At 38.4% G+C, this 288,358-nt stretch overlaps 7 protein-coding genes across 10 annotated transcripts; 4 read left to right on the forward strand and 3 right to left on the reverse strand.

The window, feature by feature from the left end:
* Positions 1-8,456: 8,456 nt before the first annotated feature.
* On the reverse strand, positions 8,457-51,373 carry LOC306856406 (G protein-coupled receptor kinase 6-like). 2 transcript variants are annotated; one of them, XM_079395681.1, is made up of 16 exons: positions 50,017-50,147; positions 45,641-45,736; positions 27,271-27,383; positions 24,591-24,668; positions 24,311-24,411; positions 23,994-24,086; positions 23,153-23,216; positions 22,195-22,335; positions 21,393-21,583; positions 21,195-21,232; positions 20,267-20,356; positions 19,965-20,173; positions 19,213-19,350; positions 18,156-18,293; positions 13,136-13,270; positions 8,457-12,119 (listed from the first exon to the last, which is right to left on the reverse strand). In XM_079395681.1, exons 1-16 carry the CDS (start codon positions 50,066-50,068, stop codon positions 12,069-12,071), a joined length of 1,728 nt encoding a protein of 575 aa, XP_079251807.1. In that variant the 5' UTR covers positions 50,069-50,147; the 3' UTR covers positions 8,457-12,068. The 2 variants fall into 2 exon arrangements, 1 of the variants encoding a protein (XP_079251807.1); XR_013783015.1 differs by having other exon boundaries at positions 11,563-12,119; positions 18,544-19,350; positions 50,017-51,373.
* Positions 51,369-54,532, forward strand: LOC306856407 (nucleolar protein 16-like). The gene is made up of 5 exons (XM_079395682.1): positions 51,369-51,583; positions 52,850-52,958; positions 53,040-53,094; positions 53,200-53,306; positions 53,405-54,532. Exons 1-5 carry the CDS (start codon positions 51,477-51,479, stop codon positions 53,540-53,542), a joined length of 516 nt encoding a protein of 171 aa, XP_079251808.1. The 5' UTR covers positions 51,369-51,476; the 3' UTR covers positions 53,543-54,532.
* LOC306856409 (ADP-ribosylation factor-like protein 9) lies at positions 53,365-57,987 on the reverse strand. Its single transcript, XM_079395684.1, has 4 exons — positions 57,770-57,987; positions 56,845-57,019; positions 56,065-56,240; positions 53,365-55,663 (listed from the first exon to the last, which is right to left on the reverse strand). Exons 1-4 carry the CDS (start codon positions 57,905-57,907, stop codon positions 55,496-55,498), a joined length of 657 nt encoding a protein of 218 aa, XP_079251810.1. The 5' UTR covers positions 57,908-57,987; the 3' UTR covers positions 53,365-55,495.
* Positions 57,988-62,577: 4,590 nt separating this feature from the next.
* LOC306856388 (protein KIBRA-like) lies at positions 62,578-99,444 on the forward strand. Its single transcript, XM_079395656.1, has 22 exons — positions 62,578-63,526; positions 73,284-73,393; positions 74,105-74,308; positions 76,694-76,770; positions 76,996-77,075; positions 79,784-79,913; positions 82,705-82,851; positions 83,017-83,087; positions 83,433-83,675; positions 85,065-85,154; positions 86,137-86,663; positions 88,685-88,802; positions 88,887-89,054; positions 90,407-90,599; positions 90,707-90,847; positions 91,407-91,465; positions 92,789-92,936; positions 93,041-93,205; positions 93,305-93,397; positions 94,521-94,751; positions 94,860-94,978; positions 95,782-99,444. Exons 1-22 carry the CDS (start codon positions 63,408-63,410, stop codon positions 95,846-95,848), a joined length of 3,300 nt encoding a protein of 1,099 aa, XP_079251782.1. The 5' UTR covers positions 62,578-63,407; the 3' UTR covers positions 95,849-99,444.
* A 137-nt stretch (positions 99,445-99,581) lies between these two features.
* On the forward strand, positions 99,582-106,723 carry LOC306856266 (CCR4-NOT transcription complex subunit 8). Its single transcript, XM_079395424.1, has 7 exons — positions 99,582-99,684; positions 101,811-101,998; positions 102,726-102,919; positions 103,011-103,172; positions 105,088-105,232; positions 105,322-105,432; positions 105,534-106,723. The coding sequence occupies exons 2-7, from the start codon at positions 101,882-101,884 to the stop codon at positions 105,660-105,662; spliced, it is 858 nt and encodes a 285-aa protein (XP_079251550.1). The 5' UTR covers positions 99,582-99,684; positions 101,811-101,881; the 3' UTR covers positions 105,663-106,723.
* A 240-nt stretch (positions 106,724-106,963) lies between these two features.
* LOC306855639 (gem-associated protein 5-like) lies at positions 106,964-124,692 on the reverse strand. 3 transcript variants are annotated; one of them, XM_079394423.1, is made up of 29 exons: positions 124,576-124,692; positions 123,766-123,926; positions 123,537-123,691; positions 122,934-123,115; positions 122,683-122,834; positions 121,436-121,537; positions 121,201-121,333; positions 120,947-121,109; positions 118,620-118,832; positions 118,435-118,520; positions 118,186-118,268; positions 117,701-117,837; positions 117,552-117,625; positions 116,895-117,076; positions 116,587-116,726; positions 116,206-116,377; positions 113,994-114,209; positions 113,735-113,851; positions 113,153-113,275; positions 112,188-112,283; positions 111,939-112,076; positions 111,471-111,618; positions 111,263-111,382; positions 110,207-110,417; positions 109,734-109,988; positions 108,811-108,973; positions 107,980-108,430; positions 107,812-107,890; positions 106,964-107,221 (listed from the first exon to the last, which is right to left on the reverse strand). In XM_079394423.1, exons 2-29 carry the CDS (start codon positions 123,905-123,907, stop codon positions 107,057-107,059), a joined length of 4,398 nt encoding a protein of 1,465 aa, XP_079250549.1. In that variant the 5' UTR covers positions 123,908-123,926; positions 124,576-124,692; the 3' UTR covers positions 106,964-107,056. The 3 variants fall into 3 exon arrangements, with proteins under 3 accessions (XP_079250549.1, XP_079250548.1, XP_079250550.1); XM_079394422.1 differs by lacking the exon at positions 124,576-124,692 and having other exon boundaries at positions 123,766-124,038; XM_079394424.1 differs by lacking the exon at positions 124,576-124,692 and having other exon boundaries at positions 106,965-107,221; positions 107,812-107,887; positions 123,766-124,038.
* On the forward strand, positions 124,290-126,793 carry LOC306855640 (large ribosomal subunit protein uL22m-like). Its single transcript, XM_079394425.1, has 7 exons — positions 124,290-124,779; positions 124,877-124,919; positions 125,115-125,250; positions 125,345-125,410; positions 125,538-125,615; positions 125,776-125,845; positions 126,508-126,793. The coding sequence occupies exons 1-7, from the start codon at positions 124,743-124,745 to the stop codon at positions 126,714-126,716; spliced, it is 639 nt and encodes a 212-aa protein (XP_079250551.1). The 5' UTR covers positions 124,290-124,742; the 3' UTR covers positions 126,717-126,793.
* Positions 126,794-288,358: the final 161,565 nt, after the last annotated feature.

The following is a 288,358-nucleotide window of genomic DNA, read 5'->3' on the forward strand; positions in this document are numbered from 1 at the left end:
AGGTGAACTTTCAAATCTGAGCGGGAGGAGGCGTGCCCTGCTGTCATTGGTCAGATTCCTGGATGACATTCAGATTAACCAATCACGAACAAAGCAACATAGAGAGACGTCAAACAACTTTGTAACTGTAGAAAAAAATGTTTTAAACAAAAGATAGCAAATATGTATTGATTTTTTTTTTTTAGGCTGTTACATGTAAGTAATTGGTAAAATTGTGTTTTCACTTATGCTCACAACCAGGGGCAGGCACATCTGTGCCATTCACTATTCACCTATAATTTCCATATGAATTTATAGTTAAAATAGGGTTAGGTTTAGGAGTACAGAGAAGGTGTGTACACGTCTGGCTATACTTGTAAATTACAGTTTCATTCACATGACCAATGATGACCCTTTTGAACTTTAACAAATCCCTTGCCTCAACTGTATAACCACTCTTATGCCTAAATGCAGCTGTGCCTACAACTGTGGCATTTTCTATATCTGACCCTTTGCTGTAAGTGTTACACCACCTGTTGGTTTAGGTTTATTCCTTTGTCCACAGTAACACTTACTAAAAACACTGTCATAATTGCAACATTTGTCTACAGATTACACTGTTGACTGCAGTGGCAATGCTGTTACAGCATTCGTGGTATGGGAAAATGTAAACGAAATGTTGATGTGCGACTAATTCAACAATAATTGAGGCCTATGATAACGAATGTACTCTTATTCATTTCATCACTGTATTGCTTGCAACAGCAAATGACTCCGTGGTTATGCAGTCACCTCACAGCAAGGTGTTTCCATAACGCAGACATGCACATTTGACAAATTGAGGATTCTACATTTTCCATATTTAAATGTATGTTTTCTACAAATTGCATGGAATGTATGCATTCCAGTCCTCTCAGACCCTTTTCTCTATGCTCTTGTTTTTTTCTCATTTCAAATTTCTCAGTAGATATAGGGTTTCTCTCACACAAATAACAAATGTATACTCTGATCAGATAACATACCAATATTTTTCGATGGCTGTATGACGTGATTGTGAAGTCAACATCTAATGATGTTAGAGTTTGACACTGAGTGAGCATTACCAATATGATGTCTAGGAGACGTTGGGTTTTGGTTGCCATACCTGACGACTGTATATGAGTATTTGACATCAATATGAACCTGGCTTAAGATGTTGGCTTGACGTTGGATTTTGGTTATTTTTTGCCACAACCTAATACTAACTATAGATCAACGTCAAATTATGTTATAATTTGACGTTGTGTGGACGTTACCATTATGACGTCTAGGCGACGTTGGGTTTTGGTTGCCATACCTGACGACTCTATATCAGTATTTGACGTCAATATGACGTTGGCTTAAGAAGTTGGCTCGACGTTGGATTTTGGTTAGTTAATGCCACAACCTAAAAACAACGTCAAATGATGTTAGAATCTGACGTTGTGTGGACGTTACCATTATGACGTCTAGGTGACGTTGGGTTTTGGTTGCCATACCTGATGACTGTATATCAGTATTTGACGTCCGTATGACGTTGGCTTGAGACGTTGGCTCGACGTTGGATTTTGGTTAGTTAATGCCACAACCTAAAAACAACTGAAGATCAACATCAAATGATGTTAGAATCTGACGTTGTGTGGACGTTACCATTATGACGTCTAGGCGACGTTGAGTTTTGGATGCCATACCTGACGACTGTATATCAGTATTTGACGTCAATATGACGTTGGCTTAAGACGTTGGCTCGACGTTGGATTTTGGTTAGTTAATGCCACAACCTAAAAACAACGTCAAATGATGTTAGAATCTGACGTTGTGTGGACGTTACCATTGTGACGTCTAGGCGACGTTGGGTTTTGGTTGCCATAACCGACGACTGTATATCAGTATTTGACGTCAATATGACGTTGGCTTTAGACGTTGGCTCGACGTTGGATTTTGGTTAGTTAATGCCACAACCTAAAAACAACGTCAAATGATGTTAGAATCTGACGTTGTGTGGACGTTACCATTATGACGTCTAGCCGACGTTGGGTTTTGGTTGCCATACCTGACCACTGTATATCAGTATTTGACGTCAATATGACGTTGGCTTTAGACGTTGGCTCGACGTTGGATTTTGGTTAGTTAATGCCACAACCTAAAAACAACGTCAAATGATGTTACAATCTGACGTTGTGTGGACGTTACCATTATGACGTCTAGGCGACGTTGGGTTTTGGTTGCCATACCTGACCACTGTATATCAGTATTTGACGTCAATATGACGTTGGCTTTAGACGTTGGCTCGACGTTGGATTTTGGTTAGTTAATGCCACAACCTAAAAACAACGTCAAATGATGTTAGAATCTGACGTTGTGTGGACGTTACCATTGTGACGTCTAGGCGACGTTGGGTTTTGGTTGCCATAACCGACGACTGTATATCAGTATTTGACGTCAATATGACGTTGGCTTTAGACGTTGGCTCGACGTTGGATTTTGGTTAGTTAATGCCACAACCTAAAAACAACGTCAAATGATGTTAGAATCTGACGTTGTGTGGACGTTACCATTATGACGTCTAGCCGACGTTGGGTTTTGGTTGCCATACCTGACGACTGTATATCAGTATTTGACGTCAATATGACGTTGGCTCAAGACGTTGGCTCGACGTTGGATTTTGGTTAGTTAATGCCACGACCTAAAAACAACGTCAAATGATGTTAGAATCTGACGTTGTGTGGACGTTACATTATGACGTCTAGCCGACGTTGGGTTTTGGTTGCCATACCTGACCACTGTATATCAGTATTTGACGTCAATATGACGTTGGCTTAAGACGTTGGCTCGACGTTGGATTTTGGTTAGTTAATGCCACAACCTAAAAACAACGTCAAATGATGTTAGAATCTGACGTTGTGTGGACGTTACCATTGTGACGTCTAGGCGACGTTGGGTTTTGGTTGCCATAACCGACGACTGTATATCAGTATTTGACGTCAATATGACGTTGGCTTTAGACGTTGGCTCGACGTTGGATTTTGGTTAGTTAATGCCACAACCTAAAAACAACGTCAAATGATGTTAGAATCTGACGTTGTGTGGACGTTACCATTATGACGTCTAGCCGACGTTGGGTTTTGGTTGCCATACCTGACCACTGTATATCAGTATTTGACGTCAATATGACGTTGGCTTTAGACGTTGGCTCGACGTTGGATTTTGGTTAGTTAATGCCACAACCTAAAAACAACGTCAAATGATGTTACAATCTGACGTTGTGTGGACGTTACCATTATGACGTCTAGGCGACGTTGGGTTTTGGTTGCCATACCTGACCACTGTATATCAGTATTTGACGTCAATATGACGTTGGCTTTAGACGTTGGCTCGACGTTGGATTTTGGTTAGTTAATGCCACAACCTAAAAACAACGTCAAATGATGTTAGAATCTGACGTTGTGTGGACGTTACCATTGTGACGTCTAGGCGACGTTGGGTTTTGGTTGCCATAACCGACGACTGTATATCAGTATTTGACGTCAATATGACGTTGGCTTTAGACGTTGGCTCGACGTTGGATTTTGGTTAGTTAATGCCACAACCTAAAAACAACGTCAAATGATGTTAGAATCTGACGTTGTGTGGACGTTACCATTATGACGTCTAGCCGACGTTGGGTTTTGGTTGCCATACCTGACCACTGTACATCAGTATTTGACGTCAATATGACGTTGGCTTTAGACGTTGGCTCGACGTTGGATTTTGGTTAGTTAATGCCACAACCTAAAAACAACGTCAAATGATGTTAGAATCTGACGTTGTGTGGACGTTACCATTATGACGTCTAGGCGACGTTGGGTTTTGGTTGCCATACCTGACCACTGTATATCAGTATTTGACGTCAATATGACGTTGGCTTTAGACGTTGGCTCGACGTTGGATTTTGGTTAGTTAATGCCACAACCTAAAAACAACGTCAAATGATGTTAGAATCTGACGTTGTGTGGACGTTACCATTGTGACGTCTAGGCGACGTTGGGTTTTGGTTGCCATAACCGACGACTGTATATCAGTATTTGACGTCAATATGACGTTGGCTTTAGACGTTGGCTCGACGTTGGATTTTGGTTAGTTAATGCCACAACCTAAAAACAACGTCAAATGATGTTAGAATCTGACGTTGTGTGGACGTTACCATTATGACGTCTAGGCGACGTTGGGTTTTGGTTGCCATACCTGACCACTGTATATCAGTATTTGACGTCAATATGACGTTGGCTTTAGACGTTGGCTCGACGTTGGATTTTGGTTAGTTAATGCCACAACCTAAAAACAACGTCAAATGATGTTAGAATCTGACGTTGTGTGGACGTTACCATTGTGACGTCTAGGCGACGTTGGGTTTTGGTTGCCATAACCGACGACTGTATATCAGTATTTGATGTCAATATGACGTTGGCTTTAGACGTTGGCTCGACGTTGGATTTTGGTTAGTTAATGCCACAACCTAAAAACAACGTCAAATGATGTTAGAATCTGACGTTGTGTGGACGTTACCATTATGACGTCTAGCCGACGTTGGGTTTTGGTTGCCATACCTGACGACTGTACATCAGTATTTGACGTCAATATGACGTTGGCTTTAGACGTTGGCTCGACGTTGGATTTTGGTTAGTTAATGCCACAACCTAAAAACAACGTCAAATGATGTTAGAATCTGACGTTGTGTAGACGTTACCATTATGACGTCTAGCCGACGTTGGGTTTTGGTTGCCATACCTGACCACTGTATATCAGTATTTGACGTCAATATGACGTTGGCTTTAGACGTTGGCTCGACGTTGGATTTTGGTTAGTTAATGCCACAACCTAAAAACAACGTCAAATGATGTTAGAATCTGACGTTGTGTGGACGTTACCATTATGACGTCTAGCCGACGTTGGGTTTTGGTTGCCATACCTGACCACTGTATATCAGTATTTGACGTCAATATGACGTTGGCTTTAGACGTTGGCTCGACGTTGGATTTTGGTTAGTTAATGCCACAACCTAAAAACAACGTCAAATGATGTTAGAATCTGACGTTGTGTGGACGTTACCATTATGACGTCTAGCCGACGTTGGGTTTTGGTTGCCATACCTGACCACTGTATATCAGTATTTGACGTCAATATGACGTTGGCTTTAGACGTTGGCTCGACGTTGGATTTTGGTTAGTTAATGCCACAACCTAAAAACAACGTCAAATGATGTTAGAATCTGGCGTTGTGTGGACGTTACCATTATGACGTCTAGCCGACGTTGGGTTTTGGTTGCCATACCTGACCACTGTATATCAGTATTTGACGTCAATATGACGTTGGCTTTAGACGTTGGCTCGACGTTGGATTTTGGTTAGTTAATGCCACAACCTAAAAACAACGTCAAATGATGTTAGAATCTGACGTTGTGTGGACGTTATCATTATGACGTCTAGGCGACGTTGGGTTTTGGTTGCCATACCTGACCACTGTATATCAGTATTTGACGTCAATATGACGTTGGCTTTAGACGTTGGCTCGACGTTGGATTTTGGTTAGTTAATGCCACAACCTAAAAACAACGTCAAATGATGTTAGAATCTGACGTTGTGTGGACGTTACCATTATGACGTCTAGCCGACGTTGGGTTTTGGTTGCCATACCTGACCACTGTATATCAGTATTTGACGTCAATATGACGTTGGCTTTAGACGTTGGCTCGACGTTGGATTTTGGTTAGTTAATGCCACAACCTAAAAACAACGTCAAATGATGTTAGAATCTGACGTTGTGTGGACGTTACCATTATGACGTCTAGGCGACGTTGGGTTTTGGTTGCCATACCCGACGACTGTATATCAGTATTTGACGTCAATATGACGTTGGCTTTAGACGTTGGCTCGACGTTGGATTTTGGTTACTTCCCAACACAACCTGAAAACAACTAAATATCAACGTCAATTGACGTCGGTCTTGGACGTCAAATCAACGTTGTCATTAGACGTTGGCTTGACATTGAATTTTGGTCACCTGACGTCGCGACCTAAATCCAACCTAATATTAACGTCATATGACGTTGTGTGCCTGCTGGGCTAATCCTACCCATTACGTATCATATACACGCCAAAGTCAATTTCTGCGTAAAAACAGTACGCCAAATCTAAACATAAACTCGTGCTATTGATACGCACTTTCATGACATCGGGTTGTTCAGACCAAAAACAACAACAACAATACAATTGCGAGGGTCATATTGACTTCATGAAAAAGTAAAAAACAAGGATTTAATATTTAGCAACTTACACAATATTGCGAGTTATTTTTGTCTGTTTTTGCTCCACCATAGAAAATAGTTCCAAACAAATTCAAAACAGAATTGTGCAAGAACTGAACAATTCATTGAAATGACTCACTCATCAAGCCCTTCTGGTGTATTGATGTAACCTATGTCACTGAAAAATACCCAGACTGTCAGTCTGTCTCAAACACACAAACACAGGCAGCTCAATGACATAAACAGTGAATATCTCAGTGCTCTTGGAATGCTGTTCAGAACTGGAACTTAAAGGACAGACCAGAACCTTTTAGATATGAACTTTTGATATGCCAAGACGGTGCAAACATATTAATATCAAAGAGAGAAAGTGCAATGCACAATATGGAAGAATAAGTCTTGTTTTCTAAATGAAAGATCCAGTCATCAATTGGTAAAATTGCCGCTGCCAGTAGAATCTCTGGTTTGCCATTTCATGAGATGCGAGGTTAAGTACACATGTGTATTGGCTGGTCCAGCCTTGAAATATATACTTTTTAACACTATTTGAGCATTAAAAAAAACAAGATTTAAGGGGCAGTTCAGGTCTCGTTTTGTAAATTAAATATATAATTAAAATGTGAGTGTGGCAAGCAGTTTTTGATATTTCTGGATTTCTACATTTAAGCAGATATGACTTAGTCTTGGATGCCTGAAATAGCTGCCTGGAGACATTGCAAATATGGCCACCAAGTGAACAGACTTTCCTTGAAAGGGACTAACAGCTGGAAGTTTAACTCGGGCAGCTGACAAAAAAAAATTCATGCTTGTCCAGTATCTGCTATTTCTTCTTTCCAGAAGTTAGGATTAATAAACTGTCTTTGCAATTGTTAAAAAATAGAGTTTCATATCTCTTAACCCACTTGCGTTCACATTTACCTTTACCCGGGATATTGCCACATACAGAATCCTGTCATTTCAACAGGCTTGAGGGCACAGATATTTCATTGGGTTTCATTTCCTCACGCATAGCTGATTGGTTTAAAAGTCACTTCTGTTGTGAGTGGTCCTTCATGCATCGCTACACTTTTGAAAATAGACAATGGACAATTTTGTCTGAATAAATTAGCAAATGTCAGACAAATAAGGTGGTGTTAATGGTATAGCAGCTTGGACATTGCTATGGTGTTGCAAAGTGAAGACAGATAGGTTTTGAATGAATTCAAATATGAAATAAATTGAAGATCTACACAAAAACTAACCAAATAAAAATTTATTGAAGTTAAATACTACTGCAGAAATTAATTTTGATACACTGCATGAGAGGCCATGTGCAATGTACAGGCTTCACAGGCCAGAGACAGACAGCAGAAACTAAACAGAGGGAAAATGAGCATCAGTGCTTTGACAAGAAAAAACTCGACAAACTCCTTCACTGTCATCATCATCATCATCATCATTAAAACAAATTTACACTAACGTCTATAAGCAACGTTCCAAGTGGCATGTCTTTTATGCAACTTTAAAATGGACAAATATAAAACAGAAACCTGACATTACTTTATCAGGAAGGCTGTGTACGAATATTAAGCAAATAAAAACATACACAACGATGGCAGTAACCTGAGTGAGAATTAACTATTGAATTCAGCAAAAAATTTGTATTCAATGTGCAATCCAGAAACCTTTTTTTTGTATAACATACAAATAAGGCTTCAAGAACAGGGATAAACAGGTACAAGACAAGTTTTCATTGCAACAAAACACATTCTTCTGGCCTTAAATGAAAGGGCTATGGACTTCTACATATATATTATGCAAAAGAAAGAAAAACGGCTGTTTCAAAATACAGATATGTTCAAATCTGTTTTTACAAAATTACAATTAAGTCACTATCAGCAAAACAACTGAATAGTAAGTGAACATAACAATGGCACATTGACAAATTAAACCTCCTTTTGAAATAAGAACGGCCAGATCCTCCAGTTTTTTTCTCATATTAGCACATTATACACAGTTACAAAAAAAATCATATTTGATTTTATAGCCCTCAATGGCATGTTGTTTGCTAATGGAACATGATGCTTAAACTGGCACCATACACTTTGAGGCTTATAAGATGTAGGAATAATCTCACATTTATACTTTTTTAAAAAACAACAACAGAAGTACTAATATGACAGAGTTCATAGGTTCACAGGGTCTGTTTTTATTGTTGACAACTGAAATGAATTAATAACACTGACAAAGGTGGCTGGAAGTTTGCCACTTTCATTTTGACACAGACCTCTAAAGCACTGGCATGTCTAATTCTCAGTACAAGTCTTGTTTTGTAAGAAATTGAGTTTAGCTCCACCACTGCCTTGAGGTAAACATGAAATCTTGAAATGACTGGCATTAGTAATAATAGATGACATAATTATCAGTGAGCCTGACGTTCTCCATCTTTCCTGTTAGAAATTAAACAAACACTGAAAGCTCCCCTAGAACGTAACATTTCACTGATTTAGAAAAAAAAGAAAAGAAAAAGGCATTCACTAGTGGTTATGGTAAAAAAAAACCATGGGCACATGCAGTGCAGGTAAAAGCGCACATACACTCAGACATACAGCATTTAGGCACACGTACTATACATACACAGTTAGAAATTCGCAAACAGAAAATATCAGTGCATTGCACAAAAGAAACAAAAAATATACAACTGTGACAGAAATGATCACTTCACAGTGTTAAAAGCCTGGCTCAGGAAAACATTGAGTCAAACGAAGTTCCGTCTCGCTCTAGATTCAAAATGTTATCATTTTATACACATTTATATAGTAGCTATACTTATAAAATCCATTATTGCTAAATAAACTAAATTAAAAACAAAAAACTAAATTTACAACTGTACAGTGCGGTAGAGTCTGGAATGTATTTGAGTTTATCCAAGAGAATTAACGTGAACTGCAGATGGATGAGAAATGTGGCAGGTCACCAATGTTACGCATTCAGCTAGGCTTCAATACAAAGTCCCAAAGCTTTCGCGAATTATTACGATGTCCAACATAAGAATTCACAAGTTTTGAAAAAAAAAAAAAAAAAAGAGATCATCCACAGGGCACGGCAATATTTGAGGTAAAACAACGGCAAAGAAAAGAGTAAGTGTGTGCACAAAATGCTAAGCTAACTCAAAAATATGTCATTTGAATAAAAATCCCTAATGATGTGTACCTTAATACTTCAAAAGGCACCTTCTATGATGATTTTGGACAAAAACTTTACTGGTTTGGTCTTAAGTGCATCAATCAAGATCAAATGTACAACAAAGTTCAAGACATCATGTTTCCAAACAACTGAAAATGTAAAGAGCTTATTGTGATTGCAGGGGATACATAACAAAACACAACACATTTCTTTTTGGCAAATTAATTTTTGTTTGACCTACATAAAAAAAGCACCAATTAAATTATACGCAGCCCATTAAAATTGCGCATATCTACTTTTAAAACATTTCAAATGTCTATTAGCACGTTGAACTGTTAAGCGATGATGACATGTTGAGCATCAGTAGAGTATTACGCCGGTTTCACACTGGATGCATAAGCAGAGCGATAGCAGTGCGAAAGATGCGCATATGAAGAGCGGAAACAGCACATGCTCATTGTGCTTTCACACCGGTTTCTGAAATGTGGCTTGTATCATACAGTACAAAATCAAGAATGGGTAAGACGAGTGTCATCCATTGTTTTGCCTGGTTACTCTGACCACAAGCTTTTATTTATAATGGGCAGCATACTCTGCTGTGATGCTAAACTTTTCCCTTCCCACACATACCATATAAATATAGTTTATAGTAAAATTAATCTTAAACTTAAAGGGTTAGTTCTCCCAAAAATTTTAATTCTGTCATTAATTATTCACCCTCATGTCGTTCCAAACCTGTAAGACCTTTGTTCATCTTCAGAACACAAATTAAGATATTTTTCATGAAATCTGAGAGCTCCCAGGCCCTTTATAGACAGCAAGGATATTACCACGATCAAGGTCCAGAAACGTAGTAAAGACATTGGTAAAATAGTCCATGTGACATCAGGGGTTCAACCATAATTTTACAAAGCTACGAGAATACTTTTATTCAGCAATTCTTCTCCCCAAGTTACCGTCTTCCAGCATTTTGTAGAGTACCCCAGAACATAATCAACGTAATCTGCGTTGTTTACGTTCAGTAGAAAGCGTGCACATGATTACGTTCTGGGATAGTCTCCAAAATGGCGGAAGATTGTAACTCAGAGAGAAGAATTGCTGAAAAAATTGTGTTATTATTGTTTTCTTTGCGCAAAAAAAGTATTCTTGTAGTTTCGTAAAATTACGGTTTAACCCCTGATGTCACATGGACTATTTTACTGATGTCCTTACTATGTTTCTGTGCCTTGATCGTGGTAATATCCTTGCTGTCTATGGAGGGTCAGAGAGCTCTCAGATTTCATCAAAATATCTTAATTTGTGTTCCGAAAATGAACGACGGTCCTACGTGTTTGGAACGGCATGAGGGTGAGTAATTAATGACAGAATTTTTGGGTGAACTAACCCTTTAAGCTATACCGCTAATCATTTAAACATGCTTTGAGGTTTGGGCAAACAAAATCCTTGCATTTTCAGGGAATTAATTTTTTCCCCCGCAGTGCTGAAAGTCATTTGATGAAACACGGTAGACATCACTTTTATAATTTTATGGTAAATTTGTTCATTTTTCATGTTAACATGCATATTTTGGCCAAAAATACTGCGTGCGCAGTAAAGCAAATATTTGCAGCACTGCTGCTTCTGCTCTGTTACGCATTGCAGCATCACCTCAGCATCCAGTGAGAATGTTCAAATCTGTTAACATGAGTGCCAAGATTATGCGCTGCTTACGTGTGCAGTGTGAAACAGGCCTTAAAGTCTTTCGGTCTTCAGAGCTGGAATGAAAAATTACTGTCATGTAGTTACCAGTCAAGTTGTTAAATATATCGTAAATGGAAGATAATGCCTCATGATTCTCATTTTGTAACACCACACAGGACTATAATCACGATGTTTTTCCTAATTATCCAGAAAAGAATTAGCAGGAAGACGCACTGAAGACTTTACAGATGAGTGTCGCATATTTACAACATTGTACAACTGTCTGCAGTTGTTATTGTACATATATGCACTTTAGTCACGTCTATTTGGTTTTCTAGGCATCTCTAGCTAAGTAACCTTACATATTTGAGACTTCTGGTAGATAATTTATGATGTTAAAACTTCCTGTTTTTGCTTTTTTTTTTAAATTTTTTATTCCATTAATGCACATTTATCACTGTTTTATACAAATGGTGTCATTTGATTGTCAAGATTACCATAAGAAAATAAAATTCAAAATATAAATATAAAAATATCTGCAAAAGCAAATTTCCTTTGCTCCCCGCGTCAGAGTGCATACTGTACATGTGTGTGAAATCGTACAAGAACAAAAAAAAAAAAAAAGGAAAAAAAGCGCAAAGAGGCTGCAAGACATACTGACAAAATATACAGGATTGTTTGGGTCAACCGGGTTTGAGACTTGAGCAGTGTTGAACGATCTGTCCTTTCCATACGTCACACATGATAAAGGACAATAACTGGGACCCCTTTTTCTGTCCGTTTCATTTCGATGACTTTAAATAAGATACACTGCATGGCTATATAGTGAAAATATACATTCCAATGTTTATATAGAGCTATCTTAAAAATACAAATGTGCAAAAACTGTAAACAAATGAGATCCTCAGTGGTGTAGGGGAGGAGCCACAGCCAGGCCACTCCTTCACAGCCGTGTGGGCTCCTCCTCACTGTCGCTGCAATTTCCACAGCAGTCCTGTGGGGGCAGCATAGACACATGCACGGTCAAACACAGACATTTTCACATAGCATTAGAAGTATAATCAAATCAAAATGTAGGTCGTCTCTTAGCTTTGAGGTCATGCTAGTGTGCTAATAAAAGTTGACTCAAACATTTAGCAGATGTACATTTTTGAAAACACACAGTCAGCCTAGCATTAACAGTATCAAATAATGGTTTGGTAGTGCATCTTAAATTTAAATTATTATTATTTTTTTTTTAAAGCACAAAGCCTTATATGTCCACCATTACATGATGTTTCTACCATTTCACAATGACAGGCACACTTTTTTGTCTGTAATACAAATTTGTGTTTACATTTACATTCCGATTAAAGTGTGCCTAGAGGTCCAAATAAAACTGAGAAGCAAGGCAAAAAGCTTTAAAAAGTTATACATTAGTAATCAGAGTATATTACACAAATCATTTCATGTATCTGGCTAAGGCCCAATCCTTAACCCTACATGTCTCGAATCTCTTTTGGTTGGAGGCATAGGGGTAGGAGAAGAGTGTGTGAGTGTGTGTATCAGTAAGCAGCGCATTAATATAGAACAGTAATTAAAGGCTCTAATGCACACCAGTATAGGAGTGTGTGTCTTGTAGAAGCTAGACGACATATGATGACGTGTAACTCTATAGTAGTAGTGTTCCATTTCTTAGGGGAATATTTTCACCCCTACCCCTTGACACTCTGTTTCAAGGGACAAGGAGAAGGGGTAGGTGAAGGGATATAAAATAGAATTGGGATTGGGCCTAATTCTACAGCAGGAAGAGAGGGAAGAAAACCTGTGCACTGATATTTTAATTTCATTACAAGAATTGCCTGCAAAGCCATATATGATTTCAGTATCAAACAGGATACAAAAAGGTTCAAATACACTTTGGCTGAGCCGTTCAGATGCTGACAACCTCATTTACTAATGGAACAAACAATAATGCCTTGGAGAAAAAAGACTGCGTATAAATAATAGAAGGATGTGAGGAAATCTCACCTGCCGGCCGAAGAGTCTCTGCAGTAAGCCCTGTTTGGGTGGGGGTGAGGGTTGACCTCTCCAGTCCAGGTCAGGGGGCACAGTGCCATCCAAATTCAAGATGTTAAGTTCTTTAAAGCACTCCGTCTCTATCATCTGAATGGATCAATGAAATAAACTCAGAATTAAAGTTAAACTAATATAGCGAGAAATGGTTTTTGTTGTCACAGGGGCAAGTTGTGACCAGGTCCTAGTATAAACTACTGTACAAAAGGTCCTAGTAACTACTTTGAAAACCCTCTTAACCCACTGGTATTGTTCATTTGGGGTCACACTTGTGTTGTTCGCGGTCAAAACTGGCCAAACACCTGAAATTTAACTTTTTTTTAAAATTTTCAGTAAAATCAATTTAATATATTTTTGTTCCATAATATTTTTTATTTTGTATTTTGAGAGAATTCCATGATACAGATACATCTAAAAAAATTCGTGAAAAAACATTTTTTTTGTAACTTATTTCAAAAAGTGAAACTTTCATATATATTTTACATTCATAACATGTAAAGTCAGACATTTCAAAAGTTTTTTTGTTTTAATTTTGATGATTACAGCTTACAGCTCATGAAAGTCAAAATCCAGTATCTCAATATATTAGAATATTTATATTTGAGTTTCATTAAACGACCATCTCTACAATATAAATTCAGGGTATCTCTTGTTCTTTGAAACCACAATAATGGGGAAGACTGCTGACTTGGCAATGGTCCAGAAGACGAATATTGACGCTCTCCACAAAGAGGATAAGCCACAGAGGGTCATTACTGAAAGCTGTGGCTGTTCACAGAGTGCTGTATCAAAGCATAAATAAATGCAAAGCTTGTGCACCTAAAAGGTGCACAAGCATCAGGGATGACCGCAAGCTTGAGAATACTGTCAAGCAAAGCTGATTCAAACACTTGGGAGAGCTTCACAAGGAATGGACTGAAGCTGGAGTCAGTACATCAAGAGTCACCACGCTCAGACGTCTTCAGGAAAAGGGCTACCAAGCCACTTCTGAAACAGAAACAACCTCAGAAGCGTCTTACCTGGGCTGTGGAGAAAAAGAACTGGACTGTTTCTCAGTGGTCTAAAGTCCTTTTTTCAAATAAAAGTAAATTTTGCATTTCATTTGATCAATGTCTGGAATCTGGAGGAAGACTGGAGAGGCACAGACCCCAAGCTGCTTGAAGTCCAGTTTGAAGTTTCCACAGTCAGTGATGATTTGGGGTGCCGTGGCGTCTGCTGGTGTTGGTCCATTGTAGGAGTGGGCGATATGGAAAAAATATCATATCACGATTTCACGATTTTATCCCGATTCTTTGTCATGTTGATTTTACTATTTTGTCTGAGCAGTACAGCTAAACTAATTTCCCTATTATAAAGACAAATCCTTTCAAGGTAACAAAATATAAAAAAAGAATGGTGGATATCTAGGCCTAAAGATGAAAATCTTTGTCATTATTATCTTTGTTATTAAAAAATAAGAACAAAGATACACATTAAAAATACACATAATTTACAAATAAAACAAACAGTGTTTAATTTTCAGGTACAATAGGCAAATTTAGCAGGAGCATTCAAGAAATTGAATGAACAAATATGAAAATAAAACACTATATAGATTGATTTCTATTAAAGTAACTTTTTTCAGTCAAGAGTAGGGAGTTATTTTTTTTTCCTCTTTGTGTTTTGTTGTTTTAACATTAAAGAACAAAAATTATGTCATCTGTCATTGTGTTTTATATTTATACCATGATTTACTCACTCAAAATCAGTTTTAAACCTGAATGAGTTTATTTCTTCTGCTAAACATTCATGCGATTTTGAAGAATGTGGAAAACCAAACAGTTGCTGGTCCCCAGTGTCTTCCATAGTATTTGTTTTCCTGCTATCAAAGTCAATGTGGACCAGCAACTGTTTGGTTACCCACATTCTTCAAAATTTCTTCTTTTGTGTTCAGCACAAGAAAGAAATTAATACAGATTTGGGACAACGTGAGTGAGTAAATAATGACAGAAATTAAATTTTAGGGCGAACTATCCCTTTAATGACAGTCGGCTGCATGTTTAGTTCTGTTCCTGCACGCATCTAATATATAGGCACGCATCTGTTTTTCTCTCAACGGTTTACTTTCATTTTAGACATATCCAACTGAGTCTATATGTAAACCTTGTGTGTTTTGACAGTATTAGCACAAAAGATAATTTAGTTGAATAATCAGGCTTTTTAGTTTGTGCGCTTCTGGTGTACGGGCTCAGAAAAAGCGCACGTCAGACCAGCGCGTGAATAAAAAGTTTAACCGGCAAGGCTTTAAAACACGCGCAAATAGTGTACTTTTGTGATTGCGAATAAGTGCAGTGTCCCATGAGAGTAACTCTAGTTAACACTGAATGTATGTGGCGTTGTACAGCATATAGAGACGGAGGCGCCAGAACTGCAGCTGACAGAATGTGCGCTGTAGCACGATATTTCTTCAAAAGCAGTTCGTGGAGACATTTTTATCGTCCACGATCAAAAATCGTCATATCGCACACCCCAGTCCATTGTGTTTTATCAAGTCCAGAGTCAATGCAGCCATCTACCTGGAGATTTTGGAGCACCTTATGCTTCCATCTGCTGACAAGCTTTATGGAGATGCTGATTTCCTTTTCCAGCAGGACTTTAGCACCTGCCCACAGTGCCAAAAACACTTCCAAGTGGTTTGCTGACCATGATATTACTGTGCTTGATTGGCCATCCAACATGCCTGACCTGAACCCCATATGGGATCTATGGTATATTTTCAAGAGAAAGATGAGAAACAGTCGATCCAACAATACAGACTAGAAGGCTCAATAGTGCCTCAGCAGAGCCACAGGCTGATCTCTTCCATGCATTTCCTCACTGATGCTGGAGTTTGTGCTGAAGGAGCCCTGACAGAGTATTGAGTGCATAAATGAACATACTTTAAAGAACTTGAACTTTTCTGCTTTGCAAATCCTTTTTTTGATTGATCTTAGGAAATATTCTAATATTTTGAGATACTGGATTTTGACTTCCATAAACTGTAAGCTCTAATCATCAAAATTAAAACAAAAAAACTTTTAATGTCTTACTTTACATGTAATGAATCTAAAATATATGAAAGTTTAACTTTTTGAAATAAGTTACAAAAAAAAAATGCAGTTTTTCACAATATTTAAATTTTTTGAGATGTACCTGTACTAATTAATATTTATGTAGTAATTATGAACAATTATTTCCCATTGTGTGTTCCCAGTATGTTATTAAAGCCAAATACATACCCATGTACCCCACAGTTCCCACCCGTCCTTTGATTGTCTGACCATTTAGCTTTTTCGAATCAAGTCTACGTTTTTTTTTTTTTTTTGGTGGTCACACAGCGACTGCCATAAAAGTCACCAAGTTTCGTACCATTCTGATGAAGTAGCGATTTTTAAAAATTCAAAAAAAAAATGTTCCCAGTCTAAAATAACACCAGAGTTAAATTAGCATTTTTATAAATTCTGTCCATTGCTGTGATTGTAAACCAAGATCAAAATGATTAAAAACTATTTTGTTGAAAATAAACACAGATGAAAAACTAAATTTAAACTTGGATTACTAACTGAAATACAACTAACACTAAAATAAATAATAAAAATACAAAAGTACAACAAAAATTACAAAAACTAAAATGAAAACCGAAAATATAAATATAAAATTAATTCACAATGATTAAAACTATAAGTATATAAGCAATATACTTACATTTTACACTATATAGACTATAGACTTAATTTAATAAGTATTTAAATAATATTAAAATAACAAATTTTATCTAAAATGACAATGTCCCTATCACCCTTATTCATATTAAAAGTAATTTATAATGTTAAGTTAGATATACATTTACCTCACATTCTAATATCATTCAAAATTACTGTTTTATTGTTTCAGTTTTTTAAACATTTGAGCTGGTAATTTAAATCACATTGTCATAAAATGATTTTCTGATAAAACAACAGATTTTTCTCTGGTGATGTATGCCGGGCTTCTCTAATCATTTAGTCTGCTTAACCTTACAATCCTTACGATTTACTGCAATTTTGAATTCAGAATTACTTTACAATATGGATGAAAGATCTGCCACTACTAAAATTCATCCATTTTCAAGTAACTCCACAACAGCTATACACATTTAAGGCCAGATTTACTAAACTGGGCAAATTTGCGTTAGAGCGCAATTCCATAAAAGCGCCGATTGGAGGGGGAAATTCTGTGGGCGATTTACTAACAATGCGCAAATTAAAGAACACAGACGCAGCCAGATCATTTTCATAATGACCAGCGCAATCTACCAAGAGCAGCGCAAATTATCGCCTACTTTAAGACATGCTTTTTTGGGGCGTTAAATAATGACGTATGTAATTAATAGAATTACGTATTGTAATTTGACGAGCACAAACGCTAGTAAAACGTGTTGCGTGATTCATTTTAATACTCTCCTCCCATAAATTTTGCATCTGAAAGGGAAACTCCTAGAAATACATATTCAATAAGGTTAGGCGCAAAAATTATTGTCCACACCTTTTCAGCGCTAATTCTTCACTGCGCATCTTTAGTAAATCCTGACAGTACTATTTTAATGCCAAAAGACGGATTGCGCTGGCGCAAGCTGTTAGTAAATCTGGCCCTTAGACAGTAGTCTTTCAGCCATTGTGTTGCTTCTCTTGCTGATTTCAAGGTGTTCCTGCTCATTTTATTTTGCAAGAATGTATCTTATGTAAAGTTAAGAAACACATCAAATCAGGGTCGAGTTAACCTAAAACCAGACCAATTATACAAGGCAGTTAATTGCATGCATGTCAGGAAAGAATATCACATATTTGCATTGACTGAAGTCTGCTTACATTATCAGTGTCAACGTTAATTTTCATTTTTTATTGCAAGCTGGTCATAAATCGTCAATCAGGGTTCAGGGTAAAACATTTACTGAGGTTATTCTGGGTAGTGATCTGACCTCATATTGCCAGGGGATGGGAATGCTTCCAGTGGATACTTTGCTGTAGAAGGAGTCATCTTTGGGCTCCAGCTCCACCCCTTTCACTGTGGAGAACTGTTCGATGTCCAACACATCCTTACAGTAGATGGCCTGAGGCTGAGACAGACATAAAAGCATGTCATGCTATGCACCTGGTGCGTTCGTAAGGCAAGAAGCGATGTCTGATTCATCAAAAAAATCACATTTACACAAATGTGTTTTATCAATTAATTTAAATCCAAGGAAAAGACCGACTGGTACATTATTCAAAATGTCTATGTTCCAAGAAAAAAAAAAGTTTGAATGGGTTTGGAACAACATGAGGCAGACTGTCATGAATCTGGTCTATGAACTTCCGTTAACTCACCACCAGAGGTCACTCGCTCACCACATGGACTCTTGCACCACACCAACTGTTGCACGCCACCTTAGACTACACTTCCCATCATCCATGGCACTGACAACACACACAGCTGATTGCACTGATCACACCCTACATAAACCATGTACTTCCTCTTCCTCTCTGCCGAGTATTGTATAGTGTATATCACTCTCCTAGCGATAGCTACTCTACGGAGCCCACTTAGTTGTCATAGTCTTGCCTTGCCTTGTGTGTTTTCTAGTGTTTTGATTCTTGTCCGTGTTTCCTGGATTTACCCTTTGCCTTGCCATTCGGACTCTGTTTGCACCTCTCTTGGACTATTGCTCGTGTACCTGGATTATTTCTCTGCCTTGCCCTGTTGGATATTGTTCGCCGATCGTCGAGCCACGCTTGCTCTAGGATTACTCTTTGTCTTGCCTGTGATGTTCCTGTTTGCCATTGCATGAACCTTGCTTGTTTTGTGACCTCGCCTTTGAATAAAGCCTTGCAAATGGATCTGCACGTCTCACGTCTTGTTCGCCCCATTACACAGACTTGTTATTTTTGGGTGAACAAATTATTTAAACAGTGAACAAGCAATAGTAATAACAACAGTAGCTGTGGTTGATATTCCCAATAAAATTTGTTCAAATTAGAGTCTCAAAAGATACTTACATCTGGAATAAAGGGTGCTTCGAGCATGCCTGCTGCAAGCCGCTTGAAGTTGATGGAACGAAAAATAGGGTGGGCTTTCACCTCTGTGGCTCCGTCCCCCTGACAGCCAAGTCTCTCATTAGGGTCTTTGGCTAGGAGCTAAGGAAAAAAATGCACGCTTGCTGAAATAAATTCTTTAACACCTTTTTGACAGCTGTAAATATGTTCAAAATGTTTTAATACCATATTAACATCATAGGCTTTGATACAGAAAAAAATAAAAAACAATTTATAATTAAGCTTCTTACAACAACACATAACTATATAAAAGCTTTCCTTTCCACATAAAAAAAGAAAATTCCATAATCATTTGCTTACCCTCAAGCCATTCCAAACATGTGATGACCTTTTTTTTTGTTGTTGTTTTGAAGAAAGAATGTAACCAAAAAGTTTCAGTTCCCATAGACTTCCAATGTATGGACAAAAATTATATGTTCACCTGACACGAAGGTGAGGAAATTATGACAGATTTCTCATTTTTGCATGAACTATCCCATTAAGATGTTCAAACTGTGTTCTGCAAGCATCTCAGAACAATATCGCCAACTAAAAATGTAATATTCCTTATATTTCCATTTTGAACATTTCAAAGATGAACTTGACAGAAAAAAATGGGGATTTTCTCAGAAATACTGATGTATGCGTTTAATTGCTATTAATTATTATTTAGATCAGTAAATTGAATTGAATTGAATAATTTTTTGGATACTAACCATTTTACAGAGTGATTTGGCATCCTCCGAGAACTTGCTGGAATATTCTTCCTCCACCTCTTTCACTAGCCGCTCCACTTCCTCTCGTTTGATTTTTTTCTTGCGCTGCTGAAAGGGTGATTGGCCCTCGATCATCTCATAGAGAAGACAGCCGAGAGCCCACCAGTCTGGACTGAATGTGTAACGCTCATTCTTCACCACCTCTGGGGCTGATGAAGCATAAACATATTCAGGTTACCATGATCGTTCCAGCTGCTGCTGATGTTGTTTATACCAGTATGTTATTAAAGGCAAATACATACCCATGTACCCCACAGTTCCCACCCGTCCTTTGATTGTCTGACCTTCTGGTACATGCACAGCCAGGCCCAGGTCTGATATACGTATATGACCTGAGGTGAAACATCACAGCTTTGTTAAATTACTTCTTCCATAAGCAAGCTTAAATGATGTATGTCAGTGGTTAGTTTTACTAATAACTTAAGTTAACCTTTAAAAGCTATTTTTTGTCATTTGGCATGCCAAAATCATATATTTGAATGATCTTCTTTTGAAAGATTTCAATTAATGTAAGGGTTCCCACACTTTGATCATTTAATTTCTATGATTTTTCCATGATTTCTTCAGTGGTTTGACAACCTGATAATGATTTATTATTATAATTCTGCTGAAATCAAATTTGCAAAAACTATATTCATTTATATCACAATTATTTGTAAAATTGCCTGCTATTTCTAGGTTTCCATGAATGTGGAAACCCTGCAGCATGTCCTGTAATTACTTTGATTAAAATGTATTTAACTAGTTCAATAAATTGACACATATAGCTGACTATATGTTATAAATGTGGATGTTGAATTTTATGAATTTTACTCCCTCTTGTGGCAAACATAAGTGCCACAGTCTAGATTGTGACATTCCATGTGACACTGCTTCTTTAAAGGTACAGTTTACCCAAAAATTTAAATTCTGACATTAATTATGCACTCTCATATCATTGCTGTATATGGGAAGTCAGAGAGCTCTCGGATTTCATGAAAAAAATCTTATTTTGTGTTCCAAAGATGAACAGGTCTTACAGGTTTGGAACGTCATGAGGGTGAGTAATTAATGACATAATTTTTTGGTGAACTATCCCTTTAAGATTGTTTTTTAACCATTGTCATACCAATTACCATTACAGTAACCAGTAAATTTCATAAGCAAACACAAAGAAAACATGCTGCTAACCATGATCGTCCAGTAGCATATTTTCTGGCTTCAAATCCCTGACAGAAGATGAACAAAGAAAGCAGGTCAGTCAACAATCAATAATCATAATTACACAAAACATAACAGCATTTGAAGTAGCATTTAAATAAAATAAATACTTTTAATTATAAGTATTTTTGTTGTTGTTGTTGCAAACAATCCCTTGTATCTTTTCACCTGTACACTATCCTCTCACGATGGAGGTCTCCTAACCCGCAGCAGATCTCAGCAGCATAAAACACGGCTCTCTTCTCGTCAAAACCTGCCTCTCCCATGTGGTAGATATGGAACTTCAGGTCCCCTCCGTTCATCAGCGTGAGCACCAAACACAGGGCGTCTTTCGTCTCGTATGCATATGCGAGACTCACCTCCATGGGAAAACAGTAAGGTACATTGGTTCAGTTACAAAACAGAATTCCCATATTTGATACAGCCTGTGTGGGAAAGTGTCTAAAAATGGAGGATAAATTAAGAGAAAATCCCGAGAATAACCGCCAAACAAAACAACTCAAAATAGCATGCTCGAGGTCAGGCCTTTGGATACACAAACCCCAAATACAAAGTTATTACTTAATCAAAATAGGGGTTACCATCAGAAAGACTGTTGGACATTATCTTTTCGATTTGATATTAAAAAAACACATTATTCGGTTTGTTTTTCAAATTAAGTGTAGGATTCTGAATGTAAACATTAAACAGAAACAACAGTAAAACTACAATCTCTCTACATCAGATCTCCATGCCTTAATTTGTCTAAATTTGAAGATCCTGAATGAGCACTCAGATCTCATGTGATCTCACAGGAAATGACAAAAGCAGGGCCTCTGTGAGCTAATCAGCCCAAAAACAGAAATCAGAACTACAGCGACTTCACTTTTTTTTTTGTAGAAAACATATGTGCGGAAGAGATAGCAAGATAAGGTTACGCTCCAACAAAACACATGCAAGATCGAGTGAAATAAGCACTTCAGATGCTTACAACAAACCGACTGTTGACTTTCTCCAGAATCTGCTTCTCATTCAGCGCCATAGACTCTCCTTTCCTCTTTTTGATGCGTTTCTTCTCCAGCTTTTTGCAGGCGTACATCTTCCCTGTGGCACGCACCTGGCATGCACAGACCTTGGGTGCAAAAAAAAAAGAAGAAATTAAATAAAAGCAGTGGGAAAATTGAGGAGGGCCCTTTATTTGTAACTTTCTTACATGAAATTCTAATTTATGTTAATTGTCATACAAATGTGATGAGGCTACACTAACCAGTACACAAAGAGATAATTCATGCTCTTTTGGGGGATAGAGGCAAGTGATTTTTGATCAGTTTGGTAATTGTTTTTGGTTTGTTGAGATTCATTTTCTTGCCTTAAAAGGGTGAATTGCTAATTTTGGTCACATTCCACCCCAAAATGAATAAATACATATATATACACTTTGCACTGTGATATTTTTATTATAATTACACAATTATTTTTGTTGCAATTCTTATTTTCAATGTTAATTCAGGATAAAAAAAGTATTATAATTCAATATTTAAAAAGTCATTACAACATTTATTACCATTAAGAAAAAATATTAGTCATAAAACTACTATAAAAAAAAAAATAGCTTATATGACTCGGATATGTTCCCTAAAGGGATTGATCTAAAAGGACCTTCCACAGGGCAAGGGAGAGTAATAAATAGACTCTCAATGTGATTAGCTATCTGGTAGGGAAATCAGAATCAGAGACTTGCATTCTCTATATCTGCCAACATTGAATGGCAATATGTATGATAATCTGATGGATTTATGTCTGATAGCGTAACAAAAATAGGATATTCGCCTTATGAACCCTGGAGTAGACAGATAGCGTTTGATTTAGTGGCATTCCAGATAATAACTAATAACGCCTCAACATGTTTCTGCCATAAACAGAGCGATGCTTAATCATTTCAGACTCACCTCGCCAAAGCCTCCCTTTCCCAAAACCCTATACTGACGGAATGTGTTTTTTGTGACTGGCTGTCTGTCGAGGAGAGGAAGAGAATAATAAACAAAGTTACATTGGTTGCACGTTATTTTACAGTAAGTGCACTTACATGTACTTACAGTGTACATACCTAAGAAAGTACTGGTAATATAAGGTAACTACATGGGGTAGGGTTAGGGGTAGATTCAGGGTTAGTACCTAGATATTACCCAGTTATTGTAATTACTTCAATAAGTACATAGTATGTACATGGGGAACAGGACTGTAAAATAAAGTGCTACCGTTACATTTCATAAGAACGAAAATGACCCCGTCTTATTTAATAACAACATACTTTTAAAGTAGAATAACTTCCTGTTGCCATCACAAAAAGCTTATATCTCAAGAGACACTGGTTTTAATCTCTTTTTTTTACGTATTCAGTAGATGGCTAGTGTACTAGGCCTCTTAATGTGTAGATGAGAGTGAAAGTATTTGTTCCGGCATATCATATTCTTCCCTGTAAAAGGTCTGGATGGGAATTGTCCAGGCCTAGCTTAGACTTTCAGTCAGAGGACATTTTTATGACTAAAAGTAAATAAATAGCAAGTTCATAGTTCACATCTGGTTTGTATAAGCTTAGCTTCATAAATAAATCATTGCACCCAAAGGAATAACTAGACTCTACTTGGCGGTGAAGAAAAACTTCTTAGCTACATATAGTTTCTCTCATTTAACATGCTTATGAGAGGTTCAGAACTACAGAAAATCACTGAGTTTATACATAATAAACAAAACCAAGAAGTTCAAAATGCGTTCAGGTGCTGTTTATACCTCTCAAGCCATTTCCACTGTAAGAAGCGACTGTAGTACATACTATCGAGGTAGTCTGCGAAGGGGGCCATGCTCAAGAAGTCATGGATCAGTCTACAAGAAAGAAAACATTGAGATAAAGTGTTACTGCACAGTGAAAAAATCTGACTCTCACATCCTGATTTAATTAATTGATTTGCATGAAAATGCTCAATTTTGTTTCACTCAGAAAAATGTTGTTCTGATGCCACGTGTTTGTCAGACAGCGGCAGTGTAGGAGTATCTACTAGAGCCATCTAATGGGATAATAAGAGTGTTTCCTGTCTAAAAAAACTCACTTGGTGCACTCCATGAAGAGCTCTTTACATGCCTCCTGTTGTAAGCGTTCTGCACACTTAGTCACCATCTCCTCTGTTACCTCAGGGACATAGTCCTCTGACTGAAAATGGAAGAATTAGAACATGAAAATATCCTTTAAACACAAATAAATGCTAACATGCTCATGGATTAGGCTATGAACAAAGCAAAAAGGATATACGACATTACATAGATATCTTTACAACAAACTCTAATATGACCAACTGATGTAAGTCCTTCCTGTGCTTCTCATCTCAGTACCTTCAGGTTGAGGTAATTGTCTAGGAGCTCCTGTCCACACTCCTTCCTCTTCTCATCTGGCGTTACTTCATACTCTGCCTGAAATAATAGAGAACAATTAGCTGTACTATTTGTGATATCTACATTCTTCATTATTTATAAACTTATGATGACTTTACATTATTATCATTCAGTAAAGGTCCACTTTCAGTTCAGCTTTGTTTTTAGTTTACAGAGTGCTCTATGTCGTATCTGTAACTGCAGGCATTGAAAACAAAACAAAACAGCCATATTGCACATTTCACAGTCAATCCAAAATCATGACAAAGCTGTATGGATGACTGGATTTCAAACCATTTAGTTGATTTCGACATACTTTTATGTAGAACTTCTTAATGTTCTGAAGAATACAATGATCCATCAAAAGCACTATGAAATCACTAGCAAAACTAAATTTTTCAGTGTATCACAAACATTACATTACCTATATGAGGGGACATTTCTACAAAGCCTTATTTTCTGATCTGCAACACTGAAGGCTTTACCACCTGACTAAAATGCATACCAATCAATTACTTGTCTTGATCATTTTCAAACATGCAACTGACTGTGGTCTCAGTCAATGAAAAACATGCAAATATTGAAGGAGGGACCAGATTTTGACTTGGGCCAGAAGCAACCACTGTAGCAATCACATAGCACCCTAGAACTGTGGCAGATGCATATGCCACTCATATTTGCTTCAGAATATGTGTACAATCTGGTTTTACATTCACATTTATTTATAAAACTTCAAAAAGTAGTGGTTCAGTGGTTTCTCCACTGAACATGCAACATCAAGGTCTTTAAAGGTGGAGCAAACACCAGCACGTTTTTTCACGTGGGCGTGCGCATGTACGTGTAAGGTGATATGCACATTGTAATGTTTATGTTCAAGCTTGCAGGAACAGAGTAAGCGGTAGTCTGCATTCCATATCTGAAATGGCATGTCACGTCAAAATATTTACAAATAGAAGATTTGCCTTACAATGCAGGATTTTGAAGGGCAGAACTGGTTTGAGATGCTTTTTTGTTTGAATGGGATTTTATCACCAAGGCCACAGTGTCAAGCTTTTAAGTTATGAGTGTAGACAAGAAATTCAGACATTTCTTATAAGTTAGACTTGCTAGTGTGCATTCACTCAAGGCAGAAGCAGTGTTGCAGATGCGACACCAAAATTCCTGTACAGAGTTGGGACACCCAACTTCTGAAAAGGGTGAAGGCAGAGAAACAAATAGAGGTAGGCAATACTTTTATAAACTGTATTAGAGGCTAAATGAATGTCAGAAGAAATCTATGATCGCTTTGATTCAAAAGACATTTGCTCTGTTCAAAATCTTTATGAGTGGCCACTGTCTACATAGGCAGCAGCCTTCTAAGACAGCAGACTAACAGAAAAGGAAGCTTATAATTGTTGAAACTGTAATGCTCGTCTACATGCATGCAAACAGGATCACTGTTACAGGGCTCAATAATAATAAAAGTACAGTTTTAGAGACCACTTGACCGAAAGTTCACTTTCTTTATTAGGTCAGCGCTATAGCTTACATCCTGCATTTTACAGCTTGTTGACTGTGCATGCATTTTATACCTTGAAAACTTTAGCAATTGGTTTTCTGTGATATCTGAATTTTATTTAAAATTTAATTTAATTTAATGGACTACCAGTTAAGAACCACTGATTTATAGTGACATAATGCCGATATACAGGTAAGAAAATGTATGTAATTTGCAGCGATTTACACAAAATTGCTGAAATGGAATAACTGCTTATTTTACAAATTATTAAATTTTCACTTTCTTCATTGGGTCAGCGCTATACCTTATAATTTTGACTATGTATGCATTTTATGCCTTACAAACGGAAACATTCGGTTTTCTGTGATATTTGGTTATGAATTCTGCTGGTCAACTTTAAAATTTTATTAGCTTGGCCCATTCACACCAAGAACGATAAACATAAATATTTGAAACGATATCTTTGTTAGTGTCTTACACACTTACAGACAATAACGTTCTGTTTACTACAAAAGCTCGCTTCAGTTATGGCACCTGTTGCTTTAAATCAGGGGTAGGCAAATTCGGTCCTGGAGAGCCGCAGTCCTGCAGAGTTCAGCTCCAACCCTAATCAAACACACCTGAACAGGACCAAACTTGCCTACCCCTGCTTTAAATGAATAAGCTCTTTCATGTCAGGTGGATTCTGAGTGACTGTTAATGTTTTTACCGTTCATCAGCTGGAAAAAATAAATGATCTAAAAGTGATTCCAACAATACTGTTCCTCTGTGTCCTTATTATATCTGTAATGTGGACTTCCCTATTCTCATAGAATAAAAATTATTATTAAAGTTATAGTTATTGCCCTTGGTGTGAACAGCTTTTAAAGGCTATTTCCAAAGCCAGAGCGGTTTCAGTTAATAACTTTTTAAATCCAAGTTTTAAAATCCTTCATAAGCCTAAATAAGCCCACCTAAACACCTCAATGACCTCACAGTGTGTTATGGGTAACAACGTGTTAAGGTAATTACTATAGAACTATCTGCTCTAGAACTACCCTCAACTTGACAGTTTCACTGTATCCAAGGCAGGTTGTTCGTAAAGAGAAGAAACAAACATGTTTTGTCTTTAAAGTGAAGAACAATTAGTGGTCTGCTTCTCACCACAGCATCCAAAAATTTGACACAGCGCCTCAACTCCGGCCTGGTGTCGCAGAACTGCCGGAATAGCAAGCGTCCGATTGGCTGCCTCTCACAAAGGCTGTTGTAGTCTTTCTCTGTGGAAATACAGCAACATGAAACACAGTGACTAAGGGCTTTGGAAAGGTGGAGTTAAGCATGCACACACACACACACACACACAAATGAGTAAATTTCATTTGAGACAAATCGATGAATACAATAAAAATCAATAGCACTTTCCTTTCCTCCTTCTCGCTTTGGAAAGGAAATTGAAGAGACAAAACCATTAGTTGACCACAACGAAATGGACAATACCATCGACAACATCCTAAAAATATTAAAGACACACCCCTAGATTGGTAAAGCGGTTCCTCTTAAGCCAAATTCAAAGAAAATGCACAGTAATTGCGTACAGATTAGTGGGCAACCAGAGTTTTGCAATGGAAGATACTAATATCTAGAACAGCAGATTTGCTTGAGATTCACTGAACATGACGTCGTGACCCAGCACAGTACCAAAACTGTTAAGCATAAACTAAGTAAACAAAAATGTCCATAAATATCAAACACTGAAATGTATTCATATTTTTATAAAGTACACAGACTCAGCAATATTCAGAACTAATAATAATAATAATTGAGCAGTAAGCATTGAGAATATGTTCAGAGTGCCAAAGATTTTTTATTTGCATAAATATTTAAATTTTAATAAAAAATCATTTCACTTTCATTTAATTAGAAATACAAATTTTAAAATAAAAATGTAATTAAATAGTAATAATAATAAATATATAAAATTGAAATTGACCACCACTTAAGAACCACTGATCTAGTAATTTGAGTTCAGAGTGACTGAGATTTACACCATTTTTACGGCAAGAAAAAGGTGGATAGACATAATGTGCAATTAATTCAGCCTTGCAGGAACGTAGCCGGTGAGCCACACACCTGATAGACTGGTTGAAATGAGAATGCACTGAAGTGAACAGAGTGGAAAGGCTGAGATTTGCATTTGCTGCTCAGGTATATGCAAAGAGACAGTAGGATTTACACAGGCAATTGGGAGTGTGTGGACCTGCAGCGATATAGAGGCAGTGTGTAGGAGGCTGGTATTGATAGCAATGCCGCATAAATACATGGAGAGCTTACAGCTACTTCATAACGCTGCTGGCAAAAAGCGCAAAGCTGTATTGCAGATAACAATCAGCTTTACTGCTGTTGATATATGCTGGTTTTAATTAGAGAAGATGAGATCTCTTCAGAGAAATATTTGTCCTCAGCATTACTGTTGAAAATGAGTGGTGGCCACCAGCGTGCATTGTGTTTTTGATACTGATGCCCAGAACGAGATGCTGGCCTCTCCAAGAATCTTAACTAATGTTAGCTTAGCAAATAGATTCTCATTTACTAATCTTCATGTCGTTCCAAACTCTTGTTAACTTCTCAAACTCAAAACTTTACAAAGCTTTGTGACTTAAATTTTAGACATTGATCACTGAAAATATTGCACTGTAGCATTATCTGCCATATTTGAATGCAAGCAAAAACAAATGTGACTGTAAATGTGTCTCTTATGTTGTTATTATTTTCCCTCTCTCTTTTGTGTGTGTGTTTGTGTGTGTGTGTGTGAATACATATTTTAAAGCCTAACAAACTTACGAGTTGAAAAGTGTGTTTGGGCTATATTTCTTTAAAATAAATGTGATTTTTTGATATTTCACGACACTGTATTTAATTGTGTCTTACAGTTTGATGTCATAAAAGGGCATGTAGTGCATGATTTTGTTCAGTGGTTTACGTCAATGTTTTCCTGATTGAAGCTTTTCTGATTAGTTTCAAACTGCCTCAGTTGTAGCCAGAAAACAGAGTGATTATATGGTATTAATAATTGATCATGAAATGAGGCCGCTTTATCTTCCTCTCCTCCCCCCTCCCAGGGTGGTCTTTAACTATATAAGTATTTATATAAAAACCTTAAAAACAAATCAGGTTTGACCCCCATGCACATTTGATGCAAATGATTAAATGAGCAGCAACATGGTTTCATTCATATGGTCACAAGGCTTCTTTTGAGCATACAGTCATCTGAAGAGATGGAGAGATTGGCCTTTGGAAGAGGGTCTCGCCATGTCACACTACCACTTCTCAGAGCGGTTTAACGACCTGTTAGTAAATGGACATTTGAGTTAAGAGTAACAAGAGAAGCTCCTCATTAAAGTCAACATGGAATCCAAATTTTAATGAATTATTACACAATTCATCATTGCATGTTATTCAAAAATTGCCTTTGTAATCTTTCGTCAAAATGCTGTGCCTAAAATGATTTCTCCAATCCAATAAATTCCAGATTAAATCAAGTGCAACTCTACATTTCTCCTCAATGAATATGGAAATGTATCATGGTTGACAAATATGTAGCAGCTGAATACTGCTGTGCTAAATAAATGTAAACTGAAGAAATTTCGTGAATTTCTTAAAAATAATCATTTTTACTGCTTTTTAAGAACATATTAGAGATTGAATAAATCATGCCAGAATTTTGATCAGGGCCTTTCACATTTACAAAAGGTTAGCCAATGAAAACAGAGGTCATTTGCAAACAGAATCTAAAAAAATACTATAACAAAATCAGGCCGTTTCATTCTACAGGCCAGAAAGAGGGCAAAAAATATTATGTAAATGTAAATTCTGCCTGTGTCAAGCACAACAATTAGACAAGACTGAACAAGCTTGGAAACACTGTCTTGCGTAAAGATGAAAAATGGTCCTCTGAATTGTATCTATCTTCACGATTCACTTATGTTTACATATTATTGTGATTGCTATATAAAACATTTCAGAAGAATCCATCAATTACAGTCAAACCAGTTTTGATGCAAGAAACCTTTACTATCTAAAGAAAAAAAATCTAAAAGATATAACGTTAACAAGAAGGACTGCTTGATGGCTCTGGGACAGCATGAAAGATACTCAGGAAAACTGATGGGATCATCATCACAACATTTTAGTGTTTGCATGTGTTAAAAGCGTTTTCAATTTAAATATTAAAGCAATTTTAGACCATTCAAGCACAAGAAATATGTGTTGGAAAGGTTACATATGACGTAGGCGGAAGCGCTGACCCAGTGTTTAAAGCGAACAAAGAAAGTCAAACGCCCTTTACAAAAATATCGGACGATTTTGAAGTTGGAGCAGAAAATGAAATGGACTATTTTGCCCTACCCCACCTTTTGAACGAAGTACACAGACAAAGAACTAACCACGCGTGACCTTTCCAATGTGATTACGTAATCTGTGAAGTTGCACATGCGCTTTGTGCATTTGTGGTTTAAAACGTACATCATTTATTTATTTTTCTTGTAGACAATAACTGTTCATTTCGCTAGATAAGACCTTATGTCTCGGCAAAGTTCATGTAGAAGCTGCATTGAAACTGCAATGTGGACCTTCAACCCGTTAGGTCCCATTGAAGTCCACAATATGGAAAAAAAAATCCTGGAATGTTTTCCTCAAAAACCTTCATTTCTTTTCGAATGAAGAAAGAAAGACATGAACATCTTGGATGACATGGGAGTAAGTAAATTATGAGGAAATTTTTATTGTGGAAGTGAACTAATCCTTTAAAATGCTTGTCTTGGCCAGTATCCTTGTAAACACAGTCAGTTATGTCTTAAGTAAATGTGAACAGTTTGCAGAGTTATGTGCATTCAATGCATGAATCAGGCCTTTAAGTGTCAACAGCCTAATACAGAACATGTCTGTCAATAATGTTCACCAAACATATAAAACAAATCTAAATAATAAATAAGTAGAAAGAAAGAAAAAGAAATATAACTGTTCTACCATATTTACTTATGCTATAGCTTGTAATTTGTTTATTTGTTCTTATTTTATTTCTGATTGCTGACTTGACTTTTAGTTAGAATTTTATATTAGTTACCCTAGTAGTTTTTGCTGTGGTATCAAATTTGGAATTGAGAAATCTAATTTTTTTGTTGTCATGACAACCTTATTAGAATACAACTTTACATGCGTCAAAAACAACAATTTATTTATTTATTTTTTGTACCATGCAGAGTCTGTGAAAAATTGATATTAGACAAAACTACAACAAGGTCTATTTCATGCTAAAAAAAAGTGATATTAGATTTTCATTTGTCATTGTTTAGCTAGTGGGGGCAATTCTGTGATAAAGTCAAATATACAGTTAATGTCATAAACCTGAATTGAAGGCTCATTAACAGTTGCAGTGGTGGCTCACAAAAGCCATATAGACAAAAGCCTGACATGGAAACCATGGGCTCCATAATGACTGTTTGGAATATGTGCCTTGGCATGGATGCGTGTTGAGCTGGTTTGTTTTTGTCAGAAGTGAAAATCAGTTAGCCTTCCTGACTGAGAAAGTAAAACCCAAGATGTCTGGGTAGATTAGAGTGTGCTTCTGGGCATGTTGTCATTTGCCATGGAGGTAGTTTTTTTGGTTCCTTGCATTTAAAAAGAGCTTCCTGAGGTTAGGTTAGGTTACTTTATGCCAACCAACCCAAGCGACTGTGCTTTAAAACAGAGAAAAGCATCTAAAAATCTGCTGTAGTCTGGTCTGAAACACCATGTAGACCTCTAAGCTTAGGAATCAATGACAATAAAATACACACTTTCTCATATAAACAATTGAAACATGACCTTTGACAAAAGTCAATGCAGACATGTTTTCTCAATTCCCTTCGGGTCTGTAATCACAATTTGACACACAACTGGGTGAAAAATTCCCAAGGCTTTCCCGAATGACCTTTTTCAAGAGAATACCAATGGATTTCAAGCATAACAATTAGACAAGACTGAACAAGCTTGGAAACACTGTCTTGCATAAAGATGTGAAAAATGGTCTTTGAATCTTTGTATCTATCTGCACTGTTCAATCATGTTTATGTAGTTGTAATTGTTATTTAAAACATTTCAGAGGATTTCAACAATTAGTCAATCAATTTTACTTCCATAATGATATATTTCCATGTGAAAAAAAAGAAAAGAAAATTACAGCAGGACTTGTTTTTATCCTTGAGGACTGGATCATGAAAATAAGCTTTGAATAAAGCAAGACCTGAATACAGTTTGCTGTTTATTATCGAGAGGAAGAAAATTGTTTCAGGAATTGTGTAATATAGTTAAGATAAAGTTCACCCTAAGAGCACTTCAATATACAGTATATGTGACAATAAATGTCTTTGTAGTGGTCACACATATAACAAAAGGCTACAAGTGTTCAAATTACATATTTGTCATGTGTGATATGTATCGTCTTACGATAATATCATGACTGCTTATTTAATAATGTGCGAGTATGACACTCATCCTGAAAATTTTTTTTTATTAAAATTAGATTAGATTAAAAACACCTGCCTTTACTGTGTTAAGACTACAGAATGCGGTTAGAATGCCACTGAAAACAGTTCATTGTATTATTTATGCAATTGCAGTAAATGCATTTAAACCACCTCTGAGCTGAATTAAACAGTCTGTGTAAATACATCTACTGTAAATACCACTTAAGATGCAGCTTCTATGCCACCTCTGCAGTGCAAAATGGATTTTATTAATACTGATTTCATTTGATTGGTAGCAGCCTTATAGCGTCTTATTATTCTAACTGAATTTAGTGATAAAATGCATTCATTTTAACTAGGGATGCACCGAATCCAGGATTCGGATTCGGATTCGGCCGAATCCTGGGCTTTTTGACGGGGTTCGGTTTCGGTGGAAAATAAATCTAAGGTAGACTTGCACTACGACGTCACACGGCCGTTGATTACGTGAAGGTGTTTACATAGGACCCGTTCGAATGTAGTAGGCTGTAAGAATCTGAAAATGGAACTCGTAAGCAAAAAAAGTTTTGTTTGGCAGTACTTTCAACCAAAAGAAGGCGATTCAAGTCGAGCTTTATGTTCAATTTGCAATGCCAATTTGTCTCGTGGTGGCAAGGACCCTAAGCAGTACACAACATCGCCGATGTTAAAACATTTGCGATTAAAACATCCAAAAGAATACGAGTTGTGCATGAAGGAATCTACAGACAGCAGCCAAAATGCAGCAACTTCAGGTACGGCAGCTGGACAGTCACAGCTAAAAACGTGTGATAACCAGACGACCATTACTAGCTTTGCTAGCCCTACACCGAACAAACAGTGGCCCTCAGATCACACACGAGCTAAAGCCATTCATGCAGCAATTGGAAAAATGATAGCCATTGACTTGCAGCCCTATAGCATAGTGGAAGACACTGGATTCAACGAGCTACTCCATCTGCTCGAGCCACGTTACAAACTCCCCTCCAGGCGCTTTTTTGCCGACAAAATCATCCCTGAAATGCACAAGTCCATCAGTTCCCGCATAAAAGTGCACGTTGCCGAAGCACATGCTTTAGCATTTACATGCGACATATGGACTTGTGAGTACACTACACAGTCCTACATCAGTGTTACCTCACATTGGATTGATGATGATTTTAAGCGCACACATGCTATTCTTCAATGTAAAGCATTTGATGGAAGACACACCGCATTAAACATTGCTGATGCACTGCAAGAAATTATCCAAGCGTGGGACATACCTGTTAACAAGTGTCACCTGGTCTTGAGGGACAATGCTGCAAACATGCGGAAAGCCATGTCCGAGGCAGGAGTTCCAAGTGTTGGCTGTTTTGCGCACACGCTCCAGTTGTGCATCCACGACAGTCTTTTATCACAACAAAGTGTCTCTGACCTGATCGCACTGTCCAGGAAAACTGTTGGTCACTTTAAGCACTCTTCAAGTGCTCAATCAAGGCTTTCTGCTCTACAGCAGGAGTTGGGGCTGCCAAATCACCATTTAATCCAGGACGTGTCAACACAATGGAATTCGACATATCTGATGTTCGATCGTTTAACAGAACAAAAACGTGCCGTAAACATCTACGTGTCCAAAACAGATGGTATGCAACATATTCATGCACAGAGGTGGACTCTGATGGAGGATGTTCTCAAGGTGCTCAAACCCTTCGAGGAGTTAACTAGAGAAATAAGCGGAGAAAATGCATGCATATCCACTGTCCTGCCAGCTGTGATGATGTTGAAGCGCTATGTCCACAACGAAACAGACGATCATGGAATAAAGCAGATGAAAACCCGCTTGCTGAAATCTCTGCAGGATAGATTTGAGGGAAGCGAGCAGAATAGCCACTTAGTTGTGGCAACAAGTCTGGATCCCAGATATAAAACGAAATTTTGGGGGAGTGACACAGAACAGTGTCGATCAAAGTTCAGACCTGCAAACTCATCAGAGAAAAAAAGGTGACAGTGTTGGGGGGGGGGGGGGGGGGGGGGGGGTGCAGAATGGGCGACGCCGACACTGTGAACGCATTAGCCTTGCACGTTCGCCAGATTCTAAATAGACATTGTTTACAAGTAATGCGGCGCATCCCATGCAACAAGACGTCAAATTGCTTTGTTACACTGTATTACTCTCGCATCAGCTGTTGTCTAAACAGTCACATCTACCCACATCAACACATCAAAAACGCTTTAAAAGTAGGGCTACATCCAGCTGACTTGAATGACTGCTGCGCACATGACAACCTCCATAACGTGCCGTTAATCAGGGTAGCTCAGAATTGGAGTAGTAGCCAGAACTCAGGGCAGAGCACCTGGCTTAAGTTAGGGGCTAATGATAAGGTTGTAACCTAAGTTGGCTATCTGAAATACTATATACTTGCGTAGCAAGCTAAATGGTTAACTTTAGTTAGCAAGACGGTCAGACAATTTAGGAATTAACATTACAACTAGCTAACAATGTTAGATGGCTAGAAAATTTGCTATCTTGCTAACGGAAATTCCAGCATTGGATCCGCTTGTATTGCTTGCTATTAAGCATTTTGCTCGAAGCATAGGCTAACTGTATGAAAAAAAACCGCTAACTTAGCTGACGTTATTTGACTTAAGCAAACAAATAGCTGTTGTTTAGCTCCAAATAGGGGTGGGAAAAATATCATATCACAATTTTTTTTTTTAAATATCACGATTCACGATTTTATCACGATTCTTTGTCATGTTAGTTTTACTATTTTGGTTTTACAAGTTGTCTGAGCATTACACCCAAACTAGAAAGACAAAGACGCATGGCAGATATTTAGGCCAAAGTGGGTGAAGATAAAAAATCTTTTTCATTATTTTATCTTTCTTATTAAAAAATAAGAACAAAGATGCACATTACAAATACACATAATATACAAAAAAAAAAAAAAGTGCTTTATTTTCAGGTACAATGGGTGTATTTAGCAGGAGCATTCAATGAAATTGAATGAACAAATATAAAAATAAAACACTAGATAGACTGATTCCTAAAGCAACTGTATTAAAGTTTTTCAGTCAAGAATAGTGAGTGATTTTTCTCTTTGCGTTTTGTTGTTTTGTTAACGTTAAATGAATAGTTCCTCCAAAAATTAATATTCTGTCATCTGTCTGTCAATTCTGTCATAATGTTTTATTTTTATACCATCATTTACTCAAGTTGTTTTAAACCTGAATGAGTTTCTTTCTTCTGCTGAACATAAATGCTATTTTGAAGAAGGTGGAAAACCAAACAGTGACTTCCATAGAATTTTTCTTTCCTGCTATCAAAGTCAAAGTGGACCAGCAACTGTTCGGTTACCCTCATTCTTCAAAATATCTTCTTTTGGGTTCAGCACAAGAAATTAATAGAGGTTTGGGAAACATGTGAGTGAGTAAATAATGACAGAAATTCAATTTTAGGGTGAACTATCCCTTTAATGAGTCGACAGCATGTTTAGTGTCCTGTCCCTTTAAGAGCTGCACGCATCTAATATACAGGCACGCATCCGTATCTCTCTTAACTATTTACTTTCATTTTAGAGATAACCAACTCAGTCTGTATGTAAACTTTGTGTGTTTTGACAGTATTAGCGCAAAATATAACTTAGTTGAGTAATCAGGCGCTCGCGCTGTTAGACAGGTGTTTTAGTGCGCGTGCTTCAGGTGTATGTGCTCAGAAAAAGCGCACGTCAGACCAGCGCGCGAATTAAATATTTAACCATCAAGGCTTGTGTGCAAATAATGTACTTTTGCGATCGCGAATAAGTGCAGTGTCCTGTCAGAGTAACTCTACTGCTGTATGTCGTGTTGTACAGTATATAGAGACAGAGGCGCCAGAACTGTATTTGACATAATGTGTTCTGTAGCACGATACTACGATATTTCTTAAAAAGCAGATTGTGGAGACATTTTTATCGTCCGCGATCAAAAATCGTCATATCGCACACCCCTAGCTCCAAAAAGACTGATTTACCTTGAATTCAATTTCCATCAGAGTTTCCACATTAGGTCAGGTGTCTCTTGACAGGCGCGAACACAAATGGCAGTGTGTTTCAAGATCCTGAACCAAGCGCTGAGATTCCGATTGGTCCAGAAAAAATGTCATTTATAAGAATTGTCCAATAATGGCCTACATGGCACGCAAGCCCACCCCCACCTCCCTCTCTTGACAGGCGCGAGCTCAGTAGAGATTCCGATCGGCCCAGATGTCAATTAACGCAAGACCCCCCCCCCAAAAAAAAAACTCTCCGGTTCTACACGATTCACGTGAATGACCCAATTGACAATAAAAGCGGCGATTGTCGCCGAAAAGCGACAAGTTTGCAGGTATGAAAGTTGCTTGTGCAGGAGGCCGTTTCCCGTTTATCTGAATCCGATCACGACGCATCTGCTAGGCCTACTTCAACTGAACAGCCTGAGGAGGAACACGGCCTGACAGTTCGCACTAAACGACACTGTTCAGGAATCTGGAGTGGCTGGGACGATCTGTACCGTAGCAATACAGAGGCAGTCACATCGGGTGCTGACGTGGAGATAAGCGTTTTTTTCGGTGAGCCTTTGATTCCTCTTAGAGAGGATCCTCTTCTGTGGTGGAAGACAAACCAGCAGCGTTTTCCACTGCTGGCAAAAACGGCAAAGATCTACCTCTGTGCGCCACCGACCTCTGTGCCCAGTGAAAGACTTTTCAGTACTGCTGGGGACATTCGTTCCCACACTCGCAACCGGCTGTCACCTGTTAATGCCGAGCGTCTTGTCTTTTTGAAAGGAAACTCTCATTTAATGTGAAAGGTTAGAGCTTTTCCGTTAATTTAATAATGATGCAGAAGATGTGTGTGATCTTCCGTAATATTTTTCGTTTTATTTGGCTACTGTTCTAATCGTAGCCTACTGTTATAAACGAAAACTAAACAGCCCTACTATCCATGTTTAGCCTATTGAGTAAATGTTCAATAACATTAATTTAAGTCACCAAACATATTCTGATTTAAAAAAAGAAAAACACTTTTCTTTGCATTGTTGCACTTTTATTGACAGGTTTTGGTTTGAACTTGGGTAAGCATAGGTAATTGTCAAAATAGTTTTTCCCACTTGTCATCCTGGCATAATGTTGCTGCTTATTATTTTTTTATTCTTTTATTTTTTTTATTTTTTTCAGTTTATAAAATAAGTAAAATAAAATGAAATAAAAATACACTGCTGTGGACGTTGTTTACTTCATTAATGTGTTTTACTGTGTTAATGGAATAAGGATGCGAGTAGGATTCGGTATTCGGTTTCGGCTGAATCTTAAACAGTGGATTCGGTATTCGGCCGAACCCCAAAAATCTGGATTCGGTGCATCCTTAATTTTAACATAAAAGATGACATATATTTAATTGTCTTTATTGAGATAAGCGATTTCTGAGAAAAGCCGTTGAAAGTGGATCGGACCGAGCACCAAAACACACTGGGTTGTGACGCTGAGTAAATTTTCCCACCGGTTAATCGACGTGTGACAACACCGGTAATACCGGTAATCACTGTGGTGGTCGGAGGGGGGGGGGGGGGGGTGGTCGTTTGAGTTTTCCCTCTTTTCCTTCGGTTTTAAATAACTTGTAAGCTTTGTGCGCGTTTTACTTTCACTTTCAAATTAGCGGCAATTCGGCATCAAGCAGTTGTTTGTTTTTAGTTTGCTTGAGTTTTCTCTCTTTCCCTCCGCTTTTAAATAGGTTGTAAAAGCACAGTGCGCATTTTACTTTCACTTTTAAATTAGCGGCAATTTGGCATCAATTGCTTGAATTCAATTCAAGCAACAACAAAATACAACTTAGAACACCTATAACTTTTAACAAAACAAATAAAAATGCACCATGCTATATGCCTAATGTAAAATAACACCGTCTATCGCAGCAAGCCTACTTGTAACCAATCACCAGTAAGGGGCGGGTCCCCTTGTGATAGGGAGGTGCCTGTGTTGCATAGCATGTTCATGAACTTTGGGGGCAGAGCGATCCTTTTGGCTAGTGGTGTGTTTATTTTGGAGATTTCAAACATCAACAGCGTTTCTCAGAAATCAATTACTGCACCTTTAATGGAAAAGTTAATTTCTGTCACTGCTGTGAACTAAGCACCTCATCACATGAAGAATATGAAAATCTTTATGAATCATCTGTCCACAACAGGCCTAAATCAGCTAAGGGACCAGTACAAAACTGAGCAAAATAGTCATTTTTATCAACAGAATCCCCCAAAATATCAAGATAACATTTTTGTCAATGCTGCACGCACTTCACTGTAGTGGAGGGATAGATTCTTGCACAACAATGTGACTTTTATTACATTAACACATCGCATTACTGTATTAGCTGGTAAGGTATCAGAAAGGCTGCATTAGCTACAGAACAACAGTAGTTTTTTCCCACTTGTCTGGGCTAGATGACATAATAAAAGTTGTTTCAAATTCTGTGCAAGTTCTTAATATTTTTATAAAAAACTACCAAGACAACCATTTTTTTCTTTAAAACAGTGTGCACTACGAATAGCCTACTACATAACATGGGTTTAATTCTGATGTGTTGTTGAAACGGCAGACAAACGACTGGTTCATGATAATAATGGTCATTCATGATATTTTGTTTATGAGGTTTATGAGACACTTGGGATATGAATGTACATCATGTATTTTGTCGCAATTTACTGCGAGGCATTTTATCAAACATAAAAACTCTAAGAGAAAGCGGAGTTATTTAGGCACAGACTTGTTCATAAGGAACATTTGATATACTGTAACACTGTTGACAAAGTGAAGAAAACTTGAACGCACTGATCTTTAGCCTGCCTAGAAGCAATGTGGCAAGACATGACGCGTTCACAGTGTAAAATGATGAAGAGAGGTATTATTGAACGAGCACATTAAATGGGATGGGAACACCCCAGGCGTGAAAGATTTAAAATAATCAGAGATGCCTAAAGGGGATCTTTATTTCTTTAGCTCTTTAAGCATCCTTTTAAGCATTTTCAATGTTTATATTGTTTGGGCCTTCGTTTGTGTTTTTGCTCTCAAGTTCCTGCTTCAGACACCTAAGGCCAAGCCAGTGTGATTCTCATAAATCTGAAGAGGCACCACAGTTACATGGGAAATTGGATTATTCACAAAGGTGTAATGGTATTGGTCACATTAATAACTAATAATAAAAAAGTTGTTGGAATAGCTTGAGACAGTAATTCTAACAAAGGAAACAGGAAGTAAGTGAGCACGACATTGAGATGTGCGATGGGCACAGTGCACACACACACACACACCAAGTGTTTCACTTCCTGCCCAAGTGAAGTTGGTAAATATTCTTAGGACTGTTTCCTTTTGAACCAGTTTCACCAATGAACTCTGGTTAAGTCAGGTTTTATGCTAATACAACTGGATAATGGGAAACAGAGGAAGCTTTCTTCAACATCAAGAATCAATGTTTTCCCAGAGTAGACTCCTGGGCGGCTCACAGCTGATTCCCATCTAAACCACAACTCAGCTGCAGAATCTGGTGACATTAGGATGAATTAGGCTCCAAATTTAGAGGAAATTAAATGATTGAATTTAAACTAATAGGGACTTTTTTGTACGTCCACTGTACATGATTTTTGTGGCATTTACAAAGAAAATCTTACTATTACTGCAGCTTTGCTTACACATGGGCTTAGGGTGTGAACCATCTTCTAACCCCAAGTAATAGTAAATATGAAAGGTAACTCATCCCACACTGTTCGTTACAACCATGAACAACGTCCTAGAACCGTCACACACTTTTGCACAGCCATGTGACATTTACATTTTCAATATCAAATGCGAACATCTAGTTGCAGCACCTATCTGAGCATTTTTATTTATTTTATTTAGATATGAGGAGAAGTTTTTGGTTTGAGTATAGAAATACTACATTTTCCAGGCATTGCACATGCAATGTCCTGCAGAGTTTAGCCCCAATCCAGAAAAAAAAAACCTCACCTTCCTGTAGCCCTAGTAATTCTGAAGACCTTGATTAGCTTGTTCAGGTGTGTTTGATTAGCGTTGGAGCTAAACTCTACAGGACAGCGGCACTCCAGGACAGACGTTGCCTACCCCTGATCTAAGCGGTCAAAAAATACATCTACTGTGACAGAATACCAATATCATTACCCTAACATTCATAACAGTTTTAGTTTTTTGTCACATCAGATCTATTTGAATTGTAAATTTCCTTTCATATTGAACTGACAGAGTTAGGAGGTGCAGAACTGGGGAGAGTATGAAGATGCAGATTGCAACATAAGATTTGGTAAGAACCAAATGTGATTTCTAAAGGAAACTGATTCAGCAAAAGTGGGTCACAAGGCACACACAAGCCTACTGTAAATACAAATCTGAAGTCTAAACGGCTTAATTCACAATGCATCTGTAAAATGTACCTAGTTTTCATTTACCGGTGTGAAATCAAAGACAATAACGGCACAATTCAGTTTTTTTTTTCTTGAGAATAGTTAAGTGACTAACATAAAAAAATGACAGTTAACTTCCTCTTTCTGGCCCAGCCACAGTTTCCTCTCCTCTACAACAGTCGCACATTTACCCCGTGTACTTTGTTGCTGACGAAGGCATGAAACTCTGTGGCCAACCTACATTCTCAACATCCCAGTTTACATTTATTATAACTTCAGAATTTTGGGCAATATTGCAAAAGTATGCATAACATTTATGGTGACTGAAAAATAGCAGGACTAATGTACTACCCTCAGAAGGAGCAAGAGAGATAAAAGAAGATGGGAATGTGTTTTTTTGTGGGAACCTATGTGCTTGCTATTCTATGCATTTGTGTGACAATACTGAATGCAAAAAAACACCCCTGTCCCAACACACAAATATCAAGATCCTTGCACAAATACAAATTATGCTACAAAGTTCATTTACGCAAGTGAATTATCATTGTAACAATGAAAAAATGGCCAAATACTAAGATACTAGATGGTTCACTTGTAATAATATGAATGGAAGAAATTGGAAAGTGCAATATGGCTAAATAAGTCTAAATAAAAGACCCAATTAACTTTTCCAACATTGACCCAATTAGCGATTTCAGCTTTTCCATGCCAAAATGTAAGACCTCTTCAAATACAAATTATTCAATAATAACTAGTGTGATGCCAGGCTATTACTATCTGCTTGCTAAGGTAATCAGTGTTTTTTAACATGTTGCTAAGGTATAGGCTTAGTAGTTGCTAAGGTATTCTGGGTGGTTGCCCAAGTCAAAGTCGCTTAGGTATGTAGAGATGGCTTGGAAATTTACAGAATTTTTTTGCTCACTGTATCGTTCTCCAAGCAAACAATTGGCTTTCCCTTGCATATTGGAATATTGCTCTGCAATCTCATTTCAGATAGTTTTATATGACACCATTAAAGGTTTCTAATTAAATATTATGCTTTTTTACATTTTCAACTTCCTTAGGTTCCTTAGGTTAATATTGATGTTTTTTCAATGCTGCATGAAAAACATTTGCAAATTTATAAATAACAAAGAGAGTTATTCTCTATATCACTAAGCACTGTTTCTGAACTCCCTCAAACGGCTCAATTGCAGTCCTGAGTTTTCTTCCGGGAATGCACACGTCACAATATCCCGCATTTAAATAATTCTCACCCAATGCATACGCAAAAAATAAGAGGAGGCGAAGCTTGGTTGAGTTGTGTTAGTGTGTTGTTGCCATGTCCAAAATATGCTGTTTCTCAGATCTAATACACTGATACGCAGCTGTTTACGCTCGAAGACATAACGACTGCGTTTATGTGAGCTTTGCGTGCATTTGACAGTTGACATGTCTGCGCTTAGAAAACCATATGGCAAGTCGGAAGGGGAAGTCGTGGCCTAATGGTTAGAGAGTCGGACTCGTAATCCAAAGGTTGCGGGTTCGAGTCTCGGGCTGGCAGGGATTGTAGGTGGGGGGAGTGAATGTCCAGCACTCTCTCCACCCTCAATACCATGACTGAGGTGCCCTTGAGCAAGGCACCGAACCCCCAACTGCTCCCGGGGCGCCGCAGCATAAATGGTTGCCCACTGCTCCGGTTGTGTGTTCACGGTGTGTGTGTTCACTGCTGTGTGTGTGCACGTTGGATGGGTTAAATGCAGAGCACGAATTCCGAGTATGGGTCACCATACTTGCCGTATGTCACTTCACTTCATATATAAGATTTTTTTAAAAACATAAGAATGAATAAACTTATGACGACGAAGATCTGCAACTTGCAAATGAGATAGTGTGATAGAGATTATAATCAAAAACAAACCGATGATTTGTTTGTTGTTGGTGGAGTAACCAAGGCACGAGCTGTAAAAGCACAGCCCTCTTCTGGAAAGGGGGGAGGGGACCAGCAACTCATTTGCATTTAAAAGACACACAAAAAAGAATGGTTTTGCCTACACTAGGTCTGCCCCCGACTAAAGATTTTTCTAGTTGACTAGCAGTTGTTCATTTAAGCCATTAGTTGACTAACTGGACGTATATATAATCTCCACATATACTATTCAATAAAATTCTAGTGCATTTAATCTATGAAATAACAGCAGAGTGAGCGAGTTTTTGTATATGTTAAGATTAAACTTATTTTAGTGAACAAAGCACCACATTTCAGCTCTCATTTTGTTAGGGTGATTACACAAAATGTTATTTTATCCTTGCTTCTACAATCTATAAGCTTTCGAACAGCTTCATGTGGCTGTAGACATTTAATTTTTAATGTGACTTTAAGCACTATGCATCATTAATGTTTCACTTTCACCATGTAAAGCCGGCAAATGTGGAGTTTACATGTAATAATCGTAATACGAGTTTGCCTTACAGTGCGAACCAGAGTCTCTGCATCAGTAAGCGATAAAACGAGCATCTTCCCTCCGAAGACACGTGTCGCATTTCAGGGGCAAAAAACCCCCCCCAAAAAAACATCGTCGAACAACAATATAAAATGCGGGAAACTATTCGTTGGTTATTCTACAATTAATTGAATTACAAATTATACTACAACTGGAAAATCCTGTAAATTGATAAACTGTTCGGTGTGATGATGTTTAATGTCTCCAACCGCGCCTGTAGTCCCATTTAGCAACTTGTTAGCAACCGTCTTTTTTAAGAAACATAACAGTTAAACAAAATCACGAGTGGGGTGTAACTGGTGTGTTTTATGTCGTAGAATAAAACGTGAAAGTATCTTGAGCCTGTGTGAATCACGGACCTTATTTAAGGGATTTAACCAAAATCCTATTAAAAAAACCCACTGACTCTGGGATGATGGTACCGGAAGTGTTAAAATGCTAACTCGCTTCCGGGTTTTCGCCTACAAAGTGGCATCATAGTTCCACCACTCTATTCTGCGCTTAAGCGCAAGCATAAAGCTTGCCTCTAAGCACCAGCAAAAGTAATGACTATGAAGGTGTTGGAAAAAATAGCAAGAACATATTTTATTATTAATAAAGTAGTGTTTTCTGAGTTAGTATCTGCTGCAAAGATGAAGTCGATGATGCTGATTCGCCATTTCTGCAGTACAGCGGATGCTGTATGGATTACATAGAGAGCTTTTGTTTTTGATTTAAATACGTTTGCTTTAAAGTAGACATTTCAAGCTTTCTACACACACACACACACACACACACATATATATTAGTGCTGTCAATCGATTAAAAAAAAAAGTAACTAATCGCACATTTTTTGTGAAATCTCACCTAATATTAAAGTTTTTAAATATACTTTTATATTGCAATAATTTCACATACAATCTTCAAATTAATGTACAAACAACATATTTTTAATATTTGTTTAATGGCATCTTTTTTATGACTGAAGCCCAGTATCACTGATACCAAGTAATACTTATTTCCCTATAAAAAATATTTAATATGGGCTATAGCCATTAAACATTACATTATAATTAAGAGCTATCAATTTGAACATTTATTAAAATAACGTCTAATTTAAGTGAACTTAAAACAATCTTCCCATAAACCCATTATAATAAATGTTATATTTAGCTACCTGTGCCCCTCAGCAGGAATATACAGAAATTGAATAAAGTTATCAAACACTAAATACGGATAAATACTCACAGCTATATAAAAGTTATGGATTTCCTCTTTATTCTTTTATTCTTGATGAACAGACATCACAGCAGCTGTTTATTAGGTTGTTTTTGGCTGCTATACCTTTAAGAGATGTCGCTGCCGAACGTGACGTGGATCTGACACGCATCATATTCTCTGTCAATTCTCTTTACTTTTTCTGACCCATTTCAGGTCGGACCCATTTCAGTCTCTACTAATGAACTGACGAGTTGAATCGGGTGTGTTAGATGAGGGAGACAGTACTGGGCTGCTCCAGGACAGTTTTGAAAACCATTTCAGAGACATTTTCTTAATGTAACTCATATATAACATATTACATGCACGCACAGTTTTAAGGCAGCTTTAATCGCCTTTTTGGTAACGTCATACCTTAACTGACCACGACATAGCATGCGCATAGTTTATTTTGCGCTTTGATTAAGAATTGATACAGGCTATAGCACGCGCCGGTTTCTGCGCTCGTTTGACTCGTGCCTGCCGCTGAAGAGAAGCTGGAGTGCATGTCTGAAACGTCTCCGGATTGATGTGATTGTAAAGACGTTCTGCGACTGAATAAATACACTTCTTGTCAAGAAAAAAACAGACAGAAACAGCAGTTATGAGTGGGGTGGCCAACCCTAGGCTCCGCCCGTGCGTTAACGGCGTTAAATACTTTTAACACGTTAAACTGAAAAAATGAATCACCTGCATTAACGTATTTACTTGAGATATACATTATATCTTGTAAAAAGAAGTATAATAGGACCCTATGAAAATAATTACGGAAATAATAACCCTTTTTTCTAAATGAATAAATAGTGTTTCTATATTTGCTCATATGACATGAGTGACTTATATATCAGCACATATATGACACGTGTGATGTAAGGATACGATGAGTACCTATAGTCTGACGGAACTCCTCGCACAGGCTTATGTGAGGGAACTGAAGCATCTGTTTCCATTTCTTGCTCTTGCCTTTTCTGTTCCCACCCCCTCCTGCAAAGGAATCAAGCAAAGATCAAATTAGAGGCAGGAACTGCATACAGGCTCTAAAATCCTATTAGATTACTATCTTAACACAGGTGGGCTTTGGAAGACAGAATGGGATATGAATACGTTTATATCATCCTATAATGTAAGTAATATACAGGTGATTGTTTAATTAAGGCACTTTTGAAAGCATGAAAAATAAGTCTTCTTTAAACGGTTTCATCAACGTTAAAACATTTATCAGATTTATCAAGTGGATTCTGGTATGATGTGTGATAGTATGGATGTTTGATATTGTGTGATGTTTATGATATCTCTCCCTTTTAAGAGAAGCTTCGGTCTGGCTAACAAACCAGTTAACTTTGAACTGGAAATAAAAAGAAATTGACTGTTTCTGAGATTAAATTCTTAAATACAGACTATTCTGGTAACGACACTCAATAAACCTACTCACACATCATGATGTAAAAACCATTAAAAACATTTGCTAGAATGTTATATATATATATATATACATATATATATATATATATATCTTTCAATAAACATGCAATGTGTAGATTTGATAACTATAGTATAATGATGTACAGTGCAGTATGTTTTATGATATATAATTTATACATTAAAATACATTAAAGCACACTAACGTGATTGTTACTTTAAGCCATTTGTGACTGTTACTTTTTTGCATTACATACTGTATTACAGTTCACATGCCATCATGAGGCTTGAGTAAGTAAACCTGATGTTAAAAAAAAAAAACAACGTTTATTATATTAAATTGCAGCCATGTAAAGTGTTTATATCATTGACAAACTCTGCCAAGAACAGAAGACACACTTGCTAAAGGGCAACAAACACATGGCTATCAGTAATAAAATGGTCAAAATGTTTTCAATTTCATATTTCACATTGACATTTTCCTGTCTAACACGAGTTGGCTTAAGATGTAGTCCTTGTTGTTTATCTATGTCCAAGTCGTATCTAATACTTTCATGGATTGAATTCAGGAAAAGAATCACGCCAATGCCATGAGAATGTCCCACTGGCCCGCACCAGTCCAAGCTAACGTCATCAGGACAGCTCGGGCTCCCTGATTAGAATGACTGGCCCAGGTGCTGGGCCTGATGCGCTTGTCAACAGACTGCGTGGGGAAAGGTCAGGAAGCGATGCTGTGCGTGGGACACACTCGCTGGGAATGGAGAGGACTCTAGTGAAAGCTGCAGCCAGGTGTTTGCATTGTTGCTAGGCTATGAGGGGATCTGAGGAATAGATTCAACGCTAATGAGATAGGATGGGAGGGTGGAAGATCCAATGATTACAAATGTACAGGAGAAGCTTGTGACTGCAATCTGATAGGATTTCAAAACACGACTGTATGTTACAACAAAGACTTTCCCACATGAGAGACACTAGATGAGCCCAGCTGTGAATCCTCATTATCTTACATAATCGAAATCTGTTGTGCAAGCCCAGGCATTGCACCTCAACTTACCTCAAAGATGCACCTCACGAATAATTAATACGTAAAGTCAGGCAGGAGTGGGAGCTAGCAGGAAGCTAACACCATGGTGTGCTATTTGCAATTCAAACAAATGCTTTGCAGTAAAGAGATTATGATGGTACGGGTACAGTAGCAAACCCCCGGCATTATCGTTGTGGGAAGTTGGCAAGATGCAAATGGCTTAAGAAATGTATCGTCTATGCAGCATCAGTGCAGAGGTGAAGGGGTTTCATTCACTGTGTGCAAAACTTGCCTCCAGCACAGCAACAAAAAGACCTCACTTTCATCAAATTATTCACAATATAAATCACCAAGAAAATATAGAACAGATCATATAAAACTGATGGCAAACACTCGTCTTCCTTGTTCTGCTGGAAGTGCTCTTCCGAGAAAAAAAATGGAACAAGCCCTATAAATCCCTGACAGGATTGTGACATGAAACACTTCCATTGTAAAAAAACAAAAAAACAACGCATGACTACATCCTGTCGTGTTGTTAGGAGAAAGGGTGTGAAGAGAATAAAATGGAGTAAACACAAACAGTTAAGTATTTGTTGACATCATGCTCGTTATTGTACCCATATGTACAGGTAGATTCCCCATTCGATTGCTCCAAGCATGCGTCCGCCATCTGAATAACAGGGAATCTACCTATACATATCTATGGTTGTACCTGCATGAATAGTCACGTGACATGCGTTTTCGGTAGAGTAGTGTAGACGGAGATCGTTTCTGAAACGCAGCGGAAACGCCAGTGTAGACGAGGATCATTTTCATTCTAAAATGCCGTTTTAAAACGAAAACACACTAGTGTAAACGGGGCCTCAGTCACCACACTGGTGTGGAAATTTACTGTACTTCGGAATCACAGATTCTACATCTTGGAAGTATAACCCAAATTAGAATTTTGACCGGAAAAATGTCATCTGAACAAGTAAGTAACATGTCTGCCACTTTTGTTCTGACCAACTGAGAAAAAAATAATTACAATACATTGCGCTACCAATGGTGATAAAGCTAACGATCGCTTAGCTCATATCACATCAAACCATGCAAATTATTAATATTGTTATACTTTGTTCTCAAAATGTTAATATTAACAACATCAGCATTGTGTGACTAAGTTACGTGTATTTAGTGTGTATTAGCATTACCTGTAGACTACTGGTGAATTTCCAGTTGTCACTGATGATTGTCATATGGAACTTTCTGGATTAGCTACAATCCGCCATCAAAATGATAAATTTAATTATTCCAGCAGCTGTGAGAAAAGGGTATTAGTGATCCTCCACCTGCAGCATCCTCACGTTCTATATAACCTACTAGTCGAGACTCCTCCTTTGTTTACAGACGTGACATAATGACACAAAGATGAACAGCGGCATGCTTGTATTTCTTGCGAAAACCTACCAGTACCTGTACCATTAAAATTGGAGATAATTATTACAAGCTTACCATTGTGAATCAGGCTAAAGTAAGGAGAGTTCTGAACACTGGCTGGTTATGTACTTGCCCAAAAACTGATTTTGAATAATTTTTAACTAAAAAAAAAAAAAGTTACTGACTGCAACTTTAAATGGAAGTCTACTGAGCAAAATTGCAATAAATAAAGTGCATTTCTGTCATTTACTTTGTCTGTTTGTTTTTACAGACTTAGATAGAATTCAAAATTACAGCAAAATTGCAGTAATCATTAGAATGTTGAAAAATTCCAGAGATCCTTCACACCTTAATAAAATGCTGACATGTTTCCCTATATAAAATAAAAACTTATGAAGCGCAACATAAATATACAACCCTTCCTACTTAGATATTCTGATGTTAAATGTCATCTTAAAACGGGAAGAGACATGTTAAGCAATCATACAGCGGTGACTAAACTGAAACTAGCTTTCAACATTTTCAAAAGTCTTGAGAACTGTGAACAACAGTAATATGCGTTACATTTCCTATCACATGTAGGCTAGTACGCAGTTAACAACTGCTTTTATTGTGATTTGAAACAATGTACGCTTACAAAAACATATACATGCCTCTTACACTGTTTGAAGGAGACTGCATAATTTTACTTCGATTTTGTATGGACCTTATGGTAAATTTTCAGTAAGTACTCAGACGTATACTACAACAAATGCAGCAGCCCAAGTGTGCCGCCCAAGAACGTTCGAACACGGACGAAAGAAAATAAGCAGGATTCCCTCATGTTTGAGAAATACACCTGCCGAAAAAATGACAAACAACTGAAACTCCCTACTAGACAGATTTTTTGATGATGTCTCGCCATCTAGTAAATAGTTTACAATTTTAAAAAGCACTTTTGAAAATCAGAGGGTCCATTAATTCAAAAGGTTCAGTTAATTCAGGCGCTTATCTCCAGCACACAGGCACTAAATGACTGTTGTCAATATATAACACTGACTACCGCTTCTCCTTTATATAGAAACTTAGACTGTTCACAAAAACGTTGTAAATTCCAAACAAGGGTTTGACAGAAACGCAGATGTTTTTTTTTTGATTGACAGGTCCATCTTTTTTTTTTTTTTTGCTCAAGGTTAGGAACAAAACAAAGCAAGCTGCGAGCAGCACACATAATCAACGTGTAATCCTCAGGCTTGATCCAGTGATTCGTAAATTAAAGAAAGCATCATAAAGCATGCATTTATTGCATTGCTCTTGTCATTTTTGGCCTAACTTCCTTTGGGGGAATCCCCCATCGTTTTGAGACAGATAGCACGGCGTTTGAGGATCAGTGACGATGATCAGACGAGCTGTCATGTCTTACCTTCTCTCGCTTTCAGCAGAACGGTGTTGGCCACGATATTCTCGAGCTCCATGTTTCCTGGGTTGCAGGCAGGCACCGCAGGCCCAACCTCGTCGCCGGGTTGGCAGTTTATGTGTGTATCTGTGTGTGTCCTCCCCCGCTCCCCCCCACGGCGGAATATTATTAACCCTGAATGACTCTCCGCTCTGCCGTTTCGCTCCTCTGATTCCCCGCCCAGAAGCTTCAGATTTACGTCGATCGTAGAGCCTACTACGGCAAAGCCTGAGCTCATGCATATTAATGAGACATGCTGACGTTGCTTGGTAACCAACCTCGAGCGTCCCGGCTCTGCAAGCTTAGCTCATGAATATTTATAAGATAATGCTGACATTAGGAAGTGCTTCTTATTAACATCTCTGTATAATTCTTATCTGATTTGTGCTCAGGCTTCACAAATGACCTAGTCCTTTAATCTAACGTATTTCATTTGTTATTATAGAAATATGTAGTCTCTTAATTTCAAATGGTATTTTTTTTTTTTATTAAAATAAAAAATAAAATAAATGAATGCATTTATTTATTTGTATTTTTTTATTTATTTTGTTCTGTATATACATAGTAATATTTACAGTAACTGTAATAGTCATTATTGTTGTCCTGTTTGTACATTTGCATCGTGTAGTAAAACATCAAACAAGTTATAAAAACATCACGTGATCTGTTTAATATTCATGACCAGGTTTCTTGTCACAATCCAGACTGCTAGTTTAACAAACGCTATGATCTTTGTACTTGATTTTTATAAAATGCTATAATGTTTACGAATCCCGCATAAACTATTTATTTTGCGATCTAGTATTATAACAATATATCGTTGTTTATAAGCCGGTTGCTGTCTATTTATCGATGTCTGTCATGTCTTTTCTTTGATGATAAACAGATACCATGTGCAACTTTGAACTTGCATTTATATGAACTGCAATGTTCAATGCAAACGAAATAAAACTGCTTGCTTGTGAGTTTTGCAATGCTTAGTTTATAACACCATCTAGAGGTAAAACTGTTACACTGATTATTAAAAGCTAATAATCTAAATATAAATTTAATCATCATCATCAACAACAACAACAACAACAACATATTTTTGGCACGGCGTGAAGTATGAAGTGTGTTTCAAAGGTTCATTTGAATATAAAACATGCCGTAACCTAAAGTCTAGCCTGAACAACCTGTTTAATGATCTTAGCTCTATTGACCTGCATTTTCTGTTCGCGATTACACCAAATTATTTCACTATCACTGTCTGACAAATCGTCTTTTTTTTGTTATGAACAATTACTTACTGTACACTTCTTTCCGACAGGTGGCGATGTAGAATTATGTCGCTTTGTTTTCTCCTCGGAGAAGAAGTCGCTACTTCCGTGGTCCCCGAACACGCGTTAAAGAGTCAAGACGGTTTTTAACTGGTGTGTTATACAATAATGGGTAAAACAAAGAAATCTCGTAATCGTAGTAAGTATAATTACAGTAAAAACAAAAAGAATCTGAAAAAGAAGATAAGAAGAAAGGAGAAACCGCACATAGAATGGTAAGTTCAACGTTACAGGCTCTCTCGGTATACAAACAACCTTTTTTATTCAATTACTTGTTATTTTACTGCCTATTCTTGTAAAAAAATAAATAGGTGGCCTTTAATTGTATTGAATGCGTACTTCAAATCTTAAAATAATATTAATATATATATTATTTTTTTATGTTCTTTTAAGATGTACGCATTCATATATATATATATATATATATATATATATATATATATATATATATATATATTCTTGCAGACAATTATTAATGCAATAATTAATTGCCACTCGAGTGTAAGTTACCTAAAGAGAGTACACATTCATGACACACAAAAATGCATTTTTTAAAAGTGCACTTTATTTAAATCGTGTTTTAATAATCTTTTGTCCTGCTTTAAAGTACACATATTTTGTTGTTGACTAAATGATGTTTTATTAACAAAGTTCGGGAGGAGCACGTCAGATACTTATCCTAATTAAACACAAGTGGCCCACAAGGTCCAGGGGGCGTGGTTGGATCCAGATCCAACTCCTCCCACCGTACGTTTACCTAAACCTACCCATCTCCATGCCCTGATCCCTAAACCCACTCCTAAACCTACCAATATGATGTCACACATGGATGTGGGCGGGGTTGGATGTTCACCGCAGTATGCAGCGAGCCCTACTTGACTTAAGTGGCAATTTAATCAACACACGGATATAAATATAGCTGACGTACCTCTACAAATTCGACGGTCAATCAGCATCCCTCCACCACCCCTTCTCCACCAATATCACTAAAGTTCTCACCACACTATGGGGGGGATACTCTGGGTTCGGGCCATTCCCGAGCTCGGAGCCCTTCCCCAGGACAGCACGCCAAATATGTATTACCATACTCGTGCTTAAATGTGAACTCGTGAACAGCCTTTTAATTGGAGTGTGTTGATGATATTAGATTTAAAGTTAATATATAAACTTTAAATTGCATCTTCCTTATTACAAATGTATTTAAATGCATTCCATATACGTTTAAATAGAAATGACATCCATGTATATTTTAATTTACCATAAATTGTTGTCTGTACATTAGGCAGTACAGCAGTTCTTAAATTACATATAGCGAGATATATTTGTATGAGTACAATTTTTTTTGAAGGATTCTCAAGTGTAGGCCTACTTTTTTATAAAAGGTTACTGTCATTTGAAACCTCTGAGTACAAGTCAACATCAGTGTCATGCATTATGAAGTTTGCCAGAAAATTGGGTTGATTAACATGGCTGATTTGAAGTCCTCAGATACGTAATGCTTGGGATGAACACAAAACCGTAAAGCAAAATCTACAAGAAATGGGGCTGTCACTTGGGACAAAGGGTATGCTTCCTATTAAAAACAAAAAGGCAAGTACTAAGCTTGAATCACTGTATTTATACAAATCCTTTCTGCTTATGATAATCTAATGCATTTAACTGATGTTTCAGGATATGGAAAGTAAACCAGCAGAGACAAATGTATTGAAGCCCTACGTCATTGAAGGTATCTATCAAAATGAATGGTTCTTAGCTGGTTTTTGAAATCGGTTAACAAAATTTATAAATGTTTTCATGAGCTGCATAATATGATTTGGTGTCTAAATTGCAGCAATGGAGGTAGAGGCCAGTCTCCGTGGTGAGGACAGAACCACATGCTCCAATGACATAGCTGAATATGTTCAATACATGGTGAAGGAACACAATGAAAATTATAAGGTAAAAGAGAGCCGTATATATCAATGATCCTCCCAGACATAAAAGAAAAGACTCCTTTGATAGTTCACATAACTGATTGTGTTTTATTGGCATTTCAGGCAATGGCAAGGGATGAGAAAAACTACTATCAGGACACACCAAAGCAGATTAAACGGAAAGTGGAATTATACAAACGGTGTCATCCTGAGGAATATGCTGCGTTCATTGCGTCTCTGCAATCTCAGAAGTCTACATGATGTCACAGCGAAGAACTGGTGTCTTAAACTGATGGTCAGAATGTCACCTTAGTGTCTGTCCAATGTGTATACACAGAGAGAAGATTTTAAACAGTTTGTTTCTACTATGACAACTTCCTTTAAGAATGTTAACTTTTAAATGATGTGTATACGAATCTAGTGAGCGACTTGATTATCTTCCGAAGTATAAAAGTTACATTTTGTAAATTCTGACTTATTGATGGGTAAGTTTAATGTGTTTTGGCAAATAAATATAATACACAAGAGTGAAAACAACTCTCCAATACAATGCAACACAAAGAAAAAATCTGAGTTCAGAAGTTAAGAATTTTGAGTTGTGTTTTTAAAAGAGCGTTATTGTGGTTATACATTTACATTAAACATTTATTATTTATTTTAATGTTGTTCTTACAAAAACCCTGTAAAGGTGCAATCACATTAGCAAACTTAACAGCAGAAAAGAGCCATTGTTCATTGTCAGTAGTGAAGCAGTGCACAAAGAAGTCACTTTTTAAACCAAGCAGCATTCTTCTGGTCAATGCTCCAAATTGGTGTGGAAAAATGCAAACCCAACTTGTAATATGCATGCGGAAATGTTTCACTCTTACGCAAAATTTCATGCAGGTTCCTATTGAAATTACTTTTTTTTTCACCCATAGAGTTTCATAGAGAAACAAGTAAATGTGACAGCACCTAATTATTCTTTTTTTTAATTGCACCATTAAAATACATTTTATAAAAGTATAGCCACAGGATTTTGTGGGGAAAAAAAACAACCAACAAGTCAGATATTTTCTGCATTCAACATTATGCGAAATATGCTTTTGATAGAGCTGAACCCAGAACATTGATTTAAAACAATTTCAGAGTTTTGTTCATATTTGCACTGCAGTAGTGCTTCTGTAGGCATCATTGTTGCTTCATGACTGTTTCTTAGAAATGTCACATGCTACATGTGCATGCTAAATAAAATGCGCATGACTGGTTGTGAACAAAAAGTCTGAATCTGTCAGCAGCTGTTATACAAGTTACATCAAATTATTAGCCTTACAGTTCCTTTCCAGGATTATCAAATGTGTAAGAATTCTGTTTAATCAGCATTGCAAAACCCTCACTATAAGACTAAAAACAATGCATTTGCATTCATAGAGGCCTTTCATTTAGATCTGGGTTAAGCCATATTTTTCAAGAGATGAATTTCATACAGGCCTAGTTCTCTCACCATACCACTAGCTCTTGTTGATGGTAATTCAAACCACTTGCATAAGCAAACCATATTGATTTCACAGTGAAGAGGCCTTATTTTAGTACAGCTGTGCAGCTTCAAAACAAAATCTCCATTTGTAGCCTAAATCGCAGTTATGAAAAGAGAATTATCTGAGGTATCCACTGTCAATAACACAATCTGGCATGCAAGGATAAATTGGGTTAATCTCAAAATCCAAAGAGAAAGAAAGATTACATTTTCAATAATTAAAAACAAATTTACATAACGCATATATATATATATATTAGGATACATTGATGTTGGAAATGTGAACAAGGAGCATTCATTTTCAAGCAAAATATAATTTCCTGTTTCTTTCTGCGATTCACCAAGTTGACTCCACATGCAGAGATAAAGCATATGTAATGTGCTCTTTGTAATACTGAATATAATAATCCTATTAATGACAAGTGAGATATTGTACATTTTTTTGTAAATTTTGTACAATGTTTAATTGTACATTTTAACTAGCAGCAATAATGCCCACAGTACTCATTTTGAAAAAAACAAATGTTTGTTCAACTCCTTCAATGTCACGACATTAGCATTACCATGACGTAAGTGCTCCTTACTCCTCGCATGATTCCAGGATGAAACCAATACATCGAATGCTCCCTCATTCCTCAAGATCCCTTTGCCAGTCCTTTCTGGCACAGTGGTGCCAACCTTCAAACGGCAGCTTGGTCTCATACCAATGTCAGAAGCAGGTCTTGGAACTTTTGGAGGCCGCAGGTTCTGCTTAATCCGTCAGATCCTGGCTGAGCAGCCAGCAGGAAAAGCTTCCTCTGATCAGCCACTGAGTTCAGTGAGAGAGCCTCACGCAGCTCCGGGACGCTAACAGCATCGGGCTTATCCTGGATGAGGGTATAAAAAGCTATTTAGTTACACACTGAAACATAAACAAGGGAGCCTGGTACTCTATTAAAGAGATAAATATCATCAGAGAAAAATTAATAGCCAAACCTGTATGACTTCCTTCTGCTGAACACAAATGAAGATATTTTGAAATGTTAATTTGGTGTTTGTCTTTACAATTAAAGTCAGCTGGGCCCAGTCAAAATAGGATGAACTATCAAATCAAGTGACCTTTATTTATAAGCAGCTTTACTATGAACTATCCCTTTAACTCAAAAACTAAGAACTAACTTTAAAAACTAAGAAAAACATTGGCTAAAGATCTAGGATACCAATCTGAAGCCTTTCTGACATTACAAACAGGGTTAAAGTTTAAACCAAGAACTGAGCCTTTGGTTACCTGCTTGTTTCCCAAGACCACCACTGGTAGATCAGTGTCTGCTTTAAGTAATCGATGGAGCTCTTCTTTGGCCTGAGGGAGCCGGCCTCTATCAGAGGAGTCCACCACGTACACCAAAATATGTGTTCTCATTAGGTAATCCACCCAGTACATTCGCAAGTCTTCACCACCTCCAACTGATGGGAAAAAATAATCAAAATAGGAAATCATAAATCAGGCATTAACTGAATCATTATTACTTGTAGAGCAAGAATTAAAGTATCCCACGTGAGAAATATGTGCACTTAATTGTATTGAATGTGTACTAGTAGTGAACTTCAAATCTTAAAAGTTAATTAAAAAAAAACTGCACTTGCAGATAACATATTAATGAAATAATAGGCAACGTTAAGTGTACTTAAGTATAGTATAGTAAAGTAAAAGTATAGTTTACCATAAATGATTCAGTACATTGAGCATAATACTTTAGCCATATTGCAAGACAAAATTGGCAAGAAAATGACATATAAAGATATAATGATGTACATAATCCTACTTGAATGGGTTAAACACACTCACGAGTTCACAGTCTCAAGTTGCATTTAATATAAATTTAAATTATAATACTGTATATTTTCATTTAATTGTAAATAACATGCAATTAAGTGTCAGAAAACTACATTCAGTATGCACCTAAGTATATTTTTTCTGTAAAAGTACCCTTTTTACAATTATGCTTAATTGTACTTCTTCCTCACAAAGGTATGCACGTGAACAAGGTGGTCTGGCACTGATCCATACTTTCCAAGAAGTCCAGCTGGCATGCAGGTGTGTGTATGCTGATGAAGTTGAAGCCGCGTGTGGGTTGGCAGCCCCTCCTGGAGCCTGCTCCATTCAGCCCCTGCAGAACACTGCTCTTACCAGCACCATCCAACCCAAGAACAAGCACCTGCTTCTCACTGCGCTCCTCCTCCTCCTAAATATATTTGTGTTCATGGAAGAAAAGGGAGTGAAATGAGGAATGGAACAGAGTCTGTTTATCCAGAGTGTGATTTTAGTGCAAGCTGCCGGAATTAATTATGCAATTCCATGTACAAATAGTCAGAGTCTTGCCATCATTAATTAGGGTCTTAGTTGTGTAATAACAGACTGACTGACCCCGTTTGTTACGTTGGCAACTCTGTTGCACTCTACATCAAATGTTATAATATTTTGTGGCACATACAGTACAAATGTTTGCATTATTTCAACTTTATATTCAAAATGAAGAACCCATATAATTTTTTTTTTGTGGATCAATTAACTTTCATGATCTTTCCCTAATGAATCGTTCAGAACAGTTTGACTGATTCACTGAAATGAACCGACTCAAAAGAAAAACTGAACATCACTTGCAATTTCTTTCAAAATCAATACCTAGCTGCTGATTATTGATAATAAACAATACGTTTGCAACAGTTTTGGTGGGGTCTTTCTTCATGCAGATGGATATTGCACTTTTAGTGAGAAATATTAAAAAGCATAACAAATAAATACAAATTATCTAAAGATACAATAAGACAAGCAGGTTTACTTTTCTCTATGCTATAATTTCTCAAAGTACATTTTAAGTATAATCTGTATGCACATGAGTTCAATTAACAGAGAGTTCCCTCGACTAACTATCAGTCACGCGCGATAGGTGGCATCATAAAAAGAGAAACTATTTCTTTCGTTTCATACTCACCTCTCGGAACGTGTAGTAGTCAGACTCAGGTGTCCATACCCGTCTTTTATAAAAAAGATTGAGTGCGATAAACAGCGCGGTCCCGACCGCAGCCATAGCGGCGCTAAACGCCACGGAGATGTGACGCAGCACAACCATGAGCGCACCTGAAGACAAATGCCGTGTTCTGTGCGCGAGCTGCCGCTTTTGCTCTCCAGTGCACGTGATCCGCCCTGGCTTGTTTTGAAAAGCACGCGCCCAGTTTCCTTATATCGGGTGACAGACATAGGCGTAATTTACGGGTGGGACGGGTGGGACATGTCCCCACCACTTTTTACCAGGCTCGATATTGTCCCCACCACTTTTAAAAAGTAACTGAAAAATAGATTGCGTAAGGTATGTATTAAAGGAAAAGCACCATCTACAAATCGTCACTCTTCATAATCTAATTCATTCATTTAACAATTTTTTCCGCCGGTCAGAAGCTTTTCAACATCCTCAAAGATGAATATTAAGTCTCGTTGTGAAACTATCGCGAGATACGCGATATGCGTCATGGGATATGTAGTTTCCTTTCCCTATAATTAATTAGTCTGCAGATCCTGTACCTCTTTTAAAATTTATTTGTAGTCTACAATGTTAATACTGTATTTTAGTCTTAAGGTCTCTGCACACTGAGTCCGAAATTTTCGCATGCGTTTTTTCGCATTCGCAATCTTAAAAATTCGTCACGCACAGAGACCTTGCACACTGTAAGTAAGTCGTGACGTATTGTCAAGTACGTCAAGTATTGTCACTGAGTCCAATGCGTTTTAATTAATCCGTTGCGAAAGAATTCGCAAAACTATACAAAATGTCTTCAAGCAGTGAGGATGATTTTGTTGGCCTCTCTCTTTTTAAAAAAAGAAAAAGAAAAAGGAAATATTGGGTCCATCCAATCCTTAGATTGCGCAGAGAGGAAGGAGAGTTCCACCTCCTTATCAAAGAGCTGCGGGATTATCCCGAGAGATTCAAAGTTTATTTCAGGATGTCAGTGCCTCAGTTTGATACTTTGCTAGCGATACTGAATCCACATATTAAAAAGAAGACCACCAATTTCCGTGAACCAGTTTATCCTGAACAGAGACTGTCTGAGGTATGGATACACCAACAGACACACACACACAGACACACACACACACACCCCGAACTGCGGCATCGGAAAGGTGCGCGCCAGGCATAAAAAAATAGGCAACAGCAGTTCTTTATATTCTGTATCTTTGTATTCCGCAATTTGTTTGTCATAAAGTGCTCTGTGCTGCAAGACAAAGTGTATTGATTTGTCTGACACCATTTTGGATTTTGGCTTTCGCTGTGGCTTTTTTTGTACGGTGGCTCTGAATGGTCAAAACACCTTCTCAAAGCATCTCAAAATGCTTTATACGGATGCGAAAAACGCAAAAAAATCGAACCCGATCCGATTTTTTTTTGACGGACGACAATTTCGGAGGCAGTGTGCAAACGTGATTGACAACGTGAGGTCGTATTTATTTTTCAACGTGCGAAAATTTCGGACGAAAAATTCGGACTCAGTGTGTAATGGCCTTTACTGTGCGTGGCTGCTTCACTAAAAAGCTTCTTGTATCACTTCCACGCTTTCTTTTGGACATTTTGTTGATGTTTTAACATTTATGCTATAGGTAGCAACATTTACCGTTAACTAGCCTTTACATGTGGGGTGGGGGAGGAAAAATAGAGCTTTTATAAAAACGTCATAAAAAAAAAAGATTCGTCAAAACAATTTCATTTATTTAATTAATAAAGGTAGTTTAACTATTTCAAACACAAATTAACTCTCATTCATGTTTTACACAAGGTTTTGCGTAGTTCAGGATTGGTTAAATTATTTGATTGGATGAGGAAACATTTTGTGGGCTTGTCTTGACTCTTGACGTAATGTTGATTCTTCGTTCAGCGCGTGCATTGATCACACCTACTTTTAGCAAGTTGTCCTTTTAGCAAGTTGTTCCACATTGTGAATGTTACGTTTTTCTTATTTGGATGTTTATAGACATATTTGTGAATGTGATGCATGTGTGGAAATTAAGTGCATTTCTAACTCTGAACTCAGTCCCCAAGTAAATTCGGTTATTAAATAAACAAATACCAAAACGTTTTGTGCGGTGTCCCCACCACTTTTCAAAGCAAAGTTACGCCACTGGTGACAGACAAGGGGTGGAGAAACCGTCATGTCTTGAGATTACAAATGAAGGATTGTAACATAGTTTCGCACGGTGGGCCCTAATATAATAATAATAATTAATTGCAGTTTAACTGCATTTGTAATCTCAAGACATGACGGTTTCTCCGCCCCTTGTCTGTCACCCGATATAAGGAAACTGGGCGCGTGCTTTTCAAAACAAGCCAGGGCAAATTTGCTGTCTGTAAATTGTGTTGTACCGTGGTATGTGTATAACACTAAAACTGTGGTGTATATTAAAACATTTTTTGCTTTGAAAACAAATTACAAAAACTAACAAAGAGACAGTCAAAATAAAAAAAAAGTTCAAATCGACTAAAAAAAGTCATCCTCTCCCGCTCGCCGTTGGAGGGCGTTGTTTAGTTGAAATTTGGAGGAGGATGACTTCCCCATGTTGACCAAATGCCTTTACATGTTCTTTATTCTTGGTAGCGATAGATGCTGATGCACAGTTCACAACTGCAACTGCAAACTTCTGGATTTGCTTTCGTTCCTTTGATTTAGCGGGAAAAGCATTTGACATACAGCTACAGAAATACCTTGATTATTTCACATTGTTGTTAGTTAAGGTAACTTTTCTGTAAAAAGGATGATTTAAAAAAGCTTAAACCCACAACCATCCTAGTATCAAAGGATAAATTATTAAAACGTTTATATTGTGCTCGTTTATGCTATTTTGTTGTTTTATTTTCATACAATTGATATTATTTATTTTGCTTGTAAATCTTTCTTTTTCTAATAAATATATAAAAAGTTTCAAACTCATGAGGAAAATATTATATTTTGCACTTTTTCCTATTAATTTTGTGTTTTCCTATTAATTTGGTATTTATGTGTATAATTTATAACAAATAATCATTGTCGCAAATACTATCAGTAGATTTGGTCCAAGCTCTTTAAAGAACAAGCGAGCTGAGTCAGAAAGAAAATTTGACACTTTTTTTAAACATTTATCTTATGTCTCTAAAGTGCACTATGTTATAATGTTAAATTAAAAGTTTTACTTCAAAGTAAATTTTTAATCGTTACAATTACATTTTATTGTGCTTTGTGTTAACTAACATAGGCTACTAAAGCACATGTAAAGTACTTGATATTAATTTTAACTGTAATGTGTTATTTAATATTACATTTAAAGTTAATATTTTCTAAATGTACTAACAACTTTATCATTACAAATGTGCAATTACAAATATATTTATATATAGGACATACATGCTTCAATAGAATTGACATTGATATATATATATATATATATATATATATATATATATATATATATATATATATATATAAATAATAGAGTAGTCAGCATTTGAAGTGGATCAAATAAGTTCATCAAAGTTGTCCAAAGACAAGATCACATTTTGGTTTTAGGACAACTTTGATGAAATGTTTTGATCCACTTCAAATGCTGACTACTACTACTACCAGTGTTGGGGGTAACGAAATAACGCGAGTTACGTAATGCATTACTTTTTAATTTACAAGAAAATATCTGAGTTACTTTTTCAAAAAAGTAACGCCAGTTACTTTGTTTTCCCATTTATCGACTGACAGCTCTCGTGTCGCCATGTTGGGAGAAATCAGAAGTACAGAGGCGTTGTATGAGCTGTGTGAACATGATGTTACTGTAGTTCTAGACTAAATATCAACATGCATCAATTCATCTCACTCGCAAAAAAACAGTATTCCTCAAAATGAATTAAATCTGTGAATTGCAAACTCAGAATATGACTCAAACCTGCAATAATTAAATATGTTAAATAACACAAATGTATCTAATCCCATTTTATTAACCAATGTCTTTGCTGCTGACTCTTGATGATCCAGTTCAACCATACTAATAATAAAAAAATGACTTTAGATAAATTAACAATTGTGCTTCATTGTTTTTTTTATTGCTGAAGAGTGTTGAACTTTCTTCTTCTGCGTTCTATTGTACAGACGTGAATTTACTTTCCCTTCAACCTGAGGTTTATTCAATACACTTTTTGGTGAGAAAGGGCTTTTACATTTGCTATAAATAGAACTTCTTATATTAAACAAACAATCAAGCCCTGCTCATATTTAAAAAGTAATGCGAAAGTAGCGCAAAAGTAATGCATTACTTTCCATAAAAAAGTAACGTAATTAGTTACTTTTTTTAGGGAGTAACGCAATATTGTAATGCATTACTTTTAAAAGTAACTTTCCCCAACACTGACTACTACTACTACTACTACACACACACACACACACACACACAAATTCGAAATTTATTAACTGCAAGCTTCTAAAGTCAACTATTCCAGGGCTTATTCAACCCCTTCAAACCCTGGTAAATGTCATTGCTATTACACATTATTAATATCAGCACACATTGAATATTAAAAATCCACTTAAAAGTTTTTAAGTTATCCACTTAAAAAGATAAATGTCCCCAAAACCGCACATACGTAATAGAAACGTAGAAGAAAAAATTTCATAATTTATAACATACGAAATGATACAATCTGTCTGTCTTGACTTCTAATGATTATTCTGAGCGTGCACTGCTACTAGAAGGGCTACGGCCATCACCTGTATGACGTAAGCCATTCCAACCGCAGCATAGCGACCGAGCTTGACTACGAGGGAGAAGCGCACACAGACACTTAAAGGAAAAGACAACATTTGGAAACAAATGAGAAAGAAACTCGCTACTTTTAAGAAATTTCCGAAATGCTGTGGAAGTGAAATGAATGCATCGACAAAACGAGAAGATACGAAATACGTGTGTGTGGAGTAACTGTTTGCGTTGCCTATATAACGAGCTTTTGGGCTAACAGGCTAGCACAGTTATCGCTAAAACATGGTGGGCAGACACTGAGCGAAAAAACCCTCTAGACGCGCTCAAATACTTGTGGATAATGCTGGAGAATTAATTCGTTTGCTGTCTTTACTACTTGGAGGGAATTTTGTGGACTTTGAAATTGCTTTTTGGGTTTCTTTTCTTGAGAGAAAACTCTCGCGCACGACCTTTGAAAGTTTCGCGTTCTGACATTTCGCGCAAGTTAACCATCCATCAGACTCCGCCAGAAAAGATGATTGATTGATGTATTGTGTACTTGACCGAGAATGCACAAGAAACGAAGAGTTTCTCACCATAAGCGCAACTCTTGCGGTAAAGTTACCCGATTCAGAGCATCACACCCTCATCCATTCATTTAACCGCATTCGCTCTTGAAAACAATGGCCAATATATAGGCTGCAGAAACTGAACTGGAAGATTGGAAACAGTATCATGGATTGTATGGAATATATCTCGGTGGCTAATTAATGGCACTTTCCTTATGCGTTAGATGTAAATTTGGACTAGTCCATGAAAAGCAACACATGATTTGCTTTCAAATCAATTTAGAAGACTTACAGAGAAAATTACATGGAGACTAGTTGGTCATGCCAAGGAAGGAGTTACCATTGCCAGAGGGTTGGGAAGAGGCCCGAGATTTTGACGGGAAGGTCTATTATATAGACCATATTAACCAAACCACCAGTTGGATTGACCCAAGGGATAGGTACGTGATGAATACTGCATGTTCTGGGAATGCATACTTGCTTACTCAGTATACAGATGCATGCTGAGTCCATTATTACTCATGTGCATGTTGTGATTCAGTGAATCTGTGGTAATTCAAATCCTCTTTGTTTTGTAATACAGTTCACTTCTCAAATCATATACACGCGTCTAAGCACCTAAAATGGATGCATTTTAGGGTCCATATCAGTGTTTTTTCGATGTTGAAATATTGCTTTGTTCATCCAGGTACCCATGATCAGTGCCAGCTTTACCACTTAAGTCCTCTTGGACTTTAACACAAAATCTGTGCAGGAGTGCCTAAGATTATATTAGAATGTTTTCAAGCTCCAGTTGCTCAAGCTCTGGTATGTTCAGCAGTTGTGCATCGGGGGTGTTTTTCCTTTCCTCCTTTTGGTTTTTACCGATGTAGTAATTTACAAAGTGCACTGAAATGGAAAGTTGATAGCAATCAGACTGCACATTTTTCCCCTTTGTGTGGTGCAACAGGTTTGCCTGTAGCCAGGAAACCAAGATGGCAGAAAGTTGTAAACAAGTACCTGGGACACATTCCTTAGCATGAGCGAAGCCTACAGCTGATTCCCTCAAATTCGTTTCACAGCGAGTCAAGGTGCACGACGGGTTCAAAGTGCACCCGAGCTGTGCAAACTTTAACAAGAATGGTCAAATAGTTTTCAGTGCATTCCACACTTGTTCATTTGTTACAAGATCTGTGTTTTTGGTCAAAATTAAATGGGTACGCAACCTAAAAATTTTATTTATTTGCTCACCAACATGTTTTTCGAAACCTGAATTACTTTATTTTGTGGGACACCAATGAAGATATTTTGAAAAATGTTTCTGTGTGTGTTTGTATTTTTGTCCATGTGTTGAAAGTCAGTGGGGACCAGTACTCTTTTGGACCCCAAAAACTTTAATTTTGTAGCAAAATAAAACAACTTTTTTATTTTTTATTTTATTTAAATATCGTTATTTGTGTTTCACAGAAAAAAAGATCAGTCATACAGGTTTGGAATGACTTTGGGCATATGGGCAATAAATTAAGACTTTGATTGAATAAATGATTGTTTTTTTTTTTTTATGTATTTTGGTGCATTTAAATATTATTATAAAGAAAAGAAAATGTGATGGCAGAAGTTTTGGATGTATTGAAGCCGACTTGTCAGCACCACTCTTTTTTTCCATTTAACCCCAGTGTAAATTTGTTTTTACTGAAATGGTGCAGAGAACTCAACAGTTTTGAGCTGAGCAGCTGAACGGAAACAAAAGCTGAGGCATAACAGACGTTTCCACGCTCATGCCTGGCTGGTCTTCTTGCACAGTGTGGTGCATCAAAGGCGTTGATTAAAAATGACAAATATTTCAAATCCTGACCCAAAACTGTCAGCAGACCCACCTCCCTCCATCCCCCAGCCTACATCTCTCAGATGGCTGGTTCTTTCTGCTGAGCAACTGTTAGTTGAATGGTGATCTAATGTTAGTGGCTCTACTTTGTAATGAGCTCCCATTTGACAACCTACCTGTGGCAAATGCCTGGAGTTACTGAGGCTTTGACTGCCCTCCAGACATTAAATAATAATAATAATGTGCTGGTTGGAACTGTTATAAAATATTGATTGGGTAATTTATGTGTAATATTAGTGCTCGTGTTAGTGATGATCTTTTTCATGTAGGAATTTTTTTAAGTAGCTGTGTTTTATTTTTAAGTAATCTTCCTGGTTCTCTGATATTATCATAAAACAATGTCATTTTTTTAGAAGGAAATACTTGCAAGCCTTATTCAGTTTTGCGTTTTGCCAGACTGAGGTTATGTTACATGCCATTTGTTTACATGTTAAATTTGTTCCTAATTTTCATCAGTTTTTGTAATCATGCTGGCAACTGTCATCTTTGAATGGAAAAACCAAGTTTAAAATTTCCTGGTTGAGAATGTAGCCAAGAATGTAAGATTGCAAGGAGTCAAAATTACAAACTGAAGTATCAATATTTGGAAACCGATCACTAATGGTTATAATTTTTATTTAGCTTATTGAGAATGAAGACATTAGCTGTGTTACTGTGGACTGCACACTCACGACATATAGAAGTTGTTTAATCCCTGGATTTAAATCTAATCTAAATCCTTATTTATATATATATAATGTGTGTGTTAGTATTTTATGTACATAAATAGAGAGGCCTATATATGTATGTGTGTATATATATATAATATACATATATAATATATATATATATATACATATGTATATGTATTTATATACTGTACTGTGAATAAGAAATATTTAAGATTCTGTGTTTCTAGGTCACTAATGACATTTTTGACAATAATCGAATGTCAGGGTAAACCAAACACTAAGACATTTAACGTACATTTTTGACATTTCACTTAAATCTTGATCAAATAAGAAAAAAAATGCAAAATAAAAGCAGTATCGGTAGTGGTGTCAGACTTTTGGATCCACTGCTTATGATAGAATTAGAACATCAGAATCATCAGATGCCACATCATTTGTTTTGTTGTATTTGTAAAGTTGCGAACTTGATGTCTAACCACATAAATGCAGAGAAAGCATTCTTGCGGCCTGCCCTCATGTACCACACTGGGCGGAACTGTTTTGTTTTGCCTCAGTGTGACATGCTGAAAGCATGCGCTCAGGTAAATGGAATGTTATCTCGCTCTCTCTGGTAGGAGACTGGCCGTCGTCGGGGTGTAGCAGCGTGCTTTTATTGTTGGACCTTGAGCACGGTGTGCTGCTTGTTGGAGCCTCATAAATGACTCTGGAATTTATGGAGTGCACTGAATGAAAGTGTCTGACTCATCAGTTAGCTATGCCCTGTGTTTGCACTCTACTGTGCGCTTTGTCATTTTGCATTAGACCATGGGTCCTGAGTCTTTGACTTCATAGGGTTTGCTAGGGCTTCAAGAAAAGAACAGGAGACCTTTCTACAATTCTTGTTTTACATAATAAAAAAAAACAGGCCATTGCACCATATTCATTCCGTTCCTTCCTAATCATTCTAATGCGCAAATCTGAACAGCATGCTTTGGGATTGGGATTTTGAGCTTTTGAGTTCCCTTGGCTCTTGTCCATTTAAAGATCTCAGATACGCTGGCTTAAGCTCATTCAGATGAGATGTCAATGAGTCTGGAGAATTATGGCATGAGAGAAAGATGAGTGTTTCTCACTGTAGCCATGTTCTTTGTTGTGTCGCACAAGTTTCTTTTCTCCAAGTTAAATTTAGAACAGGCCAGTGGGGGTCTCTCAGCACAGTTTCATTATTCATAACATGAAAAAGGAGCTAGTTCAGTTTCACCCTCTTTGAAAGTCTTGAATCGACAGGAGAAGGCAACAGCATGCGCTCACTTACTGCAGACAACTGTAAGATGATTTAAATAAAACTGCTTGCCTTCAAACTGAATATATAGAATTCCAAGGCATTCCATATCTATAATATAGAAAATTAAGATAAAAGTATCTCTTATACTTTAACCAGCCGTTTAAAAGTCATTGCAAAAATGCCTCAGAATAGTAAAGTTAGTTCTGAGAAAATAACCATTTGTTTGCCACTTGGTTTGATATTTTATTTCTTATGTTATAAATTTATACGTGGGACTTAATGCGACTTATTTTTTTGTGGAAAATGGTTTATTTCTGTAAATATGCTGCACAAATCAGATTTAATGTGGAATGTTCCTGATAATCTGAGAAGCACAGAGCTGAATTCATTGCGTAACTCTGCTGCTGGATTTAACAGCATCTGAAAATACTCCTCTTAAAGTCTGAAAGTGGAAGTATTTGAAATTGGGTAATATGACATTCCTGCGCTGCACAAAAACAATGCCTAAACCCAAACATAAATCTTTTGTGGTGGTTGAACAAACCATTAAACCACACTTGGTTGGTTCAAGGTGAATTGATCAGGCTGTAATCTCTAGGTTGTCTTTGATAAACAGATGAATCTCTCAAATACTGTCAAGAAAGGAATGCTGTCTTGACAAAACCTGAAAAAATTGATAATTTTAAACAGCACAATTTCCATTTTTCAGGGATTGTACAGTGCAATAACTATTTGTGACCCTGGACCACAAAACCAAGTGTCAATTTTAAGTGTCAATTTTTCGAAATTGAGATGTATACATCATCTAAAAGCTGAATAAATAAGCTTTCCATTTATGTATGTATTGGTAGGATTGGGCAATATTTGGCCGAGATACAACTATTTGAAAATGTGGAATCTGAGGATGCAAAAAAAATCAAAATATTGAGAAAATCGCCTTTAAAGTTATCCAAATGAAGTTCTTAGCAATGCATATTACTAATCTAAAATGACATTTTGATATATTTAAGGTAAGAAATTTACAAAATATCTTCGTGGAACATGATCTTTACTTAATATCCTAATGATTTTTGGCATAAAAGAAAAATGTATCCTTTTGACCCATACAATGTATTTTTGGCTATTGCTAAAAAAATACCACAGCGACTTAAGACTGGTTTTGTGGTCCGGGGTCACATTTTATACTAAATATGCATCATAATTGAACAATATAATTTATGTATTATTATTAAGAAATTTTCAAGTTCAAGTTTATTTGTATAACGCTTTTTACAATACAAATCGTTGTAAAGCAGCTCTACAGGAAATTAAGTTTCCACAATATATTTATATATTACAGAACCTTAATATATTTAACTTATGGCAACATTTGGTAATTCTGTATGTTGTCTGAGCGTTGGCATCCTCTGAGGTCCTCTGAGGGGTTGGCATTATCTTTTCTCAGGTGTTCGGTCATCTCAGATCATTTAAGGGTTGGATCCAGACTGTGGCTTCAGTAATTCCTAGTTACCATGGGATGTTAATCCTGTGGCAGAAACAGAGAAACAAATAGAGACATAATTAGCGTAGCTGCTGTTCCATCTAAGCAAAAATGATTCGTTCAACCCAAGCTAAAGAATAATAATAATGTACATTTGATCAGATATGAAGTGACATACTGCCAAGTATGGTGACCCATACTTGGAATTCGTGCTCTGCATTTAACCCATCCAACGTGCACACACACAGCAGTGAACACACACCGTGAACACACACCCGGAGCAGTGGGCAGCCATTTATGCTGCGGCACTCGGGGAGCAGTTGGGGGTTCGGTGCCTTGCTCAAGGGCACCTCAGTCGTGGTATCGAGGGTGGAGAGAGCGCTGGACATTCACTCCCCCCACCTACAATCCCTACAATATAACTGCAGTACAAGATTATAAAATGCATTATGTGAATGCTTGGCTAAAGAGATGTGTCTTTAATCTAGATTTAAACAGAGAGAGTGTATCTGAACACTGAACGTTATCAGGAAGGCTATTCCAGAGTTTGGGAGCCAAATGTGAAAAAGCTCTACCTCCTTTAGTGGACTTTGCTATCCTAGGTACTACCAAAAGTCCAGAGTTTTGCGACCTTGGAGGGGGTTGGATTGTAGCGTGGTAGAAGACAAGTTAGGTACGCAGGAGCTAAACCATTTAGGGCTAGGGATGGGTATCGTTAAGGTTTTAACGGTATTACTACTCTTACCGATACTGCTTATCGATCCGGTACTTTAACGGTATTCTTATCGGTACTTTTTGTTTTACTTTGTTTCTTTGTTCATATTCTTACAGTATCTTATCTTATGTATATAAAACACTAAAAATGCCTGCACTTCATCAATTTGTAAATGCACCAGTGTGCAGGTATTTTTAGTGTTTTATATACATAAGATAAGATACACTAACAACATGAACAAAGAAACAAAGTAAAACAAACTGACAGATACAATAAAACAAACACACAAACGAAATGAAATAAACAGTGCTTTCATTTTTCCGTGAAGGTCTACTAATATTAATGTTCAGGTAAAGCCGGGCTCACACTGTGCGATTTTTAATAGTCTTTTGCGATTGTTGCTTGTCACACTGTACGAACATGATCCCCATGTCAGACTGTAGGATCTCAGTTGTCTTAATGTCAGACTGTACGACAGTCAAGACGCGACAAAAACGGACGTACTCAAGAAGACTTGTCCGGAGTTTTACGTTATCAATACGTGACCCACATTCTCTCGCTATAATGGTAGCTAGCAAACAACAGCAACGTGTAGCGTTAGTTTTATTAATTACATGCCTTGATGTTAAAAAACCCCCCGAAAAAGACGACGTGTGTGGAGCAAGTCATGGCTGGGCAAAAGAGGACTTTATGGACTTCCAGTTCTACAGAGCGAATTTGAGGTAATTTTATTATTCGAGTTTAAACATCCTGCTCCTTAATAAATAAACTTTAAGTAAACTTTACTTTGTACATATATTGTTTTTACAAATAATGAATGGTTTGAAGTTGTTGCGCTAATTGCGTCATCAAGTTCAGTGCTCCTATTGGTTCTTGTTTTGACGGTCGTCGTAGGAGATGTCACACTGCAGGAAAGTGTCTGAAATCTTCTGACACTGCCAGAATTTAATCGGAGGAAAAAATTGATCGCAACGGCCATTAATCGGCTGTCGGTGAACATGTCAAACCAGCGATCTAGACAACAGATTTTAGCCTAGGATTATAGGAATCTTTTAGGATTTTAGGATTTTCAAAATTTGTCTCAGACGAACAAATCGTGGCCAAAATCGCACAGTGTGAGCCGGGCTTAAGTAATAGTTACAAAAGTAATCAAATGTAAATGAGCACTGCATAGTTTTCACTGTATGTACTGATAGATTTATGTTTATTAAAGCTATAACGTTGTTCAGATTAAGAGCTGTGGGTGATTTTCTCTTTGCATTTTGTTCTTTGATTAACGTTGATGGCTCAAGCTCCAGTCTGACACTTTATGACAATATACTGACACGCATCGGATTTTCTCCCAACTGTTCTCGTCCACTTAAAACATAAAAGTGAAGACTCTCATAACCGGCCATTTTGACACATTGTGTGTGTATTTTTTGGCATATTTTTGTGTGTTATTTCGACGCGCCCGAAGCTCAAAGTGTACTTTGCTTGTCCGTTTTGGAGCACGCCGCCGCGCAGGCACACGCGTGCACACACATTTCAGCCTGGGGAACAGCATCACTTGTGCAGATTGCAGGCTACTTTCAATGTTTTACTATCAAATATGTCCTGCAATGTAGCAACAGTAAAGACGGCATTTTATAACAATCACTGATTGAGCTGATTCAGATGTTAAGCTTTGGTTCGGAGGAACGAATCCGCGCTGCTATGAAGGGAAGGGAGTTGTGCTAGAAGAAATGCGGCTATAATCCTTGGAAGCCAAAATCGAAAAAAAATAAAATACTTAGCTTAATATAACAGCCACAGGCCTAAAGTGTGAGCAGATGTTTGAATAGTTGGTTCTCTCTTCTATCATAATTAAACAGGACTTTCATGTTGCGTGTGCTGAAGCTCCTCCGCGTGAGCGCGATCTGGCTTCTGAATTGCGCATAGCAAAAATGCATCATAGACAAATGTTCGAATATTATTGCACATAAAAACAGCTGGCGACATTATATATATAAAGAGAAAGAGAGAGAGCAACAATAAATGTATGTGTGTTTTCTTAATTTCTCCAATACCGACAGAAGTACCGATAACGTCAGAGCTTATCGATACTCCTGTCTTTCATAATTTAGCCCCGAGACCGATTTAATACCGAGTTTCGGTACCCATCCCTATTTAGGGCCTTATAGGCAAGTAATAATATTTTGTAAATAATACGGAACTGAATAGGTAGCCAGTGCAGAGACTGTAAAATTGGGGTAATATGATCATATTTTCTTGACCTGGTAAGAAGTCTAGCCGCTGCATTTTGGACTATCTGTAGCTTGTTTATTGAAGATGCAGGACAACCACCTAGCAGTGCATTACAATAGTCCAGTCTAGAGGTCATGAATGCATGAACTAGCTTTTCTGCATCAGAAACAGGTGGCATGTTTCGAAGCTTGGCAATGTTTCTAAGATGGAAGAATGCTGTTTTTGTAACATGGACAAAGGACAAGTTGCTGTCTAATATAACACCCAGATTTTTTACTTTAGTGGACGTAACAGTGCATCCGTCTAGTTGCAAATTGTAATCCAAGAGATTCTGTGTACTGTTTTTTTTTGGTCCAATAAGTAATATCTGAATTTAATAGGAGGAAATTATTGGTCATCCAATCTTTTAAATTTTTTACGCAATCTATTAGCTTAGATAGTTTAGAAGTTTCATCTGGTCTTGTTGAGATATATAGTTGAGTATCATCAGCATAACAATGAAAACTAATCCCATATTTTCTAATAATATTACCAAGGGGCAACATGTATATTGAAAATAGCAGAGGACCTAGGACAGATCCTTGTGGTACTCCATACTTTACTGGTGATAATTGAGACGACTCCCCATTTAAATGAACAAAGTGGTAGTGATCGGACAGGTAGGATCTAAACCATCTTAAAGCCTGCCCTTGAATACCAGTATAGTTTTGTAATCGATCTATGAGTATATCATGGTCTATAGTGTCGAACGCAGCACTAAGATCAAGTAATACTAGCAATGAGATGCAGCCTTGGTCTGAAGCAAGAAGCAAGTCATTTGTAATTTTAACAAGTGCAGTTTCTGTACTATGGTGAGGCCTGAAACCTGACTGAAATCTTCATAGAGATAATTTTTTTGCAAGAAGGAGCCCAATTGAGCAGACACAACTTTTTCTAAAATTTTAGACATAAACGGAAGATTTGAAATGGGTCTGTAATTTGCCAGTTCATTAGAATCTAGTTGTGGTTTCTTAGTAAGAGGCTGATGAATGAAGCTGAAATACTAGACGCAGTAGAATATACATTTGTTATTGTATTTCTGATGTTATCTATTTTATCAGTAAAGAAATTCATAAAGTCATTACTATTTAACTATGAGGGAATACTTAGATCGGGTGGTGTCTGTTTATTTGTTAATCTAGCCACTATGCTAAATAAGAACCTTGGATTGTTTTGAAATTTAATTTGAAGTAATAGAGTTTTCCTTGATCAGTTGACTTAATTGTGAAATTATCCTATCAGTAGGTGCCTGAGTCAGGAGTATAGTAGGTAATTTAGGACAAACTTAATAAATATTTTATATAATAAAATTATTTTATTTCAACTCAAAGCTTAAAGTTTTTTTTTGTTCAAAATATTGTTACCTGATGCCTTTGGTTAGCATCCCGATTAGCATCCTTATATCAGGTTAGTGATAAACCTCCAACCCTAGGCTCTTTAAATTTACTCTAAAATCTCCACAAGTTCTTTCTTTTTAATTGATTAGTCTAGCTAGCGAGTGCCAACAGAACTCTCCATTGAAGGTCAGCCAGACTACTTTGCTAGCATTAGCGAACGTCTGCTAATAAAAGTTTTAGCGTTGTTGTTTTTGGCCAAGTGAGTGTCCCCATTGCTCTACGGTGATCCAAAACGCTGGGCTTGGAGAGCCACAGTGTGTTGCCTCAGAAACCTCCAGGCGATGGGTCAGCAGGACCTGTGGAATGCCCGGCTTGGGTTTCCAGCTATTGTGCTCGGCCAGCACTCTAGAGGTGAATAGCCCGACATTCCTCTGATGCCCCTCCCCCCCACACACATGGTTGTGCCACACTCAAACTCTCAGTGATATGCTGGAGTGACATCCCACAGAAAATACTCATGAAGTGTGGAGGTCCAACAGCACACTGTCTTCCTTGTGATTGTACATTGACTGACAGTTGGATTCCCTATTTGATTTTCCAGGCAGACTAAGCCTCTGACTTTTGCCGACTGTATTGGAGATGAGCTGCCTGTGGGATGGGAAGAGGTCTACGACCCCCACGTTGGAGCCTATTATGTCGACCACAATACCAGTAAGTTGAGCAAGATTCAGCCCACCTCACGCATGCACAGGAGGATAGTGTCTGATATGTGATTCTGTGGGTTTAAAAAGATTTAAGTGTCATATTTAATTTGACACAAATGAAAACAAGGCTTTGAGAGACAAAATCTGTTCATTCAGTGGCCCTCATTCATGAAATACAACTAGAACAAATTTATTTGTGAATAATTTGTTGCAAATGGCCAGTTTTTTGCTATTATATTAATTTTAGTAATTTACCTCAATTTAAGTATATTTTATTTCAGTTAGTTGTCAAGAGAGCATTTCACATTTTTTTTGTTTTTTTGTTTATTTCAGCTTTACTTAATTTATTTAAAATGATTGTTAATGGTTTTAGATAACAATAATACATCTGATGAACACTTTTGTTTTTTGCTGCTTAAGATTTTTTTGGAAACTAAACATTTTCAGGATTCTTTGAGAAAAAGAATGTTAAAAGAACAGCATTTATTTGAAATAGAAATCTTAGCAGCGAAAACTGTTTTCAGTTTTAATAAGAAACTTGGTGAGCGTGAGTGACATTTTTTAAAACATCACAAACGTTTTAACATTAGTGTATTTATAATTTGAATTACATAATTTTTTTTTTAAACATTAAAAAAAATCATAATGATTCCAATCTTTTGACTGGTAGTGTATGTATTCCATTAATTTCAAGATATTTTATCTTTTTTTTCCATAGAGAGCACCCAGTTGGAGGATCCGCGGGCCCAGTGGCAGCGGGAGCAGGAGTTCATGTTGCGGGATTATCTGAATGTGGTTCAGGAAGCTTTGAGCGCTCAAAAGGAGATCTATCAGGTCAAAGAACAGCGACTTCACCTAGCCCAGCAGGAATATCGGCAGCTAAATGATGCTTGGCGGGACAAGTCATCCTCACAGACTAGCTGTAAGACTTGAGACTCTATACCTGTGTCTGTCACTTAAAGATTGTTCTTATTAATGAGCTACTTAACACTGATTCTTGAGACATGGGATAAAACAGGCTATAAACATGTTTGTGTATTAAGGAATTAATTTGGATTAATCTGTTCAACATGTTTAGAATTCTTCTTCTTTCACATTGTCATAAAATTTGTCATGCACTATAGGTCAACAATGTGAAATACGTTATAGTGCTGTCAAAATTAGCGTGTTAACGCATATGTTAAATTTTTCCAGTTTATCGGCGTTAAAAATATTTAATGCAGTTAACGCAGGGGCGGAGCTAGGGTTGGCCACCCCACTGACAACTGCTGCTTCTGTTTCTTTTTTCTTGAAAAAATTGCGTTTATTTAGATGCAGAATGTCTTTATGACAGCCTTTTCAGACGTGTACTCCACTTTGCCTCAGCGCCGGGCGCTAGTCAAACAAGCGTGGAAACGGTAAAGGTGATGAGGGAGCTTCAGTAGAACAACAGTGAACTGCTGTCAGATGAGATGTTGTCAGGCAATATGTCAGTAAAAATTTTCTAGTCCTGTTAGCCTTTATACTGTGCTCGCAGAGCGTGCTCTTCAATTGCACACAAATACGTTGGCATACACTATAGTCTGTATCATTTCATATTAAAGCTAGTCTCGCGTAGCTGACGGCTGAAGGTCTGGGATCTTTGGCCGCTTTGAATGGCCAAGGCCCGCCCAAGAAGCCATATGACAGGTAAAGGGGTGAGGGGGTTTGGCGCCACGGCATCTTTGTTTCCAGGCAGAACGTTAAAGAGCGCGACACACAGTCTCCCGGAACTCCTGTATAATTCAAACAATCCGATGACAACTTCGAAACTCATGAAATGTTTCTAGCTAAGTGTGCCATATGCATCAGACGTTTAGCCAATGTTCCGTGAGCGAGACGTCTGAGGTTGAGACTATATTAAAGCTGCAGTCTGTAACTTTGGGTGCTCTAGCGGTTAATAAACAGAACAGCATGCGTCTTGAGGAACAACTTTGTAACCAGAGCTACTTCTCTCTGTTGTCTATGACAAATCACGCAGGTACCAGGCTACTCCCCAGCGGTACCTACCCGAACTAGTCTGAATATAAACACTTATTATAGGTGTACTGTAGTGATTCAGGACAAGCCAAAACACAGTTTGGAAAATGGATTCATGGTGTACTCGCTTATTACATACATTTAGTAAATTTTGAACACAAAAAAGTTACAGACTGCAGCTTTAAAGCATGAATTAAACTATGAGCATGCGTGTCAGATTCAAGTCACATTCAGCAGTGGCAGCTCTTAAAGTAATAGCAGCCAAATAATCTAACCCAGCTTTTGTGATGCCTGTTTATCAGATAAAGAACAAAAGAAAAAAGGAACTCAATAACTTTTGTAGCTTTAAGGATTCATCTATATTTAATTTAGAATTTACTGTTTGATAACTTTATTCAATATCTGTATATTTCCTACTTGCTGAAGGGCACAGGAAAATATGACATTTATTGTGATGGGTTCACTTAAATTAGAAGTTGTTGTTTCTTAAAGTCTAATAAATGTTCAAATTGATAGGTCTCGTTAATGGTTAAATATTAGGAAAAAAAGAACAATTAACTAGAGACCTCAGTAGCATTGGTATCAGTGATACTCGCCTTCAGTCATAAAAAAAGATGCCATTAAATAAATATTAAAAATATACTGCCGTTATGTTGTTTCTACATAAATTTGAATATTGAATGTGAAATTATTGCAATATAAAAGTATATTTAAAAACTTTAGTGTGAGGTGGGATTTAACAAAATTAATTTCAGACAAAATGTGCGATTGATTTGTTATTTTTTTCAATTGATTGACAGCACTAATTATAAATGTAGAGAAATCTTAAGGATGGTTTCAAACTGATTTCAAACAATTTATTCAAACAATTTAACAGTTTTTCTATGTCATGACTATAGTCTATAGTGTTTTTTACACAGTTTCACAGTTTTGATAACATAAAGAGAAAATTAAGTGTGAAGATTAAACACGTTTTACCCCGTGTCTCAAGAATAAAGAACGCTCATAATTAAAACCATCAAATCATCTGCAGAGATAAGATGGTGAAAGCTGCATGCTTAATTGATGGGGTTTTGCAATCTTGAATTCACTTTAAAATATTTGTGCAGCCCAACTGGCAATGACCTCACTCTGCAAACATCTTCTGCAAACAAATTTTTTATTTGAAATAGAATGCTATTATAATGGTTGTAGATGTATGACACAGTCTGTAGCATTATTATTAGTATAAATCACTACAGAATTCCAGAGCTGTGCCGAGTGGTTTTACAGATAAGATAAAGCCTTTGAACTCTTATCTTTCCTACAGTAAATTCCAGATCCTCATCAAGCAGTAAATATGACCCTGAAATCCTCAAAGCGGAGATTGTTACAGCAAAAAGCCGGGTAAGAAGCTCTTCCACCTAACATGGAGCATTTGATTATTTGCTGTGAATGCTCTCTTGTTTATATAAGACACAAATCTTTGCGGCACTCCGTACTTCATGGATATCGGATGCGATGACAAGAAGCGAGATTACGCTTAAAGCCAAATGTAAGATGTCTTGTAATTATGCAAGTGTCTCATTCATTCATCTGCTCACTTTCTTTCTCTTGCTGTCTTTTGTTCAGGTAAATAAGCTGAAGAGAGATTTGGCCTGTATGAGGCAAGAACTCCTTTATAAGGAGCAAGGCTTTGAGACATTGAAAGAGTAAGTGTAACCTGACCTCATTGCATGATCACGTTCCAGACAACTGATCGCTTCCTTGTTTAAACTTATTCAAATCTAAAACCACCTTGTCTTTGTGCAAGACAAAAACATATCATCTTATCTCTTGGCATTTTATGAGCCCATTGTCACTTTATTGTGATGGAGCAATTTCACATTTGATTTGTCTGTGGTTGTAAAAGTTTATATTTTTACAATTTTTCAGAACATTATGCACCTCAGTGTGAAGCTATTCATATTTCATACTATTTTATATCATGGTTGATGGATTGTCTTAATGGCTAGTCGACTAGCCCAGTGATTTATAAATTGGTAATTCTTAAATTAGTTTCTGAGGCCGTGTTTACACTAGTGCGTTTTTGCTTTAAAATGGCATTTTAAAATGAAAAGGATCCATAGCTACACTGGCGTTTGCACTGCGTATCAGAAATTATCTCCGTCCATACTACACAACCGAAAACATGTCACATGACCATTCATGCAGGTGCAACCATAGACATATCTACGTAGATGCCTCATTAGCGACGGTTTCTATGGGCCGCGATATGTAAGCCATCCGCCATTTTTAGAATGGTCTACGAACCTTTGAGCGCGTTGACTGTGTGCGTCTACAACAGCAAGTTATACACTTGTATATCTTTGAATATTCATTGATTATTATGGCGAATGACGTCAAGTTGACTGTTCCAAGATGGTGGACACGTCAACATATCTGGAGTGGTCAAATTGGGTATCTATAATACATATCTATGGGTGCAACAATGAGCATGACTTTATTATTTACATGGTTGTCAAGGATACGCAGAGCTAATTGTGGGCAGTCTCTGTTTTGGTCCGTTTACACTGAAATGCAACCCCAGAGTTTTCAAACTAAAACGGGGTGTACGGCATTTTCGGAAGTCTCCATTTTCTACTAGTACTTAGGGGTCATTGATCTCATTACATGTTTTTGATTGGCAAAAAATATCCAATTCATACGAGTCATGTGTTTATGAATCAGACTACACTGGTGGCTTTGTATGTTTGTTTTTGCATGTAATCGACAGATGTTTCTTGCCTTGATTTTGCGATACGGTCTTGTTTACAATCTTGAGGTTTTAAGAGTTGATATTGTGTTCATTCAAATGAAGACCACAATAAACTGGAAAACAATTCTGTTGATGGCATGGAAAAACAGTACTATAATGCAAATAATACAATTTATGCTTAATATATCTTTGGTTGTTTATGGCAAAGGCTGTCCATTTTGTAAATCTGTTTTGGTTCTAATATCATATTTTGACTTTTGTGACAGTTTTACTATAATGACTGTTACTCATAAGTGCAAATTAGCAAACTTTCAGTGAAATTTTCACAGCTCATTGTCGTAACAGTTAACAGTGTAGCTATGTACAAAGCAGAGTTTGCATAGAGATCACTTTCAAACCAAGCTGCTTTTTGCTGGTCAATTTTCCGCATGACCAACTTGAAACTGAATCTCTGAATCTTCATTCGGAAGTCATTTACATCGCACAAAATTCCTGATGGCATGGATTCCCATTGAAATGACTGGATTTCAGCCCCAGAAATTTGCTAAACAATGGTAATTGTGACCGCACCTTTGATAAGTTCCGTGAATTAAGAATCCAGAAAAAAATAACCTAAACAAACATGTCAAACCTCAGTAATAGACCAGTCCTTTACTGAATCACTAGTCGACCCTTCTGACCACCCCTGCTTCATATCAGGAGCTTAAAAATTTCAGTCCTTGTTTTTCCACCTGTAATTATTCAAGATATTTTTCCCGCAGGGCTGTTTTAGGAAGCCGTTGACTTAAAGCTTTGGATTGGGCTCTTTTTGTATGTGAAAGGGCGTTGAGATGCTGGGCTGATTCTTGTTGACTGCCTCTCTTTCGTTCTCTTGCCCAGAGGAATGTGGACTAACTTGTAGCTCAGGTCTGCACATGACTTACCGTATTCTTGCCTCTAGTGGAGCTTGTCATTCCAGGAAATCACAAACAAAGCATTCAACAGAGATGTATAAGAAAGTTTCTCTGACTGTTAATGCATTCTGTGGGACCTCATGCCTCGCTCAGGTGACTGGGTGACAGACGTCCTGCCTGCGAGTTAGCAAACATTTCAGCGACAAACTTTTGCACGGAGTGAATCCTTATATTATTTTACTGTTCTCGATGGCTCATATTACTGCTATGGTGGTTTGGTAGTAGCCATAACTAATTACTCGGAGTATCAGTTGGCTTCAAATATGGGGAAGCATTTTAGGACAGTTCTCAAACAGAGATACTTTGGTAGTCATGCATGTGATTGACAGCCAGTTTCAGCAGGAAGTATGTTAGGAGTTTGATTTGTTTTGTTTGGTTTGGAATTGTTGGTGATTCAGTGTTTTTCATTAAGACAGTACATTCAATAAAATAAAAATAGTGCAGTATTTTAAGTGCTTAATTCTTTATTTTACAATAAAAATTATTTTATGTTTTTATTTAGTAGTAGTAATCATAATCATCATCATTTTATTTTACTATACAAAAAATTAGTCACGTTCCAAATAAAGTGTCTCTCAGTGTTAAGCGAATTCTGAGTGTGATGTGAATGATTCAACTGAATAATCAAAAGAAACCTGTTCAAAAGAACAATTGGGTTGATCCACAATTATTGCAAATTGACTTTTTTGTTTTACTTTGTCTTCATCAGGATTGATCTCAAAGTGTCCAGTGCCTCGCATGGCTACAAACTGCATGAAGCCCAGGCCATCCTGAAGGAGGTGAAGACCATTAAAGATGCCATCAGCTCTGGGGAGAAGGAGAAACAGCAGCTCATGCAGGTAAAAATGAAGCTTGATCTCTTTGAACCTTAATTCAGTTCTCACTATATTCTATGAGCAATGACATGATGAAGCATTTAAACATCGCCCAGGTCACAAAAGGTCAAAATGTTACACCTTGACAATGTTCTAGGAACACATTCCTGCATTCTTTCATAATTGTGGAGAAATTTTTGTCTCAGTTCCAGGTGTACATATAAGCGTAGACAGGCCAGTGAGACTCTGTAATGGCTAAGTACACACTAGAGAAGTAGGCAAACAATCTATCCAAATAAAAACCACAGTGAAGTGCTCTACTCGCTGCATAATTATAGCCAGTCTGTTTGTTATAATAAGCTAATGTGTTTAAGCAGATAGGAGTGGTTGAGTAAGGTGGGGCTTTTTGCTGAAGACAACAATCACAAACACATACTTTTACCGACATTATTTGTCTTTTACCCCCACAAAAATGTGTATAAATATTTGACATAATACAGTTGTGTATATGCATATAGAACCATGACACTTAAACTTTGTGAGACGGTGCTTTTTCAAGCTTTTCAAAAATGTTCTATTCATATCTGATTTTTGTTGTTGACGTGTTGGGGGATTGGGGTCACAATATTACGCACAATATTATTGCATTTTTAATCAGCTAAATACAGACTTGTTGAGCATAAGAAACGTTCAAAAAAATCTTACTGACCCAAACTTTTGAACATAATGTACATACTGTATGCATGTACTACCTAACTGTCCCTGACTTTTTTTTCATGGCATCACAACAGTCAAATTCATAAAATAATAAAAAATTATCAAATTTAAAAATTTTAACTCTTAAAAAAGTATAGTACATTTACATGATGTCATGAATTTAGATTAAAATTTATCCTCAAAGTTAAAAATAGGATAGAATGCAACTCTATCCAAAATGTACACCGCATTATGTGTTTCAGTAATGATACTGATAAAAACATGAGCAAGTTTATTATTGGATTATAATAATAATTGATGTAATGTGACAACGGGTGAATGTGAGGATCCGTTTGTTTGATCCGAGTGTTTGCACTAACATTTTTCCTTGTTTGCATAATGTTTTGTTAACCTACTGCTCTTGAATGTAGGCCTAAAGAAAATATTTGGTTATGTACTCTTTGCGTTCTTACCGTAATGTACAAATCAGGTTTTACTGGAGGCTTAAATTTCGTCAAGTTTGCTTGTGTGGTGTTTATGTAATTGGAATCATGCTTGTAGTAACGCAAATTCAAAGAAGCCGTTGAAGACAAAGTGTTTTGCCTCCTGTTTTGAGGCCCTATCAAAATTCAACCTGCTTTTAAAAAATAATTGTAAAATTCCTAGTATATATATATATATATATATAATTGCGAACACATACAAAAGTTTGGGTTTTTGAAAGAAGTATGCTCACATAAGTATGCTCACTTATGCTCACGAAGGCTGCATTTCTTTGAAAATACAGTATAACAGTAATATTGTGAAGTATTATTAATATAGTTTTAATTCATAATAGCTTTCATATATAAAAAAATTGTGTGATTGCAAAGCTGAATTTTCAGTAGCCATTACCTCAGTCTTAAGCGTCACATAGTCCTTCAGAAATCATTCTGATAAGCTGATTTGATGCTCATTTCTTCTTATTATTAATGTTGAAACCAATGCTGCTTTAATATTTTTGTAGAAACCTACTAAATTAATTGAAATGTATTTGATTGAAATAGATTTTTTTTTTTTTGTGGCAATAAAAGTATTAATTTCTTTAAAAAACAAACAAACTACTTTCTGACCCCAAACGTCTGAATGTTATTGTACATTTGGCAGATGGAGTCTTCCTAAATGTCACTGTAGTGTTTAAGCTTTCAGAGAGCAGCTTTTCTGTTCTCAGTGAGCCTAAGCTGACCTCATTTTTCATAGGGTATTATGCCTTTATGCTTTTCCTTTTCTTTGTCGTCTTTTATTTATTTCCAACTTTTTCCTCACACTGTTCCACGAGCATATGGAGAGGCAGGCGGCGCTAAATAATGCATGCCCCCCGCTGCAGCTGGCAGACTTCTTCAATCATGCGTGTGCTTGCCTGTTACGTGCTCACTCTTAGCTTTGTGTTGCTTTCTTAAATAAACTCTCGTCCCTGTAGTCTCACTGCCTCTCATTGCTCATCACGTAATAATCACACAGGTAACTTCAGTTCGAACACAGGAGGTGTCAGACGACTGAATTATGCTTAAGCCCCTGTTGGCAGTTGTTATATCAGAAATGTTCTGAATGTGCTATCTGCAAACAATATCTGTGAGAGAACAGAAAATAGATGTCAAAGATTTTCTGACCTCACTTAAAGGTGAAATATTGCAAAAAGGGACAAAATCACAGGCTGACATCTGATTATGGTGACATCTGATTATGGGGGAAGTCGTGGCCTAATGGTTAGAGAGTCGGACTCGTAATCGAAAGGTTGCGGGTTCGAGTCCCCGGCCGGCAGGAATTGTAGGTGGGGGAGGGAATGTCCAGCGTTCTCTCCACCCTCAATACCACGACTGAGGTGCCCTTGAGCAATGCACCGAACCCCCAACTGCTCCCCGGGCGCTGCAGCATGGCTGCCCACTGCTCCGGGTGTGTGTTCACGGTGTGTGTGTGTGTGTGTGTGTGTGCATTTGTTCACTACTCACTGCTGTGTGTGTGCACTTGGATGGGTTAAACGCAGAGCACCAATTTCGAGTATGGGTCACCATACTTGACAATACGTCACGACTTTACTTTACTTTACTTTACTTTTTTACTTTTACATTTACTCTTTTAGAAACTGGCTGTGCTGAAGGATGGTTTCCAGTTGGATTATGGCTCTCAGTCTGATCTGTGGGCCAGCAATCCTTCCTTGGCCAACTCAAACCTCTCTCTGCCCCGCATCTACTCAGACGCCGAGTCTCAAACAGACGTACCTGCTGAGGTGAGAGACAGCCTTCAGTGCTGGGTTTTACATGGTTGTAAATGATGAATGACTGTGGTGTCTTTTAGTGGTTTCACAAAGTGCAAGTCATTTGTTGGGTAAAATGTCTTTTAGAATTTCAGAGATTTTTTATTATTTGTTTAAATTGTTATTCTTTTTATTTAGTTTGTATCAAACTCAAATAAACTGGCTGAGAAGGTACGACTGAGCCTGAAATATGAGGAGGCAAAAAGAAGGTATGTGTTTTACTTCTGAATTTCCTCCGAAATTATTATTTTTTAACTAGTGGTTCAATCAATGATGCCAGGACTGATGGTCGATATAAGGGGGGGGGGTAATATATATATATTTGCTGCTTTATATTTTGAATTTATATATATATATATATATATATATATATATATATATATATATATATATATATATACACACACACACACACACTCACGCACATATACATTGCATACATACAGTATAAAGCTGAATAGGATTTTGAAATCATCCAATTGCTATGTTTGTCTCTGACAATAGTTTAATGCTTAACTTTCTTTACATTGCCTTATTCATTTTGCTGCCATCAGGATTGCAAATATTGAGGTCCAGATTGCCAAGCTGGATAGTGAGGCGTGGCCAGGCCTTCTGGACCCAGAGAGAGATCGCCTGATCCTCATCAATGAGAAGGAAGAGTTGCTAAAGGAACTGCAGTATGTAAGGCCGTGCAAGCGTGCACCCAGAGAGGCAGAGAAGATCGAGTCTGAAAAGAAGCGACTCGAGAAGGACCTGCAAGCTGCACGGGACAACCAGAGCAAAGCACTGACCGAGAGGTACAGTAAGATAACTAGGCCAGCAGAGTTCAATATATTTGGCTCTGGTAGTATTTTTTTTCAGTCATGTGACGGAACCATAGAATCAGAATGCGATGTTCTTGCAGGTCTGTAAAGGTTCCTATGATCTTCGAAGAAATTGATTTTCTTTTTTCATTTTTTTTCCATTTATTCTTTGTTTTAAAGGATTTCTTCAGCTATAAATAAATGAACAAACAAATAAATAAAATCCTTTATCCAGCCATTGCAAATGATTGTAAAAGTCATGGGGGATTCTTGTTCGATCGCCCGTGGCAGAATTTGATACTACAGTCTTTTGGTTTTGATCTTTAACCACTAGGCTCCACCATCCACTTAATATATTACAGAAATAAAGGTCTGACCTAAACAATTTACCTGAAGCTTAGATATCTATTCTATTGTGGACAATAAAAGTGTAATTATTGTGGAAACACAACAGGGCACTCATCTGGGATACTACAGCTGTGCTCTCAACACATTGGTGTCAAGGAAAATCTACTAAATAATAATTAATCAAACTCAACTATGAAAGCCTCTTTCAGAACTTAAAAAAATGGTCACTAAAAGCTTGGTGTGCAGAGACCACACTCACAAAAGTATTTTGCATTATGAGCAGCACAGCGGTCACTTTGTCCATCATTTACTTTACTGCAGGCCCTATCCATTATAACTGCACAATTTGGTTTTGTAAATCTATAGCTAAAATGGCAGAAGTTGAACGTCATGTATGCAAATGATTCATAATCGTCTACTGGTTTACTGCTTGTGGTTTGTAGCGAGTCTTGCACTCTTAGAAGAGGCACCTGTGTTTTGAGATCGGGTTGCCTAGGTGAGACAACCAATAAGGCTTTTTTTATTTTGCTCACTATCTTTCATTCTCTCTCTTTCTGTTGGTCTTTTTCTCACTCGTTCTCTCAGTTATTTGAACAGGGTCCTTGTTCTCTACTCTAGATACTGTATCCTCGTTTAGCTTGGTGTTCAGCGCTCTTCCTGTAACCTGAGCGGCACACATGCTGGATCTAGGTTGAACACAATGGGTGCCTTCTTCAGCGCTGCCGTTTAATAACAAACCAACATCATTTTATTAGACCCACAGGAAGACTATAGAGACATTGTATAATAATATTCAATTACTTAATACATATTATTTAATATTAAAAAAAGACATGTTGATGGTCAAAAGAGCCCATCACATAGTCTCTTTAATATTGTCAAATTATAGTTTTGAAATCATTGTTCATGTGAAAACTGTTTACTGCTTGAAAAGTAAGTGTCCACTTCTCTTGTTAAAAACACACTTGGTCTGTTTCAATTCCTAATCCCAATAATGAGCGATTGTCACAAAGTTCTATCTGTTGCTTTGTTCAGGTTAAAGTTGCACTATAGAAGAAACAAACTAGTGAAGGAGCTGGAAGAGACGGTGAGGTTGGCGTCTTCCCTACACACCCAGCTGAAAAGGTATTCTCCAACCCAGACATTTAAATAAAATAGACAATACAAATGACACTAATATTGACTACATGTTTAATTGATCTGTCTGTTGGCTAATCGGGATGCGCCAATGTTAATTATTCTATACGATAAACTGGTAAATTAATTCATATTAATACCACTCTTGTCAATAAACAGCTGTTATTAAACTTTAATTTAAAATAATTATTCAAATTCTGTACTGTTTTGTCTAAATAAAAATGTAACATAAAAAAGTCAAATCAGTAATTTTAAATGCTACAAGTTAAATTGGACATATATATGTATATATATATATATATATATATATATATATATATATATATATAATATTATTGACATAATATTTATAATATTATATAATAATTTAATTATCGACTCACTCTCATGTCATTATAAACCCTTAACACTTTTGTTCATCTTTGCAACAAAAATATATGTTTTTATTATTATAACAGATATTTTTAATATTCTAATTTCTCAAAAAAACAAGACATAAAAAAATAAAAAATTCTCCATCCATTAAATGTTCATGCTTTGTTCAGAAAATGTTTAGAACTTTTCCTCACTATATATGATGTAATGTCTTTGCAATAAGAATGCTCAAACTTATTCAAAGAATTGGTTCTGAAGTTATAAAACGATGCAACTGAACGCACTTGGTAACTTACTAACAATAGCTTTGCATTTACTTTTTATTTTGACTAATGCCTAATTCATCTTCAACTCGTTAAGGCACATCAAAGGCATGTTGTATGGAGGAACAGTCGCTTGTGTGTCTAATGAGCCTGCCATGCCTTAATTAGCACGTTTGCTTTAAAGCAGAATGTATTTGATGTTAAGACTTGAAATAGGGTAGAATGAGATATGGGGGGAGAACGAAGCGTGAACCGGAGCTGCTTTCTGAATAACTTCCCTGCTCTCCTTCTGTTCCTCCCGCTGTCTCTTTCCATCAATGTTAAAATTCCAGTCTGTCAGCCAGCACGCTGTCATGTTCCTCAGGCAGCAGCCGTGGATCGTTGACTTCCAGCCGAGGATCCCTGGCCACCTCCAGCTTGGGCTCCACTTCCTCTCTCAGCTTCACAGACATCTACCTGGAGCAGCCTGAACTGGGCGACCCTGATTTCCAGAACAAACTGGACTCTATTTTGCAGGAGGGAAGCACCTCTGGCTACCGGCCCTCCAGCTCCATCACCACCATCCATGAGAATGAGGTCTCGTCCTCCTCCGGGCAAGTCGGCAGTGGGCCTGGGGTGGGCCAGAGAACCCAAGTACTGCGGCTGTCAGAGACACCTCACTCCATGAGCTCCCTGTCCCCGCGTTCCTCGCTGTCTTCCCTCTCACCTCCTTGCTCACCCCTTGTTACCGATGCTTCCTTCCTGTCGGGAGAGGCCTTCTGTGGTACGGCCTCACAGTTGGATTTAGGTCTGCAAACCAGGCTGATGGAACTACGGTTAGAAGAGGACCACCAACAGGGTGCAGTAGAGTCTTTGAAAGGTACATGGCTCTTTCCATGAACAAAACTTCATTATGTATTACTGTATGTATTTATTATGTATTATTATGTATTACTGATAGTTGCCTTTTAATTCTTGCCATGTAAATGGTTATTGTTTATAGATAAGTTAACTAAAGGATTAATCGACTGATCAGAAAATAATCTAGCCTACAGGTCAATCGTAAAAGTAATAGGGCTGCCACTAACGACTATTTTGATTTTGATTAATCTATCGACTAATTTATTGATTAATCTAATCAACAATTTTACTTAAGAATATTTTTTAAACCAAATGAAATCCAAATTTTTATGAAATCCTTTTTTTTTTTTAAAGCAAAAGTGCAACATAGAGTGCAAGAAGCAAGTGTCCATCTCATAGTCCAAATCACTGAAATCACAGTTCATTATTATAGTGTAAGAATAACAACATATCCACGTGTTCTAGTCTACTAATAATACAATTATAATCAAAAAACACTTTTTAAAGGAGCATTTACCAGAAATATTATTTACCAGAATTTATTTAGGTGAAAAATGTAAATGTGCAGTATTTCTGAAAAAGAAAAAAAAAAAAAAAAAAAAAAAAAACTTTTTTTACAATATAAAATCAATTAATTGGAGATGCTTTTGATTATTAAAATTTAATGGAACAATTAAAATGGAATCCAGAAAATAATGGAAAACAGAATTTGGTAAAGATAAAACTGTAAAACTCAATTAATTAGACAGGATTTTTGATTAATAAAATTTAATTTAACCATTAAAAGAAAATGAAATGAAAATGTAAAAAACTGAATTTGGAAGTAAAACGTTTTTCATAGGGCACTATAATCATAATGTAGATGACGCATTACAACCAAGGCCTGCAGAGGGCGCCAACGGCCTGACGATTGTTTTTACACATTACTGTGCGATCTAATCCTTGTTTAAAATTGACCAAGCACCATTTCATTCAAATGTCCACTTAATCTTTCATATTTGGCCATTTCTTTAGGACAGAAATGCTATAGCTACTGTATTTAAATGAATACGTGGACATCAAAATGTGTAAACTCAGAGTTAGGGTTTGATCTTTTATTTTGAAACCGCGATGTATTCTCCTGTGTTAGTGTAGATTTATAAATGATTTACCTTACAAATCTGATGAAATGGCACACGTTGCGTTCCCAGATGAACATTGTAATAAACCCAAACTCACAACAACATGCAGAGATGGAGTTTGAGACGCTCCACATGTAAATGATAACAGTTTCTGTGGAACTATTATGAACTGTGTTCGCTGTGTGACAAACGTGCTTAACTTACACGCATGTAAATAATTAAAGCGCATACTGTGTTAGAACTGCATTGCATATAATTATTTAATTAAATTATAGCGTTTGTGAATTCACAATTATGCTTAATTATTATTTTTAAATGGAAGCCTTGGAAAATAGTCTAATAATGTGTTTTATGGATTCTCGTCTGTGAAATGTGCAAATTCCGGTATTTGGCCAGTTAGTCGACGCAAGCAAAATGAAGTCGGTGATTTTTAAAAATCGACTAGTCGACTAAAATCGACGAATCGCGACAGCCCTAGTAATCATTAGCTAAGTCGTATAAACTGGAGAAAAAAAATAGATTATTGGAAAATAAACTAGAGGATTATTTGACTAAGAAAAGTAGTTTAATTGTAAAAATGAAATTTGCTTTCTTATTTGAAAATGGTATAAAAGAAAAAAAAAACTAAAGAAAGAAAGAAAAAAGCATTCACATGAAACGAAAATGAATGAAAAGAGTACATTTCTAGAAATTCTATAAGATTTTTTCTTGCCTTTTCCATGGTATCTTTATTTGTCATCCGCAATCCAGAATTCCATCTGAAATTAGAGAAACCCTCTGAATGTCTAGTACGATAGGGTAGATTTACAGCTCACTCCCAACTAGCCCAGCAGGTGAACTCACTCGAGATCAGGAACCTAACACCCATCCAGAGTGACGTGGTGTCACATTTCTACTCACCCCTTTTCTGTGCCTGCAGATGCTGTTACGCAAACAAGGATGTCTGGGCCGGGATCGAAGAAGGCAGGAGTAACGTCAGCAGTGTCTGACGAATCAGTAGCAGGCGATAGCGGGGTATATGAGCCCTCAGAGAAAAGGTAGACCTCTCGAGATTTGTTATCAGTTATGTTTTATCACAGACCCTGATTCGGATAGTAAAATACTGCTGTTCATTCCCACAGGTCGGGGCTTCCTGTTGAGCAACAGCTGGGTTATGATGACGGGAGCTCAGCAAGCAGTGCTCAGATCAAACTCGGCCTGAAGTATGAAGCGAAAGACAAGAGGTTCACAGTATTCGTAATGCAGCTCTCCAACTATAGCGCACTCTCCCTGCCAGCCAACCAGAACATGTGAGGATTGCGCTCTCTCAGCCAGCTTCATTGTTGATGGAGACATTAATTTTAATCAGCAGGATGTAATTTTGATGAAGCATCTCTGCTAGGGAAATGGGCTGGGCTTTACAAATGGAATTAACCCATTCAATAGTTGTCAAATGGTCAAATAAAATGGAGTAATCGATTCACAGATGCTTTGCAATTCTTTCTCAAATGATTCTGGATCAGTCCTTAAAAATAATTAAATGTGACTGAGATTTAAAGGGATAGTTCACCCAAAAAACGAAAATCCTGTCAGTAATTACTCACCCTCATGTTGTTCCAAACCTGTAAGACCTTTGTTCATCTTTGGAACACAAATTCCGAGATCTCTCTGACCCTCCATAGACAGCAAGGATCCTAACACGATCAAGGTCCAGAAACGTAGTAAGGACATCATTAAAATAATCCATGTGACATCAGTGGTTCAACTGTAACTTTACGAAGCTACGAGAATAGTTTTTGTGCGCAAAGAAAACAAAAAAATAATGACTTCATTCACCCTGGCACCATTTTGGAGAGTATCACATTCGTAAACAACGTATGCAACGCATGTACGCGGATACATTGTTTACGTTCAGATCAAAGCATAAACAACACGAACAACGTATCCGCGTACAATGCTGTTGACACAGAACAGCAAACGTTGTTTACGTATGTGATACTCTCCAAAATGGTGCCAGGGTGACGTGGAGGAGACGAATTGTTGAATAAAGTCATTATTTTTTGTTTTCTTTGCGCACAAAAAGTATTCTCGTAGCTTCCTAAAATTACGGTTGAACCACTGATGTCACATGGATTATTTTAACAATGTCCTTACTACGTTTCTGGACCTTGATCGTGTTAGGATCCTTGCTGCCAATGGGAGGGTCAGAGAGCTCTCGGAATTCATCAAAAATATCTTAATTTGTTTTCCGAAGATGAACAAAGCTCTTACAGATTTGAAATGTAAATCTGAGTAATTAATGACAGAATTTTCATTTTTGGGTGAACTATCCCTTTAATGATTCCTGTGTACCTATCAGACAGACATTTTATTATCGCTTTTGTGTAATATATACAATTTAGCAAATATGATGCCTCTGTACTTTTGCTGAAAAATGGAGATGCCTTGAGAATTATTTTGGAATTGAATCTCAACATTGTATTGAATCATTTGATTCCTAGACCCAAGGTTGTTTTTCCCCACACCTATTTTTTGGAGTTAAAACGCTTCTAGTTGAGAACCACTGATTTATGACTGGCCTGATCTAAGACTTGTCCTGTGCCCATCTCTCATACAAAAGCCAACTCTGATTGGAGTTCCTGTTGGATTTGATCTATTGCAGATATGTCCGTGTGGTGGTACTGCCGTGCTCCGAACCCGTTCGCTGCCTGTTCCGCACCCACGGGGCTCTGCCGCAGGAACCCTTAGAGTTTAAGGAAGCGTTTAGCCTGCAGATGTCATCCGCTGCTCTCAGACAGAAGACTCTACGCATTGATGTCTGTAGTACCAGCAAGGCTGGTCGAGAGGACTGTCTAGTAAGTGATTTGAGAAAATAAACAGAGATGATGCCTAAATACATTCATATAATGGTATATGAATATAGGCCTGGGTTATTCAGTTCTCGTCTTTTTTCTCTTGAAAGGCTGGTGCTCAGATTAGTTTGGCTGATGAAGAGTATTCGGAGGAGTGGTGCACTAAGTGGTACAACCTCCTCAACTGCACATACATGCCAGAAATGGATGGAAAGCACAAGGAAAGAGAGGTCTCTGTTCAGCAGGAGCTGGTAAAACGAACACACACACACACACACACACACACACACACATACACACATACAAACAATCCTCAACTCATTTTACCTCATCACAGCCAAATTCCCTTTCTAATATTTCTGGGAATCGGTCTTGCCAAACTGCTAAGCTTATTGAGGAACAAGGAGCCTTCATTAATATTATATTTGTTTCTTTCATCATTCAGATGAAGAAATGGGTTCTTTCGTCCCCAAACAGTCCTTTCTGGTCTTTAATACTGTTGATAATCAAATTACATAGAATTAGTTGCTTCACTTTTTATCAGCTGTTTTGAATTTACAAACAGCCTGTTCTGTTAAGATGGATTAAGGAAATGTACGGTAGTTGCATTTTACTGTCACTTGCCATGAATAAGGTACAAAAGTGCCTCATTTACATTTAATCATTTATCAGATGCAGTTTTTCCAAAATAACTTACAATTAGATAAAAAGTTCTAGTAAATGTCTGGTAAATTTCAGAAAAGCCATAATATTTTTTTTTTGTTTGTTTTGTTTTAAGTACATGATCTTCATCTCTTGATTTATTTGTAGGCTCCCAGCACCTCAGAGGGCACTGTTGCATGCCTGGAGAACGCTCCTCTGGAGGACTGGTATGTTACCTGCCACAACTTGTATAATAAGCTTTAATCCTATTTAGCACAGCTGTCAACTTAACAGTATGTCAGTGTGACTGGGTTTCATATCACATCCAGTATCCCACCCAGCATCCACACGAACAATTAACAAGCTCTTTGGATCTCATATTCCATCTCTTTCTTTTCCAATCCCTTTTTTCCTATTGAATGACCTCCTTTCTGCTGTCTCGTGGGAATTCATCACAGCGTGATGGCACACGATGACTCACTTTTCCTGATGTTTGATCTGCTCCGCCAAAATTACATTAGTATCGTAAACAGGATGAACAACTACTCCAAGTGCAGTGCCTGAGTGGCATTTTTCTCTCATGCCATTTTCTGGACTCTTTTGTGGTTGCTTCTCAGTAAATTAGCTCACCGTGCCACATGTTGATTGGCTTTAGGGCAGTCTCATGATTATAACCAAAACTGTACTATAAGACCTGATTGTTTCAGATGACGATTCAACCACAACCACCTGTCATAGAACTTGGGATGTGGCATGGCTGCATTTTTCAAGAGCATTTCCACCCTTAAGTGTGAGCACTTGTTTCTGAAAGGTTGCAGACTAGATAAAAGTGTTGCTCTTTTAGGAATATTACGGTTTGACTCAACCATGTCACAGCAATAACTTTCGGTTTAATTTGGAGCACCGACTTTCAGTACTGATGGTCTGAATAATGTCAAACAAAAACATATTAATTCATTTTTATATAAATTTCATTTTTTCAATGTGGATTCAAGTTTGTTTAACTTAAGGCTGGAATACACTACACAACATTTAAAATCTGAACAGATTTTTAAAACATTAGGCATCATACACTTACTGACTTTGTAAATAGTGACAAAGGAAAACTGGGCATCATACACTATGTGACTGAGGATCATACACTACCAGACTTACAACTAACTCACGCTGAAACATGCGCCCTGTTGCTAGGAGACGCATGACAAATGAAAACATATGCATTCTAAAATCGGCTCAAAATATCAAACATGTTTGATATCCTCCGACTGGATAGAATCACTACGTGATTTTATGTGGAATCTGTCAGAGCCAGTCTGCAGATTACAGGCTACAAAAATGGATGGAAACAAAAAGTAACATTGAAACTAAATGAAAGCAAAACTAAAGTAGTAATTTTCATATGATAAAAATGAAATCAAAATAAAAACTTTTTATGTACTTTTAAAACTGACTGAAAAAAAAAATAAATAAAAAAAAACAACATGCATGGGAAAATGAAACATTTTGAGCCATAATAACCCTGGTGTCAAATGGTATGTGTGATATAATAGCCCCGCAGAGGCTTTGGAGGGTGACGTGTTTGTGGATGAAGAAGGTAGTGATGGTGAGGAGGACGAGGAGTTCTACCCCGACGACTGCCAGTGGGAACAGGAGGAAGAGCAAGTTAAACCTGGACCAACAGCAGTCATAACGGAAAAGGTGACATTGATGATTCATTTACATAGAACTTTCTCATTGCTTTTATGCAAGTTTTGTGTACCTTTTCAATGAAACTTGTTGACATGCTCTCTTTGCCTTGTTAGGTGAATAAACAGACAAGCGTGGACGGCCTCCTGCATTCTGCTTCGGTTGTTCGGCCCAAGGAGCGGCGACATGATGTCCGTCAGCAAAACCCTTTTATGCGAGGAAACACCATCATCCGGTCCAAGACATTTTCCCCTGGACCTCAGAGCCAGTATATCTGCAGGGTAAGAACACACACACACACAAATATATGTACATACTGATAGTGGTATTAGAGCTCAGTTTTTTTTTTTTACCAACACCCACATTCATCACATCACCAGATCAACCGCAGCGACAGTGACAGCTCCACCCTGTCTAAGAAATCTCCCTTCGTCCGGAATGCCTCAGAGAGACGCAGTGTTCGAATGAAGAAGGTAACATCAAAATATTCACATTGACATCTACTCATTTGGGAAGCAAATTGTACTATTTAAAATTTGCCGTGAATTGCCATTACAAATATAAACATTGTTTGTTCAGTTTGGTGTCTGATAGACCAATAGCTCAAAAAATGCTTTACATTCAGTTTGATGCATCATGGCTTCTGCTAATCTTATGAAAACTCATTCTAAAGAAAATTGATAAACTCAATAAACACGCTTCAACCATCCTCCATGAAAAAAAGGTTTGGGGGCTCAAATATGTAAAGCATTGGAGTGTCTGAGCCCCCTAAGCATAAAAACTGTGTAGTTAATCTCAACTCCAAGTCAGGGTTAGAATCAAATTCCACTCAGTGATCCACTGAATTTTTCTTAGGAAACTGAATGCATTTCACCAACCCTAAAGCCAAACGTTTTCCTTAGAAAGGGGAGTTAAAGCTTTTTAGTAGAAGTTTAATATTTAATACCTACATTTCTGTACTGACCTGAGGTCAGTGTTAATGAAGCACAGTCTCAGCGTGAGGAAATGGGTTTGCTGAGCAACTTTACAGGCCCTTAAATAGTCTAGAAAGGTCAGGTTTGCTCTCACAGTGTCTTAGGAGACACATTTATTTGAGTCTATTAAAGACACTAAAAAAGTTTGTTGAAAGTTTGCATTGATTTGCTTAATGAGGACGGTACAGAGAGCTTTAATGATTTATAGTACAGGCTTTAAAGTCTCTTAAGTTATTTAAAAATGAAAATCACATGTCCCAGTCTACAAAGTTAAGGTAAATGGTGTTAACCAAATGGCTAATTTTTTAAATTAAAGCTGTTAAAATTAAGCTGTTTCAGATTTGTTTTTAACATTGTTTTTTCACTAAATTAATGATTGAATGATACTGAATACTTTAAATTTATGTGTGTCAGTATAACAATACCAATACCGTGGTCAATGAATGTCTGGGAATGTCAAAATCTAGCCTAACCTGAAAATGAACAGAAAGCTATAAGATTTTAAAGAATTTTCGTCACTGGTCACAGACATTTGACTCCCCATTTACAATACAGCATTAAATAGCACAAGACATAAACATGACCCAAAAGAATCTCTGATCGAGTTTTCTCCCTCATACAGCCACAGATGCAGGTCAAAGGTCTGGACGGGCTCCTGTGCACCTCTCTGGATCTGGAGCTTGACTTGCAGGTCACTCGCACACGGCACAGCCGACTGAACGAGGAACTGCGTGTGCTGCGGGAGCTAAAGGAGCAGTTAGAGAACGCCCGACAACAGGGCCAGCATGTCCTTCCCACATGGATGCAGGAGGACGAGCGCGTTCGTCTGCTGCTCAAACATACAGAGAGACAGGTGAGTCCCACTAGATTTCCTGAACTAGCAAATCCACAAATGGCCTGTCATCGGGCCCTCTTAAACAACATTCCAGCATCTGATTTTGTGTTGCCACTCTCTCTTTAGACCCATGAAGAGCAGCTACAGGAAAAGAGAGTAGAGAAGATGATGCGAGCAGCAGCCAAGGATGTGCACAAGATTCGTGGACAGAGCCTCAAGGAGGTTCCTGGGGTCCAGTCCTTTAGGTGGGCATCTGTTGCTACTCATCCAAACCACTGTTTTTGAATTTTGAATCATCTCTTTGGCTTTTGATCGCCAGAATCAATCTCTTAATATTTTTTGGGAAAATCACAGAAACAATATTGTAGTTTTTTTTCTTTTGCGAATAGAAATGCAAAAATTAGATTTGTTATAGTTTCCATTCATCACCACAGACTTCCCCAGCTATAATGACTTTGGCTTCCAAGAACCCCAGAAATGTGAAAAGGGTCCATTAGCATAAAAACACGACATGCACAAATATTGGGCTAAAATAATACATTTTCAAAGACAATGATCTTTTTTTTTATTATTATTTATGATTTACTTAATGTGATTGTCGTATATATTCAGCTTATTTTCCAATGCAAAAGTTTTCTGTGAATGTGCAAGACTTGAGACACCTGCTATAGGGAAATAACCTGAAGAAAAACAAAGTGCAGTCAACGGTAAAACTGTTTACGCTACAAATCAGTGTTTTTGTAAATACGATAATACATTAAAATAAGATAGTAAACAATACTAGTTTGCTATATAAAGCAGCATAACTATCTTTGTACAGCTACAAAATAACTGGAAGTGAATGACACTGAAAGCCCTGCACATTGTTAAAAAAATTAATAGCCATCACATCTGGAGTGCATCTTTAAAATTCTTTCTGGGTAGGCAGCTCGATATGGTTTGGAGCAGAGCTAATATTAAGCAATAACACTTCCATTGTTTTTTTTTTTATTTATCTGACATCATTCAGTTTCAAGCTGTACTTATTGTCTGCTGTAATCTCTCATAGAGAGAAGATGGCCTTCTTCACCAGGGCGAAGATAAACATTCCTGACCTACCAGCTGACGACGTGTAGAAGATATACATCTTAAATGTTGTTTCCATGGAGACAAAACTGACATCTGGCGGTATTATGAAGAATGGTGTGACAGGAAAATGTATGTTGGGCAGGAAAAATGTAATTTTGAAACACTGGGTTTTAACTCTCAAAACTGAAATTGTATAGATCCGTTTTTTTTGTTTGTTTTTTTTAGATAGATTTATTTTTTAATTTCACCATGTTCTGTTACTAATAAGAGTATGTCCATATCTGTACTAGGTATTTTACTGGTCATTCAAAAACACCAGTTCGTCTTTGAAACGAGTGTGAAACATGCTGCTCTGCCGATTGGGCAGAACTGCTTACTGTAACTCTTGAAGATGTGAATACAGACACTTAGGGTACTACTTCTGTTCATAGCACAAGGGTTCAGGACAAAATGAATGGGCATAAATTCTGCTATTCCAGTCACGTCCCTCTAAAACAAGCACATCTGTCCACATTTATGTTCAACAGTTGTTGTTTTTTTTATTTTGCAAATGTGTAAACGGTTACAGATGTTAGCAAGCATGAATCTAAAGCATGAGTTAATTAGACCGGTTAGTTGACTAAATTGATTGCTAACAGTTCTCCATGTTCGTTTTGTTAATTGCACATGCAAACTAGACGCGTTAGTTCAAATGTTCGTAAAATAATGTAGAAACTGCACTTAGTTCCACAAACTCTCAGGTAGAATATCAGATAGTTCATGCACTTTAATAGAAAAAAGGCATCAATATAGAGAATAAAGCAAAAAAGCACATTGTGAACGCTAAGATCGTACTATCCCATATACTAGCTCTTGTTGCATCTTTGGAAAACTTTAAGCGTCTTTTTAGGTTATATTAACTTCCCATTCTAGTTCCTACAGTGGCATGTTCTCATAATGTTTCATTTATACTGGTTTGGATCTCTTCTAATCTAAAAAAAAAAACCCTCAAGTCTACAGGTTTGCTTTAGACTACAAACTTGGCTTTGTATGTGACTAATAAGCTACTGAACACAAACGGTAGCATCATTTACATTTACATCAAATCCAGTATTTTAAAGCTTATTTTAATTGCTACCTACCAGTACTAGAAGAGTCTTTGGTGTGTTGAATCGCAAAAACTCTTATCATATTTCACTCCATAAACAAAAGAAAAATAGGAAATTATATTTGGCATAAGATTTGCATAAAATGAATTGAAATGTAAGATTATTTTGGTGAAAATCAAGCACATTTTGTCTAAATTCTTAATACTGTAATGTGAAGGAAACTCTTGTTGCCGTTAGGCAGTGTCATATGCATTACTGTAATGAGAATTCTTTTTTTTCTCTCTCATTACTATTTTTTTTATGTAAAATTAAGTACTATCATAATATATAGCAAGTTTGTTGTTTTATACACTAATGAGAAAAATGCCTTTGAGTAGACTAGTACCTGAAAATAATCCAATCAAATCCAAAACCCTTAATGGCCATAAAAAAAGATGTAATTTTTGTAATTTTTAATTGTTGGTCTTTTGAATTTGGAGAAAAATATGACCTGGATAGTTTTTGTGAGATTGAAGTAAAACGGTGTTGAAATTTGGAACCGTATGATTGCTGCGGCAAGAAAACGTCAACACATCTAAGGCACTGAAAGCTGTGAAGGCACACAGGTTATAATTCCCAGCTCTCCCTGTAAACACTTAATAATGTATCGCACGCCACTGCAGAGATCCGTTTGTGTAACATTTGGAGACTCCTCATACGGAGGGAGTCACTGATGATTTGCATTATGTAAATGAGCGCTCTCTCCATGCTAAACTAAAATAGATTTTCACTAAACTCTTCATGTACATGCAAAATGTTCCGTTAAATCCAATTTTTGAAAGTATCTCGATAATAGATGACTATGAATGTTACTACCATGTCATTAAAACCCCTTTTGAGCAATAGCTTTGCATCACAGGCCAAGATGTTAGTCTGAATGTAGCACTTTAAAAAAAAAAAAAAAGCCCCAGTTGATGCGACCCTTTATTTGATACTGAATTGCATTGTACATAATGTCGGCCTAATTTAACCATTTATGAATGGCATTACCTGCCCGATTTCATGGATTTTGCTCACATTTAAATGTTATGTGAAATCTCCAGTCGAACTACACCTTGTTACGCTAAGGTGTAGTTCATGCTCTTGACATCTTTTTGTATTGGCTCAGTTCCCCTTCTGGTATGCCTGTGTACAGTTATGTTCTTAATGAGATCCTCCTGTGTTTCGGTATATTTTTGTTCCTCAAGGAAATATTGAATGTACTGTCTGTCCTTGGTTCAACCTCAGATCAACTAATGTCATAGGAATTGTAGTAGCAATATTTCTACTCATTATATTGCATAAATGTACCCGTATGGACTAAGCAGGCGATGATATGCTCCAAAATGATACCACAATGTTTGAAACTAGTGTGAAGTCTGGTACGGATGGTCCAGACTTCACACCATCCGGGAAGTCCTTCATCTGTAATGCACATATGCATATGGCTTAGTCTCTTGCGCCATCTAGTGGCATACAGACAATGAATTGAATTTGAGATTGCACATTTGATGGCGTCGCATTATAAACGACATCTAAGACCCAACCGAAATGCTGTCCCAAAGCTTTTAGCCAAATATCTAATTCAAATAGCAGCATCATATAGCTTTCACTTTAAAGCCACTGTACTCTGATGTTTAACTTATAGTTTATGAGTACCAACATTTCTTTGACTTTTGTTTCTCTTCTTTAATGTATTATTTCTGCAGATTAGACCCAGATAAGACAGTACACTGCCAAACATAGAGTGCATCCCAGCTTAGTTTAAGCTGCTGCGTGATGCACATTTTTCTCACATTGGCATTTTTAAACTAAGGTACTTTTTTATTATTATTTTTACCAGAGCTTTTCAGATTTATAGTTTTTATGAATTTACAGTTATTTGAATGTGAGAGAAACAATAGGCCCCCTTTAAATTTGTACTGTTTACCTGGAAACACTACAGTTTATCTCATTCTGAGAGTACTCGAACAATAGACAATGTCTTATGTTTTCACTGGTCGTACAGTATCTACCGTTCACAGTATAAGTTGAAGAGAGTTGTCTTGATTGATTAGGTGCTTTTCAACGATCAATTCTGAGGTTCATAAGGACATAATATATGGCTTTTTTATTTTTTATTTGGATGCTTGGTCCAATCATCCATAAATCATGTAATACTTGCTCAAAATAATCACAAGGAAAATAATACTGTCAGTATCTGATGCTGGTAGTCATGAATGATTCATTTGTTTATTGTTCACAGTAGGACTTTTATTTAGAAAACTCCAGTGCATTTAATTTTTTTAAAAATCTTGTATTAATGATGGAAAAAAAACCCTGAGCTGATCACAGAGATGGTTTGAGAAGTACAGCTTGTATTTATTGCACTTTTGTGATTTGGGTGTGCTGTCTTTCTTTTTCTTGTGAGACTTCTGAAAGCTGTGAATTTTATCATCGACACTCTACTGTCAACCAGAATTGTAAATATATCACCAGCACAATAGTATGTTTTGTAGTTTCACAACAAATATAAAAAAAAACTTTCTTCAAATCTGTATAATGTTTTCTGTGTGTTTGTGTGTGTATTGTCACATTCCTAATAATAGATTTACCTGTACAGAAATGTACCTGTACGACATTCTGCTCTGCCAATGATTGAAAGGCTTTAGTTTTGGCGGGTGTTTTCCCACAATCCCGCAGGACCGGAAGCAGCGCGCTGTGTTTGTGTTTAGAGTCGCTGCTAGCTGCACAGCGGCTTTACATCTATATATTTTCTCCGACTGTACTCGTGCCAGGTAACTAGTCATTCTGAAAGTTTGCTTTTGATATTTGTTTAGTATCGTTTCATAGTCTCGCTGCAATACAAATGTTTTCTGTTAATGTGTTTAAAGACAGCAGAGAAACAGATGCTAACGTTTTAAGCTAATATCACCCATCCAGCAAAATTATGCTTAATTTACTTTTATATTACATGACCGACTTCTTATCTGAACAGTTAAGATGTTTAATCAAATCAGTTAACATCAGTTTACATGGGAAGATACTTAGGTCTTCAATTGTTAGAGTTGTGAATATTTAACTTAACGTATATGGGTTAATATTCATGAACGAGTAGTTCGTATTTATGGTTATTTTAGTATTTCCACGGCCATGAGGGTTACATTTGGAATAAATGCTTTTATAGACTCAAATTTAAGCTAATTATAGTTTGTTTGGGTTTGGAATCGTTGTGGATGTTAATTAAAAACAATTATACAGGTACATCTCAAATTGGAATATCGTGAAATACTGCATTTTTTGTAACTTGTTTCAAAAAGTGAAACCCATTTTAGGTTCATTACATGTAAAGTGAGACATTTCAAAAGTTTTTTTGTTTTAATTTTGTTGATTAGAGCTTACAGCTCATGAAAGTCAAAATCCAGTATCTCAAAATATTAGAATATTTCCTAAGATCAATCAAAAAAAGGATTTGCAAAGCAGAAAAGTTCAAGTTCTTTAAAGTATGTTCATTTATGCACTCAATACTTTGTCTGGGCTCCTTCAGCACAAACTCCAGCATCAGTGAGGAAATGCATGGAAGAGATCAGCCTGTGGCTCTACCGAGGCACTATTGAGCCTTCTAGTCTGTATTGTTGGATCGACTGTTTCTCATCTTTCTCTTGAAAATATACCATAGATCCCATATGGGGTTCAGGTCAGGCATGTTGGCTGGCCAATCAAGCATAGTAATATCATGGTCAGCAAACCACTTGGAAGTGTTTTTGGCAGTGTGAGCAGGTGCTAAAGTCCTGCTGGAAAAGCAAATCAGCATCTCCATAAAGCTTGTCAGCAGATGGAAGCATAAAGTGCTCCAAAATCTCCTGGTAGACAGCTACATTGACTCTGGACTTGATAAAACACAATGGACCAACACCAGCAGACGTCACAACACCCCAAATCATCACTGACTGTGGAAACTTCAAACTGGACTTCAAGCAGCTTGGGTTCTGTGCCTCTTCAGTCTTCCTCCAGACTCCAGACATTGATTTCCAAATGAAATGCAAAATTTTAATTTATCTGAAAAGAGGACTTTGGACCACTGAGAAACAGTCCAGTTCTTTTTCTCCACAGCCCAGGTAAGATGCTTCTGACGTTGTTTCTGTTTCAGAAGTGGCTTGGTAGCCCTTTTCCTGAAGACGTCTGAGCGTGGTGACTCTTGATGCACTGACTCCAGCTTCAGTCCACTCCTTGTGAAGCTCTCCCAAGTGTTTGAATCAGCTTTGCTTGACAGTATTCTCAAGCTTGCGGTCATCCCTGTTGCTTGTGCACCTTTTCCTACCCAATTTCTTCCTTCCAGTCAACTTTACATTTAATATGCTTTGATACAGCACTCTATAAACAGCCACTCCTTTCAGTAATGACCCTCTGTGACTTATCCTCTTTGTGGAGGGTGTCAATGATTGTCTTCTGGAGCATTGCCAAGTCAGCAGTCTTCCCCATTATTGTGGTTTCAAAGAACAAGAGAGACCCTGAATTTATACTGTAGAGATGGTCGTTTAATGAAACTCAAATATAAATATTCTAATTTATTGAGATACTGGATTTTGACTTTCATGAGCTGGTAAGCTCTAATCATCAAAATTAAAACAAAAACTATTGAAATGTCTTATGAATGCAAAATATATATGAACGTTTCACTTTTTGAAATGTTACCAAAAAAAATGAAGTTTTTCACGATATTCCAATTTTTGAGATGTAGATGTATTCCGCAGTATTTCATTAATATTCACCTGCTTTTGTCGTATTTCCACTATATAAGTGAATTAAAAACCCTTTCCCTGATGATAGACTCAAATTGAGTTTGCAAACATTTACGATGTTAGTTAAATCAGAATAATTGATTCAAACCTCATTGTTCTACGTTAACTGCTCTTCCTGGCAGAGTTTCTATTGCCTGTGAGAGCTTCAGGATCACTGGGTTACTTGGTCAGTTCCTCAGCCTTCATCATCATCATGCCAGCCGCACTTGCAGATACCAGTCAGATTATCTGTGAGGTCTGGGCCAGCAATGTGGAGGAGGAGATGAGGAAGATACGACAGATCATTCAAAGTTACAACTACATTGCTATGGTGTGTGTGCCTGTGTTTATGTTCCATAGTGGTTTGCTATGGTCTAATAACATAAGAAATGTCCTATATTAATTTTTTTTAACTATTTTTTTTTATTTCTACACTGCTGGTCAAAAGTTTAGAATTATTAAGGTTTTTTAAAATATTTTTGAGAGTAGTCTCTTATGGTTGCCAAGGCTGCAATTATTTGATCAAAATACAGTAATGAGAGTAATGGTGTGAAATATAAATGAACTGTTTGCAGTTTTTAATATATTTTAAAATGTAATTTAAATTTATTCCTGAGAAGTTTTTGGCAGCCATTACTGCAGACTTCAGTGTCACACGATCTGGCAAAAATAATTTTAATAAGATGATTGGCTGCTTAAATATAACAAAATATATATATTTCAGTTTTTGTGGAAACCATGATAATTTTTCAGTTTTTTTAAAATTTTTATTTATGTTTTAACTCACCCTAGATCAGCATGGATGTCTTGTATAGGAACTTGTGACACTGACGTAATGGCTGTTGAAATATTTTGCTATCACAGGAATAAATGACTTCTACAATTCATTGAAATGGATGATAATATTGTTCTTTCTCACAGTATTTGATCAAATAAATGCAGGTTTGGTGAGAAAAATCTCAAGTCCTGTATAAGTGATTCAACAAAAATATTAGCAGCATCTTTTGGTCTGTTGATTTATACTTGATGTTTTTTTTGTTTTGTCTTTTGAACGTCAGGACACTGAGTTTCCCGGTGTGGTGGTTCGTCCCATTGGAGAGTTCCGTAGCACTGTTGACTATCAGTACCAGCTCCTGAGGTGCAATGTGGACCTTTTAAAAATCATCCAGCTTGGCTTGACATTTATGAATGAAGATGGAGACTACCCGCCTGGAACCACAACATGGCAATTTAACTTCAAGTTCAATCTGACGTAGGTGTCCAGCATTACTTGCTTATCCCTGTATTTTTAGGTTTAGCCTTAGCCAGTAATGGTACTAGTAGTGATGGTGGGTGTTTTGCAGAGAGGACATGTACTCCCAGGACTCCATAGATCTCCTTCAGAACTCTGGGCTTCAGTTTAAAAAGCACGAGGAGGAGGGCATCGACACACTCTACTTCGCAGAGCTCCTCATGACATCAGGCCTTGTGCTTTGTGAAAATGTCAAGTGGCTCTCATTTCACAGGTAACAAATAGCACTTTTTTTTTTTTAATCATTGCTGAGTCAATGTGTTCCCTTTTGTCACTACCGAAACAATGATGACATGTTTCGGTCGTGACTGTTTCGGTAGTGACAATTTTATGGGATAACACCAAAAAAAAACTACCAAAATTCCACCAAACATTTGGGTAGTGACTGTTTTGGTAGTGATAATTTTAGATACTTTTGAACCTAGCTTAGGGATGGCTCGATACCATAATTTTGGCTTCAGTACGATACCAGAATGTAATACCTCGGTATCGATACTAAATCGATACCATAGGTGACACATAACCAGCTTCAAAAGATAAGCGAATAGAAAACTATTTTATTATTAATAATAATAATAATAAATATAGCTGCAATAATGACTCCTAATTGATTGAGGTGTTCTGTTGTTGGATGTAATAATGAACATAGCAGTCGTCATTTACTCTGATCATCTGAAGAGGCTGAAGAGGATTATGTTTGGTTCTGAAGGGAATGCGCCCTCAATCTACTTAAATGCATCTATGTTCGCGCAAATCATTCGTGATGCAGCTTCACCTACAGAAGTGAGTACAAGGATTTTTAAATGAATCTTTGCAAATAGCCTTTCCTAATAATGTGCTAATTAGCAAGTTTCACCATTAATTAATTTTGCTAAAGTAAACAATCCCTCAGAAAAGAGAGGGGCGGAGTCAGCAGAGCTCATTCACATTTAAAGGAGAATGACACAAAACGGCTTGTTCTGACGAGCTGTTTTTGACAGGGCAAAAAAGGTGTTTTTTACACTACCAATGAAAAATGTTAACCATGTTACAGACTTTTCATTAAGACCCTAAAGAATAATATCAACTTGTGGAAAATGGGCATTATATGACCCCTTTAAGTAAAGATCATGTTCCATTAATAGATTTGATAAATTTCCTACTGTAAATATAAAACTTAATTTTTGATTCGTAATATAAATTTGTCCAAATGAAGTTCTTAGCAATGCAAAGGCGATTTTCTCAATATTTCGATTTTTTTGCACCCTCAGATTCCAGATTTTCAAATAGTTGTATCTCGGCCAAATATTGTCCTAACAAACCATACATAAATGGACAGCTTATTTATTCAGCTTTCAGATCATGTATAAATCTCGATTTTGAAAAATTGACACTTAAGACTGGTTTTGTGGTCCAGGGTCATATATAAATGGGTGATATCACAGAGAAGACCCCCTGTAGACTCATGGAAATGTTGAGCTTAATAAAGTCTCTTAAAATATTACAATAATTTAAAAATATTAAGATAATTTTAATGACGTCAATTTAAAGGTGTCTTCATATTAGTGAAAGTTTTGTAGAAATTTGGCTTGCAAAAAGTCCATTGTCAATAGTGTGGTGTATGAAATGCTGCTGACATGAGTCTTTCAAACTATTAGAGATGTACTGAAATTATATATATTTATTTTTATTTTTTTTACAGAAACAAACTAAAAATGAAAGTTTTCGTTTAGTCATCAATCGAAAATAAAGTTTAGGTCTTAAATTTGGTATGACGTTCAGGGTGCTGTTTTCAAAGATAAATCATTCAGTCTAGGTCTTTGGCTGCTAGCTACCTCGCAATATTTCGGTTGAACAATTTTTACAATTTTGGTATCATTTTTAGCCACAGGCAAGGGTCCAGACTGCTGATATGTTTACCTGTTGTAGCTTATCCATCTTGCGTGCACGAAATCGACACAGACACAGTCAAAACACATCATTGACCATTAAATGTTTATGCCCTTCAAACTTTTGATGAACGATGTTTTGACAGTTGCTTTGGAATGTCGCTGCACATTTCAAATAAAATAAACATGACTTGTATTCCAGAAAATATGGTACATCTAGTGTGTTCTAAATGTTTTATGTACTTTCTCTGTTCTCACCAGTGGGTATGATTTTGGTTACCTGGTGAAGCTGCTCACAGATTCCCGGTTGCCAGAAGAGGAACACGAGTTCTTTCAGATCTTAAATCTTTTTTTCCCAGCCATTTATGACGTCAAATATCTAATGAAGAGCTGCAAAAACCTTAAGGTATGACAAATACTGTAACCTGCATTATATATGTTATCTACTGTTATTGTTAAAAAAAAAATGGTGATTGTTTCTTTGTTGCTGTTTAGGGTGGACTTCAGGAGGTGGCAGACCAGCTGGAGCTAAAAAGGATCGGCAGGCAGCATCAGGCTGGCTCAGACTCGTTGCTCACTGGAATGGCTTTCTTCCGCATGAAAGAGGTTAATATTAGCCAAATGAGATCATAGCTGAATAATGGGATTTTAGCTGATCGGTCCTAACCTTTATTCTGCTGTCCTGTTTTTTTTGTTTGTTTCTTCAGTTGTTTTTTGAAGACAACATTGACGATGCTAAGTACTGTGGGCGGCTCTATGGCCTGGGATCCGGTTCTTCTCAAAGTCAGAATGGAATTTCCAACTCCTCGCAGGAAGAAACCAACAACAAGCACTGACCAAAATCTAGTGGATGATGCACTTGTTTTAATCCCACCCAGCAGATATTGTTCTTTATTGTTCTTTACAAAGATGACTTCAAATGATTCATGCATTCTTAAAGGGACATTGGGAAATGCAAAGAAGCTAATCTCAGATTCTGTTCTGCTCTGTAGTCCATCATATTGCAACGTTCCAGGACTCCAGATGTGATCCTATTTCTCCCATCAGCTGAAAATTGAAAATTTTATCTTGTTTTACAGTATTAAAAACACCATTGTTTTAAGCATGGGACCAGCGCTTGTGTATCTTATGGCTTACAAGACTCCAGGCATTTTAATATTCTCAGTCCTTTTTAGAAACGTTTTGATATTTTCTAGAAAGGCTCAAGATTTATTCATTACCGAGATAAGAGGAAATGCCCTCTCACTACTGGTACACATGACTATGGGGTTGTGTTTTTAAAATATGCCAGCATGTATGTATATTAATCTAAACTTTCAAAAGAAACACTTTTTTTTTTTTTCTGTAAGGAATACGTTTTAGATTCAGGTTTGGGGCATCTTTGGGAGCACGAGTCCACTGGTCCTATGTAACAGTTTTAAGTGTTCGTCTCACAATCTTGACTGTTTGTGGTACGTGTTTTTATTGTATCTGTTGTTCAAGGCAGTTATGTATTAAAATGTTTTCTATCGCTACAGTGGTCTCATGTCTACTTACAAGGCATGTGTTCTGAAAACTGACCGTTTGTTCCAGCTTTTAAAGTCAACAAAGTGGAAATTAACCTTCCATCTTATGAACAATTCATCGGTGCATGTTTCTTTTGGGCTTTTTTTGAGCTCATAATTTGTGAATTTCAGTGAAATGTGATGTATGCTGGACTTCTCAAATCATTGTCAAATTAAACCCTGCCCCTTTCTTATGAACAATTAAGATCACATTCAGATCTGCCAATCAACAACTACTTTTTTCTTCAATCTTTTTGATTCAAATGCACGCCACAGTACAGAGAAAGATCTGTCGCTGCAAAAACTACATGTCCAATTTTTGAATCTTAATAAAATAGCATATATAAAACTGGGCTGTGTGTTCATAAAAAGCTAGTCATAAATTACAAAAGTGTAAGAAAAAATATAAAAGTGACATTTTACAATTATTACCACTTGGTCATTGAACATGCAAATGTATGAAATTATTGAAATATTAATTTAAAATCTTGGCACACTTCAAGAAAACATTAAATCAAAGACGTATGGCTGACAAAAAACATTTGGTAACGAATCCCTTTACAGGATCTATTGCTTCAATAACAACAGTAAATTGTGGGGGATTTTTTTTTTATTACATTAGTCAAGTGAATTATACATATCAACAACAGCAATTGCATATCAAAAACACTTAAGTGCTATAACTGTTATTGTGTCAGTCTCTTCCAGGCTTTACAGAGCGATTCTGTAGTTCCATATTTATGCAACAAAGTTGTTGCCTTGGAGCAGATGTGCTGTGGAAACGGAGTAAGATGTTTTCCCATGTGCAGCAGGACGATACAACATTCCATGACATCTGGAAATGGGTATTTCTAAAATGGGACGGAAAATGTAATTATAACACATCTCATGTACAATTATATATTGATAATGTGACCCTGGACCACAAAACCAATCATAAGTCGCACGGGTATATTTGTAGCATTGTATAGGTCAAAATTGTAGATTTTTCTTTTATGCCAAAAAGCATTAGGATATTAAGTAGCTAAAGAACATGTTCCCTGAAGATATTTTGTAAATTTCCTACCATAAATATATCAAAACTTAATTTTTGATTAGTAATTAAGGCATTGCTAAGAACTTCATTTGGATAACTTTAAAGGCGATTTTCTCTATTTTTTTTTACACCCCAAATTCCAGATATTCAAATAGTTGAAACTCGGCCAAATATAATCCTATCTATCCTAATAAACCATACATAAAAGGAAAGCTTATTTATTCAGCTTTCAGATGATATATAAATCTCAATTTCAAAAAATTGACCCTTATGACTGGTTTTGTGGTCCAGTGTCGCATAAGAAAATAAATGTTATCGATAACAATAATAAGCTATTATTGATGATGATAATAAGAAACAGCAGCCTTAAAATATTATGCATATTAAACAGACAGAGCCACTTACTTTGACAAGCTCAGGAATAGCAGTGAGCGCTTTGTGGTGTTCAGCAACCTGTGCAGTCAGAGTAGAGAGAGATTCACTGCTTAAGAGAGACAAAAAGGAGCTGTTAGACATTTCTTTGACACCAGAATCAAAGCACAAACGATCCAAAGGGTACAGCCTTAGAAATACCTTTTCCCACTCAAAGATCCTCCATGTTCCTCTGAAGTTTCAGGTTGAGAAGTACTAAGTGCTTGTGGGCTCTCATGAGAGTCTTTACACTGATTGTGCTGCTGAATGAGGCTAGTGACTCTCCTCTGAACCTCTGCTATGTTTCTCTGGGTGGCCTGAAGATTGGCGTGAGGATCAGAGAGAAGAACCTTCCAGAAGCCCTCAGAGAAAATGACATCAGATTGAGCTTCTCCGTTACAGTTTGCTTCAACTTCACTGTGGTTCTTCTCTGTTAAACCGTGACCATTGCTGAAGGTGTTATTGGTCAAAGCTGCCGTTTCAGCACTGTAGTTCCACCATTTCTTATACATGAGCTGGTAACAGACAAACGCCTCCACACTTTGAGAAATTACCAAGCGCCTTTCATCAGTTGGGGCTAGTTTCTGTTTGTAGAATGCCACGGACTCCAAACCTGCGTTAAAAAAAAATATCACAATATGAATAATATTTCATGATAATAATATATCATGATATATTTAATTTTGCTTGAAGTAATGTTTTGATTATATCCAAATGTTTGATACCATTGAAATTTCATAATTCTCATAATCCATTTCAATATCACAAAAAACTAATACTAGCCAAGCAAAAGTGTACTCAAACTGAAGACAAGTAAACAGTCATGAACATGAAAAAAATCAAGCACTAGAAATAAGAAATACTACTTAAATTGTGTTACGCTGCATCTTCACTATGTAAATGCGCCCATCCTTAATTTGAACTGTTCACTTTAAAGTTAATTTGGGGTGATTTCATTTAATCTCAAAACACAATCAAGTTGACATCTCTAACCTTGCGCTAGAAGCAGCTGGCACACCTCCGTCATTAGCGTGAAGTGTCCCACCTCAGAACCTCGAGTAAGAGCTCGCAGCAGATCCTCTAGAACAGATGGCCAATCACACAACAGCTGGCTCAAAGCACACAGTGTCACGTCCAATGAGATGTGAAATAAGAGCTGAGGAATAAAAGATAATTGGAAGATCGGTAAATTTGATGATGACATCAAAGAGAGAGCTTACGTTTTTTTTCTCTAAATCAGTGGTCTGAAAAATGTTTTCTGGTCAAAAATGATCTCGAGACAAGGGTGAACACTATAAAAGATAACCGAATGGCTGATGTAATGCTAACATATAACTATATACACTACAGTAATCTAGTGTAAACAGTGTTGTGAAGTGAAAGTGAAGTTTCACTTTGATTTGATGGTCACTTTTGCACATTCTGTTGACTATAAGTAATACTGCACCTACATGTCTACTAGAATAATGTCTGTTGGGTGACTATTCAAATAAAGAGTTAGCAGGTTGTTAGCAGACAGACAGCCTAGTAATACTCCAATGAAAGATAGTTGACACAGATGCAACATTACTCATCGTCAACATGGGAACCATCAAAATAGAGTGTTACTTGAAACTTGTTTTACACAATATGAACGCGCACAAAAAAAATGCAAATAGAATAATGATATATTTATTTTAAATTACACAATAGCTAAATTATATATATATATATATATATATATATATATATATATATATATATATATATATATGGGGTTATTAAAACAAGTTTTGTATTAAAATATTGTAAAGATGTTGCTCAGTTCAATATTATTATGCATTTTTGTCTGTTTAATTCTTTAAATAAAATATTTTCTATATTATATTAGTCAGTATGAAAAGTGTATTCTGTTGGCATCTTATTTTCACACATACTTGCTTCAGAGGAACACTAGTGGTGGCAGGAGGATTCTCAATGGCTCTCAGCTGTTGATGGAGCGTTTTCACTTTGACCAGGTCAGTGGCCGCCACTCCAAACTCACTCTGCCACACTCTGTGCACCATGGAGAGGAAGTTCTCATCACAGGACTTAGACCAGGTGTGTGAAGAAGCCACACTCCAGGTGACCAGATCTGTATCTGCCAGTCTTTGAGTGAAAATCTCATTAACACAGAACACCAGTCTGTGACCCTATGAAGAACAGGAGAGGAAGATGCTTCATAATATTTATTTTCTAATATAAAAAGTTATTACTGGCAATAAAAAAATGTTTAATGTCAAGAGCAAAACCTACTAAAGGAAAACCTGCATAAATAAAAATAATATTCATAGTGTCAATTTAGCATACTAATTTATTGAATATACATGTGTATCTAAAAAACCAACAGCAAAGACAGCCGCAAACAAACCAATAGTGAGTCTTGCATCCTCAGGACTTCCTGTGCTGCAGCCCAGTCCTGGAAAAGCATCAAATCTTTGGCGCACCTCAGAGAGAGAGAATGTGCAAGCTCACTTTCTCCTGATATCTGCGCCAGATTAGCCGCAGTCCTTAGCGATATCACATCCCCTTTCTTGGCAATCACTTTAGCTGCATCAAAGCTCGAGTCTGCGGCAAGGTAACTGACAGGTGAAGAAAGAAAAATACTTTTGTTAGTCAGTTTAATAACTTTTTAATCACATTAAGGAATTTTACTTCATACATTCACTCCCTGAATGTCTGTACCTTTCCCAGTATACCTCTCTACATTTATATTTTTCTGTTAGTCTATTTTCGCATATATGACCCTGGACCACAAAACCAGTCTCAAGTCACTGGGGTATATTTGTAGCAATAGCCCAAAATACATGGTATGGGTCAAAATGATTGATTTTTCTTTTATGCCAAAAATCATTAGGACGTTAAGTAAAGATCATGTTCCATTAAGATATTTTGTAAATTTCCAACTGTAAATATATCAAAACTTAATTTTTGATTAGTAATATGCATTGCTAAGAACTTTATTTGGACAACTTTAAAGGACGATTTTCTCAATATTTAGATGTTTTCCAGATATTCAAATAGATGCATCTCGGTCAAATATTGTCCTATCCTAACAAACCATACATCAATGGAAACCTTATTTCTTCAGGTTTCTGGTAATGTATAAATCTCAATTTTACAAAAATTGACCCTTATGAATCACATATGGCTCATGATGACTAACACTGTTGAACTCTCATATCCTTGATCCAGCTATTGTGATTTTTTTTTAATTGAAAGCAACCTAGGGTAACTAACACAATATATACACACATCCTGGACTGTATACAACAATTAAATTATATACATACTGTTTAATATTAAGATCTAGTAAATGTTAAATGTACTGTAACTAATATTTACTGTAGCTGCCTGACATCTTACGTGCACCTCCACATGAATATTTTTATACCTCTACGTTGTTTTACAATTTGTTTTCACTTACCATTTTGCTGCAGTAGCATAATGGCCATCCTTTTCAAGCACTGCAGCCCAGCTCATGTAGAGATCTTTCAGCACAGGGTCCTCCGGCTGGAGTCTGGCTTTTGCTAAAGCTATGGCCTCCCTGAGGATTTAATGTAACAAACATGACCTTCTGCTCAGGCCAAACACCACTGACATAACACACAATTGCCTATTGTGATGTTTCTAACCGGTAGAGCTGGTGGCTCTTCAGGAGGTTGATGGCCTCATAGAGTTTATGGATGGAAACGAGATGTGACGCTGCTTTGAGGAACTGCTCGTGGTGGCAGAGCTGCTTTGCATACACCTCTACAGTCTTGGCCCACACTTGATAGCCAGCTAAGAGAGGGTAAATGACAAATAGGGATATCCAGAAAAATAAAAAGGAGAAATCTTTAAATGCATGTACCGAATTTATAACCACCTATACTTTTTTTCTGTATTTTGTTTTATGTATAAACTTTTTTACTTTTTTGACATTTCTGACATTGTCTGAAGCCATTTTAAAAATTTTGAATAACCCACAAATTACCCATTAATATAAATATATATATAAATTATATTTTTATTTACTTTTTTAAAAATAATTATAGATATTTTTTATTTTACAGGCAAAGTAAAACTTTGTTCAACAGCCATTATACTGCCAGACGTCTTACCCATTGGAGCTAAACTGAGGAGATGGTCAGTCAGTTCTCCTTTCTCCGAAGCAAGATTTATTGCTCCAATCAGATCTCCTTTCCACAGCCTCAGATACACCATTGAGTCATAATGACCAGCCTCCATGTGGCTCTCCTCTGTTCAAAACACCAAATCAGTGACTACATGATTCACCTCATATCTTCAGCATGCTAGCAGATACTGACACTTCCCTACGCTGGGTTCAGCTGTTTCTATGCCTGACTCACCTTCCTCCTGAAACATCCTGTAGAGGGCATCCCTGTCTGTGAACAGGCCAAGCTGAATATGATCTCCAGATCCTGGAACACATGTTCTGCTTTGCCCTGAGGAGCAGAAGGGAAAGAAAATACGCTATGTACATTGTAACTACTTGTTTCTTCTCATTTTGTCACTGCAGCAGTTCAAATTGAGTTATACATGAGAAGACAAGCAAATATTTCTTATAAAAATTGCAGGGCCAGTACCATTGTGCAGCTATGATATCTGATGGCATTACTATGGTAATAGATATATAAAAATGAATGATTTTCTTATTAACCATTTATACAACTGTTCAAATGTTTGGTGTCTGTACAAATTTGTTTTTTTAAGGAAAATAATACTTTTATACAGCAAGGACACATTAAACTGATCAACAGTGACAGTAAAAACATTCAAAATGTTACAAAATATTTTATTTAAAAAAAAAAAAACGCTTTTAAGTTTCCATTCAAAGGTTTGCTTTTTTTTTGTAATGGCTGCTTAAAACTTCCCCATTGTCACCACAGGAACCATTTACATTTTACAACAGAAAAAGTTTTTAAATTGTAATAATATTTTACAATATTGCATTTCACGAGAAATTGAGATTGGAAAGCTTAAGAGACTTTACATAAAAAAACCTAAAAAACTGACAGGTCATAAAACGACAGTCCATGGTTAAACATTGAATCCCATGGTAATGCTATGGTGAAAGGCCAAAACAACATTTTACATTTTTTGTTAATGATGTTTCTGACATATTTATAACTTGCATTTGATTAATCTTTCAGCATTTCTGGATTTAGTATTAGCAGTATTATACCGCAGTAAACATCTCAAAGATTTATTCATTTCAATTTAATAACTTAGAATACGCTTATCTTCAAATGATGGATAAAGATTTTATATATACACATATGTTCTAATAACTTGTGCTGTGCTCCCAACTTACCATATGAGTATCTTACAGCTGCGAGTGTCAGACAGTCCTGTTGAAGTTCCTCTTTGGGTCGGTGATCCATAGAAGTACTCAAAGGGAGAATGGAGCGTGGCTTTCTCTTTTTTAAAGACAGATCTAAAAAAATTTAAAAAGTAAACGAAATACCATAACCAATGTTTTTGATTTTAACGACACGTAACACCATACAATATTTATTTTTCAATTAATTTATTCATTTAAAATTATTTAACATTAATTGATAAAAAAAAAAAAACTAATAAATTATTAATTAACTAATATTATTGTTAATAACCATAATGCTAATTATTATTATTATATACAATAATAATTACAATAATAACCGGTCATTACAGTTGCCAAGAAATGCATCAACAAGCTGCCATTATTATAGAATATGTGGTCACAAATGCATTTATTTAGCTGCATTGTACAATCAATTCAGAATCTGAACTATCCATTTCATAAGAGTTTTTCTGCATGATGCATGTTTTAAAAATTACATTATAAAAAAAAAGTAGTGAGATAATGTAATGAGAAAAATATCTTGACAACATAGACAAAGCAGAGACTGACCTGGTTTCTCTCTTTTCTTTTCCTCTTTGACCTCCCTTTTAACTGCATGACTGAACTTTTCTCCATTCTGAACCCTCTCAGTGCCACGTGTGTCCACACTGCTCACTCTGGACCAGCCTGTGACCCCAATGATAAAGGTTATTCATCAGACGACACCCAGACAACCGGAGTGACATTTCAAAGACTGCGCTGGAAGCACAAAAGTGAGAGGAAGCGGAAGAGACAGCGAGAGATGAAAGCAAGAAAGATGGGCCGTTACCCGTGACGGATGGACCGTCTGTGTTCTCCCTCTCTTCTTCCTCGTCATTGTCTGATTGGCCCTCTTCTGCTCCACTGCCTGCTGCTCCTTTAATTTCTTCACCTAAAGGCAATTCCCTTTCCTCTGCCTTCATCCCTCCTTTTTCTGGTGCCTTTTTTTTCTTCTTGGACTTTTTCTGCGGTCCTTTCTTTTTCTCCATCTCAACACGTTTCTTACCTGATGAAAATATTAAAGGTATGTGTACAGTTAATGATTCAAATTATTTATATATTTCATATTTATATATTTTAGCGCTTTTGACTCTGTTTCATAAAAATATGAAAAAAGAAGCAAATTACAAACAACATGACAAAAACAATAGAACAAGGATACAAAATAAATAAACTTATAGCTTCATTTTGTTTTACATGTACGAAATACTACAGAAATTGAATAATCAAATACTAAAACATATTCTTCGATTCATAAATCAAATATGAATGGATTTTTATTAAACATACAAACGTGATTCAGTCAAGAGCAGTGAGTGAGTTTCTCTTTTGTTGCTTTGTTTGTCTTTTGTTGTTTGCTTAACATTAATGATACAAGCAGGTTTATTAGGCTCTTGTCTCTTTAAGACCGAATGCATAAAGGGAAGTCATGGCCTAACGGTTAGAGAGTCGGACTCGCAATCCAAAGTTGCGGGTTCGAGTCTCGGGCCGGCAGGGATTGTAGGTGGGGGGAATGAATGTACAGCGCTCTCTCCACCCTCAATACCACGACTGAGGTGCCCTTGAGCAAGGCATCGAACCCCCAACTGCTACCCGGGTGCCGCAGCATAAATGGCTGCCCACTGCTCCGGGTGTATGTTCACGGTGTGTGTGTTCACTGCTGTAAGGATTACAGAACCTCAGACACTTTGAACTCCTGAGATGGACAACACACACACACAGTGCATTAACATACAGACATCTGTCTCCACACCCCACTGAGAGAGAATACAAGAAAATGCCTCTCTCACATATGCATCAGTTCCTTTCCATCACCCATCCTTCCCTTCACTCAGAATGATCAATAGAAGAATGTAATATTCTACATTAATGCAAGTGTTATTTACAGTCATGTTTGGTATCATTTGAATTGTCTCAGGGCGACTGTTACAATGGTCTCATTCTTATAAGAAGTAAACTAAAAGGGAATACAGATCCTGAGAGTTCAGAGATATTTTGCATACTATAGAGGGTGGGTCAATTCCCAGTGGTTTTCATGCAAATTACCTTCTGTCCCAAAAGGTGCCAACTTGGCTTGATCAAAGCAAATTCAAATTGTTAGTTCCTGTCTCGAGTTTGGGGGATGTTTATTCTGGTCTGAAGTACTTAAAGAAATGTGGCAAAAGGGTCGGGGGATTCTGTAACCAGAAGCCCGTAGTGATGGTCTCAATGCTCACACTATGTATTTCTATAAAGTCAGGTATGCATTCTTTACTCATAGATTTATCTTTGAGAATTCAATGTTTTGTATTGATATGATTTGATCTCTTTGAATTGCTATGGAATTGACATAATACATACAGTATTTACCTGACTGAGAATAAATTGTTACATTTGACCTTATTCTGTTTTACTCTGTAATTATTGACTCTAGTAGATTACGTTGCATCCTTGTTAAAGACATGAGCAACCGAATGAAAGAGTAAATATAAAGTTAAGAGTTAACTAGAATAATCAAATATCAGAATAATAAATTAGAAATGGACAAACAATCAATTTGTATTTCAAGTTAAATACGAGGTCATAAAGAAATGGAGTCAGATTAAATGATAAAATGGAGTCAGATTAAAGTTTAATTAAAATTGAAGAACTGTGCACACTGGAAAGACCGAACACGCAGGAAACCTTCATCCACCACCGGAAACCTTCCTTGGGCCGGATGCATGGAGCCTTACACTGCTGTGTGTGTGCATGTTGGATGGGTTAAATGCAGAGCACGAATTCCGAGTATGGGTCACAATACTTCATAAATCCAATATACTGATACACATCCGATTTACGCCAACTGTTTACCTTCACTTAAGATATAACTGACTATTTATGTAAATACCCCACAAGTTAGGCATTTAGACATACCTGTGTGTATTCATTTCTAGGGCAAATTATTATTTTAATAGACATATAATTCAGGATCAACTCTACTTGTGTATATATACTAATGTTAAATATGAAGGTATACATACTCTTCGGAGGTGTGACGTGTTCCTGCTTGGATACGGCCCATTCATGGAGGGTGAAGTCATCTCCACCGGTCCAAACTAGGTCTGGGTGAACAGTGGACCACTGCACGCACAGTAGTCGACCTGAGTGACCCCTGTAGTTACACACTGGCTCCTCTTTCAGCACATCCCACACCTGTGAAAATCATTAAGAATTATTAGTTTACTAGGACAACCCACACTCATCAAATTTAAAACTGGATAATCCGAAACACAATAATGTTTATTATATTTTCATTAAATTTCCAGATAAAATAACCTTGATTTCCATGATATTAGTGGGAAATAATACTTTTTTAAAAATTTTTAATCACTTTTAGCAAAAAAAAAAAAAAAAAAACTTGCCTGAGCAGTTCCATCATAACACACAGTCACCAGACGGCCATCGTGATGGGGGCTCCAGGCTAGACTGGTGATTTTGTTGGTGTGACCAGTGAGAGTTCTAAAAGGTTCAGTGATCAGCACTGGACTCTCTGATGGAGTTTCTGTAACAGAAAAAAACATGAGAAAAATATACACATTTATTGGCTATGCTCAAAATACCAAACTATCATACTATTCTTACTATACCCGTAGAATTCTCTGTATGCATAGAATAGCTAACAAGGATAGATACAAGAACAATCAAACAATGATGAAGAGTCGATTCTCACCAATGACGCTCTTTAGGTCATGAACATAGACTACGGCATTACTGGAGCCGGACACCAGCAGATACTGCAGCTCATTCTGAGATGAGTGTTCATGGTGCCAACGTAGTGAATTAATGATCTTATGATGCTGCTGCACTGTGCACAAGAGCTTCAGCATGGGAGCCTTCAATACCTCTATGGACCTAAAACAAAAACCCTTATGGAGTGAGACACTTGACATAAACTTTTTGATACAGTACATGGCAATCTAAATTATTGCATAAAATACCATGAAATAAAATGGTGCATGATTAATCTGTGCTATTCATCTAAAGAAGTAAAATGGTCACATTTATAATCTTGCATTTCTCGATCCCTAAAATTATTTTTCCTTTTCTGCTGATGTAATCAAAGCCATGTGGAGAAACATTATATTAAATAAAATAAGTAAATAAATAAATAAGAAGCCAAACGTACAAACATTAGTGTATACCACTATTTTCATAACATTTCTCATTTTAAAAATTATACATTGTGCAGTGCGGGTGGGGGCTTCAGGAATGTGGTTTGATCAAGATTATCACTCATCTGGACTAATAAATGACATCGAGGTTGATAAATATAATGAATAAATTTACTACTTGAGGAAGAGGAAATGGTTTTGATCAAAATTATTACCCATCTTCATTTCCAATGGCCAAAACACTGCCATCCGGCTTCCAGTTGAGGTCTGTATGGGGGGGGATCTTGTGCTGGACAACAGAATATTATTTTATTTAGAAATATATACATAAAGACGGATATGAACAAATTATTTTTCACCTTACTTTGATGTTGTTGGTGTCTCGGATGAGTCTGTCAATGTTACTGGCTTCCCCTGAGAGCTTCCAAGGGTCGTGCTGGAAGATGACCCCCTCTCCGGCACAGCTGTATAAGCTGTAGGACGGCTTGTCTCCTGATCCCCCTGTGCCACACACATACATAATTATTAGCAGCAACATCACAGTTACTATTGTTCATACCCCTCTGAACAAACAAAAGCAATTATCTCCACCCCCTTGAGCATCGGAGATGGATACAGTAATGAATGTGTCATTTCTCAGCGGTGAGGTGAAATTAAGTTTTCATTCCTTGATTATCCAACAAAATCAGCTGAGGGAAAGGAAGCAATTTGTCCACATTCGCTCAATTGCGGAGTGCGTGTAAGAGGAGCTGGGCATCACTTATTGCTGACGGATTATTCTTGGTGCCATTCCACGTTCAATGTTTACTGGCCCATGTGGGTTTGTGTGCAGTTTATGAATTAATTTACCAAAAGACATGGGCGGCACAGGAGGGCCCCATGAGAGGGTGTAGACGGTTCTGCGGTGGTAAGTGCTTGAGATTTGAGGCGGCCTGTGCGTGAAAACAAATAATGAAATTACATTTAAATGAAATCAAATTCAATTCAATCCAATTTTATTGCATATTAAACGTAATCTTGCATCCAAATGAACCTAAGAATTTGCATATATACAGACCAAAAATTGGTGAAAATTGACTGTTTATCTGTTGTTCTTACTTGTTAGAGTAAACCTCATAGATGCCCACTTTACCGTCATCTGTACCAAACGCCAGAGAGCCCTCTTTTAGTGGATGCCATGCCAACTGGATCAGAGATAGGAGCAAAAAAAAGCAATTATGGCCTTGATTTCAAAATAACTGACTGAGGGAAATGTAACTGTGTCTTAAAGACATCTGACTCACGGCTGTGACTTTAGATTTGACCCCTTGCCAGAATGTCTTGATTTCATATTGGTTCTGAATAGACAGGGTGTTCCACACCCGGATCATGCTGTCCCCGACGCCTACAGCCAGGCAGCCGGTGCCCACTGGAGAAAAGCTGAGACAGTACACAAACCCACCCAGAGTGGGGAGTGTCCAACAGCATTCCAGAGATACTAGGTCCCAACACTTAATCTGAAATGACAATGGATTGAATGGTTTGAATCAAAGTCTAAGAATGATGATAAACAGACAAAAATAAAAATGGGTGAGGGCGACCCTATTTTTGTTTGTTTGGAATAATATGATTTTTGCAAGTCATTAAAAAAAAAATCATAAAAACAATAAATTGTAATTATAGGTAAATTGTTTTATATATACACACACACACACAAACACACACATACAGTGAGGCCAATAAGTATTTGATCACCCTGTGATTTTGCAAGTTCTCTTACTTAGAAATCATGGAGGGGTCTACAATTTTCAGCATAGGTGCATTTCCACTGTGAGACACAGAATCTAAAAATAAAAATCCGGAAATCACATTGTATGATTTTTTAAACAATTTATTTGTGAATTACTGTGTCAAATAAGTATTTGATCACTTGCTTATCCGCCAGATTTCTGACCCTCAAAGACCTGTTATTTTGCTTTTAAATAGTCCAGCTACACTCTGCTCATGATTCTAAATTAGTAGCAACTGTTTGAGGTCGCTAGCTGTCATAAAGACACCTGTGCACCCCACAATCAGCCAAAGTCTAAGTAGCAACATGGGCAAAACCAGAGCTGTCAAAAGACACAAGAGACAAAATTGTAGACCTTCACAAAGCTGGAAAGGGCTACGGGGCAATTGCCAAGCGGCTTGGTGAAAAAAGAACAACTGTTGGAGCAATTGTCAGAAAATGGAAGAGACTAATGATGACTATCAATGTCCCTCGGACTGGGGCCCCACGGAAGATCTCTCCTCGTGGGGTATCAATGATGCTAAGAATGGTGAAGAATCAGCACAGAACTACACGGGAGGAGCTGGTCAATGCCGTGACGAGAGCTGGGACCATCATTTCCAAGGCTACTATCAGTAATACACTAAGACGTCATGGTTTAAAATCTTGCATTGCACGGAAGGTTCCCCTGCTTAAGTCAGCCCATGTCCAGGCCCGTCTGAAGTTTGCCAGGGACCATCTGGATGATCCAGAGGAGTCATGGGAGAAAGTCCTGTGGTCAGATGAGACCAAAGTAGAACTTTTTGGTCTTAACTCCATTCGCCGTGTTTGGAGGAAGAAGAATGATGAGTATCATCCCAATAATACCATACCTATAGTGAAGCATGGGGCTGGAAGCATCATGCTCTGGGGGGTGTTTTTCTGCACAGGGGACAGGAAGACTGCACTGTATTAAGGAGAGGATGAACGGGGCCATGTATTGTGACATATTGGGCAAAAACCTCCTTCCCTCAGTCAGAGCATTAAAGATGGGTCATGGCTGGGTCTTCCAACATGACAATGACCCAAAGGACACAGCCAGGAAAACCAAGGAGTGGCTCCATAAGAAGCATATCAAGGTTCTGGAGTGGCCTAGCCAGTCTCCAGACCTAAATCCAATAGAAAATCTTTGGAGGGAGCTGAAACTCCGTGTTGCTCAGCAACAGCCCCGAAACCTGACAGATCTAGAGAAGATCTGTATGGAGGAGTGGGCCAAAATCCCTCCTGCAGTGTGTGCAAACCTGGTGAAGAACTACAGGAACCGTTTGACCTCTGTAATCGTTAACAAAGGCTTCTGTACCAAATATTAAAAATGTTTGACTCAAGTGATCAAATACTTATTTGACACAGTAATTCCCAAATAAATTGTTAAAAAATCATGCAATGTGATTTCCGGATTTTTATTTTTAGATTCTGTCTCTCACAGTGGAAATGCACCCATGCTGAAAATTGTAGACCCCTCCATGATTTCTAAGTAAGAGAACTTGCAAAATCACAGGGTGATCAAATACTTATTGACCTCACTGTATCTGTGTATATATATATATATATATATAAAATGTATATGTGCAAAATATAATTTCTTATTTTTCCTACTTTTATACAGTATATATAATATTGTATGTAATATGCAACGTACACACACATACACGCGCACACATTTTATATATACACTGCATTATAAATTTTCTTCTCACATATTTGAGGAGCATGTAGCTTCCAAGAAGTAATGTGGTGGTACACAGTATAGACCATGGTACTGAAAGATTACCACATTTTGGTGAAAACAGTTTAGAAGTACATATTATGGGAGGAAGGTCTCACCTCTCTGTCCATTGAGGTACTGAGCAGAAGTTCTCTATCCCCAGAGCGAAATGAGCTCATGTTGAAGACGATACGGCTGTGATTCTGTCCATCTGGGGAACTGCCCAGCAGACTCCACTTCTCCTTGCCTGACTTCTTGAGATCCCACATTATGATCTCACCGCTGCACGCCAACATTCACAACAAGTCAACTCATGTTAATTTACAAGAAAATAACAAAATAACCATTTGGCAACTCAATAATACAACCTTACCCGAAACAGCTGGACACAATCTGTGAAGGTTTCCCCTTAGGCCAGTGGACAGTCAGCCAGAGTCTTTCCTTCAGCGCTGGATCAGCTCCTGCTCCTCGTCTCTTCAGGAAGGGAAGCTTCAGGGTCATTACACCTGAAAGGAGACACATTGTGACCTAAATTACCCTGCAACTGAAAGCTTCTATAAAACAGTTTTGTTTGTGCAAGCTTTGGGCAATGAGTCTCTCTCTGTCACCTTTTCCTCTGGCTGTGCTCCATATCCGCACGGTTTGATCTCGACTACCTGATGCCAGGTAACACCCCATTTCCGCTCCTTCTGTCACCCCATTGTTTCCATCTACAGAAAGAGTCAATGACATATCACTTATTTTGTCTTCTCTATTATTTCAGGGGTTCCTAATCTTTTTTGTCAGCTGAATCCCTTTGATGTAAAATATACTTGAAGTCCACCAGAGCTTTTACATTAATATTTCAATAATTTGACATATTTTACATGTTAACAGTTCTCCGATGTCGGTTAAGGGTCACATGACATGCAAATAAACAGATAAAATATCTAATAAGTGTTATTTTGATTCGAAATTATATCTATTGTAGTTCTTATTAATATTTAGTTTTTATTTTTTCTCTGTTTTCATTTTAATTTTAGTAAATGTGTGTTTTTTTGTTATTTTCATTAGGCTTTTTAAAAAAATACTTTTAATGTCTACATAGTCTTTATTAACTTTTGTTTCAGTTCCTTTAGTACGACAAGATAAACTAAAAATAAAGTAATAAACTTTAAATTCAGCAACATTTCTCATTTTTATTTATTCATTTAAAGTTTATTTTTTTGTTTTTGTTAACTAAAGTTTTTATGGTATTAATTTGAGTTAACTTTAACTTTTTATGTTTATTTGATTGTGTTTAACAACATGTCAGCTTCTGTGGCTATTTTCATGGATAGAAAATGTATGGCTGACTATATCATGTTTGTATAAATTTATTTTTGTTTTTGCTAAAAACTCTAAAACTGCATTTGGCTTAACTCTGTTAAAAATCTCTTCAAAAGAGTTAACTGAATTAAAAAAAGTTCTCTCACAGAGTTAAAACCAGCACAATCGAATAAAACATGCTTCATGGATAAAGGATTTTGGCAGAGAGAACATGTTGTGCTGCTCTTTACTCTGAAATAAGCAGCATCATGTACAGTACTATATACTTTTTAAATGAAAAATGCAGCCTTTAATTTGATAATGATTTTATCAGACATATTACAAATTCAATTTTATTTCAATTAATTTGCAGAACCATTTGTTTATTTTAAATGTTAATAAATTAATTATTAGGTTTTCATCAACTCATAAACCCACTGCACTTCCCTTCCCCATTTGGGAAAGGCAAGGTTAGTTCAGATTTTAAATGTCATTTGGTGCGATTCCCAAACACTTAATGGTAATAACAGACTGAGGCAAAATGGACCATTAAGCATCTCTTGATTACCTGTGTTGTCTTCTGATCGCCCATATAGAGGCTCTTCTCTGGGTTGAGGGCACCATGTTAGTGCGTGAATCTCATCATCATGCCCCCTCAGCCGATGGATTACCTCCCCTTTTTTACTGATGTCTATCACCACTATCATTCCATCCTTATACCTTTAAGAGGAAGCATAAACAGTTAGCATGCACCGCTGATGAGTCTAGAGATCTCTATGATTACAACACATATTGAATAATTATACAACGAGCCTTTACCCCACTGCGATGTAGTTTTCCTCATGTGGAGAGCAGGATAAGCAGAAGATTGTTCGAGGTTCAGGGAAGAAGCTCTGGGTGTCATTACTGCTAAACCAATAGCACACCACAATGCCCTTTTCATCTCCAGTGACCAGAAGAAGTTTCTGCACCGGAGACCAGTGGACTGCAGAGATGGTGCTCTGTTCAAACATATGGTATGTCAGTCACCATGATTTTCATTTGCTCATAATTTATATATGTTTTATGCCTTCAATACCTCTTATAGAATACTGCAGTGTTTATTATAAACGGTTTATTCATGCACATCATTATTTAAAAATAAATAAATCATGATGGGGGGAAAAACAAGTCCCATCCTACACTATATTCACAATAGGGATGAAAAGATGATGGAATTTTCTGTTTAATGCCAGCCTTAACGTTGGTGCAAAATATTGTCACCTAACCAATAAAAATGTTATTGTTGAGTCCGCAAGTTACACTTTTACCACTGTAGAAAATGGCAGAAATAAACTGTAATATAGTACAAAACTTGTTAAGGGAACAAAACTGTGAGCCAGTCACAACACTTTAAGAAAGACAGGTAGAATATTCACTCACTTGGTGGACATTGTGCTCTTTCAACAGAATTTTCTGCTCAGCATCCCAGATTTTGACTGTCTTGTCATCTGAAGTGCTAGCACAAATCTGTTCTTGTCCATCATGGGAGCAAAATGCAAAACCAGAAACTCTTTCAGTGTGCCCAGTGAGTTCACCTGCAGAAAGAAGGTCTGATCAGATCAACGTGAATTTGCAAAAAGCATTATATTAAAGCATCCTGAGCTCTTACCTGTTACTGCTGGAGATGCTGCGGTCACATTTAGCAGATAGATTGCATTCTTTGCTCCAAAACCCAGCACTCCCTTACCATTTATGTCACTGCAACGTGAACAGTACCAGTTTGGAGACGCTGGCAGATGTCGTTGGTGCATTATTAAGAGAAAATGACCGCTGCATCAAGATCAGAGGATAAATTCACGGATAGTGACAGTGAATTCACTTCTCACATCTACTCATGCTGCCGAAAACACACCGGCTGCCGAATATCAACAGCGTGTGCTGTAAAAATTATACGGAACGCGAGAAGGGACAGTGTTACCATAGAGACAGTCAAATGTTTGTTTAAGACAGACATATTCTATAGATAGGTTGGTAGAAATATATATCATACGCCTTATTTGCAATTATAATATTTTTGTTGGAAACTATTTAACCAATAATAATAAAACGTATAACTTTGAACTCATTCTGCAGTGACATATGCCGTAAAGCAAAGCGTCGTAACATATTCAACCGATTCTTATTTCCGAGTCTGTTCATTCAGTTCAAAACGACACTTCAGCGATTCATTTAAGTATCATTTTACCAAATCTCGGGACAAGTGTATGATATCGCAGAGTGGCATATTACCTGCTCTAAAACCAGTCAATCCATGTAGGCACTTACTGCCGTTTTTAGATGTATAATGGGAGTATATTGTAATTTAATGCGTCCCTGTTCAGTGGTTGCAGCCATAACTTAGCTAATGACACAACGCATAGTCGTTAAGAATCTAAATATATATTTGCATTGACACTGAAAAATACAAAAATTCACTCACATCTTTTACATTTCAGTCACGAATAAATCAGACCTGGGGTTTCGTTTCAACGGAGGTGTCGGTTCAACCAGAGAACTTTCTATCAGAATTCTTCTTCTTTGGTTCAACCGACTCACTGAAAAGATCCGAATCAAAAGAATGATTCACTCACGAATCGGACATCCGTGATGATCAATATGGCGGCCTCCGTGGTGACATGGGCTGGTGAGTCAAACCAAATATAATTTCATTTTATTTACATTTATATATGCATTTCCGTTCATTTTGTTTTAATTGTAAATTACATGGACATTGTTTATAGGTTTAGCCGCAATTGGCCGTGTTTGTCGACATATTCACTCTAGGTAAGAAAATCACATGCAGTTGCTATGAAATGTAAAAGGACACCGATTAAAATCTAATATAATCAGTGTGACTGTGTCTTTAAACATACTTGGCTACCTAGATAAACAGCATTTTTGGCCATTAATGTGCTGTTTAATGCTAGGTTTTGAGACGCTGCATATTTATTGTTTTACAATCTGTCTTGCTCCATTTAGGTTGCTTGCATCTTCATCTATGTTATCTCAGGTGTCATGTCTTCACACAAGTACAGAGTTAAACAGCAAACACTGGGAAAGAAACAATCTGATTGTATATCCACCACAACAGAAAGATGAACCACGCAGACCTGCTGTTAGTAATTCAATTAATTTACTTTTGCATGTAATGAAGTTCATTATGGGGTTCAATTATTTGACTTGTTTTTATTTTTGTTTATGTATAATAGGAGATTTATCACTGCAGACGACAGATTAAATACAGCAAAGACAAGATGTGGTACTTGGCTAAATTGGTGAGTAATATGTGTAATGACTCATTTATTGATAGTTGCTCTTTAGTAGGTAAAATGGCATATGTATAACGTATGGAGTAATAATATATAGTTGGTTACATTATTTAAGTGATGAATGTTTTTACAGATCAGAGGTATGACCATTGACCAGGCACTCACTCAGCTCGAGTTCAACGACAAGAAGGGAGCTAAAATAATCAAAGAGGTAAAAATACAAATAGTGATATGACAGGAATATCTGTTGAACTGCTCAAATAGTTTTGATTAAAATGTGTATTTTGCAGTAAAAAAAAATCATACAGTGTAACACTTTTGAAGTGTGTTTTCTGTTTTGAAATGTATAGTGAGTTTTATTTGTGTTAAAGGTAATTTTGGAAGCTCAGGACATGGCAGTCAGAAATCACAATGTGGAATACAAATCAAATCTATATATTGGTAAGTTGGATATCTGCCAAATATTAACATGAAAACGATTAGTACACTTGTTGCTGTTTTTCTTGTGGAGTAATGTTTTTTTATTTGTGCATTCAAAAAATTTTTTTTCAACATTTCAACCTGGTTAAAGTATCTTTCATTTATCCACCAGCTCTGGTCCCCCTCGGTTGAAATTTTATTGTTTGGTGGGGGGGGGGGGGGGGGCTGTACTAACACATTTGGAGGAGCATTGTCAGCAAATGCCCCCTCATGGTGCTAGTTGTGTCAGCGCCACAGTCCACAGGGTTTAAAAAAATTCAATAATCCAAAAAATAATTTGCAAGCTATTTTTTTGAGACACAGAAAAAAAAAAAAACATTTTGATGTGTTTGCAAGCTAGCCAATTTCAATCATTCTGAGACTCAACCACAAAACAAAAAAAGTTTTAAGAAAAAAAATCTTTGGTGGTTTTGCTTAAGACACAAAATCAATCTACATTTAGTGCATGAAAAGGCAATATTTGATGTGTTATATGTTATGTATGCTGCTTTTGTATTTTATTTAGAATAATGTATATACATTTCTGGATTGAATGTCATTTTATGAACATGGCTCCTTGACTTTAGTATAAACCGTTAATTGTAGCATCTGAATTATGTTTTCTTTTGGTCTGACTTCAACAGCTGAATCATTCTCTGGCAAGGGAAAATACCTCAAGCGTATTCGTTATCATGGACGTGGAATGTTCGGCATCATGGACAAAGTGCACTGCCACTACTTCGTAAAGCTTGTTGAGGGAGTCCCGTCCAAAGTTGAGAAGAAGACAGGACTCGACCAGGCCAAGGAGTATGTGGAGCAATTGAGGAACCGAACAATTATTCACTCACTATAGTTTAAAAAGACTCTTGATGTTTTGTTAATGTGCTCATGTAAATAATAACTGAAGAATAAAGAAATCACACCAAGCACAGCTATTGTTTTATCTTGTGGATCAAAGTTGAAACAATAGAAGTTTAATACAGTTAATTTTTTCCCCTGTGCATTAAAATGTAAACTAATCATTATTATACATTACCATAATTTACAGAAAAAAAACTGTCATTTGGAATAACAAGTTTATTTACTAAAAAATCTAGAACAGTAATCATTAGATGACATCAAAACACTTTATATAATGATCACAGTGCAGCCCTCATAAACTAATTATTTGTCATTTTTAAATCTTTACAAATCCTTGGCAATATCCTTCAAACCAATTGATTTTACCCATTTGTCAGTTACCAAGTTGTTTTTAAGCACTTAAAATATACAATTTAGTGTGATCAATTATTCTTATATATTTTAGTAAGTACAGGTCAGAAAGGGTACACTATATTGCCAAAAGTATTGGGACACCCCCTTCTAATGAACAGGTTTAACTACTTTAGTCTTTTCCATGCGTACAAATCTTGATGTTTAAGCATATAATGATATTCTAGGGAATTGTGTGCTTCTAATTTTATAGCAGCAGTTTCGGCAGGACCCTGTTTCTATTCTAACATGACAGTGCCTCTGTGTATGAGGCTAGGTTCAAAAAGACATGATTGATTCAGTCAGTGTGGAAGAACTTGACTGGTCTGCAGAAAGCCAATTCCTAATCCCAGTTGAACACCTCTGGTATGACTTTAAATTCATACCTTGAGCCAAATGACTTGTACATACACTATATGGACAAAAGTATTGGGACACTCCCTTCTTTAAAACAGAAAAAGCACTTTCAAAACTGGCAACAAAGATGGACGCATAATTCATATATTTAAAAATTGTTTTTCCATCTCTGTCTAATGGTGTCTAATGGTGCTTTTCCACTGCATGGTACGGCACGGTACGGTTCAGTACGGCTCACTTTTGGGGGGTTTTCCACTGGGTAGAGTACCTGGTACCTGGTACTTTTTTTAGTACCACCTCGGCCGAGGTTCCAAGCGAGCCAATGAGCGCACCTTTCTTTTAGTTCCGGAAAGTACAGACGTTCCTCTCCTTGATAGCTGAGGAGCGGATCCAGCGAGAGCTTAATGGAGCGATGCGGAATTAAAAAGTTTTTCAGGAGTCACGGCAGTAGAGTCGGCGCAACTATAACGACACATGAATAATCCCGCCCGCTCTAAAGCGGTACTAAACTGCAGTGGAAACGCAACCTGAGCTGAACTGATTACACCCTAGATGAGTACACCCTAGATTTAATTCAGCAAATGTATAATATTCTAGTACTTAGTTCCCTGGTTTCACAGACGAGGCTTAAGCTAGTCCCAGACAAAAATGCATATTTGAGCTGTCTCAACTGAAAATATCTTGCTCTGACATATCTTAAAATATGTCAGTGTCATTGTTCTGTGTCAAGATGCACACCTTAATGTTTTCTTCTAAGGCATTTTTATAAAAGTTGCTTAAATATGTTAATTTAACTAAGGCCTAGTCTTGGTTTAAGCTAAGCCCTGTTTGTGAAACTGGGCCAGTATGTCCTCCAGAACTTTAAGTATACTGCTCTGACCATTCTTGACACTGAGTGTACAAGTTCATGACAAATTTTCATATGTGTCCTGTTTAACTCCTGGAGGATGATCTCCTTAAATGCTCTGGTCTTTAATGGCAAGTTTTGCTCAGCTCGTCTCCACAGAATCCCCACAGCTGCTCAAGAGCATTAAGATTGAGTTAAATACAATGAACAAAATTATAACACTTTTGTTTCTGCCTCCATTTTTCATGAGCTGAACTCAAAGATCTAAGACTTTTTCTATGTACACAAAAGGCCTATTTCTCTCAAATATTGTTCACAAATCTGTCTAAATCTGTGTTAGTGAGCACTTCTCCTTTGCCGAGATAATCCATCCACCTCACAGGTGTGGCATATCAAGATGCTGATTAGACAGCATGAGTATTGCATAGGTGTGCCTTAGGCTGGCCACAATAAAAGGCCACTCTAAAATGTGCAGTTTTACTGTATTGGGAGGGTCCGAAAACCAGTCAGTATCTGGTGTGACCACCATTTTCCTCACGCAGTGCAACACATCTCCTTCGCATAGAGTTGATTTTAGTAAGTACAGGTCAGAAAGGGTACACTATATTGCCAAAAGTATTGGGACACCCCCTTCTAATGAACAGGTTTAACTACTTTAGTCTTTTCCATGCGTACAAATCTTGATGTTTAAGCATATAATGATATTCTAGGGAATTGTGTGCTTCTAATTTTATAGCAGCAGTTTCGGCAGGACCCTGTTTCTATTCTAACATGACAGTGCCTCTGTGTATGAGGCTAGGTTCAAAAAGACATGATTGATTCAGTCAGTGTGGAAGAACTTGACTGGTCTGCAGAAAGCCAATTCCTAATCCCAGTTGAACACCTCTGGTATGACTTTAAATTCATACCTTGAGCCAAATGACTTGTACATACACTATATGGACAAAAGTATTGGGACACTCCCTTCTTTAAAACAGAAAAAGCACTTTCAAAACTGGCAACAAAGATGGACGCATAATTCATATATTTAAAAATTGTTTTTCCATCTCTGTCTAATGGTGTCTAATGGTGCTTTTCCACTGCATGGTACGGCACGGTACGGTTCAGTACGGCTCACTTTTGGGGGGTTTTCCACTGGGTAGAGTACCTGGTACCTGGTACTTTTTTTAGTACCACCTCGGCCGAGGTTCCAAGCGAGCCAATGAGCGCACCTTTCTTTTAGTTCCGGAAAGTACAGACGTTCCTCTCCTTGATAGCCGAGGAGCGGATCCAGCGAGAGCTTAATGGAGCGATGCGGAATTAAAAAGTTTTTCAGGAGTCACGGCAGTAGAGTCGGCGCAACTATAACGACACATGAATAATCCCGCCCGCTCTAAAGCGGTACTAAACTGCAGTGGAAACGCAACCTGAGCTGAACTGATTACACCCTAGATGAGTACACCCTAGATTTAATTCAGCAAATGTATAATATTCTAGTACTAGTTCCCTGGTTTCACAGACGAGGCTTAAGCTAGTCCCAGACAAAAATGCATATTTGAGCTGTCTCAACTGAAAATATCTTGCTCTGACATATCTTAAAATATGTCAGTGTCATTGTTCTGTGTCAAGATGCACACCTTAATGTTTTCTTCTAAGGCATTTTTATAAAAGTTGCTTAAATATGTTAATTTAACTAAGGCCTAGTCTTGGTTTAAGCTAAGCCCTGTTTGTGAAACTGGGCCAGTATGTCCTCCAGAACTTTAAGTATACTGCTCTGACCATTCTTGACACTGAGTGTACAAGTTCATGACAAATTTTCATATGTGTCCTGTTTAACTCCTGGAGGATGATCTCCTTAAATGCTCTGGTCTTTAATGGCAAGTTTTGCTCAGCTCGTCTCCACAGAATCCCCACAGCTGCTCAAGAGCATTAAGATTGAGTTAAATACAATGAACAAAATTATAACACTTTTGTTTCTGCCTCCATTTTTCATGAGCTGAACTCAAAGATCTAAGACTTTTTCTATGTACACAAAAGGCCTATTTCTCTCAAATATTGTTCACAAATCTGTCTAAATCTGTGTTAGTGAGCACTTCTCCTTTGCCGAGATAATCCATCCACCTCACAGGTGTGGCATATCAAGATGCTGATTAGACAGCATGAGTATTGCATAGGTGTGCCTTAGGCTGGCCACAATAAAAGGCCACTCTAAAATGTGCAGTTTTACTGTATTGGGAGGGTCCGAAAACCAGTCAGTATCTGGTGTGACCACCATTTTCCTCACGCAGTGCAACACATCTCCTTCGCATAGAGTTGATCAGATTGTCCACTCCTCTTCAATAGCTGTGCGAAGTTGCTGGATATTGGCAGGAACTGGAACACGCTGTCGTATACGCCGATCCAGAGCATCCCAAACATGCTCAATGGGTGACATGTCCGGTGAGTATGCTGGCCATGCAAGAACTGGGATGTTTTCAGCTTCCAGGAATTGTGTACAGATCCTTGTAACATGGGGCCGTGCATTATCATGCTGCAACATGAGGTGATGGTCGTGGATGAATGGCACAACAATGGGCCTCAGGATCTCGTCACAGTATCTCTGTGCATTCAAAATGCCATCAATAAAATGCACCTGTGTTCATGGTCCATAACATACGCGTGCCCAAACCATACACCCACCAACACCATGGGCTACTCGATCCACAACGTTGACATCAGCAAACCACTCACCCACACGACGCCATACACTCTGTCTGCCATCTGCCCTGTACAGTGAAAACCGGGATTCATCCGTGAAGAGAACACCTCTCCAAAGTGCCAGACGCCATCGAATGTGAGCATTTGTCCACTCAAGTCGGTTACAACGACGAACTGCAGTCAGGTCGAGACCCCGATGAGGACGACGAGCATGCAGATGAGCTTCCCTGAGACGGTTTCTGACAGTTTGTGCAGAAATTCTTTGGTTATGCAAACCGATTGTTCCAGCAGCTGTCCGGGTGGCTGGTCTCAGACGATCTTGGAGGTGAAGATGCTGGATGTGGAGGTCCTGGGCTGGTGTGGTTACACGTGGTCTGCGGTTGTGAGGCCGGTTGGATGTACTGCCAAATTCTCTGAAACGCCTTTGGAGACGGCATATGGTAGAGAAATGAACATTGAATTCATGGGCAAAAGCTCTGGTGGACATTCCTGCAGTCAGCATGCCAATTGTACACTCCCTCAAAACTTGCGACATCTGTGGCATCGTGCTGTCTGATAAAACTGCACATTTTAGAGTGGCCTTTTATTGTGGCCAGCCTAAGGCACACCTGTGCAATAATCATGCTGTCTAATCAGCATCTTGATATGCCACACCTGTGAAGTGGATGGATTATCTCGGCAAAGGAGAAACACAGATTTGTCTAAACACAGATTTAGACAGATTTGTGAACAATATTTGAGAGAAATAGGCCTTTTGTGTACATAGAAAAAGTCTTACATCTTTGAGTTCAGCTCATGAAAAATGGGGGCAAAAACAAAAGTGTTGCATTTATAATTTTGTACATGTCCACTAAAGGAGTTTCACCTTGGGAGAATGAATTTCTTCATTGTCATGCTGAAAAAATGCCTAATAATGCAGGGAATGAGGGGAGGGTAGCATCTTCTTTCAAGTTTTTGTATTACATCACACAGTAGTGTGTGAATTCATGACAGCGTTGATAAAGCACAACTCCCTCACACGGTCAGCACTCATTCATCTCTATATATAAGCTTTACTACCACTGAACATCATTGTGGGTACCAAGCACTTCTCACTGCACTCCTCCTCTAGCAACACCGGAACATTTTGGATGCTTTTGGATCCGAAATGATTGACTTGGTCTCTTGAGACCAGAGTATGAATTCCCAGAAGTTTCTATTTTGTAAATATAGGCCTTGGAAGAGGTTTAGTTTATTTTGCTTTGGCTACAGTAGGTAATTTTAGTGGTGACAACAACCATGCATGTCACTTCTGCAGGCTGCGTCATACTCTGTGAGATAAAGTGTCACTCTTTATAGCTTTTGCCAGATCTGAGACACTTGCATGTAATTTCTCCTGCTCTTTTTCTAGCAAAAATTCACTCATCACTAAATGAAAACTTACAGTGAAGACCTGATTATTTCAGGAGCCTTGTCACAAGTCCATTGTTTTTGAATGTCGGTGCTACTTCTGCTATATTTTCACACTTAAAACAAAAATGTGGTATTCCTCTTGTACCATTGTCCTCTTTTATGCGAAGGAATAAGTCACCGGGCAGTTCTCTCCCAAGTGGTTCCACTGCTGCCAGCATTAAATCCGAATATGAATCAGGAATCAAGAAATTACTGGTCTTTAAAAGTTTTGGTTCAATGTATTCACCTGTTGATCAAAAATAGCATTTTCTTTAGGAACTTTCAGGAGGATGTACTCATTTTTGAAACAACATTTTATCACTTTGATAAGAAAATCTTATTTTGCAGAATAATTTTGACATTCTTATTTGGTAATTGATTAAGCAGGTTTGTTGGAACATTATATATCCAAAGAACCCTAACATGTCATCTAAGTAAAGAGTAATTGCTGAATTTGTTAAGTGTTAGAGGGGGGTGTACTCATTTATGCTGTGGTGGAAAATATTAGGCAGCAAGTGAACATTAAGGTCTTGAATTTCATGTGCTGGAAAAATTATTTGATGCATAGATGACTGCATTAGAGCATCTCCAAAACAGCAAGTCTTGTGGGGTATTCAGTGGTTAGTGTTTAACAAAAGTGGTGGGGAGTGAGAGCCTGTCTAGTCACACAGAAGAGTTACTGTAACTCAAATTGCTGAAAAATGTAATGCTGGCCATGATAGAAAGGTGTTACAATGCATTGCAGTTTACTGCATATGGGGTTGCACAGCAGCAGACTGGTCAAAATCCAAACAATGACTCCTGTCTACCACCAAATTCCCCAGATAAAAAGCCGATGGGATATATGGGATGTGGTGGACCGACAAATCCAATATGGGGGCTCCACCTCGCAACCTGCAGGACTTAAAGCATCTGCTCTGCTGTTAATGCCTTGATGCCAGAAACCACAGGACACATTCCGAGTCTCGTAGAGTCCATGCTTCAGCACATCAGAGCTGTTTTGGTAGCACAAGGGGGGACCTTTACACAATATTATCCATATGGTTTTATTGTTGTGGCTGATCAGTATAAATATATAATTATATAAGAAGTAGTTGTGTGCCCACAGACTCAAGTATTGGGAAAAACTGTCACATGAGCCCTAGAGTGGCAACATTGATTTAAAAACAAACAAAAAAGCAGATTATTAAGTCTTGATTTGCATTTGCCACAGACTTGACTATTAAAACTAAAAAAAAGTATAGTTTTGGCCTTTGCCTTTATAATCTGTACAAGATGTTTGCCGAATTTTATATTCTGGAGTTAACTTCTATTTTTATTTATATGGATTAACCCTATATGGTATTTTAATGAACTTAATTGACATCTATGTCCGTGAAAACAGAACTCAACAACCAGTCGTTGTACCAGAGACAAAACACTTCCTTTATTACAATTGGAAATAAATAAAGCTTATAAAAGGCACAAGTGCAAGTATGAGGGCGGAAGAAAAAGGCACGGTACAACACGCAGTCCCCCATGTCAATTTATCTACACACACAGTGAATCTGCAAATTCAATACATTAATACAATAGTGCTCCCTGTTGAAAACAGCACATCAATCTACACTGCACACATAATTAAGGCATGTTAATCCGTTCGGTATACTCCCCCTCTTACACAGATCGCCCCTCACACACCCACCCAATTCATTCCTACCATAATTGTGTACTAATTTTATTTTTGTGAAATGAATACACTATATTTCATTTCAATAATGTTTTTTTCTTTAATATTTAGCATTTTGAGTGTATTTCATGTTACTAATTAATATATCGAAATTGTGGTCTATTTTCTGTATACAATGTACAAAGAAATTACATATAAAAAATAATTTTATATAATTGTTCAATTAATGCAGTATTTAAGTTAAAAAATAGAGATTTGTTCCACCTTGTGAAAAAAAAGAAAAAAGAAAATCACCTGTATTACCATGGCGTAGCCATTAGATGTCTGTGTAGCCATATATATTCAGTGCTGTGTATTCCCTAGTTACTTAGTTTGTCACCCCTTCATTGCTGTGCCCTTTTTTCTGCATTGTGGCTGATTTGTAGATTGTACATATAAAAACATTTTTTTGTATTTTGTACCATTCCGATGAAGTAGCGATTTTTTTTATTTTATTTTTTCGGTCTAAAATGACCAAACAACATGAAGTTAATGGAGTCTTCACTACTGGTCAGAAGAAATCAGTAGAACATTCTCAAATCCTGCTGTAGATCACGATCATCAGGTTTTACACAAGAAGGAGCAAAAAACAAACCAAATACAAAAACATTTTGTAATCCACATTTTCAATTAAGTTTAGATTTATAAAGAAAGAAAGCACTTTTACAAGAGGTATTCAATTCTTGGATCCTGCTGTATATCGGGTAGGCCTATGATTGATTTTAATATGTAACACTGTTTCATCTGCACAGGGAGGAATGCAATGAATTTTCCATTTTCAATAAGTGGATTTAATTCACCCAAAATGTTTGATGCCAAATTACCTTAAACCCTTCCAGCTCCGGTTGTTCTATCTGAAACAGACACAGTCCTTTATCATGTTTTGCAGTGTCATTATTCCTCTCATTAAATTAGGAGGGTGAAATTGAAGCAGCTCCTTAATGGCTTATAATTTGAGGGAATGGCGTTTTCCTCCATCTATCAGCTGAGACCTAGTAAACAGCACCCCAACTGGGCTCCAATCTGATCATAAAAGAGTGTTCTAGCCTTCCAAACCCAGTAAGGCCTTAGTTTTTGATATCCCACCAGATTATCTAATGAAATATGAAATCAAATATCAAAATGTGCTTAACTGTATTACTTTGTGCACTTTGTGATGTATTTCAAATCTTAAAATTATTTATTACTTGCAGGTAATATAATATTAATGAAATAAAATGCCACTTAAGTGTACTTAAAGAAAGTTCACTTTCATAAAAATGTTTATTAACACACTCAAGTAAACTTTTAAAAAGTGCACCTTGTAATAATGTCAAATTAAAAGTTGTACTTTAAAGTCTTTTGCTGTGCTTTAAAGAAGTACACTTAGGCCTGGTTTCACAGACAGGGCTGAGACTAGGCCAGGACTTGGCAATAGTTCAATTAGGTCATTTAAGTATTTTTTATTAGAAAAACTTTACTGGTTTGCATCTCAAGACAAAACAAAGGCACTGATATATTTTAAGATATGTCAGTGCAAGCTTCTCTCAGTTAAAACAGTTCAGACTTACACTTAGGCTTAAGCCTCGTCTGTGAAACCAGGGGTAAATTTGTTGACTAACTAAAGCACATGTTAAGTACTTGCATATAATTTTAACTGTAGTGTATATAATGAAAGCATGTGAACATGTTTAGGTTATATACTGTAATGTACACAGTTTATACCTGTGTATATATAGATGGGTACAGGGAATTTAGGAGTCAGAATGAGACGACAGAGAGAGGCTGCAGCGCATGAGTGTACATTATATTAAACCGTTGCACACTTGTTGATAAATGACTAGAGGAATGCCTGTATCACTTCATCTTTATATAGTATGCCATCCTAACATTGAAGAATATTATTTAATATTACATTTGAAGTTAATATTTTTAAATCTACTAAACTGCAACTTCATAATACAAACATGTAATTACAAATACATTACATAGATGTTCAAACAGAAATGCCATATTTTAGTTTACTATAAATACTTGACAGTCCATTCAGCAGTACACTTAACCATATTTCAAAGACAACAGAAGAAATTACATAATTAGATGTACTGATGTCCTATATAAGCAGGTTGAAACATCACTCTTAAGTTCAACTAACTGCATTTAATATACATTTAAACAATAATACATTTTCATTTAAGTGTGAATAACATGATAACATGCAGTTAAGTGTCTGAAAACTGTACATACAATTTGCACTTAATACAGTTTTTTTCAATCGCTAACAAGCGCTTACCCATACTTCAGATACTTTTTCTAAACTCTTAACACAGACTCACACCTACAAAACACAATTGGCCAAATGGATAATTTTCTTCTCAAAAACACATTTTGTTAAATATATACTAACTCTTTATTTCAAAATAGAACACATCTTTCTCTGCACACACTAACTTTACCAAAACACTGGAAATCTGACTCAAAATGAAATTATTCTGTCAAAGAATAACACTTGTTTTCACTTCACAAGGTACATGCAATCAATCAAAGTACACCAGGTTTCAAAATACTGGCTATTGTTGACATTACAAAAACAGCATAGACTTTTATGTTTCAGTTTTACAGGTATTTGCATGCAAAACATGCAATCCACCGTTTTGACACTAAATTTCTTGGTTGGGAACTGTATGTCCACATGTACAGTAATGTTCACATTCAAAAGCATTCCAGTAAAAAGCAAATACGTTTTTTTCCCCTTTACTGTTTACTACAGGAGGTACAGTAGAAACACGGTATGATAGAACAGAAAAAGTTTTACAATATTGCTTACAGTGAACAAAATATCCATGAAACACACAAGAGCATTCTGAACAAAAAAACAACAGCAAAAAGCCCAGATAAAAAGGGAGGGGGGGGGACTACAAAAAGCACAAAATTACTGTATCTAATCTCTGCGATCTTCAGGGTTAGGCCACATGTTTTCATCAACATCACATCTGATGTTATCCAAGGCGATGCACCTGGGATAAAACCGCCTGGTATGTCGGATCCACCCTTGGCAATCATCAACTGTGATGTCCCTGCAGCCAGCATCCATGGCTTCAAGGAGGGACATCTGGTCATGTGGCTGATGGTCATAAACCTTCCACCTCCATGCAGAAAAGAATTCCTCTATGGGGTTGAGGAAAGGTGAATAGGGTGGAAGGAAGAGACTTACCAGTCTTGGGTGGACTTCAAACCATGTTGTTATTGCTTGCGAATGATGGAAAGCCTGTCACGGTTCATGAATTCACTGGTTTCTTCATGTCTCGTGTAATTGTTGTTCTCTGTGTGTGTGGATGTGTGAGTGGGCGTTACCGCTCAGCGCTCATCAGCGCGCCAGCTGATCTCACTCCCCGCACCAGCTGCTGCCAATCCACTCACCTTTAAAGCCTCACCGCACTCTCCTCTCTTTGTCAGATCGTTGGTTGATGTCCTCCGTGTTGTTCATCGTGTGCCGTCTGCTACTGTGTTCCTGGTCTTCGTCTGTCTGGATTCTTCGTGGTTCTCGTCTCGTCTGGATGTTCACCTGCACTGGATTCACCATCACCACTCGTCACCAGCACGCTGTCCATCTCGTCCCTGCGCCACCAGCCCACCCGAGAGACTTTACTCAGTTTGTGTCCTCTGACCTAATAAATACTGTTTATACTTGCATCTTTGCTTCCACCTCGTTTTTCCCGTGACAGAACGATCTGACCAAGCTATGGAAGCAGCAAGTGGATCCTCTTCCTCTCTGGAGGATTTCATCCGATCCAGCGTTTCCCGGATGGATGCCCAGGAGAGGAACATGAAGGACTCGGGTCGGGCCATTCAAGCTCTTGTGGCGCAGGTGTCCGAGCTCACCCAGCACTTACAACATCTACAAGCTCCCACTGCGCCACCCACACCGCCAACTCCCCTCGTACCACCTGAGAACGCCTCCCTGTCAGAGCCCTGCCTACCCACTCCCGAGTTATACAACGGTGAGCCAAACTTCTGCAGAGCATTTTTAACTCGCTGTTTGATGCACTTTTCTCTGCAGCCCAGAACCTTTGCGAGTGAACAGAGCAAAGTAGCATTCGTGCTCACGCTACTGACAGGGAGAGCGGCGCTATGGGGAACAGCGGTGTGGGAGAACCAAGATCCATGCTGTGCCTCGTTCCAGACACTCTCCGCCGAGATGAAAGGAGTTTTTGACCGTGCGGTCGCGGGAAGAGAGGCGGCTCGGATCCTCGCGGATCTAAGACAAGAGGAAAGGTCGGTGTCGGATTACTCCATCGAGTTCCGGACTCTGGCGGCAGAGTGTCAGTGGAACGAGGAGGCGCAGTGGGATATGTTCCTGCATGGGCTGGCTGTCCGCGTCCAGAAAGAGATTTACACCATGGATTTACCCGCTTCCCTCAATGGGTTGATCGAACTGGCTATTCGGGTGGATTCCCGAATCTCCCGAGTCGAGCGCTGGCTGTTACCCGCTCGTGTTCCTGCAGTAACACAGGATTTACAAGCCAGCGGCAGGGACGTGGTCAGCCCCGTCTACGATCACGAACCCATGCAGGTCGGGCGAGCTCGGCTTTCCCGGGAGGAGAAGGAGAGGTGGAGGTCCCAGGGCCTATGCCTTTACTGTGGCGCGGCAGGACACTTTTCTTACAACTGCCCGGCAAAAGGGGCAAGCCCGGCAGTAAGGTTGAGGCTACTGTCGGGTGGGATCTCTGCAGAGAAGACCTCATCAACATCTACACTCCTCCCGGTAAGACTACGATGGTCAGCCCACACTCACTACTGTCAAGCACTACTGGATTCTGGGGCCGAGGGTAATTTTATGGACCACACGTTTGCACTCAAGATTCAAGCTCCCCTTCTACCCCTCACTCAGACCATCGCTGTTCACGCCCTCAATGGCCAAGCCCTTCCCATCATTTCCTTCACCACTGGACCCGTCACACTCATTGTATCTGGCAACCACTCCGAAACCATCTCATTCTACATTCTGGACTCCCCCCTGGCACCCATCGTTTTAGGTCACCCTTGGTTCACCAAACACAACCCCAGGATCGATTGGCAGCAGAAATCAGTATCAGAATGGAGCAGTGAATGTTATAAGTCTTGTCTTGTGTCTGCTTGTCCGTCCGTTTCTGTTTCTACGTTTCAGGAGGAGGCAGTGGATTGGTCAAACGTGCCCACGGAGTATCACGACCTGAAGGAGGTGTTCAGTAAGTCTCGTGCTGCTTCTCTCCCTCCGCACCGTCCCTATGACTGTGCTATAGAGTTACTGCCAGGTACGTCTCCGCCTAAGGGCAAGTTATATTCACTTTCTGTTCCAGAGAGAGAGGCTATGGAGAAATATATTTCTGATTCTCTAGCAGCGGGGTTCATCCCTCCTCTTCTCCAGCGGGGGCGGGGTTCTTTTTTGTGGGGAAGAAGGACGGATCCCTGCGACCTTGTATTGATTACTGGAGACTGAACAACATCACGGTAAAGAATACTTATCCTTTGCCGTTAATGTCTTCAGCCTTCGAGAGATTGCAGGGAGCGTCTATTTTCACAAAATTGGATTTACGTAATGCTTATCATTTGGTCCGCATTAGGAAGGGGGATGAGTGGAAGACTGCTTTTAACACCCCTAGGGGGCACTTTGAATACTTGGTCATGCCCTTCGGGCTGTCCAACTCCCCAGCGGTCTTCCAGGCACTCGTCAATGACGTGCTGCGAGATATGGTAGATCAGTTCATATACGTTTACCTGGATGACATACTGATTTTTTCTTCATCTCTCCAGGAACATGTGCAGCACGTCCGGCGAGTGCTTCAGAGGTTGCTAGAGAATGGGCTTTTTGTCAAGGCGGAGAAATGCGCTTTTCATGCACAGTCTGTTCCTTTTCTAGGGTACATTGTGTCGTCCGAGGGAGTGCGCATGGATCCTGACAAAGTTAAGGCTGTGGTGGAGTGGCCAAGTCCAGATTCCCGTAAGGCCCTACAGAGGTTTCTGGGCTTCGCCAACTTCTACCGGCGTTTTATTCGCAATTTCAGCCAACTAGCCGCGCCTCTGACCGCCTTGACCTCCCCCAGGACTACGTTCAGGTGGTCAGACGCAGCTGAGGCTGCGTTTGCCAAACTGAAGGGCCGCTTCGTTTCAGCCCCCATCTTAGTCACCCCTGATCCATCACGTCAGTTTGTGGTGGAGGTCGATGCGTCAGAGGTGGGGGTAGGTGCAGTGCTATCCCAGCGCTCTCCGGCGGACGACAGAATGCATCCATGCGCGTTTTTGTCCCATCGTTTGTCCCCCGCCGAGAGTAATTATGACATTGGTAACCGAGAGTTGTTGGCAGTTAAGTTAGCATTGGAGGAGTGGCGTCACTGGTTAGAAGGGTCGGGGGTACCTTTTATCGTATGGACCGATCATAAGAACTTGGAATACATTAGAACTGCCAAAAGATTGAACTCCAGGCAGGCTCGGTGGGCACTTTTTTTTGGACGTTTTGATTTCACTCTACCGCCCGGGTTCCAAGAACATCAAACCCGATTCCTTATCACGTATTTTTGACCGTTCCGATCGCCCGTCTACTCCCGAGTGCATTTTTCCAGAAACACTTATTGTCTCCACACTCACATGGGAGGTCGAATCGAAGGTCAAAACAGCCTTACAAGGGGTAACGCCTCCGGTCGGCTGCCCACCGAACCGGTTATTTGTGCCGGAGGGATTACGGTCCGACGTTATTCAGTGGGGTCATTGTTCCAATGTGGCTTGTCATCCAGGAGTCAGTCGCACTACATCTTTAGTCAAGCAACGATTTTGGTGGCCACTTATGGCTCGTGATGTTCACAGTTTTGTTTTGGCTTGCTCAGTTTGTGCCACTGGTAAGACTTCCAATAGACCCCCAGATGGGCTCCTTCAACCGCTGCCGGTCCCTTCGAGACCCTGGTCCCATATCGCTCTAGATTTTGTCACCGCCCTCCCACCCTCTCAGGGTAACACGGTAGTTTTGACCGTGGTGGACCGATTCTCGAAGGCGGCCCACTTTATTCCCTTGCCCAAATTACCCTCAGCCAAGGAGACAGCGGTAACAGTCGTTGACCACGTCTTTCGGTTACATGGCCTCCCGACGGACGTGGTTTCCGACAGAGGACCCCAATTTGTGTCCAAATTTTGGCGAGAGTTTTGTAAATTGCTGGGTGCCACTGTTAGTCTGTCCTCAGGGTTTCATCCCCAGAGCAATGGTCAAACTGAGAGAGCCAACCAGGATTTGGAGAGAACGTTGCGATGTCTGGTCTCCAAGAATCCTTCCTCATGGAGCCAACAACTGTCAATGGTGGAGTACGCCCACAATTCGTTACCAGTGTCATCTACGGGCCTGTCTCCGTTTGAATGCAGCATAGGTTACCAGCCACCAATTTTTCCTAGTCTGGAATCCGAAGTCGCGGTTCCCTCCGCCCACGCCTTTGTCCAGAGGTGTCATCGCACCTGGACTAGAGCCCGCGAGACTCTACTCCAGGTGGGAGCACGCACCAAGGCCAAGGCCGATCGCCACCGGTCTAGACCTCCCGTATACGTCGTCGGTTCCAAAGTGTGGCTTTCTACTAAGAACATTCCTCTCCGCTCCGTGTCTAATAAACTTGCTCCTAAATTCATTGGCCCGTTCGCTGTCACCAAGATCATTAGTCCGGTGACAGTCCGCCTCAATCTCCCTCCAGTGTACAGGAGGATTCATCCCGTTTTCCATGTGTCCAAAATTAAACCCGTGTTTTATGCACGCATAAATCCGCCAGCCCCGGTTCCCCCACCGCCGCGACTCGTAGAAGGGGAACCCGCTTATTCGGTCAATCGTATTCTGGACTCTAGGCGGAGGGGACGCGGATTCCAGTACTTGGTGGACTGGGAAGGTTACGGTCCGGAGGAGAGAAGTTGGGTACCGGCTAGAGACATCCTGGATCACTCCCTTATTGATGATTACAATCGACAGGTAAGGGAGTCTGGGAACGCCAGGAGGCGTTCCTAGGAGGGAGGGTACTGTCACGGTTCATGAATTCACTGGTTTCTTCATGTCTCGTGTAATTGTTGTTCTCTGTGTGTGTGGATGTGTGAGTGGGCGTTACCGCTCAGCGCTCATCAGCGCACCAGCTGATCTCACTCCCCGCACCAGCTGCTGCCAATCCACTCACCTTTAAAGCCTCACCGCACTCTCCTCTCTTTGTCAGATCGTTGGTTGATGTCCTCCGTGTTGTTCATCGTGTGCCGTCTGCTACTGTGTTCCTGGTCTTCGTCTGTCTGGATTCTTCGTGGTTCTCGTCTCGTCTGGATGTTCACCTGCACTGGATTCACCATCACCACTCGTCACCAGCACGCTGTCCATCTCGTCCCTGCGCCACCAGCCCACCCGAGAGACTTTACTCAGTTTGTGTCCTCTGACCTAATAAATACTGTTTATACTTGCATCTTTGCTTCCACCTCGTTTTTCCCGTGACAAAGCCACATTGTCCCAGGTAATTACAAAGGTCCTCATGTTTTCACCCTCCTGATCCTGCTCTGGAACTAGGCGCTGGTGGAGATCATTGAGAAAGGCAAGGAGGCGCTCGGTATTATAGGGTCCAACCTGACATCTGTGAAGGAGTAATCCTGCATTTGCAATTGCTGCACACATGGTAATGTTTGCCCCTCTCTGTCCTGGCACATCAACTGTGGCCCTTTTTCCAATTACATTTCGTCCACGTCGACGCCTTTTGGCCAGATTGAATCCTGCCTCATCTATGTATATGAATTCATGAGGGGCCTGGTTGGCCTCCAATTCCATAACTCTCTGAAACAAAGTTTATGTAAATCATGTCATTACTGTATACCACACTGTACTGTAAACTATTACTGTGTAGGTTACCTACTTGCAAAGTGCAAAGCTTATAGAACTAGACATTGAATTGAATATACACTATACCTGGACATATTGTCTTCGTAGCTCCTTGACTCTCTCACTGTTCTTCTCAAAGGGAACAGTGTAGAGCTGCTTCATCCGCACTCTGTGTTTGGACAATGTCCGCGTAATGGTTGTGAGGCTGATGCTATCGATATATTGTCAAATATCTCATGGTCCTCCACAATTCTAGTTTGAATTTCATCCAGTTTTATTGCATTATTTGCAACAACCATTTCTACAATGGCAAGCTCTTGATTATTATTGAGGAGCTTTCCTCTTCCCCCAGAGGGTGGAATACGTTGCATTCTTTAGAGGGACAAAAAATTCAACATATGCATTACTGTATGACCTTGTTGACATGTCAAGTGAGAATAAAAACAATCCATGTAAAATGCAATACTTACCTGTTGGTTTGTTGAAAGATGCGTATAATGGAGGCAACCGTTGACCGCCTCAAATTGGGCTGCACTCTTTCACCAGCCTCTCTTAGTGAAAGACCGTGGTTGATTACATGGTCAATGATAGTGGCACGAATTTCATCACTGACTACTGTTCTTGCAGCCCTTGGAATGCCACCACCACACATTCTTACACCTCTACCTTGCCCTCTCCTTGGGCCTGCTCTTCTCCCTGGCCCTGCTCCTCTCACTGCTCCTGCACCTCTCACTGCTCCTCTCACTGCTCCTGCACCTCTCACTGCTCCTCTCACTGATCCTGCACCTCTCACTGCTCCTCTCACTGGGCCTGCACCTCTCACTGCATCTCTCACTGCTCCTGCACCTCTCACTGCTCCTCTCACTGCTCCTGCACCTCTCACTGCATCTCTCACTGCTCCTGCACCTCTCACTGCTCCTCTCACTGCTCCTGCACCTCTCACTGCTCCTCTCACTGATCCTGCACCTCTCACTGCATCTCTCAGTGGGCCTGCTCTTCTCCCTGGGCCCCTTGCTCTTACTCTTCCTCATCCAGACATTACCGTGTTTGTCTTTTTCTGTTTCTGTTTCCAAAAACATCACTCCTCAAAGTCCTCCTTTTACTGTATAAGTGTCAATGTAATAGAAAAAAATAACCCCTGCCACTGAGTCTAAGCCAGACTGGAATCAGCTGTGGTTGGCCCAATTTACCCAACATAAATCAGCTGTGTGTCAATTATTCAATTGTTTGTTTATTATCATCTGAGATATATTGTTTTTGAACTGATATCATTGCAGAAGCAGAGGGTTTTATACTGTATCTAAGGTTTGGAATATTGTTTTTGCTATTATGGGATGTTGTGTTAACATTCGTAAATACTACAAAAACAATTTTGTTGGGAGGTATAGCTTGTGTGTTAAGAAAATGTAAGCATTGTGGAAATGTGTTCACTGACTGCATATTGTGTGAAAACTACATGAAATGTGTGAATGGTATGGCCACAGAAGACCGATGCTGTGCTAATTGTGTTTAGAGTTTTGAAAATGTGACAACTGGTTGGACAAACGCTTGTTAGCGACTGAAAAAAACTGTAATATTCTTTAAAAGTCTATTATTACTTTAATAAGTAATCTTTTTAAAAGTATGCAAAGAATGTTCTTCTTTTTCACAGGGGACATCATAGAATTTTAAACAGTTTTGGATTTGAAGAAAAATACACTCACACTATCCAGGCTGTATACTGGCTATATAATGTGTACTACAATGTTGTTCAATTTCCACCACTGGGACTTTGAGGTTTCTTGCTGCAGGCATATCTCGGCCTTTTACTCTGATCTGGTTTCAGACTTCTTGACCTTAATCCATTAAAATCTCAGCCATCACTAGAGGGACGCAAACCAGGATAAGATGAAGATTTCAGTGCTGAGGCGTTCAATGTTGTCACTAATGTCCCCATAGTACCATATGGCTCTTGTTAGAGAGCTCTGCTCCTGAGGCCTGCAGTGTGATCTCAAATAAAATGCTATCTCCTGGCCCCAATTTCAGCGGACAAGTGCCCTCAATTTCAGGTTAGAGCCCTGGTCTCCCCCCTCACTCCCACTGCTCAACACACAGCACTACAAGCACCTATTATGTCCACATTTCTCTACGTATAGTTTGAAACCCAGCTAAAATACATATTGGCACCATGTAGCCTGTATACAGCCTGAGTATGTCACTTTGATTTGTGTTATTTCAAATAAAAATAGACTTGTATTTTTGTATCACTAATACAGCTGCTCATATGTCATAATAGAGTGCAACAGTGCCCACTCAATTTTTCAGCTTCCTTGGTTCCAGAAGTATTTTTTACCACAGGATTTAAAAAAAAGTCTTCGTTAAAAGCCATGTTAAGTTATAGAACCAAACTAGCACCTTTGAGCTCAGCCACTGGAGCTGATCGCGGCCACTCTAGTCAATCTGCGGCACGTTTTGACGTGTTCAAGCCACACAGAAAATACAAAATAAAAAGTCAAAATAGCTATATACACTACAAAACTGGCACAATTGTAAATAAGTTACATGTTTTCATTTAAGTGTTCATTTGTTTTGAAAAATGCCTTGTATTGGAACTGTGTTAAAAATGCTTAAAAGACTTTCCAGTATCAAAACAAATGGCAGTGTTATCCTCCTGCTCACAGGTGCTGTAATTTTGTGGGGAAAACATGGAAATAATTTGTCGTTTTATCTTGCAAAGATATGATTTCTTCTTCTGTTTTCCACACACATTTGTATGAAAATGGATATAGCTGTTTTTCTGGATTATAAATTGCGTTTTTTCATCTGAAACGTGCCGCGATTTCCAAGGCGATTTATATAAAGCAATCAAGGACAAGCGCAAAGAGCGCACATTTGGATTGGTGACGAATGAGAAAAGGCAAGTGAGTTTGTTTTGTGCATTTTCCAGCAACCACGCCGCTCGTTTCACTTTCGCTTTAAATATTTAGGCTGGGCGTTTATAATATATGTTTATGGTGAATGCCACTATAATTTGTGTTTTGTTTTTTACTTATATTTTCGTTCTTTTTTCTATTCTGAACTGCTAAATTTACAGGATTTTTTGTGGAGTGTAGGGAATATAAATACATGTTTATGTTTGTAAACGTTAAGTTTATTTTACATTATTTCTGAATGAAATGAAAAAATGTGTCTTATACATCAATCGACTTGTACACCAATGCAACTTATCTGTGTGTCATGAAGTGGTCATAAAAATAGGTAGAGATGGTACAAGAATAGAACTGCCATGTATGTACAAGTATACATAGTACAATAGTAAATGAGTGTCAATTTAGAATAAAAAAAATTAAAAATCAAAGTTTCATTTGTCATAAACATATTATGCGGCCCCTCACTTAATGTGGAAAACTTGATGTGGCCCTCGAGTCAAAAAGTTTGCCCAACAGCGGTGATCCAATTATGTTCTGTTTTCCGCTTCATAGTATTTTCAGTGTTCCTGTTATTTGTCTGTTTGTTGCATTCAGTTCACCTGTTGTCGAATTAATTAACTCTTTAGTCCCTCATTTGGTCTTGTGTGTACTCCTTGTGTTCCTGATTCCCTTTGTCCTGTCTAAATCAATGTTAAGGTGTTGTGTGATCCGTTTTCCCGAGTGTTCCGGGGTGACACTCGGGTAATTATTGTGGGTGACAGAAGGATGCAAAAGATGCACCTAAAGCATCCTTCAAAACAGGCCAAATGAAGGATGTGAAACAAAGCCTGTCTACTAAGAATCCTTCAATTTTGAAATGTCCTTGGATGGAGTTTGATGACGTGACAGCCTTGCAGTGATATCAGATGTTAGTTAGCCTAACACGGGGCACCACTAAATGCAGTGATTTTAGATTTAAGTAGCACCACCAGTGTAATGGCTTTGGGCTTAAATATTAATATTTAGTTTTGGTCATACTATTTTGTGGGGCACCAGCCAAGAAATTGCACCTTGACAATAAAGAGCAATCATGGAAGATTGTTGAATAAATAAGAATTACAATTAAATTATAGGAAGTTGTCTGACCAATCTGAAGGATTTGTGAAAAATCATTAACTTTTAGAGCCTTCTTACTGTATTATCAACACAAGGAAGACACAAGTGTAATAAAAAGGGGTTTTATTAACAAATGGATAGACAAGAGTAACTAACAACTACTAAATGGATACAATGAATGGATAAAGTGCAAAGAATGATAAATGCAAGTGACTGAGTTGGCTGTTACTATGGACGTTATCTTATGGAAAGATAAACTGAAGTTTCCTGGAAGTAATAAGGCAAGCCTTATTCTAGGTTCAACAAATAAATGGAGAGATTACTTGTTTTTAACTGACATCAGTTATATAGAATCTAATGCAAATTAGATAATCATAACCTGACAATACACTATTGCCAACGGTCTCTGGAAAGAGGTTGGGAAAGAGTGATATTTACGTTCCAAGTCTGGGCGGGGATGTCTTCCACCTGTTACAGTGGGAAGAAAGGAGTTGGATCCATTTCACAGTCTTGAAAATTAAGCACTTGTGAAGATCCTTTGGTCTGGAACACGCAAACTGGGGTCTTGAAGGTGAAGGTTCTGAAGTCTGTACAAAAGATCTGGACTACCTGGAACACGTAGGAGGGAGGATCGCTGACGTTGACGTCCTGAAGTTGTTGGAGAAGATCCTGGCAGTTTGGAACTTGCAAACGGAGGATCACTGAAGAGAAGATTCTGAAGTCGTTGCAGAAGATGGGGGGCACTAAGCTTGTGGCCGTTGTTGCTGTGGCAGTTTCCGAACTCCCCAAACTCGCTTCTTGCAGAACTTCCTTGTTTCTCCTTGGAACAACTTAGCTTAGTAGCATAGAACAAGGTCGACCACACCCCTTAGTAGTCTAACTTAGCAACAACATATTAGCACAGCAGCATAACTTAGCACAACAGCATAACTTAGCACACGGTTGACCACACCACTTAGTACACTTCTTTGTCTTGAGAGAACCTTTTATTTTTTCCCTGAGAAGGCGGGATTTGCAAGTTGGCACTTTTTGGATCCAGCATTCTGATTGGCTGATGCTGTCAGAGGTGGCCATGGCATGGCCTCTCTCTGGCATGAGGTCTATTTGCATAGCTTAAAGGGGTCATATGACGTTGCTAAAAAGAACAATATTTGGTGTAATGCAGTGTGTTTATGTGGTTTAAAGTAAAAAAAACATTATTTTCTACATACTGTACATTATTGTCGCTCCTCTTTGCCCCGCCTTTCTGAAATGCAGCGATTTTTACAAAGCTCATTGCTGCATCGCGCCGCGTAAACATTACCATGTCTGCATTTGTGATCAGAGAAACGACAAACAAGAAGCACTACTTTACACTGCTCAAAACTCGCGTTTGAATCGTCAGTAGCAGAAATGTACTTACAGGCTGTGAGTCAGAAGCATCAGCCTGTCCTTGCAAAGTTGGAATTGCCCCACTTTATAGAAACAGCCTTTGTGCAAGCCAGCATTGTAGGCTACTCTCCTGCCAGGTTCAGGAAATAGTCCTCCGTAAATTGCGCCGCACACACTCGAATATTTGCATTGTACTGCTCTGGAACAGTGTTGTAAATACAACTTAACCACTGATTTCTAGTTGTGTCCTCTTTTGGAAGCCAAACAAACAAATTAGTTTCACTTTCACAGGGTCTCCAGGACATGGCGCCGACGGCAGCAACAATACTACCGCGAGAATAAAAATCACGCCCCCTTTCTTTGCTTAAACATTTGGGCGGTGTTATGAAAATCTCCCCACATTGTGATGTAGACATGTGGGGGCGTGTTTGAATGAGCCATTTTAGGGGGGCGTGGACAAGCCTTAACTTTTATAAAGAATATCTCTTTGGTTTTGAGACTTTAGTTGTTGTAACTTCAGGGATCTTATCTATGCATTAACAGCTTGTAACACTCCAAAGAGAAAGGAAAACTTGAAATCGCATCATATGACCCCTTTAAAGTCCACATTTGCAACAATGTCTTAAACGTTTTTCCTATGCATTATCCACTCTCCAAACCAATTCCAGATTACCCTACACATTGTGCTGAAAATATGAAGACCAAACATCAATGGGTAATGCTGAGCATTGACCCCTGCCTTCATTTAGTATATATCTTAAAAGGTAATGTTGCATATATTGTTGTATCACCCACTGCACTCATTAAGTATATAAGTTCTGTAAATTATATGAGGAAGGTTTAGTCAATGTCATGTCCTTTTTGTGTGAATGCATGAGAAAATTTAGTTTTCCTTTTTGGGTTTGGCCACATGGCAAAACTGTGAGGGGGATTTATGATCGTTCACACTTTGATAAGCGTAAGGGAGAACAAATCAGTTCCTGGGTGGGGGTTACAGTATGATAATGTTAACCCCCTTCTCCACAAGGTAGAAGAGGTTTGGTCAGTCTGAGGTAGCGAGTGATTGTTCACACTTAGGTCTCAAGAATGAAGAACTGCGATCAGTGAAAGACCACATGGTGATCGGATCAGTCTTTGATCCATGAAACGCTGACATGCTTATCCTTAAAACAAAATGCCTCCTTTGTTTTCCACGGAGCCTGATATCATCAGAATAAAACTTTCCACATGTTGTGTGGAAAGGAGTCTTGCCCTCTTGACTGTTGTTCACTACAGCCTAGATATGCACCCTTACTAGGATGCATCCCTTCGGTTGAGAAGCACCCTTTCTCTGTATTTGACCCTTGCCTGGATTTCTTTCTCTTTTTAAGGCCCTGAGATACTCAAGGCAAACTTATTTTATGTTCTTCGTTTAAGCATAAAAAGAAGTTTAAAATTCCGTTGAAGCATATACTGTTACTGAACATCCTCATGCTGCTAATGTCAGCATTTAGATGAATATGTAAAAATGTGCTGCAGGCTTTCCTCTCAATAACAAAATAGACACATAACAGAATGACAGCAGTGAGAAAACAGCAGTTAAAAAAGAATCTGATCATAGTGATGTGGATATGTTTACATGAGCTCTGCAATTCAGAATCAGAATCAGCTTTATTGGTCAGGAAAGTTTACACAAACGAGGAATTTGTTATAGTGACAGAAGCTCCACAGTGCAACAGAAAGACAGCAACAGGACAGGATACAGATAATAAAATAATAATATACAAATAAGCAATGTACAAAATAGCAAAAACACAATATATAATATAGACAATTATGTGTGTACAGGTCTGATATGTGCAAATTCGAAATAAGTATGTGTGATGAATAAATATATTTAATGTATAATAGTGTTGTGTGTTCCACGTTTAATTAGGACTGCACAAATAATCAAATTTCTAATCGCGATTACAATTATGGATGCCACGATTACATAATCGTTCAAAGCCGCGATTACAAAAATAAACAATTAAAAATGCCCACTTGCATTATTCTGTGTGCTTAAGAGGTGTTTGGTTTAACAAACTCAAACACACCGGATAAAAGACATTTTGTCTAACTGATTGTCGTTGTCACTCTGTTGTGCATGATAGATATGTTAAACGCCAAATGTGTCAAAAGTGGAAGAAAATAGCGGTACTCGTTTGACTGCGTGCCACACTGACCTTTTATCTGCTCGCCTCAAAAGAAAACAGAGCAGCGCCAGCTTAGAGCATATGCATTTATTACAGTGACTAGTCGCAATCACGCACTAAACAAAATCTGTGAAATCCAGTAAGAAGCACTCGAGTTCAGCGCAGAGTTCTCCAGTACAATTCACGTATCTTTAATTTAAACTAGTTTAAAGCCAAATAAATCGGAGCTGATATTCTCATAAACACTGATGCAGAAAGCAGCAGAAACAGTGCAACAACGATCCAGTTAGAAGACGTTTCAATCCACAAATCACCCACATTTACCATAGTTTTACTGTAGTAACACTAACGGTAACAATGGTACGGTGGCAGAAAAGTAGGATATTCATATTGAGTATAATTATATTATTAATATACTAAATATGTTAAAGGAGTAATGGAATATAATTCCATTAATGTGTTAATTATTCTATCAGTTGATGTGGATTTGTAATTGATTGCATGTCTTTAGGCGACTGTTTTTCAATGCAAACACCATAGAAACGATATAGTTAGGCTACTTTTTTACCATGGTAATGAGGTGTTGTACTTTTGGTTATGTATAAAAGATGAGGCTGTTACAGTTTTCACAATGGTACTGTCAAATGTACATCTGCATCCCAACTCAAGCTCCTGTTCTAATGTGTATTTCTAAGAGACAAAACCTGTAATATTACATGTTCAGTGCTACCAAATCAGGTGCTGGTGCCACTGCTCTTGAATCTTAGTCTGGAGCCCTGATAATATAAATTGTACTGTAAAATGTTACTGTAATTTGAAATTTTTTCTGTTTAATTGTAAATGAAATATATAGCTTTAGCAAACCATTTTTTTTTTTTAGTTTTAGTATAACATTATTATACCATGCATAATTTTACCTCTTTTTTGTTTAAAGAAGAAACCAAACCAATGTATAGTTGACATTTGAGGCTCAATGCCATAGAAAAGCAATAAAAGTTCAGGAAGAGTGTTTTCAGCCTTTTTAAAATATATATTTTATATAAAAATATGGCATGCAGCTTCAAACAATGGCATAAATCTGTTCAAAGTAATCGTTATTAATAATCGCAATTACAAATCTCAAGGGAATAATTGACCATTATGATTTTTGTCATAATCGTGCAGCCCTACGTTTAATGTCAAGTGTTGATGTGATGGATTGCTTGAGGGACGAAACTGTTCCTGTGCCTGGCTGTTCTGGTGCTCAGAGCTCTGTAGCGTCGACCAGACGGTAACAGATTCAATGATGGCAGAGTAGAACTGTTTCAATCAGCAGCTCCTGTGGCAGGTTGAACTTCCTCGGCTGGCGAAGTACAACCTCTGCAGGGCCTTTTTGACAATAGAGTCTATGTGAATGTCCCACTTCAGGTCTTGAGAGATGGTGCTGCCCAGGAATCTGAATGACTCCACTGTTGTTACAGTGCTGTTCATGATGGTGAGAGGGGGGAGAGCAGGGGGGTTTCTCCTTAAGTCCACGATCATCTCCACTGTTTTGAGCGTGTTGAGCTCCAGGTTGTTAAGACTGCACCAGACAGCCAGCTCTTTAACCTCCTGTCTGTAGGCAGACTCGTCACCGTCCTGGATGAGGCCAGTGTGGTGTCATCTGCAAACTTCAGGAGCTTGACAGAGGGGTCTTTAGATGTGCTGAATGTACAGGTGCTGGATGTGTATTTTCCCAGCCTCACTAGCTGCTGCCTGTCTGTCAGGACGCTGGTGATCCACTGACAGACAGAGATGGGGACGGAGAGCTGAGTTAGTTTGGGCAGGAGGAGGTTTGGAATGATAGTGTTAAAGGCCGAACTGAAGTCCACAAACAGGATCCTCACATAAGTCCCTGGTCTGTCCAGGTGTTGCAGGATGTAATGCAGTCCCATGTTGACTGCATCATCCACAAACCTGTTTGCTCTGTAGGGGTCCAGTGATGTCCTTCAGATAAGCCAAAACCAGTTTTTCAAATGACTTCATGACCACAGATTTTAGAGCCACAGGTCTGTAGTCGTTAAGTCCTGTTATCGTGGGTTTCTTTGGGACAGGGATGATGGTGGAGCGTTTGAAGCATGAGGGGACTTCACACAGCTCCAGTCATCTGTTGAAGATCTGTGTGAAGATGGGGGCCAGCTGGTCAGCACAGGTTTCAGAAAGGCTGGGGGGGGGGGGGGGGGGGGGGGGGGGGGGGTTGTTGAGAAATACACCATTCTCACCTCCTGTGATAATATTTTCAAACCTGCAGTAGAACTGATTCAGATCGTCTGCCAGTTGTTGATTCTCCACAGTGCTGGGGGATGGTGTCTTGTAATTGGTGATGTCTTTCAGACCTTTCCACAATGAAGCCGTGTCACTGGAAGAGAATTGGATCCTTAGCTTATCTGAATAATTCCTCTTTGCCACTCTGATCTCCTTTTCCAGTGTGTATTTGGCCTGTTTATACAAGACTCTGTTCCCATTCCTGTAAACATCTTCTTTGGCCTGACGGAGTTATCTGAGTTTTGCAGTGAATCATGGTTTGTTGTTGTTTTAAGTTAGATGAATCCTGGTAGGAATGCACATATCTTCACAGAAACTGATATAAGATGTTACAGTCTCTGTGAGCTCATCCAGATCGTTTGCAGCAGCCTCAAAAACACTCCAATCAGTAAGATCGAAACAGGCTTGTAAAACCCGCTCTGTTTCATTAGTCCATCTCTTTACAGTCCTTAATACAGGTTTAGCTGATTTCAGTATCTGCCTTTAGGTCGGTATAAGATGAACCAAACAGTGATCAGAGAGGCCTAAAGCTGCCCGTGGGACAGAATGATATGCCTCCTTTATTGTTGTGTAACAGTGATCCAGTATATTACTGTCTCTGGTGGGACATGCTGTCTGTATTTTGGCAGTTCCCGGGAGAGTTTTGCTTTGTTAAAGTCCCCTAGAATGATTAAAACAGAGTCCGGGTGTTGTTGTTTTGTGTCTGTGATCTGATCAGCGAGTTTCTGTAAAGCTGAGCTCACGTGCGCTTGCAGTGGAGTGTAGACACTCACGAGAATAAACAAGCAAAACTCCCACGGTGAGCAAAAAGGCTTAAAGTTGATGAAAAGCATTTCTAGATCTGAACAACACATCGTCTTTAACACTGTTACATCTATACACCAGCTTTCATTGATGCAGAAGCATGTCCCGCCACCGTGCGACTTCCCCGCTGATAGTCTCGATTTGCTCTGATCAGCTGAAAGCTCGGCAGATGAAGCGTGCTGTCCGGGATGGCGTCATTCAGCCAGGTTTCCGTGAAACATAGAGCAGCAGAGTATGAAAAGTCTGTGTTTAAAAAACCGAGCAGGTATCGCCGGCGATACAGCCGGCCCCAGAGGGTTAATGGGAGCAACTTTGGATTTACCGATGACCAGGGCACAATGGATGTTTCCTTCTTTGTTTGTGAGTCTCAAATAGGTACACTGGCCATATCCACAGTTGCTTGCATCAGAGAAGTGATGAAGTTCTCTTTTGATGACCTTTCCAAAGTTTGCAGGCACATAGCAGCGGGGTATGCTGATCTTTTCCAAGTTCACAAGATCAGCTTTGCAATGTTCCCAGTTTGGCTGCAATTCTTTAGGAAGGGGGTCGTCCCAGTTTCTGCACATTTCCTGAAGCACTAATTTTCCACTGAGCAAGAAAGGAGCAATAAAGCCTAGTGGATCATACAAAGACCCAACTGTGGATAGTATGCCACGGCGTGTTGCCTGTTGGTCTTTGAGGTCAACAGAGAATCTGAAGTTGTCAGAATCAATGTGCCAGTGGACCCCTAAAGTTATCTCTAAAGGTATGCCATCGAAGTTGAGGTCAAGCGCCTTTACTTCAATAGCTCGTTCATAAATTGGAATGCTATCCAGGTCAACTCTGTCATTTGAAATAAATTTGTGCAGTCTAAGACCACCTGAGGCACACAATTGACGAGCTTCTCTTGCTACCTGGATAGCTTCTTCTGTGCTGGCTACACTGGTGACACCGTCATCTACATCAAAGTCTGTTGTGATTAATTTGGAGTCAAGAGGATACATGCACTCATTCTCCTTAGCGAGATGTTTCAGACCATAGTTGGCACATCCAGGTCATGAGGTTGCACCGAAAAGGTATTCTTGTGGTTGTAAAGCTAAGTCTCAGTTTTTCCACCAGAGAAAATGGAGGTAGATTCCATCTGCTTCTTCTACATGAAATTGGTGAAACATCTTTTCAACATCGCACATAAGGGCCACGGGATGTTGTCTGAATCTTACAAGGACACCAGTCATATTATTCATTAAATCTGGGCCTTGGAGCAAGTGGTCATTGAGGCTGGTTCCCTGGTACTTGGCAGAGCAGTCGAAGACAACATGGAGCTTGTCCGGCTTCTTAGGGTGATACACCCCATGATGAGGGATGCACCACTTCTCGCCATCCTTTCCTTCATCATGCACTTCTTCTGCATCACCTCTTTCAATGACCTCTTCCATAAACCTCACATAGTGTTCCTTGTATTTTTCATCTTTCAGCAATTTCGTTTTAAGATGATTGAGCCTTACGATGGCAAGCTGCTTATTGTTAAGCAAATGAGGTCTCCTTTTGAAGGGAAGAGGCATCTCATAATGCCTGCGGTCATTCTTCCGTGTGCCTTGCTGCAGTTTGGTCAAGAAGAGGATGTCATCCTGTGACACAGTTTTATTATCTTCACCAGCATCTTTGAAGTCAGACTCCAATAATTTAATAACATCTGCTGGGGTCACTGGAGGGAGCTCTTTAATGCTGACTCTATGACAGATGGTGTTGAAGCTTTGTGATTCATGGTGTGAAGACAGGCGACCAACAATGCTCCATCCTAGGTCTGTATGGACTGCATAAGGTTCATCGTCTCCTCCTAAAATCACCTGTTTTGGTGCCAAAGCCTTTGGACATCTGTATCAGAAGACCAACCTAACAATCCTGCAGAGGTGGAATTTTGTCCACTATTGTAGAGAGATGCTTTCAGTGTCGTGTTGTGTCACAAGTAGGGATGTGAATACGGTTCACTGGAATGGAGTCCTTAGTGTAGGCAGGGGGCAGGTTGAGGACAACGGAGGAGCTGTAGCCTCTTACTTTGAGACCTGACACCCTTTCACTTGGCATGACAACATCCTTTGCGGTCATGGTTGTCAACTTCATTCTCACCGGACAGAAGTCAGCTTGTAACTTTTTGCTCAGCTCTCAGTCGACAAACACAGTATCACTCTGGGTGTTAAGCAGAGCATAAACAAGTTTTTCAGAGCCTGGATTCCTCTCGGTTGACACCCACACTAGCACGATCATTGAAGTATTAGTGGATGGCTCATCATTCTCTACTTTGTGAGACGTAGCAGTAGTTGTCTCTGTGTCACCTTGGTTTGAGACTGGTGCAGAGTTGACATTCTTTGTGTAGTTTTCATCATGTAGACGCGTTGGATGTCTACCTCTACAAGTGTCACAGGATAGACGGTGGCGGCAGTCTTTTGCGCTGTGGCCTGGTTTCATGCAACCATAGCAGAGTTTGTTCTCCTTCACATATTTCCGTTTCTCTTCTAATGATTTTGCTACAAATTTAGGACAGTTGTGAATCTTATGTTTGCTGTCCTTGCAGAAGAAACACATTTTGTAATTTCCTTTAGTGGGCCTTTGTTCATTTTCATCATTTTGTTTATTTTCTATAGCTGTTTGAATGTGAAAGATGTTAGCCCTGTTCCTTTTACTGTCCTTAAGGTTCCGTTTTTCCGAAGTGGGGTCAGAGGCACGAAGAGCGCTGAAGGAGGTGACAGGATTACAAGTAATCTCTGCTTCCATTGACATGAAGGTCACAAAATCTATAAACTTTGGAAAGTCATGAATCTCAATCAGTGTCTGTGTGACCTGACGGTTCCACCGTGCTGCTGCCCAATCTGGTAATTTGTGTACAAGTTTCTGATTTTCATCATAATCATTTAGTATTTCAAGACCTTTGACATGAGGCAAAGCTTGGTGACATGCATTCAAGAAGTCAGAGAATTCTATGAAAACTTCAGCATCCCTAGGCTGAATCTCAGGCCATTTGGCTAGTTTTTCCCTGAATGCCTTCTGTATGACAAATGGCTGTCCATAACGTTGGTTCAGCTTGTTCCATGCATCATTATAAGCCTCCTCGTCATTCCTGTAGAAGATACCATCAAGAGACATACAAGCTGGCCCACCAACATACCTTTTGAAATAGTGCAGCCTGTCAGCAGAAGAAATAGCGACACAAATGCAGCCTTCCACTCAATGAACTGGATAGGATCACCATTGAACACATATGGTTCTGTTGTAGGCAGCCTGTTCAGAGCTATGCTATCTTGGACAGCTCGAGCGAGATAAGATATATCCGATTTTGGAGGTGTGGATGTTGCTGTGATGTTGGTAGGATGCATTGCTGTGATGTTAGTAGGACATTGAATGGGAAATGGGACCACATGCTGTTGTGCAGTTATGCTTAGATCAAGCTGTTCCCCTCTATTCGAGTCTGAAGAATGAATGCTGACTTCCTGTGCCATTTCTTGATCATAGGCCTGCCGTGTGGCCCTAGCTGCTTTTAGATCCTTCTCTGCCTTTAGTTTTTCCAGTTCACGGTGGATCCATAGACAGAGCGACCATAATCGTGATGGAGTAACTCACGAAGGCCGTTTTTTTTTTTACATTTTCTTGATCAAAATCCTCAAGGCTTACCATTCTGTCAAAAATGATCTTAGAAATATCTTTTGTCACAGCTTCACAAGTATAAATTCTGCGTCTAGTGTCACTGGATGGAGCGATGTAATCTCTGATTTCCAGGTAGACGTGCATGACATCATCCCTTCCCTTTCTCAAGTGCATTAATAAACACTACCAGTTGGCTCTCACTAACGTCTGTTTTTAGCTCTTCCCTTGTGTTGCGAGCCAGGTACTTCCATTGCTCGTACAGCTGAATCAATCTTTTCTCCTTTTTCAGGGCCTCCTCCTTTTATATGCACGTATCTTCTCCGTAGGGTTCTGTTATCGATCAGAACGGTGAAGCTCCTCCTCTTCCATTCAATTATGAGGGGTCTCCATCTGCTGGTCGGGGTCTTTATTTTCAGAAGCATCCATTTTCTTTAAAGGAGTGCCATAGACTTAGATCATTACATCAAGTCCTTTGGTTGTCATTAGACAGCTTTCAGATGTGTGGCAGGACTGATGAGGTGAAGCTGTTGTTTTTCTGGGTAAAGCACTTACTCTCCAGAGTAAGGACAAGCTCTTACTGTAGCATTCCCAGCTGAACAGATGCACTTTACTCTCAGGAACTGATGTTTATAAAGGATTTCATCTTCAAAAAACACTGTAAGAGCTGAATAAAAACAAACAAACAAACATACATTAGACATCTGCCTGCAAATTGTATATAAATGCCCATAAATTAAGTTCCCAAATGCAGGTTCGGGAGGAGCCTAATCATCCAGTCCTGTCAATCACCGCTACAACCGTATAAGCTGCAGTCATTGGTCTGTCATTGGTCCGTTCCAGCGACAATTCTTCCGGCATCACTCCACCACCCCTTCTCCTCCTCTAAATTCCTCTCTTTTTTCCCTCCACACCTTATCATCATATGAGGAGGGGTGTTCTTACTCAGAGCTAGAGTCGAGCCTCGGGTTCGAGCCTCCTTCGCAGATAGCAAGCCAAGTTTTGTTTACCATTATCTGGCAGGGCTGAATGGGCAGGCGAACTCGTGAACAAGCCTATAAATTAATGAATACAGATTTGCAATTTAATTGGCCCACACAATAAATTACATTTTTAGTATACAGGCTAATTTAATAACCTTGCCTTACTATACTGTAGTAAGCCTGAATAATATGAATTATTTTAACACTTACAGTAACCATATTTAATGCAGATAAAGCGCATATCAAAAAATTAGTTTAACAATTGACAAACTTCTTTCGAAGTGCTGCCTGTATGACCTATATGATTTTATAAATTACAACAATCTCCTTTTAGAGTGCAATGAGAACTAAATGAAACACCTGAGTTAACTATGAATTAATTTTGGTACAACTAACAATCTCAATTTAGAGAGAAAATCATAAAACCTAAAATGATCTGATTTACTGTCTAACAATCTATCTGGAGTGCAAACCAAGAGATACTATAACACTGACGAGGCGATAGTACACTGTGTTCTGCTTAAGACAGTAACAATGAATCACACACCCTCTAAATAACAACATAAGCAAATTAAATGGTCATCACTGGTATTTGAAACGTTCATATATGCTAACGACCCGCTAAATGTTAGTTAATAGCTTCAGAGGAGATAGCTAAAATAAACACTTTCAAAGTTTACCTCACAGCATGAAATTAAAACGGTACCTTGTGCCCTTCATCAGCCAGGAGCTAAGAGATAGGGAGAAACCTTAACTTATACTTGTACAGGTGAACCCAAAAGAACATTCTTCTCTGGTAACGTTAATCAGAATGACGCTTCACGTACAAAAAAGTGCGCCAACATACACACAGCGCCGCTGCATTTTCTTTTCCAGATATCAAAATAAAAGCGTGTGGCAAGAAACGCAAACACTCTTGTAAAACAAATAGGAATACAATGTCCACACTTAACACACCGCAAAAATCACCAGTCAACCAAAACATAAACATATAAATAGTTATTAACATTTGGCTCGAGTTAATAATAAAGTCCTTTCTTGACTATTCCATGGCAACACCGCCCTCTATGGGCTGGAAGTATAAAGGTGTTGACCCAATGACGACCATCCCTTTCCAGATTTCGGTCACCAAGGCACACCTTGACTCTTCTCACAAGCCCATCTTTATCTGTAGTGTCGACCCACCTCAATGACTGGGGGACTTAATGGTCATTTACAGGCCCTAAAATTCACTGGAACTATGACTTTATACTTTATATGTCTTCTTCCAGAGTGACTCTACTTCCAATGTGATTGTTTATATTCATTTTCATTCTAACATCCGCAGGCAATAAACTTCACATGAATTCTAACTTTCAAACCTCCGCATTACAGTTAAAGGGATAGTTTACTCACCTTCATGATGTTTCAAACCTATATGATTGACTTTCTTCCATAGAACACAAAAGAAGATATTTTGAAGAATGTTGGTAAACAAACAGTTTTAGAGCTGACTGTATGGACAATATACATACAGTATATAACAAAATATTTTACACATGTAACTTATAGATTTAGTTTTATTTAGTTCTAAGTTATTTTAATTTATGTTCATGCAAAATAATTTGCACCAAATACAAAGATGAAATTGCATTCTGTTTAGTCTATATATTTTGCAAGAAAATAGTGGAAAAGTAAAAGATAATTATTCTGTTAGCAACCAGTGTGAACAAGGTGAGGGGAAATGATACTATTATCGCATACCATGGGTTTCCTGTTTAACATACAGAATAGCACAGACAAACAATCAGCTTTGCAACAGCAAGTAAAAGAAAAAAAAACATATAATAAATAAAGCATAGAAAAATTATAATAAAAATAGGTAAAAGCAGTGAAGAGTAAATGACAGAAATACTCAAAACAAATATTTAAAATATAATATGCTCCAAAATATACAAAAGACTATACATGTACTAAAGATTATGTAAAGAAATATATACCCATACAAGAATATTGACATACAAACCAGTGGAACAGCGCTGAAAGAAGTCAAAAAGAGCCAATCATATCTCAAACAGGGAACCTTAAACACTACTATACACAGACACAAGCACACGCACACACACACACACATACTTATATATTTATTAGAGGAATACAACATAAACTTCCTCTTCATGACAGACTCTAGGTGTCACTATTGGCATTTGCTAAAATTCTGTCTATAACATCTTTAAGCAAATAAGAACATCTTTTCTATTCAAATTTTTAATAAAAACAATATGTTTTAATACACCACTGCAATGTCACACTGAACTTGGTAAAGATGAGACTGGTAGGTCAAATAACTTAGGCTATCATTATTTCAGTTTTGAAATAAGTCAGATTGTATTGGGGCTTGATTTTGTTTCATTAACCAATATATGTATCTTGTCACTTATTTCCTGTTTCCCTACTTTTTAAAGGCCATCCTTTGAATTGTGGTAAGGATATCACATTTTGCTATGTCTGTTGAAGGCATGGATAGCTAAAATGTTTCTTCAAATTTCTTCAGTCTAAAACATTGTTTTAATAAAACACTTAGTGATAATGTCACTGTTACCTCAGTGTGTCATGCTGTACTGTACACTGGAGTATTAAACTTGTGCAGAAACAAAGTATGAACATTACATCACCCTCAATGTTTTATTTCAGCTAAACTTTCAATGTAAGTGCTGCAAAAGTTATTTTATATTAACAATTTGCCTTTATCCAGTTAATGAAATATTGATTTGGGAATGTATTGTAAGCCATGGAAGTGGTTAATGCTTTAGCTAGGGGCCATTTTGATCCTCTATTACTTTCTGCTGTGCCCAACTCCAGAGTGATAATGTTCCTCAGGCTGGAGGTATTTTGGGGCTATTGTACAGTAATTAGCAGAACCTCCAGCTATTATGAGAACACAAAAAGGCTATTGAAAAGATTCATTATTGATAATGCTTTACGTTTGATTTCTTAGCTGTAGTGACATTTTAAAAGTTTTAGACTTGATGATAGATGTGAGAGAGTTTAGGTTTTAAATTTTTATTTAAAGGTATGCTTACATATATTAATTTAGCAGACAGTTTTATTGAATAGTTTTTGTTGTTAAGCTTATAATGCAATAAGCATAAAATACATTACATTTTATGTATCAGCACTTATTTTGGTATTAATCAGACACTTCAAAGGTTGAGAAATATGACCTCCCCTCATCTGACTTCTTCAGATATCTCTAAGCCAGGAACTATGTTATCTCATGAGAATGTTCCTTTAAAATGCAAATTATTTGATTCATTTTCAAATTGTGCTAATGCTTGTGGCTTAAATGCTTTTAAAGATGATATTGACTTTTCAACAAATTTTATCATGATGTCTCCCCTATATTTGCGGGTAAATCTACTGAGGAGACATCTGGTTCAGTCTAAATATATACAGTTACCTGTTCAATATGGTAATTGTAGCTAAATAAAATATGTTTTTGTCGAAGAAAAATGTTAAGCCTCACTTATTGTTTATTGGGATTCGTCTCTAGCTTACACCTGGAAAGAATTGAATGTAACATCTCTGGGAACTTGGCCAAATTTGACAAAATGTGGGAAAAATTACAGTGTTTATAATAACTCTTTGTGACTATGTGATCATTTACTTTTTCTTTCACAATCTTAGCACACTTAAAAATATGTAAACATGCAAATTGGCTCGTAGGTACGTAGAAGTTTGGTGGTTTTTGTGTTGGAGTCAAAAGAATTCATGTAATTTGAGTAGTCATTGAATGCATTTTGTGTCAAAGCAATAAAAAAATATTCTCAGTTCCCTCATAGAATGCTGTTGTGCTCACTGTGTGTAGAGATTTGAAAAAGTGACCTAAGTATTCAAAAACTGGTTCTAGTGATTGTAAAAAAAAACTGCAAGTAAACCCTATGTGGCATTCGCACCTGCAACGTTTCAGTTACCTGCACCCAGTTCCCTTTAAATCAATACAGGCTCATTAATTTTACTACAACAGCTAGACAAATATGGAATACAAATGGCCATGAGTCATTTGAGTGTGCTAAACTAAGTCTTGAGAGCCTTAAGATCCTCACTTTAATGCAATGATACCATCATCACTTAAACAAACAGATTCACTGCAGATTGTTCATGAATAATTGAAAAAAGACATTTACTTAATTAATTTCAGTGCTGACATTTCTCACTATCCCGCGGTGATTGCTCAGCTCTACAGGTGTTCCTTCACAATGACTAAAATCATAATCGCTTTGAAAATGTCACACAACTTTGAAAGGAGGCAATGGGATCTTAAAAAACTGATGCTTCATAATTGCTTATAGCCCCAATAGGATAAATGAATTTATTGCTTTCTTCTACCTTCTCATTCTTCTTTAAAATGCATTCTTCCAGAAACTAAGCAACATTTGCTGAATGCTAATTTGTATAACTTCCAGAGATCAAGTCTTTTGTAGTCATCAGGTTCTGAGACTTTGATTTATTTATTTTTGTTTAAATTTATACAACTCTATTTCACTTTTATCAAGTATTTGAAAACTGCAGACCATTTCAAATTCTTATTTAATGCCATGTCCCATGTCAGTGACTGCTTAGTCAAAATCCTTGTAACAGCAATTTTACCTTGCCAATGAAGCCCTATTCTCATTCAGATTCCAATTTTCTTTGTCTTTGCATTATATAATGTTATAGCTCTTTCCAAAAACCAAGTGAGCTAGCTTCACTCTTAAAAATAAAGGTGCTTCAAAAGGTTCTTCACAGCGATGCTATAGAAGAACCATTTTTGGTTCCACAAAGAACCATTCAGTAACAGGTTCTTTAAAGAACCATCTCTTTCTTACCTTTTTATAATCTGAAGAACCTTCTTTTCGCAGATGATAAAGTTTCTTTATGGAACCATTTAGACAAAAAGGTTCTTCTATGGCATCGTGAAGCATCTTTATTTTTAAGAGTGTTGCTACAGTATCTAGACCACAGACACCTTTATTCTTAAGTGTTTGTTCATAACTTTGTAAATAGACACTCAATATACACCTAGGAATAGGTCATACTTTCCGTGCCACACTTGAATAGGATAGTCGACTCACAAATTCTAAATTCTTTTTACAAATTCTTTATAGATTTTAATAGATTTTGATGGTAACATACTTCTAAGCTAACAACATGATACTGTAACAAGCAATACATATATTATTATTATTATTTGTCCCAATGCAGTCAGTGATTGCATTCTCCATGGAGGATACACATGCAATTTGGCAATAAGGTGTTTTAGGTCATTTGCACCAGACTTTGTGTTGGCAGCTACCAAAAGAAATACACTTTAGCATAATTGAAAAAAGTACCTATTAAGGAAATAATATACTGCAAATATTACTAATTAATAATATTACTCTCAGTTAGTACTTAAGTATAAGTATCTGTATAAGTACAAACTGAATGTAATGTTTTTGGACAATTAATTGATTGCATGTTATTTACAATTGAATAAAAATGTATTATAGTTTAATTTCATATTATATGTGTATATTAAAATATATTAACTTTAAATATAACATCAAAAACACTACAGTTAAATTAATATCAATTACTTTACATGTTCTTTAGTATGTTCAACCCATCAAAATAACATAAAAAGTTAATTTTTAATTTGATTATTACAAAGCGCACCTATAAAAGTGTACTTAAGTGTGTTAAGTAACATAGTAATGAAAGTGTATTCTTTTTAAGCATAAATAAATGGCCTTGTGTTTAATTACTTATTCATTATATTATTTGCAAGTACAATTTTTAAAAAATATGCTTTTAAGATCTTATGTACATTACAAATGCACATTCAATACAAGTAAGCACATCTTAGTCCAGGTTGTTAAAATGGTTTTCACTTTATTTGTAAATTCTGTGCATATAACACACTTCTATTCCCTATGTACGAATGAGCAACACAAGGTGAGAATTTCATGGACATGACTGCTCATGAAGCAATAAGGACACAGCTGCTGACTTACCAAGTGCCAGGACAGAGTCAAGGCTACACGGTGACGACTCTTGGGTATCATTAAGGCAGGTGATTACAGAGCTCAGGGGATTGAAGAAAGCCCTGAGTAAAATACTCAGATTGATCCAACTCCCCTCTCTGACACACATTCTCCCTTTGATCAACATGACATATGGGGCAGGGTGCACAAACACACAGGAGTCACCAGGCATCGATCATATACAAGGAGGACATTTATGATGAGCACTTTTTCAAAATACCGGGGCCTAGTCGTAAATGTTTACAATCAAAATATAGAGATATTATCTCAACCAACTAGTTGACTGGACTTTGGATCATTGTGCCCTTGGGTTAAAGTGACTGTATGCAGAATAAAAATGGACTTTTCTTAATTTTTAATCACCTATGATTAAATGGAATTGCTAGTTTTCTCTTTGCTTCTATTAAATGTATAGTTCATCCAAAAATATAAACTTATTAACTTACATTTAGTGAATCTGCAAATCAAGTAAATGTAGTAAGCAATCCTGCAATTATCCTCACTGTATCATTCATCTTTATGGACCTTTGGCCAGACAGTTGCATCCCCTTTTAGCCTGTCTATGATTATTAATCTGTGACCCCCACACACTTGACCCATGTGTATGTGCTAATGGTCATTTATCAAGTTCATCATAAGCAGCTCTGCCCTCTGGGAGGACTGCAGTGTGCACATATGCTAATCTTTATGACTAGGACAACAGGATATTTGCCAACTGTCTTTGTCCTTCTTTGTCATCATCCAGCGCAGGACATTTCAAGATATTAATTGCTTTGTGTCAGAGTGGCGATGCATGAGTTTATATCTGAGCACACTGAATTATGCTGCTTTCACTGTGCAGCTGAGTTAGACTATAGTTTCCAAAAGCAGATTACCAATCCTCTGATTTGAAATAGATTTAGCACCCGCTACATATTTTGGACAATTTTGTCATTTCTGATGCTGTTTCATTGCTCACTTTTTCTTTTTGTGCATGGACGTTTAATATGATGAACAAATGTGGATTAGGTAGAGTGGGAGAAAGCACCCCCTTAAGGACTGTGTAATTTTTTTTGTGAAACAAAAGTACAATTTGTCAAGAATAGTTATTGTAGTTTTAGTGACTATGACATGAATTATAAACCAAATATGAAAAATGTCTGGAGTTTTCATGTTATTAGATTTTTAACAAAAATTACATTTGTACCAAGGGGGTGTTTTTTGCTCCACAGGTGAGGTAAAATGCCCCCAGTTTTACAAAGCAATTTGCTTTATAAATTTACAGCAAAATCAGAGTACAGGCAGTTTTAACTTAAAATAAAAAAGAATATAATCAATACTTATACATAAAAAATTATAATAGCCTATTTGAAAAATATTGTTAGCTAATGCTAACTGGCTAGCTAACTAGTTACCTGATGCTAATTTGAGGTAATTTTTCAATATAAAGTGCAAATATTTTTATTCAACCACCTAATTAGAACGCATTAGATGGAAAAACTAAAGATTTGATGTTCAGAACAGAGTAACATGCCCCCTATAGGTGTGTTTTACCCCACAGAGTTATGTCATTCTGAAAATATAATTATATTTTTCTTAAATAACATACTCTCTATCTACAGGCCTTATTATTCTAATACCATATCTGTGATGTTCTACAAAACAACAAGATTTAGAATATGTTTTTTCTTACTGCTGAAAACGAGAATCCGTTTTCTCTCAGGTACATCACCAGTGTAAGCTTCATGGTGAATACTTCTACATCACTCTTATCATCGTAGTCCATAGTTAGAACAAAAATGTATCTTGACTTTTCTGGTTATTTTAGGAATAACAGTAGGGAGGGGGGCGTTTTACCCCACTCTACCCTATGATGTAGATGTATTATGTAACAGTACAAAACTGAAGGAATAATAGTGTTCAATAATTGTGGCTTCACCATTTCTACATATTAGTAGAAATCACAAGAATTTCATTTCTTTTTAAAGTAGCATCTTTTTGTGGTATTTTGTTGAATGTAGCTAATCAAAAGACCTTTATGAGATCACTATGCGTTTTTTAGTTCCAGTTAACGCTATGCTAAACTAGGAGGCTAAGCTGTTAGCTTGCTAAGTGAGAGCCAAAATCACAGACAGGAGCTGTGTCTGAAATCGCATTATGTCTGTACCAAATTTAGTGAGGAACTTACCTCGTGACCATTAAAATGTAGGCTACAAAGTTATCCCTGTGAGGGTACCGCCCAGGTGACAAGCTGTTGTACCCATAAAGGTACAATATTTTTGCAAATTTTTTTTAATGACATTTCATTTTATGAGTGTACGGCTTTGGACATGTGGTTAAATAAATGATGACAGAATTTTCATATCTATATTTCATGTCTCTTTGAAGCAAGGGCTTACACAACTCCCTGCCAGACTCTTTACTCTCTTACAGTTCCTTTAATGTACATTTTATTTTGTCAAATAAAAGCTTGTTAAAGTCAAATCTCCACAATCCTGCTGTGCCTGTCTTCCATCCCCACCATATAGTGTAAATGCTCCAACAAGTAATGTTGCATTTTGTTGCCTGTGCAGAATTTGGCTGAAATACTCTAACGATTTCTTGTCACAACTGGGCAAATTTTTCAACAACAACCTAGAGAAATGCTTTAGCCAGCAGAAATGAGATTTGCTTGGAACAGAAGTTTCTGAATAGGAACAAATGCGTTATGTCCCTAGAAACATCATATCATGTGCCGTACTTTGTGTTGTATGTAGCATGAAGGAATAGGTTCTTGAAATTGAGACTCTCTGATGCTGATCTTTATGGAGTCAGCAATCTTTAAGTCTCATAAAAACAAGACCTTACCTTATAGCCGCCAAATTGAATGGTGTCAAGCATTTCAGAATAGCACTTTACCTCTAAAGGCCCATTTTGACACCCTTAAATTGATCTTGCCATTGCCTAATGGCAACAGCATTTTTAGTGTATACTGCAGCAGAGATTTTAAGTGTTTTGTCACTCAACAGGGATCCTGTTGCCAAAGTGACTAGCAAAAACGACTTTTCCCCTTCTTACCCAGCCCCCCCACCAAAAGTCTGGACTGAGTTTCTCAAAGGCAAAATGGTTTACCTGCAATATGCCACTGTAATATTCATTAATATGCAGGGTTGCGTTCGGGCTTGTTTGTCCTGATGAGTTTTAACAGTATACTCCCCCAGCACTTGCTGAAACAGAGCAAGGACTTAACAGCTGCCGAATACAGGCGGCATGCATTCATCCACTTTGAGATTTCAAATGCAGCACAACACGCTCTGGGGAATTACCTCCAGCCTCTCCTCATTACCTTTTGTAACGGCACAGCACCAGCTAGTCCAAGATTTGCCAGCCTCTTGCCCCACCATGCACAAATGCGCACAAGAGCTAAAGATAATGTTTACGATGAAATCAGCATGGCTGATTTGTCAGAATTTTGACATGCCGCGGTGACAAGTCCAGTGATGCTAACTCAGGCGGTCCTTTTTAGCCTCTTGAGAGAATAAGCTGTCACTAGCTGTTTAGGCTTCGAACAAAAATAGGCCTCGCTTTAATCTGTTATTGGGGGCTTGCCAGCTTGTGGCAAATTCATGCAACAGACAAGCAAATCATGCAAAGTGTCCATCAGATGCATTTGTTGTTCCTCAATTTCAGATCCCCAGAGCCGCAAGGCCAGTGAGCTGATCACAACAAGTCATAGCTGATTAAATATCGACAACGGAAGTGGCCTCTGAATACCATCTGGGGGGTTTGTGTTCAAGAGGTGAAATAATTTAATGAATAGACAATGCATTTTGGAAACAATGTTGCTGTTAGCTAAAAGATTATCTTAAATGCTCAGGGACAAAATGGTCAGTATTTCAGCACCAAACCACCTGCAATCTAGTTTGTAATGCTGCCCATGAGTATTTACATTTGTCATTGTCATTTTTAGCACAAACACAAATTAATCTTATTATAGATTGTGATTTATTTACTAAACTAATAATATGCCTTGCACAATTGCCATTTGTGCATTTTGCTGGATTTTATTTAAAAGAAACGTGTTTACATTTTCTGTTGAAAAAATGTTGATGTTATTTATCAGATAGCAGTCAGTTACCTGATTAGCATATTTCACTGAGTGGCTTAAAATAGTTACAATTTAATTTAATTTTGATATATTATTAAATATATACTAATTAATATTGACAGAAAATAAGCCTCACATCATTTAGGGCAGAAGTAGTTAGCATTAGCTGCTGAATGTCATAGCTACTCTGCAAATTTTAGCCAGTCGGTGTTAGCAGAATTCACAGAAAATTGCATAGTTAGGATGGGCACAGACTCATATTTTTTTAGCTTCAGACTATTAATCCATCCAATCATGTTTGATATTTGTAACAGTTTGTTGTCTTCGAAATAAAAGTCTGGTAGTGTGTGATTCTCAGTTGTTTAGTGGTGCCCAGTAACCATTTCTAAAGCCGGCAAGTATATAATGTCTGTTTTACAATCTGTTTAAATTTGTAAAAGTTGTGTAGTGTGTTCCAGTCTTTACTTGTGTGCAACGGCATTAACGGGGGGGGGGGGGGGGGGGGGGGGGGGTATTTTGATATATATCTCTTAAAAGTAGTTTGCTTATCCAGAAGTTTTTCTTGCGATGACTCAAATTCTACGAAAACTCAATTCACTTTGGATTTCACATGCCCAAGGTTACTGTCCCATTTGTGGCTGTTGTTTCATAAATCAGTGGGTAATGTAATTGCCTGAGAACGAGGTATGCAGCCTATTAATTTACTGTAATCCTCTAGAGGCTCTTAAGGTGGCATTATGAATGTTGGAAATGTATTATCTGAAGAAGTAGACTTCCCGGAGATCCAGCTGCAGCCGAAAGGGGATAAATAAGGAACAAATTCTCTACACATCTGAAAGAACCAAGACCAATAATGTTCTCTCCTTGCCTGAGACTACCATCAAGAATCCCCCTTTTATTGCCCTTCAAACAGTAATGTGCATGCGCATCTAGATCACATTCTAGGCAGCCCCATTAGGAGGAAAATTCTCTGTCTCGGTCACTTAATTGTTACACTCTATAATTTTGACATGTACTCTGCATGAGTGTTGGATGACACTATGAAACCACCCTCTAACAGCTATCACAGGGAGTTACAGCTCGGCTTACTGAGATCCAACAGAATGTTTGACAGCCGGACCATGAATATTGACATACCCTGCTAAAAAGAATAGCATATGTTGTCTTTTAGATGCTGGTATCCCTGCCAGGTTGCTTAACTAGCCACTATCAGCTTTACAGAAAACTATGCTGGCAACCACCAGTTTTGAACAACTTGGCTATCTATCTATCTATCTATCTATCTATCTATCTATCTATCTATCTATCTATCTATCTATCTATCTATCTATCTATCTATCTATCTATCTATCTATCGTCGTCCGTCCGTCCGTCCGTCCGTCCGTCCGTCCGTCCGTCCGTCCGTCCGTCCGTCCGTCCGTCCGTCCATATCCATACATCCATCCTCCCTTCCGTCTGTCATTCTGTACCATTTTTACAAGGTTGATACTTTTGACAGCCAAAAAGTCTTTCAAACAAGGCCTTGCCAAGCAATGTGGATTTTTGTTTTTTGAGAGTTTATTAAGAAGACTTAGCCTAATAAATGTTACAAAGCATAAATCTTGAGCGCTATTGAGGCTTAGAGAATAGCACTTTCCTTAGTAACTTGCAATTTCAGAGGTTAGCAATCGCTACATTTGAAAACAGCAGTGTCTTTATTTGTAGACCAGCTTGTAGGTATTCAGTACACAGTGGAAGACACTTGACATTGGCCTGGGCACACTTACTTGTGTCTTTTCTTACATCTTCTGAAGAAAAGATGTGGTCATGCATGAGTGAAGCATGAGTCCTTTCAATTACACCGACTGTAATGTGGAGACCCTAGTGACCTACACGGAATCCTCTGTGATGTGGTACCGAAGTGTAATGAAAGACACTGAGAGAAGACCTTGATGGAGTACTCTGTTGATCACCCAGCAAGGAGTAAAGTGGGAATTTCTTATTCCAGGAGGAGATCATCAGAAAATCAATGATTTGGAACTGCAGGCAGCTGATGAAATTGCATAATCACTATAAGTTTTTCCATGGGAGATTCGGCTGTGACTTCTGGTGGAACTAAAGAACAAGAACACCCAGTCTCGTCTTTGAGGCCAAAGTTTCATTGCCTGTGGCAAATACATTCCGGCGGATGCACATGCCACAGTTGCCCCGGGCAATGACGGACATGATTTCAGAAAGCAACACAGTCCCTGGGAGAGAGTACAAAGAGTCAAGAGCATTCAAATTTCCTTGCCGTTCTCAGCAGCATGGATAACTGACTTCTGGGTTAAATACAGCAGTTTCCGTTATAATTACTCGCTAGCTCAGTTGTTCTGAAGCACTTTAACAGGACAAAGGCACCTCACCTGTGAGGTTTGTTTCTTGCTCAGTAGACTTAACTTGTACTGTATTGAATAATGAAGTTAGGGGATAAGTGACTGCCATTTCCCAGCTCTTCAAGGCAGAGCGCTTCTCTTTCCATTCCTGTACTGTGACTGGCAGCAAGATGGATATCAGTGGAGCAGCAGGTTGGTCAAAAGCCCTGTGGCTCCAGACACCACTTAGATATTCATCAAAGGCTTTGAGTGCGAGCAAGATGAAATACACTAATTTGCGCTGTTTGTCTGTTTGAAATGAAAACAAAAAGGCCTCTCAGAGCGTACTGACACAAGATGACCCTTGCTGTCATAACTGTTGAGATATTATTCAGCTGAGGGATGTCTTATAGGAAAGTATGGGAGATTTCTCTTTGAGATTTTGATAAAAAATCCTTTGCTCTTATGCAGTCCGTGCAAACAAATTGTACTGATTTTCTGTTATTAAAAAGATGACAAAGAGTAAAAGATTTTTAAAACTACACAACACAAAATAAGATAAAATATATACTGCATATAGTATATAAATATACTGTACAAGATGGCCAAGAGCAGTGACAAGTAAAAACACTTTAATCATTCATTTGAAAAGGTTACTGATGACTTTTCAGGAAATCATCTAGTACCAGTGTATTTACCATAGACACTGTCATAGCTGTCTCTTAAATATAGTGTTCAAAACCTATTGTGTTATTTTAACACACTAAACAGAGCACAATGACAATTTAATGGCACAAAAATTGCATTTGGCATTTTTGACTTCATTGTACAATTACAAGTCCTAATGCTGTTACAGGCTAGTAGCTCGGCAGTTTTCAAAATAGTGTAGTTTTACAGTAACAAGATACAGTTTCCAAAAAAGTAATGGTGTAATGTAAATGGCATGACTGTCAGAGTTATTAGTTTAGTTCTCATTTCATTCTTGCGTTTATGTTTCCTGTATTTCCTTTCTGTCTAGCTCTTTAGTTGTTACTATGGTTATAGGATTTACACCTATGGCTTATGTTCCTCATTTAGCCCTATTGTATTTATACCCCCTGTTTCATTTAGTCCCTTCTTGGTTCTTGTCTTTGAGTTTTGTGGTTAAGGTTAGTATTATGCTCTTGTGAATCTCCTTCATATTTTGGTTTTATTATATATATATATATATATATATATATATACACTCACCTAAAGGATTATTAGGAACACCATACTAATACTGTGTTTGACCCCCTTTCGCCTTCAGAACTGCCTTAATTCTACGTGGCATTGATTCAACAAGGTGCTGAAAGCATTCTTTAGAAATGTTGGCCCATATTGATAGGATAGCATCTTGCAGTTGATGGAGATTTGTGGGATGCACATCCAGGGCACGAAGCTCCCGTTCCACCACATCCCAAAGATGCTTTAGTACAGCGAACTCATTGTCATGTTCAAGAAACCAATTTGAAATGATTCGAGCTTTGTGACATGGTGCATTATCCTGCTGGAAGTAGCCATCAGAGGATGGGTACATGGTGGTCATAAAGGGATGGACATGGTCAGAAACAATGCTCAGGTAGGCCGTGGCATTTAAACGATGCCCAATTGGCACTAAGGGGCCTAAAGTGTGCCAAGAAAATATCCCCCACACCATTACACCACCACCACCAGCCTGAACAGTGGTAACAAGGCATGATGGATCCATGTTCTCATTCTGTTTACGCCAAATTCTGACTCTACCATCTGAATGTCTCAACAGAAATCGAGACTCATCAGACCAGGCAACATTTTTCCAGTCTTCAACCGTCCAATTTTGGTGAGCTCGTGCAAATTGTAGCCTCTTTTTCCTATTTGTAGTGGAGATGAGTGGTACCCGGTGGGGTCTTCTGCTGTTGTAGCCCATCCGCCTCAAGGTTGTGCGTGTTGTGGCTTCACAAATGCTTTGCTGCATACCTCGGTTGTAACGAGTGGTTATTTCAGTCAAAGTTGCTCTTCTATCAGCTTGAATCAGTCGGCCCATTCTCCTCTGACCTCTAGCATCAACAAGGCATTTTCGCCCACAGGACTGCCACATACTGGATGTTTTTCCCTTTTCACACCATTCTTTGTAAACCCTAGAAATGGTTGTGGGTGAAAATCCCAGTAACTGAGCAGATTGTGAAATACTCAGACCGGCCCGTCTGGCACCAACAACCATGCCACGCTCAAAATTGCTTAAATCACCTTTCTTTCCCATTCTGACATTCAGTTTGGAGTTCAGGAGATTGTCTTGACCAGGACCACACCCCTAAATGCATTGAAGCAACTGCCATGTGATTGGTTGATTAGATAATTGCATTAATGAGAAATTGAACAGGTGTTCCTAATAATCCTTTAGGTGAGTGTATATACACACACACACAGTCATGGCCAAAAATATAGGCACCCTTGGTAAATATGATCAAAGAAGGCTGTGAAAATTAATCTGCATTGTTAATCCTTTTTGTTTTGATCTTTTATTTAAAATTAAAAAAAAAAAATCTAACCTTTCATTGAATAATAAGAATTTAAAATGGGGGGAAATATCATTATGAAATAAATGTTTTTCTCAAATACACAATTATTGGCAGCCCTAGAAATTCTTACGAGTAAAATATCTCTGCTGGTCATAAAATTAGAATAATCATGAAAAAGTTGATTTCAGTAATACCATTCAAAGAGTGAAACTTGTATATTAGATTCATTCATTACACACAGATATATTTCAAATGTTTATTTCCTTTAATTTGGATGATTATAACTGACAACAAATGAAAGTCCCAAATTCAGTATCTCAGAAAATTAGAATATCAATTAAGACCAATGCAAAAAAAAAAAAAATGATTTTTAGAAATGTTGGCCAACTGAAAAGTATGAACATGAAAAGTATGAGCATGTACAGCACTCAATATTTAGTTGGGGCTCCTTTGGCCTGGATTACAGCAGCAATGCGGCGTGGCATGGAGTCGATCAGTCTGTGGCACTGCTCAGGTGTTATGAGAGCCCATGTTGCTCTGATAGTGGCCTTCAGCTCTTCTGAATTGTTGGGTCTGGCGTATTGCATCTTTCTCTTCACAATACCCCATAGGTTTTCTATGGGGTTAAGGTCAGACGAGTTTGCTGGCCAATCAAGAACAGGGATACCATGGTCCTTAAACCAGGTACTGGTTGCTTTGGCAGTGTGTGCAGGTGCCAAGTCCTGTTGGAAAATGAAATCTGCATCTCCATAAAGTTGGTCAGCAGCAGGAAGCATGAAGTGCTCTAAAACTTCCTGGTAGACGGCTGCATTGACCTTGGACCTCAGAAAACACAATGGACCAACACCAGCAGATGACATGGCACCCCAAACCATCAATGACTGTGGAAACTTTACACTGGACCTCAAGCAACGTGGATTATGTGCCTCTCCTCTCTTCCTCCAGACTCTGGGACCTTGATTTCCAAAGGAAATGCAAAATTTACTTTCATCAGAGAACATAACTTTGGACCACTCAGCAGCAGTCCAGTCCTTTTTGTCTTTAGCCCAGGCAAGACGCTTCTGACGCTGTCTCTTGTTCAAGAGTGGCTTGACAAAAGGAATGCGACAGCTGAAACCCATGTCTTGCATACATCTGTGCGTGGTGGTTCTTGAAGCACTTACTCCAGCTGCAGTCCACTCTTTGTGAATCTCCCCCACATTTTTGAATGGGTTTTGTTTCACAATCCTCTCCAGGGTGCGGTTATCCCTATTGCTTGTACACTTTTTTCTACCACATCTTGTCCTTCCCTTCGCCTCTCTATTAACGTGCTAGGACAGAGAGCTCTGTGAACAGCCAGCCTCTTTAGTAATGACCTTTTGTGTCTTGCCCTCCTTGTGCAAGGTGTCAATGGTCGTCTTTTGGACAACTGTCAAGTCAGCAGTCATCCCCATGATTGTGTAGCCTACAGAACTAGACTGAGAGACCATTTAAAGGCTTTTGCAGGTGTTTTGAGTTAATTAGCTGATTAGAGTGTGGCACCAGGTGTCTTCAATATTGAACAGTTTCACAATATTCTAATTTTCTGAGATACTGAATTTGGGACTTTCATTAGTTGTCAGTTATAATCATCAAAATGAAAGGAAATAAACATTTGAAATATATCAGTCTGTGTGTAATGAATGAATCTAATATACAAGTTTCACTTTTTGAATGGTATTACTGAAATAAATAAACTTTTTCATGATATTCTAATTTTATGACCAGCACCTGTATATTCCCATTCATATTCACAATTTTGAGCACTCCAGGGTGATTATGAGCACGAAATTATCCAGTCATGGCTTCCTGTTTCACAGAAATATAAATAGGAGGGAAAACAAAGCCCAAATTCCCTTAATCATCCATCACAATGAGAAAAAACTAAGAATATATTTCTGATGTGCAGCAAAAGATAATTGAGCTTCACAAATTAGTGAAGTGACTTTAAGAAAAGAGCTAGAGCAGTGACTATTCCCATTTCCACCATCAGGGCAATAATTAAGAATTTCCAATCAACTTAAAATGTTACGAAACTGCCTGGAAGAGGACGTGTGTCTATATCGTCCTAATGCATGGTGAGAAGGAGAGTTTGAGTGGCTAAAGACTCTCCAACGACCACAGCTGGAGAATTGCAGAAAATAGTTGAGTCTCGGGTCAGAAAACCTTAAAAAAAATTGTCAAACAGCACCTACATCACCACATGTTGTTCAGGAGGGTTTCAAGAAAAATTTTCCTAGCTCATCCAACAACAATCTCCAGCATATTCAATTATCAGACATGACTGGAACTACAAATGGGACTTCTATGGTCAGATGAAACACAAATTTTTGCTTTTTAGCAGAAAACACTTTAAGATGGGTTTGGTGAACACAGGGATAAAAAGTACCCCATGTGTACAATGAAAATACTGCTGTATTTTTGATGTTGTGGGCCTATATTTTTGCTGGAAGTCCTGGACATCTTGTTTAGACACATGGCATCATGGATTCTATCGAAGACCAACAGATAAAAAAATCAATAAGTGGCTGACTCTGTTAGAAATCTTGCAATGGGCCATGTTGGGATCTTCCAACCGTACAATAATCCAAAAACAAACTTCAAAAACAATACACAAATGGGTCACTGAGCACAAAACCAAGCTTCTGCTATGGCCATTCCAGTCCTCTGACCTGAACCCTGTAGAAAATGAGTGGAGTGAACTGAAGAGAAGAAGCACCGTCATGGAGCTGTGAATCTGAAGGATCTGGAGTGATTCTGGATGAGGGAATGATCTCTGATCTCTTGTCAGGTGTTCTCTAACTTCATCAGGCATTATAGAAAAAATTTAAAGCTGTTAAACTGGTAAATGGAGGTTTCAAAAAGTATTGAATAAAAGGGTGCAATTAATTGTGGCCAATGTGTATTAGAGAAAGACATTTATTTCATAATGGTATTTTCACCCATTTTAAATTCTTATTATCCAATAAAAGGTTAGATTTTTATTAATTGTTTTAAATAAAAGATCAAAAGGATTAACAATGCAGATTAATTTTCACAGCCTTCTTTGATCATATTTACCAAGGGTGCCGATATTTTGGCCATGACTGTATATATATATTGTGACGAGCGTTCCGAGTTCTCATCAGCGTTGCCCTGGAAACATACATGGAGCACCTGCACATGCTCATCACAGGCTGATCGGCCACAGCTGCCATTAATCAGCCCGCGGCCAGATAAGCCGCGTGAGCTCCAAGGACGGAGAGGCATTTCTCCATGAAGCAGAGAACTAACCTTTTCTCTCGATTCCGTTCCAGAGAGCAGTGTGTGACCGCGCAGCCGCCACGAGCACAGCACGGACCCACCGCACCTGGACCCTTTCCGAAGAGCACCCTTTCACCGGAGCACCGCCATTTCCCCACTGTTAAGACTTTTAATAAATCCACCCTCCGGGGCATTTATTTGAGCTCTCCTTGCTGCGTGATTCTTCCACCCCATTACTCTATCTATCTATCTCTATATATATATATATATATATATTATTATTAAAGGGTGTTAAAATAATTCTGTTACGTGTTTGACTACCACACCAATACACGACAATGACAAAACACAACATTTTATTTTCATCAGCTTTATGGGTGAATTCAGGTTGGGATGGTGATCTCTGCACACTACAGCATGAATACACAAGGTGATGGGAGGAAGGCTGGGGGTCTCACTCAATCACCTTCTAATGGAAGCTTTGTAGCCCCTGCTTAGAGAGATAAACAGAGAAACAGCTCATGACAGCCTTGAGCTTTGAGGGTAGCCAGGAATAAATCGAGCACACTATTTATGGGCTCATTATCAGAATACTTATACAGATTAGGATGACAAACACAATGTCCTGAGTTTGAACCTACCTAATGTGTTTACAAAAGTTGGACCTGGCACTGGCAAACAGAAATAATTTGATAATTTATCCTTTTTCTAGAAATATTACAGAAAAAAAAAAATGCACATCAAATTTTTATTTTTTTGTTAAATTTAAAAAAAAAATTTTTTTATATATAGTTCAGTCATGAAACTAGATGTGCAGGCTGACAGGTTGTTAACGTAACTGATGATATTCACCTTGCGTTCCATTCGGAAGGGCTCATCCCTATGCCCTAATCCCTTCAAAGGGTTTACCCTCCGGAGTGAGAGCTTTGAAGGTTTGAAGGGTGTAGGGGACCAAACAACTGTTTATTGAAGTGCCCTTCTGCGTCATTATGTCGTGCCCACACGGTGGTGTCGTCATCATGGAAAGAATCAGCGCAAAGGATCATGGGGGCCCGAAGTGTCCATCAGTTGTACCCTTCGAAATCCTTCATTCCGAAGGGCCCTTTGAAGTGGCCAGTTTTGAGCACTTCAGTTTGGAACGACCCTTCAATATGGCAGCCATGATTGTTTTCACTCCGAAGTGCCATTCGGAGGGCGATGTATCCCGTTTGGAATACACCGTCAGAGAGTTAATCACAGTTCTTTCATGATTTAACAGGAGGGGGCAATTAATTTTTCTTGTAGGGCCAGGTAGGTTTGGACAGCTTTTTTCCCTTAATAAATGAAAATTTATAAACTTAATAAAGGGAAAAATTTAAAAACTGCGTTTTGCATTTACTTGCATTATTTTTGTGTAATATTAAAATTTGTTTGATGACCTGAACCTTTTAAATGTGAGAAAAATGTAAAAAAAAAAAAAAAAAGAGGAATGGGGCAAAAACCTTTTCACGACACTGTATATATATATATATATATATATATATATATATATATAATATAACAGGTATTCCATTCTTCCATAAAACCTTTTAAAAACACATTTAAGGTCAGTCACAATTGCCTCTGCTCCAAGCATTAATGAAAACACTCTAAACAGAACTGTGTGTGAAAGGATTTACCAGACACTCGACTATTACAGCTCAGTGTCATCTAAATGACACACTTATTGGCACAGAACAAGCTTCACGGATGGGGCCACGCTGTAAGCATATGACATTGAGCAACATGATATTTAATGACCTCTCTGTGAGGTGTTTAAAAACCACTCAATGCATATTACTCATAAATAGCTAAATGTTTTAACTGTCATTTTCCAGTCATTTATTTATTCAGCCATTACTTTGTCATCCTCTGCAAAATCTCAGACCAAATCAGCAAAGAATGTCAAAGTGCCCCAGCTCAATGTGAATTGCGGGGGTGTGTACGCACCATGAGTGGTAAGTGACTGGCAGCAGTGTTTGGACAGGTGCCCCTAATTGGCAGGTGGAGCTCTCGGCCGCAGCTGTGGCTGCTGGGACTAATGATGAGTTGGGCTGGACGGGCAGCAGAGAAGCGTCTAGAATGTCTCTGTCTACTTGCATAGTGACAGAATTGCTTGGGATGATTTAGTTTCAGGCTGATTAATTTGAGTGGCAGGTCTAGTCATGAAGAAGGAGTGTAAAGTTGGGGTGCGGGAGTGGAGCTGTGTGGGCTGTCCTTTATTATCAGTGAACCTCAGCGGCAGCAGCCTCAAGCAAATGAGACAGTCCCCCTGGGAAGGATGGCAGTGGAGAGCTTCTCTTCGGCATGTCATATTACAGCTGCTGGTATGAAAGCCCTCCCTTTGTGACAGGTGAGAATACACTTACATGGGCGTAGGTAGGTTTAGGGGGTTAGGTGGGCCCAAAGGCTAATGTGACCAACATGAAATCAGAATGGACCCTATTACTTATTCAATGTTAATTCCAGTACTTTTTGTGAATAACTAATGGGTGGCTCTTTTGTATTTTAAATTATTTAAAAGTGTCTTTTTTCCTAATTTAAGCAGTCTCGATGTTTAAAAACGTATTTCTTTAGCCCATACTCCTCAACCATTTGGCTTCATTGTGGTATGTAACCTCTACTTTGCACAATCCAATCAATCCCAATGGCCATGATCAATGTCCTATTTTACTTTGGAATGAAATAAGTGTGAGAATTCGGAAATAAGTTTCATGTTGATGCCTGGTTTTATATGAAATGGGTGGATCTTAAATTAAGGGCATTTTTGTCTCCGTGGGCACACATTTTCATGCTTACATTTTTCTAAAATCATATGTTATCAAATCATTCAAATTCATGGGAATTTGCCATTAATTTTCACAAATTGTAAAATAGGTGTGACAATGTGACAAAGTAACTGAAAAGGCAAATGACAAAGTTTTAGACTAAAACTGTATTAATATGTTCTACATTTAACAAAACATTTAGTTTTAAAATCAACCCCTGGGACATAAAAGTGCTTCAAGTTGAAGAAACACTTTTTTTATTAAGGTCTCAAAGTGAATTAGATGTTTTTTTTTTAAATGATTGCTAGCCTAATTTTTGTATTATCCTGCAAATTATTTAACACAGATTTGTAAAGTGATAGCAGACATGGCATGCCTCTGCACACTTCGTCATGACCATACTCTCTCTTGCTGATGTTTTAAACGTAGACGCTTGTTGAAAACCAAAGAGAATTTGCTTAGAATGATACTGTGACTTTCATCTCCAAGCTGTTGTACTGGATCCTGTCATGAGTGGAGCTGCGAATTTCATTAATGGGTACTTTAAGAGCGCACTGAGATCAATGTGACATTATTCATAATGACAATAGCAGGCAACTGTTGTGCTGGAGCAGAAAACAGTCTTGGTTTTTTAGGTGAGGAGTTATGCTACATGCTTCTGTATTTCTACACCTTCTTTGAAAGTCTCTGGTGACAAAAAGTGACATTTAAGCATTTCTTTTTGACTTGTGAAATCTAGATCACAGCAAATGCTGCGCTGTCAGCGAATGTTACTGTAAATGTGCAATGTTTTTAAGCTAAAGTGTGGTTGGACTATGCAGCCAAACAATGGTCCAACACTTTTAAATTCAAATAATTAGTGGCAACAAAATGGAATTAAAACAAAATTAATGTTTTGAAGTGGTTTTGAACAAATTACACCAAATAACCAACACTTTGGCAAGACCTGAAATATGCAGTTGGCCTAAAGGGCTAAAGACATTTTTGCAATGCTACATGTCTTCTCAAAATGTCTGTGCTCCTTCAGTTGGCAATAATTCACTGTTTGCCTTGAACTTTTCTTTCTACCTGTAACATAGCTAGCACAAAGCAGACAGACTGGCTAAACCGACCGTCTGCTAGCCGCCTCATGTCACAGAAGTCAGTTAATTCTCAACACACAGAGCTCCTTTCACCTAGATATCACACTATGACTATAGAGACTGTCTGTTCCCCGAACTATAAATACAAAAAAAACTGTCCAAACCAATTTAAGAGTAACAATTTAATTGATGTTCAACAAATAAAAAAAATTATACAATACAGAGAAACAAAAGATAAAGCTTGGCTTATTGAATATCAGTTTTCTTTCTACAAAAGCGCTTTTGGTAAATTATGTAGTAAATTAATCCTACAACATATATTTATTTTATTTAGCTTTTAGGGAATCACTTTTAAGAGTTGATCTTCATATGATTAATTGTTATTAATCAGAATGTCCAACTCATACCTTATTAACGACTTGTCCAGCAAGCATTAATATCAGCAAGTTATCTCTTAACAATTTTGTTTATTTTACTCGCGGCCAACGATCAAAATAAACAACTAGTTAACTTAGTTCTCAGGTTTATGAGCTTAGGTAAAACGCGATCTTTTTGGCAAATAGTTACGACATGTTAAATCACATAACACAGACAAAAGATTTCTTAATAAAGTCAAAGTTTTATTCACTAACTCTAATACACTACTGACTAGACAACATAAAACAGACATAAACACACATTCGTTGCAATGAATTGTTCGGATCTTAAGAGAGTCTTAGGTTCTAATTTAATGCTCGTTTTAGCCTGAGGAAACTCATAGACAGAGAATTATTCTATCTTTACTCTCAACGGAGAGATATCCCGGTTTCAGTCAATAAAGAGATTTTGCCTTACTTGGTCTTTCAGTTGTTTCGATCGAACTCAGTCTTTCCTTCGGTTCAAAGTCAGGCTTTTTCCTCAGGTGAAGTCCGTCCCTTTGTTCAGCTTGAGACGGATCGCGTGCGGATTGGCTGCTCGGGAGGTCGTGTGACCCGGTTACTCTTCAGCGATTGGAGGAGCTTTCAGGAAGTCTATTCAGGTCTTAGAAGTTTAACTTTGATCGCTGTGCAATGCCTTCGCCGTGATGTTAGCGGCCAGAAGCGCTTTGCAGCGTGAGCAGAACGAGAGACTCGCGAGGCGTGTGTGGCCTCCTGTAGTTTTCAACTCTTCAACCTTTTCATGGTTGTGCATCCGTTTTAACGGGCCGATTTGGGATCTGCCTCCGGGGCGTTTGATCCAATCGCAAGTGTTCCTGTGGGCGGAGCCCCGCCCTGCATAGTTGCGTGTTTTGCATACATTATCTTGTTCAGTCATTGGTCACATGAAATAAATTATTGCAAGCAAGTTTCTATCCGTTATTGTAATCATGCGTTGATAAAACGGATCATTTTCATTAAACCATAATATTCTTCATAAGGTTAGCTTTCTAAAGAAACCAAACACTTATATTTTGATATGCACAAAAATACACGTGACCACAGAGGATATTCCTGGGTTAAATACATTGATAAACAGATCCTAAATTCTAAATACACATATTAATCATGTGAAAATTAACAACTAGTGATCAGGAATATAAAACGATTACATGAAAAAGATTACATAAGTTCACACAACCAGCTTATAAGTGTCACAAACAAAAACACCCTTTAATGTATAAACTATATTGTCTATAGTGTTTTGTTTCAGGGTATAATTTGTTTAACCTGTTAACCCGCATCGGCCCGTGGGCGGGCCGGAAGGGCGTGGTCGGGCGTGGTCGGACTTTTTATTACCTTTGTTTTAGAACAATATTCAATCAATTATCATTAACTATATATCATTTGAAAGCTAAAACACTCAAGATTAACGATGTGAGCTTGTTTTTGAAATCAATACACCAGAGAGGAAAGGGTTAACAGAAATGCTGAAAGACCGGCCATTTAAAATGAACAAAGCGAACCGCAGTACTCACGTTTGATCGCCAATAGCGCTGGTCAGCTCAGACTATTCCAAGACACACCAGCATACATTTCAAGAGAAGGGTCCACTCTTCAAAATGCATCCACTTTTTAATCCAAAACAACGAAAAAATAGGGGAAAACACGATAGATCCTCCTTTGTTTACATAAGCGATTCGAGTTATAGTTATCGATAGCGTCCATTTTCCAATAAATATCGATTATAATTCGTATTCCAGCTTTGAAACGCCATCTATTTCCAGCAGAATCGTCTCTTCCGAGTAAGAATAGCCCTCCCTCGTCTCTCTCCTTCAATCGCAGGAGCTGTTATAACCCGGGACAGTAAGCGCGTCCGTGAATGGGTCAGCGAGGTGTCAATCCGGACACATCACAATAGGGGTGTTTGAACCCAGCCAATGCCTCGCCAGCACAGTTTTGATGGATGGAAGTGTTAGCCAACCACAAGGACGTTTAAAGTGATTGACAGTTTGAATAGTTTACGTAAGATTGTTTAGAGAATAGCTCGGCGTATTGTCCGTGTGTTTTCGTGCGCTCTCGGGTTACGCATGAAGCGTACACATAATGGCGTCGCGGCGCTACACAGACTGGCTATCAGCGAACAGATGTTGTCCAAAGCTCACATCTGAATCTCTCCATCGTGGATCTTCGACTTGAGAAGTGTTTCTGTGGCGTTTGGTGGTGTTTTGGAGGACGTGGGGAGAAAAATGGCTAATTTAGTAGCCGAATACGCGCTGAGATCGCTGGGAAGCGTGGATAGCATTAGCACGTAAGTGTCTCCACCCTCCTCTTGAATGTTTATGTGTCTTTATCATGTATTTGCAGCTTTTGTTTCATGTTAGCTGTTTTAGATTCTAAAAATGACAACGGAGAGGGATAATATGAGGGGATTACATGAGTTTTGTTCGTGTGGGTGGGTGGGTGTGTTTGTTTGTGGGTATGTCCCGGTTATTGTGTGTGTGTGCGTGCGCGCGTGTGTGTGTGTGTGTACAAAATGTAAACAGTGTTGCAAGTTTGATTTGTTTTGCTTACACACTTTCTCACTCTTTTTCTCTCACTCTTCCCTGTCTTTTCAGAGGTCTGGTGAATCCAGATGGTCAGAAAAAAAACCATTTTAGTGGCTGCTAGAGCGTCTTCCTCCACTGTAAATACTGTAAATAGTTTTTTTTTTTTATTATTTAGTAATATTAGTAATAGTAATCTATTACTATATTAGTAAAATAGTAATATTCATAATATTCACCATATAAAATAAATAAAAAATACAAATGTTGTAAAAACAATGTATTTTGCATGTTTTGTGTTTTCACTAGTTCAAAAATGATCAAATCTGTTTTGGTTCACTGTTTTCATTATTGGAATTGTTCAGAATAAAGACTGTTTAGTTATGTTCAAATTCTGAAATAGTTTTGTGTTTTTTTGTGGTTTCATTGGTAGAGCAGTTCTGAATTGATATACATATGTAGTATGCAGTGTCTTATGGAGTCTCTAAATAGCATTTTTGAAAGGATTCCTAGACTTTTCTTGAAATAAAATATCCAAATGACTTTTCCAAAGCTTTTCTTGAAATGAAATACCATAAAGATGTACTTTCTGTAAGTCTTTACCTATAAAAAATTTATTATTTCATATTTTATTTCAGGAAATATTTAGGCGTTTTTTTTCAAAAATGCCATTTGTAGACTAACCAAATGACTAAATGAGTCAGCACTACAAATGCTGTTCAGAAATAGTTTTTTATTGTGTGTTTTGGTGGGCAGAGCAGTTCTGAATTGATATACATATATGTATTATGTAGTTTTGACTCATTTGGACATTTGTTTACAAAGTGTCTATTTGGGGTCTCCAAATGGCTTTTTTGAAAGGACGCCTAGATTTTTTTTAAATAAAAGCTTACAGAAACTACATTTTTGGGAGTATCATCCTCAAATTTGAATCAAAACATGGTCAGATGTTCAGCTTTATCTTTATGGTGTTTTCAGGCCTTTGGCATGAAAGTCTCATCCATTTTTCCCTTAGTGAGCTTCATTAAAACATATCGCGAGTCAATTTCATGTATATTTTACCTTGTTTTACTCTATTGCTATACTAATTTTGAGTTATTATGACTCTAGAGTAACAAAGGATCAAGTGTCTAGTTTCAAACAACACCAGATTTTTAAATATAGACCTTAGGGTTCAAGAGCTACAGACATTTTTATTTGGTTATATCGTTTTTTACAAAATGCTCAAAAATAGGGGCGCAGGGTAACAGGTTAACTTTGTTCTTTAAAACAAACTCCTTCAGGGTGTGGCTCTCTTTCTTTGTTTCAATAGCAACATGGACCAGTTGAATTCCTTTGTCTGTTTTAGGGAGCGCAACAGAGAAAAGGCGCGCGTTTTCAGGAATGTGCGTGATAGCCGGGTCATAAGGTCTTTGGTTCGAAAAGTCTGGAAATTGTCTTTAGTTCGAGTCGATCGTAAACACGTCATCCTTTGCGATATGTCCTTGAATTTACTGCATGAAGTCAGGGGGTATCGAGAGGAGTTTCTTCCAGCACTGACGTTCTGTTTTCTTTGAAAATGACCAAACGGGAATTTTCTTCGTTAGATCATGGTTTTATGGCCCAGGAGAAAAAGATGTCCAATCCATATGGCGTCAGGATGTCTGTTGTTATATGTGTGCGTTCAGACCACTCCTTACAATTATATGATCACTGATCATAACCTAGATGTGCTCTGTTTGACAGAAACCTGGCTAAAACCAGATGATTACATTATTTTAAACGAGTCTACCCCCAAAGATTCCTGTTATAAACATGATCAGCGTCCAAAAGGTAAAGGGGGTGGTGTAGCTACAATTTATAGCAATATATTCAGTATTTCTCAGAGGGCGGGCTTAAAGTATAACTCATTTGAAGTAATGGTGCTTCATATAACATTTATCCAGAGAAACAAGTGTTAATGATAAATCCCCTGTGATGTTTGTGCTGGCTACTGTATAGACCATTTCAACGGATATTCGGCGGTATAAGGAAGTGATGTCTTTGTTCCACGGACGTTTCCGGTTAGTGTTCAAAACAATGGCGGCAGGCGCTTGATACACAGTGGGATTGCGATTAATTTATTTAATCCTGCTGTTTAAAATGTAGAAATTAAAATTAGATCCTTGTAGTTCGGTGGTTGGGTGCTCCCGCTGGGCTCGAACTAACATTAATTTATAAATAATCGGAAATTAAAGGGTTAGATGCCCGAGAAACGCGCCTGGATTGCAGCAGTGAAGAAGCAGAATAGACACTAGCAACTCTAGGATATACAGCGCACATTTCCATTGAGGTAAGGACAAGCTCTTGTTTTTTTCCATCTAATTCTTTGTATTTATTTACGTTAACTCTTCAAGTATGATGCAGCATTTTGTTTTCGTCATTGTTTACATATGCGCCTAGCGTTTTGATTCTTTTTAAGTGAAAAAGGCCAAGCTTTTATTTCTGTTTTATTGCAAGCGTTATGTAGGCTATAAAAAAATAAATATGAGTTCTCATTAGTTGTCTAGCTATCTTGTAAGCAGATAAATGCAGTGAGTAACACATTATAGAAATGTATTCTCTAAACTTGAATGTTGAATAGTGAAACAGTTAACTGCAGTAGTTTACAAAAGCTAACGGTAAACATTTGTCATCACTTATGCTTGTCTAATGTTAATTCCAACATGTACTGATGTATTAAACAATAATAGTATTATTTGTAAATGTTGTGCATTAAATAAAATTGTTTTTCTACTTTTGTCTTTAGGAAAGCCATCATCTGTAATGTAAGACAGCTAAGACAGTGAGTGCTACAGGGAGACAGGACAGTGCCAAACCACATGTGACCATATGAACACCCAGATGTGTTTGAGAACTTGAGGATGAAATGCAATGTAATGTAGTACTCAAAGCTGCATATGGTCAGCCTGCTGCTTTTGATATTGATCACGTTAATAAATATGCTGGAAACAGTCTCTGTCTTGTTTATATGCAGTACTGGTCAAATGTCTGGACACATTACTATTTTTTTATGTTTTTAATACAGACAAAATCAGTAATATTGTCAAACGGTTTTCTGTTTTAATATTCGTTATATTTCTGTGATGCAAAGCTGGATTTTGATCAGCCATTACTCCAGTCTTAAGTGTCACATGATCCTTCAGAGATCATTCTAATGTGCTGATTTGATATTTGGTTAGTGTCAGTGTTGGAAACAATTGTGCTGCTTAATATTTTTTTCTGGAACCTGTGATGCTTTATACAGGATTGATTAATTAAATCCAGACAGGAATTTTCAAAATTATAGAAATCTTTTCTAACAGTGTCTTTACTATCACTTTTTAAAATCAATAAAAAAAAATTCTGAATAAATGTATTCATATTCTTAAAAAATAAAATAAAATAAATACTGACCCCAAACTTTTGAACAGTAGTGCATGTTGTTACAAAACATTTATATTACAAATAAATGCAGTTCTTTTATTCAAAGAATACTAAAATTATCTCCGTTTATAAACATGTTAAGCAGCACAACTTTTTCCAACACTGATAATAAATCAGCACATTAGAATGATTTCTGAAGATCATGTGACACTGAAGACTGGAGTAATGATGCTGAAAATACAGATTTGATCACAGAAATAAATTACATTTTAAAGCATATTAAAATAGAAAACCATTATTTTAATTTGTAATATTTCAAAATATTACTGTTTTTGTCTATATTTTTGATCAACTAAATGCAGGCTTGATGAGCATTGGAGACTTATTTCAAAAACATTAATAGTGGCCACACTTTTTACCTGTATGTGTGTTTACAGTAAATGTGCATAAAAACATACATACCCACATATAAACTCGTGTGTGCATTTATTAATCTGCATGTAGGCTATACTTTATCTAAAAAAAAAAACCTAATAAAGGTTTATGCAAAACACGGTAGTCAGCACTGAACAGCACTGATGAGCATTCGCGCACTGTTCCACAGCAACAAACTTGACCACACTAAGCACACATTATAAAACGATTGAAATCAGTAATAATGGGATGTAGTGCTTAGTTTATTAGCATTCATTTAGCATTGTAATAAACATACATGTTCAGTAAAGCTGCAGTGAAACGATATGTATTGTGAAAAGCGCTGTACAAATAAAAATGAACACGTAGACATACAGACTGACCCAGCAAGTGAAATGTCCACCAAAAACCTCCCCTGACATCTTAGCACACACCATGATAAGATCGTAAGTAACACTGTTTGTCTTGCTTCAGTTTAACCGAACATAAGACTGATGTCATCCATCGTACAAACAAATGATCCCAACTTCTGAGGAGTTAATTGTAAGCATCCAGACTGCGATACGCGTTTAACGCCATCTCTCGTGTACACGCACACAGCATCAATCAGAGCCGTCCGGAACACTACTTTTAATGTTCTCTGTCATATTTAAAGGGTAATTATTATTATTATTATTTTAAATACCTAACTTGCGTTTTCGCTAGGCTTAAAATGGATGCGCTTGCGCTAGTTATAGGTTTTTATAGATCTGAGATTTTAAAATGGCGCTACCGGAAATGCTTCAGGACCAGACATGCGCAGTAGCATATCCTACAGAAAAAGCATTAAAAACTGTTAGATCTGATTACTTTTTGTCTCTTTTAGAAGAAAACAAACAACCCCATTTATTTATTCAATACAGTGGCTAAATTAACGGAAAAATAAAGCATCAACAGGCGTTGTCATTTCCCAACAGCACAGCAGTAATGACTTTATGAACTATAATTTCAAGATTGATACTATTAGAGAGAAAAGTGTAACCATGCAGCCGTCAGCTACAGAATCCCATCAAATAGTGCCCTATAGATCCCCTGAGGAAAAATTACATTCACTCTCTACTGTAGGAGAGGAAGAATTGTATAAACTTGTTAAATAATCTAAACCAAAATCTATTCCATTTGAAGCTCCTAAAAGAGGTGATTCTAGAAGTCATAGATCCTCTTCTGACTATTAATTCGTCATTAGCCCGATTCGGACGGTAATTGTTTCTCAGGGGGACGTAAGTGATTTTCACCATGTACAGGGGGTAGTTGGTGATTTAATTGCCGTTCGAATCCACCTCTCTGAGTTTAGGAGAAGAAATCGATTCAAAATTCAGCGTTTAAACCCTTTTTGAACACGTACGGTAACTGCTGTACTTCGGTGTAATTTGCATACATATTTATTTCTGAAATGCTGGAAAGTATTTAAAAGAATAATACTTCATAACCGCTCCACCACAGCGAGTGAAAGCAGAGAGAGAAGAAAAGCACGTAAACATTCGAAATGGGTCTTTATTATGGCAGCGGCAGGTATGCAATACAATTTTAAAATGTGTATTATAAACGGATATTTATTGCGTATAATTATATACAACTATAGTGCGTATTTTCCTATTTTTAAACAGATTTAAATAAAATAATAAATAGGATTATACATTATAAAATGTTTGGAATAATAAGAATATATTTTTCATAATTAGTTTTAAATACATTTTACACTATAAGAAGAATACATTTCTAAATAAAATAAATTTTATTTACAGCACAAAATCATGTGACTGGCCACGTGAGCAGCGCGTTCTCTGGTTCGTAGGATCACAGAACTCACTCACTGTGAATAAATCGCCGTCCGAATCCATGAGTTTTATCACTGAGGTGATATGTAAATTCATTTTTACCGACGTCCATATGAGAAACAATTACCGACCGAATCGGGCTATTGTCATTAGGATATTTCCCCAAAACCTTCAAACTGGCTGTTATTAAGCCTCTCATTAAAAAACTACAACTTGACCCCAAAGATCTAGTTTAGTACAGACCAATCTCAAATCTCCCTTTTCTGTCAAAGATATTAGAAAAGGTAGTATCCTCACAATATCTGTTATGGGGCTGACGAGACGTGAGACGTACGGATCCATTTGCAAAGCTTTATTGTAAAACGTGGTCATACAGGCAGGGTCGGGAGACAGCAAACAGGTATGGCAGAGGCAAGACAGAGCAATCCGTGGAACAAGCGAGGGTCGACGATCGGCGTACAATATCCAGACAGGGCAAGGCAGAGAGATAATCCAATAAACACGGGCAGGGTCAGACACGGCAAGATAAACAAGGCAAGACTCGGAAAACTAGAACACGCTTCGTAAGGTAGACGGGCTAACAATACTCAGCGGTGTGCAAGAGCAAGTCCCAGGCTTAAGTAGTGAGTGGTGGTGATTGTGAAATGGTGATCAGGTGTGGGTGTGATAATTGAAAACAGCTGTGCGTGATTAGGGAGTGCAATGGATGGTGGGAAATGGAGTCCAATGTGCTTGTGAGTGAAAATAGTCACTTTGGTGAACGGGTGACCTCTAGTGGTGGTTAACCGGGAGAGCATGGCCAGGATTCGTAACAATAATGTGTAAAAAGTGTTTTAGCTTGAATATCATCTTAGTTATTAAATGTTTTGTGTTGCCTCCCAAAACCCTAGACGCCAAATAATTAGGCAGCAGATCCTTTTCCTATTTAAACTCATAAACTCTGGAATAATCTACCTAACACTGCTCGGGTGGCAGACACACTCTGTCAGTTTAACTCTACGGTAGATTAAACGCCCATCTCTTTAACCTGGCTTGCACATAACACACTAACACATTTCTATAATTCAAATCCGTTAAAGGATTTTTAGGTTGCATTAATTACAGTCATGGCCAAAAATATCGGCACCCTTGGTGAATATGATCAAAGGTGGCTGTGAAAATTTATCTGCATTGTTAATCCTATTGATCTTTTATTTAAAAAAAATCACATCTAACCTTTCATTGGATAAGAATTTAAAATGTGGGGATATATTTATTTATTATGAAATGTTTTTCTCTCATACACAATTATTGGCACCTCTAGAAATTCTTACGAGTAAAATATCCCTGAATTATATTCCCATTCATATTCACAATTTTGAGCACTCCAGGGTGATTATGAACATGAAATTGTCACGAATCTGGTCCATGCTCTCCCGGTTAACCACCACCAGAGGTCACCCGTTCACCACATTGACTTTCACTCACAACACACTGGACTCCATTTCCCACAATGCATTGCACAGATCACAGCTGTCACATTCACACACACACCTGATGCTCATTTCACAATCACTCACTCTCTATTTAAGCCTGGGACTTGCTCTTGCTCGGGGCCGAGTAATGATCTGCATTTAGTGCTCACCTAGCGCTAGCTGCTTTACCGTGCCATTCCGTGTTTCTGTTTTGTTCCTGTAATTGTTAACGTTTATCACTAACCCAGCGATAGCAACTTTACAGAGCCATTGTTCTAGTCTTAGTCTTGCCTTGTTTTCCTGCCGTGTCTGACCCTGCCCGTGTTTACTGGATTTACCCCTTTGCCTTGCCGTTTGGACTGTGTTCGCTCCCCGTTTGGATTATTGCTCTCGACTCTGGATTATCTCTCTGCCTTGCCCCTTTGGATACTGTTCGCTGATCGTCGACCCACGCTTGCTCCACGGTTTGCTTTCTTGCCCTTGCCATACCTGTTTGCCACTGTCTGACCCTGCCTGTTTCTGACCATGTTTTATAATAAGGCCTTGCATATGGATCCGCACGTCTCACGTCTCGTCAGCCCCGTAACAGAAATAATCCGGCGATGGCTTCCTGTTTTACAGAAATCTAAATGGGAGTGAAAACAGCCCAAATTCCCTTAATCATCCATCACAATGAGAAAAAAATATATTTCTGATGTGCAGCAAAAGATGATTGCGAATAAATCCCAAGTAAGTGAAGTGGCTTTAAGAAAAGAGCTAGAGCAGTGAAAATTCCCATTTCCACCATCAGGGCAATAATTAAGAATTTCCAATTAACATAAAATGTTACGAAACTGCATGGAAGAGGATGTGTGTCTATATAGTCCTAATGCACGGTGAGAAGGAGAGTTTGAGTGGCTAAAGACTCTCCAAGGACCACAGCTGGAGAATTGTCGAAAATAGTTGAGTCTCAGGGTAAGAAAACCTTGAAAAAAAAAAATTGTCAAACAGCACCTACATCACATGTTGTTTGGGAAGGTTTCAAGAAAAATTCTCCTAGCTCATCCAAAAACAAACTCCAGCATATTCAATTATCAGACACGACTGGAAGTTCATATGGGACTGGCTTCTTTGCTCAGATTAAACAAACAAAAAAAAAAGCTTTTTAGCAGCAAATACTCAAGATGGGTTTGGTGAATATGGAGATAAAGTACCCCATGTGTACAATGAAATACACTGCTGTATTTTTGATGTTGTGGGCCTATATTTCTGCTGGAGGTCCTGGACATCTTGTTTAGACACATGGCATCATGGATTCTATCAAATGCCAACAGATAAATCAATAAATGACTGACTCTGTTAGAAATCTTACAATGGGCCATGTTGGGATCTTCCAACCGTACACTAATCCAAACACAAACCTCAAAAACAACACACAAATGGGTCACTGAGCACAAAACCAAGCTTCTGCTATGGCCATTCCAGTCCTCTGACCTGATCCCTGTAGAAAATGAGTGAAGTGAACTGAAGAGAAGCACCGTCATGGAGCTGTGAATCTGAAGGGTCTGGAATGATTCTGGATGAAGGAATGGTATCTGATCTCTGGTCAGGTGTTCTCTAACCTCATCGGGCATTATAGGAGAAAATTTAGAGCAGTTAAACTGGCAAATGGAGGTTTCAAAAAGTATTGAATAAAAGGGTGCTGTTAATTGTGGCAAATGTGTATTAGAGAAAAACATTTATTTCATAATGATATTTCCCCCATTTTAAATTATTATTATTCAATGAAAGGTTGGATTTTTGTGAATTTAAATAAAACTGCTGGTTCGTCTGGCCAGAGGAGAACTGGCCCCCCGACTGAGCAGTCCCAAGGAGAAACCAGTCCCAAGGTTTTCTTCTCCATTCTGTCACTGATGGAGTTTTGGTTCCTTGCCACTGTCGCCTCTGGCTGGCTTAGTTGGGGACACTTCATTTCCAGCGATATTGCTGACTGGATGATGACATCACTGAATTCCATAATGAACTGCCTTTAACTGAAAATTGAGTGTTTACTATTGCATTACCGAAAAACTATTTTCCTATTTGATACTGTAAAGCGGCTTTGAGACAATCTGTATTGTTAAAAGTGCTATATAAATGAAGTTGATTTGACTTGACTTGACACAAAGACGAGGAATAGCGGAGGACAAGGGGAGGGATGGAGGTTCAGGCCATGAAGTAACAATGGGCTTGGATTATGGAGCAGAGCCGACAGAGGGAGGAGCCTTTGTGAGGGCAAGAGGAACCAGGGGATGACCAGCCAAATAGGAGCCAGGAGAGGTCTATTTATAGACTAAATTTTTATTTAATTTTACAAAGCCATTCACCCACATAATCCTTAAAAACATATTAGTTCACTGTCTGGCGATGTGTTTATACTGACATGTAATAAAAAAAAAAAAGTTTGTTTTTCAAATCTTCCATCGCATGTCATTTATTGGCTGTTGGCTCACTGGCTTGTGAGTTTTGTTTTGTGCTTAAATGTGACAATATTTCCAGTAAGGGTGTATAGTGAGCATCGATTCTCCTTAGATTGTGGGACTTTTATGGAGCGAACATTTCAGTGCACTGTGGAAGGATTTTGCAATTGAGACAGCCATTACAATTGCCGACATCAAGATTTTGTCTGGAGATCAGCTAAAAATACCTAGAAGGAAAGGGAAAGTGTTTTATCCCTGTACATATAAGGGACATAACATTTAAAAAAAAAAATTCTTCCGTATTCCAAAAATTTGAGTGGAAATCCAGAATACATCTTGTAACTCATAAGGCATTTTTTTAAAATCATATATTTATTTTTATTTTTTTCTGAGAGTGTTGATGTAAAGCATGCAATTATTAATTAACGTCCTGATTAGTGTTCCTGTATGAGTATCATTAACATTTCATAAGATGTTTTTGACTTTTGTAATTATATGCAACATCATGCTCAACTTGTTTCCCCAGAGAAAACAATACAATTACAAAAATAATATTTCTCACCCTATGAAGTCATGGGCAATTGCATAAGACAATTAGAGGAAATTCTTGTTTTTGTTCTTAGGGAGAAACAGATATGTAATGTGACTTTAATCGTTTATATATTATGAAGCTGGATGAGCATGATTAGAGCATCATACAAACTTCATCTCTGATATATGATGGTCTTAACTTGCTTCTGGTGAGACATTAATTTTGTTCATTTTATGCATCTATTGATGTGTTCTTTTTTTGTACATAATTGTCACCACTGGAAAAGTTACATGTACATAAGGACTTATCAAAATTCTTTATGTATGCTGTTAAAAACTAATAACTAGCAAAAATTAGCTTGTACACTAAAATTAATTAGCATATTAACAATATTATCTATGGTAATATGCTTATGTTTAAGACGTCAGTCTGCATTATTTCAACTTAGTTTTTTTCATCAGGAATTATAGTGTTAAACACTATTTTGAAAAAATATTACCTACAGAGAAATCTTCACCAATCAGAGAATCAAAACAACTCCCATGAAGCACTGCAAATGACGTGATTAGTCATTCTCCCTTATTCAATTTTCATTCACAATGCTTTGTAGTTGTTTTTACTACAGCTAAGTACCCAGTCTTGTAATTTTTCTTTTCATCTTATTTTTCAGTGCTTTGTTGCTTTAAATCGAAGCAGCAAAACCCTGTCTACTTGATTTCGATACCAAGAGGTCAGCTAAAGAGTCATACTCAAAATCATGTCAATAAAATAAAAGCGTCTCTCTTTGTAGTGGCAGCTGATGCGTTATTGTTGGCATGAATGAAGAGGAAACATCTGAGTGATTACACAATCTCTCCTAAAGAAAAGTGCCCCTCAGCAACGTCCTTCCCTCCAGCTGCTTGTAAAAGTGTTTGACCCTGTGTGGCAAGGCTGGATGTATTTAGACAGAAAAGTGAAAAGATCTGAGAGCTGTATTCATGCCTTTACTTCATGTAGTCAATTTTTAAGAAGTGTCTTAAATGACAGCAATTCTGAGAAGTGCCTAGATTCCCTCTTTTCTCTTGAAAGGAACTGTTTATTAAGCTTTAGGAACCTGGCACCTGGACAGTGACGTAAAAAAAATTCTATCTTTGGCGAATGACAAGATATCCTCTCAGAATATGCTGTATCCGAGCAGTTCTGAGCAATTAGCTCATTCGTGATAATTTTCAGTCATCAAAGCCTCATTTATTTCCCTTTTATGAGAAAAAAATTAACTATTGTTAAACTGCCTGATTGTGTTGCACTCACTTTGTAGATTATCAACAGACATTACTTGGGGCAAATGCTTGTCACTTTAATTTGCTCTCCAAAAATGCATCTCATAGTTTGTGGCCAGATTAAAAAGTTAATTACATACACTGCCGCAGTTCTCGTTTCATTTAATTGAGTTGTAAAATTAAAGATGCAGGGGCTTTTGATAATACCCCTTGAAGTTTTGCATGCCACTCAAACATATAATGGAATCGGGAATTACAAGCTTTTGTGCTGATGAAAAGCAACCAGATTTCATATGGCACGTTGACAATGCAATCAGCTGCACAAAAACATCAATACCATTGTATGGTGCTTTGTGTGTCCTAACCACAAACGACCACAGATTACAGGTGATTCATGAAGCATGGGATTTTATAAATGGAATATATACATACACATCCTATTTATATATCCTGTGCCCATTATCAAGGCTGCTCGATTGGCATTAATCATGAGCTTCTGCGTCCTTCGTACATGCACTATAGATTTGGGTGTGCGGCCAATTCACAGCCCACCGGCCGACTGATTTATTGGTCATTTGAGATAAAGAGGACGTGCTAATTGGTTTAAGCCCACAGGAACCGCAGAGGCAAGTGAGATAGCAGATCCCAGGAGTTTAATGATGTTGTTCAGTGCAGTTGGAGGGTGGGTCCCTATAGGTCCCTCATGGTAGACTTAAATATGACATGTGAGATGTAGACAAGGCTTAAGACTAGTCCTACACTAAAATGTAAATCTGAGCTGTTTCAATTGAAAGAAACTTGCACTGACTAATCTTAAAATATATCAGTGCCTTTGTTTTGTCTCAAGATGCACACCAGTAATGTTTTTTTCTAAGCAATTGTTTAGATGTCCTAATTGAGCTATAATCTAATCCTGGCTTAGTCTGAGCCCCGTCTGTGAAACCGGGCCTTAGAATTTTACTTGAGGGGGCAAATGTATACACTGTATAGATAGACATAGATCTCTCCTGTATGTATATGTACATTTACCAACATGCAACTATTTGCAAAATGTATGCAAGAGACAAGGTTTTATGGCAAATCATTTAAATGTACGTGAAGTTAAAAAAAAATGTATGCAGGCAATAGGGTGGTGCAGGGATGATGTATTTTTGTAGGCCAACCCGAATGTGAACATCACCCCAGTTCTCTCCATAATAATTTCATTGGGCTTTTCCAGGGACTTTGAGTCATTTGTTGAATTTAATGGGGGGAAAAAGTGAATTTGGGATGATGAAACCATAAGTGAAGAATAGTAAATCACGTTCAAATTTTAGCACCAGTCTATAATTTCTATGATGAAAATGTGTAAAGTTCTGAATTAAAATTAATTTAGATATTTATTTATGGAGTTTAAAATAGTCAAGGTGGTAAAACGGTGTCTGAATCTGCTACAGGAAATATCTGAGAGGATCCTTGTAACTCAATCATTACATTTCTTAAAAAAATATTGACCTTTTTATAACATGTCAAGATTAGTTCAGATTTTCAAATTTCTAAATTACCAGCCCAAGAAAACTTCACAATATTGGTAACGCTTTAGATTACAGCCCGCAATGTACAGCATAATTAAACAGAATTTACAGTGTACCTATTTTGTAACCATAGAGCAGATTTGTGCTACCCTGTCAGATTTTGCTACCTCCCATTAAAATGTACAATTCGACAATGAAAAATGCTATCTGTTAAATTGATTTATTGTCTAAACCTACCACAACCCTAAACCTACCCATACAGTAATGGAGATATATTAAATATTGTTGTTAAGCGTGAGGAAAAAGGACGCAATATTGATGCGCGCATGTGCAGTAAGCCCTGGTAGGAAAATCTGATGGGTAGGATAAAATGTCAGGACACCGGCCGAAGGCAAAAGCGAACCTAGAGTAGCTTACATATTTTATTTTATATTCGTAATATATTATGTCAGTGGACAGTGGTAATTATACAAAAGCGCAATATTAAATAATTAATTTTTGTTTTGTCTTAAGTTGAACACTAGTAATGCTTTTTTTCTAAGGCATGTTTATAAAAATTACTTGTGTCCTAATTGAACTATGGCTTAATCCTGGTTTAGTCTAAACCCTGTCTGTGAAACCAGGCCTAAGACTTTGAGTGCAAATTAACACCTGACCACTTTTGTAAGTTTGTAACTGTTACAATTAAAAATCACAGAAGGGTAAAAACATGGAGGCAGACAATGGTATGATGATGATAAGGGGTGTAGTGTGTGAATAATCAAGCTTTGACAATAACCAGTCATATTGGCGGCACCGAGGGGCCCCCAAATAAAATTCTGCTTGGGGCCCCATAAAGGCTTGGGTCGGCCCTGCTATAGAGTACCTCCACAGTACCTACTTGTAGGTATAAGGGAACAATATGCAACGTTTGGGGAATAAGGGGGTAATAACCTGCAGAATTATAAAGCATTTATACTGTAAGTATTTTATAACTAAAGGGCACCTATTCTGAAATTACGTGGCATGTATGACACACATGGCAATTTTCCGTGTGAGCATAACTTACAGCTGTACGTAAAAGGAAACAATGTGCAAAGTTTGGGGGATAAGGGGGTAATAACTTGGAAAATTAAAAGTGTGTATACAGGTCCTTCTCAAAAAATTAGCATATTGTGATAAAGTTAATTATTTTCTGTAATGTACTGATAAACATTAGACTTTCATATATTTTAGATTCATTACAACACAACTGAAGTAGTTCAAGCCTTTTATTGTTTTAATATTGATGATTTTGGCATACAGCTCATGAAAACCCAAAATTCCTATCTCAAAAAATTTGCATATCATGAAAAGGTTCTTTAAACGAGCTATTAACCTAATCATCTGAATCAACTAATTAACTCTAAACACCTGCAAAAGATTCCTGAGGCTTTTAAAAACTCCCAGCCTGGTTCATTACTCAAAACCGCAATCATGGGTAAGACCTGACTGCTGTCCAGAAGGCCATCATTGACACCCTCAAGCAAGAGGGTAAGACACAGAAAGAAATTTCTGAACGAATAGGCTGTTCCCAGAGTGCTGTATCAAGGCACCTCAGTGGGAAGTCTGTGGGAAGGAAAAAGTGTGGCAGAAAACGCAGCACAACGAGAAGAGGTGACCGGACCCTGAGGAAGATTGTGGAGAAGGACCGATTCCAGACCTTGGGGGACCTGCGGAAGCAGTGGACTGAGTCTGGAGTAGAAACATCCAGAGCCACCGTGTACAGGCGTGTGCAGGAAATGGGCTACAGGTGCCGCATTCCCCAGGTCAAGCCACTTTTGAACCAGAAACGGCGGCAGAAGCGCCTGACCTGGGCTACAGAGAAGCAGCACTGGACTGTTGCTCAGTGGTCCAAAGTACTTTTTTCGGATGAAAGCAAATTTTGCATGTCATTCGGAAATCAAGGTGCCAGAGTCTGGAGGAAGACTGGGGAGAGGGAAATGCCAAAATGCCTGAAGTCCAGTGTCAAGTACCCACAGTCAGTGATGGTCTGGGGTGCCATGTCAGCTGCTGGTGTTGGTCCACTGTGTTTTATCAAGGGCAGGGTCAATGCAGCTAGCTATCAGGAGATTTTGGAGCACTTCATGCTTCCATCTGCTGAAAAGCTTTATGGAGATGAAGATTTCATTTTTCAGCACGACCTGGCACCTGCTCACAGTGCCAAAACCACTGGTAAATGGTTTACTGACCATGGTATTACTGTGCTCAATTGGCCTGCTAACTCTCCTGACCTGAACCCCATAGAGAATCTGTGGGATATTGTGAAGAGAAAGTTGAGAGACGCAAGACCCAACACTCTGGATGAGCTTAAGGCCGCTATCGAAGCATCAAGGGCCTCCATAACACCTCAGCAGTGCCACAGGCTGATTGCCTCCATGCCACGCCGCATTGAAGCAGTCATTTCTGCAAAAGGATTCCCGACCAAGTATTGAGTGCATAAATGAACATAATGGCCATTCTTTTATTGGTCGGATGAAATATGCTAATTTTTTGAGATAGGAATTTTTGGTTTTCATGAGCTGTATGCCAAAATCATCAATATTAAAACAATAAAAGGCTTGAACTACTTCAGTTGTGTTGTAATGAATCTAAAATATATGAAAGTCTAATGTTTATCAGTACATTACAGAAAATAATTAACTTTATCACAATATGCTAATTTTTTGAGAAGGACCTGTATATACTGTTAGTATTTCATAAGTAATGTAACTATTTTAAGACTATATGGTATGCATGACCTACTGTGTTTGGCAACAATATTATGATTTATAACAAGTTGCCTTATTGTAATAACATAAAATATGATGCAGTATATTTTACACTACATACTGGGTACTTATTGTATTATTACAACATATATCTTACATGACATTGAAACAAATAGTATACTGTAGTAGACCTATACTATAGTATAACTTAGTAATTATAGTAAAAAAATTATTAAAAACCACCATAGTCGAGATTACTAAAGTATGGGGAAATTTTGTAACGGGTTTCTGCTATGATTTGGTTTAAAAATTGATATGAAAATTTACCTGATAAGAGCATTGCATATGTCATCTCAGCAACTAGATTACCTGTTTCCAGCTGCTCCCAGGATATAACAAAAAACCCCCCCAAAAAACATCATAATACACATGTACATTTACCGAATTTGTTTTTTTGATAGCTGTAGTGCTGTTGATGCACTTGAGCTTCCGTATGTGACTTGAGGCAAGTACTATGCAAACATACACCCTTGTTATGTGTAGTTACTGTATAAGTGTAACATCCGCGAAAGACCTTAAGTTAAAGAAATATTTTTATTATTTAACAATTTTAAGTGAATACATGTCAAGTTTTTATAATGTAAAGAAGTGTTGCTGTTATGGGGCTGACGAGACGTGAGACGTGCGGATCCATGTGCAAAGCTTTATTAAAAAAACATGGTCAGAAAACAGGCAGGGTCAGACAGTGGCAAACAGGTATGGCAAGGGCAAGACACAGCAATCCGTGGAACAAGCGTGGGTCAACGATCGGCGAACAGTATCCAAAGGGACAAGGCAGAGAGATAATCCAGAGTCGAGAGCAATAAGTCCAAACGGGGAGCGAACAGAGTCCAAACGGCAGAGGCTAAGGGTAAATCCAGTAAACACGGGCAGGGTCAGACACGGCAGGAAAACAAGGCAAGACTAAGGCTAAGACAATGGCTATGGCTCTGTAAAGTTGCTATCGCTTGGGGAGTGATAAATGCTAACAATACTCGGCCCTGATGCTGAGGAAGTCCATGGTTTAAATAGTGTATGTGATTGTGAAATGAGCATCAGGTGCGTGTGATGAGTGAATGGTGACAGCTGTGATCTGTGCAATGCATAGTGGGAAATGGAGTCCAGTGTGCTGTGTAGTGTGAGAGTCAATGTGGTGAACGGGTGACCTCTGGTGGTGGTAAAACAGGAGAGCATGGACCAGATTCGTGACATAGCCCCCCCCCAAGGAGCGGCTTCCAGACGCTCCTATATAGTCCAGGAGGGTGGTGGAGCGGAGGCGGAACAGGGGGAGGGAACGGAGGTCCAGGTCCTTGAGGAAGTGGGAAGACCGGGGACAGAGGCAGAACCGGCAGAGCAGGAAACCAGGGCGGAACCAGAGGCCAGTTCAGGACCGACAGAGCAGAGGCCCACCAGGGCGGAGCAGACGGCACGGGAGCCCACCAGGACGAAGTAGACGGGACCGGAGCCCAACAGGGCGGAGCAGACGGGACCGGAGCCCAACAGGGCAGAGCAGACGGGACCAGAGCCCACCAGGGCGGAGCAGACGGGACCAGAGCCCACCAGGGCGGAGCAGACGGGACCAGAGTCCACCAGACTCGAGCAGAAGACCACCAGACTCGAGCAGAAGACCACCACGGCGGGGCAGATAACCACCAGACCAGAGCAGAGGACCACCACGGCGGAGCAGATGACCACCAGACCCGAGCAGAAGACCACCAGACCCGGGCAGAAGACCCCCATGGCGGAGCAGACGACCACCAGACCCGAGCAGAAGACCACCACAGGGAGGCAGACAGGGCAGGAACCCATGACAGAGACTGGGATCTGGGGAGAACAAGGACAGACAACACAGAGAGAGCAGAGACAGACAACACTGGGAGAGTCTTCGTTGCAGGGCAGGACGGGACCAGAGCCCACCTGGGCGGAGCAGGAGACCCCCAGAGCCAGACAACTGACCACCACGGCGGAGTAGACGGAGCCGGAGCCCACCAGTGTGGCGTAGACAGGGCAGAGTATCTCCACGGCAGAGCGGACTGGTCAGGAAGCCATGACAGGATCAGGGATCTGGGGAGAACAGAGACAGACACCACAGAGAGAGTCCCCATGGTCACAGGAGCCGACAGGGCGAGAGCTCACAGACGGCCTCTTTAGCCGTAACAGGACAGGGCGAGAGCTCACAGACGGCCTCTTTAGCCGTGACAGGACAGGGCGAGAGCTCACAGACGGCCTCTTTAGCCGTGACAGGACAGGGCGAGAGCTCACAGACGGCCTCTTTAGCCGTGACAGGACAGGGCGAGAGCTCACAGACGGCCTCTTTAGCCGTGACAGGACAGGGTGTGAGTTCACAGACGGCCTCCTTGGCCGTGACAGGACAGGGCGTGAGCTCACAGACGGCCTCTTTGGCCGTGACAGGACAGACAGTGAGTTCAGGGGCGGCCTTCATGACCGTGACAGGGCAGACAGTGAGTTCAGGAACGGCCTCCATGGCCGTGACGGGGCAGACAGTGAGTTCAAGAACGGCCTCCGTGGCCGTGACAGGGCAGACCGTAAGTTCAGGAACGGCCTCCATGGCCATGACAGGGCAGACCATGAGGTCAGGAACGGCCTCTGTGGCCGTGACAGGGCAGACAGCGAGTTCAGGGACGGGTGCCACCACTTCGGGAGGTTCTGCAGCGAAAGCCACCACCTCTGGAGGCACTGGAGCAGACTCGTGGACAGGAGAGGCCTCAGGAGCACAGTGTGCAGCCCACACACTCAAAATGGCAACCGCCATAACGGGAAGCACTGAGGTCAGGGGAACAGTCTCTGTAACAGCCAGGGTTGAGGCCCTGGGAATGCCAGCTACTCGCACTGACATCAGTGGTGGGTCCATCACACTGGATATCAGAACTCGAAGGACTGACCTTGAATCTGTGGTAACAGCCTCTGGCAGTTCGGCGGAGGCGTGCTGTGACTCTGGCTGGAGCACTGAGACGTGCTGTGACTCTGGCTGGAGCACTGAGACGTGCTGTGACTCTGGCTGGAGCACTGAGACGTGCTGTGACTCTGGCTGGAGCACTGAGACGTGCTGTGACTCTGGCTTGGCAGGCTTGACGGGAGCAGACTCTGGCTTGGCAGGCTTGACGGGAGCAGACTCTGGCTTGATGGCGACGACGTGAAGGGGTGCTGTTGCTGCCGCCATTTTGTGAGTGAGACATCAGTGGTGGGTCCATCACACTGGATATCAGAACTCGAAGGACTGACCTTGAATCTGTGGTAACAGCCTCTGGCAGTTCGGCGGAGGCGTGCTGTGACTCTGGCTGGAGCACTGAGACGTGCTGTGACTCTGGCTGGAGCACTGAGACGTGCTGTGACTCTGGCTGGAGCACTGAGACGTGCTGTGACTCTGGCTGGAGCACTGAGACGTGCTGTGACTCTGGCTGGAGCACTGAGACGTGCTGTGACTCTGGCTGGAGCACTGAGACGTGCTGTGACTCTGGCTGGAGCACTGAGACGTGCTGTGGCTGGGCAGGCTTGACGGGAGCAGACTCTGGCTTGGCAGGCTTGACGGGAGCAGACTCTGGCTTGGCAGGCTTGACGGGAGCAGACTCTGGCTTGGCAGGCTTGACGGGAGCAGACTCTGGCTTGATGGCGACGACGTGAAGGGGTGCTGTTGCTGCCGCCATTTTGTGAGTGAGTGAGGTGTCGCGTTCCTCCGCGACACCCACAGTAAAAGAGGAGCCCACACACAGTAAAGCATAGTCCATAAATTGACTGAGAGATGAACGGGGACCCTCGCGGATTAACCTTGACCGGAGCGACTGATTAATGCCCTCACAAAAAAAGTCAATAAGTGCGTAGTCCGGCAGATCAGAAAAATAGGTGAGGTCTAAGTACTCCTGAATATAATCCTCGAGCGGTTGCGAACCCTGCTCGAGGGTTAATAATAGTCGTGCACAGTCCATACCTGGCCAATGTCCTCTTGAAAAGCCGCTGGATCCTTGTGTGGCCGAGTATTCTGTTATGGGGCTGACGAGACGTGAGACGTGCGGATCCATGTGCAAAGCTTAAGGGGAAGTCGTGGCCTAATGGTTAGAGAGTCAGGACTCGTAATCGAAAGGTTGCGAGTTCGAGCCCCCGGCCGGCAGGAATTGTAGGTGGGGGGAGGGAATGTCCAGCGCTCGCTCCACCCTCAATACCACGACTGAGGTGCCCTTGAGCAAGACACCGAACCCCCAACTGCTCCCCGGGCGCCGCAGCATGGCTGCCCACTGCTCCGGGTGTGTGTTCACGGTGTGTGTGTGTGTGTGGATTTGTTCACTACTCACTGCTGTGTGTGTGCACTTGGATGGGTTAAAGGCAGAGCACCAATTTCGAGTATGGGTCACCATACTTGACAATACGTCACGACTTTACTTTACTTTACTTATTAAAAAACATGGTCAGAAAACAGGCAGGGTCAGACAGTGGCAAACAGGTATGGCAAGGGCAAGACACAGCAATCCATGGAACAAGCGTGGGTCAACGATCGGCGAACAGTATCCAAAGGGGCAAGGCAGAGAGATAATCCAGAGTCGAGAGCAATAAGTCCAAACGGGGAGCGAACAGAGTCCAAACGGCAGAGGCTAAGGGTAAATCCAGTAAACACGGGCAGGGTCAGACACGGCAGGAAAACAAGGCAAGGCTAAGACAATGGCTATGGCTCTGTAAAGTTGCTATCGCTTGGGGAGTGATAAATGCTAACAATACTCGGCCCTGATGCTGAGGAAGTCCATGGTTTAAATAGTGTATGTGATTGTGAAATGAGCATCAGGTGCGTGTGATGAGTGAATGGTGACAGCTGTGATCTGTGCAATGCATAGTGGGAAATGGAGTCCAGTGTGCTGTGTAGTGTGAGAGTCAATGTGGTGAACGGGTGACCTCTGGTGGTGGTAAAACAGGAGAGCATGGACCAGATTCGTGACAGTTGCAGAAAGCTTATTTTTAACCAAATATAAAGGACTTCTATGAGGACTCTGTCATAGCAATGTTTGCCAACACTGTGATACGGTAAAGCAATAAATAAATATAGCTGCAAGCAGCGATGGCGGGCCCAGGCCGTAATATTCAAAACTTAAACATTATTAAATTTTTAAGTTTGATCTGTTAACATTAGTTAATGCACTGTGAATTAACATGAACATTGATTAACTGACATCAACAAACATTAATAAATGCTGTGAAAATATATTTTTCATTGGTAGTTCATGTTAATGCATTTACTAATGTTAACAAATGAGACATTATTATAGTTACCAAAGCTTTTAATGATTTATAAGCATTTTTTTACGATTTACTTTTCCATGACTTAACATGAATAATTTTTACCAACACAAATAAAGTAAAAATATATTGTTCATATTTAGTTTGTTAGTTGGGAATTAACCAATGTTAAAAAACTATTTAACTGTTAATTAACATCAACAATAATTATATACCATTTATTAATGTTAATTAATATTGAGTCCAAAATGTATTTATACATTATTAAAATTTAAAATTGTATCTTTTGAACATGACCATTTTTATTAACAATAAAAAGATTAATAAATGCTGTAAAAAATATTTTGTTCATTGTTAGTTCATACTATCAATGAAGAATTAACATGCTGTAAAAATATATTGTTCATTGTTAGTTCAAGTTAGTTAATGCATTCCCTAATGTTAACAAATGAGACCTTATTTATTATTTATCATTATAATAACCTTATTATAAAGTGTTACCTAAACCTTTAATGATTCATAAGCATTTTTAAAAGTTTTATTGATCTATAAGCATTTGTGAAATATTTTGCCTGCATTACAGCTTAGTCGTCATCTGTGAGCTGAACTGTTTTACTGTTACTGTTACAGGAGTGACGAGACGTGAGACGTGCGGATCCATTTGCGAAGCTTTACTAAAAGACGTGGTCATACAGGCAGGGTCGAGAGACGGCAAACAGGTATGGCAGAGACAAGACAGAGCAATCCGTGGAGCAAGCGTAGGTCAACGATCGGCGTACCAAATCCAGACAGGGCAAGGCAGAGAGAATAATCCAAAAACACAGGCAGGGTCAGACACGGCAAGATAAACCAGACAAGACTACTAAAGAAACGCTTTGTATGCAGACTAGGCTAACAATACTCGGCCGTGAGCAAGAGCAAGTCCCAGGCTTAAATAGAGTGATGGTGATTGTGAAATGGTGATCAGGTGTGGGCGAAATAGTGAACAGCTGTGCAAGTCGTCAGTGCAATGGATTGTGGGAAATTGAGTCCAGTGTGCTGTGTAGTGTAAAAGTCCATGTGGTGAGCGGGTGACCTCTGGTGGCGAGTAAACTGAAGTGCATGGCCAGGATTCGTAACAGTTACATTCATGAGATGATGTAAATTCAGATGAATATTATGTCAGAGGACGTCATAGGTCAGTATCAAATTAGTGTCAAATTATTATTTGCAGCACAAAAATGTATAAGACCACATGTATGTATCTTTAGACTTTTTTTTATGTTGTAAAATTACAACAAAAAAAAAATCTAAAGATACATATGGTCTTATAAATTTTTGTGCTGTGTCATTCCGGTTATACAGTGACTTTTCTGTCTCTATGATTTACTTATATTTTCTCTAAAATAGTCACATTTATAAGAAATTGCTTAAATTATACATCATAGGTCTACTTTATCACTTAAACAGACTAAATAATATTTTTAATAGACATAAAAAATATTTAGTTTTTTTACACACCTTTTTATTGATACAGGCATTCAGTTTTATCATGTCCTCAGTGCAAAGTAATTAACTTACACTAGAAATATAAACCATGAAATGATAAAAACCTCAAAATATTTTTAAAGTATGTTATGGACTAGGCTAAACTTCATCTAATCATACATATAAATCATGCGAAACTTATATATACATACACACATTATACACACACATATATATATATATATATATATATATATATATATATATATATATATATATATATATATATATATATATATATATATATATATATATATATATATATATACACACACACACACACACACACATACAGTGGGTACGGAAAGTATTCAGACCCCCTTAAATTTTTCACTCTTTGTTATATTGCAGCCATTTGCTAAAATCATTTAAGTTCATTTTTTTCCCTCATTAATGTACACACAGCACCCCATATTGACAGAAAAACACAGAATTGTTGACATTTTTGCAGATTTATTAAAAAAGAAAAACTGAAATATCATATGGTCCTAAGTATTCAGACCCTTTGCTCAGTATTTAGTAGAAGCACCCTTTTGATCTAATACAGCCATACAGAGTCTTTTTGGGAAAGATGCAACAAGTTTTTCACACCTGGATTTGGGGATCCTCTGCCATTCCTTCTTGCAGATCCTCTCCAGTTCTGTCAGGTTGGATGGTAAACGTTGGTGGACAGCCATTTTTAGGTCTCTCCAGAGATTTAAGTCAGGGCTCTGGCTGGGCCATTCAAGAACAGTCACGGAGTTGTTGTGAAGCCACTCCTTCGTTATTTTAGCTGTGTGCTTAGGGTCATTGTCTTGTTGGAAGTAAACCTGGGGCCCAGTCTGAGGTCCTGAGCACTCTGGAGAAGGTTTTCGTCCAGGATATCCCTGTACTTGGCCGCATTCATCTTTCCCTCGATTGCAACCAGTCGTCATGTCCCTGCAGCTGAAAAACACCCCCACAGCATGATGCTGCCACCACCATGCTTCACTGTTGGGACTGTATTGGACAGGTGATGAGCAGTGCCTGGTTTTCTCCACACATACCGCTTAGAATTAAGGCCAAAAAGTTATATCTTGGTCTCATCAAACCAGAGAATCTTCAGGTGTTTTTTAGCAAACTCCATGCGGGCTTTCATGTGTCTTGCACTGAGGAGAGGCTTCCGTCGGGCCACTCTGCCATAAAGCCCCGACTGGTGGAGGGCTCTAGTGATGGTTGACTTTCTACAACTTTCTCCCATCTCCCGACTGCATCTCTGGAGGTCAGCCACAGTGATATTTGGGTTCTTCTTTACCTCTCTCACCAAGGCTCTTCTCCCCCGATAGCTCAGTTTGGCCGGACGGCCAGCTCTAAGAAGGGTTCTGGTCGTCCCAAACGTCATCCATTTAAGGATTATGGAGGCCACTGTGCTCTTAGGAACCTTAAGTGCAGCAGAATTTTTTTTTGTAACCTTGGCCAGATCTGTGCCTAGCCACAATTCTGTCTCTGAGCTCTTCAGGTAGTTCCTTTGACCTCATGATTCTCATTTGCTCTGACATGCACTGTGAGCTGTAAGGTCTTATATAGACAGGTGTGTGGCTTTCCTAATTAAGTCCAGTCAGTATAATCAAACACAGCTGGACTCAAATTAAGGTGTAGAACCATCTCAAGGATGATCTGAAGAAATGGACAGCACCTGAGTTAAATATGAGTGTCACAGCAAAGGGTCTGAATACTTAGGACCATGTGATATTTCAGTTTTTCTTTTTTAATAAATCTGCAAAAATGTCAACAATTCTGTGTTTTTCTGTCAATATGGGGTGCTGTGTGTACGTTGAGGAAAAAAAATGAACTTAAATGATTTTAGCAAATGGCTGCAATATAACAAAGAGTGAAAAATTTAAGGGGGTCTGAATACTTTCCGAACCCACTGTATATAAAATACTGTACAGAACCATTAAGCTCCCAGGTCTCTGGTAGAGAAACCGAGCTTGGAGGAAAAAAATACCACCCAACTGGGGTGAGCAGGGAAATATAAATATATTTAATCCTGTTTTGTTGGGTATCCTCATAAGCGCAGTCTAAAATGAGTTGGATAACATCTTAAAATAACTTAAAGAGTTGTGAATGTGCATCAGAGCAACAAAGGTATCAAATCAAAGAACAAAGGTAATAGCAATAATTGTAGCTATATGGACAAGTCTATATTTAATTTATAATTTATGCAGTTAAGACTGTAAAGTGTTTGATAACTTTATTTCTGTATATTACCTACAAAAAAATTGTTTTTTTAAAGGTTGTTTACATGTAGTTCATATGCTGAGATGGTTCTTTGGATTATGCTTTTTGTTTTTCAAATCTGTAACTGTCAAAGCCTGATTTCTGGTTTTCTGTAGCTCAAGACAGACTGTCAACATACTCTTAACAGGTAAATTATCTATTTCTTCTTTTATTAGATAAAAAAATATTTAAATTATAACTTTCAAATTGTATTAATATAAAGATACTGATTAATGAAAATAAACTGTTATTAAAAAGGGTATTTATAACAGCAGGTCATACATAGGACTTTCAAAGCACGGTTCTTTATGGAAACTTATAAAGAAGGGTTCTATTTTGCACCAAAAAGGATTTTGCTATTGTTTCAAGCCAAAGAACCCAAATTTGGTATTGTTTAGAACCATTTTTCTTAAGTGTTAGACAGGTAGGATGGCCACATAAATATGACATTGTTATAATGGGTTTATGTGAAGATTGTTTTAAGTTCACTTAAATTAAGAGTTATTTTTAAAGCCTGATAAATGTTGAATTTGATTGTAGTTATACCCACATAGCTATTTTTTGTATTGTTTTGAAACAATATTATGTAGGTGCAGTTCCACACATTACAGGTGGCAAACCATGCAGGACAATTATGGAAAGCTCATTTGCTGTTAGAACTTGTTAACACTTGTGTTCCACCCTGTTATGCTCCGTTCCACCCTGTTATGCTCCATTCCACCCTGTGAGGAGTATTACCAGCATATATATGTTTCTGAGCAAAATTTGTATATTATTTACCATCCTGTTTGCAAAAATGGGCACAAAAAAGTACCTTCTTAATCAAAACATATTCCTTCCATCCCCCCACATACACGGAACCAGAGTGACATGTCACTATCAGATGTCTGATAGGTTTTTAATTTTCTGCTATCCATAGTGTATTGCATATTCATGAAATTAATCATATCCTCAGAATGACTTGTTCTATGTATGTACATTTTGTTTGAAGTGTTTGGAAGCTGCACTTTAAAGATACAATAAAATTACTGCTTTCTCTTTTTACTGTTACTTTAATAAATCACCATTGCCACACTGTTCATGATATCCTAAATCCGTTAGCAATTTAACATTTTCAGTATATTGACATGTTGCCAAAGTTTGGTGTGAACTAGTTGTTTGTTCTTGGAGTATGAATTAATTTTACAGCCTGATTTTTCCAAAAATTGACAAAAAAAAACACATAGTCAGCTTCCTGTTGGTCGTAGCTAATGAGTGTAAATTAGAAAGTTATCCGGCTTGATGAGAACAATAAATGTTCCGAGTTTGGTGTATGTAGCTAAAACTAACCCACCCACTTTTGACAAAAGGTGGCGCTATAGAGTGCCTCCTCCACGCCCATTTATAAGCTTTTGCCAGTCTATCTATCATTAACACTGATGTGTGTTGAGTTTTATGACTTTCTAAACATGTTATCTGCCTCAAAATCACCAGAAAATAATTTAAGTTTGATACGTTGCCATGGCAACAGTATTTTAGATATCAATATTCCCTTCACAGTTTTACATCGGCCGTGTTTTGACGTTATTCTGATGAAGAAAAAACTACCAAGATGGCGCCGCTGTGTTCGGACGCCGTTAGGTTCGCTCCACTGAGAATTTGCTTCTACCTTCCTTTTTACTTAGTTTTACTTTCTCTTTTTACACATCTCACGTCGGCACTGATCACCTACAACATAGAAACACTTTTGGACATTGGAAACCGCTACACCAACCTGTTTCAGGACACTTTATCCACGAATCCTGCGTGGCCTCTGGAGATTCTTCGGAACGCGGAGATAAACAACACCCCCCCGAGGCGACGGATCAAGAAACACCGCGGGAAGCGCGCTGGAATTCGAGTCAGACTCAGGAAAAGGGCTCACAGTCCTCCTCTCCCAAGCATTCTCCTCGCTAATGTCCAATCCTTGGAGAATAAGATGGACGATCTTAGAGCCAGGATTAGTTTCCAACGGGACATTAGGGACTGTAACATCCTTTGTTTGTCAGAAACGTGGCTTTCGTCCTCGGTCCCGGACACTGCTGTAATGCCGAGTGATAACTTCTCTGTCTTTCGGACGGACAGAACAGCAGAGGCCGGTAAATCCAGGGGTGGAGGAGTATGTTTCATGATCAACAAGAAATGGTGTGACCCCAGGAATATCTCCATTCTGTCGCGTTCCTGCTCGCCTCATCTGGAACATCTTTCCATTATCTGCCGCCCATTTTATCTGCCCCGGGAGTTTTCATCGATCATTGTTACTGCTGTGTACATTCCACCACAGGCGGACACTGGCTTGGCTTTGTCTAAACTTCACGATGTGCTCAGCGGCCACATTAACAAACATCCTGACGCTGCCTTCATCATCGCGGGGGACTTTAACAAAGCCAACCTCAAGCAGGTCATGCCGAACTTTTACCAACATGTATCCTGTCCAACTAGAGGACCAAACACACTGGATCATTGCTACACTCAGTTCAAGGATGCCTACAAAGCCCGCTCATTACCGGCTTTTGGCAAATCGGACCATGCCGCCATCTTTCTAACACCGAGATACAAACAAAGGCTCGTTCAGGAACCTCCGGTGCAGAGAGTAGTGACGCGCTGGTCCTCCCACTCAGAGACTATGCTGCAGGCGGCGCTTGATGACGTCGACTGGGACATGTTCCGGGCGAGTTCTTCTGACGTCAGCGAGTTCACGGATGTAGCATTAAGCTTCGTAAACACGCTAACCGAGCAAGCTACAGAAACAATAACGATAAGGACATTCTCCAATCAGAAACCGTGGGTGGACAGAACAATCCGTGCCGCGGTTAACACACGCACCGCCGCTTACAATGAGGCTCTTCTGTCTGGGAATACGAGCGAGTACAAAGCATCGTGCTATGCTCTCCGACGCGCAGTAAGAGCCGCCAAACACAGATACAGAGAGAGAATTGAGTCACATTTCCAGCTCAACGACTCTCGACGGATGTGGCAGGGACTGAGGACCATCTGTGACTTCGGAAACAAATCCTCCGCGGAGGTGAGAGCAGACCCGTTGCTGGCCGACGAGTTAAACATCTTCTACGGCCGCTTCGATGGCAACGGCGGTGGCGCGTTTCTGCCGACCAGCGCGTCTGGAAGCAACAGGCAGAGCAGCGATGATCCTGTAATCACCGTGTCGGAGGATGAGGTTCGGAGGGCGCTAAAGAGAGTGAACGTCAGGAAAGCAGCCGGACCTGATGGGATAACCGGCCGTGTTCTGAGGTCCTGCGCCGATCAGCTCGCTGGTTTGTTCACTTCTATCTTTAATGAGTCCCTTGCTACCGCCGTGGTTCCCACCTCATTCAAAAAATCCATCATTATCCCTGTGCCAAAGAACAATAAACCCTCTTGCCTGAATGACTATCGCCCAGTTGCCCTCACATCTATAGTCATGAAGGTTTTTGAGAGACTTGTAAAGAGCCACATTTGCTCCTCCATCCCTGATACTCTGGACCCTCTTCAGTTTGCCTATCGCCCAAACAGATCCACGGACGATGCCATTTCTCACGTTCTCCACTCTTCCCTCACACACTTGGATAGCAACAATGGAAATTATGTAAGGCTGCTATTCATTGACTATAGCTCAGCTTTCAACACTATAGTCCCCACCAAGCTGGCATCTAAACTCACAGACCTCGGCCTAAACTCCTCACTCTGTGACTGGATTCAAGACTTCCTCACCGGCAGACCTCAAGTGGTGAAAGTTGGCCAGTTCACCTCATACTCCATCACTCTGAACATAGGAGCCCCACAGGGCTGTGTCCTGAGTCCCCTGCTCTACTCTCTCTACACGCATGACTGCGTGTCCTCTCACAGCTCCACATCTATTGTCAAATTCGCTGATGATACTGTGGTTCTGGGCCTCATCTCCAACAACGATGAGACCGCATACTTGGACGAGGTAGAGAGACTCACATCATGGTGCCAGGACAACTGTCTCTCTCTGAATGTGAGCAAAACTAAAGAGCTGATCATGGACTTCAGGAAGAGACAGCAGCAGCCCTACACACCTCTTATGATCAGTGGGACCCCTGTGGAGAGGGTGAGTAGCTTCAAGTACCTCGGTGTAAACATCTCCGAGAACCTGACTTGGACTACACACATCCAAACTCAGGTAAAGAAAGCCAGGCAAAGACTGTACCATCTGCGACAGCTGAGGAAATTCAGGGTCTCACCAGCAATCCTGAAAACTTTCTATTCAGGGACCATAGAAAGTGTATTGACTCAGTGCATCTCAGTGTGGTATGGAAACAGCTCCAATCAGGACTGCAAAGCACTACAGAGAGTTGTGCGCTTAGCTGAGCGCATCTCAGGGTCTGCTCTCCCCTCTCTGCAGGACATCTACCTCAAACGCTGCAAAAATAGAGCTGTCAAAATAATCAAGGACTCAAATCACCCTGGTAACCGTCTATTCACTTTGCTTCCATCTGGTAAGCGCTTCCGTAGCCTGATGGCAAAAACTGAGAGACTTAGGAGGAGCTTCTTCCCCCAGGCCATCAGGCTCCTAAACTCTAACTCTGTGTCATAACATCACTTGACTCCATGTAAATATCACCATATCAATAAGCTATTCATAATTTTTCTCTACCTCATATTGCTGCTATTATATACCCTGTACAACTTTTTTGCACATTATTTTGCACATTCCTCTTAGTACTATTTAAGTCAACAACATACTGACCTGCACATTTATATTTATATTTTTTATCTATCTTTTTATTTTATTCTTTTTATTTTTTTTTATTTTTGTTTTTCTACTTTTCTTCTCTTAATATTTGTATACTTTATAATTGCACTGTCCTTGGAGCGGACCTGACCTACATTTCACTGCTGGGTATACTCTGTATAATTGTGTATGTGACGAATAAAACTCTTGAATCTTGAATCTTGAAGTTTGAAGCAAATCGAGTAAAAACAATATGCTGAATTCAAAGCATTTTGAAAATGACACACTTCCTGCTGCCAGTTGGTGGCGCTATAACTTTCAGTCATAATAGTCACATCTATACGATCGGCATCATACAGCGAACAAACCACTGAAGTTTGATCAAAAACAGACAATGTATATGGATGCTATTAGGCATTTCCTGTTTTTCATTTCTTGCCATAACTTTGTCTCACCATGGGCAAACCGTTCGAGATATCAAAATCTCTTCGCAATTTAGCGTCCCCAATTTCTTGACATCATGTTCACCGAGTTTGGTGGCAATCGGTTGGAAATTCTCAGAGGAGTATATCAAATTCCAGAGAATGCGCTTTTTAAACAGCCCTAAATAGCCAGTTTCCTGTTGGGCGGAGCCTAAGGCTACGTCCGAAATCGCATACTGCATAAGTAGCTACTACATTTGAATTTGAACGTACTTCCCAACCGTTAAAAAAGTACGTTCTATATAGTATGAATGTGGGTAGTATGAATGAAATTTGTACGTACTACATCCGCCATGTTGATATTGTCACGTGACATGCGTCGTCACGACAGCGCGAAAATTTAAAGCGCCCACTCTACAGAACAAACATCGGCAATGTGTTTTTGTTATTCTTACCGCTTTTGTCAGCGTTTTTGTAAACCATTTACTAAATATATAGCAAGCAAAATGTACCTCAGAATAAAAGCAGCCACAGCTGTGAACTTGCTGATTTTGAGTAATTTATTGCATTAAATGAATGCAAATAAATGATAAATAATTATATACACACACCAATTCATTATATATTATATTATATATATAGGAGAGTTTTATTGATCTATAAGCATTTGTGAAATATTTTGCCTGCATTACAGCTTAGTCGTCATCTGTGAGCTGAACTGTTTTACTGTTACTGTTACAGGAGTGACGAGACGTGAGACGTGCGGATCCATTTGCGAAGCTTTACTAAAAGACGTGGTCATACAGGCAGGGTCGAGAGACGGCAAACAGGTATGGCAGAGACAAGACAGAGCAATCCGTGGAGCAAGCGTAGGTCAACGATCGGCGTACCAAATCCAGACAGGGCAAGGCAGAGAGAATAATCCAAAAACACAGGCAGGGTCAGACACGGCAAGATAAACCAGACAAGACTACTAAAGAAACGCTTTGTATGCAGACTAGGCTAACAATACTCGGCCGTGAGCAAGAGCAAGTCCCAGGCTTAAATAGAGTGATGGTGATTGTGAAATGGTGATCAGGTGTGGGCGAAATAGTGAACAGCTGTGCAAGTCGTCAGTGCAATGGATTGTGGGAAATTGAGTCCAGTGTGCTGTGTAGTGTAAAAGTCCATGTGGTGAGCGGGTGACCTCTGGTGGCGAGTAAACTGAAGTGCATGGCCAGGATTCGTAACAGTTACATTCATGAGATGATGTAAATTCAGATGAATATTATGTCAGAGGACGTCATAGGTCAGTATCAAATTAGTGTCAAATTATTATTTGCAGCACAAAAATGTATAAGACTGTTACTGTTATATATATATATATAAGTAATGGGGCGAACGAGATGTGAGGCAAGCGGATCCAAGTACAAGCTTTTATTAATAAACAGTCAAATCACAGGCAGGGTTAAACAACAGCAAACGGATATGGCACGGCAAGACACGAGTAATCCTAGGGCAAGCGTGGGTCTTGATCGCTGAACAATATACAACAGGGCAAGGCAGAGAGATAATCCAGGTACACGAGCAATAGTCCAAGAGAGGTGCAAACAGAGTCCGAACGACAAGGCAAAGCACGAGCAAGACTCAAAACACGAGAGAACACGCAAGGCAAGTACGTGGGCTCTGTAGAGTAGCTAGGAGAGTGATTAACGCTATACAATACTCGGCAATGACAGAGAGGAAGTCTAAGGCTTATAAAGCGTGTGTGATTGTGTGATCAGCTGTGTAATCAGAGCAATGTGAGATTGGTGACAGCTGTGTGTCATCAGTGCAATGGATGATGGGAATTGTAGTCCAATGGTGAAGTGCAACAGTGGTGTAGTGCAAGAGTCCATGCGGTGAGCGGGTGACCTCTGGTGGTGAGGGAACGGAAGTTCATGGACCGGATTCGAGAGAGACAGACAGACAGACACACACACATACACACACACACCCTAATGGTTAGAGAGTCGGACTCGTAATCCAAAGGTTGTGGGTTCGAGTCTCGGGCCGGCAGAGATTGTAGCTGGGGGGAGTGAATGTCCAGCGCTCTCTCCACCCTCAATACCACAACTGAGGTGCCCTTGAGCAAGGCACCGAACCCCCAACTGCTCCCTGGGAGCCACAGGATAAATGGCTGCCCACTGCTCCGGGTGTGTGTTCATATATATATATATATATATATATATATATATATATATATATATATATATATATATATATATATATATATATATATATATATATATTATACACACACACAGTATATGTAAGAATAAAAAAATAAAATAACCACAGCCAGCTGTAATAAGTAGTGTAACTAAACTGATTACATTTGATAACTTCTCTAAATGTTTTCAACTGTTAATCATTTTCAATCATATAAACCAGACGGGGTTAATTTCACAGTACTCAACACTGATTAGTCCTTCATCACTTGAATTAAGATTAAAGTAATTTAATTTAAAAGCACAGCTACCACAAAATAAGACTTACTTTGAGATCATTCTGAGGTTAAATACAGATTTAAATCCATAAGAAACGGTTTAGTAACTATTATACAGTTTTTTTTTTTTTTTTTTTTTTTTTTTTTTTTTTTTTTTTTTTTTTTTTTTTTTTTATCAAATATTTGCATAGTTATAACTGGAAACACTGGCATCTAACAATGCCTTGGGAAAAAAAGTTAATCTTTAAAAAAAGCATATTCATAAATCCAAATATTAAATAAAAGTTATTGACTAAGCATGTGTCCTAGTCTGTGTCCTAAACCCCTTAAACATTGGTGTCATATTTTACTGCAATTTATGAAAGAAATCAATTAAATTTGTCTGTGGGTGTGCGTGAAAAATCATTGTAATTATTAACATTTTCAAAAGTACCTAATTTAATTGCACATTTTGTTTTTATCAGCAACTGTAACTGATTACAATTACATTTATTTTGTAATTAAAGTATGTAATTTAGTTAGATGTAACTAGTTACTCCACAACACTGTATATGTATACATAAATACATATACAGAATACAAATACAGAAACAACACTGTATATGTAGACATAAATACATACATGATATATACATTATAGACAATATTGTTACGTCTCTGGACGTAAAGTTATTCTTTGTATGCATTTTATTTTGTATTTATTCGGTGTGATGTATTTCTGTGGTGTTGCATGCTATATTGTGTGCCGTTTCTCTCTCCCTTTCTCTTTCTGGCAGGGCTTGATTGGGACCAGCTGCAAGAGATTATGTTGTGAGCGGGAGCGTTTAAATGCTGGGAAGCGGAGCATTGTTGGAGAGCCTCTGTAGTGCACGCGTCGTGAGGCTCTGCCGATGGTGTATCGCCGTTTCGTCTTCTGTCTCCTGCCCCAGACAACGTTGGGTTGTGTAATGTGTTAAACGACGGTGTTGTTGACGACCTTCAAATCTAGTGAGTAGTTTACTGAGTTGTGCCGCGGAAACTGCGTTTCCTGCACGGCAAGGAACCAGCTATAGATATTCGTTCTCTGTATTATTTATTCGTTTTCTGCGAACAATTGTTATTTCTGAAGCCGTAGGTTGGGGATTGCCTTTTATTTTTGAACAAACTTCGTTTTCTCCTGTTTTGTCTAGCTAGGGAGTTGGGGAAGACTTCTGTATTTATTTTAGTAATTTTTTTGTTAGGTAATTTATGTCTAAACTCCTAGTTAGTAGCTACTTTGGTTTGTTATTTTGGCCTGGATCCCCTTCCGAAGAGATGCGCTTCCTGATTTAAGAGAATAAACTTGTCAAACTTGTAATAAAACCTGTGTGGTCATTGTGAGCTGGGACAGGAGAGAAGTGTCGTTGTTTTACCTATTTTTTTTATTATTATTACGCTTGTCACCGGCCTTACCAACCCTAGACTGGTGAGCCCGTGACAATTGGGGGCTCGTCCGCACGTTATATTCATTCCTTAACCATTTTTGCTTGGCTGTTTTTGAATTTTCGGTAAGGGAGGAAAATCATATGGTAATATGGAATTCGATTTAATTAAGTTTACTCTCTCGCCCACATTGGAAGAATTCGATAGGTGTAGAAAAAAAGATTTAATTTTAATAGCGGAATTTTACAACTTTACGGTCCCGAAAGAGCAAAAGAAGCAAGTTATTAAGGACCAGTTGTATGGTAATTTAGTGGAGGCAGGCGTTTTACCTGGAGGTGTTGAAACGAGAGGTCCCGAGTCAGAGACTGACGGAGAGGCCGCGTCTGACGATGCAGATTCAGTAAGCGAAAAAAAGGTTCCTGGGGTAGCAGACCTGATGGTAACCGTTCGTTTAAAGGAATTAGATCTTGCCTTAAAGAAACAGGAGCACGAAACCCAGCTACTCCGATTGAGAGAGATGGAGATAAAGGCCGATCGGGATATAAGACTGCGGAAACTAGACCTGGAATCTCAAATGCTGAGTAGTAAACCAGTTCCACTTCCGCGCACCAGACCTCCTTCTAGTAGTTCTGAGGTTGGGCCACCTGACTTCGAGGTAGGTAAGTATATTAAACTTGTACCTCCCTTCCGTGAAACCGAAGTAGACTCGTACTTTGTGGCTTTTGAACGAGTCGCGGCGAAATTAAAATGGCCCAGAGATATGTGGGCATTTCTATTGCAGTGCAATCTTGTTGGCAAAGCCCAAGAGGTTTGTGCGGCTTTGCCAATTGAAGATTCACTAAATTTTGACATTGTGAAACTGGCTGTTTTGCGAGCTTACGAACTGGTACCGGAGGCGTATTGGCAGAAGTTCAGGGCTTGTTCAAAGACAGCCAAGCAAACGTTTGTGGAGTTTGCGCGTGAAAAGAGAGCGTTGTTTGAGAAGTGGTGTCTTTCTACTAAAATTGCTACACTTGAGGATTTGCAAGAACTTATTCTGCTTGAGGATTTTAAAGAATAGTCTGCCAGAGATCATTGTGGTGCATTTAAACGAGCAGAAAGTCTCCAAATTGTCTGATGCTGCAGTTTTAGCCGACGAATTTGTGCTCACGCATAAAACTGTATTTACTCCCGTGCGCGCGCCAAAAGTATTCTCCACCGTGGATGTGGGGAAAGATAAAGGGAACAGCTCTTTCAGGCCTGCGAGTGAATTTAAAAATGCTTCAAAATGGCCTGACAGAAAACGAGTTTGTTTCTATTGCCTTGATCCTGGCCACTTGATTTCAAACTGTAAAGCTTGGCAGCAGAAAGCAGGTGGTAAGCCTAAAGGGGTAGCAGTTACCTCACTTACCTCTGTTCCTGAACAGTCGAGTTCGCGATCAAATTCCTCGACCTTCAAGTAATTTCTGCAAACGTGTACAGTATCGCTCCCAGATGGTTTTTCTGATTCTAAACCTATTATAATGCTAAGGGATACAGGGTCCGCTCAGTCAATCATACTGGAAAGCACTCTGCCGTTCTCATCAAAATCGTACACTGGTAATAATGTGCTCATTCGTGGTATCGAAATGGGCTGTACTTCAGTGCCACTGCACACTATATATCTAAAATCTGACCTTATTTCTGGTCCTGTGAGTATCGGTGTGCATTCACAGTTACCTGTGGAGGGCGTAGATATGATCCTAGGTAATGATTTGGCTGGAACCAAAGTCTTCCCTTATCCGATCGTGTCTGCGGAGCCTGATGTTAGCGGCCAAGACGATGCGCTGTCACAGTTTTCTTCTCTTTTTCCGTCGTGTGCTGTGACACGCGCACAGAAAAAATTTGCTGATGTACTTGATCTTTCTAGCTCGTTCTTAGGTTCATCGCAGGAGAGCTCTGAATGTAAATTGCTTATACAGCCACAACTGTCCCAAGGTGATGAGTATTTGAAAGAAAATGATGTTCCCTTAAAAGTGAGTAGAGAACAGTTAATTGCTGCACAAAAATCTGATGTATCTTTGAGCAAATGTGTCAGTGCTGCTGCAGACAGAACGAAAATTTCAGATGCGCCGGTAGGTTATTGTTGGGACGATGGTGTGTTAATGCGATGGTGGAAGCCGTCCGATTCGGAACGTGAGCGAGCTTATCAGATCGTTCTCCCTGACGGTTATCGAGCTCAAATAATGAAACTGGCCCACGAGCATATTTGCTCCGGACATCTTGGTGTTACAAAAACTTATGACCGTATCGCTAGGCATTTTTTTTGGCCGAGTATGAAATCTTCGGTGTCTGCATTTATTCGATCTTGCCGCATCTGCCAACTTGCGGGTAAGCCCAATCAGGTGATCCCTCAAGCCCCGCTTCAGCCTATTCCTGTAATGGGAGAGCCTTTCGAAAGACTCATCCTTGATTGCGTAGGCCCCTTGCCTAAAGCCAAGACCGGTCACCAATACATCCTTACAATAATGTGTACAGCTACGCGCTACCCGGAAGCCGTGCCCCTACGGACAATTACAACAAAAGCTGTAGTTAAGGAATTGGTTAAGTTCTGCTCCGTGTTCGGGTTACCAAAAATAATTCAAACGGATCGAGGAACGAATTTTACCTCGAACTTGTTCGAACAGCTGGTGAAAGAACTGCAAATACAACATGAGATGTCAAGCGCCTATCATCCAGAGTCGCAAGGTGCGCTTGAGCGCTTCCATCAGACTCTCAAGTCAATGCTGCGTGCGTATTGTGTCGAAACCGGCAAAGACTGGGTAGATGGATTACCCTTATTGATGCTGGCGATAAGAAGCACCGTGCAAGAGTCCTTAGGGTTTAGCCCCGCCGAACTTGTGTTCGGACATACAGTTCGGGGACCCTTGAAGTTAATCCGTGAACAATTTCTTAGTAAAGATTCTCCCTGCATGCCGGTCCTGGAATATGTGAGTACGTTTCGTGAGTACCTCCATAAAGCTTGGGATGTCGCCAAGCAGCATCTTACCGACACTCAAGCCAAGATGAAAAATAGGTATGATAGGAAGAGTGTTGCTCGCAGTTTTCAACCTGGAGATTCCGTACTAGTGTTGTTACCCGTACCGAATTCTCCTTTGCATGCTCGATTTGCCGGCCCATATACAGTTGACCGGAAACTGAGTGATACTAATTATACAGTTCTCACCCCCGATCGACGGCGTAAAGCCGAATCTGCCATATAAATAGGCTGAAACCGTATGTGAACCGAGACGAGTCTGGTGTTAACTCTGTAACTGAAGTAAGAGTGTCTGAAGTGAACGTTGTTGGTCTGCCGACTGGTTATACACCGGAGGGAGATGGTTTAGTTGACAAAGATGCTCTAACCTCTTGTGGAAGGTTTTCAAACTCTGCAATTCTGTCTACATTGCCAACTTACCTCTCTTATCTGCCTGAGAAACACCGCAATGATATCATCGAATTGATTAACAAGTATCCCTCTCTGTTTTACGATGTTCCCTCTCAGACTAACGTGTTGAGTACATGGTGCGTAATGGGTTTGCTGTCGCCAGTCAGAGCCCATGGAGTTCCCCTTGCATTCTTGTGCCCAAGTCTGACGGCTCCCATCGGTTCTGTACCGATTTCCGAAAGGTAAATAATGTTACCAAAGCTGACTCTTTCCCACTTCCCAGAACAGAAGATTGCGTTGATCGTGTGGGATCTTCACGCTCTTCAAGCTCGACCTTCTTAAGGGTTACTGGCAGGTGCCGTTAACACCGCGCGCTTCCGAGATCTCAGCTTTTGTCACGCCTGACGCGTTCATGCAATATACAGTGATGGCCTTCGGAATGCGAAACGCACCTGCCACATTCCAACGATTAATGCAAACTGTGTTATCAGAAATAAGAAATTGCGAAGTCTATCTTGATGACGTAGTGGTTTACTCCATGTCGTGGGACGACCACTTATGCACCCTTGATGCAGTTCTAAAGCGCTTGGCGGCGGCATCGTTAACACTTAACCTCAGTAAATGTGAATTTGCCAAGGCTGTGGTTACATATCTCGGGAAACTAGTTGGGCAGGGCCAGGTCAAACCAGTGAGTGCAAAAGTTGAAGCTATTGCTGAGTTTCCATCACCTACTAATAAACGTGAATTGCGACGTTTTTTGGGAATGACCGGTTATTACAGGGGGTTCTGTAAGAACTTTGCCACTGTGGTTGCGCCCCTTACCGATCTCCTCAGCACAGAACGAAAATTCATATGGGATGAAAAGTGTGAGTCCGCCTTTTGCTCAGCGAAAGATTTGCTGTGCAATGCTCCAATCTTGTCTGCCCCAAATTTTGCTTTATCCTTCACTCTGCAGGTTGACGCAAGTGCTCGTGGTGCCGGTGCGGTGCTGATGCAAGCTGATGACGCTGGCATTGAACATCCTGTCAGTTATTTCTCTAAAAAATTTACCAAATGTCAGCAGAACTATAGTGTCATCGAAAAAGAGGCATTAGCGTTACTTCTAGCCCTCCAACACTTCGAAGTGTACCTGAGCTCTGGTAATCGAATTGTGTATACAGATCATAACCCCTTAACATTTCTGTCTCGTATGTCAAACTCCAACCAACGTTTAATGAGATGGGCACTGATTGTACAGGAGTTTGATTTAGACATGCGCTATAAGAAAGGTGCCGAAAACATCGTAGCGGATGCGTTGTCCAGGGCTTACGCTAATGAAAATTGAATGTTGTAATCTGATTCATTACAAACCTGGATTTGTAACTAAGGGTGGGGGTGTTACGTCTCTGGACGTAAAGTTATTCTTTGTATGTATTTTATTTTGTATTTATTCGGTGTGATGTATTTCTGTGGTGTTGCATGCTATATTGTGTGCCGTTTCTCTCTCCCTTTCTCTTTCTGGCAGGGCTTGATTGGGACCAGCTGCAAGAGATTATGTTGTGAGCGGGAGCGTTTAAATGCTGGGAAGCGGATCATTGTTGGAGAGCCTCTGTAGTGCGCGCGTCATGAAGCTCTGCCGCTGGTGTATCGCCGTTTCGTCTTCTGTCTCCTGCCCCAGACAACGTTGGGTTGTGTAATGTGTTAAACGACGGTGTTGTTGACTTGACATTCAAATCTAGTGAGTAGTTTACTGAGTTGTGCCGCGGAAACTGCGTTTCCTGCACGGCAAGGAACCAGCTATAGATATTCGTTCTCTGTATTATTTATTCGTTTTCTGCGAACAATTATGTTATTTCTGAAGCCGTAGGTTGGGGATTGCCTTTTATTTTTGAACAAACTTCGTTTTCTCCTGTTTTGTCTAGCTAGGGAGTTAGGGAAGACTTCTGTATTTATTTTAGTAATTTTCTTTGTTAGGTAATTTATGTCTAAACTCCTAGTTAGTAGCTACTTTGGTTTGTTATTTTGGCCTGGATCCCCTTCCGAAGAGATGCGCTTCCTGATTTAAGAGAATAAACTTGTCAAACTTGTAATAAAACCTGTGTGGTCATTGTGAGCTGGGACAGGAGAGGAGAAGTGTCGTTGTTTTACCTATTTTTATTATTATTATTACGCTTGTCACCGGCCTTACCAACCCTAGACTGGTGAGCCCGTGACAATATGCACACACAGCAGCATCATACTGGGTGTTGTCACTGGCCTTCGATATCCCCAACTCCTCTGTGCATGACATTGTGCCCAGAATGAGCAGGGCAGTCTTCAGGATTTTGAGAAGGCTGATTGCTTTCCCAATCGCGCTCGCGCTCCCCTCTCGGGACCGGGCGCAAGGGGCGGCTACGACTTCTAGCGGCTTCGTCCTTCTTCGGCCCGTGGCCTGTAATGTTTTTACTCCTGTTTGTTCGTAAAGGCAATTTGATCACTTTCTTCACTACTTCAATGTATGAATGTATATTCAACAATGTATTGTTGAAATAAAAGGCTGACTCACTTAACTCGTTATTCTGTTCTCTGAGTTCATATAAATGTCTTTGTTTTAAAACATTTAAATGTAACAATTTAGAAGAAGCTTACATTTACATTTATGCATTTAGCAAACGCTTTTATCCAAAACGACTTACATTGCATTCAAGTTACAGTTTTTTTACATTTTATCAGCTCTTTTTGTTAAGATTATCTTTTATCCGAAGTGACTTACAAATGAGGAAAGTGTTGAGGGCTAAGCAATGTGACGAGTCCTGGATAGTCTAACGCGGTACAGATAGCAAGTTTTTTTTTTTTTTGTGTTTTTGTTTGTTATCAATTTAATTTATTAGAAAAACAGGTAGACAATAGAACGTACGAGCATAGACGGAAAATAATTAATAAGAAACGATCTTAAATGATTTAAAAAATGGCACCGTCATGTATATAAAAAAGTAGGATATAACGTAAATGTCTTGAATGAAGACAAGGTTTAAAGCAATATTTTATTATATCAACCATATTCATAGAAATATTGGCTTATGAACAAAAAGCAGCAAAAACTAGGAAACAAAGTGTATAACGCCATAAGCGCTAGGCTAACAATTACAATTAGGTGGGAAAATAAGATAAGAATGGTGAAACTGGGGTAAACAAATTCAAACTGAGGCCTGTTTGAGTAACACTCTCGTCCGTCACAAGTTTTCACCGTTTAAATGCACCCAACTACCCAAACCCTGTAACTCTATCGTAATTATTTAAAAATACATATAAGCTTCATGCCTGACACTTTTGTAACCGATTAAAAACTAGTATTTAAGCTAAACATACAATGAAGGCTTGTTGCATGAAACTGTAACCATCGTCAACTTAAATGAACAAAAAGACAGTAATCAGCAATACGCGTTCACACAGTTAACTTTATTTAAATGTCTCACTGATATAAAATGACCCTGAGTTGTTAGAAAAGAAATGTATACTGATATCACTGCAAGAAGGTATTTTGATTAAAGGTTAGAGGGTCAAAAAAGTATTGTTCATAATAAGATCCATAACTTTAATTTCACGATGGTTAAACTTTAACTTCTATACCAAAGATAATGTTAAGATGCTAAGTACAGTTAAAGACTTTTAGTGGCAATTCAATATTAAAATATTTCAAATAAATTGAAAAATGCGATGAACACAATATATTCAACACTATATACATCAACAATATTTTTAATGTTTCAAAATATGCTTATACCTTTTAAACCTATGACACAATTTGAATAAAAGAATCTTAGAGGCAAAGTAAAATTTTATCCAATAGCTGTTTATTAAACAATTAACAGCTAGCAAGGAACACAGAGGTAGTAACATAGAAACAGAAGCAAGGACTCAATAAAATACAATATTATTGCACAATAGAGTATATGCCCCAGAGGTTTGCTATAACACATGGTTCTAGTCAAAAAAAAAAAAAAAATTTATATATATATATATATATATATATATATATATATATATATATATATATTGATGCGTCAGGATTAAACACTTACTGATCATTCAGCAATGCTTAAAATAAATTAAATTCAAGTTAGACAGCTTGTCTATTGTCGAGAAAAAATGGTGTGTAACACGTACGTCACTGCTCAAAATATAGACCCGTTTTGCAGCATTTGAAGGGGTTGTCCTCTTGAATTGGCCAGTCACTATCATACTCATAGTCAGACTCGTCGCTGCTTTGAGACAAAAAGTTTGTTTCAGTGTCCTTGCCTTGTTTATTTACCAGTATAGGGTAATTTTCCCCACTGGAAAAAGTACTAGATTTTCCACCAAAATTAAATTCTCTCCAAATTTGATTGCAGAAGTATACCCAGTCTATGGCAGTCAAAAGCAGATAGTCCCATTCAGATGTATATTCTTTGTAAGATTCCAAAACGTAGAGTTTTACAATCTGCAACTCTGTCAAACGCAAATATTTCCACACGATCATAAGACACTGGGAAATCTTTTTTCACAAAATCATCATCTTTACTGAGAACCTTTTGTTAGACTCTTCCCATGATTTTTACTTGGTGCTAAAGTCAGCTCCTCTCTCATTTCAACAGAACTTCTTGGCGGTGTTACACACATCATTCTCCTAGATGTTTCAGGACTGTTTGGAACAGCGGCAGCCATTGTAAATTAAGCAAATTCAAATACGCATATGAACACAGAGGAGCCAAGAACGCAAAGAGCTCACTAACGTTACAGCAGTACTGTTTGCAAAATGCAAAAGCAGCATGGCTTTTCCTGACAAAAAAACATGGAAAACAGACACTCACACACAAAACTTTTACAATCACACACGGCAATACAATACGATGAAACTGTGGTTCAGAACAGCACAAACAAATCATAGATAGATAAAAATACAGCAATTTTCATACTGCTACAACTAAGGCTCAATCTATTTTTTGTTTGGTCTGGTTTTAGTGTCGGCCTGCTACAGTGAAAGACTTTACGTGTCTTCACAATGGAGTAATGAGGGGTTAAACATGTGAAACAGTAACAAACAATATTTAACATAAACTAGAATCCTAAACTCTAATGTAACCATGAGCTTGTTTCACATTCTGTAGATTATCTCAGTAATGAAATCTTAGTTCACTTACATTTTCTGGCTAGCAGCTGAGATGTGGACTGATGCTAAACCTATTTTTCAGTCCTTTAGGTTTGGTAAAATATATGTTATTACATTCAAAATGATAAACTGCATCAAATGTTCTTAAAAATATAAACATCAGGCATGACAACTTTGCAAACATTTAAGCTAAAATACATGTTTAGATATTTATAAAAAAATAAAGATAAACAACAATATTTCAGGGGACTGTGCTGTTGAAGACAGTAACTTCATGCCGCATTGTTTTAATAAAAGTAGATCAATTATAAAGACATTCATATATCAAGACAGCACGCAGTTGCAGTTGTGCATGTGTCCCAGATCAAACCTTTTGGTCAGATGAATACCTAAAACACGTGTTTGTGTGTTGGCGCAGACCATCTAAAATGGTCGAAAACATGCCCCTTTCAATGAATTAGCTGGAGTGATGTTTAGAGACACAAAGGAAATGTGTGTCTGTGGCATCATTGACTTTTAATGTCTAACTTAAAGTGTAATCGATGGGTTTGTATTAAGTGTTACGGTCATAACAGAAAATGGCAAGACTGATTTTCAAGTTGAGGTAAGGGCTATTATGAGTCTTTGTGACACAGGTAGACAGGATCATAGACGGGTCAGAAAAGACATCCGAAAAGGATGTCACACTTTTAGTTTAAAACGCTCTCATCTAGAAGGACTATCCTTTTATTTTTATGCTGTAGTGGTTCATAAATTCCTATGAACATGCACTGCATGTCTGATCACAATCAGAAAGAACTCATCACCTGAAAACTATGCAAAAACAAAATGCAAACAGACTCATTGATTATCTCTAGTGGAATAATATTATTTACAAACCACAAATTCACAATAGAGCAGAAAAGAGGATTTCTGTCTTATGTCCTCATTATAGCTAAAATTACTTTTTATTTATTTTTTTATTTTTTGCCAAATGCCGTACACACTTTTGCATTTCATAATTCAATTAGTTTTATTCAATCTGTTTTTGCACAAAGACAATTCCTATGTAAGGATTATGTTTGAATTTTTTCTATAACCTTTACAAAAGTGTGGAACATCATAGTTCTCAAATGTGTTTGCATTACATCTAACAAATATGACAGAAGTGGAGAAGCACTGTCCTAACCCTCCACCAAACATACACGCATTGTAGATGCTTATGTACACTAGAGATGTTGCTTTGTTTGAGTCAAAGAAGATGGCTATAGTAACTGATAACATTCTTTTAATGTTTAATGTCATTGTGTTAAAAAAGATTCTGTGGACAAACACCTCAGGGAAAATAATTTGAAATGGAGGTTTTTCAAAATAATAGAAAGTTCAGTCAAATGTTTAATTTTCTTAAATGAAAAATTTGTATTATGCAACGTTAAGATGTATGTGCTCATCATGCTCTTTTCCCCATGCGAGAATTAGCATGAACTTACGGAGGGGTCTTAAAACACATGCAGCCAAACAAACAAAATGTGAATTGTCATCTGCTATCTGAACAAAATGACTAAACTAGTGGAGTAATAAAAATATAATTTACAAATCCACATTTAAAAACTTTCACAATTGTTTCCGAAACAGATTTCTGAATTCTCTATGCCTTATAAACATTTCTATTCTTGCTATACTCTCTTTCTTAGTGATTTGGTCTCTTGAATGTAAAAAAGGTTATAGATTAAATTTATCTATACCCTTTACAAGTGCGTGGAAACTTTAACATGCTCAAACTTAAAAGAATGTACAGCTTTCAGTGCAATAGTTTGATTAGTTTGGGTTGTAATTGTTTTAAGGGTAAAACAGCAAGATTTAATTTTCGTGTTGATGCTTCATGTGATCACACTTTGTGAAGTTGAACTAAAAGAAATATCTCAAAGATAAAGACTGTTACTAAATTTCTTAATTTTCATTTATTCCTATTATGATGACAGCTCACAAGGAGGAGTCTTCACCTAAAAACATACACAGTCCAACAAATAACTGTGAACGGCCATCCGAAATCTTGATAATGTCTGTCAAAAATATTGTGATTTTTAGATGAAAAATCTGCTGGCATGCAAAAATACTCACAAATGTTTTAGCACAGCTATTTACACATAGTATGAGAACTGTATACTGTGTCACTTGCCATATAATTCATTACCAGTTTATTAGGGTCAAAAGGAAATGATGATAATAGTTGAAACATCCTTAGCTTGAACATCTCTTTCATGTTGAAAATCCCAGATTCTTTAATCTTTTAGTAAATCATTTAAAATGACATATCTACAAATAGTCAGAATGTATAAAACTACTTGGTTGGCATGAAGCTTAATCTGGATCAAAGCAATGTTTTGTGTTTTAGGTATAAAAATGTACACCAATAAATGAACATTAGAAAACAACATGCAATACTTGTGATTGTCAAAAAAAAAAAATTGAAACATAGATCTGTCAAATGAGAAATGTTCACTCTGAAGCGTAGATAGACAGTGTGCCTTGCTTTAGTGATACGCAATGTGTTTAACCTTTTAAACATGTTTAAAATTTGTGGTTGTAATTATTTTACTGAGACGTATCGAAGATACTCTCGCCCCTCCTTCTCAGTCAGGCCCAAACATTAGATGGGTGGATGGTAGTGGTTTGAATAAATTGCATGGCTCTTTGACTTCAGTTTTTAACAATAGCCTATCAGCTTGTACGGACTCTACACAGTGCTGTGTCAGGATGCATGCATACAAATGTTTTAGAAAAACCCAAAACTTAAAACCTTTTCAGAAGGATATAAACAGTGTGATGGGTAATGGTCTTTGTGAATGCTTTGATTTTTTTGTCTTAGCCATTAAGATTTAGCCCATAGATCAGGTAGACACGTGTTTGGAGGTCTTCACCCTAAAACAAAGTACATCCCCAAACATGACACCCTTATTCTACCATCGCTGGAAGGTAGACGCCCATTAACATAAGAGACATTAACATACAGTCTATAGATCAGACCTTGGTGAGGTGTCGATAAACACTGTTATGGTACAGACCCAGAACGTCAGGAAGGAGACAGATGAAGAAAGGATGATTTTAGACTAGAAGATTTTAGACTAGTTAGGACATTCATGTGAAAAGTTTAGATAATGACTAATTTCTCAATACATGTTTGATACTACCAGTCAGGGTAACACATGGCAGTCCAAATACGCAACAACACCCCACAGATAGGAGGGCTAAGCATACAAGTATGGGGACAACTTAATTCACAGACTGCATGGATCTCACTTTAACTCATGCAGGTTCTCTTAGAACTTTGTTTTATTTCTCAAACTATTTTGTTTCTTCATATGTCTCCACAAATGGAAAATGTACTGTATCTCTTAGGGTCTAAAAAAGAACATGTCTGGGCATATCACTTTTTTTTTTTTTTTTCAGACGCATGGATGGATTAGATAGTTGCTGACTTGGATAATTGTTTGCCATTTTAATCTATTGAGCACCCTTTGATAGCAAAGGGAGAAATGTTTGGAAAAGTTTTTCATCACAAAACAATGGTTCTCAGCTCATTCATTCTTGTTCTTATTCAAAGCTGTGAAACAAGCCGAACGTTTGGCGGAACAGCCCATCCGAGATCGTTGTGACACTTCATAACACATAGTAAAACAAAATGGCAGAATCATATCCTGATCACAAATTGGTCTCTGCCATAAACAGGAGGTCAGAGGTTTCAGTTTGACACCTGTGGGTCATAAACATCAAGAAACAAACATCAAGAAACAGGAACAGGAGGTCAGAGGGACCAGTTTGACACCTGGAAACAGGAACAGGAGGTCAGAGGTACCAGTTTCACCACTTGTGTCAAACATCAAGAAACAAACATCAAGAAACAGGAACAGGAGTTCAAAGGTGTCAACCTGGGGTCATAAATCAATCTATTTTTGACACATGGTCCCTCATATTTTCTTCTGACAGCAAAGACCTTGGTGACAGAAAGTGACCATTAATGAGTGAGTCATTGAGATTTAACCGATTCATTCAAACGGCTGATTCATTCAGGAACAGAGCATTTGACTGTGTTGAGTGAATCACTGAATCATTTATTCAACCGATTCATTCAAAAAGCGGATTCATTCAATAAGTACACCGTCCATTGCTCAGAGACGCAAAACAGTGCTGGGATTTTTGTTTGGAACTATTTTCTTTGGCAAAATTTAGCAGAAACAAGCAATAAGTCTAAAATGTAAGTCACTTATTGCTTACTGGACTTGTATGAAGTGATTATTAAATGTGTTCATGCTGATATCTGCAGAAAAACGGTACTCTTTGTGTTATATATAGTCCAGGTGATATGTGCAAAATTTAGAAGTTAACTATATTATATAAATATAAAAAGCATACAGAAGCATTTTTGCCGTCTACAATTTAGAATGCCTGGAATTTTTTAATACATTAATAAATCAACGTGTGTGCACTCTGTGTGTGATTTGATATAGCCTACTTGATAATGTCAGATCACACATCATTACAACAACACTTACCCTATTATTGCAGAAGATATAGTGTATATCACACACCCCAGACTGACTTTGAGTGGAAAATGAATCATCCGCGATTGTGCGCGCACTTGTTTGCACATGAGCAAAGCTGTTCTAACTTGCAAACGCCAGACCACTGATTCTCAAATCTGCTTTCCTGCAGTCTGTGTTCTTCTGACTATTTTGTTGAAAGTAAAGAATATGCTCCGGGGAAATGTATCGAAGTAAAAGTTGGCTGAAATATAAAAACTGAAGTAGGCTACAGATACTCCCAAAAAATACTTAATAATACTTTGTTACAGTACTTACTTCGTTACAATACACCACTGTGTGTGTGTGTGTGGAGAGAGAGAGTGAGAGAGCCAAGAGGGGAGTTGTTTAAAGATGTGATTGGGTCAGCCCAATGTCAATTAAGAAAATAACCAATGGGCTGCTGATTAAATGTCTCATGGGCCGGTCTGTCTGGGGGAAAAAATCCTAAACCGATTTTTTTTGACAAATACATTAAACAGCCGCAAAGACCACAGTGCCGTCAACTATTTAGGAAAAAACTATAGGCTGCTAAGAGTTTCATGGGCCGATCAGACAAATTTTGTATGAGAAGATGTATAGGCCCGGCCCAAAAAGTACGTCGGTGGTACCAGATGGCCAGTCCGCCCCTGCCTGGCACACATCTCCGCTGATTTGAATTTTAGGTGTGGGGGAGAGGAGGGTTGCTGGAGGTGTTAATGGTTGTGTGGAGAGGTGTTCATGGCAGGTGTGGGGTGTTTTTTCAAAACGACAATAAAACTCATTCAAGTCGTCTGCTAGTTGTTGATTCTCCAGAGTGCTGAGGGATGGTGCCTTGTAACTGTCATGAGTCCGGGCCCTGCAGTTCTGCCTTTCTCCACCAGAGGTCACCATCTCCCTTCCTCCCGGACTTCATTCCCCTAACTCCACTCAGCTGCCACATTACACACACCTGTCACATTATTACAGTCATTACACCCGCACCTGTTCCCCATTGCCATAGACTATATAGTCTCCCTTCTCTCACCACTCGGCCTGGTTGCATTAATTGTTATTTGTGAGTGCTAAATGTGTCATAGTGATTTGTGTTTCTAGTGTTTGCTCTAGTCCTTTTCTGTTTTGTTTTTTGTGCCGTGTTGGCCTTTTTGTTTCAATTAAAAGCACCTTCCCTGCACTTGGACCCTGACTTCGTCTTTTTCACGCCACTCCCGAGGCATTCCGTGACAGAATGCAACCAGCAGACATGGGTCCAGCAGGGAAGCTCCTCAACATCCGCCAGGGAGACCGGAGCATTGAGGATTACACCAGGGACTTCATTGAAGTGGCTCATCGGTTGGCAACTGAGAAGACCTGCCTCATGGTCTTTTTCTGGGGAGGCCTGGCCGAGCCCTGCAAGTCCCTGGTGCCATACTGGGACCCCGAGGAGTCGCTGGCGGTGCACGCTCACGATCCTTCCGAAGCGGCGGTGCCCGCTCACGATCCTCCCGAGGCGGCGGTGCCCGCTCACGATCCTCCCGAGGCGGCGGTGCCCGCTCACAAGGCTTCCGAGGCGGCGGCAGTGTCTGCTCACGATCCTCCTGCTCTGCCTGCCCCGCCTTGGCCTCCTGCTCTGCCAGCACCACCCTGGCACCCGGGCCCAGAGGTGTCTCCAGGCCCTCTGCCGCTACACGGGCCTGGCCCACCATCCCTCCCCCTGGATAGGTGCTTGGGAACGTCTGGAAGCCGTTCCTTAGAGGAGGGGTCATGTCATGAGTCCGGGCCCTGCAGTTCTGCCTTTCTCCACCAGAAGTCACCATCTCCCTTCCTCCAGGACTTCTTTCCCCTAACTCCACTCAGCTGCCACATTACACACACCTGTCACATTATTACAGTCATTACACCCGCACCTGTTCCCCATTGCCACAGATGATATAGTCTCCCTTCTCTTACCACTCGGCCTGGTTGCATTAATTGTTATTTGTGAGTGGTAAATGTGTCATAGTGTTTGTGTTTCTAGTGTTTGCTCTAGTCCTTTTCTGTTTTGTTTTTTGTGCCGTGTTGGCCTTTTTGTTTGAATTAATAGCACCTTCCCTGCACTTGGACCCTGACTTCGTCTTTTTCATGCCACCCCCGAGGCGTTCCGTGACAGAAACTGGTGATATCCTTCATGCCTTTCCACACTGAAGCAGGATCACTGGAAGATATTTTTTCCTTAGCTTGTCAGAATAATTCCTCTTTGCCATTCTGATCTCCTTTTCCAGTGTGTATTTGGCCTGATTGTACAAGACTTTATCCCCTTTTCTGTAAGCATCTTCTTTGGCCTGATGGAGCTGTCTGAGTTTTGCAGTGAACCATAGTTTGTCATTGTTGTAGATTAGATGAGTCCTGTTAGGAATGCACATATCCTCACAGAAGCTGGTATAAGATGTTACAGTCTCTGTGAGCTCATCCAGATCGATGGCAGCGGCTTCAAAAACAGACCAGTGAGAGAGAAACGGGCTTGTAAGTCCCGCCCTGTTTCATTAGTCCATCTTTTCAAAATCCGGTAAAAGATCTTGTGGTGTGTTCTGCCGAATGTTCAGCAGGTCATCCCTGGTAAAACTGATCGTAAAAAAAAAACAGGAAAAACAAACAAAAACCGTACAAACACTGGAGAGCAACGCACAATAGCTGCCATCAGCGGCGCCATCTTGTATCATTTAGAGCCCTTTGAAGCTGCAATTAAACTGCATTTTGGAAGTTCAAACTTGGGGGCACCATAAAGTAAATTTTCCGGATTTCTCTCCATAAATGTTTTCCTCAAAAAACATAATTTATTTATGACTGAAGAAAGAAAGACATGAACATCTTAGATGACAAGGGGGTGAGTAACGTTACATTATCTGTAAATTTTTGTTCTAGAAGTAAACTACTCCTTTAAGGTGAATTGGAGCCCATCAGAGTGGAGTTGACTGTCACCTACTTCCTGTCGCATAGGCCTATTCTCTATTTCATGGGTGTCCCAACCATGACACGCCGAGGGATAATCGCTGGCATTAGGGAAAACTGCATACTGACGTACATTGAGGTAATAACTTCTCATAGTCACACAGCCTGTTAGGAGTTATAAGGGCCATTCTACAGAAACGTCGACTTTTGGTATGGCAAGATGTCTTAATTTATTTATTTTTTTAACATTTAAACTTACACCACATTATTAGATAACCTTTTGACTTTATGAATCCATATAAATGACAGCTTCATTATCTTTTTTTTTTTAGCTTTTTTTGGAATTATTTCAAGACCACATGTATAATTTTGTCACTGGTGTTACCTTCTTTAGCAATATTAAAAGTTTTTATGAAATATTTCCTTTTTTTTTTTTTTTTCAGCACATGTAGTCAGTTACAGAAAAATAAAGTGCAAGAAATAAGTAGATTGTGTTTTATTTAATGTGACATAAAAACAGTATAGTAACACAGCAACACTGCACAGTAACACCAGTGACACAATGAATCACCAGTGACATACATAAGACCTGATATACTGATCTTCACTGGTGTTACCCCATAAGGAAGGTAACACCACTGACAGTAACATCAGTGACAATTTTCATGACAAATGCATTTTACAAAATGTCTGCTGCAAGGTATCAAACCACATGTTGTCCATCATGGTATACTCACTAAATTAATTAGATTAACCATTTGTTTTATAGTTTTTTTTTTTTTTTTACAATTCCGTAACAATAAATAGGTCATACCAGTGACATCAACTAAAAGCTTCATATGAAATCATGAGATAAATGAGAATTTCTGATAACTGAAAAGAAACAATGGACTCATGGGCCTCTTTTCATAGATATTTAGAAAATAGGAAGGAGGAAGTCGAGTCATGTCATCAGTGTGATTTTTATTTCAAAATAACAGATTTTTGTTAAGCGGTAACACCAGTGACACAACTCCAGGGGACCACTGTTTTTACATTATATATTTTATAATATTTATTCAGCATTTTGTTATGAATAGACTTTTGCATTTTAAATGGTAGAAAATCCTGTATTTGATCTCAAAATAAAGCACTTTCCCTCTGTACATTGCTGTGGGGACAAGCAGTTTTGTGGTGCTTGGAATCCTATATAATTAATAAAAAATAAAAAAATGACACATTGATCGCTCCGGAAGGTGTAATTGTTCAAATAACATATCGTTTCATTTTAAAATATAAAAAAAATGTAACCCTAATGTGTATTTCAATTCTAATATTTCTGTAAAGTCTAGGGACAGAAAAGTGGATGTTTCTGTAGAATGACCCATAAATACTATTAAAGAGTGAGAATTAACTTGCGCTAGTCTACGGATGCACGCACGACCGTTATGCATACTATGCGCATTAGATCAATGCCTAACAGCCCTCGTCAATGTCAAAATGACTGAGATGGCCAATCAAATCAAAGTAGGTGGGGTTTATTGTTCACAGATGCTGAGCGCGAAGCATCAGTTTAACGTTGAAAAAGAGCGAGGTAAGATGAAGCTGCAAATCTCTACTGTTTTACGATAGAAATGTTATATGACTGACAGCTATATCCAGTGATGAAAACTACTCGATTTTTTTTCTCAAATATGGCCATTTTGAGAGAGAGATTGAGAGATGTGCGAATTTTCTACTTCTGTGTCTCTCTCTACAAAAAATGAGAGGGTGCCAGGTCTCCAGGGTGCCCCCCACCCCCCGGTGGTACTGTTATGGCGCGGGTCGCGCCTTCCGGGAAGGGGGAGTAATGTCAGAGTTATGGTCTGTTTTGGTTTCGTTTTCCCCGTGTTTGTTCCTGTTTCTTTAGTTTGATTAGTTAATTCTTATCCAGCTGTGTCTTATTAATTATCTAGTTTCATCCTGTGTATTTAGTTCCTTTCTGTTCAGTTAGTTTTGGTCTGGTCTAGTCTTTACTCCCGGTGTTCCTGTGTGTCTGCCCTGCCTTGTATTGCCCTGCCTTGTTTGGATTAAAGACTGTATATTTGAGTTTACTCCTCGTCTCTGTGTTCCTCATTCCTCCCCGCTGTGTGCACCGTGACAGTATCACAGTGTTGGCAACTCTTACAGATTTTCCTTGAAACATTGCTGTGACACTCATAGAAGTCCTTATTTTATATATTTGGTTAAATATAAGCTTTGTGCAACACTTTACATTGTGCAAACTTGACAATTTTTTTTTTTTTTTTTTTTTTGCAATGTATTTTTCTCTAATTGTGATCACAGGTGAAAAGTGCATCAGAGGGGGAGGACTTTTCTGCTCCTTCATATACTGCAGATACTGACAACTTTGCAAGCATATGCAAAAGATCTCCAGAAATTCGTTGATTCCCGCCCACAGCTCATTTTGGGTGTTTACAGTTCTTTGTCATTTGTATAAGTGGTTGCAAATTAGTTTTTTTTCTGCATTCTGTTCTTGGAAAAGATCTGTTAAGATTTTGTTAAATAATAAAAATATTTCTTTAACTTAAGGTCTTAGGACCTTACATTTAACTATGTAATACAGTTCATTGTTAATAACTTTGAAACACATCCATAGTAGCATAACTAAAACTGTTTAATGTTACACTTACACAGTAACTACACATAACAAGAGCACACCTGTAATGGGGCGAACAAGATGTGAGACGTGCGGATCCAAGTGCAAGCTTTTATTTATAAACATGGTCAATAAACAGGCAGGGTCAAACAACGGCAAACAGGTATGGTACGACTTAGAGCAATCCTAGGGCTAGCGAGAGTCGACGATCGGCGAACAATATCCAACAGGGCAAGACAGAGAGTATACGAGCAGTAGTCCAAGAGAGGTGCAAACAGAGTCCAAAGGGCAAGGCAAAGGGTAAATCCAGGAAACACGGGCAAGAATCAAAACACTAGACAAACACACAAAACAAGACTATGACAACAAAATGGGTTGCGTATCACAGCTAAAACTAGCAAAGTTATAAATGCAGAACAATACTGGAACTAAACAGAAAAACACAGAATGGCTCGGTAAGGCAACTAACACTAGGGGAGTGATAAACGCAATACAATACTCGGCAGAGAGGAAGAGGAAGTCCATGGTTTAAGTAGGATGTGTGATTGTGTGATAGTTCTCAGGTGTGAGCGTGATTAGTGCAATCAGCTGTATGTGTCGTCAGTGCAATGGATGATGGAAATTGAAGTTCGTGGGTGAAGTGCAACAGTAGTGTGGTGCAAGAGTCAATGTGATGGAGTAGTGACCTCTGGTGGTGAGTAAACAGAAGTTCATAGACCAGATTCATGACAGTAACAAGGGAACACTTTAAATTATAGCCCGTGGATGTTACACTTACACAGTAAATACACGTAACAAGGCATCATGTACTTAACCTGTTAACCTTTGCCAGAGCGACGGCGCACTGAATGATCTTTGTTTGCATGTGTCATTGTTTTCTAATAGAATAAATGAAACGGGACAAAGTTAATCTTGACAAACTATATATCATTCTGAAGGTCTAAGCCTCAAGCATCGATGACAGATCGCTGTTTTTCGATGGAAAGCTTATAAGGAATGTATTTGCTACATTTGTGTAAGCAGTACACATCAAAACATGCAGAATAAAAAAGCAGTACGTACCATTATCATTGTAATAACGAGTCACAAACGCGTCCACTGCTGAAATCCCAGTTTAGTTAGAGAGGTAAGGGTCCACAGAACAACATCCCAGCGAGCACTTTTAGTCCAGCGAAACAATAACGTTGTAAAAAGGATGAATATTCCTTTGTTTACATTTCATTTCTTCGGGAGAGTTATTGTTCGTGTCCGTTATGGAATAAATTACGCTCAAAAACAGCATCTTGGTGGTAAAAAACAACAACACGGTGCTGTAGCATACAGTTTTACAAACAGAATGAGACCGTCCACAGAAAAAAAAGTCTCAGATAAGCGGAATATAGATTATTTGAATTTGGCGCTCTCTCCTGAAAGCGTGACGCACGCTGTGACGCAGCTGTCATTTGAGCGATCGTAACTTAGCGATCTGCTTTATCCATAAACTCTTTTCTTCAACATTTTTTATATATGTGTGTGTGTGTGCGTATTGTGTGGGGAATGTGGGCGTATCTGCATGATTATCATATGTATGGACACACATCAGCGTGTTTATTACCGACTCTATGACGGCTATCATTGTGATTCATTGATCAGCTATTATTGATTACATGGCCCATCTGTATGATTATCATCTGTATGGACGCACATCAGCGTGTGATTACTGACTATATGGCCATGTCTGCCAATATCACTTCATGTCTGGCAATCAGAATATATACTTCAGTATACATACTATATACAAAGCAATTTTTTTCAGTTTTTTTTCCTTTTTTGTTACTCAAATAATTATTTTTGTATTTTTTAGTGCTCAAATAAATCACTTATATGATGTCAAAAATTCTGTCTATTATTTTATAATTGAAAAACTATGCAGGAATATGTATAATGACTAAAATAGTTTGTATAATTCTGCAATACATTTGGTGGTTATTTTTCCTCAAACAGGGGGGTGGGAGGACTATAAATAGTTTCAGAAAAAATATTGCAGGAATCTCATTTTTCATGGTATCTTCAAATTTGAAATATAAACTCATGAGACGTGGCTTTCAATCCATTACTTTTCTGGATTGCACCAGGAGTTATTTCATGTATTTGTATATGAAATAAAAAAAAAACATTCAGTGTGGAAAAATATTTTTCAAGGCACGTCAGTGTCTATAACTTTTTATCTTTTTGAGCATTATCAACTCTGGGTGATGGATAGTAAAGCCTAGAGTATCTTCTTTCCAAAGATACCTAGTTTCTTTGTGTAGCACACTTTGTCAGGAACTGTTACCGTTTTAATTTAGGTAGGTTATTTTCACCTGTGAGGCCCAAAATGGGGGGCAAAGGTTAACAGGTTAAAGTGCTCTATTTTCTCGCACTAATTTTTAAATTAATATACTAAAAACAATACTTTAGTACTTCTTAAGATAAACTTAAGATAATCTAAGTGTACTCAACTGTGCTATTTTGAGACACCATGAATATGAACTAAAATATGCTTTTAACATACTATTTTTGTATTTTAAAAATGTATTTAATTACCACTTGTGGTACACTTGAACCCATATTTCATTCACTAGTACACTCAAGTGTACTACAAGTGGTAGCTAAATACATTTTTTAAATACAAAGATAGTTTGACGCATTCGTAGACTAGCGCAAGTTAATTCTCACACTTTAATATTTATAACTCCTAACAGGCTGTGTGACCATGTGAAGTTATTACCTCAAAATGTATGTCAGTATGCAGTTTTCCCTAATGCTCGCGAGCCAGTGATTATCCCTGCTGTAGGTTTCCGACCCCAGCTCTAGTGACTGGTAGTTGACATGTAGTTGCAAGTTACTTATAGTCAAGAGAATGAACAAAATGATTTTGATTTTCAAAAAATGTTCCTTTTCACTGACATAAATGCAAATTGGAATGAGCATGTGATTCTGGGTGTCATCAGCAAGCCAGTTATTTTTAACAACAGTTCAAATTTAATTTATCATATTTTATAGGCAATATTTGTTTATTATAAAAACAAAGAAACAAAAACAAACATTGTACTTTCCACTCAGTGGCACTGAATATTGTTTAAACAGATGTCCTGACCTGCCCTCCATATAGTTGAGATTGAGATGACATTGTTGGGTTCACAGAGACCTATTACAAAGCCACATTCATGTACACTCAGACAGCTGTGAGACTCATTATCAGCTCAAGCAGCCACTGGTCCTTCATCTGATGCCCTCTCAGCTCAAAACAACACTCTCCTCCATTTGTTATATGACTGTCGCATATATATGCTTTCTGTTTTGTTTTTCATTTTAGAAGGAAAATGTTTCTTGATTCGGAGTCGGAGCACAGTAATTACCACTGTGCTGTTTTTGAATGAATGTCTCTCTAGCTCTGCAGACTAATTGCCTTCAAAACATGTAAATACATTGCATTATTTATTAGCTGAAAAGTGAGAGACATTAGCCGACAAATATTTGCAGAATCGTTATGTTAGTCGGCAGATGTATAATGACAGCTCAAAACTGTCCAAAAGAAAGACAAAAACACCCATTTAGATGCTTTTTGCTATGTCCTTTATTAGTTTGAGTACATTGAAGACTAGAGAACTGTTTGAGCTATTTGTTTAGCCAATTTTACCAAAAACAAATCCCTCATTTAATTGCTTGCAGTGGCTGTCATGTTGTAAACAGAAAAAAATACATATGATTACAAAAATTTGCACTGTTTACAGCACATTTGCAGAATTGCTTTCTTTGGACAGCACCAGGTGTGAGCAGAACGTACAAACGTACATTCATAATTCACACACAAATGATTGGATGGTGATGGCCAGGCCAAGAGCAGATCAAGGTGGAATAGAATGTGACGTTAATAGACTGCACAAACATGAGACAGATAGAAAAGGAGAGAGAGAGACAGAAGCCTAGACACATAATTAATATTCAACATATGTTTGTTGAGACTCATTAGTGATGGGTGGGGGGTAATTTGTCTATCAGCATGCCAATGATTATCAAATAGATTTACCTCTAATATCACCTGCATACAATGCTTCTCTTTTATCTCTCAAGAGCTTTGAGTGTATTGTATAATCTCAATATCACAGGCTAAAACAAAGATCAACAGAAAGGCAAATCTATGAATCAATAGTATGATAAAGTAGGTCTAAAATACGGCAGTAAAAGATACAATGTAAAAAGTAAAATATATAATATTTTATATATTACATAGATATTATGAAATGGCAATAAACAAGCAATGGTTCAGCTTTTGCTGAATTATTATTTTAACACATTTATTCAACTTTTACTCAAAAAATATCTTACTATATGAAAGATATTTGCATATTTCGACAATTTGCCCTCAAACTACTGCTCCCATAAAATGACCTGTAATTTCACTATAGACCTCCAGGGGCCATTTGCCCCATGCTCAGCACCTGGCAGAGGAGAAATAATGCAAGAAAACCTGAAACTTATTATGCTAATGGTTCTATACATTCAAATAACACCGCCCAGAGGATCACGAGTGATCCATTGCCCTAGCATATGTCTTTCTGTGCGATTCTGTGCCAGCCTGATGGATTTGCCAGTGAACTTTCGGTTTCAAGAGAGTGTAACTCACTCTTTTTTATTTCATTTTACCCAGCGCCTGCCATGTCAAACCCAAATACTATTATGCTTGTTATAATTCATTATTACTTCACTGACAGAGGTCCTGCTCTGAAGGTGACTTCATTACATTATAGGTTATTGCCTCATATATCATACCTGTGGGGTTACAATTTTTAGGCTCTGCTAGGTGCCTGACTGTGAAATTGACTGCTCTCTATCAAAAAGTAATTAAATTAACCTACTGGTTATGGATAAAACAAGAGGGGAGAGTGTGAATCCCAGGAGCTTTTCCTCTGTGTGGAGTTCATAAGGGTCATGGAGTTTCATTTTTTTAGGAAGGGTCGAGAGAACGAATAAAGGGAAGGAAATGATGGGAAAGGGTTTATTTCAGTCTCAATCACAGATTTCATCAGAATTTTATAAATAAAGTTTATATAAAGACTCTTAAAATAACATTTTTCAAATATATATCCAAGACCGGGTTTCCTGATAACGATTGATCTTAGCGATTCTTGCGATCATTGTTACGATCAACTTAAGCTTACGATGCTTTTGGGAAACGCAGCCCTGGGCAGTTTCATGAAAGAAATGTTACCGTGGAGATTTATCCTGGACCACTAAAAACAATTTCATTATTATTATTATTATTTTTTTAAATCTGAGTTTGGAGGATTCTTCTAAAGCTTCTACAAACTTTGGATGTTAACTTGTGTTTGAATAAAGAAGTGAGTTTATTATTTTTCATTAGCTTTTATTCTCTGGGTTTAAATTAAACTTTGTAATTGTCACATCTCTCTCTCTCTCTCTCTGTTTTATTGTTATATTTAATTTAATTTTATTATATTTAATTTTTTTAAAGTTAGTTTCAGTAAGGTAATTTTCAATTGTTAGACTCTCAAAAATCACCATACGATAGCCAAGACATGACAATGTTAGTTTTCCTTTGCTATAAACAAAATCTAGTGCATGAACTTAGCCATAAAACAGGAAGAAAAAAAATATCTTGACAATTATGAACAACAGGATAGCCACATTACATCTTGAATTATCAACATCAAAATCTAGGTACTAGCAGTTTACAGCAAGATCAAGTTAGAAAAGTGTAACAAGCCAGTCCCATTAAATTACAGCTGTTGTGAAGAATATGAGTCAGCTGGAGGAGCTGAACTTACGGTAGCCGAGAGAGCTCAATGCGCTGCAACTTCAGAAAACACATGCAAATAGAAAAAGCACCAGCAAATCAAGAAAACATCTTCATCAATTTGACAGCAGGTGCTGCAAATGCTCACAACACAAACAACTAAAGAAACACACTGCAAATGCTTTCAACACAACTAAAGAATTTTATTTGCAGCGCCTTTCTTAATTTGCAGGAGTTTTTTCTATTTGCAGTGCGTTTATTTATTTGTTTGTGTTGTGAGCATTTGCAGCGCGTGTGCTGTAAAATTGTCAAAGTTGTTTTCTTAATTTGCAGGTGTTTTTCTCTATTTGCAGTGCGTTTCTTTGTTTGTGTTTTGAGCATTTGCAGCGCATGTGTTGTAAAATTGACAAAGTTGTTTTCTTAATTTGCAGGTGTTTTTTTTTTCAATTTGCAGTGCGTTTCTTTGTGTTTTGAGCATTTGCAGCGCATGTGTTGTAAAATTGACAGTTGTTTTCTTAATTTGCAGGTGTTTTTTTTCTATTTGCAGTGCGTTTCTTTGTTTGTGTTTTGAGCATTTGCAGCGCATGTGTTGTAAAATTGACTAAGTTGTATTCTTAATTTGCAGGTGTTTTTTTCTATTTGCAGTGCGTTTCTTTATTTGTTTGTGTTGTGAGCATTTGCAGCGCGTGTGCTGTAAAATTGACAAAGTTGTTTTCTTAATTTGCAGGTGTTTTTCTCTGTTTGCAGTGCATTTCTTTGTTTGTGTTGTAAGCATTTGCAGCGCATGTGTTGTAAAATTCTCTCTCAGCCACCATATGAACTGAATGAAACGTACTACTGTAGGTTCCTATTAATTAATGTTCAGGTTCCAGCTTGCATGTTAATGTTTAGTTTAACAATGAGAGAAAGGCAGCAACTGATTCATTAGCAAAGTATCATTTAGGTTTTTTTAAATCTTACAATTCTTATTTAATTTGAACAATATTATAATAATTAACAATAATGTTTAAAAATACACACACACACACACAAAAAACTTGGTTCTTCAGTGGTTCTTTGGGGTGGTTGAGGTTCTATATAGCACTGCTACCTAATAAAATCCTGTTAAGCCCAGTGGTTCTTCTTTGGGGTGATGGTATAGCACCACTGCCTTACAAAGAGTTTGTTAAACCCATGTATAGTTCTCTAGGTTCTCTAACTTTTTCTTAGTTTCTAGTTTGGCTGCTGCAAAAATGACATTAAAATACAGGTAACGTGTTTCTCAATCCTTTTGCCCCCAAGCCCCCCTATAAGGAAATATTTCATACTGCAAAAAAATCCTAATTTTACAGAAAATAATAAAAAAAAAATATTATTTGAAATTGTAGTCTAAATTCTGAAAGATTTTCTCTAAATTAATTACTCGGTTGTGAATTATGGTATTAATGACAAATTACGGTAATTAAATTACGGTAATTCATATTTTTTATTCTGAAAAATTACAGTATTTTCTACAGTATTTTTTTCTATTTTCTAAATTACATACACATTTATGTAAAATTACAAAATAATATGTAAATACAATAACAAAACCATTAGACAATAACATGGTATTATAATGGTTTACCGTATTTTACAATAAAATGCATATGGTATGGTAAGACATTAGTTTTTCTGACATGTTATTATAGAGCAATGTTTTGGAAATGTGAAATGAGCACATATGGTTGAAATTGCAAAATTCCAGCACTTTAAGAAGATATAATTTTTGACTGGAATAATGCAAGAATTAAAAGAAAGTATTTATTGTCAAAATAAGTCTTACTCATTAAAATTTTGCTCAAATTGGTTGTATAACATGAACGTTCATGTCTGACAAAGCGCTGTAAGTAATCCAAATACATCATACCAATAACAAAAAGGTCGAGGAGTGTAGCATCCCACACAAGCAAATTTCCACCTCTTCACCTCAGCTCTCATTATTTCAGCGTCTCCTCCACAGTCTCACCTGCTCCCTACCTCTCTCACCTTATGGTGCTCTAGTGGAACAAACTTGGTGAGAGATGTGAAGGGGGAGGAGAACAGATGGTGAGCATCAAAATGATAATGCAGAGTGAAGAATGGCTCCAGAATCCGTAGAGGCAGCATTTCTATGTACGGAAATGAAAAACGTTTTGCATTTAGGTCTTAAATTTAGGTCTTAACGTAAGCACATTAAAGCATATTGAGGGTTTGTTGTTGCTGTAAGAGCCTTGTTATGTGGCCAGGTTTTAATTTTTTTTTTTTACTTTTTTTCCTATTGGGCATGGAGTGTTAACTCGCCGTTAGAGCCAGCTAAGAATATTTTTACACTTTGTGAGCTCTTTTCAAGCCGAAGTAAAATGATCAGTGATCAAAGAACATCAAGTTCTGCTTTATATGTATTCAAGGGGCCTCTGTGTCCTTGCACCTAGAATTTTTTATTAAAAAAAGTAGCAACATGTCTGCTGAAATATTACCAGGCCCCTTTGCAAAGAGAATGACAAATAACCGAGTCAATAAAGAGAAGAGGAAATTCCATAGTGTATGTCTGGAGTGAAATATGACCATGTGCATGCAGTAGAATTATGGTGTTTGGCTCTTATAGGGTCTGTTTCCTGACTAAACAAAGACACAATTATTTTGAGTACATATGTCTTTTTGTAGTTTGCTATTATTGGGATGTTACTGATTTCACTGAAATAAGTGAAAATGCAATTCAGCTTCATAGTCAGTTGAGGGGACATCAAATCACGCTTGACTTCTTCAGGTTCAGCGGTGGCCTTTTAATGTAACTTTATAGCAATTATGATGAACCAAGTTAAAATCACAGAATAATGTCTACTGTAACTAATGGGGAAGTTTTGAATGATGAGAAGGCAGTGTGCAGAAAAATGTTGCTTTTTTTAAGCAACACATGAAAGAAAATGAGGAAATTCATAATGAACCCTCGCGATCATTTAACAAACGAAAGCAGATAGGAAATGGTTCGTTTGAATGTCAAAGCCAGCTGAACACTGGCTTGGAGATGTGAAGGTGTTCAGTCAGCATCTTTTTATTGCTCCTCTAGGATGCTATTAATCTGGCCCAGTATTACTGCTCACTGAGAGCTTCCCTGTGGATAGCGTGACCTGCATCAAGCTTCATTTGTGTAAATGACATACTGGGATGATATTCTGCTATTGCATTTCACCGGGGCACACCACTGACTGTAGGTTCTTTCTTCATGCCACCATTAGCTTCTAAATAAGCTGGGGTGAAGAGTTCTGAGGATCTAGAGTGGTTTGAAATCTGTTTGAGACCGGGAGGAGGTTGAAATTTTTCTGCATGGGTTGGCCGAGCTCATTCCAGGCGTCTCAGGAGATGTGTAGGTAGCATTGTTGAAGCGATAAAACAGGAAATTGACATCCGCCTGCTCCCATGGCCGTGTCTCTGGGCTGCAGACGGCACACACAAAAAAAAGCACTAGTGCTTTCGGGCTCCAGATGTATGTATGTATGAAAGATTTTATCAAGCGAATACTCCTTCAGCCACAAACCTGTGCAGAAATTAATCCATTGAAATTATGGAATGCAGACATGTTCAAAGTAAAAAACAACAAAACAATGAAGGACAAAGAAGGCATTACTGTTTAAGGTGTTTCTAAACTTCACTATTCAGTATGAAGGTACTTATTCTTAACAGAATCTAAAATGAAGACAAACACTAGCAGAACACCATGCATTACCATGGCAATACTATTTAAGAAATCACAAGTAATTTCACAATTTTACATCAGCATTGTTTATATAGGTTATACAGGTGAATGTAAGAATGAAACATTATCATAATTATATTGGTTAAAAAAATGCTATGGTAAAAATCTGTTAATTGGTTAACATTAAGTTTATAATAGAATAAAGTTATTTTATAGCAACCTCGTTCCATGGGATCTAACTTTTATGGATTGTTTTTGAAGTGGACTGGATGAGAACTTCAGCCAACTGATGCCATAGGGAGATCCAAGCTGGACCCTTCTATAGTATGTACATACTGAGCTGTAGTGGGTCTTTTGTGGTGAAGTAAATACTATGAAAAAAACAAATGTATTTCTACATTAAATACATAAATATTTCTACATTAGTTCAGTCAAAAATAATAAAGTAAATTCTATATTAGTACTAAATTTAAGCTTGTAGTAATTAAAGTTTGAATTTACAAGTATATTTTACTTGGAATTGTTTATGTTTACAATAATTCTTTAAGTAAATATCAACGTTATGATGCTGTTGTTCCCATCATGCACTAGAGCATGAATAACTAATAAGGTTAAAATTTTCAATGTTTTCTAGTTGTATTTACACTGTTTAATGGTTGCTTTTGTTGTTAGGTTTAGTATAACTTGTTGTTTTGTGACATCTGGAGTTAATTTTTTACTCAAAATGACCCATTCATATACTCAAATTCAATCCACTGATTGTTACCATCGTGTTTTGTGTACCAAGTATTGAGGTCTCTGTATTCATTTGGATAGTAAATATATTGAATAGATAAATTATTTAAAAAATGATAACAAGCTGTCTGCTTGCTGACACATGTTTGTAAGGCCTTTGTTTTCGTCTGAGCCACCAGTTCCTCCAGCTCCGCTGAGCCTTGTTTGCCCCATTGGCTTCCTGAGCCTCCATCCTGTGGACTTGGTCGTCCATTTTAGCAACCATTACTTCAGTCTTCAGTGTCACAAGATCCTTCAGAAATCATTATGATATGCTGATTTGGTGCTCAAGAAACATAATTTTATAAATATGTTGAAAAAAGTTGGGCTGCTTAACATTTTTGTTGAAAACATTATATTCTTTTTCCAGGAAACATTTCAAAAGAAAAGTTAAAAAGAAAATAATTTATTTTAGTTTATTATAATTTTTTTGCTAACAATATAACAGTCTTTACTTTTTATTTTATACTTTTTTTTTTTTTTTTTTTTTGCTAAGAATATACAAGTATTTACTTTTGCTCAATTTAATTCATCCTTGCGGAATCAAAGCATTTGTGTCTTTTTAAAAAAGAAACAAAAAAATCGTACTGATCCTATAACTTTGAACGGCTGAGCATATTTCATAGTGCAATAATGTAATGAATTTCATATGGTCTATATTGCAAAACAAAACCTCTTAGAAAACTCCTCAATTTGTGTTGTGTAATCATGAGCATTTTCCATTTTATGTGGCGTTATGTAAAACAAACAAAATAGTCATTTTAAGACACTAAATGTTTTTTGTTTTGTTTTGTTTTTTTTGAAGTAAACTCAAAACCAAAATATAAAACAAAAACTAAAAAACTAGTTTATATTACATAGCTACAAGCTTTATACATGTCATAAACCCACCGAAATGAGTCATAAAGATCTAATTTAGATGGCCTTGAATGTCAAGTAACATACTTGTACCACTACAAACCTTCATTCTGGATAATTTATGAGCGAATTATGAATGTAAAAGTTAAAATAGTGTTATATTTGATGTTAATATGTTGTGATTTGCTCAAATATGTATTTCTGCTTTCCATAAATTATTCACCTAATGCTTTTATTTTGTTGTCTGTTTACGTGTCTTACTCAAGAAAAGATACAGGGTGAACCAAAGGCAATGCGAATCAATCCATCTGGTTTCTTGCAACATATTTTCTTTTTCAAGTGCAGCGACATCAAGAATAATAGCCAGCAAGGTTATCCAGAGGGCGGGAGGGTACAATCGCTTGACTGCAGGCCTCACAATGGGAGGTGAATGGTGAAGAATGATGCTTGTCTTGATGGAGCCAGTGTGGTGGCAGACGAGAAGGGTGCGACCTCTTGGTGCCCTGGTGTTTGCTGCAGACAGTCAATCAATAATCAAAGGCCATGATGGATCTATGAGGGGTCCTTGAGTGTCAAGAAGGCATGGATCATGCAGTATTTTGTCCGACATGAGAAGATAAAGGCGAGAGCCCATCCTTGGGCTTAACCTCAGCATTCATCATCAGCCCAGTGGCCTCATTAACATCCTGGGGAATTACAGATCGGTCTGTCTTAACCAGGGCCACCTCCCTCTTCATCGCTTTCAGGCAGAGAGAGATATAATCAGTCGTCCAATCTTGATGTCTCCAAACTCCCCAAGCCACTCATTTTCCTTAAAGCCCATGCAGTAGAGAGAGACTGGTGTATGGAGCTGATGAGGTCTGATTGTCTGACTAGAAGTTTGTATACTTGATGGATGACGGACGGCAGGATTTCTGCCATGAGGATTGTCATAAGATTCCACAATATGGTAAAATAAGTTTAATGAATCAAACACATTAATTTCAGGTTTGGTCCAGGCCAGACAGTTGGAACAAAGTGGGTAAGATGGGGTGGTTGTCATGCTCATGATCGCTTGGGCCAGGAAATTAAAATTGGAGTTCTCTTTTGAGGGAACTTGAAGCTTTTCATGGTGTTGACACTATAGACAGCTTTATGTGAGCTGGTGTTTGAAACATATGTGGAAACATGCCAATCTTGAATGGCTACTGCAGTGATATGATGTTACTGGGTGCATTGGCATACAATCAAATTCCACATTAAACGTCATCAGCTTCTTAGTCTTCAGGAAGCTGCTTTATCTATGTGTGACTGTGTGAAATCTCTTGTTATTAGAAGAAACACATAATTTTTTTCTAGCAGCTTTAGAAGGTGCATCTGTTTTATTATGGGAGATGGCATGCATGCTTTGTGTGTCATCTGTTTAGGAGTGGAGCATACTTGGTTGGCTCTTGAGAGAGCTGGCTGCCCTTACTGTGATCGTTTCACGGTAAAGAAGTTATGCTTGGAAGTTTTGCCGCAGTGAATGGGAGCCAGGTGCCTGCACCTTGCACCTCCAGGTGTCTGCACAAAGCAGTGGGGAAACTTCGATCACGGGGATCGCAAGTAAAGCTGGTGGAAGAGTTTAAGATGGGTGTATCCATCTTGGGCTGATCATGGACTTTAGAAAGAGACAGCAGCAGCCCTACACTCCTCTCATGATCAGTGGGACCCCTGTGGAGAGGGTGAGTAGCTTCAAGTACCTCGGTGTAAACATCTCTGAGAACCTGACTTGGACTACACACATCCAAACACAAGTTAAGAAAGCCAGGCAAAGACTGTACCATCTGCGACAGCTGAGGAAATTCAGGGTCTCACCAGCAATCCTGAAAACTTTCTATTCAGGGACCATAGAAAGTGTATTGACTCAGTGCATCTCAGTGTGGTATAGAAACAGCTCAAATCAGGACTGCAAAGCACTACAGAGAGTTGTGCGCTTAGTTGAGCGCATCTCAGGGTCTGCTCTCCCCTCTCTGCAGGACATCTACCTCAAACGCTGCAAAAGTAGAGCTGTCAAAATGATCAAGGACTCAAATCACCCTGATAACCGACTATTCTTTGCTTCCATCTGGTAAGCGCTTCCGTAGCCTGATGGCAAAAACTGAGAGACTTAGGAGGAGCTTCTTCCCCCAGGCCATCAGGCTCCTAAACTCTAACTCTGTGTCATAACATCACTTGACTCCATGTTAACATCACTATATCAATAAGCTATTCATAATTTTTTCTACCTCATATGCTGCTATTTAAATACCCTGTACAACTTTTTTGCACATTCTTTTGCACATTCCTCTTTATTACTATTTAAGTCAACAACATACTGACCAGCACATTTATATTTATATATTTTTTTTTATCTTTTATTTTATTCTTTTTTTTCTACTTTTCTTTTTCTTAATATTTGTCTATACAATTGCACTGTCCTTGGAGCGGACCTGACTTACATTTCACTGCTGGTTATACTCTGTATAATTGTGTATGTGACGAATAAAAATCTTGAATCTTGAATCTTGAATCCCTTTCTCAGGCTTCAACCACTAGCTCTGGTGTTGTCAGGCTGGATACAAGAAGATGCTCCGAGTTGAAGAGTCACTTGTAAGCTATTTCTCCTGTGGTGTGGCTGAAGGCTCTTTTCCTCTTGCCCTCAAAACCATGTCAGACTTTTCATATTACATGGCTGGATACTTTCCAGACAGACCTCGTATTATGCGACTGTTAGCAAGGCCTACGCAGAATTGGGAATGGCCAGTGGGGGCCTGCAGATCAGTGCAGTACTGTAGGTCTACCAAGCTGACCTGGACCAAGGCGAAGGACTGTCTCTGGACAAAGTCTGAGCCACAGATCTTGCCTTCTGTGCTACAAAGCAGACGGCGTGTGCCTTCAGCCATTTAATGGCAGCTACGGTTGCCACAAAATACCTTTCAGGGATTAAGGAGAGGGAGAAATATTTTCTCCTTGATTCCCTAATTTCACCCTTTTGCCTCTGTGTCACTGCTGTAAATTTCATAGTTCAGGGAATCAGAGGGGCAAAGGTTCAATTGGCAGCATTTGAGAAGCTCATTCCCTACCTTGGTCAGGGTCCTTCAACCCCTGTAAATTCTTCTGATCTGGTACCTGGTTCCAGTTCTTACAGGGAGGGTCAGAAGGTGGCCGTGGCTGTCTGCGCTTCGCCTCAAGAGGTGTCGGGTAGCAAGATATCAGTGAGGAGTCCACTCTCATCCACTCTCAACCTTCCAGGCTGGATTTCTCCTCTGAAAAGGACTGATGTTTAGAGGAGGCAGTTGATGGAACTGGATATCTCCTGCTTTTTCGTGTTGCTCCATATTCAAGAAACATCTTAAGGCTAAAAGTAGATCCTAACTTGCTGATTTAAGAGAATATCTTAAAAATAATAGGTGTGGCAGACCTAATTTTAGAATTAATTTTAAATTTCACAAAACTATTAAGCTCTGAAACCAGCTCCTAAATCTGTGTTAAGGGTAGTCTAGAGGACTCCGAAGTCACTAAGACCAAATCACAAACCATTGTAAAATGACTTTACTTCTGGACAGAAGTGGGAAAGTCACATTTATTTGTTATGTTTTTCCATGCTTCTTTTTGGGTTTTGGAAGTCATCCCTGTTACTGTCGGTGGCTTGAATGGTGTCTTGTTTACTTTTTTTGTTGCCCCTCCCTGGTTTTTCTTGGCGTCGCGTTTACTCTATGAGCATGTACGCACGCACACGCGCTCTCTCTCTTTCTCTTAGGTGGACGCACCTTTTCGCTATTGAGAGGGATTGACTGAGAGGAGTTAAAACACGCCAACGAGAAGGAGAAAAGGAGAGATGACAGCTTCTTTTGGGCCAGCCAGCAAACAGCGTCTTTGAGTCTTATTCTGAGTGTTTTGTTTTTGTTTTGTTTTCCCCTTTCTTGTTACTTGTTGTCCGTTCTGTTAAATTGTTACTTGGTTGATAAGTTTGTCGCAATTGTTATATGTTGAGTGAGTGAATAAATAGACTTGAACAGTTACATCGTACTCATTCTTGTTACATAATCTCCCTCTTTTTTCGAGCCATTTAATGAGAGGTAACAATCCCAGCTCCAAATTTCCTTTTGGCTGTAATTTTTTTCATGCAAGTTGAGCAAGAAGTAACAGTTGTTCTTGCATCTAGTTTGGGTTTCTTTTACGATTGATCAATGTCTTGCTATCAGCCATGACTATTCTAGTCTGTTAATTAAAAGTGAAAGTAAAAGTGAAAGTGACTAGGCTACTTATATGAATATCTGCTAATTGTTTAAAAGATGCAGACATGTAGGAGGCTGACAATTAGCTGAACATATATTTGTTCAATTAGTGACATATCCTAAAAACTTTATCTCATTCTACAAAATTTATGTAACTAAACTACTGTCAGAGACCCATCCCCTATCAACCAATCACTGTGAGAATAGTTTGTAAACTTGTTGACATTACGGTCTGAGTTTTGAGAGTTTGTTTCTCAATTTGAAATTAAATAAGAAGAAATGAGAAAACCATGCCTTTATTATTATTTTTTTCATTTGAAACAAACAAACAAACAAACAAAAAAGTGGAAAAACAAGATTTTGGCTTGATTTTTTTGCTTTTTAGTTCATGGGTAGAAAATGGATAAATAACTTAATTTAGTTTTCCACATGTGGGCTGTCATGAGGCACCCCTTTCTGCCAAATAGTCAACCAAAGCTGAACTTGTTTTATTGTACTGTAATCATAGCCGAGGGAACGTCACATTTGGTCAGGATTTAAGTTATAATTGTGTACAGCCTAGTTAGAGAGTCTGACTTGTAACCCAAAATCACAGGTTCGAGTCTCGGTACCAGTGGGGATTATAGGTGGAGGGAAAGGGAATGACCAGCACTCTCTTCCACCCTCAGTATCATGACTGAGGTGAGACCCTTGAGCAAGGCACCTAACCCCCAGCTGCTCCCCGGGTGCTGCAGCAAAAATGGCTGTCCGCTGCTCACTGCTGTGTCTGTGCACTTGGATGGGTTAAATGCAGAGCACAAATTCCAAGCATGGGACACCATAATTGGCTACACGTCACTTTCACTTCACTTTATCACTTTCACAGCTGAACGTTTTCACAGCTGAAGTTGCTGCCTCCCTAGTTACCTCCTAGGTACTCTAGACAACTTATTTTGCTTTTACACCAAGCATTCTCAACACCATGATGCAGCATTTTGTTCTCTTTTCGAGAAACATATTTAAAACAGTAATATTGCTTTTTATGTGTCATTTTTATTGCATGTATAATATCCATAAATATATAAAAGGCTATACATAATATAGCTATGCAATCTATGTTATTTAGAGTTATAGAAATTAAATGATGTCCTCTCTCTAATTTCCAATCCATTGCTCACATTGAGCTGCAGTGAAAAAACATGTCTGATCATCACTATTCAAACAGCCACAATCTCTGCGTCTGCTCATGGCAGTAAATAAACAGCTCGTGCTGACAGCTCCATTGTCTATAAATCAAATAAACTTTCCCCAACATCTGGACAGACAAGCAAATTCCTGTTATTTATATTCTGAGTGGCATACCATGGGCACAACAACTTCTCATGACATAATCGATCTTACTTTCTAGAAAATATAGAGCTTGTTTACAATGTTCTACGACAAGCCTATTACAACCTAAATCAAAGCCACTGAATCTAACTTTCTGGATGGTTGGATTTATTTTGTGTCATGTTTAACAATCTAAGATGTGTTTTTAGTAGTGCAGAAATCTCCTGAAGATGTTTTAATGTGCACAGTGTCTTAAATTAAAAACAGGGGTCAATGAATACAATATACAGTTGACAGACTCTTTTTTTATTATTATTCAGACTTATAGGCTGACTCTAGATTAAGACAAGGGTGAACAACCTTTTTGTCATAATAATGAACTGTACAGATAAACTGCATATAGTATATATATATTGTTTTGCTGTAGGATACAGAGAAGGGTTCATTTTGAAAAAAATTGTGCTTTTTGCACTGAATGGCTTTGCACCCTCATTCTGATTGTGCTTTAAAAAAGGGTTATTAACAGTCAAGTCAAGTCAAGTCTGCTTTATTGACAATTCTTCCACATGTACATACATACAGAGAATTGAAATTGCGTTACTCTCAGACCCTTGGTGCATACAGTTAACATTAAACACATTCAAATACAGATAATACAGTTTAAACATATGTACATACAACTATACAGCTATACAAATGAGGACATTGTAGTAAAATAAAGAAATAGATAAAGTGGCATAAGGCGCATGACAGAATAGATAGAGTGCAAACCAGTTAAATAAAAACAAAACTGTGCAGATATATTTGTAGTGCAAAAAGAGCTTATCAATCTGAGGACATTGTAGAAAAATAAAAAAAGAGATAAAGTGGCATAAGGCACATGGCAGAATAGATAGAGTGCAAACCAGTTAAATAAAACAAAACTGTGCAGATATATGTGTAGTGCAAGAAGAGCTTGTCAGTAGGGAGAACAGTCCTTATATCAGACTATCCGAAGAGGTAGTTTGCAGTCAATGCTGGATGAGGTAGTGATCAGTCCAATGTTGCACAAGTGACAGGTGCTGGTCACAGTTTTTAAGTTGGTGGTGGGTGGGGGGGGGGGGCTCATAGTTCAGTGTTGCATGGGGTAAAAGAGGGGAGGGGGGGCAAGGACGGGAGGGAGTTCAGCTTCCTGACAGCCTGGTGTATGAACCTGTCCTTCAGTCTGCTGGTCCTCGCCTGGAGACTCCGCAGTCTCCTCCCTGATGGCAGCAGAATGAAGAAGCTGTGTGTCAGGTGGGTGGGATCACCTGCAATGCGGAGGGCTTTGCGGGTGAGACGGGTGCTGTAAATGTCCTGGAGGGAGGGGAGTGAGACTAAGTTAAATGTTTGATACTTCACTTTAAAAAAATGGTGCTATATAGCACTAAAAAGTGGTTTTTGGCTCGTAATCAATCATAGGGGAACCACTTTTGGTGCTATACAGTGCCTTTGTCATATGGTGCTATGTAGAACCATAAGAGGTGCCATATTGCATTGTATTTCTTCAACAAAAATGGTGCTAAACAACACCAACAGTAGTTCTTTGGCTCGTAAAGAACCTTTAAAAGGGCTTAACAGGTTCTTTGTACGGCAGTGGTAGTGTATAGCATCTTAATCACCACAAAGAACCACTGAAGAACTGCTGAAGAACCATACAGGAGCTTAACAGGTTCTGTATATGGTAGCGGTGCTATATAGCACCTCAGTCATGCTAAAGAACCAGTGAAGAACCGCTTAAGAACCACTGAAGCACCAAGATTTGGTGCTATACAGCACCAAAAGAGGTTCCCCTATGATTAAGAGCCAAAGAACCGCTTTTAGTGCTACAGTATATGGCACCATTTATTTTTTTAGAGTGTTGAAATAAGATAAATGCTAGTAAATAAATAAATAAACAAACAACTGCCAAGGAAACATTTTCATGATGCATTAAAAATGTAATAACTTGGTCTAAAACTGAAATAAAAATAAATAAAAACTATATAGACAATCTACTAAAAACACTAACAAGCACTATCAAAATTAACAAAACTTTAAAATAATAATAATACAATCAATAAATAATAATAATAATACTAATAATCCATTTAAAATAATAAAGTAAACAACTGAAATAACTGAAATAAAAATCAATAAAAACTATATAGACAATCTAATAAAACACTAACAAACTCTATCAAAATTAACAAAACTTTAAAATTAAAATTATAATAATAATAATAAAACAAACAATAAATAATAATAATAATAACCCATTTAAAAGAATAAAGTAAAAAAGTGATTATAGTGTATAAATGATATACGATGAACGATGAAGTAATCAATGATAAAATAACATTGAGGTTTTCTAACAGAATATTTTTATGTAACCAAATGAGATTAGTTGCTTTTAATGATTATACCCACCAAATTTAGAACTTTCTAACAATTAAAAAATTAACCTAATTATCAAAAAAAAAAAAAACTAATACACCCCTGGGAAAATAATGTGACTGTCCTCGAAGAAACACCCATTGTATTTATTATATTAAACCAAAATGTTTGAACTTGATCAATTTTATAAGTACATTTACTTTCATACAGCAGTTGAAGAAAATAATTCATGACCTTGTTGTGGCTTTGAAGCTCATGTGTTCTGAGTGTGTAACATCTGACTCTTTAATCTTTTGCTCCACCTGCACTGCGATAGCTTGCCAAGACAAACCGCCACAGATGCCACAACACATCCTGCGATAGGACGTTAGTGGGACAAAGAGGGCAGGATGTCTCCTCTGTTTGAGAAAAGCCATGCTGAAATCGTTTGTATATTATAGTGGCATTCACTGATGCATTGAGTCTCCATTCATTCATTATATATTCATACATTATACATTCTCCATTAATCCTGAATATGTAAAGATCACATTAATGGATGCCCCTCCCCCCAATAAATGACTTTAATCCAATTATACACAAAGAGATAGTGTGTGCTCTGTTAATCAAGAATTAGTGCTAATGCTAAATCCCTAAATGCTAAATAATTAAAGCGTGAAAAAAATTAATTCAAAACAAAGGGTTTGGGGCTTATGAGCATGTATTATTTTAAATAAGCATAATTGCATTTTAACATTTCACACAGTATTTCAGTAAGTAAATAACGTCTCGGTTACTGATGTAACCCTCGTTCCCTGAAGGGTTACATCAGTAACCTGGTCCCGGAAGGGAGTGGTAGGAACCTTGGGCACGTATCCGGGCCGGGGTCTCAGGATGACGTGAGAGTTACCCTGGCCGAATTCTAGGCACGATTCGTCGACCGAAAATGCATGCAGGTCCCCTACCCTCTTGATAGAGGCCAATGCAACCAGGAGTACTGTCTTACAGGACAGAATTTTTAACTCAGCTGATTGCAGAGGCTCAAAGGGTGGTCTCTTTGTGCCGAAAGGACCAGAGACAAATCCCAGGAGGGTATAAAGAGTGGGCGAGGAGGATTCAGTCTCCTCGCTCCCCTCAGGAACCTGACGATCAGGTCGTGCTTCCCCAAAGACTTACCATCAACAGCATCGTGATGTGCGGCAATAGCGGCAACATACACTTTAAGGGTGGAGGGAGACAGCCTTCGCTCCAGCCCATCTTGCAGGAAGGATGGCAAGGTAAGGCAAGGCAAGGTAAGGCAAATTTTATTTATAGGGCACAGGTTTAACACAACTGTAGTTGGTCCAAAGTGCTTTACAATAAAAATAACTGAATTTAAAAGAGAAATGAAGGGGAGACAACAGAAAATAAAACAAGTATCAAAAACAATTAAAATGTAATTTCAATTACAATAACTCCAATTAAACTATTCAAAGTACATACACAACATCACACAAATGCTAAAAGAGTAAAAATAAGTCTTTAAGATAGATTTAAAAGCATCCAATGATGGAGAAGCTCTGATGTTCAGACAGAGGTAGACTGTTCCACAGCTTTGGGGCCACTACTGAGAAAGCTCGATCACCTTTTGTTTTACAACATGAATGGGTGACAGATAAAAGTAACTGATCACTAGATCTTAAAGACCTAGAGGCTGTATATGGCTTAATGAGATCACAAATATAGAATTATGCAATGCCTTGTATGCAAAAAGAAGGATCTTAAAGTCGACACTAAGTTTTATAGGGAGCCAGTGCAATGAGGCAAGGACAGGGGTGATATGATCCCTTTTATTAGTTCCTGTTAAGAATCTGGCTGCTGCATTTTGAACCATCTGTAATCGAGACAGTGTAGATTGAAGTAGGCCAATGTACTTAGAGTTACAGTAATCCAGACGAAAATAAATTAGTGCATGAATTACTATTTCAAGGTCTTTACTAGAAAAAAGTGTTTCACCTTAGCCACTGATCTGAGATGAAAAAAGCTACTCTTTACAACTGCATTTACATGCATATCAAATTGGAGAAGAGGCTCAAAATGGACTCCAAGATTTTTTGTCTGATTGTGTAGGTTATTACTTAGAAAACCTAACTGTGTTTTAATGGAGTTGTTAGTAGCAGCAGGGCCCAGTAGAAGCACTTCAGTTTTATTTAAGAGTTTTTTGTCATCCAGGTCTTGACTTCATTAAGGCATAAAAAAAGATGATCTAATGAAAAGTCATTTCCTTGTTTGATTGGAAGATATAGTTGGAGGTCATCAGCGTAACAATGATAATTAATGTTATGTTTCTGGAGTATTGAGCCCAACACTGTAAACAATCCAACTTGCAAATTGTTAACTCAGTTTAAAATGATAAGTTAAGTGGACAAATTTTTGAGCACAGTGTTGAGTTTACTTATAAAAAGATTTAACTGCATGTTTACTACTATTTTGTATAATGAAAATAAACAATTAAGTTGGGCAAACGTAAGATTTTGATTTCTTCATTCGAGTGTTCACTTCCTGTCATTGCGCGGGGTTTCCCCTCATCAACTGCATTTTAGAAGAGGCTGGATGTTCTCTGGTTCAGGTTCCTTTTTTTTTTTTTTAGTTTTATTATTGAAAATAACTTAAATTACACAAATGCTTAATGTAAAATGTAACTGTCACGGTTTGGTTTCTGTTTAGTTTCCTGTTTTGCCCATATTTGGTTTTTCCTGTCATTAGTTAATTATCTATCATCCTCATCACCTGTGTTTAATTATCTCATTTGTTCCTTTGTCCCGATCCCTTTAAAGGTCCTCAGTTCTCCTCATGGGTTTGTCTGATCTTAGTTTTCAAATGGTTTATGTGTGTTGATGCTTAAAAAAATACTCCTGTTTTCCCTACTCCTCGTTGTGTGCCCATTGCTACAACCACAACCGTAACAGAAGATCAGACCATACCGAAGGCTGGAGTTTGCGGATTGCATCATTGCCCTGGCCGACCCAGATCTACCGCTAGGTCAATATAACAGAGCTTCCACCAGAAAGAGCAGTGCTGAAGATACTCCAGAAAGTACCTGAAGAATCAGAACCAGAGACCTCGATTTCTTTAGACACTGCCAGTATGTCCTCCCCATCTGATAGCTCAAACCAGAGTTTCCCCTTTGTGTCTGTGAGACAATGTGAAAATTCTCAGTGGCCATCTCCTTTCCTGATTCCCAAGTTCTCTTATGATGTTGAGTTGCGGCTTGAGAAAGGGAATGGGAATTTTAAAGAAGATGGAACACTGCTCACAGTACCAAGAGAAATAAAAATGGACGTTCTGGATAGCATAGCTCAGGCAATTCTTTCATTCAAAGCTTACCCAAACAATCAAGAGTTGGAGTCTGTGTCTGCTGCATTGATTGGAAAGTATCCATGTCTGAAGGACCCAGGCTCAGGAACAGGTTATCACAGCTGGACTATGAGCATCAAATATAATGTTGGGAACTACCGTCAGAAACTACGAATGGCAGGCTGCTCTGAAGTCGCTGTGAACCAAAAAAGAGTGAACAATGACTCTAGATGTTTAAAGAAAGCAAAGAGATGCGAGCTAAACTTTCTCCCAGACAACCCAGTAGGGCAGACAGATTGTTCCTTACAGAAGGAAAAAGATGCACTACATGAGGAAATGAAGAAGAAACATTTCAACATGGCAATTGTTGACTCCAAAATGGAACTGACATTCTCTCTGAGAAGGAAGGAGATAGTTGATGAAGAACCTCTTGTGGCTGATGTCCTAAAACAATGGTCAGCATTGTTTTTGGAAGATCAGGTGAGTTTATGTATTTGAGATTATTTATTTAAAGATTAATTAACTTGTGTAGTCTTAATACTTACTGTTCACTGTGTGTGTGTGTGTGTGTGTGTGTGTGTGTGTGTGTGTTTTAAGCTCTGTGCCGAATTTTACAGAATTATACAATTCAACCTGAAGAGTGCTTATTTGTCTTCTTTGGATGAATACGCATCAAATGTGATCATGTTGTACCGATCACATGGTGGAGCCTATGGAGTTGAAATGAAGACCCTCCTAGACCAACTTGATCAAGTAATTATTTAGCAACTTAAGTAATTACTTAGTGTCAAATCATGTAAACATATTGTAAAATTTGTAACCTGTGAATGAGCATAATAGTGGCCCGTTAAAGGTAAGCCGTAAGCTTTTGGTTGAATATAACATACATATAACTTTTTCTGTGTTTTTCAGGCTTCTGATGTGCTTGCTCAAAGGAAAGCTACAGCTCTCAAAGGTCTACCTTTGTTTATGAGGGAAAAGTCTGGAAACTTCCTGAAGTCTTGCCTGGTAAGTGTATGTTATCAGTCTGTTATGAGCATATGCTTTTGTCTGGTGTCCGAAACTAATCTGCTAACTGTTCTAACAGAACGGCGCCGCTGTGTTCGGATGTTCGGGCCGCTCCTCTGAGATTTTGCTTTAACTTACTTTTTTACTTACTTTTACTTTCTCTTTTTACACATTTTACATCGGCACTGATCACCTACAACATTGAAACGCTTTTGGACATTGGAAACCGCTACACCAACCTGCTTCAGGTCACTTTATCCAGGAATCCTTCATGGCCTCTGGAGATTCTTTGGAAAGCGGAGACGAACAATAACCCCCCGAGGCGACGGATCAAGAAACACCGCGGGAAACGCGCTGGAATTCGAGAGAGACTCAGGAAAAGGGCTCACTGTCCTCCTCTCCCGAGCATTCTACTCGCAAATGTCCAATCCTTGGAGAATAAGATGGACGATCTTAGAGCCAGGATTAGTTTCCAACGGGACATAAGGGACTGCAACATCTTTTGTTTGTCAGAAACGTGGCTTTCTTCCTTGATCCCGGACACTGCTGTAATGCCCAGTGAGAACTTCTCTGTTTTTCGGATGAACAGAACAGCAGAGGCCGGTAAATCCAGGGGTGGAGGAGTGTGTTTCATGATTAACAAGAAATGGTGTGATCCCAGGAATATCTCCATTCTGTCGCGTTCCTGCTCGCCTCATCTGGAACATCTTTCCATTACTTGCCGCCCATTTTATCTGCCCCGGGAGTTTTCATCGATCATTGTTACTGCTGTGTACATTCCACCACAGGCGGACACCGGCTTGGCTTTGTCTAAACTTCACGATGTGCTCAGCGGCTACATCAACAAACATCCTGACGCTGCCTTCATCATCGCGGGGGACTTTAACAAAGCCAACCTCAAGCAGGTCATGCCGAACTTTCATCAACATGTATCCTGTCCAACTAGAGGACCAAACACACTGGATCATTGCTACACTCAGTTCAAGGATGCCTACAAAGCCCGCTCACTACCGGCTTTTGGCAAATCGGACCATGCCGCCATTTTTCTAACAAAGGCTCGTTCAGGAACCTCCGGTGCAGAGAGTAGTGACGTGCTGGTCCTCCCACTCAGAGGCTATGCTGCAGGCGGCTCTTGATGACGTCGATTGGGACATGTTCCGGGCAAGTTCTTCTGACGTCAGCGAGTTCACGGATGTAGCATTGAGCTTTGTAAACACGCTAACCGAGCAAGCCACAGAAACAATAAAGATAAGGACATTCTCCAACCAGAAACCGTGGGTGGACAGATCGATCCGTGCTGCGGTTAACACATGCACTCACCGCTTACAATGAGGCTCTTCTGACCGGGAATATGAGCGAGTACAAAGCATCGTGCTATGCTCTCCAACGCGCAGTAAGAGCCGCTAAACACAGATACAGAGATAGAATTGAGTCTCATTTCCAGCTCAATGACTCTCGACGGATGTGGCAGGGACTGAGGACAATTTATTTATTGAATAATCCTAGTCACATCCTTCTCAGTGATGTGTCTGACAGCACAAATTAAAGTGTTATATCCAAGCAAACACAATGGAAAATTACGACATTTGTTTTTTTTTTTTTTTTTTTTTTTTTTTTTTTTTTTGGGGTGACCTATCTCAAACAATATAAAAAGCTCTTTGTGGTCCAGCAGAATTCAATCAATTAAAAAAATGGGTTTTGATTGTGTCTTTATGCTGCTTTTTACTGCAGGACACAGACCCAGAAGATACTTGCACAAAAGGGATGAAGATGGGGGTCTGTCGTTGAAGATGACATTGCCACCATCCATTCAAACCCAAATGTAAGGTGCCTGTCTGTAGTTCTAGAGGAGCAAGTTGTGCTGGATGATGTGCAAGACCTCCCTACAGCTGTTGCTCTCCTATTTGGCTTGATTTATGCCCTCAACATTAGCTATCCTAAAGAACTAAAATACACCTTTGAAACAAGTCAAAGTGTTTATTGGCCTTGACCACCAGTGCTCTGCAAGAGTCCAGTCCTTCAAAAACAAATTGTTAAAGTTTAAGTAGTTGCAGTTCATATGACTAATCAAAAGTGCAAGTACTGATTTGTTCCTGTTTGTTCAGTAGCTGTATAACAGTACATCATATGCCAAAGACAGTTTTGAGTGTTAATGTAAGGTTTTATGACTTTCAAGTTTTCTTTTAACAGTTGTAATACTTGATTGCTCTAGTGCATGTGTTGAAACTCTTAAGTCTTGTTTATTGCTGCAGCATTTTAAGATTGTTATTCTGGCACTTTGAGAACAATTTTGTTACTACAGCACTTTAAAAGCATTTGTGTTGTTTTACTCCATCACTTTAAAGGCATTACAAGATTTAAAGGAATTTTTTTTGCCTTTCATTTTATTTAAATTTTATTTTATATATATTATTTTATTTTGAGTGGCGTAGAACTATATCTGAGTCCAATTTTTGCATTGCATGCTGACAGAAAATGTGTCGCTTGGCAGAACTGTCAAATAAATATTTTTCTGTAAAAATGACAGTCTTTTTTATTGTTTACAGTATGGTTTGTAATCTGTTTAATTTTTTAAAATGAAGGCCATACAGGAATCTGTGGAAGAAGTTTGAATGCAAGATTTACAGCTGTAAACTAAAAGAAAATTGTTGAACCAACTTAAAAAATTAAGGTAATTTGCTGCAAAGCTTTTTTGACTTCAGGTCTGTAGTTCTCCCTACTCGTTTCTTAAAGTTCACTCAAACCCCTTTTTAACTTTAAACAAACTCATGATGACTAGTTAGATGTACTTACTGAGGAAGGTTAGACGTGCTTACTGAAGAAGGTATACCTAACTTAACCCTCTGGGGCCTGAGGGTGTTTTGGGGGCATGGAGAACTTTCGACATGCCCTGACATTTGTGCTTTTTTCAGTTGCTTATAAAAATATAAATGGCTAAAGTCTAATAACACAGCACAAAGCAACGTTTATGCGTGGTTAGTGAAAAATGACAATTTTGAAGTCACTGAAATAAGGCCATAAAACACATACAGAATATTTGTTCACATGACTTTTGAGAACTGGGTCTTGTAACCTAGAAATTTTTCTTCAAAATGATCTGAAAATCATCTTATTCAGAGAAAACAATATATTGATATAAAATTTCTAAGTCACTTTTTGAGTAGAAAGGGTCTATGCGAGAGGGCGTGAACTATCATTATCAATGCAATGATTCACACGTGAGAAGACAAAGGTAATGAGCCATTCAGTCAGGTGTGTGACTGAGAGGGAATTGCTACAAGAAAGAATGTGAGGAAAAAAGAAATGTATATATTTTTTGTTTGTAGTTTATTTAGACTATAAAGATATATATACATAAAATAACTTGAGATTCACTTGTGAGTGCAGTAAAACAGTTTATATAGGAACAAACAAACAAATCAACAGCAGAAGAGTCAAGACATTGTGGGTGCAATATCCAAAACAGGGGCAGGAAACTTTAACACAGGAAAGCGGGAGACAGCAGAAACTGCATGAGAAAACAAATGGATGTGATTTACCGCAATGATCTGACAAAGAAAGAGCAAACATGGTGACTATAATATATATATATATATATATATATATATATATATATATATATATATATATAATATATATATATAAAAGGTTGAAATATATAAACGAACATCACATACCTGGCATTTCCAAAGTGTTTTTTTATGTGCTCCCAAGAAAAAAAAAATCTTACCTGCTTCCAGTCAGTCAGCACACTGTATATAACTCTGTAATCTATATAAAGCTACACATAGCAAACCTACTGAAAAAGTTGTCTGTTACATATAACTGAAGACATATACTTGAATTTACACATGAAACATATAGTGGTACAGAATAAACATTAAAAAAGTGTAAAAAGGAAGAGTGTAAGATAAAAAAACGGAGTGTCTATTTATACTAAGTGCAAATAGCCCATCTTGTTGGCAAAGGCTATTTACACTAACTCCGCCCACTAACGTGTGATTGGGTTAGTCAACAATAAAAAAAGAAGTTTGTGCAACATCAGTTTCAGTGGTGTAGATGGTAAGGCCTATGCTTTTTGACGCGATCGACCCGAGTTCGAGCCCACCTTTTGCCAAACATTTTTTTCTCCCTTTTCAAATCTCATATCGCATCAGAAAGGCATTTATTTTCAATAAAAATGAAGGAAATAATCAAAAAGTTGAAAATAAAGCATCGGGTAGGGTTAGGGTAGGTGTAGGGAGGGCTTTATTGTCCCAATAAAGTGGCATCCATTTAATAAATTTGAATTAAAATGATAATTTACACTACGTTATTATTGCGTACTGTTTTATAATGTACTACAATACTGAGGTCCAGATAATTGCCACTATTTGCAATAAGTAGTATAAATAGCAGAAAATCTTGCCATTTTAACATAGTGTAAATATAAACTATAGCTATTTGCACTTAGTGTAAATAGCATATCGTTAAAAAATATTGCTATTTTCACTTGGTGTAAATAGAATCCATTGCTATTTGCACTTAGTGTAAATAGAATCCATCGCTATTTGCACTTAGTGTAAATAGCATCTGTCACTAAAAAAATATGCTATTTAGACAATGTAAATAGCATCTATTGCTATTTGCACTTAGTGTAAATAGAATCCATCGCTATTTGCACTTAGTGTAAATAGCATCTGTCACTAAAAAAATATACTATTTGCCCTTGGTGTAAATAGCATCTAATTGCTATTTACACCGAGTGTAAATAGCGTCTATTGCTATTTGCACTTAGTGTAAATAGCGTCTATCGCTATTTACACTTAGTGCAAATAGCCGCTGCCATAAAAAAAGGGTGTAAGGTTTGTAGAAGCCCACTCTTACACCCTATGTATAACCTACTTGCTCAAATAGTTCTGAAAAAATGTCCAGGATTGAGGACAAAGGGACACAGATGATCTTATATGGATACTGCAGTTGAATTTACACATGAAACGTGTGGTGGTACAGAAGACACAATCAGGGAAAAACAGTGCAAAAAAATAAAAAGTGTAAACAGGAAGAGTGCAAGATAAAAAAGGGTGTAAGGTTTTTAGAAGCCCACTCTTACACCCTATGTATAACCTACTCTCTCACGTAGTACACAGAATTCAACAGCTATACATCTTTGTGCCACTCTAGGAAACAGTTCCTTTTCAGCTGAACACACAAGTGAACATCACATGCCTGGCATTTCCAAGGAGTGTCCTGCCTCTTACCATGCTTTGCTTTGCAAAGCACACAGGTCCGGTGACCAGCGCTGTTATCTGAGGCCTGCTCAGCTCCTGGAAATGGCACATGGTGAACACTGGTCTGTTTTGGTGGTATTTTCTGTGACACACCAGAGAGCTCTGCCATTAGTTCTTCCATAAACTGCTTGTGGCTCATGGTGCCATAAAGCTCTTTGTGTCCAATAAAAGCATTGGTGGCAGCAATGTCCAAGAAGTGTAGGAAGACCTTTCTGTACCACTTCATTGTTTTGTGCTGTATACTGTAGTACTGTAACAGCTGATCAGATAGGTCAACGCCCCCCATGTGCTGGTTGTAGGCAGTCACAGGTGCAGGACAAGAAAACTCTTTGTCCTCCATCCATTTTCTGTTTTCACCCTCCTCTTCACAGTGTCTCCTGCATAAGCAGCATGGATGGTGGAACAGACAGACACCTCTTGTGTGTCCATCCACTTCACAAACACAAGATGTTTGTCTTGAATCCACCTGATGGAGCCCCTCACAGATTTTTTGGTGAGTGAGTTAGCTGGATTCCGAGGGCAATCCTTCCTGTTGTCTCTGTAAGTCCCACATGCACCAAACCTCAAAGCAAACAGGTCTGTTAGGAGCTTGGGACTAGTGTAAAAATTATACATGTAAACATGGTACCCAGAGCCCAAAACTGTATGGTCTAACAGAGATGTTTAATTTGAATAGACTCATGGGAGTGTGTGCATCACATGGTCTTAGCTGTGGTCCAGGTTCCTGTGCGGGCAGAAATCTCAGAGTCTGTGGAGCCATGTCAACATCAGTGTCTGTTTTCCATGACCAAGTGGGCTGCTTATTTGATTTAGCTCTCTTTGCTACAGGTTCTTTTGCACGGTTATTTTCACATCTGAAAAAGAAAAGAAAAAACAAAAGCATGTCGTTTACACTAATAAACTACATTATTACCATTATTGTGTTACAATATAATGTACAATTACACAATTATTGAATGGAATTGAAAACTGAACGATACCTGTGTCCCCTTCCTGTGCGAGATGTAGTTGAAGGCGAGTGTGGTGTGGTGTAACAAATGAACTATATTTTAACACTATCAACTACATATAAAAATAATACTATAAAATAATAATACTATAATATATACAGTATAATCAACTTGACTATAGTATGGTTCAAAAACACTATAGTATTTACTATAGATTACTATAGTATTTTTTTCATGTGGGATACAAGCATAACAAAAGTACAATTTATATAAACCCATACAGGAAGATTTTATTATTGTGTTATCCCAACATTTCTTAACAAAATTTAACTAACATCTGTAAAATACGGAATGTGCACTTACTCATTGTGATTTTCCAGCGAACTCAAAACTGAACGACACTTGCATGCCTTTCTTGTGCAAGATGCCGGTGATGCAGCCACAGTCCTAAACGAAAATTTAAACAATTGTTAACAATTACCAGAAGATGCATAGCTGATAATAAATTGCATCATTGATAAGAATGGACGTGCGTATATGTCTGTCGATGGTCCACTTATCGGTGACATTTACAGCTTTCTGATACATTTACACCTAGGACGATCGAGAAAGCCAATGGCCGGGTAGTGAAGTGAAGTGAAGTGAAGTGACATTCAGCCAAGTATGGTGACCCATACTCGGAATTCGTGCTCTGCATTTAACCCATCCAACGTGCACACACACAGCAGTGAACACACACACCGTGAACACACACCCGGAGCAGTGGGCAGCCATTTTATGCTGCAGCGCCCGGGGAGCAGTAGGGGGTTCGGTGCCTTGCTCAAGGGCACCTCAGTCGTGGTATTGAGGGTGGAGAGAGCTTCACATTCACTCCCCCCACCTACAATTCCTGCCGGCCGGAGACTCGAACCCGCAACCTTTGGATCACAATTACCACATCAGATATTCGCGAACAAAAGATAGTTGGTGAAAAATTTCACCATTTGGAAAAATATAGTCTAAACAATCCATAATGTGTAAAAAAAAAAAAAAAAAAAAAAAAAAAAAAACCTACAAGCACGGTTAAGTTTTGTAAGACATATATCATAGCATATATACCTAAAGCATTATATATATTTGATTATATATATATTTATCATTACATAGGCTATATATCGTCATTATATATCTTTATATATATATAGGCCTAGTTATATATCGTCATTATATATCTTTATATATATAGGCATAGTTATATACGCACTTTGTAGAACATTAAAAAAAACTAAAAACAAACAAACATGCAAATAAGTTCAAACATCCATTCAATATCTATTATTTCCTGAATATTACTGATGAACTGATCAAAAAGTAGGCTACTATAAGTGGCCTGTAAGGAGATAATTCATATTTCAACCAATTTTACTCTGAATAGCTGATTTTAGTCTGACAATAGCCTGTTTGGAAATGTCCAAATTTAGATATAAAATAGGCTATAGCTGAGCAACATTTTACATCACTAAGGTAATAATAAAAGGCTTACTCGTCAGGAATTATATCCTCCGCTGGGTCCAGACTTCTTCAAAATACAAACAAAATGCAAACGCACAGAAAAAGTAAGTAATTCTATGATGAATCTTGACGTTTTTTGCCATTTCTCAGGGGCGTGTACATGATTACCTGGCTCACCTCAGTTCATTTCCATATGAACAGCGCACTCAATGAGAGGCGGGATCACATTAGCTGTAATGAGGCGATACAGGAGAAACCGGACCACTCCTTACTTTCATACGGATTACATAAAAACAGATTATTTGTTTTCGACTTGAATTGGTTCATTTAAAATTAGACATTTCAAGCTTTCTATACATATATTTATCTTGTCTTTGAGGCATGTTTTCGCTGAGATTCTGGTTGTTTTATTTCCGTGTCTGTGAAGAGAGATGACAGAGGTGACAGAGAACGCACCCTATTTATTTTCTTTATTCTATAAAATCACAGCGTGTTGTTGTTATTATGAGTATATACAAATAAAAGTAGACCCCTTACAGATTCGAATGGTGTATTGCTCTTATCTGAACGATCAAAAATGGCAGAGTAATTCAAGATAATTTCTGCCTTATCAGGAAAATCTGCCACAAAACGCGTATTCGGGTTTGTCAGCCCCAGAGGGTTAAACTAGCAGTTTCAATCAACTTTCTACAATGATTTGGCATAACTTTAACTACGGAAGTTGAGTAAACTCAAAATTGCTTTGCAGCAAATTACCTTAATTTTTTAAGTTAACTCAACTTTTTATTTTTTACAGTGAAGGGGAGCATGTAAAGGGAAAACAAAAGAGGGCCAAGAATGGAACCCTGTGAAACACCACAACGGACAGGTGCAGGCGGTGAAGTAAATGACCCGATATTTACAGAAAAAGTCCTCCCCTTTAAGTTTGAGGCGAACCACTCTAAAGCTAGGCCCTGAACCCCAACAACATACTCAAGTCGTTTCAGAAGTATATTGTGGTCAACAGTATCAAATTAAATCTAAAAATCTAAACGTATCAGGATAGCAGATGACCCAGAATCAATGGAAAGCAGAATGTAATTTGTAACCTTTAGCAATGCCGAATCAGTGCTATGCAGTGCTCTAAAACCAGATTGAAACAGGTCTAAAATATTAAAAGTATCCAGGGACAAAGTAAACTGTGAGAGTACAACTTTTTCCAAAACCTTTGAAATTAATGAGAGTTTAGAGATAGGGCGATAATTGTTATGCACAGTTGGGTCAAGATGAGGGCCTTTTAATAGGAGCTGTAGAATAGCATGTTTAAAACTCTCCGGAAATACTTCATTTATTAAAGAGCTGTTTATGATAGCTAAGAGGGTGGGGCTGATTGTGTCTAAAACCTCTCTAAACAGACCACCAGGCAATACATCGGAGTGACAAAATGTAAATTTCATCTGAGAAATTATTTTGAGTAATTGAGATGAAGACACTGGCTGAAAATTTGTAAAGCTACTAGATGAATGAACCAGATGAGAGTGATCTAAGTCAAAAGGAGAGAAGTGTGATCTAATATCTTGTACTTTCTGAGCAAAAAAAATCAGAAAATTGGGTGCATGTCTCAATACTGACATCAGGAACTGAGCAAACAATTGGACTAAGAACAGAATTTATGGTTTTGAAGATAACTTTGGGCCTATTGGCATTTTTTGCAATCAAGTTTGAGAAATATTTGGATTTTTCCTCCTTAAAGGAATCTTGATAAACACTTAAACAGTTTTTCAAGATTTGGTAGGAATCCTGGAACCCATCCTTTTTCCACCTGTGCTCAGCCCTCCTGCACTCTTGTCTGAGAGTGCGAGTGGATGCATTTAACCAGGGGTGAGGACTAGAACTGACCTTACACTTTTTACACTTAAGTGGAGCAACTGTATTCAAAGCAGTACAACAGGCAGAGTTGAAAATTTCAACCAATTGTTCAGGATCCATACAAGATGACAAAGAGGCATTAGAATTTGAAAGAAACTTGGAATAAGACTCAGAAAATTAAAGCATGAAATATTAGCATGAAAAGCACGAGAGTAACGTACAGGCCGAGAAAGGCTGGGCTGATCATATGAAATGACAGGTTCAAACACCACAGGGTAATGATCAGAAATGCCAGCATCAAATATTTCACAGATATCTACAGAGAAACCACGAGTCAAAACAAGATCCAATGTATGGCCTCCGTTATGTGTAGGACTGGAGACCGACTGTACAAAATTGAGTGAGTCCATAAGGCAGATGGTGCATCACACAAGATGTGTTGGATGGCCTCAGTCTGCTTCTGTACTGCTGAGAACTGCTGGTACAGTCCTTGACAGTGTCGCCGAACAGTCCAGCCTGGGAGACGGGTGCATCGAGAAAGCACACTTTGTCGGCATCGCTCATCTCAGCCAGGCTGAGCCATAGATGGCACTCTTGGGCCACAAGTGTGGACATCGCCTTCCGAGGGACCGCACTGTGACTTTCGTCACCCGTAGGGCGAGGTCAGTCGACAAGTGCAGCTTCTGCATCAACCTCGCGTTCGTACTACCCTTGTGCATTTTAGTGCCTTGGCTTTGTTTGCTCGCAGGATAGCCACGGCATGCTTGGCCCGCAGCACTGCAAGCTTTACAGACTTTGAACGGGAGATGAGGATGATTCCTCCAAGTGGTGGCGTTTTGCGGGCACAGGTGCACCGCAACCACACTCTTCACCTGGGGAATGTCACCGTACCCCCTAGCCGCCCTGCCATCAAGGGTAGTGAGGATGGGGGAGGCAGACGAGCAGCTTCCGGACGAAAAAAGGGCCATTCACAAGCTCATCAGCTCCTCATGCACCTCCGGGAAAAAAGGAACCCGGGCAGGACATGGTCTCGAACCACAGCCTGTGCCGAGGAACCAATCACCGCAAGAGCTCAGGACTGGGAGGTGTGCACGGCTGTCAACTCTGGGTCCGATTCGGCGGCAGCCGCAACACCCGAGGGAGGCAGCCCCGCCGAATCTTCATCCTCAGATGGACGATTGCCCATCCCCCAATGCTGCTATCGACATCTGATCCTCTGTCGGCACGCCGAATGAAACTCTGGGCGTGCCGTAAGACGGCACAGCAGAATCATCGGGGAGCCGCAAAGAACAGCTGCTGCGGGAGGAGTGAATGGTCCGTGGGGACTGGTTCGGTGGGAAGGTTCTCACTGTAACCCTTAGATTACCCAGAGCACTAGCCGATGGTGGCTCGTGAGGTGGCTCAGAGAAGCCAGCGCGGGTAGTGACAGAGGGAGCCCCTCCTACCCCTGTGAGGAGAGAGAGGCGCGATTGCAGCGCCGCCATTGTTACAAGCTCAAAACAAATGCATAAACCATTCACGAACACAGCTTCAGCGTGCTGGATGCCCAGACACTGAAGACGACGATCGTGGCTGTCGACGGAGGATAGGAAACGACCGCAACTAAGAGGACATGGCCGAAACAGCGTCTTTTAGGAAATCTGCTCTTTTAGTTGAAGTGCCCAGAGGAATCGCTGCAGACAGGGACACCGCTGTTCGCACCATGACGCTAACCAGAATAGCTTCCAGACAGATGAATGGTTTTAAGGAGATCAACACGTTCATCCACTCGGCTCCGAAGCAAAAATCTGATGAGTGGATGCACCTGTCGCCTATTTATACCCGTATGCATGGGGAGTGGATCAGGCATGCAAAATCCACTAGCCAATATTCATTGGCGTTTTCTCTTAAAGTCAGAGATGATTGGGGCTCCCAAGTGAATCCTCTAATGTCGTCACGACATAACTCGTAGTGACCGACAGATAGGGAAATTATTTTGCATCTCAAGAACAAATGGTTAGTCTTTCATTTTTTGGAACAAAGTTTCTCTGGTGTGTCATCTATATTTGGCATACGCGGTTCTGCCATCACAACATTGTCACTCATCCCTAAATCTTCACTTTTATGTATCTCCACAGATTTCAATGTTTTTGAAGCAGGCTTCTCATTTCATTTTAGATAGCCTTTAATTACCATAGAGATATTGACCATGCTTGGTTTTATTTTGTTAGAGGAAATCCACATGCAGTTGTAACATCTGCTTATGATCCTTGATGATCATTGGGACTTCATTTCTTAAGAGACCCTTTTAGCCTTTTGACATTTGCATATAATTCACAGCCTGGCCCCACATTATACCTTTTTTTTTTTTTTTTTGGATATTGTGTGTTGTGTGGCTGTTGCATGTTTACTGATGTTTACTGCTATCTACATAAAGAATTGCCTTTTTAAGGACAATAAAGTTAACCTACCTACCTATGGATGCTAAATTGCCAGTGGTTATCCCCCCAATGTCAAAAAGATGCTAAACAGAATTGATTATCTGTTCTCTCCATCGGACTTCAAACACATTCCAAGAGATCTAAATGACCCTCGGTACCAGGCCTGGCTGACCAGTGGACTACCCCCCACGATTACAAGATACATAACACACAGATAGAGACATTTTCTTTATTTAGACCATGGTATATGCATGTTTTGTTTGTTTGTTTCCTTATTATATTAGCCTAGTTACCACTCACTATTTGTATTAGTAAGCTGTAAACACTAATTTTCAAGTGTATGAATGGATCGCCGGTTTAATATATGTTAGATGTCTCTTTCTTGATATCAAAATGATGTACTCTTTATTTCTCAAACAATGATGTATACTATGTGAACGTGAAATACATCATACCATTTTTACTGTACTGTGGTAAGAATTACACCGATTGAGCAGAACAGTCATAAAACATGCAAAAGAGATAGAACATTTGCATGTTTTATGACAAGTGGAACAAAGAAACACTTTCCCGCTGAAACTATGTGCCTTGTTATTTGTCAAACTAACCAAAATGGGTGTTAAAGGGAAACCAGATAAAACTTATCCCACACCCAAAAGGGGAGTTCTTCTTCTCTTTACTTTCGGTGCCCTGGAGACACACATATCACCTTGGAAATCTCACGGCTCCCCTTTCGGGGGGAGTCCGAGCTTCTGGCAGTTTTAAATCAGGTAACTTTGGTGATTTACTTCGGACCAATCAACCCATGGCTGGAATGACGAAGCTTTCACTCCTAAAGGAATTCATCAGGAATCTACGCATTATACATGCGGCAGGACACTTTACTCAGCACCAACAAAACCAATATGCAAGTAACCACTTGTTAACTATTTAGATGCGCTTCTTGGCTTCAACCCCTTTTTAATTAAGGTGATGTGATTCTTTGATGGTTCTAACAGGCAAGGTTATTTTCGTAAACGAAAACTGAAACTAAGACTAAAACTATTGGTCAAAAAACATTTTCGTAAACTGAAATAAAATTATAATTTTTAAATAAATGAAAAACTAAAACTAAACTAAACTAACGACAGTAACTGAAAAACTAACTAAAATAAAATAATAATTAGCAAAAATAAATAATCGTGTTCGTGATTTAATAAGCTCTCATTCTGTGCCAGAAAATCGGTTCTGTGGTTGTTTAGGGAAATGGATGGCGCTACATGTACGTGAGCTGTGTCCTAAGCGGCTATTCACAGAGAATGCGTTTTTGCATTTAAAAAACAAGACGCTGGCTATGAAATGGAAAATAACTATAAAATATGAAATGGGAAATAATAATGCACACCTTACAGCGCACAAACGTTTAAAAGTGTGCTTGACGTGCGAGAACAACATGAGAGAGAGAGTTAACAGACACAAATTAACATTTTTGGATGAGCTGACTTTTGTCACGCTTTGCGATTACTATGGTAACGTCTGCCTCGAGTCCATGACTGTACAAAACACATCCAAAATGAGAGAAAGCGCTGTGTTTTCCCCACTTGCCGTGTTGTGTAAAAGGGGCTTTAGAACGGGGATTGATTGCGTTGTTCATCTGAAGCGCGTGCGCGCCTGAGCGGCTCATCAAAGTAAAGTGAAAACATAATTTAAATCACATTATCTCATTTATTTTTGAGTAGTATGAGGATTCAAAGCATTTTAGATTGTTTCTTCTTATTGTGTATGTTCATAGAGGGAGAGACGGGACATACAGTAGTGTCCTCTAGTAGTACTCTCTGTGCAAAAGATCCAACAAATTAATGCATTGAAAACACAGATGGACAAAGCTTAAAGAGTTTCAATGACGATTGCAAAGAACATGCCTGCGTCCCAATGTGCACACTGTCCATGCTAAATTCTATGTGATATTAGTCATTTTTAATAGGCCTACTATTTAGTGCAGATAGGGTGAATAGTATGCACATTGGGACGCAGGGCATGTTTGCTCAAATCCAGCACTGGAGGGCCATTGTCCAGCAGAATTTAACTCCAACCCTGATAAAAACTCAACTGCCTGATACTGTCTAGTAACTCTGAAAACCTTGATTAGCTTGTTGTTTGGAAACTATTGGCATATTAAACAAGATTACATCTTTAATATGAATGAATATGAACATGATATTAATTAATTGTATACATATAAGTTGCATATTTTTGGTATTTGTTGAATTGAAAAGAACTATTTTCTTTTTCATTATTAAGATGTTTGCACATGAGTTAACTGTATAATGCAAACATTCAACTTTGCTCAAATTAAATGTCTTGGTTTGGTCTACACTGGAAGTGTTCCATTATCTCTGTTAAACTATAATTACTAAAACTAAAACTGAAACTAAAATATATAAAAACTAAATAGAAATGTGTTCACAAAATAAAAACTAAACCAAAATGAACAAAACCATTAATGAAACTAACTAAAACTAAACTTAAATTATTGGAAATTTGAAAACGATATTAAAATAAAAACTAATTAAAAAATTCAAAACTATAATATCCTTGCTAACAGGTTGTGTTTAGCTGATGTGTAAATCCTGCCATTACGCTCTCTCTTGCGCGCGCGAGCGAGCGCGCTCTCTCTCTCTCTCTATCTCTCTCTCTCTATCTCTCTCTCTCTCTCTCTCTCTCTCTCCATGCCTTCCGTGCGTTGGCATCTATGTTTAATGTGTGTATGTTTGTGTATAGTTCAATGTTACATGTTCCCCAGTAGTGTAGTTTAATAAACATCCATATGTATTCACGCTTGGTTGTCTGTGTCTGCAGCTCACAGAAGGTCACTTTAACGTTTCGGTTTCGTTACATGCTCTATGAGCAATGTATTAGTGAGGAAATTATTTTTCGTGACCAGAGAAATTATTTTCCTTAGAGTCAATAGACGATTAAAACTGTCCGTACTGCGGACGAACAAATCCTTTTATTGTACTATTAATGCTACAGTTAATTCCTGAAGATGAATATATAATTGATAACAACCCGTTATGATTTATTCTGTTCATCTCACTTTGAGCTAATTTGCTACACAGTCAAAGGGAATACAATCCAACACCTTCTGTTTAGTTAACAGTTTGGTTAAATAGTCCATAATAAACTTCTCCCTTCACAAATATTTGGAAAAACACCCCTAAAGACACACACATTTTCAGGAAATTTTACAGAATTTTCCGTATTCAGACATTTGGACTCGGGTAGCATGATTTTCATGAGTGAATTATGCTGTTCAAGAAGCTGGTAGTGGTGACCAATGGCTGTTTTAAAAAAGGACCACTGTGTCCCGTTAATTATTATTGAAATTACAGCAAGCGAAAACTGTTTTTTAAGACGCTTGCAGAAAAAGGCTTACCAAAACAAAGTTACTGGGTTAATCTTTTTCATGTTTCCTTGATTGGTAGATGCACCAGGGACCTGATTATAGCACTTAAAACCTGGAAGAGTCAGATTTTCATGATATGTCACCTTTAAATAAATTCGGAAAAAAAAAGGTATTTCGGTAGACTGCATTGTAAAATGTTATATATGGCTCAAATATGATTAATTTCTCATCGGTATCCATGACGGAGGTTCTTGTTTGCACTTCTTCCTCTTTCCTCTTTGGCATTATCGTGGTTTGAGTGTGAAGATTTGCTAGTGTCAAAGCCTGATTCAATGTTCTGGATAGGGTGCTATGAAATGGATGTTGACATAAAAGTCTCAGGATCTGGGAAGCAAGATGAAGGGAGATATGGCAGAGCAGCGGCTTTGGATAAACTAAACTAAATGTGACATGTGGCCATACAATAGGGTTTCTCAGACACAATGAAAAAGAAAAAAAAAAACCTGTCAAAACTGGAGGGAGAGGTGACTAGCTTTTTTGAAGTTCAGTTGAGGTCGCACTGAAATACATAAACTATATGGGTTAAAATATAAAAGAGAACTTTCTGAGATTTAAGAGCTTGGACATACATACAAAAAGTTCTTCTTAGCCTCTGTGTTGGTTGCTTAACTAAGTGTTCTGTGAAAAACCCTGAGGCTTTTCTCAAAACCATCAAAGTCTTTCATTTTTAAAGGATTAGTTCACCCAAAGATGAAAATTCTGTCATCATTTGCTCACCCTCACATCGTTCCAAACCCATATGACTTACTATGTTTTGCAGAATACAAAAGATTAAATTTTAGAATAATATACCAGTCGCTATTTTCAGTTAAAGTTACATTTACCATGAATGGTTACTGGAATTCTCAAGCATCAAAAAAGACAAAAATGTACTTTAAGTAAAAGCGGTCCATACAAATAATTTAAAATTTTCTAAAGAACCTTTTGTGACATGGAAAGGTTCCATGGATGTTAAAAGTTCCTCGTGGAACCATATACCTTTAGTTTTTTTTTTTTTTTAAGTGTATGATGTGATATTTGTTTTAAAAAGTTTTAACCAAGCTCAGACCTGAGGGCTAAATAATTGGCCTGCAGACACAGTACATGGAAAAAAGGAGCATTTTCAAATGGCTTCTTAGGATCTGACAAACAATGCATCTTTGTTCTTTATTCTGTTTGGTTGACAGATTCTTACTCATCTCAGAAACCAAGGGCCGTGTGAGCTCTTTGAGAGGGGCGATAAATTGGGGCTTGCCTCAGTCCATTCACATGTAAGAGAGAACGGCACAGAGGTTGTTGATGGCACCCCATAACACTCATTAATTTGTTTAATCTTCAACCTTGCCAGGTCCTTCTCCAAACTTCCCCACTTCAGTTGTTTACACAACACTTTTCCAAGTATTTTTCATCCAATTACTTTTGGTGACACAGCACCTCCTCCTTGTTTTCCCATCCCAAGCTGTCCTTGAGTAGTTAGCTAATTAGTTTTGCAGCAATTACCTGCCTCACTGCTTTGCCACAGTCTTTTTTGTTTATTTATTTATTTTTGGTTTGACATACTGTCATACAAAACCAATAATGGGACAAATGGCATCATTCATTTGCATTCCTTCATCATTTGGCTTCTGGAATTGTAAACAACACAGCAAAATGGCTGCCAATCTTGAAGAGAGACAGGTGTTTCAAACTCACAATAGAGGCAGGAGATTTGTATGTCTTTGAGGACTCTTATTAACGGTAAATATATTTAGCCATTAGTCTTTTTTCAGCAGGGAAGGAGGTCACCATCTGTAGCTGAGACAGAGCCAACCCTTCTACTTAACTTATTCATTACTGTACACTATGTATAGGCCAGTGTTTCTTATGCTGCCAAAACAAATTATGCCTTTGGAGAGGACTGCCTGAGGTTTGAACTGAATGTAAGTCAGACAGAAGAAGGGAGATATAAATGTATTCACTGTACTCTTATGCGTATTACAAATGTACTTGAAATTCAGATTAGTATATTTATAGTACAATTGTATTAATGCATTAAAATGTATTGAATTGCATTTTAATATATTTTTAAAAGGTATGCTAGAATATTTTTTTTAATAAAAATATGCTTATTTAAGCTTAAACACAAGCATACTTTTTGTGTCATTTTAGTGTATTTACAGCATACTTATATTACCCTTACTTAAATAAATTTTTTGTTTACTTTGTGTATTAAGGTAATACAATGATTCAACTTTTAGTGTTTTAAAGTATAAGTATCTTATTCGTAACTGTAAAATATGTCCGTAATTTTAACGGTACAAGATTGCAAAAATGTAACAGAACATCTTAATTGGTTAACCGTATGTACCCTTACTATATTCGGTGAAAATGTATAATAGATCTCATGGGACATTTCATGTAATTTTACAGTAAAATACTATTAAATGTACAGATTTTGTAAGTACACTGTAAAAAGCAAACTAATTGTAGCTTTTACTGTATGTTACCATAAAAAATACAGCAACAATATGTATGTTTTACAGCACTGAACTTGCTTTTACGGTAACAAAATGGCAGCTGTGATTGAAGTACTTTACTTAAAAAACAACAGCAAAACAAAATGCATGTTTTACTGCAATTAAATAAAATTTACGAAAGATAAAAAAACAAAAAACAAACAAACTGGCAGCTATGGTTGAGGTATTTTTCCGCAAAAAGTTGTAGCAATATTTTAGATTTTACGGCACAGAGTAAAGTTTATGGTAAAAAACTGGCAGCTGCGGTTGCAATTATTTTACCGTAAAAAAATATTGTAGAATTGTTTTTTAATTTTATGGCATCAAACTTAAGTTTATGGTAAAAAAAAACTGGCACCTTTAGATTTGAGGTTTCATGGCATTGAACTTAATTAAAGTTTTGGTTAATTAAGGTTTATATAATTTTTGCTTTATGGATTATAATAGCGACATCACCCTTCAGCATGAGAGCCAGTAGTGACAAACAGATAGCCTGGAGAACTTTATGTACAAATAAATAAATAAATCAAATTAAAATAAATTAATTAATTAAAATAAAACATTTCACCATTTAGACAAACACAGACATCAAGACAGCATATGAATCTCAACAATGGTGACAATAAAACGCTGAACATTACAGAACAAGCTAATAAAAAGTCACAACAAAAACAACATAAAAAATAAAAGATGATATTAAGAATAAAAGAAAATACTACAGGCTCGGGTATACTTCACTTTCCGCATTCTGTTCTGTCTTGCGCACAGCCGCGTCTGCACAGCTTTCAAAGTATACTCGGTCCCACTTTATATTAGGTGGCCTTAACTACTATGCACTTACATTTAAATTAATCATTTGGTACAATGCACTTATTGTGTACATACATGCTTTTACATTGTACTTATATTGTTAAACATACCTATATGTAATTATATCTGAAATTAATTTCTGTAATTACATTTATAATTACACTGTTGACCCACCCCTTACACCTTAACCTACCCTTAAACCTACCCATACCACCAAACCTGTCCCTAACCTTACCCGTATCCCACCTCAATAGCAGCAATAGTGTTTTGCAATACAGTATGAACACAGTAATTACATTGTACTTATTTTTTAATGTAAGTACATAGTAGTTAAGGCCACCTAATATAAAGTGTGACCGTATACTCAACCGTGGGTGAGTGCGGATGGATGAGCTCGACACATGCGCAGTATCACCTACTTGACTTGCGCTCTGTCAACATTCACCACGTGCATGGGCTTTTGCACGCACACCGTCTCAAAAAATATCCTGAACGCAGACGTAATGCGGACGTGGACAGCCAAAGTAAACTTTAGCCTTAACGGTTGGAGGGGCGTGGTCACAGACATTCTGCCCAAGCCGTCAAACTGACATCATCAGAGAAGGAATGCCATTCCAGAGCGGAAGTAAATGTTTCTGCAAGCTGTAAAGTAAACAGGAAGAGTTTATCCGAACTCAACTGGTTTTCGAGAGAGGGAACACAAATATCTTTGCGAGGGAACGCAAAAGTTTTGCGAGAGAATGCAAAACAATTGAAAAATATTTTTCCCTCCCACCCTGACTTTTTTCCACTCACCCCGAATTTTTCCCACCACCATGTCCCTTAAAGGGCTGCGTACGTTTCAGATGCGTGCTCCAGCTTCATTTCAGCGGCAGGTGCGAGTCAAACAAGCGCAGGAACCGGTGCGCGCTGTAGCCTGTATCAGTTCATATTGTGGTAGTAAACGTGGAACACACAACTATAATACACTATCCATTCACCACACTCACTTATTTTATTTTTATTTTCTCATTTCTAATTTGCACATACTTGACCTGTACATACATAGTTGTTTATATTATATATTGTGTTTTTGCTGCTTTGTACATTGCCTATTTGGTTATTTGTTGTTATTCTTTTATTATCTGTGTCCTGTCCTGTTGCTGTCTTTCTGTTGCACTGTGGAGCTTCTGTCACTACAACAAATTCCTTGTATGTGTAAACATACTTGGCCAACAAAGCTCATTCTGATTCTGATTCTGAACTGCAGTCAGGTTGAGACCCCGATGAGGACGACGAGCATGCAGATGAGCTTCCCTGAGACGGGTTCTGAAAGTTTGTGCATAAATTCTTTGGTTATGCAAACCGATTGTTGCAGCCGCTGTCCGGGTGGCTGGTCTCAGACGATCTTGGAGGTGAACATGTTGGATGTGAAGGTCCTGGGCTGGTGTGGTTACATGTGGTCTGCGGTTGTGAGGCTGGTTGGATGTACTGCCAAATTCTCTGAAACACCTTTGGAGACGGCTTATGGTAGAGAAATGAACATTCAATTCATGGGCAACAGCTCTGGTGGACATTCCTGCAGTCAGCATGCCAATTGCATGCTCCCTCAAAACTTGCGACATCTGTGGCATTGTGCTGTGTGATAAAACTGCACATTTTAGAGTGGCCTTTTATTGTGGCCAGCCTAAGGCACACCTGTACAATAATCATGCTGTCTAATCAGCATCTTGATATGCCATACCTGTGAGGTGGATAGATTATCTCGGCAAAGGAGAAGTGCTCAGTAACACAGATTTAGACAGATTTGTGAACAATATTTGAGAGAAATAGGGCTTTTGTGTACATAGAAAAAGTCTTAGATCTTTGAGTTCAGCTCATGAAAAATGGGGGCAAAAACAAAAGTGTTGCGTTTATAATTTTGTTCAGTGTAGTTCAGTGTCAGTAGTGTCTATTAATTCGGATGTTGTAGTCATCTGTGTCAGTTTCTTCTGACTGATAACTACTTCCTGGGGGATTTCCCATCAAACTTGTTGCACAAAATTTTGATGTAATTTTTGTCAGCTGAATGAAAAATCAACGGATTTTCTGTTGGATCCCATTTGCTTTGTTTTGCCTTTTTCATCATTGGTCCTAGATCTTTTGCTTCCCAATTTGTTCCTACATATAAAGACACATGTGGCACAGAATCTGTTATATTAAACCATTTTTTCACAAATTCACATTCAGGTATACTCAAAGCTGCTCCCTGTTTACCTAATATAATGTGCTGTGAAATTATTTACATTTTTTGTCCTTCAGTTTCTTCCTGCCATTTATGTTAATTTTTTTCATCTCTTTCGGGATCATATATCATTGTACAATGAAATTCAGATTTTGGTAACTGTGCTTCTGGAATCTGTGCTTCAATAAACGTTCCCCATTTAGTAATTGTCTGTCTCACATCTGGCTCCATTTGTCCTATCCAATAAACATTTGCTTTTGGCTCCACAACCATTGTCGAAGAGTTTTATTAATCAAAATACAAATGAATCAAGTGTAATCAATGTGAAAATAGCCATTTATGTATCAAGTTATGCTACTATTATAAAATTGTATCTGCCTGCATGTGTAGAGGCCTGCAGAAAAATGGAATGTGCAGACGTATGGTGTAAGGTAAAGCTGCACATCCTGTTTTGACATGATAGGGTCTCTTCCTTTAACGTAACATAAACTGCGGCCTATTGTCTGCTCTAGGAAACAGATGGAGACTGTTAAGCAATAACGGTATAGGAAATGTATAGACAGATGGAGACTGTTTCCTAACAACAATAACGATATAGGAAATGTATAGAACACGCCTTAGGGGCAGAACCTGTATTTAAGCATGAACGAACAGACAGTCGGGAGATTTCGCTGCAGCGTCTCTCGGTTTTATTGTCTCTGATAATAAAATCTAAATTCTGGCATCAAAACCCCAAGACTCTGAAAATGATTTCTCAGAGCACTGGCAGAAGCCACCACACCATCATCTGAGTTTCTATTCCTATTGTGTCTATATATACTCCTTCTGGAGAACACCAAATTTGTAGCCCCAATTTACATAATGCATTTCTCCCTAACAAATTAACAGGAGTCTGATTTGACACAAGAATGGGCATTGTTACACTTGTATTTTTAGTTTGTAGACACACTGGAGCTGTCATTGGAATTAGTTGCATTTGTCCCGAGAATCCTATTGTCTTTGCAAATTTTCCAGACAAGGGGAGATGTGAGGCATACTTTGAATTTACACAAGTATAAACAGCTCCTGTGTCTACCATCATAGGTGTGGACTTTCCCTCTATTTCAATTTGCAAAATAGGTTCTTGATCAGCTTTAGTTCTTAAAATTGGAAGTTGACTCTCCCATGTAGGATTCTCTAGGCACCCCTAATATCCTTGATTTGGGCCTCCCCAAGGGTTTACTGGGCCCTGTGATGGACCCCTGGTGGGCTGCTGCCAACTCTGCCAGCCATTTTTGTTATATCCGAGTTGTCCACATCTCCAGCACACTCCTGGAAGACCAATATAAGGCTTGCCTCTTCCTCTCTGTACTGGTTTTCTTTTCCATCCCATTGGCTCTGGTTGTTGAGTATAGACATTAATGATGGGTATAGGGATCTGGTGTGCATTTGGAGGGACTGTTGCGGGTCGGCTTGGCTGAATAGCTGATGGAGGAACATTTACTGGAGACATTCCATCTTTTCAGCTGTCTTTGGACATTTGTGGTTGGATTTTCTGTTTCCCCCAGCTGTTCTCCCTTTAATGATTTAGGGCTTAGTCTAATTGAGTACTCACCACACAGTGCCTGCCATACTGCTGGATGGAATGCATCGAACACAGTTCCATCTATGTAGTGAGAGTCTACAGCTCTTTCCAGATTGGATGCTTGAAGAATGTCTATAATCTTTGTCCCTCCTATAGTCTTTTCCAGAAGTGCTTTAATGTCCCCCACTGCTAAATGTTTGCCCATAGTTTCTTTTTCAAATACTTTAATCCAATTTCCAGCCCCCTCATGGATGTCTGGAAGGCGCGTGACAAGCCCCTCAAGGTCCTGTGAGGCCCAGGGGACATACTGTCTCTGTGTACCCTTAATTACAATCGGGAGTTGTGCAGCCAGTGGTCTAAAGCCCTATTCGCACGGGATTAGTATTATCTGGGGACCATGTGTGATTTTGAAATAACCCCCCCACATCTGAATTTCGTGTGGTGCATTCGCACGGGATAACTTTGAGAGTCCCGTTCTATGGTCCAATTAGATGGATTTAAAAAAAAAGAAAAAAAGAAACTAATATAGTTTTGTGCCCCGTGTCATTTACATTTCACCAGGTTAAAATAATATCTCAAGCTTTATGCTTGATTTATTTGTAATACATTAAACCTTTTCAGCTTTCTCTTTCTGCAAATTGTATGGTGTAGCGATATGACAGCACCCAAAATACTATTAAACACTCCATCGCAGCTCCATTCTTCGCAAAAGATGGTTAAAAAGATGGTTATTATCACAGGACCTCGGTGTTCAGCGAAATATGGTAGGTCATTTGCAGGGGAATTTTTACTTACAAATTACAGACATGGCCGATTCGCACGGGATTAAGATCACAGACAACCTCCGCAATTATTACAAATGACTGGAGGTCACCAGGTAATACTAATCCCGTGCGAATAGGGCTTAAGTCTTCCTTTTTCTCTTCCTTGTTCCCATGTTCTTTTATCAAAGGATGACTGCACCCCTTCACTCACTTCCTCTCTGCTTTCTAATAGTTTACTTCTATCTCTCACCATTTTATTTGCATCTTCAATTAATTTTTCAGTTGCTTTAATTTTTCTTCCTATTTCTGCTTCCATAGCCTCTGCTTGTGCTTCAATGTCCTTATCTTCTCTCCTCATCTGCTCTAACGTTTCCTCATTTCCTGCTTTTCCTTCATAGTTTGCTTTCATCATTTCTAATGCTATGCGTACCTGTTTATAACTGTCACGGTGCACACACGAGGGAGGACACAGGAACACGCAGACAAGGATATAACTTCAAATAATAGTCCTTTACTGGAGATATCAAGGCAGGGCAAGACAAGGCAGGGCAAGACACAGACATCCAACGCCGGGGAGTAACGAGTAGACCAGACGAAGTCAAACTGAACAGACAGGACTATAAATAAACAGGTAAATCATAGATAATGAGACTAACACGGCTGCACAAGAATTAACTAATGATAACATTTAACAAGGACAGGAAACAAACCAAATAAGGAAACATGAGGCGGGAACACATGACACACACGACAGATGACTGACATAACTCCCCCCTCCCGAAAGGCTCGTCCCGAGCCTTAACAGTTCCATCGGGGAGGGGGGGGTGGGCGCTCTGGAGGCCCCTCAGGACAGACAAGGACAGGAACACAGGACGGGGACCACCAGAATGGAACAGACGGAGGAGCTGGGAGCTCAGGAGGCCATGGCAGATGGTCCTCGGGGCCTTGGCAGATGGTCCTCCGCTGACGGTGGGTTGGCTTTCCCCACGGACGGCGGCGTTGATCTCCCGCGAACGGCGGGCTCGGTGAGCCGCGAACGGCGGCGTGACTTGGGGGAGCCGCCGACGGTGGGTTGGCTTTTCCCACGGACGGCGGACTTGGGTGAGCCGCGAACGGCGGCGTGACTTGGGGGAGCCGCCGATGGTGGGTTGGCTTTCCCCACGGACGGCGGCGTGATCTCCCGCGATCGGCGGGCTGGAGGGCTTGCGGCCAGCAGAGTCATGGCACTCGCGGTGATCCCACCGAACTCCCACGCGGACTTGCAGTGGGCTAAGGCGGGATGCCGAGTGGCGACTTCCTTGCCGCGGGACGGACAGACACAGGAACAAAACAAGACTTTTCAAAACGAAAAAACAAAACGGAGTGAAGGGGCGCCGCTTACTGTTGGGTCTGGTCTTCTGTCACGGTGCACACAGCAGGGAGGACACAGGAAACACGGAAACGAGGATGTAACTCAAATAATATACTTTACTGACAACATAACGGCAAGACATGGCAGGACAAGGCAAGGCAGACACCGACAGGAACACCGGGGAGTAACGAGTAGACCAGACGAAGTCAAACTGAACAGACAGGACTATAAATAAACAGGTAAATCATAGATAATGAGACGAACACAGCTGGACAAGAATTAACTAATGATAACATTTAACAAGGACAGGAAACAAACCAAATAAGGAAACATGAGGCGGGAACACATGACACACACGGCAGATGACTGACAATAACAATCTAAAGGTAAATATCCTTCACTCTTTTTATTTTGTTGCCTCTTTGGTCTTGCATCTGGTTCTTTTTGTTTTTCTTCCAACTCTATTTGTCCTTCCATTTGCATTTCTCCAGACACTCCTACAGTACCCTTAAGTATTGGGAACTGTCCTTCTGGGGGCAGATATGGGGGTGGTTTAGAAAACAACTCTTCTTTTTTCTTTGTCCCTTTGTCTGCCTCTTTTAGTATTTAGCCTGTTTTATACTTTTCAATCAGTTTTCTCCTTCCTTTTTGAATAAGGCTAGCACTTCTTTCTCTTTTTCCCTTTTTGCTTCTCTCTTTTCTCTCTTTTTACTGTTGCCTTTAGTTTTATGATTTTTTTTATCAGAGTTTCCATTTCCTCACACAGTGCTACATCAAATGTCCCTTCCTTTGGTCAATTTGTCATACTTTTTTTTAAAGCTTAATATATAGTTTTAAACCACAATCTAATTACTATTTTGTTTTGTTTTTTACAACTAATATATTCTCCCCTACTTAATTTATATAATTTAACCAATTTCTACTATTTTCTTCTGTAACTTGCACTTTTAAACCTACTATTTATTATACTACATGCATGTATATTATACCAAATTCCTGTAATAATGTGAATTTATATTCAATTTTATTTTATGAACACTCAGTTTCCAAAAAAAAAAGCTAAATAAATTATATTTACTTTTCCCTTTTTTCTATCGTTAAAAGTAATTTTGTCAGCAATATTTTATTAACCTATTAACCTTCACCCCCCATTTGGGGCCTCACAGGTGAAAATAACCTACCTAAATTAAAATGGTAACAGTTCCTGACAAAGTGTGCTACACAAACAAATTAGGTATCTTTGGAAAGAAGACACTCTAGGCTTTACTATCCATCATCCAGAGTTGATAATGCTCAAAAGGTAAAAAGTTATAGATACTGACGTGCCTTGAAAAAGTTTTTCCACAATGAATGTTTTTTTATTTCATATACAAATACATGAAATAAGTCCTGGAGCCATCCAGAAAAGTAATGGGTTGAAAGCCACGTGTCTCATGACTTTATATTTCAAATTTGAAGACGATACCATGAAAAATGAGATTCCTGCAATATTTTTTCTGAAAATATTTATAGTCCCCCCAGCCCCTCTGTTTGAGGAAAAATAACCACCAGAATTGCAGTATTGCAGAATTATACAAACTATTTTAGTCATTATACATATTCATGACATGGTCATACAGTCAGTAATCGCATGCTGATGTGCTTCCATACAGATGATAATCATACAGATGGGCCATATAATCAATAATAGCTGATCAATGAATCACAATGATAGCCGTCATAGAGTCGGTAATAAACACGCTGATGTGCGTCCATACAGATGATAATCAAGCAGATATGGCCACATTCCCCACACACACATATAAAAAATGTTGAAGAAAAAAAAACTAACTCTTTTTTATGTAAAAAGCAGATCGCTAAGTTACGCCCCCCTCAGATGACGTGCGTCACGCTTTCAGGAGAGAGCGCCAAATTCAAATAAACTATAATCCGCTTTTCTGAGACTTTTTTTTCCGTGGACGGTCTCATTCTGTTTGTAAAACTGTATGCTACAGCACCGTGTTGTTTTTTTACCACCAAGACGCTGTTTTTGAGCGTAATTTATTCCATAACGGACGCGAACAATAACTCTCCTGAAGAAACTAAATGTAAACAAAGGAATATTCATCACAACGTTATTGTTTCGTTGGACTAAAAGTGCTCGCTGGGATGTTGTTCTGTGGACCCTTACCTGTCTAACTAAACTGGGATTTCAGCAGTTGACGCGTTTGTGACTCGTTATTACAATGAATCTGGTACGTACTACTTTTTTATTCTGCATGTTTTGATGTGTACTGCTTACACAAATGTAGCAAATACATTCCTTATAAGCTTTCCATCGGAAAACAGCGATCTGTCGTTGATGCTTGAGGCTTAGACCTTCAGAATGATATATAGTTTGTCAAGATTAATGATATTCTTTCACGTTAAATTCATTCATAAACATTAAACTAGTGGGAAAAAAAACGCTTCAGTGCGCCATTTCTCTGGCAAACGTTAACAGGTTAATACAATTATTTAACCTAATGCATATACCTAAATTATACTTTATTATCTGAACTGCATCAGTCTCCTAAATCTTCTGAATATTCTCCAAGTAGCATAATATATTTAATCATATGCGTATGAAGAATCTACAATGCCAATATCTTGATCCAGTCTTTATTGAAACAATTTTCCTAAACACATTCACTCCATCTAGTCCCTTTATTCACAGGGTTCATACACTCATCCTTTGTCCCCTTATTTATAGGGCTCACACACTCATTCATCCCTCTTAGGTGCAGCACTACCTACGTCCGTCTCTGCCAGGCCCCACTTAAGGGATGGTCCAGGAGGGGTGCGCAGGTTTTGCCCACCTGATACGGAATTTATTTATTTTCTCATACAACCACACCCATTCACACAGACACTAAGACAGACTACACTACACTCTTTCTGAGTAACATGCCAGTTTTGCTGCTCTTTCACTTCCTCAACACAGTAAAAAGCACCCTGCAGGAATTTTTGCTTACCCGTGCAGACCTCTGTAAATTTATTTCTCTCTTTTTTTCTTTCTTTTTTCAAATAAACAGAGCGGTAGCTGTAGGACTTTGCACGCTTCCTTATACTTTATCTGTTTAACGTTTATTGTCATCCTTCAAGGCCCATTTAAAATTGCTCTTCCAAAAGAACAAAAAGAAAAAGAAAAAAGGGGTTTTGATTCCAGAATAACTAATTGCATGCAATGGTCTGTGTTTATTGTTAACCCTTTGGGGTTAACAATAAACCCAACCCAAACTCGGTTTTTTTAAGATAAGTGCAAAAGACACTAAAAATGCTCTGTTGATTTTGGTCACACAAATAAGTGTTATACATCAATCGAAACTGTCTGAAAGTGTCTACTTTTTTTTGAGTACACTCACGATTACAACAAAACTTTGTGGTTTTGGGGAAAAAAGAAAACAAACAGGGTGCGCTGTCTGTCTTCTCCTTCTCCGCGATATATTTATAGTAACGCGTCACTAAAATGAAGTGTAACTCAGCAAATACTCAACACAGAAACATGAGAGTTATATCTATAGAAAGCCTAAAGTGTCTGCTTTCAACTGAAGTAAGTGTTGTCGAAAACAAATGTTCTGTGATAAAGTAATCCGTATGAAACCGACACGATATTCAGTCTGTCCAGTCTAACTCATTATTTCTAATGTGATCCCGCCCCCTCGTGTTCACATGTAAATAACCACGTGACGCGCGCGCGCTTGGAGACGCCCAACAACAAACACACAGTCACGAGACTCCGTTCATCTCTGCTGCTGTTTGTTTCTGGAAGAAGACGCGCTGAGTAAAGGCTGGATTTACCTCAGAATAAGAGCCAAGAGTTCTTCCAGAATACATCGATCGATCTGATAAGTAAGTAAATGCTTCTTTTTTGCATTAGTTAGCGTGTTATTGTGACAAACCTGAACGCGTTTAGTCGGGTTTTCCCCAAAGGACAACATGATGAATGCTACGCATCTAAGAATGTTTAATGTTCACAAATAGATTTAATATCGTGCTAAACAATAACAATTAGTTTCTCAGATATAAAATATCCTTTTTTTAATGGTACAAAGTACATCCTTTTGTATTTCACAGCATACGTGAGTCTATGGCTGCAGAATCATAACAGCTTCTATAAAATCATGCATACTAGACTATATGACTGCAAAATCATAGTTGTTTTTCTCCCAAACTGTAATTCCAGACTACAGTGTTTGAATATGATGGACAATTCATTGTATTTCAATTTCTTACGGCACGATGTTGTTTTCATGCTCTATATAAAACAATAATATGAGAGTATATTGTAACATGATGAATGCTACGAGTCTAAGTATGTTTACAACATGTTTCTTATTAATAGTCTTCTCTGTTCAAAAATAGTTTTAAATAACGTGCTAAACAATAATAAATAGTTTCTCAGATATAAAATATTTTTTATAGTACAAATTACATCCTTTTGTGGTTCACAGCATACATGAGTCTATGGCTGCAGAATCATAACAGCTTCTATAAAATCATGCATACTAGACTATATGACTACAAAATCATAGTTGTTTTTTTTTTTGGGGGGGGGGGGGTTTCCCCAAACTGTTGTTTTCATGCTCTATATAAAACAAAAGTAATATGAGCGTACATTGTAACATGATGAATGCTACGAGTCTAAGTATGTTTACAGCATGTTTATTATTAATAGCCTACTCTGTTCAAAAATAGATTTTAATAAAGTACTAAACAATAATAATAAGTTTCTCAGATATAAAATGTATTTTTTTGTGTACGATAGTACAAAGCATGCATGAGTCTATGCTCACAAATGTTTTTGGTTGTTTGTATTTTATTGAATCAGGTACCTGAACCACAGATGAATCCTGATGACTTTCTTCAAGATGTTTTCCTCTGAGAGCGCTGTACCAACATCAGATGGTCAACTACACTGATATTCTATGGTAAAACAAGATCCTTGACTACTGATTGTGTTTTTTTCTTCTTGAATCCATGGAAATAAGTAAATGTTGTTGAACAGA

The sequence above is a fragment of the Barbus barbus genome, assembly GCF_936440315.1.
Source record: "Barbus barbus genome assembly, chromosome: 36".
Lineage (NCBI taxonomy): Eukaryota > Metazoa > Chordata > Actinopteri > Cypriniformes > Cyprinidae > Barbus > Barbus barbus.

Excerpts from the sequence above, each read along its gene's own strand:
- LOC306856406 (XM_079395681.1), bottom strand. The coding sequence starts at position 50,068 with ATGGAGCTCGAGAATATCGTGGCCAACACCGTTCTGCTGAAAGCGAGA. Across the intron at positions 24,412-24,590 it reads ACAATTACCTCAACCTGAAG|TCAGAGGACTATGTCCCTGA; the intron begins GTACTGAGATGA and ends TTCCATTTTCAG. Across the intron at positions 24,087-24,310 it reads CTCTTCATGGAGTGCACCAA|ACTGATCCATGACTTCTTGA; the intron begins GTGAGTTTTTTT and ends TCTTTCTTGTAG.
- LOC306856407 (XM_079395682.1), top strand. The coding sequence starts at position 51,477 with ATGGGTAAAACAAAGAAATCTCGTAATCGTAGTAAGTATAATTACAGT. Across the intron at positions 52,959-53,039 it reads TTCCTATTAAAAACAAAAAG|GATATGGAAAGTAAACCAGC; the intron begins GCAAGTACTAAG and ends CTGATGTTTCAG. Across the intron at positions 53,095-53,199 it reads GAAGCCCTACGTCATTGAAG|CAATGGAGGTAGAGGCCAGT; the intron begins GTATCTATCAAA and ends TCTAAATTGCAG.
- LOC306856409 (XM_079395684.1), bottom strand. The coding sequence starts at position 57,907 with ATGGTTGTGCTGCGTCACATCTCCGTGGCGTTTAGCGCCGCTATGGCT. Across the intron at positions 57,020-57,769 it reads ACTACTACACGTTCCGAGAG|GAGGAGGAGGAGCGCAGTGA; the intron begins GTGAGTATGAAA and ends AAATATATTTAG. Across the intron at positions 56,241-56,844 it reads CCAGCTGGACTTCTTGGAAA|TTGGAGGTGGTGAAGACTTG; the intron begins GTATGGATCAGT and ends TTTTCCCATCAG.
- LOC306856388 (XM_079395656.1), top strand. The coding sequence starts at position 63,408 with ATGCCAAGGAAGGAGTTACCATTGCCAGAGGGTTGGGAAGAGGCCCGA. Across the intron at positions 89,055-90,406 it reads CTGCCAGCCAACCAGAACAT|ATATGTCCGTGTGGTGGTAC; the intron begins GTGAGGATTGCG and ends GATCTATTGCAG. Across the intron at positions 94,979-95,781 it reads CCTGGGGTCCAGTCCTTTAG|AGAGAAGATGGCCTTCTTCA; the intron begins GTGGGCATCTGT and ends AATCTCTCATAG.
- LOC306856266 (XM_079395424.1), top strand. The coding sequence starts at position 101,882 with ATGCCAGCCGCACTTGCAGATACCAGTCAGATTATCTGTGAGGTCTGG. Across the intron at positions 101,999-102,725 it reads GTTACAACTACATTGCTATG|GACACTGAGTTTCCCGGTGT; the intron begins GTGTGTGTGCCT and ends TTTGAACGTCAG. Across the intron at positions 102,920-103,010 it reads AACTTCAAGTTCAATCTGAC|AGAGGACATGTACTCCCAGG; the intron begins GTAGGTGTCCAG and ends GGTGTTTTGCAG.
- LOC306855639 (XM_079394423.1), bottom strand. The coding sequence starts at position 123,907 with ATGCACCAACGACATCTGCCAGCGTCTCCAAACTGGTACTGTTCACGT. Across the intron at positions 113,276-113,734 it reads AAAGAAAAGAGAGAAACCAG|ATCTGTCTTTAAAAAAGAGA; the intron begins GTCAGTCTCTGC and ends AAATTTTTTTAG. Across the intron at positions 108,974-109,733 it reads CTAGTGTTCCTCTGAAGCAA|CTCTTATTTCACATCTCATT; the intron begins GTATGTGTGAAA and ends TTTATTCCTCAG.
- LOC306855640 (XM_079394425.1), top strand. The coding sequence starts at position 124,743 with ATGATCAATATGGCGGCCTCCGTGGTGACATGGGCTG. Across the intron at positions 124,920-125,114 it reads TGTCGACATATTCACTCTAG|GTTGCTTGCATCTTCATCTA; the intron begins GTAAGAAAATCA and ends TGCTCCATTTAG. Across the intron at positions 125,846-126,507 it reads CAAATCAAATCTATATATTG|CTGAATCATTCTCTGGCAAG; the intron begins GTAAGTTGGATA and ends TGACTTCAACAG.